Source organism: Oryzias latipes, chromosome 7, assembly GCF_053564925.1.
Source record: "Oryzias latipes strain Hd-rR chromosome 7, Olatipes_Hd-rR_3.1".
NCBI lineage: Eukaryota > Metazoa > Chordata > Actinopteri > Beloniformes > Adrianichthyidae > Oryzias > Oryzias latipes.
In genome coordinates, this window is record NC_136243.1 from 25763155 (window position 1) to 26015000 (window position 251846).

General features: G+C 41.5%; 3 protein-coding genes across 21 annotated transcripts in view; all 3 read left to right on the top strand.

The window, feature by feature from the left end:
* The first annotated feature begins 393 nt into the window (after positions 1-393).
* On the top strand, positions 394-9089 carry eno1a (enolase 1a, (alpha)). Of its 2 annotated transcripts, none has more exons than XM_023956545.2 (12): positions 394-533; positions 2327-2432; positions 4450-4545; positions 4668-4726; positions 5346-5415; positions 6229-6362; positions 6473-6695; positions 7041-7238; positions 7491-7692; positions 7810-7918; positions 8018-8076; positions 8584-9089. In XM_023956545.2, exons 2-12 carry the CDS (start codon positions 2348-2350, stop codon positions 8645-8647), a joined length of 1299 nt encoding a protein of 432 aa, XP_023812313.1. In that variant the 5' UTR covers positions 394-533; positions 2327-2347; the 3' UTR covers positions 8648-9089. The 2 variants fall into 2 exon arrangements, with proteins under 2 accessions (XP_023812313.1, XP_023812312.1); XM_023956544.2 differs by lacking the exon at positions 4668-4726 and adding an exon at positions 5001-5059.
* A 2392-nt stretch (positions 9090-11481) lies between these two features.
* rerea (arginine-glutamic acid dipeptide (RE) repeats a) lies at positions 11482-157322 on the top strand. Of its 13 annotated transcripts, XM_023956537.2 has the most exons (24): positions 11579-11696; positions 11794-11839; positions 40199-40276; positions 69267-69771; positions 81497-81567; positions 108710-108815; positions 111270-111366; positions 112514-112618; positions 119619-119667; positions 120285-120409; positions 122755-122854; positions 123460-123558; positions 135907-135987; positions 147372-147534; positions 147643-147735; positions 148219-148418; positions 148587-148748; positions 148842-148955; positions 150984-152344; positions 152880-153102; positions 153181-153901; positions 154920-155093; positions 155167-155362; positions 155436-157322. In XM_023956537.2, the coding sequence occupies exons 4-24, from the start codon at positions 69411-69413 to the stop codon at positions 155467-155469; spliced, it is 4635 nt and encodes a 1544-aa protein (XP_023812305.1). In that variant the 5' UTR covers positions 11579-11696; positions 11794-11839; positions 40199-40276; positions 69267-69410; the 3' UTR covers positions 155470-157322. The 13 variants fall into 13 exon arrangements, with proteins under 13 accessions (XP_023812303.1, XP_023812307.1, XP_023812308.1 ...); XM_023956535.2 differs by having other exon boundaries at positions 11482-11839; XM_023956539.2 differs by having other exon boundaries at positions 11482-11839; positions 155185-155362.
* Positions 157323-215510: 58188 nt separating this feature from the next.
* Positions 215511-251846, top strand: part of samd11 (sterile alpha motif domain containing 11) — a 53128-nt gene continuing 16792 nt past the window's right edge. For 2 of the 6 annotated variants that reach the window (XM_011476982.3, XM_078950726.1), the window contains exons 1-6: positions 215519-216653; positions 217627-217718; positions 229671-229846; positions 235438-235547; positions 242961-243053; positions 247265-247429. In XM_011476982.3, the coding sequence (XP_011475284.1) occupies positions 215954-216653; positions 217627-217718; positions 229671-229846; positions 235438-235547; positions 242961-243053; positions 247265-247429 (1336 nt within the window). In that variant the 5' untranslated portion in view covers positions 215519-215953. Of the gene's footprint in view, positions 216654-217247; positions 217446-217626; positions 217719-229670; positions 229847-235437; positions 235548-242960; positions 243054-247264; positions 247430-251846 lie in introns of those variants that run through there. The other 4 variants (XM_011476983.3, XM_078950725.1, XM_011476984.4 and 1 more) reach the window with 3 other exon arrangements.

Consider the following 251846-nt stretch of genomic DNA (forward strand, 5'->3'; position numbering starts at 1 on the left):
CCCCCCCCCGGGATGCCAGACTCCTCCTGCTCGTGAACATGTTTTTTTCATAACCTTTGTTGCAACATTACAAAATCAAACCGTAATAGATTACATCCGCATTGAATAACAAGAAAATAAACTCTTTTGTGTGGCATATTTTACAGGAAATTAAAAATGTACATATGAACAGTACAGTGTGTATTCCAGTAACTATTTTTCCCATTTGAGCAAACTACGTTACAAAGTTCCAAATAATTTTTTTAGCATTTTACAAAGCGAACAATATTTATTTTTAGTATATTGACTGTTGGTTAATTTTCTGTGTTACTTTTTACGTTTTGACTTTTAGACATTTTTCTGTGGGCGAACGTGCTCTACTGCTCGCCCTCATCAGTGACGTAACTTGCTCTCAGCCAATCACATCGCTCGGCTCTTTCCTGGTTCCGTCCACTTAACATCCAGTTCAGGTCGGCACGAGCGCCTTCTTCGCGTGACCGCACGAGACAGACGCAGAGCACCGCACCGCTCCTGTACACAGCTAGGCCGCAACGGTAACTCAGCTTTATTTCTTCACTTTTTTGTCGTGTCATAACTGTCATTAGTATTTTCTGTGTCCTCTATGTAAAAAAAATGTCCGCTCTTCCTTTTCCCTGTCGGTGTCCTAACACATCCTCGACGGAAGCCTCGAATATTTGTCCTTGTGGTAGCCGCATCCTACATTATATTATAATTTTTGTGTCGGATTCATGACGACAGCGCGTTTAAAAACGTTTGATCTTCTAGCTTAAAGCCCCCCAAATGACAGGATGGAGAAGTTTGCAGCACGCCGTCTATTTTTAAACCGTCAGCTGGTGAAACGTGTCTCCATTTGGAGCTGCAGGATGTCGGGGGGGGGGGGCGTCAAGTTGCAGGTTCACGTCGATGCAGGCAGACTTTTTTTTTCCCTTCACGTTTCATTTAGAAAAGAAACGTCTTTTAGCCGTTAAAGATGGCAGTCACAGAGGCACGCGCTGACTCAGAGTGAACTACCGGTTAACAGACATGGGGGTGTCCGGCCTCCTCACGACTACACGGGGTTTTTCCCCTACAGTCACGAAGAGAGTCGATTTTCCTCTATTTGTAGGTTTTATTCACCTTTTTTCCAGCTATGTAGTTGTTTTACTTTATTAGTTTATTTTTTCACAACTTGAGGTCACCTAAATTATAGCAGGAAATCAGTTTGAATGAATGGGATCTCAGAAAGTGATCAAGTTTCTACTCTTAATTATTCACGAAGATTAACTCATCTTTTAATTTCCACCACTGAAAAAGGGGGTCAACTTGGAGGTGCCCCCTCACTAAAAGACACATTATTATAAACATATTTTCCTTTTTATAATATCATAAAAGAAGTAGTTTTGCAGATTAGGTAGATGAGATGTTCTCACAGCTGTTTAAATCAAGTAAACCCAAGAAATACTTTCTAAAAATGTCCCATCGAAATGTTTCTTCCTTAGAAGAAACGTCTACCTATAAAAATTAGTATTAACGTACTACATGCGACCGATGTGTGTTCTCACAGACACATTTTGATGGCCAGTAAAAAAAAATGGGGGGGGGGATACAATAGTCATAAAAAGGAAATATTTCTGTTTAGTTTTGTGTAGACACTGATGCATTTCCATTTTGGCTTTTAAAGTTAGTATTTTCCATCACTGTGTGTTGTACTTGCATTTACTTCACAGGCTTAGAGTAAAGTTAGTCACTCAGTGCAAGTTAATCTATAGATATTGGCCCACGTTGGAGCTGATAATCAATACGGTGCTGCAGGCATTGCTGCCAGACTGTCTGATATTCCAAACCTTGTTTGACCTCCATCCAGCACACATTCTGAGAGATACCAAAGGCTCTGGAGGTTTGAGGCAACACTAGGGCCTCCAGCTCATATCAGTGAAGTGATTCATTAAACAAAAAGAGACTAAACCCTGCATTTGTGTCAAGTCACACACCTATTGTGCCCTCTAGGGGGAAAAAAACTGGAGCTTTTGTGCAATGATTTTGCAATCCTTTTGTAATATGTGGTAGATTGAATAAAACTGCACTGCAGAAGCCCCGCCCCTTTTTCAAACTAAACATATCCTGAATTTCAGGCCAGCCAGCATTAGTCTGGAGGTGTTCACAGCACTCATTCATTCAAACTCACATTTGAGGTTTTGTTGTTTGCAAGTATCTCATATTTGTTGTTATTTGGAGTGTTCCTGTTTGTGTTTAAGTCACTGTGACATTAAAGCTTTGACTGGATGCAGGCTGCCTGTCTGGTGGTCCTGTGAAGCTTTATTGAAATCAATTTCCCTTTTGATGTCAGTTCTTCTACAGATCTAGAATCATGTCCATCCTGAAGATCCACGCTCGTGAGATTTTTGACTCCCGTGGCAACCCCACTGTTGAGGTTGATCTTTACACCAAGAAAGGTAATTTATACTTTTATGTTTTGTCAATCTTTTCTGTTTGCCAATATGTTGCACCTCCACTTCTCTTTCTGTGAAGTTTTCCTGAATTTTCAGATGATTATATTAATGGTGTAAAGGTTTGATTAACTTGAAAAACTTCCAAACCCCTAAAAGCCTGAAGTGCTGCATTATATACAGCCCTGGATTTTAACTCCATTCAAACGCTCAACTGGCCACTTTAAAAAACAAAAGTATTTAAATGCGGACTTTGACGTCACCCATGTGGTGAAGTAAAAACCATTTGCGTGTGAACATTTTGCAAAGACTAATCGTGAATCTGCTTTGTTCTGATGATGACAACTTGAATAATGCATTTAAATCAATTTTTTCAAATGAGAAATTTTTCAAACGCAATGCATTGTGGCCTATATTTGCTAATCTAGTGAGCATCAATGCACACTAGTACATTACAAATACTTCTGGTGATGTTCGGTTGTACTGGATTTCGGAAGCTCTATAAAATAGTAAACGCTCTGTGTGCACCGAGAAGTGAGTGACGTTCAGCCATGTGCTTCGTTTTTGCAGAAAAAAATCACCCATTAAGGTCAAAGACGTTCCATCAAAAAATGAAGGTTAGACATCGTAAGGAAAACGTTTGAGCAGATGTAGCCATTGTTTAACACGATCTGGTCTTTGTTACGACAATGAAAACAGATTTTGAACAATGTGTTGCAATATTAAGCTGCTATTTTAAAGACGTGTTGTAATATTTTGCAAGTTTTGCAACATTGATGTGGTCCTGTCATGAATTTTCCCTAATTTAAAATGATCAAAGTGCTGCTCTTGTAATTCACAGATTGTAGTTTTTAATTCGTTTCATAGAAAAGTAAAGGAGTTGCTGTATTAGCGTAGCTTCTTGGCTGCTGTGTTGCAGGCTGAGGGCGGGTTCAGATGATGTGTATATAAAAATGGCTCTTGTAATTTAACACTGCCTCGGCTGCACTCTCATACTGTAATGGTCCCATCACTATTGCTCATACAGTACAGGGAGGCTTCCAGTACATGTTTACTTGGCTTGTCTAAAAAGTTACATTCTTTTTTTGTGCTCAAAAACGTCTGTTTTCTGCTCTCATTAGCTCAATGGTAAAAGTTCCCATTAAACAGCCAGACTCTGAACTCAGCAGTTTGACTGAAGCCAAGATCAATTTATTCAATGAACTAATGGCCCAAGCGTATCTGTAGGGTTTTTGGGAGCTTTTCAGTCCCATGAGGTCACACAAAAGCCTCGCTCAGCCGACTGAAACCAAGTGGGAATGTTAATGAGGCAGCCTAAATGACCACTGACATGGAAGTGAGGGAAACAGGACGGCTCTTCTACAGACAGCTTTTAGTTTTTAAACAGTTCTTGGTGCTTTTCTGATGACAGCAGACTCCCTTTTTCTTTTTTTTTTTTTTAGATCCTGCAGCCACACCAGAGATGGTGTGCAAAATATTTAATCCAGTGTTTCTTTTCCACTCTTAGTGTTTTTCACACTGGTTATTTACATAATAAGTTCTTTAAATGGGTTGTCTCCAGGTTTAACAGAAAGTGATTTTTGTCTAGAGATGATCTGTTAAATCTGAACTGAATATATTTGCTCTAAATCCTCTGAGCGCCTGTCTGCTGCTCCACTGAGCAAAATCCTTTTTTTTTTTTTTTTTTTTTTTCCCCATCTACTTGGTGAATCCATGTTGGTTTTACCCAACATGCCTGTCCTCTGTGTGGGCGTGTTTTGGTGTCCTGCCACAGGCTCACTGCACATGCTCAGTGTGGGGTCTCTCTCCTGTTATGTCACAACCTTCATGCAGCTGAACCTGCTCACCCCCCTTTGTCCTCTCTGCTTTGGTTTATCTTCCCTTTCACACATTGAAAGCTCCCAGCAGATTCTCAGCTGCATAACACCACAGATATTGATGTTGGGGAAACATGCTTTCATGATCTCATTGATGCATTTAATGGAAGATGAAAACATTGAGAAATGATTTGTGTGTCTTTAAGGTCTCTTTAGAGCGGCAGTTCCCAGCGGAGCCTCCACCGGCATCTATGAGGCCCTGGAGCTCCGTGACAATGACAAGACTCGCTACATGGGCAAAGGTAAGACGACCCCAAGGTTACCTGCTTTAAGCTTCCTGCAACACCTCTACGATCTCAGCATTCTATTCTTTTTTTTTCTTCTTCTTTATGTCCAATTCCTGCGTTTCTCTTCCTCCTGTTAGGAGTCAAAAGAGCAGTAAAATATATCAATGAGTTCTTGGCTCCTGCATTATGTAACCAGGTAAATAGCGTGTTGAAGACCAGGATGAGTCTTTTTCAAACCACTCTGTGCACAAAAGCATGAAGAATGAGTTTGCTTTGGAGACTAATCCTGTCAGGAACTAACAGATGTTCACAGAAAAAAGAAAAGCAGCAAATCAAAAGATGACATGAATTTCTTTTACATCATTCTTAACACACTTTTGTAAATTTGGATGTTCTGTGGTCATCTGTCTGGCCTGCTGTGCATGACCCTTTCCTGTCTGGGTCAGTCATGGTCTGCTTGTCCCTTGCAGGTGTCTCAAAAGCAGTTGAACATATCAATAAAACTATTGCACCTGCACTGGTTAGCAAGGTAGGACCACTTATTGTTTGACTAATGTTATTGTGTGTTTAACTTCATTGTCCCACTTTAAGAAGATATTGATCCTTTCTAAAAAGTATCTGGAAACCATGTTGCCTCTATGTGGCAGTTTGTCTTTGGATGTTGTTAATATTACTAAACATTAATGTGGCCTTGGCACAGCTCCTTCGGTCTAATTCTGTTACTTTAAGTATTTTTGTTTTATTTTGAACTAACGAACTGTTAACAATTTAAGATAAAGTTTGATATTTATTTTTGCAACTTGTGTTTTAATCAGGATGTCAACGTCGTGGACCAGGAGAAGATCGACAAGCTGATGCTGGACATGGATGGCACAGAAAACAAATGTAAGGTCACATTTGGGTTTAATCTTTTAACTCTTGTTGCAGCTTCTATGTGGTTTTCTGCATAAAATAGAACAGAAAACCATATTTTGTCAGACAAAATTTACTGGGACAAAGTTGGGAATTATCAAATTAATTATCAAAAGAACTACAAATTCTTCATGGTGATGAAACACACCCTTAACCCTTTACCTCAAGTGTTCTACTACTGAACTTCAGACGTTTGCACAACTACTGTCATTCCAGCGGATTCTGAAGTGGAGAAAAGCACTCATATGCAGCACTAAAGTAGTGAAGTGCTTACGAAATCAGCCCATTCTGTTGCAGAGAAAAGCACAACAAAGCTTTACGTTAGTTATGTTGCATATCGATGCAAAGCTGATAAAGAAAGCTGCTCTTCTCCACATCGGAATCAGAGGATTCACATTGATCGTGTAAACGGTGGAAGACGTCAAAGAGTGTGTGTTATTTAGGCATCGCCAGCGACATCTCCAGGGTTAAAGCGTTAACCTTTTCATAAATTGTCAATGAATGAAGGCAATTATTTTTCCATTACTCAGAACAAACATTAACATCTTTACTACTATAGTTTTAACATAAACCTGTATTAAATCTTCTTCAAAATAAGCTATTTCCTCAAAGTAAGATTTATTATAAAATTTTCAATATTAAAATAAAGATTTACTTTACTGTATAAAACGGTAATTTTTGTCAAAAATGTAGTTTTAGCAGCTGAATGCTAAACCTGAAATACAAATAATTCTTGCAGATAATAGTTTTGCGTTTGGAATAATAGTTCTGCGGTTTTCCCTTCAGCAAAGTTTGGTGCCAACGCCATCCTGGGCGTGTCCCTGGCTGTGTGCAAGGCGGGTGCAGCGGAGAAGGGCGTTCCTCTCTACCGCCACATTGCAGACCTGGCTGGCAACCCTGAAGTCATTCTCCCCGTCCCTGTGAGCATCAGTGCAGTTATCCAAGCCAGGCTTTAGAGAGGACACCAACAGATTTATCCAGTGCCACTCGTCCACATCTGACTCCACGCTGCTCTTCTGTTTCCCATCAGGCTTTCAACGTCATCAATGGCGGCTCCCATGCCGGCAACAAGCTGGCCATGCAGGAGTTCATGATCCTGCCTGTTGGAGCCAGCAGCTTTAAGGAGGCCATGCGCATTGGCGCCGAGGTCTACCACAACCTTAAGAACGTCATCAAGGAGAAATATGGAAAGGACGCCACTAATGTAGGCGACGAGGGTGGCTTTGCCCCCAACATCCTGGAGAACAAAGAAGGTGTGCGATAAACTCCTGCAGCAGTTGAAGGAAAATGGGGTTTGGTTCTAAGACGACAAAAGTATTTAAAGAGACTAAACTTCATCATAGAAACATTTGCAGTAATGTTTTCTCAGGGGTAAACGTTCATAAAGCCTCCAGGGTAGTAGCTAATCCATTTCACTCTTTAGGCTGACATACAGTATGGTTTCTAAATTAAGATCTTAGCTCAGCACTGAACACAAAGCCTGCCAGGCGCTGACTGCTCTGTCAGACCAGGGGGCTTATATGGCACCCCCTGCATTCAAATCCCTATTATTTAAATAGCCCTTTATGTCACATCATAACAACGTTGTTGTTTTCCAGCTCTGGAGCTGCTGAAAAATGCTATTGCTAAAGCCGGCTACACTGACAAGATCGTTATTGGCATGGACGTCGCTGCCTCTGAGTTCTACAAGGACGGCAAATATGACCTGGACTTCAAGTCTCCAGACGACCCCAGCCGCTACATCTCCCCAGACAAACTGGCTGACCTCTACAAGAGCTTTGTCAAGGATTACCCAGGTAGAAAATCCTAAATTGTTAAATGAAAAGATTATTTTTCTCCATGTTTGCAAGATTTAGATCTTCTCAATAACCATCATTCAGCAGGCAGCTGTATTCAATATTAAAGGCTAGAATATTCTGTGACATCAGCAAACCGGCACTGAAATCTTCAGATACCTTGTTTTGTTTCCTCCAGCACCACCTAGTGACGAAGGAGTGCATGTTTTGGGGAGCTCTTTGTCATTTACATGAAACTTTGTTCCCCCACAGTGGTTTCCATTGAGGATCCATTTGACCAGGATGACTGGGATGCATGGGCCAAATTTACTGCCACCACCAGCATCCAGGTGGTCGGCGATGACCTCACTGTCACCAACCCCAAACGCATCGCCAAAGCCGTGGCTGATAAGGCCTGCAACTGTCTCCTGCTGAAGGTCAACCAGATCGGCTCGGTCACAGAGTCCCTGCAGGCGTGAGTGTCCACAACTCTCCTGTTTCATAAATTCAAATAGTGACTGCAGTGTCGATGGTTTCAGGAGGATTTAGTGTTTCCGGTTATTGGTTAAAATATTTATTATTTGTGTTTTAGCTGCAAGATGGCCCAGAGCAACGGCTGGGGCGTGATGGTCAGCCACCGCTCTGGAGAGACAGAGGACACCTTCATCGCTGACCTTGTGGTCGGTCTGTGCACCGGACAGGTAAAGTGACATTTGGAAGCATTTAGATTAAAAACCAGCACGAAGCAAACACAGTGAGATGACTCTGAATTTCTTTTCTTTTTTTTTTTTTTCTTTCAGATCAAGACGGGTGCTCCTTGCCGATCTGAGCGTTTGGCCAAATACAACCAGATCCTTAGGTGTGTCCGATTTCTACAATCACCCTCACAAACACATGGTTTAGTTGGCCGAGGTTGCAGCTTCTGGTGTGACTTGTTTGTGACTTAAAAAAACGTTGTTGGACAAGATAGCAGAAGGGATATAGGGCACTGAAGGTGCGGATCAGTATTTGCTACTCGCAGAAATGCAGAAGAAGAAGCGCTGCTCAGTCTGATGCTATGTTCACACCAGGCAAGGGATGCGTGTTCAAGAACACGTTAAACAGGCATTCTTTAACGTGTGTTTAACACGTGGTGGTCACCCTGGACTGTCGCTACCAAATATTGGCGCATATCCGCCACCTACAGTTGGAAGAGACTTGGTGTGAAATGTCAAAGAGATGCCGATCTCATGAATCTTTTTCCGAATTTTTTCTGTCACAGTTTAAGTTCCATATATGAAAAGACTTGTCATAATTTCAGCCGGGCACACCACAGTTACTATGTTCTTTCCCATAATCAATTTTTTATTTTTTTTTGTCCCCCCAGGATTGAAGAGGAGCTTGGTGACAAGGCCCGGTTTGCTGGCCAGAACTTCAGGCACCCCATCTGAGCAAGTTGTCTCCCTCGGGTCAACGTTTTCTCATTGCTCACAAGATAATCCCCAAATATATGCCACGCTAGGCCGCCTGCCCCTGTATGGAAAGAAGGAAAGAGCAACACTGTAACCCAAGGTCCAAGTCTGTGGATTGTGGCGTGTGGGCGCGACAGTACATCAGCGCAGCCGCAGTTCATGTCATCCTCCAGCAATGGTTCAGCTTCTGAATGTGACGGTCTCATGTCTATGTTAGCGTTACCGTGTGAGTTTTTTGTTAGGCTTCTTGTGAGTTGTAGTGATTGTGGTCCTCTATTGAGTATATGAGCTACTGTAACTTTAGCACTGCTCTGCCTGAAGCAATGATAACCGTACTGTATGTGCTAAATGTCACATCTGACATGGTCTTGTGTTGATGTAAGTGTTGGCAGAAATATGTAATAAAAATATAGTTTCCACAGGTTGTTGTTTGTTTTGTAACTTAAACTCTACGGCAAAAGCAGGAAAAGCATCTGAAATTAAACTATTTTTAGAGCAACTAGACAAACAAATGTAAAATGTGTTGCAAATCCCCTCTTTTCTTATTATTGTCATGCAGCGTGTGTGTGTGTGTGGGGTAATCTGAGGGGGAGAAACATGAGCCCAGTGCTGCGGTGCGATATTGCCCCCCCCCCCCCGTTTGTGTGAAGCCTTGGGAAGATAAATCAGGTCTATTCATCACCGGTACGGTGGTGGTGGGGATAGCCAGCTGGATTCGTGCCACAGCAGTTTTGTCTGATCCCTCATTGAACCTGCTGCTGTTGGTTAATCATCACCGAGGAGGCGCATTAGAGAAAGCTGGTACAGAGACCTGACCTGCCATCAGGAAGGTCTGTAGATGACTGCTAATGTTTGAATTGAGAAAAAAAAACATTTTTGACAGTTTATGCTTAGACTGTAAAACTACACTATTTATCCAATGTGTTTAATATTATGTAAAAGTAAGGTTTAATTTTAAAGAATCCTGTTGGTTGCACAGTGAAAATGAGACAGTAAAAAAGTCTGATTTCATTGGGTTTGGCGCCATCTAGCGACGATGTCAGCTAAGTACATTTTCTAGGAATTGGACAGATGGTCAGAATAAAGGAAGGGGCTGCTTAATGCAGGTTTGCAAAAGAGTTTACTTGTAAAATATAAAATATGTAATCTCAATGTTGCAGTTGATCTATTACTAAGATATTTTTGTAATTTCTTGCTGAATATGCATTCAAATAGTAATTTAAAGACTTATATGAAAGACTAATATGGCTAGATCTTACTTGCTGTCAAAGAATCTTTATTACATTTTTACGTGTAGATTTTTGTTTTATTGTTTACCAGCTGTTTTAAACAGAACTATGGTAACAAGATAATTTCCCTATGTGGGATCAATTAAGTTCTATTCTGTTCTATTCTATTAATAGCCGGATGCAAAGCTATTCTGACCTCTCAATTTTTTTGAAATTCTAGATTTTTAATGCTGTCCTTAAAATTGATTTAGATCAATATTTCTTATAGCTTTTTATTTTTTCATTTTGCACATTTTAGTCAGGCTCATAAACCTGATGAACTAAGTTACTGTAATGTTTTTGTCACAGGTTTTCATGGCAAAATCAGTGTGAAAGAATTAGCATTTAATGAGTTCCTATTTGAAAATCTCTAGTTTGCCTCTTTATTTATTCATTTATTTGTTATTTATGTATGTCTGTCAAGAATGTTATGTCCAACAATTTATTCTTGTCATTACGTTTGTTTATTTATAGTTTATTAATATAATTATTGATTGAATCAAGTCATGGCAGTTTATTTCTTAAACAAATAACTCCCGTTTTCCTGCTCTACTTTGAGGAGTGTTTGATGATGTATAAAATGAAATACTTCCCTTCTTTTTAAGCAGTAAATCAAACTGTACTTGCCTTTAGTTAGTATTCACTGTATTTAATTAATGTAATGTGACCTAAGTGTGTATTGTATGCATAACTGCAAAAATCTCTATTTATGATTATGAGACACAATCATTTTCTTACATTCTACGCTAATATTTCTTTGTTTAGGGTTTTCAATGCATGAAATGCATCAATGCATTTCAATATTCCTGTAATGTGTTTGATATATCTGAGGGATTTTGTTGTATTGTGTACAACCAGTGCTTTTAACAAAACAATGAAAAACACAAACAAAACAAAAAAAGAAAACACACAAACAGTGCAAACCATTTCACTTCCTCAATACATCTTTCCAGACTAATTTAGCTGGGGATTAATACACTTGCATAATTATACACCAACACACACACACACAAAACAAGAGCCTTCAGCTCTCTACTGTTTGCTCAGTTGTTGGACAGGACAAGTTTAAAATACCAAAAACAAAAACAAAAAACAGCAACAATAAATTGATCAAATCAATTAGGGAGCCAAAGAGTGTTTAGGGGAAAAAACAAACAAAAAAAATGACGGAAGCAAAAAAAACAAACATACTACATAAAATAAATAGATATATAAAAATTAAAATACCAATTGATTAAATAAAAAAAATTATTATAACACAGGTGCCTTCCTACTTTTGAGTACTTGTAATTATGTCCAATAAACATATTGTGTTTTGTGTTTTGAAGTGATTAATTTTTTTTTTTAGATATATGCAATATTTAATATCAAACATATGTCGATTCTGTTTCAATTTTCAATGTTTTCTGCCTCCTTAAATCCAGATTAGGATTATTTGTGGGGGTTAAATAAATAAATAAATAAATAAATAAATAAATAAATAAATAAATAAATAAATAAATAAATAAAAAAAAGCACAATGACGTGCTATTCCCATCTGTGGCCAGTGGGTGGCGACATTTCACCGGTAAACTTAGAGAACCTCCAACTGTTCTCACCCCAAGATGAAGAAGGATGCTGTCATGCTGAGTGCCTCTCACACATTTGCCAGAGCATCCCGGCAACGATTAGTCCCTCTTTATTCTTAAGTCCATCATTTATGACACCATTCCATCAAAGGTGTTTCGCTCCGTTGTAGCTACATGAGAAAAGACACACAGGTGGCACTGCAGCTGTTTACTACTCTGTGTAGTGGCGACACTTGGCTAACTAACGTTGGCTAATTGCCTCTGCTGTTGCTATTGTTTGTTGTTGCAGTATCTCATCAAACAAATCACAGATGTTGTAGATCAAGCGCTTTAAGGTAAGTGCCACAAGCTCCAATCGGCTTCTTCTTTGTCTTTGACACTTATCGGCAACCGAGAGAGACATGACAAATGTGAAGAAATAGTTTGTAAACGTTGGTGTGGAAACGCACATCCTTGCTTGCTAGCTGCTGAGCTAATTTCCCCATTAGCATCCGCTAGCTGGTTAGCTGATAGAGTTGTTTGCCCCCTCAGTGTTGCTTGTGTACCATCATGAGCTGGTTTTAGCTGCTAACAGCAGTGAGCAGCACTGATTGGGAATGCCAGTTAGACGCGGTGTAATGCCTGGACACAAACAGCTCATTTGACACCGGCTAGCTCCGAACACATGCAGTAGACTCAGCCCAAACGCTGTTTTGATGTGCGGCGTTCCAACACGACCTGATAAAACAGTACAATACTTTCTAGCCAGCGCAGCATTTTTCTCCTTTTTCATTTTTAACTCTCACGGAAGAGTAGCGTTTCCAGGGTTTAGCCAGAGCCCACGGTGGAGCTATTGTCATTAGCTCCAGGAAACGTTAGCCTTCGAAGCTATGTTGCTGTCTTTGTGTAATTGAGTTGTGCATATAGTAGTAATTGTACGAATTGTAGCTTTTTCTTAAAAATATCCACGTGGAAATGTTATATAAACGGCAAACAAACCAAAACAAGCATATTAAACCTTTTCTATATTTTAATTTACTGATATTGTATTTCAGCAGATTTTGCACTAAAGGTTGAGAGTAGTAATTCTGTTGTTTTGTAGTCATGTTTATTACTAAAATAGTTTATCATTTAGTTTCTTCAATTTGCAAATTTTTTCAAATTCAAATATGTTTAATGTTTTTATTATTTGAATCTAATAGAGAAAAATGTTTTACATTATGTGAAATACTTTTGAGTGTATCAAAATAACTCCTTACACTCTATCTGAACCATTAATTAATGGGGGAAAAAATCTGCAATTTTGTAAACTCTATGTGAAATGATCAAATTGGAAATGAACCCTAGTTTTGCTCAGTTTAATTTAGTTAGAAAATATAACTCATCATTGGAAAACACCAGTTACAACTGGGAATAAAGATGTATTGCATCAATAAAAAAAAGTTGTTTTCTATTTGGAAACCTTAAAATAGTTTGATAAATACATTTTTACGTGAGTTATGTGCGGATCTGCAGTTGTCAGTGACTTATTTAATATAAACCTGTCATTAAATTATTAAACAGATCTGCATGGAAGCAGAATTTTGATTCCAGCTCTTACTTAAAAAAAACAAAAACACCTTAGTGTTGGTTTTGCATTAAAGGACAAAAACGTCCGATGGAAAACTCGTGCTAGAAATGCTTCAAACTGTTGCATTGTGCTTCATTCTGTTAAAGATGATGAATCCAGATCAGCAGTGTAAAAGGTTATCTTTGGCCCTCTTGCTAGTTTGCTGCAGAAACAACAAAGACAATTATTACCAAAAAAAAGTTTTACTGCTTTAAGACATAGGAAATCAAACCCATTTATCCTTAGAAATAAAATGATAGAATAAATATACCACAAACCAAGTGGACCACAGATCACATTTCTGATATTTTAGCTGTTACACTGATGTCACCTTGTTCTTGTGGGTTAATACCTGTGGAGATAATCCGCTTTCTGAGAGAAATAAATTAGAAATGCTAGATTTTTCATCATGTTCTAGTGGTTCTCTATTATATGAAGTGTTTTTAATTCTCTAATTGTCAATTATAAAATCTTCTCAGTTGAAATATTGCTGTATTTCCTCCTGGTATTTGTTATTTCTTTGTCTGAGGATTATTCGTTTAGTAGTACCTCATATTTAATAATTTAGTTACTGTATCATATTTTGAAAAGAAAGATCATGAGACAGTTTTCCTTGTTTTGAGAATGCTGAATGAACATCATTTACGCGTTGGGGTGAAATCGTTTGAATGGAATGAAGCATCCAGATGTTCCATTTTCTTCATAAAAGGGTGTTTTTGTTCCGATGATTGTTAATACCCACAGTAGAAAGGAAGCAGTGGACGAAGAACCAAGTGGATTGACTGATTCTGCTTTTCCTTTCAGTGTTAAATATTTGTTTCACTGCAAGATATCAGGCTGTAGCATAGAAAATTAATGGCCTGAACAAAGGAGCAATGTCGCTCAAAGACCTCTTGATGGGCCATTCAAGTGCTGTATATTCATTAAAAATAACAATCTGTCAGCACTTACTGACAGCCCGCACAACAAGCCAAGCTCTCTTTATTGTTCTCCAAAGATGTTTTTTTCAGTTGCCGTGCCAAGAGCCGGGTAATTGGCTGTAGCAAAGCCTTGCATGTGTTGTTTTAAGATATTGGGCTGACACACACGGGGCACAAACTGGCAGAAATGAGGCGAGCGAGCGAGCGCACTCCTTCGTCCTCCTGGCTTTCCTTTCTAGTTTTCCTCCAGCGAGTCTGAGGAAGCAAGACACAAGATGTGTTTTGTGTTCTCTGACAGCCTTCACCTCTCATAAAGCTAGATCCAAGCGCGCTTCTTCAAACCCCATCTTTGTTTGACTCGGGTTTAGCTCCACCACGGAGATGGTATCTAAAAATGCTGTTCATGTTAACAATTATGAACTGTCTGGTCTTTAAAGTTCAGGATGTGATCAGATCTGATTTCCATGTGAGCTCAGCTGTGCTGAGGTCTGTCTCACTTCATTTTGCAAATGCTGACGGTGTCTGTGGCTGGCTTGATCACATCTTTACGAGCGATAGGCTTTTTCTGTTTTTTTTTTTTTGTTCAGTGCTCGCCTCTCAGCAGGCCACAGGTAGTGTGCATATTTCCCCTGTAGAATTCTACTTGTGTAACTCATTTCAGTATCTTTTGTACGTGATGTACCTGAGTGTCTGTAAAATGGAGTGTGAGGAAACTGAATATGTAATCTTGGATAACATTTGAGTTGTGAAGAAATAACAAAGTGGGAACAAAAATGTGATAAAGGCACAGATTTTTCTGAAAACAAAAGTTTTTTTTTTGGCAATAATTAGCCTGAATTGATATACAGCTGCTAGGAAATTTGTGGGAAATCCCTCGTTTTTTGGGGGGGATTTGTCAAGGAAGCACATTGTTTTCTTTTTCTTACAATGAAAAAAAAGGGAATAGAAATGTAATCTAAAGAAATAACAGCCATCTCAGGGTAAGAAGGAAATGAAATGGTGCAGGATCAGCTGGCTGGCCCCTCAGGAGAAGCAGGGAGAAGTCTGGGGGTGGGGTAGTTGTAGGAGTGCTTTGTTGCTGCTGCATGTGTGTGTGTCAGTACTGATTAGGTAAGAGATTGCCTCATGTAATGACACGGCATGGTCCGAGGGCTGCAGGAACACAATGCGTAACAGTGTCTTAGTGCACACATACCCTCCAGCTGCCCGCCTAGAGACTCTTCCCAAAATATTTCAACAAATTTGGGGTTTCCCCATGCACTCACAGATTGGCATCATTTACTGGCACATATGGTTCCATGAAAAAGGACAGCACTGGTCCCACCCCTCTGCTACTTTAAATCTAAATTCTAAAAATGAAGAGTAGACTGTTGCTACTCGATACTTGAGCGTGTACTCGTAGTTGGAAGAGTCTTGGTGTTAAAAATCGAAGTGGTGCAAATCTCGTCAATCGTGCTCCCGGCTTTTTCTTTCACAGCTCTATTTCGATACATATAAGTCATAGAATTCCAGCCGGACACAAACCGCATTTATTAATGTCTCCTCCAATTTTCAAATGGTTGGCAGTTCCGTGTTTTGAAAAAGACGCTATCCATAAGTCACGAACAGTTCTGAGTCCCTGATAGGTCAAAGTTCAACTGGTTGAACTTTTGACGCGTGTTTAAGATCCGCACGTTTTGTATGTAGAGCCCCAACTTAAAAACGTGCGTATTTACAGGTGAATGTGAGAGTTCTGAACGTGGATGCCCGAAACGCACATTTACACAGATTTGCGTGCGTTTACATAGACTTTTTAATCCGAAGTGGACACTTGAGCGCGCATTTCCCAGCCTGGTGTGAATTGAACCTTAGAGGACTTGGGATTAAGCTCGCTGCCTTGGGTAAAGCTGGAAACGGCTGCACAAAGATCTCTCAGTGCTCGGATGTTCTTTATTCTACAGTCAGACAGACTGTCAGCAAATGGGGTTGGTGCTGTTGCCGGTCTCCCTCGGGGACGTCGTTCTGTAAAGATATCGAGAGCGCTCAGTTCAACGAGCCAGAATTCTAAAGTGTCCGTTAAAGATTTACAGAAATCTCTGGCACATGCTCACATTTTTGTTGACATTAAAGGAAGAATGGAGTTCACAGGAGGACACTGGACCAAGGCGCCGCTGCCCAGAAAAAACACTGCAGCACGTTTGAAGTTTTTCACGGCACTGCTGGGCAAATATTCTGTGACCGATGAAACCAAAATGTAATTATTTTGGAAGGAACACACAGAGCTATGTGTGGAGATAATAGGCACAACATGCCAACGTCGAAACCTCATCCCCACCGTAAAATATGGTGCAGCGGTTGTCATGTTTCAGGGCTTCTTTGGTGTCTTGAGGCCTGGACAGAGTGCTATCATTGACAGAAAATGAATTTCAAAGTTAATCAAGATGTTTACCCAGAAAACCTAAGATCATCTGTCTGCCAAATGAAGCTCAACAGAAAATGGGTGATGCGATGGGATAAGAACCCAAACCAAAGCAGTAAAACAACAACAGAATAGCTTCAGAGGTAGACAGACCTTCTGGGGCGCCCCACTCAGAGTCCCGACCTCCACCTTACTGAGATGCTGAGGCACGACCTGAAGACATGCCAAGAATATTTCTGTTTTATAATGAGAAATGGTCCAAACTTCCCTCTGCCAGGGCACAAGCTCGACCTGCAATAGCTGCCAAAACAAGGTCAACCAGTTATTAAATCTCAGGGTTAAATCCTTTTCTCCCTTTTGCTGTGAATATTGACATGTTGTGTTCAATAACATGAAAACAAATGCTTATGTGCTTTCAATTAGTAGACTATTTTTCTGTTCTTTGTGACTCAGATGGTGATGGGAAGTCATCTTGCACCCAATTTATACAAATATTGAGGTAAACTCCTTTGGGATCACATACTTTTTCTCTCATCTGCAAATAATTACATACAAAACACCGAAGTGTTGACTTTAAAGTGGATAATCTTTGGTGCAGTCTGTGTTTGAGCTCCATAAGTCTTAAGTAAAATCTTTTAAGTGTTGTCCTGAGCGATGAAGCACAGAGATTTTCCTCAGTGGTTTAGATAAATCACACGTTTCTTTATTTATTTTTATTTATAATTCCAAGTGCTTTCTTTGCTTTTGGCCTCATGGACTAAAGCAAATACGGCACCGATGTTGTGACTGCAAACATGAGGCCCAATTTGTCGCGTTTTAAAGCTGGCAGTGATGTTGTAAGATTTTAGATTAAACACTAAAGCAGCAAGAATGAGACTCCTGCTGTGCAGGCGATGCTTGTGGTTAAATGTGTCCTTTCTTTGTCCTTGTAGTTCACTCACACCCCGTGAGTCCTGAGCCTCGGGTTGACGTGTTAGTACTGTATGCCGCATCGACTGAGATTAAGGTGGACTCTGTACCGAGATGCTGTAAAGAGTAAATGAGTTCTGAGGATTGGATTTGGGGTTTCCACTGTAGCACTTCCTCTCTGATACTCTCCAGCTGCCATCAGGGGAAGGTTGTCAGAGAGATGGAGGGAAAAGAGACACTAAAAAAGGGGGAGAAGAAACAGCCAAGCACAACAGGGCTATCTAATAGATCAATTTGTAATAAATCTGTTGCCTCAAGCTGTTGTTGTTCGCCTCTGCTCAGTAAAAGGTTTCTACATTTCTCAGATGAGAAAATGCCTGACAGTGCGGGCATACAGAGCTATCAGTGGACGAGTGTGCCCGAAGCACAGTAAATTGTTTTCTTTGTGCTCACTTTTCATAGGTCAGACACAGTACTCTTTCATCATCACGTTCCGCTGGTCAAAAAAGTGGGGTTAAAGTCCCACGTCCATCATCTTTTCATCTATTTTCAAAGTGTTCCAGATGGTCTGTTAATTACGATTATGTCGTTTTTTGGCACAAAAAAAACCACCCCCAACAAAACCTGTTGTTTTCCAGGACATAGTTTCTGAAGACTAGACCTGCCCTGACTTCCCATCATCCCTTTGTTCACACGCTCTCCTGCTAGCTTACAGCCCCTCACACTCCCAACCGAACTTGACTGCTGCAACAAAAATGCCGAGCAATATCGGGGCTATCCAGCAGCTCAGACGAGGAAAACGGAGACGTACATGGATCTACTCGTCTACTAGTGGATGCATCGGAATGGAGAGGAGCAGGGAGCTTGTGAGCTGCCGACTCTATCACCGACGTCACTGCTACTCAAGCTTTTTTCAGCTGAGTTTTTTTTTGTCTGCTCCCGATTCATAACAATTTGAATAAAGAAATACTCAGAAAAGCAACGTTAAGCCTAATTTTCTTTATATGTGTCCTCCATAATGAGAAAAATGCCAAAAGAACATGTTGAAAACACCATTTTCATTAGAGTTGGTCTTTAAATCAATAGGGCTTAGCTCCGAACTTAGGAAGCAGCATTATTTAAAAACTCCCCATTATGCTTGAAAAATCCATTAATCACCATGAAGGAGCTATTGATAGAAGCATCAGCCAATCTGGTTAATACATTCTCTAGGAGTCATTGTACAACGTGGAGGTCCAAAAAACTATTCAAGCAGTACCATTATTATGACAGCATTTTGTCTTTAAACTAACAGAGAAGCAGGGTTTTCTAAAAACCACTTGGGACCTCTCCTGCGCCTCCTTCACTAGCAGCCACATGGACCGTACTAATTGCATTTTATGCCAGCCCCCCCCCATCCATCGGGGACTTGTGGAGGTACTGAAGCTATAATGTCACCAGCACTGCGCCGGCTCATAAAAGAAACATTTGCAGGCAGGATGAGAAGACAGGAAGGCGACGCGGCGAAAGTAAACACAGTTGTTGATTTCATTTAAATATCAATTGGTGTTTCTCTGCTCTGAATTGGTTTGTGGCTTTTGTCTTTTCATCTCTGCAGGATGCAGTTTAGTCCCATGTATTTTGTCGAGCAGCTTGGTTTATATTTCTCTGTCTAAACTGTAATTGCACCTGAGGCAAATTTATGTTAATGTGTTATAATAGTCGCTCTTGAAAAGGGCACATCGGTGGATATTTGATAAGCCTAAAATGGTAATGGATTTGAGGGACAGTGGGGTTGTGGGGGAAAAAATGTGTATTTTTCTATTCTCACTGTTTGTTTGCTCAAATGTCTGTTTACTAATTTGCAATAACAGAAAGGGTTGTTTTCTTCAAAGCTCAAAATCTGCGAGATTTCATGCTAACGAAGTGGCTAAGGCAGGCGAGCCGTTAGGTTGGCGAGTGAGAAGCAATCACTCCTCCAATATCCCAAAAATGAAGCAGCAGAAATCCTAATTGACTGAGAGGATGAACAGTTCTTACCCCGCTACTTGGCTAGCTGCTGTTCTCTAATGAAGATGCTGTGCTGCTCTCTCCCAACCCCCCCCAGCCTTTCAGTGCCTTCTCCCTTGCTTGCCTGGGGTAATCCCCCCCCCCCCCCCCCCTTCAGCTGCTCTGTTTCTGTCCCTTCTGCTCTTCACTGTCTTGTGTGTCAACTTGTGAATGCGACTGTTGCAGTGATTGAGAGAAAGCTTTGTACCCTAGAGGTGTCTGGGAGTGCTCTGGAAATCAAAGATAGTTACCGTTGCTTATGGGAAGTACGTCAGGAAGAACGGGGGGGGGGGGGGGGGGTTCGGCATTGATTAATATTGCCTCATTGATGACATGGATCTTTTTGGGGTAATGATGCAGCTGTCTGCCCGTGTCACCTTCCAGTGCTCCTTTTCAAACCACCAGTACGTGTTGTGAGCTGACTACTTTATAAGTGTATTGTTAAATTACATTTAGAGAAAGCTGGTTTAAAAAAAGTTTTCTGCACAATTCACTTGAGTTTCTTCTTGTTGGGTATGTGCCATAGCTAAAGTTCCTGTACACCATATTTTTTGGACTTTAAGTCGCAGCAGCCAAAAAATGCATAATGAAAAGATGAATCATAGTAGACGAATAGATGGCAACAGTAGACTGAATATATGAATGCTTCACTATCGTAACACATTGATGCTTATTTAGCTTCGTGAAACATAGGAGCAGTTGAATAAATGTGTACTACATTACCGAAACATATGAGCAATTATTAAGATAAGCTTAACACAAAGAACTAAACTCTTTATACCACTTCAAATGACTTAATCCTTTGAATTCTTCATCCCTTTCTGCTGCAATTGTGCTACGTACACTAGGCACATTCAGCGCTTTCAAGAACCCATGGTTAGCGCGTTCTAGAACGTGCTTCTAGCGTACAGTGTGCCCATTGGACTTTTGCTACCCGATATTAGTAGCTCCAGTTGGAAGAGGCTCGGGGCAATATCTGAATCTTGCTCTAGGATTTTCTTTCACAGCTCCATTCCGATATATGAAAGACTGGCTGTCATGTCATTCCGGCCGGGCACAAACGACATTAATTAATGTCTCCTCCATGATCAATTTTCAAACGGTTAGCAGTTCCGTGACTTAAGTTTCCATTCGTTACGTTCAAATGGTTCAACTTTCAACGCGTGTTCAATGGCCGCACGTTTTGTACATAGAGCCTGAAAAATGGATTTAAAAACTTGCATAGCGATGCTTGAATGCAGGAATTCAGAGTGTGGAAGCCCGAGACACGCATATACGCAGGTTACATAGACTTTCCATTGAATGTGATTGCTTGGCTGCGTGTTTCCGAGCCCGGTCGAACATAGCAGAAGACTGAGCAGCGCTTTTTCTTCTGCATTGCTGTCAGTTTCAAATACTGACACATACACCAACAGTGGCCTCTAGTGGTTAGGGTTTGGGTTAACCCATATAAGCTGCACCGGAGAATAAGGCGCCCCCTGGACTTAACTGTGCAAAAAACATGTGACTTGAACTTCAAAAATATGGCAATCCTTATTTTTTTGCGTTGCAAGAGAACTTGTCCTTCTTGTGCCTCAAACACATTAAAGTAAACAAATCTAAAGACTAAAGGCCCGTTCACACCGGGACGAATTTCGCCGGCGATTTTCGCCGACGTTTAACGCTTCGTGACTAAACAAAGGGCACCAATGAGAGTGTGCACACCGACGCGAAAAAACGCCACGCGTCAAAAAAAACAAACAAACCCGAGGCGTCTTTTTTTTTTTTTGACGCCTCGCGTCGAAATCTATTCGACCAATGAGAATGGCGCTTTTGCACACGTGTCTGGAGCTTCTGAAGTTACAGTAAAACACCACTTGGGGGCGCTCAAACATCAAACTGCCTTTCTGAGCACACATACCAGCGAAGAAGATAGACACCAAGTAGAGTCTACACTGCCGCGAAGAAATAATGACGGACATTCTAAAATATCCCTGAACCAAGCACCAGTTGGAGCAACTGGTGCTTGGAATATTCATGTTTTCTTTGTATTATTCTGACAAGCGCGTAAATACTTGCTCTCTTCTTCTGAGTGAAAAGCGACTTTAAGAAGCGTAAAGTTGCGCAGCGCCACCTTGTGTACAGGAGTATTTCTGTTTACATTAAGCGCCATCTAATGTCAGGGAATGAAATTGCATGTTCGCTCGGCTCATCGTCAGCGAAAATCGCCTGGGTGTGAACACAAAAAACGTGGCGAAAAACGGTGGCGAATAACGCCTGCCGAATATTCGTCCCGGTGTGTACGGGCCTTAAGAGAGCCATTGCTGAGGCTTTGTCCCAATATTCCACCTGTCTGTGAAGCTCACTGCAAGTTACATGTCACTCTATTTTAAGGTTAAGCAGAGCTTTAGTACAAGCTGACTTATAGTCTGACTACATGGAGACAAAACTGTGTTTTTTTTTTTTTTTTGCTTTTCACCTTAATTTGATCATAATTGGGCCACGGCTTAATTAAGTTTGGCTATCACAGTTTAAAAAAAAAGGAAAACTATTGTTGCACTTCTAGTCATTTAAATACCATTATTGCTTTTGTGAAGCATGTTTCACTGCCAGTCAACAGCAATTCTAAACACACCAGACAAACAGGAGCTTTAAATGTTTTCTTTTCTTTTGTAAAATCCAGCAGTGGTGGAAATTAAAATGTTTGAAATTCCGCACACATTTTGAAAGATGAATGAGAAAAACTCCACGGTGTTCGTGCTCCGTGTTTGGTAGCTTTGTCTGAATCCTGTTAACCACATGAATGTCCCCTGACCTCTCTGCATTATCTGTGAGTGTGACTTCAATTTAGTTTCATTTCAGATTTTTCTCTCTCTGTTTGTCCATATTGACACAAGGATTGACTGTCCTTTAGTTTAGCTGTGATTGACCAGAAGCTGGTTTCTAAGCAATAAATGCTTGTTTTGTCTAGTTTTGGTGAGAATGGGTTTTTCTCCTCGATTTACAATTTTTGGTGTCAGTCTCTTAATTATTGCGATGCTGTTGGTGAAAACTTGATCAGATGCTTGTCATGTCATTAAATAGTCTTTAAAAAAAAGAGCTTTTTTTCAGTTTTGCTTTCATATTCTCCTGAAGCAAATTGATCTGCTCGATACAATTCCTGCCTTGGCTGCTGCATATGACCCTGCAGTTATTCGACATCTGTGAATCTATGCACACACTTTGAGGTGTGGGCACGTACGACTTTGTGATAAAAATCCTCAAAAACAAAGCAAACTAAAGCAACATTAATAATTTTCCTCACTAGCAGGACAAATGTGTCACATCCTCCACTACCTCCTGCGGTCCCCAGAGAACCCTCTTTGAAGAACCTGCAATCATCTTTCTGTTTCTTGTTTCCCTCTTGACTTAGCACTCAGACTTCCTCTAATCAACTACAGATTCATAAAAGATCTCAACAAAAAAAAAAGAAGCACGGAAGAACAGCTTTGTCGTCGCCCCCCCCTCCATGTCTTTTGTCTTTCTCCTCCCAAGAGTTTCCTCATTCTCTTTGTATAGCTGCAGCCATAAAGGAAGTGAAAACAAGCTCGAAAACTGAAAGGACCTCTTTCTTTAACCCCCTCCTTCTCTGTCACTTTATCGCTCTACCTTGTTAATGCAGCTGGTCACATTACACGCTCCTTGTCCATTTTGTATGTGCTGTTAGAGAGAGATAAAGCCGATGAAAGTGAGAAATACGTGTGACATTTTCCGATTCTGGTGGAGAGACTGAGTTTGGGTGCACAGATGCACCGGTGCATTTGATTTCCTTGTTGATATTGTTGCTTTTATTTGTGTTTGTTTTTGCAGATTGAGCTTACAGGCGACTTGTACATCCGGTTTTAATTGTTTGTGACATATGAAAGGAGAAACATCATCCCACCACTTGGGAGCCCAGGGGATTGTAATCCAGTGCGGCGCTTAAAGGGGTGTCACACACATACAACGCCACGCTTTTGTTTCTCTCTCTGACCCCTGAGCCATAAAGCCCTTGCATTCATTTAGCCAGCAGTGATTTTTTTTTTTTTTTTTAAAGCACCCTCCTTTCTGTGCTTTTATTCACCAATTCATACAAATTCACATAAGGATCTGCGTAGAGAAAACCAGCAAAAAGGGAACTAAAACGTAACAAAAACTTCAGTTTGTTGTCTACACGTCCTGGGCTCCAGGAAGGAGAGCAGCCTAATGTTTTTGTCTCGGCGTGCAGCGAGTATCTGCAGCACCACCTGATTTGACTTGGTAATGGAGCATTGATGAGTCATGGGGAAAATTGTACAGCGAGCCAAACTGCAATTAAAACCACGTATTGTGAGGCGGTAGTAAAAATGATGTCAGGTTTCTTCAGTCAATGGGGGATGAAGGGTGGGGTAAAAATGAAGGTGGTTGTCATCTGTGGTCGCCTGGCTTTCATTAAAACAAAACAAAAGGTTCTTCTCTGTCTACACGTTTAACAAATCAGCTGAGGTCACAAGATGGAGGAGTCCATAGAATGAAGCCAAATGAGCAGTAATAAAGGACTAATAAAGTAGTATCTCTTGAGCACTTGCTGTTACTTGAAGCACATTTCAATTGCTGCTGAAATCAGTATCTGAGTAATTCAGCTGGCTGCTTTTTTTTTTTATCATGGTCACACTTGTGCACACAGAAACGCACACCTCCACAGTTTCACTCGCTAGCTCAAATTCCCTTCGCCGGTGAGTGCAGACTCCTTCTAATATAAGACAAGCAAATCAAAGAGGAAATACTCGTAAGACTTGTCTCACCAAGCCCCATCTTACAGATGAGTAGAGAAGCTAACAAAAAAGCAAGGACTGGCTGTGCCCATCCCTCTCACAGGACATCTTGTCTATGTTATCGCTTCAGCTACTGCTGCAATTAATATTAATGCGCTTTAACGCACGCTCCAGCAGTCCTGCCTCCCTCTCCATTGCTTTGTGTATATATGCGGGGAAGTGTGTTTGTGACTCAGGAGGAGGAGAGCAATAAAGCCAGCGGGCAGATAAGAATGTAGGCAGGATATGACAATCCTCATGTCAGCTGTCATAGAGCTTGAGGGATATGTGGATAAAGACAAGGGATGAAGCTGAATCCCAACCAGCCAAAACCAGCAGGTAGCGCGGCTTGTAGGTAAAGATTTCCGTCCGTCCACAGCAGCTTGGAAAGGGGACTGTGCACAGCCTGTTTATTTAGTCGTGTTGTAATAATGCTTGACCTTTTTTATTCAAGTGCACGGCCTGACCTTTAGCACCTTACTCTTCTGCAAATCGCAGCGTGTGTTCGTTTCTCACGTAAGCACACACCCGGACAGAGAAACAAGCACCTCCTTTTCAAGGAGCTTCATGGTCTGCCAGCTCCAGGAGTGGATTGTTCCAATTTAGTATGCATTAGGTGGTTCGTGCAAAGCATTTAATTATGGGAGATGGCACTAAAGTGTCTATGTTATGATTAGCTCAACACGTTAGATCTTTAATCTCTCTGCTTTTTTGTCCTTCTTTGCCTGGATGCAGAGGAAGTGCAGATTGGGGAAGGTGTGGGTGGTGGCTCGCTGGGCACATTTCCATACACGTTTTAGAGGTATTGCTGTAGCTCAATTTGCTGTTTATTTTCACAGTCAGACTCATCTTAAGGCATAAAAAGCCAATAAAAACTGTTGTTGTACAGCAATGAATCAGAGTCCATATTTAATCTTTCGTCGTGTTAGCAGTTGAGATTATTGGTGACTAAAATTCATGTCAATAGTCTTGAAGTCTAGGAGTATTCAGCATTTATGGTTTGAATTCTTTTAGTGGTAAATACTTCAGCAGACAACATGTGTGCTTGAGAAAGCTTCATAGGAGATGTCATTGACTGCATAAGAGAACTGGACTGAGTGCCCCCCCCTCGCATTCCAAATAAGAAGTGGTTCCAAAAAGCCAAAATCCCATAGATTTGAATGGAGAAATCAACAGCTGTTACACATTCTATTCTATTCCATTTGTCCGAATAACCATTCTTGCCCTGATGCCTTATTTTTTACATGTTATGGCTAATCCTATTTCTTCTTTCATGATTTTTTTTCTGTAGTGCAAGTTATTCAAGTTATAAACTGACCAATCAGATGCCTCCATAAAAGTATGTAGTGCCCGTTGACCCCACCTTCAATGTTCAAAATGCTTGACAGATTCTCAAGCTCATCCACTTCCTACAAGCTGACTTCTAATTGGTGAGAGTGGTTGCCATAGAATTTGATTCAGACCCACTCTGACCAATCACTGCTTACTGACATCGTCTGGGTCCAATATGGCGGCGTCCGTATTGCATAAAATGGCAACTGAATTGACTTAATTTCCTTGGAGCTGGAAGTAAACTATTTTCTATAGATGTCACACTCACTCAGTCCAGTTCCCATGTACAGTCAACGGGAACTGTTTTAAAGTGTCAAAAAAGAACTCTTGTTTTCAAATGAATGCTTGTGCCTTTATACACACTACTTTTTGTCAAGCATAGATAGATAGATCAGTGGTACTTAATAGTGGTATTTACATATTAGGGATACAATGATACAGTTTCTTTACGATTTGGTTCAAACCTCGATATGATTTGTGTATTACAAAAACAACAACAAATAACCCAAAAAATTCGAAATCTTTTTAATTTAAAATTCGCATAAAGGCAAATGGCAATGGAAAAAAAACGTTCGGTTGTCTTATATTAACCTTGGTGTAATGTAATAAAACAATAAATGATCAATTCTTCCTAAATTTAATACAACACGTGGTTGACTCTTTCAACGTAAATAAACTGTTATGCAGTCGTAGGGATTCACTTTCCCCACGATTCAGTTCAGGGGTGTAACATACAGTTTGGTTTTGGAATTGTGGCATCCGTAATACATGTATGTACATGGAATATGACTTAGGAAATGCACTGGGTCAACAAAGATTCAAACCTGTGCATATGTGCACACTTTGCCTTTCTGTCATTCTTGCCTGTCAAATCTATTGTTGCCTTTAAGGACTGTTTGGAATCAAGGTCCTTTTTTCTCCATGTAAATGACAACACGCGTGTGTTTACAGTAAGTTGTTCCTGCAGTGGTTTTGCGTTTAAAAACTGTTTACATGCACACAAACCCGCTCATATTATTAATATGTTGTAAACAAGTAATATGGATGTTTTTATTTTAACTCTCACTAGTTTTCTGTTTAAAACGTATGCACATCTCCTTTTTTTGTAATAAAGAAAATCCCTTATGGTTTCAATCAATATTTATTTTATGTGACCCTGCCTTACTGCTCTGTACCAGGCTGTTCAGTCAATTATTTGATTATGAGGTTACTAGTTGTGTGATGAGGAGTTTTGGTGGGGTTGTATTATTTCAAGAGCAGCTTTTCATGGTTTGACACAGTTTGTTTTTTTTTTAATGTGGAGGAGAAGACACTGGTGTCAGAAACCGCCTGGGCAGAGCTGGTTTGAGCCAGGCAGGCCACTGCGGCAGTGAAGCCCCGGCTTCTCCCCGAAGGAGCCCATTATACAGGAGAGATATCAAACCATGAATCATTTACGCCAGTCCTCCTGCCCCCTCCCTCCTCCTGTGCTCGCACGTTGCTCTGATGCTCGGCCAGACAGCCTGCTTGCTGCTGCGTGCATCTTTAATGAATGATTATAGCATTTCATAAACACGAGCAAGAGTAATTAAAGTATTGTTGACCTTTTTGTGTTGTTGAATTCAAGGAGACTAAGCCATTTTTGAGTTTTCCGTTTGCAGACATTATATCTTGTTGTTACACTGGATATAGAAAGAAACGTCTGTTTTGCTACACATTTATTAATCCTAAAGGTTTCATATTTTCAGTTCTGCTTAGGCATTTAAGGCTTTGAAGAAAGAGTGATGAATCAATTGCATGGGGGTGTATGGATTATGGTTTCCATGGCACAGTGTTTTGTGAGGATTGGGTTGGAGGGTTTTCCTATGTTGGTGTTTTCATGATTTGCGTAAAAGTTGGAGGGACGTGGAGGTTAATGTGGTGGAAAAGAGTGATTTAGGTCAGTGGTTGTGTCTGCATCTGTCACTCTGACGAGCTCGCACTGTAATGAGGCTCTGCCGTGCTGAGTAGAACAGGGACAAGTGAGGAGAGAGCTGGCTCTCTCCAAGGAAAAGAAAGGAATACCTGACTTGAATGTGATTCTCACGGGCGTGTTATATTAGAAGTGTCTATTTGATGCAACTTTCATTTGTTTCACCTCTTAACTCCCCTTTCTTCTGTCTGTTTTCCTTCATGTTTCTGCATCTTTCATGGTCGCTCTTTTAATTATTTTTGTCAGGAGTGTTTTGCTTTTTCTATTAAAGACTTTTAGAAAATGAATTCTCCTCCAGAAGGAATGTAGAAGCGATTATTTTTCATCACTTTGTGAACTGTTTATATTTTCTGGAACAGAGCCAAACTCTTGGATCTTATTCCTGCATGCAAGTCCCCCCCCCCCCCGGGTAATTAATTCCTTCCTATTGCCAAACATTTCTTTACAGAATATTGGTTAAATCTAATATTTCTTTATTTTGCAGTGAAGGCTAAATAATATCATCACCTGTAAAATGTAAGATTACATTTGTTCTTATTAGGATGCCCTTTTTCTCTGCTCTGTGTCTTCTCCCTTTTGTTAGTTAGCCACATGGCTCTCTGCAGGATTTACTTTAATCAGTTTTAAATATTCAGCAGTAGACCATCGCCTTATTAGCCAAACCATAATCATTGTCTTTGGATTGCGTTCCCCTTGACCTCTCAGATGGAGGCAAACTGCACAGCCTTTCCAGAGCACGAGAGCAATTACCGCAGCTGTAATGTTTCTAAAGGAGACCTCCCGCTTAAACCAAAATGCTTGTTTTATATGAACGTACACGAAGAGCAAGAGTATAAAGACAGGCATTGACAGGGGATCAACTCTGACCACCAGGTATTTAGTGATTCAACCCCCCCTTCTTTTGGCTGCTCAAGGGTTGGACGGTGTCCCTGGGGATCCTGGCATCTCGCTTTTATAAAGGTGGAAGTGTGTGTGCGGACACACATGTAAAATGCGAATGTGGAAGCCTGGCCCCTTTATGCCAGTTACAGCTGGGGGGTTAGGACCAAAACTAGCCACGTACCAGTCAACCGCCATCTTTCTGTCAAACACTCATGACATAAATAAAGAATGAAGTTGTTGGCGAAGGAGAAGCCGTATTTGAAAGATCTATCCTTTTAAACAATTGCTCATTTGGTCTCAGATTCTTTGCAGTACCACTTCCTATAGGGACGTCTTTGTTCTAATAATGCCAATACTTTTACCTCACTAAAATAACATCTTTATATTTGTGATCGTGTAGCATTTTGTAAATTTCTTTACTCCTACAGCCGTTTTTTCAGACTGGATAGATTTGAGCGTGGGGGCGCTTTGTGTTTCCTTTTTCTGTAAAATGACATTGAAGACATTTTAATAGATTTGATTTGGTAACAAAAGACACTTTTTATATAGCAGGAACAGGAAGTAGAAGCGGGCATATTGTTTGGTGTTAAGTGTTTGAATATCAAGTGTGAAAAGCACAAGTTTGAGAGAAAAGAAGAACGTTGTTTTGTTGTGATCTTCTATAATGTGGTGTAAACGGACGTGGTATTGGTTTTTAATAACACTTGCTGTCTAGGGAAAGTTGATGGTACCCTGACCAGAAAAGTGATCAGTCTGAGAATGTGCTTCACCAGATTGACAAAGCCTTCCATATTCTGTTTTTGTGTGGAAACCGCTTTATTGATTAAAACACAAAAGAAGCATCTGTAGCTTTGTTTTGCCAGGCGACAGTTCAGAGCTTTTCCTCGTTCTTAAGCTGCTTCAGTCTGTCCTTTTTTTTTTTCCTCCATTAATTGAGAAATGTAATTAATTGACTCCAGGGACTCAAAGGGACAATGGCAAAGCTGGAGAATGGGTGTTGAATGAGCTGTGCACAATGTCTTCTACAAAAACCTCATCTTAGCCCGCGTATCATTGCCAAATAACCAACATTCCCCACTGACCGATTGGCTCACACGGCTCTTGGAAAGCACAATAATACTGAATGTGTGAGTCTGCACAGGCAGAGTAATGTCTAGTAATGCCTAAAGGAGTGCTCTTCCACTGCTGCTTAGCTAAGCTTGACCAGTGCAGAGCAGAGCTAAGTGCCTCCTTTTCTACTCTGCTTTCCCTGGCAGTATATTAAAGGAAAACTAGCTTTTTTGCCCCCCCCCCCGCTTGTGCCTGGGTGTTTGATTTCTACAGCAACAAAAGCTGTCATGGCAGGAAAAGAAAAAAGGCAGTGGGCCCCCAGAATTATTGTGTGCACTGTGTCTGTATTTATTGCATCACTCCTCCTGTCTCTAGCGAGGAAGGAGGAGGGGAAAATGGAGGACAAGCTGCTGCATTCATGTCTTTACGTTGATGTGTCTCATCAGAGGCAAAGGTGGATAGACGGTTTACACTGAAGCCATCATTCTGCCCTTTTCAATGCGCACATTGTATTACCAAAGGAAGCCACCATCCCTCTTCGATGAGAATCGTGTTTTTTGGTCTTCTTGTGACATTTTTTTTCATCAAAATTTCATTTCTGGGTATTTCATTGTGAATCAGGAAATTGCCGTTGGTAAAAAGAGCGTATTTGTTTTGTAGAAAACACTAAGTAGACTACAAAGCACTGCTTCACTCCATTCTGATGCATCCACTTGTAGAGAACTAGATCCATGTTTTCCCCGTCTGGATTGGCTCAGAAAAAGTACTTAAATACTTCAAGCTGCCATAAGATTGTTTTAGCACATTTAAGGTTACCATTTATTGCAATATTTGCCGTCTTTTGTGATATGTGTATTGGACAGCTTGATATTGCGATAACGATAAATTTGCTATTTATTGTGCAGGTCTTTTGTGGACACATTAGATATTATGTTTCAAATTCAAATGAGCAAAGTTCAGTTTCTCAGACATCATTTCTTTCATATTTAACACCATAGTTTGACGTTCTCCATCATCTGTTTAGCTGATAGAACATTTTCTAATAACACTGTTTAAGAATATACAGCATTATTTACTTTAGATGATAATAATTCATTCCTCCACATAGAATAAGATCAGGTTTAAGTAACTTGTCATAGAATAATAAATCTGCTTGGTGTTGGAGCGTTTCTGTGATATTTGTACACCTTTGCTGTAGTTTGCTTAACCTGCAGCTTTCTGTTCTCCTCATACACCTCCACTCTGTAGCTGCTGGTGACAGCAAGACTAATATATTCATGGCACCGCTATGGTGAGAGGCATAAGTTTACCTCTGCTTAATTGAGGGGAAGCTCCCCTGACACCTGCTTAGCAAAGCACTAAGTTAGAAGAGAGGCCAAAATTCAACCAAGGAGGCCAGGCCACTGAACCCTGACAGAGGAGTAACACAGGCAAGGACCACCCAGGGACGGCAGAGGGAAACATGATTTAATAATGCTTATGAGATATTACATCAGCTCTTATTCCACCTTCCCCCTCTTGTGCGTTCTTTTTAGGTCTTGCCAAGCTTGAAAAGCGGCTCCGATTCTGTTCCTGAAGGTTGCTTTGAGATACGGCTGCTAAATATTTCAGTCCCTAAAGACGGGGTCTATGAGTAAAGGAAGAAGAAGCAATGAAGGGAGCAAAAGGGACAAAAAGATCAGTGCAGAGGGGTTTGACACAAATTCTGAGGCGAGGTTAGAGTATATAGTCAGGGGCAGTCGAGGTAGAGCTGTAATTGGCTCACACTGGAATATTGTAGAAGACTTGTGGGTGCATGAGTGTGTGCCGTCAGGAGATTCACAAGGCAAAAAGTGCTCATCCAGCCAGATTACATAGTTTCAAAGATTCTCTTATCGCCTCGTATTAAATGAATGTTGATCTCAAGTGTACCAATAAATGTTATTTTCTTCCGTATACGTACCAAAGTCTCCTTAAATCTGTGGATATACAGGCAAATTCCCATTTGAGACAGGCGCCTTCACTGAGCTCCTGCCTCAATTTAATTGTCCTATGCCCCAGGGGCTGCTGGGAGCCAGCTGGGCGGGGCTGAACATTTGCTCTGGGGAGATGAGAAGTGGGTGACAGAACAGTTGCAGTGTCACATGCAGGTGCAGCGAATCCGTGGTAACCACGGAGGGCTAAGCTGTAAAACAGAAACGTAACAGAAGAACATGGAGAGAAAGCGAAAAGCTGGAGGCTTATCGGATGCATCTGTCTTGTTGTATTACTGCTCACTTTAGTAAACATATGATAGCTTCTATTTGAATACTCAAGAAGTATAAGAAACACAAATCAGTAAAAATTGTTTGTTTTTTGTCAATCTTTTTAATTATTGCTTTTAAAGCACTATACATAATAAGCTTAGATTTTTTATAGCCCTGAAAATGACTTTTATTGTTTGTAAGAGTCAAAATGAAGTATTTTGTGTAAAAGTATTTGTGTTTTGTTCCCATTGCTCCATCAAGCTGTGGAAGTTTGTTTGTTTCTTGGAAATGAGGCAGGAGTTGTAGTCTTCATCATGCAGCTCCTTAAAAAGCTGAGTAAAGACCCGTTCACACGGGGACGAATTTCGCGCGCGATTTTCGCCGACGTTTAACGCCTCGTGACTAAACAAAGGGCACCAATGAGAGTGTGCACACCGACGTGAAAAAACGCCACGCGTCAAAGCATCAAAAAAAAAAAACGCCTCGGGTTCGTTTTTTTTTTCCGACACGTCGCGTCGAAATCTATTCGACCAATGAGAATGGCGCTTTTGCACACGTGTCTGGAGCTTCTGAAGTTACAGTAAAACACAACTTGGGAACGCTCAAACACAAAACTGCCTTGCTGAGCACACATACCAGCGAAGAAGATAGACGCCAAGTAGCGTCTACACTGCCGCGAAGAAATAATGACGGACATTCTAAAATATCCCCGAACCAAGCACCAGTTGGAGCTACTGGTGCTTGAAATATTCATGTTTTCTTTGTATGATTCTGACAAGCGCGTAAATACTTGCTCTCTTCTTCTGACTGAAAAGCGACTTTAAGAAGCGTAAAGTTGCGCAGCGCCACCTTGTGTACAGGAGTATTTCTGTTTACATTAAGCGCCATCTAATGTCAGGGAATGAAATTGCATGTTCGCTCGGCTCATCGTCAGCGAAAATTGCCTGGGTGTGAACACAAAAAACGTGGCGAAAAACGCTGGCGAATAACGCCTGGCGAATATTCGTCCTGGTGTGTACGGGCCTTAAGACTAGGGGCCAGTCGCCTTTTGAAATGCAAACAGAGTGAATGGAACGCATGCTACGTGCACTGTTATTTTTTTAAAAACACTACTATGTCCTAAAGTGCCTTATTTATTGATTTATTTAGACATTTTTTCCAAAATAACGTTTTAATATTCTGATTAGGAGAATCTGATCGTGTCATTCTTGGCTGAATTTAAAGAAAATTAACTGGTTTAAAAGTCACCATGTTTTTTTGTTTGTTGGTTTATGTCTTTGTCAGTTTAGCTCTCCATCTTCCTGTTGTTTTTGAGTACCGTCGTCACGTGTTCCCACAGTAGCACTGCTTGGATGCAAGTGTCCTTTTCTTTTGCTTTTTTCGCAAACACTTAAGTGCTTTAGCTCCATCTGCTGGCTGTGGTGACTCATTACTGCACGGAAAATATATCAAACTGGACAACAACCAAATCAGAGCTATAATGGCGCTAGCTTATTTTAAATTCTGAGATTTAGTGACTGCTCCAGATACTCGCTGAATAGTGACAATGCGCATGTTTTAGGTTGTGGATGTATAATAGTGTACTGTAGAGAGGAAACAGCCGTGTGGTTTAGCTCTTCCTGTGTTGCTGGCACTGAGGTGTCATCCAGCCTATCATGATGGGGTCAGAAGCTCTGAAAATAACCCTAAGGGGGATACAGGCTGCACTGATAGCATACCTGCTGCTACTCTGAGATGTTATCCCACTGTAAGGCAGCCCAGGCTTTCTCGCAGCTGCTGTGGCTCCTTTGGATTGTTCTGCATTACCTCACAGGAAGATTGAGTAGGGCCATTATGCCTCCGGCTCTGTACCATTCCCCGCAGACTCACACAAACACATAACATCCATGCTTTCTCCCACCTGAACTCACAAGCGCATGCACTTACCTCCAGCTACGCACATTGTTGCTGAGCACGGGTGTGTTTCATGTTTGTCTGTGGATCTTCACACTCACACACACACACCCGTGTGTGAAATCCCGTCGAGCTGTTGCAGCAGTGGAAGCTGGCAGGCTTATACAAAGGGTCAGAGTTTTACTGCAAATTACAGCTGTTGGCCAACCAGGGCTTGTGATGGATCTGAATGCTCCCTGTGTTTACCCACACCTGCAGTCCAACCGAGGAGAGACGGCGGCTCAGCCATTTTGTAACACCTCAAGGAACTCCGCTGTTCTATCGTCTCCCTCTCCCTGTATGAGGAATAGATGAGGTGGGGCCATTAAGTGAATTTGCTGTTATTTCCCCAGGCTCGTAGCTGAAGATGTCAAACCTCAGCCAGTGACGCAGCCAAGGATGCCTGCCCGCTCAGGCAAACGCCAACACGAATGCTCCGCACTCGCCTATACGCACACCGTCAGCTTTTAAGCTTCTGTGTAATTTATCAAATTGCTTTGCGCACGTGATGAATGTACTCGGATCTCCAAAGGAAAACAGGCATTATGTATGTATTAAGTTGCTGTTCTTCCCATGTAACAGCTTAGAGTAATTACAGTCAATGATAAACACTGTATTCACATTCCTTTCAGATATCTGTGGCGTACTTGCTTTACAGTTTTGTTGTTTCAGGGACTACACAATTTTTAAACAGTGTCTGCTCAATCCTATAGCTTTTACATGGGTTCTCTGTGTGTGGAAAAAGAAACCACATAAGCCTAATGTCCTCCCCCTTTCCTCATAAATGTCCATGCTGCGTGGAACCTGGCAGTTGAAGAGGGTGCTTGTCTCCCCGTGATTTGTCACAGCTCTCTTTGTATTACACGCCACCTCTCCAAACCCCCCCTCCCTCTTCTCCTAAGTAATTTCTTTACATGTGTGCGGCTGCCCCCTCTTGCTGTGATTCTGATACTTCATAACGGCAGAAGGAAATTGAACTGACCTTGAGGATGCAGAGCTCCTTTATAATGCTGATGCATGGGGCAGCCAGTAAGTGAGAGGCATGTTTTTATTTGCTGCTGAGCAGAGCACAGTGTCAAGACGCACAACAAGGGCCATTTCTCGCCCCTCCCCACCAACTAGCAAGTGTGCTGGCTGAGCTTGGTGTCAGCTGCACAAGGTGTGATTTATTTGCATGAGTATTTTTGCAATGAATAAGTTGCATCATGCTTCCTGAAAGCCGATGATAGGCAAACCTAATAATAGATTTACCCGTGTGGATTTATTGGGCTGGCTGAGATGTGATTTACATGCCACCGCCGCATCGAATAAGTAATTCAGACGTTCAGAGAGCCTTGTTCTCCATCGTCTTTTGACTGCACGATTCTTTAAAAATGACACGGTCTGCTCGCCAACCTTATGTCATCTTTGCTTCATTATTGATGTCATATTGTGGCCGTTTATTCAAAGTAGGCTTTATTCTCTGCCGTGCCTTCCCAAGGAAATCTGGCTTTTCTTAAACTTACGCAGCTGTTAAAAATTCAAGTGTTTGGGATTTGGACGCAAGAGGTCTGAGCTTGCATCTTTTCTGATGCCTTAAAGATGTCTTTTTTTTTTTTATCTTTGTGTAGGCTTGCTGATTTTCTAGCCCAATAATCCTGTTGGACACAGAGCATTTTATAATTCTCACACCAGTTGTTTTTGTAATTTGTAATCATTTGTGAAAGACCAAAACTGGTAATGAATCAAAAACAAAAATGGGGAATACACAAAGAACATTTACATTTTCTGACTATAACTGGGGTTATGGGGCTGTGATGGTTAGATCTACTGTTCGTTGTTGAATCATTCATTTTTATGCAATACATGCTTAAGACAAATGGCATAAATAGTATACAATACGTGTATAGCGCTTTTCTACCTTCCTTGAAGGCCCAAAGCCCTTTACAATCACAGTCCCATTCACAAGGTGCCAACCTTTCAAGGACACTTCGCCATATAGGCAGGCAAGGAGGAAATCGAACCTGCAATTATTCTGACCATCATGGTCGCCCACAGGGAGGCAATGCTTAAAAAAGGAGCACTGCTGACCCAGTTTCTGTATTTATATCATTATTGATTATTGCACTATAATTCCTGACACGGTGGATTAATGAGACCCTCTTATCTGTGTCATTATGAAACTCTTTATATTTTGTTAGTTTCTGCCAATGTACCGGTAAAATCACATAGGATTGATTTATTTGGATTTCATCCAAACAAAAAAAATAGTTTTTTGTAAGAATAAAAAAAGGGAATGCTGCCCATAAATCCTGTCAGATCTGTGTCGACCTGCTTGTCTGAAAGCTTCAGTCTTTTTTTTTGTGTGGGGGGTGGGGATGGGTGGGGGTGTTCATTCATTCACAGCCCAACATCGACTGTGAACAAAATGTGGTTTGTCAGCTTAACCGTGGGAGACTAATCAATGGTTTTATACTTTGCCATCCATTGGTCTTGGCAATCCATGGGTCTAAATAATTACAGTGTATATATAATAATGATATGATTAGCGTGGTCAGTGCTTTATGAAAGGAGGAGTACGAGCAAAACCCAGAGCACGTATCGAGGCATTTCCACTGCCAAATTCTTTTGAGAATCATCCAGATCTGCTCAGTAAAAGCCTGGCTTCTCTCGGCAGCACCCCACAGTAACAGTAGCATGGTAAAGAGGTGGGTGAGCCTTCTGGTGCTGCTGACTGCCGTTCTGTGTGTTGATGATTATGCCCCCATGACAGCTTAACTAATTGGAGCCGCTCTACTGTCGTGCAGAATTTCCTCGTCTCTTGCTGTCACCTCATTTATACCTTTCAGTAGAAATTTGGGAGAGCGTTCAACCTTTTCTCTAACAACTTGTGCTTTTTATACAGGTTGATAGAGTTATCTCTCAATATGCTCTAATCATTTGACACTTTTGTTAGAAAGATGGCTATGGTCAGCTTCGTTGGTCTTTATGGATGAAGGCGTGAGGTTGGTGTAAAACCTCTTCATGAGCCTTCCTTGGTCTGGAGCGTCTTTCTGATTCTCGATGTCTCATCTTAAAGTCCCAAAACGATCAGCTTTTGAGCTGTTCTAAAAGCGTTCTCAGTGGTCTTTTAATTGTGATCATGCCTTGAAATGTTGTCATGTTGGAGAAACGTTTTAGGGGACATGGAGGCTTTGACCCGGCCTCTTTGCTTCTGGGTTATAGGAACTGTAAAGTTAGCTCTACCTTTGGCAGATTGTACAATATTCTGACTTATGCCACACGTAAGAACATTTTCCTGTTGTGGATTAGTGAGAAACCTCTCTCCAAAGCAAACTGGCATAGACTTGTCATTGAACCTTTTTCTCTGGAATACAGCCTCAGTGTAAAGTTTAATTATTGACTAACATTTACGTTTTCCTCCAAACTAGTATCTTTTAAAACCCTGTAAAAGGGAATTTTGTTTTTGATTGCCCTTCTGCAAAAGCTATGGCAACTGTGGATCAGTGTTGTGCTGAGCTCTGTATGTGCTTGTTATGAAGACAATAAAAAAAGAAAAATGTCGTTTTCTAGGACTTAGTCTCTCTGAAGTGACAATAGTTTATCAGAAAGTCCCCTTTGCATTCTCTTTCCTGGTAGCTTACAGCCCCTCACACCCTCAACCTAACATGACCGGTGCTACAAAAATGAAGAAATGCTTATAAATGCAATTTTAAGTCCACCCTCATCAGAAAAATGCCACAAGACCAGATTGAAAAAACACCATTTTCATTGGAGTGGGTCTTTAACATACACTTTGTGTTATGATAACAGCTGTGTGAAATAAGTGGACAGCAGAGCTGGGGGGTTTGGGGTCGCAAAAAGAATAGCTTTTGTTTGAAATCAACCAGCCTCTAAGTTCCTGTGAGGGTCAAATGGACTGGAGTTCAGTTAAAAGATCTGGAGACTTTTATGCCAAAAAGGTCTTGGTGAGTCTGGATGAAATGCATGATGTATGTTAAGTAATTCATGCTGAGATGATTCAGCTGAAAACAAAAGCCAGTTTATTTTGGGAATCATCACCCTGTGGTCGTCTGAAATATTGGACTCCAGCTAGCAAAGCACAGAAGTGATGTCACGCTTCTGTGAGCACACATTCTGAAACATAAGAATGGACTTTTCTAGGTCTCTTCAGCTCCTTTCTGTTGTTTTCTCCTGACCTGGGGGTCAGTTTGGATGGATGGGCAATTTGTTGAAGGGATGGTGCTTCACCTTCTTGGACTGAGATGTGAGCAGATTAACATGGAGATGAGGCAGCCCCAGACCTATTTCAGAGGGTTCTAGCGAACTCTGAGATGGATGTGGCTGTGCGTTTGTGTGCCTGTGAGACAGGCGGATGTGCTCTCCGGCCATATTGTCCTGCCACTGTGGAAATCCCAGAGTTATTGAAGAGATTGTAAAATCAATGTCTGCTATTCATACACAGATCTAATCCGCAGATTTACTGCCATTTAATCTGTGGTTATGGCGAGGCTCTGATGGCACTAATGCTGTCAAACAGATGTCCCCGCTCAGGTTAGACCGCACCTGCTGACACCATTGAGCTTTGGCAGGAGGTTGCCCACAAATGTAATCTTCTCTCAGATGGCGACTTTCGCATAAAAGCTGAGTTATTGAAGGGAAAGATCTTTGGACGAATTCAAGCCAGATGTTGGGAGCTAAAGCTCTGACCTCCAAATCTTCTTTAACAGTTTTTGATCACGATATTCATGCGCGCGTCACAATCGCATCAGAGCTGTTATGCCATGTGTTTGCCGTCTCCCTCCACGCTTATGTCTGAGAACAGAACTGCTTTCCTCCCCGTTTGCTGCAGCGTAGAGCACTGCTGTGACTGACTGAGGAGAAAGACTGATTTTATTCACTGCACAGAGCGCTGCACTTGGCAGACCATTTCATTCATTCATGCTGAACTCAGGAAGCATATCACATTAGTGGCAGGACAGAAATAATACACCCAACTGTATTTTCTGTGTGTACTGATATTGATAGTATTGGGTAATAGGTTTGTAAAAGACCACATCTTACTTAAAAGCATATAAAATAGCCTATAAACAATATTAACTGTGATGTATAATACTTTTATTCTATTGTAATGTGAAAAGCATTTTTTCTTTGAGAGTTTTTCAAGTCTAAAGTTGTTTATCAAAGACCCACTCGATTATCTTTTGATCTATTGTAAAAGCGTTCCCAATGATCTTTTAATTATAGTTATGCAGTATATAGCCCAAATCAAAATACCTGTGTCGTTTTCTTTGACATAGTTTCTGCAGAGCGGCCAGAGTTCATTAGAATTATCCCTCAGAGTTGCTGAGAGGTCTCTGTTTACACACTCTCCCGCTCGCTCACACCCACAACTAACATTACCGGTGCAACAAAAATGGCGAGCAATATTGCAGCTATCAAGCCGTACAGTTTGGAGGCAGATGCCAGCTCGGACAAGGAAAACTAGGATGTTTATGGATTCATCTGATTCACAATGATTTGAATAGAAAAACACTCTGTAAGGGCATTTTGAGCTTAATTTTGTTTTTATAAGTTTCATTTTCTTTTTTTGTATTTGTTCTCCATCAGAAAAATGCCACAAGAACATGTTAAAAACACAGGAATCGGTCTTTGCAATGAAGAAGTAAAGATGACCAAATCCTAATTATTTTTCTATAGACAGCTGCTAATCTAAGTTTTATTTTATCGCTGCATTTAAACAGACCTGCTGTGCCTTTATGCGTGTTAGGTGTTTAAGAGAGTAAATGCTGGGAATCTCCGTATGGATGTTGAATGTGAAATGTCAATGTTATTGAACAAGTGCTGCGAGGCAGAGCTCTGATGTTTTTATTTCCAAGCTCTTGTCGAGCGGAGCAGAGAAGAGAGGGCTCATGGGATAATGGGGGGAGGTTCAGGGGTGGGGGAGCCTGTGCTTGTATTTTAGTGTCTGCGTCGCTGGTGGGTGCGAGCCCCTGTGTTTATCGGGAGAGCTTCATTGTGGAGAGGAGAAGGAATACGGGTTTGGAATTAGAGCTGGGGAATCATTTGATCATGAATCATGGTCCATCATCTGAATCAACTCCATGTTCCACTCATGTTTGCTCAAAGACTTTGACATGTCTCTTTCTTTTTTTGTGCTCCATAAAAAAGTCAAAAGATGACAGACTACTGTTTCAGGTATAATGGAAAAAATGTACTTTTCTATGCAAATAGATCCATTCAGTGATACTGCACCTTATATTATGAGACTCCTTATAGCCTGAAAAATCCTGTGCTTATTTCTCTCTTGCTTTTAAAGGACTCTCATTTCTTCCACTGCATGAAACATTAATATTATGTTGGATTCAGTCATTTTTCACATATTGCATTCTTCTGAATTAATGTGGATTTATTTATTTTTTGTGAACTAAATATGTTAAAAGGTCAATTTATTATACTTTCCAATATTTTGTTTCTTCACCCTTGCTTAAAAAAACATCTTTACCCCATTAAAGGTCTTAACGTGCTTGTATTTCTTTATTTAGCTATGATTTCTTTTTTTGCAGCCTAGTGACAACAGGGTGCAATACATGTTGCCTATCCTTCACCCAGGCATACACCACTGCTGTCAATCTGTTGCCACCTCTTGTGTTTCATTTACACATCATTCATGTTCTGTGTGTGTCTGTTTTCTTTTGTTTCCCCTCCAGTTTTTCTCTGGCAGACTGTGGTGTCAGTTCTTGTTGTGAGGCAGTGTGGCTGTGAGGTTGGAGGTGAATGCAGTCAAGGTTAGTCAACAAGACTTCATGACACGGAAGATTACCGTGACCTTTTTCATCTGTGTTACACTGCTCTTCTAAACCAAAAGGCTCTAGATTCTGTTCTTTTTGTGACATTCAAATCCTTTGTGTACCCCTGTCACCGTCCCCACAATTTATATGCTATTAGTATACTCCTGTACTCTCCTTGTATCACAACCATCTACCTTTCAGTTGCTCTCTTTGACTGTATATGAGAACTGGACCGACTCCTCCTCGGTGGCATTCCAAATAGGATTTTCCCCGCTGGTCCAAGAAAGCCATAGATTACTATTGAGAAAAAAACAGCCATTACTCAGTATATTTGTCAGAGTTATTGCCGTTGATACATTTTTTAACATGTTCTTGCTATTACAAGTTATAAACTGGCCAACAGATACCTCCATAAAATGATGTGGTTTTACGTTGAGCGTTCAAAATGTTTGACAGATTCATCCAAGTCCACTTTCTAGTGGTAGGGGTATGGCCTTTAATAAGCTCACTCCTGATTGGCCAAGAGTGGTTGCCGTAGAAATGTTGACTCAGACCGACTTGGGCCAATCAGTGCTTGTTGGCTCCAACATGGTGACGTCTGTACTATAAAAAAAAATTGTCTGAATTGACTTAATTTCATTGGAGCTGTAAGAAAGCCATTTTCTATGGGTGACATCACACTCACTCAGTCCAGTTTTCATATACAGTCAATGGTTGCTCCTCATTTTGGATTTATCCCACATTTCTGTTTACTATTTGATTCGGTTTTGGATTTTAGATATCAATTAATTTGACACATTTCCATAGGATGAACTTTCACCACTCAAGTTATAAATTACTTTGTTAAAACCTGAACAAAATGCATCTTAATGTTAAAGATTTTTCTAAAAATGTGAATCAATTGGATTTAAAAAATAAGTAATGAATTAAACCACTTTTACATATAGAAATCTGTCAAGATTGACTCTTGAATTAATCAATTTTTACTCCAGACCTATTTTATATTCATTTAAATGTTGTCTCTTGCGTTTGCTTTACTTTCTTTGTTTGCAGTTTTGCAAAAAGGGCAAAGCTAAAATAATTGTAAATGTAGTTTAATGCTTTTGTTTCCACTTTGTTTCAATGCTTAAAAAAATAATAATAAAGTGTGTGAATCCGCCTGAATGGCAACCAGAGTAGATAAATATCAAATCTTGATTCAAAAGTGCTGCTTCTATTTAAAGCTTAGGACTGAAGCGGGCCACTAAATGAGTTTAGTAATTGGTTTGCCGTGGCCTCTGTGGAGGCTGCATCTTTCTCTTCCTGCACACATCAGCAGCAGGTGGGTAGAAATCCACAACCTCCTTTCCTCCTTATTTTTCTCCTTTTTTCCCTCACTCAGCCCATCTTTCTTTTTTCTCATTCGTCTTCCATCAGCAAGATTGAGGAGCTAAAACTGCCCGAAGCCTACTCTATCAATGCCACCCTCTTTGTTATGAAGACAGTTACCACACAGCATTTCATATTGCCTTTCTGCTCAATCTCCGATTTGTACATTTTCCTGCCTCTCACCTACCCATTTCTCTCCCACCGGGTCGCTATCTCTTTCATGCACTCTCACCTCTGAGAAACGCTCACACACTCCCCCACATACTAATGCACACACACATTGTGCATCGTGCAGTAAATGTATGTGGATTAGGAATTATTTTGTGGTTGAAATGCAGTTATTGTGGGCTAATTCTGGGCTAATTCTTTTTTTTTATTCCAGGAAGAGAAGAGCAGCTTTATTAATGTAGTTTGCCATGTATGTTGTCGTGGGTGAAATCACATAGTATTATTAGTGCATGAATTCTTTCTCAGTGCCATGGCAGTAGCTGTAAAGTGATGCAACTAAACTGTTGTGAAAATATGTGAAGGTGTGAAAAATGGCGGTTTGAGGTAGCTGGTGCTCAAAACAAAAATGATTGTTCAAGGTGGATGCTTTTGTTTTGGAAAAAAAAACAGTAATAGAGTATTGCTATTTCAATCTACCTACTGCTGGTCAATTTTGCAGCTTCAGACACCACTAATTACTAAATGTAAAGGTCTCCTGCAGCAACCACAGCTTTTTTGAAAACCCACTTCCACAGTGTAATAGTTGATACTGAACGCTCTAGGGGTTGGAAGGCCAAAGCACAGCTAAGTGGCTTCTCTTGACCTCAGTGTTGATCTCCAAACTGTCTGCTCTGACTGCACACAGACTATTATAAATGAGCGTTTGCTCCCACAGTCAAATCTCATAACACAGCCTCAGCGAATCCACTGTGCGCTGTCTCTTTAAATAACACGTCCCCCCCCACCCACCCACAGCACCCAGTACTGACACGCTAACCATACAACTGCCTTTGAGATGACTTCTGTTTGCTATTATATCACAAAGTGAGGTGAAAACACAAAGGGGAAAAAAAGTACCAGCATGACTTGAGATCGCCGTTCATCTGACCTACATTGGATTTGCTTATTGTAGTTGCTCTGTAAAGTGGAAGGCTGAATCATTAGCTTACACACGGAGTGCCCATCTGTAGCAAGAGGACAGTAATTGATTTCTCAATGTGCAATGGTACTGGAGGGGAACGGGGCACAGAATTCTCTGCCATATTGAGCATTCATGCCATAAATTGTTATGTGTATGGGGGGGATGCTTCATTTTAAGTTTCTCACATTATGAGCTGCAGTTACCCCCCCTTCCCCCATCACAATCAAGCTGCAACAGAGCTCATTGGCCACAGGGTGGCACTTGTGTGGAGGTGAGACAACGTGTCCTGTATGGAAAGTAGTCGCTGAGTGTATTATCTTAGTCAGCAACCACATAATACTTAGACTCCCCAGCTGCCAGCCCGTTCTGTGTTCAGCACAGTTGTTTTCTTATGCTTTGACAGCACCCGAATCCCAGCACCACTCCTCAGAAGGAGAGCTTTGCCGACTGCTTCCAGGCCTTATCATCAGCCACGCGTACTGTTTGTTTATGTTACTATGCCTTAGTTCACAAAAAGACTTGGCTAGAATGTAAACTTCCACTTTTGCTGTGTTTGTCGGCGGCTCTCCTGGAAATCCAGCCTCATTCCTCGGAGCCTGTTCTCGGAGCAGCCACACCAGCCTGAACTGCTCTTTTATTCAGATGAATGAGGCCTTGTTTGGCCCAGTGAATCAGACACAGACAGTCCATGTGAGAGCTTCAAGAATGTCTGGAAAATCAGGAGCTTGGTACATCTGAAGTATTTTAGACAAGTGCTTTGTTTGTGATTGCTGTGTCAATTTTCTTTCTACTTTTAGAAACATTCACAGACCGCTTCATTCTTTCATTGCATTTTTTGTCTTCATCTCTGAAAGCTTTAATCTAATAGAAATTGTCAAGATTTCTGTCCACAATTTGCTCAAGCTTGTGTTGAGCTAATAAACTCTGCTAGTGAACAATCAGGGAGGAAATGATTATTCTTTTTCCTAGGAACATTTATACATTTACTGGCCGGTGGCACTCACCTCAGAGTGCATGTGATTTGTGTAGATAAATATTTCTGAATATGCAGTTCTTTACCCAAATGGCAGCTTCAAGCATGTTCCACTCTTTTTAATGGCTTGTGCGGATTAGAAAAGGAGATAAGACATATGCAGCACACAAGTGTTTTGGTTTTTTTTCAGAGTGCTGCAGGGCAGCCAAATGTGACTGTGAATAGCTCAGACGCCTATGTGAGGCTAGACCAACGAAACAACCTTTCTGGTCTTTCAATTAAGCCATCTAATTACAGAAAATAAACACTCAATAGGTGGCAACTCACATTTTTGTTTCCTTTTGTTTTACCAAGAGAGTTTTAGTCTTTTTTTTTTTGTTTTGTTCTATTTTTAACTTTAGCTGGAGGTATTCTCAGTCCCTGAAAACCTTAAATCCTCTCATCCAGAGGCGTAAAAATAATCATATTTCATTGCATAATATCCTCGAGTTACGTAGTTGCGATATTGTAGAGGCATAGTGTTATATTGCCTCCCCTCCGGGCAGTGTCTGTTTTAATTGATTGTGTAAAAAGCCATTTTTCCTCAGATCCCCCCAACTTGCAAAGTGCCCTCTTAAAAGTCCATGAAGGCTAAAAAGGCTATGAATGATTTGAAGTCGACCTCGCCTGCCGGCAGGGAAAGGGGCGGAGCTACCCTCCGAATGAGGAACAGTACCTTCTAACAGCAGTCACACAGAGTCTTTGTTCTTCATGGCATGTTACAGACAGGCTGCTTTAAAGCCCAATCTGGAAAAGCCCAGTTCCATAATCCAAGAGAAAATACAACTTTTATTTTTGAAATACGTGCTTAACATGAATCAAATGTTTTGAATTTGAATCTAGAGAGCTCCATTTTCTTCTCTTGTTGTGGTTTGACAGCAGGAGGGTTGACTTGTTTCTGCACAGAAAGTCTTCAATAGCTTTTGAAGTACACTCCCTCCACCACCACAGTGTAACCTTTCTTTTGGTTTTCAAGCCTGTGTTTTTTTTTCTTTTCCCCAATCCCTTCTCCCCTTAACATGCCTGCTCGTCCCTGGTGAATGTATTAAATGAAGTTACTAGATATGAGTGCTTAAGAGGCCAAGGCCTCTGAGACTTGCCAAGTCTCTCCCATGCTTGGCTCAGCCATCCGTGTCACTTTTTGTGTTGCTTCAGCTACTGGCTGACTTATTTGTATTGCCGAGCATTTTTTCTCTCACTACTTGCTCTGTCTGCTGCCTCTGAGGGGCTTGTGTTTTTCCAGTGTGGAGAAATCAGGATAAAGCAAACAGTTTGTGTCAGCCACAGCTTTTGTTAAGTATTCATTTTTAATGAGTGTGAGCGGCTACCGAATCCTATAATGGGAGAGTCGGAAAGCAGCTTGTTGAGCTTTTGATGGTTGTTGTTCACTAACGCTGGTATATATTTAATCATATTTCACGTTTTTCCTCCTTATCCGTCAATGATCTTTGTTTTTTATGCTTGTTTAAGGTCATCTCTTTGATTTAATTTCTCATTAAATTGAAAAACAACGACCAAGTCTTTGTTATCTTTTAGGGGCTGAAGCCGCAAAAGTGTAGAAAAAAAGATGCTCTAGGGAAAAGGTATTGTGACGGCCTGTTTGAATGCTGAACAGAATTGAATAGACACAGTCAGCTTCTCAGATACATGCTTAGGCCTGTAGAATGTGGAGTGCTTTGCTTGTAACTGCACCGGTTGTCTTCTTTCATTATCGGTTAATGGTGCCCAACTTGACAGAGCTATGTGATAAACAGAGGAGCTGTGAAATCCTGGAGGTGGAGTTTTTCGTTTGCCTGATAATGGGATCTCATCTGCCAGGAAAGGGAGCCAGCCTCACCAGCCGGTCCAGCTTTGCTTTGCACAGCACTCAAAAGTGGACTCGCTGCACTCCACTTGCTGTGCTGCTTAAACCTCACTATGGCTGATAATGGTGGAGCATGGCTTGGTTGGTTTCAGAATTCTTTACATTTATTTTTTATTTTTATGGTTCTGCTTTTGACTCTTGAGGATATGTACATTTACAGCTTCCTTGAATATCTGTGTAGCTCAACAGAAGGTGCAGGTTCTTTGTGTTCATGCGCATTTGTGTAAATAGCATAAACGCTGACCTCGTGAAATGTATATGTTGTGCGATAAGGAGGTGTTTTGGCTGCTGGGGTTTTAGGTTACTGTGAATGTGGGGGGGGGGGGGGGGGGGGGGTAGGCCCTTCTTAGGACATTTGCTTCAGGAGTTGGAAGAGGGTTTTACCAGCACAAAGCACACACTCCCCCACAACAGAAGGAAAGAAGCCCAACGTGGGATGTAGCACAATGAAGCCCCCCCCCCACCCCCACCCCCCCAGCACACCACACTCAATTCAATTTCTATTGATCCTGACTGCCTGTCTGTCCCACTGCTGTGCTTGGCCTTAGTGCAAAAAAGAGCAGACTTGCTTTAATCAACTGGATTCAGACAGGGGTCTAATGCTACGTTCATACCAGGCATGTGATGCACGTCTAAGAACGTGCTAAACACACATTCTGTAATGCTCATTTAGCCCATGGTCTTCACACTGGACAAGCAGGGAAGGGCTTCTTCTTTTCTTCTCCTACTGTTTACCAGTGCATCTGACCCACCTGATTTAACTTTAAAGACTCATTCAATGGCTGCACGTTTTGCATGTAGAGCCAGAAAACAGTCCTAGAAACTTGCATAGCAATGCTAGAATGTGAGTTTGAAACACATGGATTTAGAGGCTTTATTGGGAGTGGTTGCTCAAATGCACATTCGTGCTTTAGAAGCTCAATTGGTGAAATAAAAAGAACATTTGACAATTTTTACAGCTCGAGTGTGTTTCGTTGACAAAGCTAAGACATTGTAAACTGTTAATTTAATTAGAAAAACAACAAAAATGAGAATGAAACTGGAAAATAAGATCAACTCTGAGGTATTTTCTGAAAATTAGCCTCTGAATTATCCATAATGCACTCACAAAATCATCCTTGCTTGATCTTGCCTTTTAATAGGAAGGTTAACTAATTAATTCATTATCCAAAAATGCAAATGAGCACTGCTAGCTGGAACAGAATCCAGTTGCTTCCCTCTTGAGCATTTCCCAGGAGGTGCATATAATAATGTTTTCTGATTTAAATCAGCGAGTGTTTCATGTAGTCATTGACACATAAACACGGTGCTGAGTGGACGTGTGCAGACAGACCCCTTTCTCTCCAAAGGTGGGAGCTTCCACGGTCCCCATTGTCTCGCCTTGGCGCTCCACTCACATTCCCCTAAACGTTATCATTGATCGGTTGATGATGGCTGGCCGGCTGGCCGGGCTGCCTGCCGTTCGTTCGTTCGGATGGCTGGCCGGCCCGCTTCGGCTGCCGTTCACCCCTGCTTCCTGTGCGCTCGCGGTCACAAACGCACGTGGTGCACGCGGCGGTTCCCTGCGGCTCTGCCCATCAATCAACAGCCCCAATGGCGCCCCCCCCCCCCCCCCCCCCCAGCACCCCTTTGTCTCTGACGATCATTTGAATCCACTCCACGTTTTTCTTTCGCTCGATTTTTTCCCCTATTTTTTTTCTTTTCGATTGTGGTCGGTGTGATTCTCCTTCACTACTGTGTGAATAAAGAAAGACTAGGTCAGCCATGTGGATGCGTCTGTTGAACAGCTGAAGAGAAGGTAGTGGAGGAGGAGGAGGAGACGAAGGGAGCGAGTGTGTGCAGAGAGGGGGGAGCACGCATGAGTGCTGTGTGTGCGTGTACCTGTGTGTGTGTGGAAAAAAGGAAGCAGAGGCTGTTAACGGCAAACTCGCTGGTTTCCTATCCCTCGAAACAAGCACCGACCGGGCGACTTTTCATGTGGACACTACCATCAAACCGGAGCGCCGTCCTTCCCGGCAGGAGCAGTTTCGGGGGAAAGTGGCCCACATCACTGTGCTTTTTCACCGTTTTCTTCTTCTTCTTTTTTTATGGACCCGAGTCATTTATCAGTAAAGTGAAACCGTCTTCTGTTGAATCCCTCCGTGCGGACATTCTTTTTTTTTCCTCTCCCGGGAAATAAAAAAAGTCTTCGTGTTCTCGTTCTGTCGCGGTTCTTGGATTCGATCCAGCTCGGTTTTTTTCCCACCTCCTCCCTAAAGTTTGCTTGATCACCTCCGGCAAAGAAAACAAACAACGCATTTTTTTTCAAACTTGTTTGCAACGGGACTTCAAAAACCTCCAGACTGGCGGGTGAGTGAGTCGCTGCATAGAACCAGAAAAAGATTGTAAGATGGGGGGGGGGGGGGGGGGGGGGGGGCTAGATGGGGGGGGGGGGGGGGGCGGCTGGGTTTGTACAAAGCCGTGTGACAGTTGGAGTTTCAGCCAAAAGTGTGTTGATCTGCTTTCTACTCGGAGGAGGAAGCGCGAGTGACCTGGAGTCAAATGTTTGGAGCGCTCTGGGGAGCTGAAAGTTGGCCGCATTGTTGTAAAACTTGGCTCAGGCTGGGCGGTTGTAGTCCCTGAAACCACCACCTCCATGACCTGACGAGCCTCCACTGTTTCAGCAGCTCACGGTTTTAGAGGGAGAATAATGAAGTCAACAAAAGACCGTCTTTCTGCTCTGGAACATTCAGAGTTCAGAGAAAAGTCAGTGAGTTGGGTTTTTCTTTGAAGTCCTAAATGAGTGTGTCCTTAAGGACTGGAGGTGGGATCTTAGGTTTCTGTCCTGTCTCTCACACACATGAGTTCAATCTGATGTGGAGAAGAGCTACATGTAAAATTGACTGGACCAGTCTCGGAAGTGCTGAAGGACCACCAAATTAACTTGACATCCCCCTCTTCTGCACCCTGCAGGCTATGAACTCTGGCCTAAGCACATTCTGCTCTTGCTGTGTGTGGGTGTGTGTGTGGTGGGGGATCTCAGCTTGTAGTTGAAAAGAGCAAAGGCGGGGAAGCTGCTGAGATGTGTGTGTTTATTTGGCAACAGCTTAGGATTTAAGTTATTTGTCTGAAAGGCAGCTTACCTGGTGTTTTGAGTTATTGTCAAAGAAGGGGGGAGAGACTGTTTACTTTAACCACTGTAAATGGATCTGAGTGAGCCTTGATGTAGCTTGTCAGATGTTAAATCCACATGGTATGCAGACGTACATGCACAGAACAGGCAAACATTCCAGAGAAGGAAATCAAGCCAAAGGGAAGTGGAGATTTACCAAAACCTCTGCGATATACAAAAATAACCCTGTTGATGCTGCTTTTTTTCTTTCTTTTTTGTCCCTGATGTTGCTTCATCTTTTGAGGAGAAGCCCCAAGTCAGCTTCTGTTTGTTTTCCCCTCTTTGCTGGCTGAGAAGTGACCTCTAGTTTAATGATTGACATAGGATTAATCAACTTGAGTGAGACAACATGCAATGCTGCAGAGAGGTTTGTTGTAATGGTATTGAACTTAGGTTAAGGTTAGGTTTATTTATATCTTAGTGATTCCTTCTTAAACTCTTTAAAGACCCACTCCAATGAAGATGGTGTTTTAACATGCTCTTGTTGCATTTTCTGATGACGGGGGACATATATCAAGAAAATGAGGCTTAAAACTGCATTTCTGAGTATTTATTCATTCAAATTGCTCTGAACCAGGAGCAGATGTAAACTTGCATGTAGTTGTGAAGTAGAAGCAACAACCAACGGACCGAAAGCTCCCTGCTCCACTCCATTCTGATGCATCCACTTGTAGACGACTAGATCCATGGACGCCTTTGTTTTCCTCCTCCGAGCTGGCGTCTGGCTCAGATCTGTGTAACCGGATCGCTCCAAAATTGATTGTTAGGTTGGGGTTGTGAGTGGCTGTAAGCTAATTGGCAAACAGATGGATGATGGAAAGTAGGGGTGGGCTTACTCTGCACCAGCAATTCCACCCACAACTCGGAGGGAAATTTCTAATGACCTACTGCCGCTCTTCAGAAACTGCCCTAGAAAATGACTAATGGCTAAAAACAGCATAATCCTACTTAAAAGACCACGGGGAACGCTTTTACAGCAGATCATAGGATGATTGTCGTGGGACTTTAACACCCGAGGTTTAGCTCTAGTGTTTAGATTCTTTCGAGTACCGTAACTCTTCAATCGTTTACACAATCAATGTAATTCCATCAGATTTTAAAATGGAGAAAAGCAGATATGCAACAATTTACAGTAATTAAATGCTTATTGATGTGAATCAGCTGATTCTGCCGCCTTGCAACACTTGGTTTTTGTAAAGCGTTGCTCATCAGTTCAAAGCCGATACGAAAAGCCGCTTTTCTCTACGTCAGATTCGGCTGATTCTTTGCGTAAACCAGGGGCGTCAAACTCATTTTCACCGAGGGCCACATCAGCATAGCGGCTGTCCTTGAAGGGACAGATATCACCTATACATGTAACTAAATGTAATGAAAAATAAATGTAACTACTCCTTAATGTTAAATAACTCATTATTTATTTACTATAACTTCGTAAAGTAACAATTACTGTAGCATAGAAAACATATGTTTGCTTGTTACTCTAGCATAAATCTTTTTACATTTGATTCTGACAGGTTAGTTTATATTGACAGTATTTAAGTCATAACGTATAGTTGCCCAATCCCATATTTCAAGTCTGATTCCCCTTAGATATGAATACACACCAATTTTTATTTTTAGTCTAAGAAATTAAAAACTTTTATGCTTTATCAAAGGGATATGGGAGAGTAATTTGAATTCCTATTGTTTCATTGCTGATGTACAAAGATACTCAATCTGCTGGTTAAAGTGTGTCTGTGACTCAGATCTCTCTCACGTTGTTTTTGACCTTGTGTTTGATTATAGTTTAGTCATTGAGCTGCTTTATGTACACGTTTGCACTGAACTTTTAGTAAATGTGTTTAAAGCTTTGAACTGAAGTGGCTTGGTTTTACTACATTTCTTCTCTTTTTTTGCATTAAACAACGACCAGAGTGGCAGAAACCTTGGCCAGATTAAACCTGAAAACCTTTCATTAGAATCCCAATCACAGCCTGCCCTGTCACAGGGGGGCATTTGCATAGTTTGTCACTCTAAACGCATTTTGAAATGGCAGCCTGCTCTCCTCCCCAGAGGTTAGGATATCCATTTAGTTTGACTACATGAGAACTGAATGGAGGAGGAAGTGGTCGGCCGTCTTAATGGAGTTGTATACTGGAGCTAGAGTTGTTTTGCTCTGTGGGATTTCTATGGCTACGGACTTCTGAGCATTTTTCAGCGTTTCCTTTCAGCTGGCCGAAAAAGCTTAAATCATTAAAACGCTGCCATGCTGCTGTCAGTTTTGCTGTCTGTATTTGTAGAACTTTTATTCGAGTGTTTGTGGTAAATTAGGGGAGATGTGGAATTTGATCTCGGTCTGCAGTCTGTTGATTCACCACAACAGCATAGTAGCGGCGTGAGTCACTCCATTGCTTCGCATGCTTACCCAGCGACTTGGGTAAGCATGCAGCTCACACACAGGTGTGTGTACGAGTGTCACCTCTGAGGTATCAGAGAGGTGATATCAGGATCAAAGAGGCTGTTTTTGACCCTACCGAGGGAGAGATGCTTCATAGTGTGAGGCTGTAGCAGCTGTCTAGCTGCACAGAAGCAGCTGAATGTTTGACAGGGCATCGGAAAAATGTTTTTTTAATCTGCTGCATGATGGCCCTCACTGGGATTGCACCATGCTGGGTGTCTTCTCTCTCCTCTCCTCCATGTACCAGGATGACAGCAGGAGATGGATGGTAGAAGCACTTTGAATAACAGGTTTTCCTGATATTTCTTTTACCTTTTTAGCTTTGCGATTGACTCTATTAGGAAATCCAAAAACAAACAGCATTGTAGGTCATGCTGGAAGTTGGAATATTGCTTTAATTTTTCTAAATTGTTAGTCTGGAAGATTCAGTCGTACTCCCTTGACGTCACAATGACTAAATTCAGTTGTGATCTCTGAAGCAGATAGAGTGCACTCTACCTAATAATTTAGTTTAACTTCATGTATTTTGTTTACCTTTTAAGGTATTGCTTTAAGTTTCTCTTCCCTTTCAAACCAACTACTCTGTTGGGTCTGCAAAATCCAAACAAAAACTGTATTTTATTGTTTCCAACTGTGAAATACAACATAGAAATGTTCTCGTGGTCTCAAAGAGCATGGATCTTTCTTCCTCTCAGCAATTAGGCCACATTGCGTTAAACACGGGACAATAATCATTGTTGTTATCCATTTAAGTGTATTTTTTGGGTTATTTATCATTTATGTGTAGGCCTGCACAATCAATTGCAAATTTATTGTTATCACAATATCAAACTGTGCAATGCCAATATCACAAAAGTTGGCAAAAATTGCAATAAATGGTTACCTTAAATGTGTTAGAACAATCTTATGGCAGCTTGATGTATTTAACCAATCAAATAAATCCCTTTACGCATTTGACCAATCGATGGAGCCCTTCTTGTTTTACTATTTGTTCATGTATGGCTAGTTATATCGTCATCACAATATTGATCACCATATTGTGCAGCCTACCTATGTGCTGTTTTTAATAGAGCTATGGTAATAAAGTAATTTCCCCTTTGTGGGATCAGTAAAGTTCTGTTCTATTCCATTCCATTCCATTCCAAACCCCATCAGGTCTTGTTGAAACTTCTCCCAGCTTTCTTGTCTGAATGGGAACAAAGTCACGCTAAATGTAATGACCTGTTGTCTTTGCAGATCCTCCATTTGTATCCATTCAGAAGGCATTAGTCTTAGATTTATATTGAGACAAAGCTAGCGCAGCATGGGGGGCCTGGCTCTGCTGATTGGCTGCCGAGGCACGAGGCACTGAAAGTCTCACGGTGTGCTTTGGCTACCTGCTTGTGTATTTTGTGCGCAGATACGGCTGCTCTCTGTAATTAAGGTTAAGTTCAGGAACAAGCGTCCAACGATGAATTGGTATAATTGTGTACAGCCTTAAAGGATCCGAGCCCATCAGGAGACAGTTTCTCACATTTTAAGTGGTATTAAGGGGTGGGGGTGGGGCATCTGGCCTTGTTAATTCAGTGCGTGGTCATAAAGTGGAATGGCGGTCCCCACAGGGACCGCCAGCTCTGAACACTGTCAAATGGAGCCCGTGTGTTCTCTCTTCCCTTTGCACCTCCCTGTTGATTGTATTTTGTTTTATCTGCAGAGATATCTGTGCAATCACAGCATTAAGGATTAATTAGAAACGACGTCTGAGAAAGAAAAAGCAGAAAATTGAATTAGTGCATGGGTTTTGCCCCGGTTTATTTGCTAGTTTTGGATTGCAATTAATTAAAAACCAAAAGGAAAAAAAAAGAAAAAAAACTCAATCAAGATAGATCTAAGATATTGTCATTAAAGTTTATAAATGATAATGCATTTTCACCAGTAAGAGCTACATACATACTGTGCTTTTTATTCCTGTTTTATCAAGCTAACATTTAATGTGTTTAAATGTACCAAATCTTTATTTATGCATAGAATCTGCTGTTAAGTGTGAATTATACATTATCTAATGAATAATTCATCTGTGCCGTTCCTTAATGATTACTTGCCAGGCAGCGAATGGTTTTATTTGTTGATAAATTTGCTCATTGATCTTGCTAGTGTTTAACCAAGCTTGTAGAAATAATGTGTCCATTTTGCTCATTTAATTTTTTCCTCTCAGTTCTCTATTCTTTGAAGGGAAAAACAAAGGACAAGATCGATTTGACGGACACTTTTAGTATAAAAACAAAAAAAAAAAAAACACTTTCACATGCTTGTAAACCTTAAACAATCAGCTTTAAGTAAGAAGATTTTCTATTTCCTCAGGATATGTCACTCAGGTTTTTTTTCTCGCAGGCTGACATATTTGTCGATCAATCTTAACCCTCCCAGCAGTTTCATAACAGACTCAATGTGTCTTTAGTGTGTCTTGAATCTGTCGGTTCGGGTGGTAAATTAGACCGAGATGAAGCCTTAAAAACAGCTTGTTTTGAACAAAGGTTATCGGCACATTCGCTTTATGAAGCTCTGGGTCTAACGTGTCTCTGACTCTGCAGATATTTTTCTTGTCCACACAATGACAAAATATTGACTTATTGCAGCTCAGTCATTTGATTAGTTGTGTTGGTGATTCTGCTTTTCATCTGTCACCCCGGCAACATAAATGGAAAAACACTGCAACAGTCTCTTTGTGCCATGTAATGACAGACTGGAGCATCGTAGGTGATCACATCTGGAAAAAGGCTTTCTTAGCCAGAACTAATGGTTTGTGTCATCTAGAGGGTGTTTGTTGTTGCGCTCTTGTCAGTTAGTTTTCAGAATAAAAAAACATTTCTTTTTTTCCAGTGTTAACATGATGTCCTCCAACATTTCCGCTTGGATTTTGTTCGTTAACCAAGTGCGATTGTTTTTTTTTATTTTTTATATTTATAGGTTGTGTTAAAGGGGCATCATTTTTTTTACCTGTAACAGCAGCTGCTATGTGGAAGTCGGGTCACAACAAGAGCATCCTTACATGTAATCCAGCAGAATTCATCAGTGCCCTTGTTCCTCCAAAAAATTAATGAGAAAGACAGTAGAGGCTGCCCCAGGCTGCATGTAGTCAGATGATCTCTCTGAACCGGCAAATCATTCCTGCTTTTTATGCTAAAAAGACAGGCTAATGACTATTCTTGATGTGTGTCAGTGCTTTAACTCGGCTAGCGTTAATTCACAGAAAGATCTAATAGGCTTGATTGTCAGGCTGAGCTGAGGCAATCAGTGGGTGGCTTGTGTTGGAGGGATAGGGGGTGTAATTGTTTTTTTTTTTTTTTTGCTGGTGGTTATTCTCCCTGGAAGGGATGAATGCACAATTCCAAATATGCAAACATAAAATGGATTTGATCAGTTGGAATCTGGCGGTTGTCTATGTGATCAGACCGGACCAGCGATCACCTGAGCAGCCCCACATGGTTTTAAACTTTTGTCTCTATTTGAAACTCTCTTTGGCATTTAGCTCTTTGGTAAATTGTCATATTGACTGTTAAATTATAATTGAACACACATGCACTGACATGCACAAACTCCCAGGTTTGTCCAAATTTACTCACTTTTCCCTGACCTCCTAAATACTAAATAGTGCAGACTATCTAGTGCCCTAGATTTTAATGCATTTCCACTGTTCCAGTTCCCAGTTTTATATAAATGGATAAAACATGAAAAGAAAACTTGAAGCATGATGTATAAGAATCGGCAAGCGGATGCCATTTACCTGGTTTTAAGTGGTCAAATAAAAAAAATACAACTTTTGGGAAGGGAAATTGAGACATTGGAACAAAAAATGTCAATATGAACAAGTTAAATGAAGATTTGGACAAACTTTTTTTTTATCTACTGTGTTTTGCATTTTCTTTATTTGTTTTACAGGTCTGCTCTGTCCTATAGCGTTCATCAAATCTACAAGTATGTGACTGAGAAAGAAAGCACTGCACTTTAAAACTGTTATTTTAATGGAAGAAAACTTTATTAGAAAAGTATGTGACTCTTGTTGGTCCATGCTGTCAAATTGTACGGCAAAAAAAAAATGGCATTGGCAGTTTACATTTGTCCACACTGGGTAACAGGAGCCAGCCAAGGACATTTCAATCGGCGCATCCCAACTGTTGGATTCCTTCTAGAGTGTAATTGTTGTTTTCCTAACCTGTGGCTTTTCAGCTGTGCAACTCAAAACCATGAGTGAAACCATGTGTGGGCAACTGTAGATCGTTAAAAAAATCATTAACTATGACAATGCACAGTAAAACAAAGAAAAGGCAGAGTAAAAATAAAAGGATAAAGGCTGTAATTACACTTGCTTGAGTGTGATAGTTGGACGTGCTGGATTACGATGAACAATAAAAGCAACACACAACATGAAATGAAAGCAGTTGCATTTTGCATGAAACTGTTGTCATGCTTAGGTGCTTTATTCTCACACGTGTTTGTTTTGAAAGGCTCTTATTGTCAGGCTGTAGCGCCAGAACAGACTGAACTTCTACACCTTTTAAAGATACAGGCTCCCATGATCAGCTCTAATGATTATCAACTTAAGACCCACCAGGAAGCAGTCCAGTTTGCAAACACCCAGTTATTGGGGTTGGTGCTTGAGTCGGTACTGGGGCATGACTGGACATCTGTCTCTTAGTAACTGTAACGCCCGCAATCCCTCCCACAGACTGTCGGCTTTGGCACTCAGGCAGTACGCTGGTTGCTGTGGTACAACCCGACCACTCGCAACAGTGACTTATCTCACAATCATAACAAATAACAGCCTAGCATAAAAGAGAGAAAGCAAGAGAGCACACAACAGCAGAAAGACTGGAAGAGCCCTGTGCCATCATAACTCCACTACAAAATACGGGCCTTTGTTCTGAGATTGTTGGAGAGGACATCATAGCGAGCCAGCAGTGCTTCTTGTTGTCCTCAAACACACTCACTCTCACTCAGCTGTCGGTAAAGGAGATCCTCTGTCTGATAGAGCTTCAGAGAAAGGTAGTCCTCTGGGATGGCTGTTCAGGGATTTCTACTGTTTTTTTCATGTCCTGATTAAAGGAGCACTTGTGGATAATCCCTTTTTATTTATTTATTTTTGTTGTTGTTGAAAAAATCTCTTTGTTGTGGCATTGCTATTGCCGTCTAAGGTAGGAGAAAAGTCTCCGATTCTAATTTTTAAATGGTTATCACCTTGATATCCGCCACTCGGCTAAGGTAAATATTTAATGACAGAGTGGCTGAAATAGAGCTGTTACAGACTGCTGGTGAGAAATTGAGCTGCTATTTAGAGCCCCCTGTGTTCCATAAAGACATGGCGTTGGTAGAGAGCCCAAGGTTATTAGTGTGGTATGAGAGAAGTGTGTGTTTGTGGTGTCTCCGTGGGATTCTGAAGAGTTCTCACTCTTTTCTTGCCGCAGTGATACAAAAGAGAATTTGCACTCAGTCTGTTATTGAGCATTTGCTCATGAATCCTTGATGTATTTTGTGTCTGCGATGTGGCACTGCACTTAATGCACTGCAGCAGTAGTGTTGACAGCACTTTATTTGAACATTTTCTAAAAGAGAAAGCACTTGCGTGTGTGTTTCCTTGTACTTTATTAATTTTGCTTCATTTGATTGAGAGTTCAGCCTCGTTCCAATGCTACCAAGCTGATTGCAAAGGCTGGCGTGAGCTGTGGCTACAATAACGTTAATGCAGAGTAAAGACAGACATTAAACATTGAGCCTGAGGTTAATAGATTTCATTTTAAATTAATGTTGTTGTTAGCTTTTGAGCCTGAACTGTGAAGTGAAGCCTGCTCATACTGCTCAGCACGTTTAAATATTCATCCAGATTCATCCTGTTTACTCATTACATGATGGCTGTAGTGAAAGCAATTACTTTTTAGCTTTCAAGTACCTCGCTTTTGGTCACACCACGTCTCTTATTAATTTCAGCGACGCTCCCAAGATCCCAAGGCTTCCAATCAGTCCGGTGAATGACATGCACTAACACGGTGCGGCTCTGTGTAGGGAATAGGTGGGTAAACACAGCAGAGTCCTTGAAGCACTTCCCATTGCCGCGATTGGATTACCAGCTGCCTTTGCAGGCCTCATCACCACAAATGAGTGCCAAGATCAATGAAGCTCTTAAAGCAGAACCATTTGATCACAAATAGCCTCAGTAATGTTGATGAGAGATCATTATCAGATTATGATTATAACTTTTTTTTTTTTACACTAAACAAAAATGTAATTAAGTCACCCTTCCCCCCTGTCAAACAGCTACACACGTTGGGCTTCAGATATCAATGAGTCTTCCTGTATTCATTATTGAGTTGTTGGGTTGGTCTGCAGACATGAGGTGTAGAGATGGAAGTGGTGAACTGCTGTGTAAAGTGATCTTGCCAGTTTTGCTGAGTGTAGCAGGAAGGCTGGCTTTTCTTCAGCCGAGGCACCGGCATCATAAATAAGCTAAAAGGCCTGTTTTTAGAGATGAGCCAGCGAACAGAGAGAAAGAAGAACATATTGACCCCGGTGTTCTTAAAAACTGAAAGGCAAAATTGATTGCCCCTTGTTTCCTGTTAATTTTTTTCTGAAGCTAATAAAGCAGGGTGGGGGTTGGGCACATTATGAAAATGTATTATTCATTGCATTTTTTTCTTCTTCCCTCCCCTTGATCAGCCACGCTCCCACCTTTCGTGGTTGTTTAAGAAGCAGCCGGGGGTGTCGGTTGCATGCAGCAGGGAAAGATGTCCCCTCAGCTTTTAAAGGAGGGGACAGGGTGAAGGACGACATTTGCCCAAGTGATATACGAGCAGAGACAGCAATATATGTAAGGAACTGCTGAAAGAAAGATGGGTCAAGGCGCGTTACACTGAGAACATTATTGGTTGAAAACACAGTCGGAACATGTTTGTTCAGCAGCGCTAACGTTTTTTTTTATTCATAGAAGTGGCTGTGAATGCTATTAAGCTTCAGATTTTAGACCAGGGTTGTTTTTTCACCTCTATCACCCAGAGCCGCTCCGGCATATACTGTACTTGCATATGCATGTTTTGTGCTTCTATAATGAGCCTTTTTGTGTGACCATAATAATGTATCAACCAGCAACCAGACTTTTCATTAGCAAATATGTGCAATATCATTACCTGAACTAGGGTTGTAGGGAAAAATTTGATCCGGTGAAATATCACGATATTTCATTTGTTGATTTTTGTTTAAAACACTATCAGGAGAATATTTATTTATTTAGTAATGGTTATCCTTCACTGTCTGACTCTCGTTTTCCACATAAACACCCACCACTAGTTGGCAGCACCGTCCACTGAGCCTCTTTGAGCAGCTCTACACCGCACAAAACAAGATCTCAACGAGAAGCAGCTTGTTTTGTTGTTAAAAGACATGCAGTACTTGGTTTTTACTTGCGATGCGTACCGAACCCAAACTCTGTGCCATGTTGCCGCCAGTATCTTATGAAATCGCGGATTGCGGTGCTTTCGCGCTCAGATAAGAATGAGTGAAGCAGTGCAGCGGCGCAGCCGCTCATGCACGGAGCATCAGCCAAAATGCTGTCGGCAAAGCGGGCCAAAGTTCTGTGGAAACTCTCAGCAATAGATTCTAGTTCAGTGAGCTGATGAGTCAGAGTGATGTGTACAACGCTCTGAAGAAAGGCCAATGTCGTGACGATGAGCGGTGAAATACGTGTTTACTTCCGCGAATGAGAAAGTGGAACTATTGTACAGACTGTCATGTAAATAAAGCATCTTATCCACAATAAAGCGCTCTCCTTCACCTTGTCATGCTGCCTCATCACACTTTATTGTTTCTGGAAAGAATTAGTTTTTCCCCTTTATTTTTGAAGCACAGTTCAGGCTCCTAAACCGTTTAAAAACTACATGAGAAGCTATATTTAGATATGTTCAAAATAAACAGCACTTTATTTCCTCAATCATAGTTATAGAACATTGTTGGTTAAGGCACATTCATTTGATTTGTTTTTCCTATAATTAAAAATATGTTGATGTGGAAATCAGACAATGTTGACTATTCTCTTTAAGAACAAATGTATTTTAAGTTACCAAAATAAAAGCATTAGGAATTTGTTTAGGTAAGTGTTCAGTGCGTAATGTTTTGATCATTAAATATAATACAATTTTCAATTTTATTACAATGAAAGATGTATTAATATTCAAGTAGTTTATTTCTTTATTGTATTAATATTCAGTTAGAGTTTTTTCTAAGTAGTACTCTTAGGAAAAAAAGTGTTTCAGTACAATATCACAATACGTATCGTATCGCCAATACACTCCCCTAACCTGAACTGATATACCTAACTGAGATAACAGAGCACAACTCCTTTGCCCTAAAATGCAAAATAAATACAAATCTCTCTTTTTAGAATAAAAAAATGTTTTTTTCTTTTTTCTTTAGACTTGTTTGTGTTTCTAAAATACACATGTTTGAAACATTTCTGCTGATGTGGAAACTCTGGCCGTGCAGTGTGGTCTTGCACTGTAAGGGATTTCTTTATAGTCGAGGCGCATTTTAACACTGCAATTATTTTAAGACGAGCCCTTCGAGCTCTGGAGAGCCTGAAGGAAGGACTCTGAGACCTGGATGTGACTGCAGCCTCGTGTCTGACGGGTTTAATACTAACAAGTCTGCATAGATGGATGAAAAAAGTAATTTAGTAAAGAGAAGTACCTTTTCATGTGCTTACAGATATTTTTACAGGAGGTCTACAAGTTTGCCACCTTTTTAATTTTCACCAAACAAAAGCCAGCTGTGCTTATCAGGATTTTTTTTCTTAAATACATAGTAACAATGAAAGCTACTGGGAGAATTTCATAGATTTGCACTTTACTAGTTCAAAAATCAATGCAGAAAACTCAAATAGAATTATTTATTAGAAAGCACTTTAAATGGAATTCAACTTAAAAAGAGAATAAGTGAAGCCTTTGGTGACATACTGAACAAAGATAGGACTCCAACAAGATAGTATTTTGTTCCATTTCATTAGTATTTGTATCTGAAAGTCCTTTACTCGCTCTAAAGTTAAAGGGAGTACTTGAACAATCTGAAGTGAAAGCCCCTGTTCAAATATTTATGTTCAAATATTTATTACTGAAAATACACAATACTACTTTTTTTCAAAGCCTTTTAGTACATTTCTGTAATACTGGGTTCTCAATACTTTGACCTTTTGGGTCAGGTCATGTGCATACAATGAAACCATTGTTTTTTATCTCTGAAATTATTTTTTCTCTTCAAGTACAACCCACTTTAAGAGAAGAAATATCTTTATTTCAAGATGAGCAGGAGGCGTAACAAACAGTTAAGGGACGGCTCTTACTTGTGCTGCTCTGGACTTTTCTTTGTTTTCAGATGAATGCAGCCAGACATAGTCAATCTGCATAACTCCACATATTTTCTTTTAGTTCTAATATTTGAAGGTATGTAAAAACTGTTGAATTCTGGATAATTTACAGTGCAAATGCTTTTTTTCTTTTGGATGTTCTGATCTTTTGAAGACCAAAGATTTTCACCTTTGTTGAGTCAATTTGTTAAGATGTTAGAACTTTGTTGAAGTGATCATGTTTTTTCCCTTTTGGAGAGCGGTGGATTTAAGTGTGAAAGTACACTGACAAGTGTTGCATTTGTAAAAGTCAAGTTTATTTTCATTGTCATTAATGGCCTCTTGACAAGAGGGAAGTCGATGAGACTGCCATGGTCAAAGCCTAACATTAACATTCCAAGAATGTCTGAGGCTTATGTGCGGCAGTGCAGACAGCTCTTTTCCTCCCGTGTTTTGAGGAAGACGACCAGACTGCAGGCACTCTGAGCTCTGTGGCTGCCCGGCCGTGTTTTTAACTGCTTCATAAACTAGTTAAAAATGTGAAAGAACTGTAAAGAACGGGTGGATTGAATGTTGCTGGGTTTGCTGGAGTTATAACACGCCGCCAGTTAAAGATCAAGTTTTTGTTTCACACATGAGTTAATCTGCAGATTGTGTACACTCTTCAAAACTCATCCTCCATTCCCCAAATTTTCCACAACACTAATGTTGTGCAGCAGCAGTGTGCTGTCAGCATTTCTGTAAAATACTCACCATGTTTCTATTTAGGCGGGGATGGAAGTGCTAGCTTCATAGTCGAAGCAGTAAACCATGCAGATCAGATGACTTGAGTCTTTAAAATTAATTGTGTGTATTTGTAGGCTGCCCATGTGCGTTTGTGGCAGGGTGCAGTGAAATGCCACCGCTGTAAGAGGCCTGCTCCCTGGCACTGCATGTTTTATGAGCAGTTCTCAGAGGATACTGGAGCTCTGAGTTCAGATCCTGCTTGTTCCAGCAGCGTTTTCACTCTTTTTTTTTAACAGTTTCTGAAGTTTAAGAAGCCGACCATTCATAAAAGTATCAAAGACCTAGGACTATTGTCTGCATCATTGGTTGATTCATTCCATTATTCTTGTTTTAAATAAGCTTAAACCACCGAACTGAGTAACAAAACAGAGAATTACAAAATTATTTTATTCTACTCGGGGCTAGATCTTGTTTACAATTGGTACAAACTGGTGTTTGTTTTCCTTCTTCTCCCCTTTTAATGTCTGGATAGGAAATACGTTAGTAATCTGACAGTAAAATGCCTCAAATCCATAATAAAACAGTAATTTGGTTTATTTGTTTACATTTTTTAAATGCGCCTGGAAAAAAAAATAGGAAAACCTTCATTAAATTCCTCTGACTTTTCTTCCAGGTCCAGATTCTTTTGTCCAAATTGTGATTCTAAACCTGAAAAATATATTAGTTTTGGGACTAAAATGAGACTTATTCATGAATTTGCAGTTTGACAGGAGTCAAACCTTAAGAGTGAACATGCTTCTTTAAACTGACAGGTCTGTCAGTTTACTGTTGCTGTAATTGAGGCGATTAACTCATACATTTAAGCTTTCACTCTTGCGTTTTTACACTAAACAGGAGTGACTCAAAATAACTTAAAGACCCACTTGATGAAAATGATGTTTTTAACATGTTTTTGTTGCATTTTTCTGATTATAGAGGACCTATGTTCAGAAAATTAAGCTCAAAATGTCTATTTTTTAGTGTTTGTTTATTCAAATCACTGTGAATAAGGAGCAGATGAAAAAATGCTGTTTGAAAGAAAATGTATTTATTATGATGAGAATATGCTGGTTGGCCACAAACGCCCTTCTCCAGGCTCTTAGCATTTGGGAGGGGGGGCAGGGTTGATCCTCGCCAACGGTCCCGCCCGCAACTAAGAGGTGAAATATTGCTGCTGTGCAGTAACTATCCTAGAAAACAACACAGGTATTTTATTTATTTTTTAAATTTCGGCTAAGAATCTGCAAAATCATACGTAAAAGACCACTGGGAACATTTTTAAAACGGCTCAAAAGATGATCGGAGTGGGTATTTAGCTAATTTAAAAATGTTACAGGATTTTAAACTCATTTAGTCCGCCTGTTGAAGCGGATGGATGGATGGATAGATGGATGGATGGGCACACAGAAACAGGAGAACTGGGATTCCAGGATGGTTGGAAGTGGTAGACAATTTATTGCACAGATATTAAAATCTAAAGTTTTTTTTATCGGAGGAATGGATCTAAATGAGTGTTTTTCCTCTCCCCTTTTAAGTCTTCTTACAGCGTCTTTCTGTTTGATAAATGTCATGTAACTCAGTCTGCACACGCTGCCAGAGCTCTGTTCTGTTTGATGGAAGGTAAATGTTTTGAAACGCACTTGAAACAGATGTGCTCTGGAACAAACCAGGCTTCAGTCTGTCCCCCGTTGAATATTTACACCTCTTCTGACCTGAGCTTTACCTCAGTCAATTTGCATTTCAGCAGCATAACACACTCACAATAACATTTTTCTCTCCCTTACCAGCAGTGAGGAATACAAGAAACCCTTTAGAGCGTTAGACTTTATTCATGCTCTTTGAAAAAGAAATGAGAAAAAAGCTGCTCAAGGTTTTCACAGACACGGCCACATTCAGAAAGAGCTCACCATTACCTCATGTCCTCCTGCCTCAGTTGTTTGTTACCACAATTCCACGCACAATTTAATTGCTTAATCTACTACAGATGAGCACGAGCGCTTTATTGGACTGCTGCGTTTTCCAGATTGACTCGGATGGAGAACGGATCAGCCTATTGACCAAAATATGTCAGACTTCCCTTCAGTTGGTGGAGATATTGTCATTTTCAGATCATCAGGCATTCAGCTTTTCCATTTGACCTTCCATGTTGCATATTTAATGGAAAAAAACACAGAGGGGGTTAAATCATTATTATATATGTTATCTAAATATTTATTATGTACCCGTTACTTGATGCAAATAAGATTCATACTGTTTTGCTTTATACATGCTATTTCTGTTGTTAGTGGATGACTGTTAAGATTGAACAGGTCAGTTTTAGTCGAGCTGAACAGAAGGAATAATTTACTTGGCAACTGCATGATTAAACTGTGTTACTTCAACTTCTGGCTCTGCTGGAGGTTTTTGAGGTGTAAGAGGAAATTCCTTTTCTTTTACTGCTTTTTTTGTTGCAGTGCAGTATAATGAACTAAGTATTGATTAAACTTAACTAATAAAAGCTGGATTTTAGTGAAATTCCCTGCTGACTATCATGTTTACATGCGTTCTAATACCAATAGTCGTAGTGCAGAGTGACATTTCGGTTCAGATCCTTTAAAGAAAGTCTCATTCCAAAGAAAATGAAGGGTGACACATCCCTGAGGGTTGGTATTAAGCCGCTGTGCCTCTATATAAGCAGTCAATGCTTGTGAAACAGCAGTGAGTTTTGCTTCAACAATAAAGAAGATGTGACAAACTCTGAAATTCTGGGGCTTTTGGATTGATCTGGTGTTAAGCTGGGGGAGAAAGCCATTTGAAGCCCCTTAAGAAGACCCAACCAACAATAGTATGGAACAATAATCCTGAACTTCTGCTGCACAATAGTGTCCACTTGCTGTTCAGAGGCAAAGTAGATAACAGCATTTTACATGTATAAAAAAAAAAAAAAGAAATCTACGCCAATGTTATGTTTATAATAAATAGTCAATAATGAATTAAAAATGCCACGTTTCATTTGGCTTTCTTGTTTTTTTTTTAATTCAAGTAAATCTGCTGCAGCAGGAGGGACACAGGGTGTATTTTATTTTGAAAGGAACCTGTAGGCGCTGTTTAAGGTAGAAGTGGGTAAATTACTTCTATATAGAAAAAAATACTGTTATAATTCAATTATTTAAAAGCTGTATTTTATAAAGGAAGGCCTAATGGACACAAAAACACAAAGTGTCTTTTTCTAAACTACCGGTATATATCAAAAGGGGCATTGTGGATCCTGCTGGGCTTTTTCAGTAACAAACTGGACCAAATAGCGTTTTGGATTTTAAGCTTGCAGGCCCCTGGTTTAAACAGTCTATATTATATGAGGTGCTTTTTAAATGTGTAGTTTGATGACAGTTGTTCAGAGAAGTCTTTTAAATGTTTTTGAGTCGTACAAAGAAACTGTGTTTTCATGGTTTTATCTCTGTACGGTGATTAACATCTTCAATAATTTCACATGAAAATCTGTTATTGTAAAGCACTGATTCATTCCAGGATGTCTAAATAAACGCCAGACACCCCCCCCCCCCCCCATCAATACTGTCTACCGCCGGATGTCCACTAAAAATAGACATTTTGTGAAAACGGCTCCAGCCGTGTGGTTATCATCAGTGCATGGAAAAACAAGTGGAGCTGACAAGTGACTTTGCTCTGTGTACTCGAACAGAAAGGGCCTCTGAGAATAGAGCACGCTACAATCGCACCAGGTAAAACAAAGCAGGCAGGGTTCAGAGACCACAGAGAATCCCTCATGAAGTGGCCTACCCTTGCCTCCAGCTGAGCCTTTCATTCTGCTGTTGTTTCTGGAGAGCTTGGATGGCAGCTTAGATTAGAGCACTTTGAGTAATGGATTGGATCTGACGAAAACCTGCTGCAGCTCCACATCGCCACAGCTCCAATCCTCGCACTGCTGAGGATCTGGCTGCTTTATTCGGATCAGTTGGAGTCGCCTTCATTGTTAATAACCTTGTGTATATATTCATTGTTGTGCTCTAATCTGTATTCATGCGCGTATTCTATTCAATCCCTCTGCAAAGCTAGTACTTAATCCTCGCCAATCACATTTTGCTACTTCATAATTCTCCTATTGAAAATACAATAAATGACTTTAGTGTCTCTGTTATCATAAAAATATGGAAATTGTTTGTTGGAAGGTTCTATTCCTGAATGTACACGTACGTCCTCTGCAGGCTCTTTTAATCAGTCACTAAGATCATTCTTGATCATCCATAAATATAGAATTCATGTTATTTTTGAGGCAGTGGAGATAAAAATAAATAGATTTAATTAAACGTGTGTTTCAAAATACAAATTCTCTTTTGAGTGTGTTGTTTGGAATTAAAGTCTGCTTTTATTATCTGCACAAAATGTTGGTTGAACTAATGTAAATAGTTGTTTGGGTGCTGCTAGTGACTCCGCCCCAGCCTCCTCTTTTATTTCTTCTTACTTTAAGACAGCTGTTATCTTTCAGTGACTCCATGATTGATGCATAGTAGCTTCACGAATCCCCAACCCCCCCTTCACAGCACTATTCCTCGCCCATAGAAGCCACACTTCCCACTAAACACCTTGTTTTCTTGGGTCGTCTGTGTCCCACTTTCCTATTCTCTCCCCACAAATGCCAAAAAAATTCTTAAATATTTTATTTTCCCCGCAGGTATCGCTTTAAACGCACTCGCTGCTTTTACAGATTTTGTTCACCTAACTAAAAAATAAAACTCTATTCAGCTTTTAAATATTGACTGTTTAAGAGAACTGGACCGAGTGAGTGTGAAGGCGATGCAGTCATCATTTTTCTGGGATACAGACACCGCCATGTTGAAACCAGAAATCGTCAGCCAGCTGTGGTTGGTCAACATTTCTATGGCAACCACTCTTACCAACTACATGTGAGCTTCTTAGAAGGACACACCCCTGCCACTTAAAAGCAGGCTACACAGAATCTGTTGCTGTGTCTAAATTGGAGGCCTGCGTTCTTCCTGGGCTGCATTTGAAGGCTGCTTTCGTCACAGCGCAGCGACAAGTGCCGTCCAAATTCAACGACTCCTTCAAATAAGGCCAACGGAATACGGCCTTCTTTTTTTTCCGACTTTAGGATTTATCTGGTGTATCTTTCTATGCTGTCCATATCCCAAGATGCATTTCGGCTGAGATTTTCTAACAACAATGGCGGACTGTGAAGCGGGACCCGAAGTTAGAGATAATTACACCTTTTTATAATTACACCTCTAAGATTAAAAGTTGGATCAAATGAGCCAGGAAAATTTTGAAATTCATGCCTGTTTCACTACTCCTCTGTTCGGGACTCACGGTTGCAAGGCGACAGGACATTCCCTGATGCAACGGTTGGAATTATCTCGTCCAACGACACGGCCAACGTTGCACAGGAAGGCCGCGGCAATGGACGGATGCAGCCCTTCAATTTTGGGAGGGGGGCAGGGTTGCTCCTCGCCAACGGTCCCGCCCGCAACTAAGTAGTGAACATCTGCTGAACTACTGCTGCTCTGCAGTAACTATCCTAAAAAACAATACAGGTATTTTATTTTTTTTTATTTCGGCTAAGAATCTGCAAAATCAAAATAAAAACACCACTGGGAACGTTTTTAAAACGGCTCAAAAGATGATCGGAGTGGGTATTTAGCTAATTTAAAAACGTGCAGCAGAGCAAGAATGGTTATTCTGTCAAATATAAAGACTGAGTAATAGCTTTTTATTTCTCAGTAGTAAATGGTAAATGGCGTATACTTGTAAAGCGCTTTTCTACCTACAAGGACAAAGCGCTTTTACAGTCACTGACCCATTCACCCACACACATTCACACACTGGTGGCCGCTGCGCTGCCAAACACAGGCGCCCAAGGACACTTCGACTCATGGGCGTGGAAGGTGGGAATCGAACCTGCAATATTACGATCATGGGTCGACCGCCCTTCCACTGCACCACGGCCACATTAGAAGTCTATGCGGTTTTGCCTTCTTGCATTCAGCAGGTATTTCCTGTTTGGCAAACCCTGGGGGGAGGGGTCACTCAGTCCAGTTCTCATATACAATGTTTTCAACACAAACATATGCTAAATTCAAAATGTATTATCTTTTAAAGGTTTAAATACATTTAAATAAGATTTCTCCTTTGTGCTATATTTAATGTACTAAGGGATTGGGTAGGTTTCATGTGAGTATTTTAGTGCACATTTTCAAAGATCTGTTTACTCATTTTTAGTAGAATAAATCTAATAGTTTTACTAAAATGTTGTAACATAGGAATACGATACAAAAAGCTTTATTTGGTTTATGAAATAATATCCTTTGCCAGTATTTTTTTCCCTAGTAGTACCTGCAGCTGCTGAGTCAGAAAGATAATTTTGGAGACGGCACTCAGAAGGAGCCCACACTGTTAGTCTTTGCATACCATCTCAGGTATGTGTTGGTTGTAGGTGTGTGCACTTGCATGAACACACCCGTTAGAACGCTCCAGAGCCCGTTTCATCTTCTCTGTTCACTAATGTGTTCTTGTCTGTGTATACGCCGGCAGCCCAGTGGTCGCCGTGGTAACTCGTCATTAGGTGATTAATGGGGCCGTGACGAGGCTGCAGTTTAATCAGGCCCGGGGTTTGTGTTGAAGCTGACGAGAGCAGCTGCCCTGTCAATCGCTGTCTGCTCATGAGATGACAGCCCCCGCTGCTGAGCAGCGCCGTTGTACAGCGTGCTGTGTTGTGTTTGTTTGTTTGAGCCAGGAGCGTTTCTTCCACACTCCTCTTTGTCGATTCGGCTCTTCCAGTACATTTTGCTCGCTTGCTGATATGCTGTTCAATTTTCACTCGGCTGTGTTTTTTTTTTTGCTTTCCCAAGTTCAATCACCATTCTTTCCTCGTTTTTCACCTTCCCTCCTCCACCCTGCCATTATGAGCATGGTAATGCGGGTGCTGATTGCCTGGTCTGATCCCTCAGGGAGCTATAATAACTATTTCTAGTTAATTTGTTGCCGTGAGGCTGGAAGGAACACTGGCAGTAAATGAGTAGCCTCCTTTGTAGCTGCTGCATGTCAGGCCTGTGCAGTGCTTCAGTTTCAGCCTCACTCACTTCACTGTTTATGGAGGGTTTTGTCATGGCATGAAAAAGTGATAGCTGGGTGAAGACTGCTGAAAGCGACAGTGAACTAGGCATGGCAAGTGACTGGCTCTGCCTCATTCCTCTCCCCTCCCATACCCAGCGGATTGCGATACTTTTCCCTCCAGAACTGTCACTTCACATTATCACAGCAGTGACTGTCAGCCAAGGCAGAGGGTTGAGGCAGGCTACAGTCCAGTAAGCCAGATTATGCACAGTCACACATAAGGATAAGCAGAATTTAGCCTGGTGTCATAACAAATGATCATAGAAGTTAGCCTGTTAACTCTGTCATTGAGCTTTATGCAACGTTCATTCTGTTGCTTAGAAAAATGGGTCCATTCCTTTTTTAAGCTGTAAAAATGACACATATTCTGTGAGGATCTCTAAGCTGCATGTCTGCTCAATACAGAACTACTTGATTCATTTAGAGCTGCTTTTCAGCTTATTGTTGTAGTACCTACAAGCGGTCTGTTTTTTTTTGTTGTTTTTTTTGTTTGTCTTTAAACACCATTTTTTTGCTCTTCTACGAAATAACGCTTACAGGTTGAAGCAGAAAGTGGGAATGTTTGTTTGATGATGCTTAGTTGCCTCCAGAGCATACATGCTTGTGAAGTGGGTTACTAAGAATATATTGAAGTATAAAAACCTTTGTGCACAGCTGCTCATTTCCAGGAGCTTATCTTGTGTTTTCATGCCATAATAGTAGAATCAACTGTAATGTTTGTGACAAAATGACGATGCTTTCTGACTCATCTTTTTCTCTCTCTCTCAATTCACAGCTTTTCTGAAACACTGGGGTTGTTGGTGTGGCCGAATTTTCCCTGGATTTGATTGGTAAATTCATAAGACTGAAGCCCAGGCTCACAGTCTACCTTTCACGGAGGCCCAGCCGTGAGAGGACTGAGGAAGGCACGTGGCGGATCATGACGGCCGACAAAGAGAAAGAAAGGGAGAAAGAACGCGACAGAGACAGGGACCGGGACAAACGGGAGGCCGGTAAGTCCCGCCGGCAGGAGGGGGACCGCGGCGACCGAGAAAGTGAGAGCTCCAGGCCCCGGCGGAGCTGTACGCTGGAAGGCGGGGCCAAGAACTATGCAGAAAGCGAGCACAGCGACGATGATGACAACGACAACGGGAGCACAGGCGGAGGCAGCGGCACAGCCGAGGAGGCTGGCAAGAAGGGCAAAAAGAAGATGCCTAAAAAGAAGTCACGCTATGAGCGCACAGAGAACGGAGAGATCACATCCTTCATAACTGAGGATGATGTTGTTTACAGACCTGGAGGTGAGTTCTAGTAATGAGAGACATGACACTATGTATGCATGCATGTGAGCTGCATTTTTTGACATATCCACCTTCATTCCTGGCCGAAGCCAACCTGACAGGACATCACTGCTCCCAAACTCACTTCAGAAATCTTGTACCATACCGACTCCTTGGATGAATTATTCTTTCTTTTTAAATACCAGGTCCCTTTTGCAGCAATAAGCTGCTAAAGACTTGCAGATTGTCCAGTGTTGTCTTTTCTAAACTCTACAAAGCATCATCAGCAAAAACACTCGCCCCAGGCTGCAGGCAGATGCATCACACAATCAATTCCACAACCCACTCTAAGCTTTGTCTTGAGCTAAGTCAATAAAGCAAAGTGGTGCTTCAGTAAATGATGTGATCGTGACAACAGCCATGATAATGATTTTGTCCTGACGCGCTCTGACTCATTGAAAGTATGCTTTCTCCTCTGGGGCCAAAAGGTACTCCAGTTTCTTGAACAGGGTTTTTGGAGCTGCAGTGTAAAGTCTTGACTCTGTCAGAGGAGACAGTGAAACGAAAAGCAGCCATTTCCTCAATCACAAACAAGGACCTCTCTTTACATGCTGTTTCTAAGCTGTAGAGTGCTAGACTCACTGATATAAGGAAGCTAGGCTTGCTTATCTACTTACTCCTACCTTATACCCTGCACTTAAGTGTTGGATTAGATGATGTAGGTATTAACAGCCAGTATATTGGATTAGCTTGTTTGTTTAATTTGGTGTCATCCTGCAAATCCTCAAGAGCTTTTTTTGCTTTTAGAGAAAACAACACTTTGATGGAGCACATAGTTTTATGCTTCAGCGTGCTGCAGGAAACCACAGTTTCTAATCTTTTTGTAACACATTGTGTATTTGTGTAAATGGTGGTAGATGCTACCTGCCATGTTAAGACCTAAAAGTTATTCTATTGTGTTTGCTTTCACACACTTTTTTAATTTTCAGTTTACTCACAAGTTTAATTTATTGTATGTTCTGCACCATAGAAGGAATTATAAGGCGCACTGTTTTCTAAATTATGTCATGTATATTATATATAAGGCACACTGAACTGTTAGGGGCATAAAGTAAAACAGGAGTCTGAGATAAATCCTTTCTTCAGAAACTTTAATAACTAAGTTCACAGTAACTCCAGAATTTGTTTGTAACACGCTACATGTTAACCATGCTTTAAGCGTTGGCGTATTCATACCTGTAACTCCCAACCTTGTTTGGATTATATAAGAAACCAAAATGATATCGCTAAAAACAAACGTCACTGTGACTATGCTAACTCCCAGCCTTGTTTGGAACATTTGGACATAAGATGCGTTTGCATATTCACAACAATAAGTACTCAAGCGACCAATTACAATGAAAAGTCTATGTATTGCACGTCAATGGGTGTTTCAGGCTTCCGCATTCAACACTCTGGCATTCCTGTGCCGCTTCGCAAGTTTTTAAGTCCGTTTTTAGGTTTTACAAAGAGTAAAAAAGCCGTTGAAAGTTAAACCACTTGAAGTATGTCCGGTCAGGGACTCAGATTTGGTTGCGACGTATGGATGGCATCCCTTTTCATTCACGGAAATGCCAAACATTTGAAAATTGATCATGGAGGAGGAATTAAGTATTGCATATTGTGCCTAGCCGGAATGCTTTGACACCAAGTCTTCCATATATCGGAATAGAGCTGTGAAAGAAAAAGCCTGGGACAAGATTCATGAGATTTGCACCGCTTCGACATTTTGCCTTAAGCCTCTTCCTACTGTGAGTGCATGCGCTAGTATCGGGAAACGATAGTCCAGTGTGAACGCAGTATGCTAAAAGCGCCTTCTTGAATGCATGTCAAATGCCTGGTGGGTTCAGAAAATAACCGCCAACTAAACATGTTGACAGAACGCAGTGTACCTTGAAAGAAATTAAGGCATTAAGTGCACCTGACTGCGAAAAATACGGCAAAGTAGAATGCAATTTTCATAGGCACCGAGCATCCTCCATTTATAGATAGACCCCTATTTTTGTTACTTTTTCTGCTGAAACAAACACCAGTTGTCATCAGGTGAAGGTGGGGTATTTTTCAGCCCCCTGCTTGACATGATGTGGGGGTAAAAAGCTGTAAAAGGGTTTATGTATGCATGTTCGTATATATGAAATAAAAAATGGAAGCAGTCAATCACGCCAATAAACGTTCCAAAGTCATAAAAACAAAGTCTACCTCCTCAGTGCAATAGCAATATAGAATATTTACGTTTTGCCGTTGGACCAAACAGTGCAGCTCGTGTCAGGTTGATAAGACATATTTATGCTTCCCGTCTTCTCCTTTAATTTATTTGACATGCTCCAAGTTGCTTGAATGCTGAACACACTCTTACAAAAACCTGAGCTGTTAGATCTGTATAGAAGAGGAAAAAGCGTCAACTGGATTGTGACAGCCTCTGCACTCATTTGTAATTTACCTCCCGGTGTCACCCAGTAAGAGCCTCCACCTCACCAACCAACTTCCATCTGTCAACTCTCCTTATTGTTGAGGTGATAAGCTGCGTATGTGTAGGTTTCTGCTGCTTGGTCACTGGCAGCAGCCGTCTTGAAATCAGATTTGATGCGTGCAGCTTAGGCAGGCACAAAGCCTTGCAATGGATTATGCTTTGCTAAATGTTAAATCCTTTTATAGCCGTCTAGTGACATACAATATGTAAAACTGACCACCCTCTGCGAGGGATTTGCACCATCCTAGACATGGAATGGGACAGAAGGTGTTACAGAAACAGAAATTAATTCCAAATAAGATGTTGGTTTTGTAGCTTTTTTTTCCCCCATGAAGCTTTGGAAATGTTTTCTGTCATCTTGTGAGAAGCAACGTTGGGTTGCTGTCCAATCTCCTCACTGTTGATGTGTTCAGGCGGCTTTCTGCGGTCGGATAGGAGGAGATGGAGAGTGAAGTGGGCAGTGTGAGAGCCTTTAACCTACTCAAGCTTCGCTTTTATTAATAAAAAAGCACAGAGGAGAGTATTTGCACTAGTGGAGTCTTTCCTTGGCTGTGTATGGTTGCTGAGTGGAGCAACCCAGTAAGAGGAAGAAAGCTGCTGATTTGAAACCAGTATCTCAGTTTTGATCTGACTGACCTGACATGTCAAAGCCTGTTTTTCTGCACTCGTGTCCATCCGTCCTAAAAATGAAGATCTTTACTCAGGTGGAAGCAGTGCACCTACTTTACTACTTAGAAAAGCGCTCAATTCTAATGAGATGTATCAACATCACTGTTGTAAAGGTACATAAATACACCAAAACATCAATGACTTTTAACAGAAATCATTTTTGTGTCAAGCATGTGCAGTAGTTCAGTCTTAAACAGACAGTACCATCCTCTGTGCTCATCCTCTTTCTTGACTGCCATGCAGTGTCTCCATCCTTCCTAAATGATGGGATGTCTGCCAAATTTAAAATGGAGACCCCCTCCCTCTCTTTTACACTCTCACGCAGACACATGCACTCCTCCTGCGCTCCATTGTGCATCAAGCAGCATGGCTGTCTCATCAAATTGGTGAATATGGGTATTAAATTCAGAAATGTATCTATAGAAACTAATCATTTCCTTTGTGTGGTTGGAGATCTACTCAGAGTGCGGCAGACCCAGGGAAAAAAAAGCTTTGTGAACACGAGTGTGGGGGGGAGTTGACGATGTGGACAGCTGGCACTTTTTTGCCAGTAAGGACTCCTGAGGGTGGGGGCATCTATGTATGTGTCATATGAACACACTGCAGGCTGTGTGGCAGGAGAGCGGCTGATGAACAGACAAAAGAGCTCAGAAATGACATTTCTCTTTTTTATGGCCAACTGTTGGTCGCTGGTAAAACCATGTCCTAATGTTTACTGGCCTGTGATTTCCTCCTCACTCTAAGCACAGGTAAGCTGAAATAATAGCATAACAGTGACAGGTTGTTAGAGCTGAAAACACACGTTCTCTGTCATCAGTTGTACCATTCAGCCTGTTTATATGCCCACAAATTGAATATGGCGATGCAGTCTTTAGAAAATCTTTGTCTACATGGTAATCCATTCGTATATTTCTCAGAACTATATGCAGGCTTAAAGAACAGTGGCCTTTAATTATGATTGTTACGCTGTTTTTAGCCCAATTTAGAAAAACCTGTGTTGGTTTCTAGGACATAGTTTCTGTAGAGCGGCAGTAGTTTATTAACAGCATTTGTCCTACATGAATCACCTTTTTTTTTCAAACTGCTATTGCTCCACAAGTATTTAACTAAAGAAATACTTCGAAATGCAAATTTGAACAAAATGTTCCTAATATGTCTTCCATCATCAGAAAAATGCCACAAGAACATGTTAAAAACACTATTTTCATCAGAGGGAGTCTTTTAATGAGAAAACTTTCAAACTTCCTGCTAATTTAAAAGCTTCTGCAGGTTTGGTTTTTGTAAACATTAAGGTGCCAACAGTCATAATGTCAGCTTCAATAATATAGATACTAAAATCTCGTTGTTTGCATATGTGCAGATGTAAAACTAGGAACTATATTGACTAAAAGGGGGATACATGGTAGGATTATTCTATCTACTTGCCACTTGAAAAATCCAATTATGATTGGATAATTAGTGTCCATGTAAAAAAGCTCAATGCTACTGAAGAGTATTTTCAAAAGGCCACATTTTGCAGCCTGTATTTCATTACCGTTACACCATTTAAAAAATGTATTTTAGGTCAGTAAAGCAACCACACATCAACTTGGCTTGTCCTGTGTTTGTGTTGGTTTGCTGTCAATCAAACTAACACTGTCCAGTCAGGAGGACACTATTAAAAGATATTAAGAACATTTTAACTTAGAGGAGGACAAGCTGTAGGAGCAATTTCACATTAAAACATGGCAAGTAAATCTGTAGTGTGCTGTTAGCTGAACAGATCTATTTTTGAAAAGGCCCCCTCTGCACTGCTATCCTCTTCCCGCACTGGAGACTCTGGGAAAAAAGCTTTTTAGTGAAATACAACCACCTGCCGACTGCTAAATGAGAAAGCGTGGGCTAGCCAACAGGGAAAGGAGAGGGTGGAGAGAGGGTGTTGTCAAAGAGCCTCTGTTCTCCCCCAGGAGCTCAGTCAGCTGTGGGCCTGCCCAATTGCAGGGAGCTGATGGTATCATTGGCCAGGTATTTCCCTCAGTTTTCCCAGTGAGAAGATGAGAGGAGGAAGGGAGACTTGTTTTTCTGGGAGGGGACAAGATAAAGACAGTTGAAGATGTGTCCTTTCACCTTCATGTCCTAACTAGTTGCAGGTCCACCCTGCTGGGCTGGACTCTGCAGGAAGTAGAAAAAGGAAGCCTCAGCCATCAGCTGGTATCACTGAAAGAACTCTCGAGGGAATCCACTTCCCCCCCCAAGTTCTCTGTCCTTAGCCTTCATACTTGCTCTCTCTCATTTGGTGCCATTATCACATTCCTGTTGCTGTTTCATGGTTGGATCAATAAAGCTAGAGGGAGGAGACGCTCCTCTAAAGACAAACTCCTTTCATTTTCTGTTTATAAATGTGCTCCCTTGCATTTTGAGTCCAGCGTCGCTTTTAACAATGCAGGTGCATCCTGGCCAACATTCACCGCATGCAGCAGGATCCCAACTTGTTTGATGTATTAAGCGTGTCTGAAATGCTCACCCACAGCACCGCCAGCATGTTCAGAATGTGACTTACTGGTTGTTGTTGGCTCATAAAGAATAAAGGAAAGACGAGCCGATGGTATCTAAGAACTCCCTTCCCTCTGCAGGAATGCTGCAGCAAATTAAACATCTTATTTGCTTGATACAGGGAGAATAACAAAGGGCTCGTTCGCTCAGGGCAGGTGTGTTTTAGATTAGACATGCTTGGCGGCGTTAAGAGAATGGCAGGCTGAACAAAGAGCTTGAGCTGGAAAAAAAAACTGTGCATGTGTGTGTGACACCGGGTTATAACAATTTAGTCGGCAGTAGCTCAAACTCAGCGGTGCAGGGTAATTAGAGAAACGGTGACCATCATTATGGGGTTTTAGTGAAGTGTGAAGAGCCGTACGCAGTAGCTAAGAATGATCTCTGTTGGCCAAAGTTGTGAACTCTTGGCCTTTGTGTGTGACACTGCAGTCAGCATCGCTCACAGAAGAAACCAGAGCACTCCTCTGTAAGCGCCTTCGTACGGGCAAAACCACATCAGCCAGCACACGCTAGAATCCTAAAAAATCCTGCCCATCCCCCCCACACAGACCCCCATCACAGTTAAGGCTGTCTCGTCCCTCCCCTTTCCACCTCTCCACTTGAGCGAGGAGACCCGCTTCCAAATGCACAAAATGGCAGAAATGTTTAACAAGACAGTCAGTCGCGCACCACCACACACAAACCCAGCTGACCACTTCAAAACCCCCTGAATCTTTTCCCCTTCTCTGCACGCAAGTCCCCGCGCTCCGTTTGAGCTTCATTACTTCTTTATTGTCAGATAGGCGGAGTCAGAGGCGTCTGCTTGAGTGTAACTTTGATGATTTGTTTGAAAGTTGCTTCCACAGAAATGACCTTGAAGTAGAGGCGCTCAGTTCCCAAAATGAATTCAAAGCATGCTCATGACATTTAAAGAATAGACTCGCATGCTGTGTGTAAATGATTTCACTGGACCCCAACCTCTACCTCCTATCATTTATATATACCCCCCCCCCCCCCCCCTTCCCATCTATTCTTTATGCCTGTTGATGTACTGGTGGGTTTAGAAAAGGAGATGTGCCATCTCCAAATGAATTTTCTGCCGAGGTGAGGGGACACTAAACCCTAATTCCATGGATTTGACTCCTCTAAAACATGTCATCTCGTTCAGATTAGTCTCTTTTGTTCTCTGCCCTCCCCCTCCTCCCTCTGTCCTGCTCCTTCCTCTTCCTCCTCCCTTACCGGCTCCTCTCCTTTACACACTTACACAAACACACACACACACACACTGGACTGCTCACAGATCACACAATAGCACTAATGGATATTTTCATTCATGTTATCTTGTAAATGACTTCCAGGGATGATGTAGTGACGGGAGAAAGGAAAGGAGGGAGAGGAGGGAAAACGGAAAGAGGGCAGTAGAGAGATATAATGCCTTACTCAAAGCCAGCATGTGCGATAAACCCCTCCCTCCCTTTAGAAACAGCTCATTTAAGCCACAGCAGATAACAAGCCCACACACACTCACACGCACGCACACGCACAAAGCTAGTGTTGCCCCTCTACAAATGGTGTCCTCAGTGTCAGAGTCATTTAATATCAATGGCACCCCCCCTTTTCCTCTGAAGGTGGTGAGATGAACCACAGTTGGATCAATACATCTGTAGACACAAACAAATAGCAGATGATGACCGTGTCAGTCAGTAGAAAAAGAAGCTGCAGCTTGTTCTGGAGTGTTTTTTTGGGGATGTTTTATGGCAACAGTCTAACCAAAAAGAATGCACAAAGAGAATTTTTAACAGCTCCATCTTTGCTAAAAAGTAGAATTGTGTATCTTTCCTTCTTAAGCTTCTAACACACCGGCTATGTGACGACTCTTCAAGAACCCACTAAATGTAGGTTCTTAAAAGCGCGTTTAGTCCATGGTGTTCCCACTGGATAAGCAGGGAGGGGCTTTTTCTTTTTTTTCTTTTTCTGCTGTTTACCATTAAGGAGTTTTTCCTTACCGCGAAGGGGGATCTAAGGGCAGGGATGCCAGTATAGCTTAGTCAGTTTGTTAGTTCATTTTAGTATTTTCCTATTGAACTCTTTGTATTCATGATCCTTTTGAGTTCATGTTTTACTTCGAAGCCCATCAAGACGACTGTTGTGGGCTATACAAAATAAAATTGAATTGAATTGAATTGAAATTTCGCCACCTACCGTTGAAAGAGGCTTGCTGCGAAATGTCAAAGCTGTGCAAATCTTGTAGGGCTGGGTTGATAAAATCGATTAATTGGTCTGAATCGATCCAAGCTTAATAAATCAATAATTGATCCATAAAAGTAGAAATCGATCTTTTATGCCTTTCCTTTTCCAGTGACCTAATGCATTTCACCAGTAACGCCAACGTCTGCTTGCTTGATGCTAACGTATAATGGAATTTCCCATAGGATGGCTAATGCTAACGCTCATTTGACCTAAACATACATTGCTGACCAAATGAACAGCTTTATATACTCACAGACATGAATTTTCCGAATTGTTTAAGGAAACATTTTTCAAAGAAACCATTTGTGATCAAAAGCACAGTTTTTAACCTAAATCTTTTGGAATAAATGTAATGCTGTGAGCACGAGCTCCATCTAGTGGCCACACTGAAACGCTCTCCAGGAATGGCGGAACATGATGATCTGTACATTTTTGTTAGAGCTTCTCCATTTAAGAAATCATGTAACACTGTAAGGTGTTATAAACACCTGGGTCTATTCCGTTATAAAGTGCTGATTTGGAGACAGCGGTGTCGTTAGACACAAATGCCACGAAGCTATGATGCTAAATGCTAAGATGCTAAATGCTGTGATGCTAAATGCTATGATGCTATGCTAACAAGCTGTTCTGCGTTGCCGCCTTCATGGACCGGTTAAAGTCGGACTATATTTTCACGGAGTGGACATTATCCTAAGACGTGACGGATAAATGCAACAAAATGAATTAATAGTACATTTAAATAAAAACTGTATTTTATAAATATTATATGAGTCGTTTTGTATGAAACTTTATTAGTAGTGCCTTTGTAACATTACAGAGCCGACATTGAACTAAAAAAAAAACCCTCCCTCATGAGCGTGCTGCATCTTAACTGTCAATGGCAAGAATCCAAAACATGATCATGTTTTTAGGCTGTTTTTGTTATGGTTTCATGTAAAAATGAATGAACTGGAGACAGAATTAGAAACAAATTGGTTTTTCTGTCAATCTGCTCCCTTTAGTAAATCTGTCCTCGTTTTCTCAGCAGGTTTGAATTTGACTTTATAGTTGGGTCAGACTACCGGTGACCGACTGAAACCCTTCTTCTCATTTTTCAGCAAGAAAACAGAAACAATTCATTTTTGATTGAAAATGAAACATTTCATAGAGGGCGTGAAAACGGCAAAAGCAGAGAGTAAAGATTGATGAATCAGAACAGCACTTAGAAAAAAAACAGTTGTTTTTATCTGATGTTTTCATTATGTTGTGGCTTCCTCTCTGTTTGCATTTAACCTAATATTTATTTATTAAAATAAGACTTTAAGTTTTTCATTGTAAAATAATGGAATCATTTGGTCGGTAGATTTTTCTAAATCTAGCAGCCAACTTGTCTGAGTCAAAAATGAGATTTCGGTCTCTGGGGTTGTGACTTCAAACTTGGAGCATCAAACCAAACGCAGCAAAATCCGTTTCAAGGCTGCTGCTACCAGAAATGCTCTGCTGAGTGCGTTCTAGTATTTCTCTGAGCAGTAGCTCACAAAACATCTGCTGCATTGTTCTACAAACATTTTTACAGCTTCTATTTAGTTGAAGTTTGTATTATACCCAATTTCCAAAGGAGATGTTAAAATAAAATAGTTTCTTATCAATATATTCCATCATCTGTTATTTTTGCTACAGAAAGTTAAAGCAGGGGGGAAAATCGATTAAAATCGAAAATTAAATTTGGAATGAAAACATCTGAGATTATCATTTTTGGCCATATCGCCTAGCTCTAACAGGTGCTTTTTATTTTAAGCAACAAAAGCAAAATGTCTTTGACATTACAGTTTCAAACATTAAAACCTGGTACTTTGGGTCTTGTTGACTTTTTTGTTGACAAAAAATGTCATATTAATTTATTTGGGCATTGTTTGGAGTGCTGTGGGAAAAAAAAGGGTTTGCAATGTTTAGTGCCCAAAACACATCCCTCACTGTGGTTCCCTCTCAGCCAATAGGAACTGACCCGACTTGGTAGACGCAAGCTTGTGATTGGCCGTCTTTTTGCTTGCATCACATGTGCATAAAAAAAGTAGACAGAGGCACAACAGGAAGACAAACTGACAGAAACCCATCATTTACTTCACACATTTACTTTTTTTTTAATACCCCTTTAACAACACACCGTAATCTCGTTTGTATGTGTGCTTTTCAAGCGATACTGCTGTTACTCTCATAACTCGATTGATTTTTTTTTGGTCACATTCATATCCTTTACATCTGTACTAAAAAGCAATGCAGGAGACTTTTGCTTTTTCAAATCTCTTCGCTTTTTCCCCTAAGTCTGGTAAGACCTCGCTGTGACTAGAAAGCGGCGTGCCGGGTTTAGCTGTAACCATTAGCCGTCCCCCTGCCTTCTCTTGCTTTTCTCCCGGACAGAAGTGGCTGTGTGTTTTTGTCCTCTGCAGCGTGAATGTTTTGTTAAGGAGATGAGAGTTCACGACCCCGCCATACCACCAGTCACATTCAATTTAACAACACTGCCAGACAGTCCCCTCTTCTCACAATGTTACAGGCTCGCTGCTGACATCATTAAGCCCCATTTGACGAAGGAATACGAGACAAAGGCTGGATTACATTTTTTTTGTCTCACTCCAGCTGATCCAAAGCTAATTAAACACATGCGATGTAATGGTGATTAAGTTCTCTCCAGTATTTTAAAATGAATCTGTTGTTAGAAATAACTAAGAGGAGAAAAATGCTACATGAAGCAAATTAAATTATAATTATTTCTAAGCTATTACCCTCTTGCACAATTGTACATTGCTTGATTATGGCAAAGTTTCAGAAGAAGCACTGATTTCGAAACTAGTTTCTTAAAGTTTGACAGCCTTGTCATGAAAGCTCGTTTCAAAATCACTGTCAAAAACCCCAAAGAAGGAGTAAAAATAGATTTCTTCTATGGGTGTGAATTCCCAGCAGCAGTGTAAAGCCAGTTGGTTAATTGTTCATACAGTTTATCTCCTGTAGAGGTTAGAAACTGCTACTCTGCATCTATAAATATTGCAGTAAAGTTCAGTGTCTAAAGGTGAAATGAAAGCCCATTTTCACAGCTGTGTTTGTAGACTGCACGTTTATTCCAGCTTTGTGTGTTGGACTTGGTGTTTAGAAGTCCTTTTTCACCACAGTTATTGTTTATAAACTCTGATTGGGGCTGATTAAGAAATCAGAATCGAAAACACTGGAAAAAAAAGTATTTTTAAGAAGATGTAGACGCATAAAAACAAGTTGATTAAGCTAAGTTTGTACGTGATAAATGTTAGATTTTTAAAACAAACGAGTTCTATTTGTTGCATTTTAATGACTTGCTGGTTTGTTTAAATAAAAATTTGGAATAAATAAAGAAAACAATTAATATATATTATATTATATTTATTTATATAGTTATATTTAATATATTTATATATTTTTTATAAATGTAAGTCTGTTAACAAATGATCCCAGAGCCCCCCAGGTAGATTTGGTCCCTCGGATGTTGACTGGGTGACTACAGCCATACCATGATGACTCCAGGGGTGGGATGATGTTTAAGTCAGTATTGCTCACTGGTGTATAAATGGAGTGGAACAATAACACAGTCCCCCTGTGGCATAATGTTAGCTTTGGAAAGGCAAGCTCATCGCGCTCCAGAAGTCTTAAATCCTATTACTCGCATTCCATTTGAATTTGACTCAAAACCAAACACGTCTTCTCCTCTAAAGTAATGGCACACAAAACAATATTAGACTGTTTAAAAGACATTTTTAAACCTCAAATAAACCTCTTTTTTTCTTCCTCCCTTGCTTACAGATTGTGTGTACATTGAGAGTCGGCGGCCCAATACTCCTTACTTCATTTGTAGCATCCAAGACTTCAAGCTGGTGAGTACATACTCTCTTTGTGTGCCTCTTCTGCCTCTGCCTTTTCTAATGCGCCTTTGTTCTCACATTACACTGAGCTTCAGCAAAGCCACTCAAGCAGCCTTCCTGTTACCAGGGTTCACGTTTGCCTGTGAGAGGTCACAGATAAACTGCTGTCCATGGCTTCAAAAATGTCAAGATTGCACACAAATCCTTCTTTTTGGTCTATTCCGAGCGTTCTTTGTGGAAAATAGTTACTACCCTGCTGCGAATTAGTTAAGAAAATATAAATAGTTGAGTTATTTATTGAATGATACCCATCGCTGTGCTCTTAGGAGCCCTGTGTGGCTAAAGCAGACATTTATTTTAATTAGCTATGACTTCATAAGACTCAGGGAGTCTGCTGAGGTCTCACTTGTTTTTTCAGCAACAGGAAACTTAAAAATGTTCAAGATATAAATAGGAGGTTAGCACTTGCTCTTGCCATTTCTTTTTTTCACATTTTTTTCTTCAAAAAGGAAGTGGACTGGAGTTCACCCAAAACAAATTTGTCTTTGTTCTTGCAGATAAAAAGGGAGGAAAATGTGGATTGAGAGATACAGTTAATCTTTCAGCACTTAAATTGACAAAATTCACCACATGGAAACCATGAATATTGCACGTCCACATGTAATTCTTAGCAAGCTATCGTTGTTTTTGTTTTTTTTGTCATTTCATATGCTGCTCTGTGTTTTAGTGAATGCATTGTTTTGGGATGTCACTGCTGAAGGATTGCTCCACGGTTCTTAAAAGTCCAGGCTTTTCTTGTTTCTTGGTTTGAGGTATTTGCAGCTCTAAGTCCACAAAAAGAACACAGAAATAGATTTTTGGATCTTGCTTGTTGGTGTTTTTAATTGGTCTTTTGTATCATTTCCAACTGCCAGGAATGAAAACTGGGGCACATTTTTGGTCAAGGTTTGTAGTAATTCGACCACCATTTAATGTGCAGAGACAACTGGAAAATGTAATTGATGGTTTCGTGTTGCCAAAGGCACAGCCAAGCCTCCTGGAACTTGAGTGTTGTCAGTCTTGTAAGATGTTGTATGTCTAGACGGAGCAAAAGGAAAAAAAGAGAAAACACTTGTTTAGGAATGACTAGGCTCCACGCCAGAGTAACTGCTACCAGAAGCCACAGTCAGCTCAGTGACCGCATCCAGTCCTTTCTGAAACGGTGGAGCAGGGTGTGAGCACCAATGCTTTTCAGATTAAAGTGTGGTTGTTGTGTTTAGAAGAGGTTTTAAGGTGAACTCCGGGCCCTGCAGCCGGTCCTCACAGCAGCGGGGCTTTAATCGGATTGCGGTCAGAGAATGCTGAGGACGGCAGGAATCCCTCCTCGTGCACCAACACACTCTCTCGCATGAAAACTCACACAGCTGCACCTTGATTAAGAGCGCCCGCCAAGGGCCGGGGCAGACAAAGGTAATTGTCCAGGGAGAGAAGGATAGAAACCTTTCTGCAGGAGCTGACCTTTCCTTTCAGCTTTCTAAAGTTTGTGTCTTTGTTGCTCCCTCCCCCCAGTCCATCTGTAATTAATGAACAGCCATTTGCATGCTTGTATGTCTTTGAGCAGACTGCACCCCTGTCCTTCTCTGTTATAACAACAAGCCCTGCTGGCGCTTTAAACCGTGCAGATATTTTCAGCAGGCTTATTCTGTCACATGGCAACAGATCAGAGCTACACTTGTTAGATATACTCTTTCAGAAGGATTTTAGCTGCTATTGTCCGTGCTGGTGTGGACCACCACAACCCATCACCCTGCTTTTAAGAGAAGAAATGAGCTTCCGCCTTAACAGTTGACTTTTTTGTGTCTCATCTTGCCAGGACATTTTATAAAGGACCCACAAAGGGTAATTTGGGAGTAAAAGAACCACACATCCTCTTTATTTCTTCTCCCTCTATCACCATCCCTTGCCTTTGCTTGCAGTGCAAGCTATTGATCAACCCCCCTTTAGGGTGGTGGTGGAACAGACTTGGGAGGCAGAGCAGAGGGGGAGGAGATTTTATTGGTCCTGTACCAAACAACCTCATCAATATTGGCCCCCTCACACACCTCTCCATTTTCCTGTCCATCTTCCCTTGTCTTTAGGCGGAAACACTCTCGCTTATGTACTGTATCTAATGACCTGTGAATCCAATTAGTGGCGTGTGGAAAACCTGAACACGGCAATCAATCTACTGGCCAAAAACTGAAGTCATGGCTCTTTTTCTCTTTTGTCTCACTTTCCATTTTTGTCTGTGTGTGTCATTCTGTGCACAGTAATCGGACACTGCAGGAAGACATGCAAAACAGAAAAAGAGGTGGTGGTTTTTGGAAGGGGGGGGGGGGTCACAATCAATTCTGCAGCATGATTGAGGTCATTCTTGACTTGGAGGACAATCATTTTCCCTGGCTTGTTTACTCAACAGTGGCAGCTGTGGTGCCTACTGCAACCTCTGTGACATATTGATCCAGCCATATTGATTTCAGCCTCCTGTCTTCCTTCCAGCATGTCTGCCCAGATACAGAGATGACCAGTGGGAAGCCAATTTGAACACTTATTACAAATGTAGGAGCTAATACAGCATTTTTTTTAGAATTGATGAAATGTTTGTCCTGCTCTTTTCATTATTTAGACATGGGTATCCTTTTTTAAGAAAGCAAAAAAGATGATTTGTACAATTTCTATTAGGAAATTTAATATTAAAGCTGGAAAAACAGGGATTTATGAATAATTATAAAAAAAAATAATGCATTTATTTGATGTAAATCTGAGCAATATTCACTGTCATTTTTAAAATTGGTACGAGTCTGTTGAGGCAACCTGATGTGTTGATGAACTCGCTGTGATCACTGGCATGGTAGAAATGACCTTTAAAAACCATGATAGCTTTCTAGAATGTGGAAAATTATCCACTAAAAGATTTTGTTTTTTACCTTCAGCTTTAATTTTTTTCTTGTTCTGTGTATATTTGTGCTCTGAATATGTTTGCAGCTCCATGGTTTAAGGGGAAACCAGCTCAGAAGTTCTACCAGGTCATTATGGGTTAAGGGCCAACAATCCTCCTGTGTATTCTCCCAACAGCACTAGTTTCATTTTAGTCTCACTGACGTGACCTTGTAATGTGTTAATGATCTCTATTTGTTGCAAGTGGAGCAGTGAGGTTGCCAGCTGCCGACCTGCATGTGAGAAGGTTCAAGCTTTTGGCTTGTTTGCTGATCAGGATGACAGTGTCTTCTAGCTCTTTAATTTATGACTCAAATCATGGGTTGCATTTTTGGCTCCGTCGTAACCGCTGACTGTATGTGAGAATGGGACTAAGTGACTCCTCCCCCTTCGGTTTCCAAGTAGTAAGTGCCCATTGGTTCCATAAATTTATAATGAGAATTAAACAGCTATTACTCAATCAGATTTATCAGAATCAATGTTCTTGCTTTGTCATTTTTTTTTTGCATATTGTTGCTAATTATATTTTTTCTAGGACAGGACAATATGAGGAAAAACTCACGATTTGGATAATAAGGATCAATATTGCGATGACGATGTATAACTTGCGATACACAAACAAATAGCAAAACAACTAAATACACACTTTCCATTTCTCTGCAACAGCTTTATTTAAATAAGAGTCAACATACTTTAAATTATATCCCAAATAACCCTTGTCTACATAGGAGTGTTTTTTCATGTTTTTACAAATTTAAAGTTACCATTTATTGCCATTTCAGCCGAATTTTGCGATAACGATAAATTTGCAATTTATTGTGCAGGCCTAATTTTTTCTATTGTGCAATTTATTCCCATACTTGTAGTGCCCGTAATGTTAGCTTGGGGTTGTAAATGCTGTAAGCCAGAAGGAGAGATTGTAAACAAACAGATCATGGGAAATAGGGGATAACTCCATGCTAGCAGTCCCGCCCACAACTCGGAGGCGAATTTCTAATGAACTAATGCAGCTCTGCAGAAACTATGTCCTAGAAAACAACACAGGCTTTTTTATTTTAATTTTAAAACAGCAAAATCGTAATTAAAAGACCACTGGTAATGATTTTACATTAGATCACAAGATGATTGGAGTGGGACTTTGAGAGTTAAAATGCTGAGTGCCGTGTTGTCTAGATCTGCCCACTGAAGCAGACTTCAGCCGTCCATCCTGCCTCTTCCATCAGTCTCTCTATTGCCTCCGACACATCATTCCTCTCTCATCCCCACTCTTCTTTATCAGCTGTCACTCATCTCCCTGCCTCCTCCTATCTGATGTTTGAGTCATTGTGTCCATGTCCTCGGCGCTCATTGACCCCTCTGCCTCCCTCTCTGCTTGTATCTAACCTCATTTGCTTTTAGTGGCCAAGTCAGCTGGGCTCCATCCTCCCTTCCCCCTTTCTTCCCCCGTGCTCATTCCTCTCTCACGGCTTCCCCCCAGCGTCTTCGTCTCCCTCCCTCTTTCGTTAATGGAGTGATTGCAGTGTTTCTACCCCAGGGAACAAGGGATTTAGGAGCCTTGTACACCAGCACACACCCTCTCCTCGTGTTAGCCTTACACCTACACAGAAGAGGAGACGCGCACGCTCGTGCACGGCTTAACTGCTTACAGACATTTAATTAGATGCTACGTACAATACAATTATCTTGCCAAGAGTTCATCTCATATGTTGCGAGTCTGATCAGCTGAAACACATGTAGGGTTTCTTTTGTCATGCGACCAGTATGTGGGAATGCTATGACCACACATTTTATTTTCTTATCAGGCTGTGTTGTAACCATAAAACCTCCACAAGCTTTTTGTTTGTTTGTTACAAAACACATTCGTGTTATAAGCTGATAACATGCATTATGAAGCTATATGAATATGTGTGGCTGTAGGTAGTTTGTGTGTCAGTCTAATTTATAAGAAGTGCAGAAACAAAAGGTGTGTCGAGAGAGGAAATGAGTCTCCTTTCAACCATAGCTTACGCTGATAAATATTGGTGTTTCTCATAAGCTAGATCTATGTTAGGTCTGTGGATTCCCCCTTAAAAACAGGGCTTTGGAGATGCCTCTTATGTTGTAATGATGTGCAAAATACTGTATTGCTTTAGCATGAGATAAATTGTTTTTATCATGGCACATTATTATTCCAAATTAGGTTTAGAAGCAACCCAGACCTTAATAAATGATGCCAATAAACAGACAGAAAGTTGATTTTTTTTATTTTTTTAGCTCCAGGTGTTTTAGGTAGTTGCAAATTTTTTAATTGGAAACATCTGGTTGCTACTTACACTTTGATGAATTTATGTTGAGTCAAATTGTTGCACACCTGAGGTTATCTTTTATTTTTATTTACCATACCAGGAAAGTCCCACTAAGATCTCTCTTCCAATGGAGAAAAATGACTTAATTTGTAAGAATTTCTGAGAATCTATAAGTAATTTTTACTTTCCACTTGCACAGTGAGAGCAGAGTGGTCCAAATAAAGTATTCTCGTTATTTCAGATGATGTCCATATATGTTTAAACTCTATTAGCCACACAGTTGTAGTTTTTCCTAATGAAATAGGTTTGATCTTAAATTCATTCTACCACCTTGGACAAAGCAAACCTATTCAAAGCCCCAAATTAAAAATGCATGATTAAGATGTTAATATATGTGCATAAACGCACACTCTTAACACGAGCGTCCATTAGTTTTTCTCTGCACCCGGGCTTGCAAAGCTAATGGTATTTGAAATGTTGTGAATTGTCCTAACAATGAGGTCCAACAGCTAATTATCTTGCAGCTATCACAGATTATTGAATGGAAAATATCTCTAAATATGCATGTAGCCTGGATAACATTGTTTCTTGCTGTCCCTCTGATTCTACACTATATTTCTTTTCATGTCAAATAATCGTCTTAGTGATCAGTCGTGTAGGATATTTTAAATAATTAAATTAGCTATAGGAGTTACACAAACTAAATCCCAATAAAGCCTTTTAACTCTGATTGTTGCAGGTCAAATTACTCTGTAATCTCAGTCTGTACTCTTCTTAATACAAAGAGAGATGCATAAAAGCAGGAAAAGCTGAGCGGAGAAGAGCCAAACTGGACTGCAGACATTTCCTTTGTGAAACGAGCAAACAGTGCTGCAAAGAACAACCACATTTACTTATAAAGATATCACTGGTTACCAAATTACCTTCCCCACAATTGGCTTCAAATGTTAATTTTTGGGTTTTGTTTTTGTTTCTGTTTTACAAAACAACAACAAAAAACTGGAAGTTCAGAAAAGTCCTTTGTTATCGAGCAAGTAACAATGAAGAAAAGCCTTTTAGTTGGCTTATGCTAAGCCTGGGGAGATGTAATAAAACAAATATGAATATATTAAATTTCCACAACACACATGTTTGACACTTGCAAATGTATGCAGGAGGAATGCAACAATTCACTTCCCCTACGATGTGGTTCAATGGTGTAACGTACCTCAGTCTTAAATGAATTGTGGCATCCCTGCTTGTTACCATGGTGCCAGTTTACTGTCCGCTACTGTTGTCTTTTTTTTTTCCTTTCTTTTTTTGTGCATCATCAAAGCAGGTTAATCAAAGGAAGCCCGATATAAACAAAAACCTAAATGAGGGCATTCCACCTCCCCATTATAGTGATCTGGTCATTGAAGTCAATGAAATGTTTGTGTCTAGTCTGCCGTAAATGGACTGTAATGCCCAGACTGTGTACAGTCTCTCATTGGCACCGAGTCATCCAGATGATGGTAGGAAGTTGAATAGACAGCCATCACTTTCTGTTGTGTGGCTTAGGAGTTCCTCTTTTTCATCCCCCCCCCCCCCCCCCCCCCCCCGTGACCAGCCTTCTGCCCCACCCCCCGCCAGACATTTCAGATGCAATTATGGATCAGTGAGCACCACCATCACTCGCACTTCTTGTTAATATTTATCGAGTATAGCAGCAGCCGCTGCCATCTCCTCAGAGAGGGGCACTACAGTCATTAGGAGCAATTTTGTGTGTGTGTGTATTTGTGTGTGCCCCCCCCACAGTCCATTCAGCTGCTGTAAGCGAGCCAGTCCATATCACAGGCTTGAACATGTGGAGGTGCAGGCATTCACAGTTGTGTGTTGGTGTGTGTGTAGCTGTCTTAAGTGTCAGATTGTCTCTGTGTGAGGAAGCATATTTGACAAGGGCATCTATAGACATGACTGACCAGGAGGCTCTGCTGCTGCTGCAAGCTTTCTGACTGAAACCGTCTGCCTGTTTGCTTTCCTATTGAGTCACTGTTTAAAGCACTAACATTACAGCATTTCTGAAAACTTAATGTGCTCTCATTGTTGCGTGAAATGAAAACAGCTAAAAAAATGTTTTTCTTTTACATCATGAAAGTATATCAAGAGGACTTTTTTCCCCCTCTTTCGCCTTTTCATCTACATCAGCTGTGTTCATGTTTTCCTCACACTTGGCTGCTATAAACCCCTTGCACGTGATGTCAAAGCGCCTGTGCGAACACGCCTCCACCATTTTATAGTAGTCAAACGGAGTCAAACGGAGAGCGTCGCTGCCGCCAAACTTTGTCATGTCGATCTTTTGTCGTGTCCACTCCACTGTCGCCCTTTGATCACTTCCGTTTATGTTGTTGGCGAGACAAAATCAGGGACTTCTGGGTCTGCCACAGATCAGAACTGAAGTCTTGTGTCTCTTCTTAACGAAGAGTGCCCCCCCACCCCCTGCTCCCCCACACAAACGCAGTGCAGAAAAGCCAGGCCGTTAAAGAAGAGGTTTCAGTGTGCACATCAATAGACTGGGTAGATATTAATATATCTATACTTTGACAAAATACTAATAGCATTGGTATTAATTTAATATCCACATGGTGTAGGTAAGTATTACAGAGACTGACTGACAGAGAAACAAACAGCTCAGGCACATTCCAACTCTGCAGGATTTGGATGTTTTGGGAAAAGCTTCTGTATTTTACATTATTTGATCATTAAAACAAACAAAACAAATACAGATAACCCTTTCAAAAGTAACAGATCGGCGGCGGATCAAACCAAAACGGTTCCCATCCCTAAATATGCATTTATTTCCAGACAGATAAAATAAAACTATAGAACTGCATGATGCAAAATGTTCCTGTTTGACTGCAGCGATCCATCATTGTCTTCATTCAGTGGAATTTGGTCAAATGAAACGCTTGAATTCTTGAGTTTTTCTGTTGTGACAACCAACAGCATCAATGCCTGTGATGGGATTTGGGTACTATTTCCCTTACATCAAAGTAGCAGATTTTTACCCAGTGGATGTATCAAAACGATGTGCGTTTGACTACCCAATCACTTCAAGGGGTCTATTGGAGCCATAGTATTGTTTTACTTGTTTTTAAAGCTTCCTTACAGTGAATTTTCTTTATTGAGATGTATGCTGCATTGTGAAGTATGGGGCACCCCACCAATCCTCCCCTCTTCTCTCATTCTCTTTGCCCTCCTTCTATCTGCACACTTCAAACTTCATTGGGGTGAAGCTGTTAATGTCATTCTTTATAATAGCATTAGATAATTTAGCTGAGGTGTTGGGGTCAGGAGCTGCAGCAGCTGGTGCTTTTTCTTTTTTGCAGGCAGGCTCTTAAGCAGGCACTTAACAACACGGGAAAACAGATCCCTCTATAACTCTGGTGTCGGTTTGCATGCATGCTGCATTTCTCAGATCAAATGGAGACGGGCATGCATCTCTCGGACAGCTACACAGCTTTGTCTCTTTGGGAGTCAGGTTAGATTGATTGTCCACATGTGGTTGGTGATGAATGAAAAAGGAATACAAAAGCACAAAAAACACATTACAGCCCAAAAAGTAGACTAAACGGCCTTCAGCCCAACATTTACTCAACTCAAACTCCATGGCTTCTAGTCAGCTTTTGCCCTCTTTTCATCTTTTTAGGGGATAAGACTTTTTTTTCCTTCACCTTCTCGCTCCCCCTTATGCATTGGCTAAATGCTGCTATGGAAACTAGTTGTTCAGCCAATAGGATTATCTCTTTTTGTTAAATCGTAGATGGGCGGGGAGAGCACACAGACTGAAATCAAAATGGGGGCTTGTGTGTGTTTTTATGAGGGGTGATTAGTTTCCCAGATGGGGAGTGGGTGCAGCCCTTGGACAATGGGGGTTACTGAAGGGGCCAGAGCAGTGGCCGCAGCGTTTTCACTAAGCTTTTAAAAAGCTCAATCAATAGCCCCCCTCTTTGACCATTGGTAAATTATTCAGTGAACAAGCCTTTAGCTCTCTCTCTCTTTTCCACTTTTGGAGTTTAATTAGTTCACTTTTATCAGCTTGGCTGCATTTCTGACACACTGATCACATGCAAATTGTTTGTATCATCTTCAAGGAATGTTATGACACAGAAATATTCATGCCAATTTCTGGATTTGTAAAGGTTCATCTGCTTCTTGGACTCCTTTTCTCTGCTTTACATTTGGACTTGAATCACAGACTTGTCTGCATTGATTGAGATTAAGAAGGAAACACTGCCAAGACTGTTCTTTAAAAAAAAAAAAAAGTGTAGATTTGATGTCGTAAAGACTAAATTAGTAATTGTAAAATATTTATTTTTAAAGTCTGACTCCAATCATCTATTGGTCTATTGTAAAGCGTTCCCAGTGGTCTTTTAATTATGATTATGCCAATTTTGGGCAAACTTTTAAAAACGGTAATGTTTTAGGATATAGTTTCTGTAGAGCTGCAGGAGCTCAGTAGAAATTTGCCGCTCGCACTGTTGGCACAGATTAAGCTCACCCTCTGCTTTCTGACAGCCATCTGTTTACACGCTCTCCTGTTAGCTTACAGCCCCTCACAACCCCAACCTAACATGTCAGTGCAACAACAATGGTGAGCAACACTAAAGCTTTCCAGTCGTAGAGTTTGAGCCGGATGCCAGCTCAGATGAAGAAAACAAAGACGTACATGGATCTAGTCGTCTATAAGTGGATGCATGAGGATGGAGCGGAGCAGGGAGCTTTCGGTCCGCCGATTGTAGCGTCTACATCACACCTACAAGCTTTTTCAAACAGTATTTCTTTTTCGTCTGCTCCTGATTCCCTGTTATTTGAATAAAGAAATGCTCAGAAATGCAATTTTAGGCTGAATTTTCTTTGTATATTTCTTCCATGACGAGAAAAATGCCACGAGAACATGTTAAAAACACTAAAAACACAATTTCCAGTGGTTTGTCTTTAATACTTGTTTTTGGTTAAAGTATATACTTCCCAATGCTCCAAAATGAACCTGATTGGTTTGAAACAATTGTTTGTATTTCATTTCACTCAAGGGATCACCTTTCTGCTCCTTTTGCAGCTTGTCATTATAACATGGGTGAATATTGTATTGTAGGAGATTCTCTTGTCTTCCCCCCCTGTCCCACCCCCTGCCCCTGCTGTATCTGGTAACCAGACACTAAACACATTTGTGTGGACTGGTCAAGTTTTAATTGGATTGGCCTCTGCTCTGAAAATGGAGGGCTAATTTTAACCCACCTCGCTGTCTTCTCCTTCAGTGCTTTACTGCACCTCTCAGCCCTCCTGTTCCTGTCTTCTCATCTACTTTCTCCTCCTCTCTCTGTTTGCTTAAATAGATATCTGGTCTGCTTCACCGCTGGTTCTCAGCTCAGCTCAGTGTAATTTCCAGCTTGTCCAATGTGTGACATGCCACTAAAAAAAAAGAGGAGAGGGTGAAGGAGAACAGGAGCGGGGGAGGAGGGGCGGAGGGTGGAACGCTGTGGAAGTGGAGATTTACAGTGGTATCGAGTTCACACGCTTCCACCAGGGCCTTATTTCCCCCTCTCTTTCCCATTAAAGAGCACATGGTGCAAATTAACTCTTGTCAGTAGAGAGAGCAAAGGGAAGTAAAGAGGAAAGAAGGGCATCGGTCAAAAGAAAGGAGCAGAAAAGAGAGGAAATTTCAGGAATGGCTGTGAGGTCTGAGGAATGTATACACTTTGTTCTCTGGAGCCCGCAGCCTTTAAAACAACAGCAACATCACCACAGGCTGCCATCTGCAGTGTCTCCCCTGCAGCAGCACTGCACTCTTTACACAGAGCCTCTGACATTTCGTACATGCGCTGCAGCTTGATTCACAGCTAACTCCGTCCAACTGCCACCCCTGACTGCTTTCTGATTACAGGCAACACAAACCAAACACACATGCTCCCGCTTTGATCGTGCAGGAGGGATATCTTTGTCTGAAAACTATCAAACTCAAATTGTCCCGGCCAATCAGCCGGTGCATGTTCAGAGGAAAACCCGGAAACCAAAGAGGAACAACTCAATCAATCGTGTCATTAGGAATTTAACTGTGGAAATGCTAAAAAAAAAAAAAAGTGGATCAAACATTTAGTGAGCGTTCCGTTTTTTATCTTGATTAAAACTCTGAAGTATTTTTCTGTCGAGCACAGACGGAGGTTTGTCTGCTCTTTTTTTTTTTTTTTGCTGGGTGTATTACGTCTGCAGCTTTTGTGGCCGCTGTTGCGTGTGCTTTGATGGAAGGAGACTGCATTGTAATTGCATGTCTGTCACAACCAGAGGCTGGACTGCAGAAACTGCAGCTGCCAAGGCTTAAAGATCCGTTAGCACACTTGCAGTACACCCTATTTATTCCCAGCTCCCCCTGCTAGTCTTTCATGTGCTCTTTGCTTATATATAGAGATGACATTAACTGGCATTCCTTCCTGGCTGTAATCTTTAGTAAGGAATTATCATTATTCTGATTTCACAGTACCAGCAGTGTGCTTTATTGTTTTTTAGTCTTGGAAAGTGAGCTTCAAACACAGCGGCGCATGATGGTAAAGACATTTCCTGCCTTCAAAGGGCCGAGCTGTGCTATCCCCTCAGTAGCTGTATTCATTTCTCCTGCTGCCACGCTCAAATGCTCTTTGTTCCTCTCTTTATAGGAATGTACTTAACACATCGGCTGTGTTGTGTTTGTGAACAGAGCTGCTTTTGTTCCAGCAGCCGGTTAACACTTGTGGACGGAGCAGAGAGAAGAAAGTCAGCGTTATTAAGCCTAGTGTCAAATTAGCTGTAACACTGTCTTCGTGAAAAAAGATTAAAAATATAAAGACTTTCCCCCTTAAATCTCAAGTCTCTTTTGCTTTCTTACCTAATTTAACTGCGTCTCATACTCACGCTAAATGCAGCATTTCAGTTTGCGGTCGGAGCTTTATCAGACATGCAGCTTAAAATGTTTAAATCCCATTACCCGCAGAAAAAAAAAGTCAATGAGAAGATTAGATGTTTTTTTTTTTAATCCAAATTCATGCCCTGGCGAGGCAAATGTGTTTACCATTGCAGGTTTTATACAAAAAAGGCCATTTAGAAAAGAGGAAACATTTTCTAAATGACATAAAGAGGAGCGTGTTTGTTATGCCAGCACAAGTATGGTGCATCACATAGAATTTTAACTTCAGCGTCATAAGAACCTAAGGGTGGGCTATTGAGCTTTATAGCCCATTTATGGTTTTCCATAATGTCATCATTTGTAGTCAAAGCACTTTTTTACATCCTCTCATCATTTACTCTTTCCATATTTTATGCCCATCACTCTGCCACAGTGGACTGTTTGCGCTCTGATCTGAATACATTCCCAGAATAACCAGAGTTTACAATAAGAAAAAAGAAACTGCCGTCCGTTCCCTTCTTTCTCCCACTCTCACCTTTCCCTCCAGGTGAAACGGGATGATTTAATGTGCAGCCCTGTCAGAGTGGGGTAATGGAGTTGGCGGATGAGTGCAGAAACTCTCTCCATCAGCAAGTGGAGGGTGTGAAGGGGTGATGAAGGTGATTGAGACCCCCATCTGTCTAGGTGCGCTCCTTGGATCGACAGTGACCTCTCGCCCTTTCCTCCCCGCAGAGCTGGGACACACACTTGCACAAAACGCACAGCTCATTTCTTCAGTGTGCACCTTGCAGAGAAACATGTGTTTACACTCTTCAGCTTTAGACTTGTGACAAGCCTTTTGAAACTGAACAACCTTTTCTGCTCACTGCTTTAGCCTCAAAATGACATCTTCAAAGGTTTCACATCCTCAAGTGATGTGGCAACATTTAGTTTAGCTCCTCAATGCAACAAATAATGATATTTAATCAGATTTTATTTATCTTATTGGTCATTACTCACTGCTCTCAGTGTCCTCTTGTCTTTCTGTCCTGATAAGGGTTTTTAACAAATATCCAAATACTCTGATATCCACAATGTTTTCCAGAAAAATCAATTATAAGTATTTGTGATGGCCAAGATCTCTTATTTGATTTTTAGAGATATACAGTAGTTAAAATACACATCAAGCAGTGCTGTTGTCGTTTTAAGACTGCAGAATAATATTGGATTTCAAAGTCAACTGGAACTGTATCATACAAAATCAACTTTTTCAGCTTTCAGGTGTATTATAATGTTCATTCCTCATGAAAAGCTACCCCAAAGCGATATTTTTGATCCCTTCAAGCATTTCTGAGCATTCCTTTAAAAAAAAACCTCCCAATCCACGAAAACAAGCAGGTTCTCATGAGAAGACCAGTGAGAACAGCCCCTTCCAGGAAGTCTGTGTAGCCAGCACCGCCCCACCCCAGGCTAACACACTCCCACTTTCCCCGCAGAGCTAACATTGTTTGGCTAAAACACTTTCCTTTTATATGCATAAATGCACATCTAGCAAAAATTCAGATGTTTTGTTTCGTGGATGAAACGCAGAAACTCTGCCAAGGACGGCTCTAGGTCGACATCATGAAATGGGCGGCACCCACATAGAACCGAAAGGCGGAGCTTCAGAGTTGTTTTACTTCCGGGTAAACTGTGAGAGCTACAGTCGCCTGAAATAAATCAATCTTCAAAGCTATCACGTGTATTTGTTGATTAAAAAAAATAAGACTGAAGTTCAGTTTAATGAAATAAGTTCTGAAAAATCTATTTTATTTTAAAAATAGTCAACAATTTGAATAAAAAATGTATTAAGTAGGAATTTAAGAATATTACAAAAATATCATGATGTTTGTCTGCAAACAAAGCAGTGAAATCAACACATTTGTAAAATGTTCATTTAAAAAATGTCTGTTGAAAACACTGTAATCAGTTTAGATGAGAAGACAGATTATTTTTAAGCTGTTAGTCGTTTTTATTTAGGCGTTGCTGTGTCTTCCTTTACTTCTTGTCATCTTCTGCAGCTGTACTCAGCAAAACTTTGAGGATAGAAAAACCGGAGAACGTTTTTAGGATTTGTTGTAAACTGATCAAAAGCCTAGGGATGTTTCTGTTATGTTTACTGCTGGAGTTAACCAGGAAGTTGACAAAAAGGCTATTGAGTGTGACGTCAGATACCATTTCTCTCTTCCAAAATTTTTGTGTTTATAGCTGTTATGTTTCATTGATTTTGGTCTTTTGTCCTAAATAAATGTATAAATGACTGTTTAAACACATATTTCAACATTCAGTCAAAAGACATACATATAGCAACTGTTCAAACCTAATATATTAAAGAATGGGAATAGTGGTTTGATCTCTGAACCGTTGATCGTGATTCATGAATCAAATCAGTTTGCCATCTAAGCCCTAGTTCTGACTGTAGCTGTTAGCATAAACCCTCTTGAGCAACATGAACATCTACTTTGCTTTAGCTTTAATTCGGAGGTTTCAGTTATGCTTATCAGAGCGGGTCTAACAGCCCCTCTCTTGTACGAATTGCTGTTTGTAGCGTTTGCTCATTATAAAAGCAGCAACTGGACATAATGAGGTGCAAACTGTTTGCCACCGTGTTGAAATGCCACATGAATGCCAAATGGCATTGAGGGTGCGTAATATGTATGATTTCTGGCCTCATGCTTCACACTGCTGGATAGATGCTCCACAGAGATAAGTGGTTGCTTTTGTTGTGTCAGCCCACACTGTTTTTTTATTTTTTGTTGCTTTTTTGCCTCACTGGTAAGGACTCCTCCTCCAAAACCTCCTTTACTTCACAGGCTTTTGTCTTTTATCTGCGAAATGGACGAGTGCAGGTTAATTAATTACCGTCTCACTCTGAACAAAAACTGCTCCTCACGCTATCTACGCGAGCTTTGTTTCAACTGGAGTTGGCCTGGATGAGGATTTGCTTTGAGTTCTGCCTGTTTTCTGCATAAAATCACAAGACAGGACTCCGCCTGTCAAGCCCGACTATATCTCTATAAAGCACCAGCCGTGTACAAATACCGGAGCATGTTTACTCCTCGGCCAGATGGCTCGTGATTTGCTAACACGGCGCACCAACCATATTTAATATGATAATATGTCAGTTTAAGCTTCCAGTCAATTGATCCTTTGAATGAAAGGATGCAGTGTTTTCACCAGGCGGTGCAGCAGACACTGAGCTTTATAGCCTTTATAGCCTAGAAAGGCTTCACGTCCCCTTCCTTAGACGCTGTTTGTGTGTGTTTGCTACACTGTATGTGAGCAGCCTGAGTAATCACTCCTAGCTGGCGGGCTCAGAGGGGGAGGAAGAATCAATGTAGTGGCCTATGAAGAGAGAAGAGAAAGGAGGAGAGGGCAGAGGAGGAGGCTGATCAATATCATAGCAGCAGGGTGGGGTAATATCCACTTCATGCAGAGCCTTCACAAGCAGGGAGGATTGTGGGAGAGAAGCAGGGGACACGGAGGGGGGAAGAAAGAAGCGAGAAGAGGATGAGGAGGGGCAGCGGTAAAAAGATGCAAATCTCTACGGTGTCTGTAAACAAGAGAGTCTGTGTCAATCACATCTGAAGTGGCATGTTTAGCATTCTCTTCTCTGCTTCAGCCATTCCAACGATGCTGGGGGTTGTGTGCTTGACAGCCGGCTGCCCATTGGTTTGGGGCTGCGATGGGGGCGTGGCTCCTTGATAATAATGTATACGCTGCCATGGCGATGATACCCGCTGTGTGAGAGAGTCATCAATAACTCTACCTTGTTGGATTACACACACAGTTAGTCATTGTTTGATAGATCACTCTGTCATCGACCGATCAAATAATTTACAGCACGCTACCGACTACATCCATGAAAAAAAAAAACGGCACATGCAACACTCCCCACCTAATAAAAAAATTAGGTGAATACCAGTGACAACACAGCAACAGAGGTGGAGCTTAACAAAAAAAAAAGCAATTAAAATTCAGACTCAGCTCTCCCTTTAAGCTTCTTTGTTGTTGTGCAATAATGAATCTCATGTTCATGCTGATTGCATGTAATGGTGAACTGTGTCTCCCTTCTGCTTGATTTAACTTCAAAGCTGTGACGAGGTTAGGCTGAGCGTGGCCGTTTAGAGCTGGGAGACAGGATGTGATGGTGGACAGCAGAACTGTGCCGAAATGAGTAGAAAGTCCCCAACAAACCAGATGGTCACACTAAGATGCATGGATAATGTTCATGTACGATTCTACCATCCCCTCCCCTTCATTCTTTCCATGCAGATGCTATAATATAGCTTATTATTTTTGCCAGAACTATTTGCTTTTATAGCCCACTGTAAATGTGCTCACCTTTAACCACTGTAAATAATTTTTAAAGCAAACTGCAGGTTTCTGTTGGTGTGTTCATAACCTTTCAGTTATGCCCACAGGGCAAATCAGAGGTAATATTGAATGGAAATGCGACTTGCACAGAAGAACGCAGCAACTAAAGGAGGCGACAACCTTTCTGTACGCGGTTTCATTTTTCCTCTCCTGCTGTTAAAAACTCATCCTCCCCTGCTCCTTTACAGAGGGAGCTCAGGCGAGTAATTCCCTCATCTACGGCAAATCCTTTACCTTTTCTTACCAAGTCATGGACGATTTGCCCGCACAAAACAAACACAGCCTGTGCGTGTGGATTTATTCATGTTCGATGCACGTTTTTTTTGATTTACAGGGAGACGCAGATAAATGGGTGGAGAATGCTTTGATGTGCCGGAGTTGTATGCTTGTGTGTGCTGTTCAACCTCTTTGTCTCCTACTGTTTCACTGTGTGTGTGTGAATGATTACCAGTGCGTTTTATTCATAATGCTTATAATCACTTGTTCTAGATCAGCATGGCTTTGTTTACTGTAATATTTGTATTTTAAAGTCCTATAGCTTGTCTAATCAGCAGCGAGAAACCATGCTGTGAAAATAGCACATGCTTGATAAATGTAAGTATGCATAATAAGTTCAATTGAATTATCCACAACATCAGCAGGTTTTCAGATGGTACGACAGGATGTGTAATGTGAATAAATCTGCTTTTAGGAAGTGTTTTAGCAGTACTTTGGTTCACAGCAGGGCCTGCTTGACAACCTTGCAGACTGCACCAGTCCTACATTTATTTCTCTTATCTATTCTTTACTACACTGCAAAACTACATCTTAAAAAAATACAAATACCGTTGTTTCAAGAATTCTGTCGTGCAAGAAAAATATTTTTATTTCAATAGCACAATAATCCTAGTTTGAGAAAACATGTCTTAGTGACTATAGTTTTTTTTCTTAAACTCTTGCTTCTGTCATTCCTAGTGGTCTTTGAGTATAAATATGCTGTTTTTGAAAAAATTTCCTGAGTCATTTTTAGGACTTGTTTTCTGCAGGGCAGCAGGAGTTTGCCTCTAAATTGTGGGCGGAACATTTAGCACGGAGGAAGGCCACACCCATTTCCCATCATCCATCTGTTTACACCCTCTCCTGCTAGCTTACAGCCCCTCACACCCAAAACCTAATAGTACTGGTGCAACAGAGATGGCGAGCGATATAGACTAATCCAGCTGTACAGTTTGTTTCAGTCTTTGTAAGGGGCCAGTTATTGCAGTGTATCCATTTCATTTTTTACTAAATGTTTTAACCTTGATTACATGGAACATTAATAGCATTCTGCATTTTATGAATGCCTTGCTTTATATTTTTTCCTCCCATTTACGTAATTTTCTCCCTATGCTACATATTTTGGGGATTTTCTAACAAGCAGCCATTTTAATTCTAAGCTCTCTTGAAGTAGAATCAAAAAGGACGTGAAGTAATTATCATTTTGTTGGAGTGCTGCAAAAATGTTTTCTTAATATTTAAAACCCAAGATCATTAAGCCTTTACGCATTAAATGTCTTTATATTGTATTCGTAAAGCCATATTTCTTTTGTAGATTTTATAATGTATAGATGTTTATAAACAGAGTGAGGTAAAGACTTTTTTCCCCCTGTGGATCTTGCTTCTCTGATTACGCATATTGTAGCTAAACTATAAATAGTTGCTTCCTGACATTAGTCATAGCCCTCACTTCATTCATTTTTCATTGTCAAACACTGGTCTAAACAAGCAGCACATTTCCCTGCAGCAGCGGGCCAGTCTTGTTATTGCAGCTGTGTTGTCTACAATATACCTCTTGTTGCAGCACAGCAGGGGGCTGCTTTAAGCTTCTGGCCCCCGTGTCTGTCTGGGTAAAAGTGTACACCAGCAATAATCACATTCTTCTCCAGCCTTCATGCTCCCATGTCAGTGAGTGCCCATTTAACTGTATCTGGTGAAATGCCTGCAGCCCATTTAAATCGTCTAACACACATCAGATAGCGTGTTGCATTTGCATCCACGCTGATGTATTGTGGCACACAGAGGCAGGTAATTTGCATGTGATTATTTGCATATTGTACAAGGCAAGCACGCCTGACAGACCACCCACCGCTCAGTGCGAGCAGCATCTGTCTGATACACAGCTTACATGATGTATTTCTGATAGGACCAGTGTCATCAGTGCAGACTGACTGACACGAGAGGTCACCTTCAGACAGAGAGGTGGGGGAGAGACGGGGAACGGGATACTATCAAAGCAGAGGAAGCACAGCCATCACAAACGGTCTGTGGGTTTCTGCCTGCTTTTGCAGTCTGACATTAACATTCGCTGCTTATTTTCTACTATTGAACCTGTCAATCACCACTCCTCTCCCCACTGGGCGTCTGGGTTCAATGTTTGCTAGAAAATCCTAGTGTGTTTTCGTTAGACTATTTCTTCATGTCTTTTGGTGTTTGTTTGTGCTGACCAAATATACATAAAAAACACTTTTCCAACCATCATTACCATTCTGATGTCTTCCAACACCTCCCTGATACACCTCTTCCACAGACTTTCCATTCAGAGGGATAAATGTCTGAGTGTGTGTTTCCGTATCCATTACACACAGGTGTGTCATTGGTTAGTGCTGCCTTAATCAAGCCTTCCATTTCCTGTCTTTGTTTGCAACATTAAGGGCGTCATCAGGATACGGTCACTGATAGCTGTACATGCACAGCCACGACTGGATTAGCTGGCTTAGCGCACGCACAATGGGACACATTCAAACACACACAGGCAAATATTCAGTCATTTTTCACTTTCTGTTAGCATTCCTCCATTTTAGCTATACTGCTGTCGTTGAAACGATGTTTAAAAGCCCTCCATCTGTCCTCCTGTTGTCAAACATAGAAGACATGGTTCACAAAGTAATGTTAAAAAAAAAAAAAAACAGAAAAAAACTTTCGCAATTCTGGCGTTCACAAACACGTTCGTTGGCACATATGCTGACCTCAGTAAGATGGGTGTGAAGTTTCAAAGTAAGACTGAAAGCAGTAATGGCTGCTTTTTCTGCCTTTTACAGCAACCTGAGTAAAGTCTACTGACTGTGCGTGAGAACTGGACTGAGTTACCCCTCCCCCCAACTGTTCCAATCAGGAAGTACCCACTAGCTCCTTTTGGAGCCAAAATCCCATTGACTTCTATTAAGAAAAAACTATATATTACTCATTATATTTGTCAGAATAATCATTCTTGCTCTGCTACCCCTTATTCTAACATGTTCATGCTAATCCTCTTTTTTTCCAACATATTTTTCTGTTGCTCAAGTTATTCAGCTGTCCAGTCAGATGACTCAATAAAAGTAGGTTGTGCCTACCCCCCCCCCCCCCAAGTAGAACATTTAAAACATTTGATTGACAGATACTTCCAAATCTGCTCTCAAGTGTGAAGAGTGGTCTTCCAACCAGCTCACTCCTGATTGACGAGGGTGGTTGCCATAGAAACGTCAACTCAGACCGACTTCGACCAATCACTGCTTACTGACTATTTCTGGTTCCAACATGGCGGCGTCCGTATCGCGAAAAATGAATTTGAACCAGACAATGCTATACTCATGTAAAGTGTCCGTTCTGCATTGACTTGAACAAATCAACTCCAGTTTTTGAAGCTGGATTCTTTTTTGCTAAGATAATGCAGATCTCTGTTACCACTTAGCCTGATTTGAGTTCCTTGGCTGAAACTGTAGTGGAGCAGACGTGTGTTGGAGGCAAAGACAAACATTGTAGTTGGACAGAGCTTAGCAGTTTTATGAAGCGTGGAGGTAACACTGGCGTTCTCAGTCCTCACTTTCTCTCACCCTCTGACATTGTTGTGCTCTACTGAGTATGGTCGCGTTCCTCGTAGCCAGAATTGATGGTCACAGTGTTCTGGATGGTACATCTCTGTTTGGGTGGTCATGTGTGATGCTTGTGACTGTTCTGTGTAAAGAGCCTCTCTTGTTGCTTGAATCCTCCATCAGCCTTTAGCCTCGATGCCTTAATTAGGATCATCTGTGAGTGCCACATGACTACTGTCTAGTTTTTTTTATTCTAATTTCCTGCTGCTAGAATAAAGAGGACCTCATAACGTTCTTAAATCTATTGCTGTTATTAATTTGCCCACAGCCGAATAAGCTGTGCCTCTGACATTTATGAGTGTGCTATTGGTTTGATTAAACAGAGAAGTAGGTTCATTTTAAAGCGGGGATCGTTGCGTTTTTTTAAGAGATGGGAAAACATTGTAACCTATCCTCTCAGTCTGAATTAACTCATTCCTAATCCTATATAGAGCGAGGCTGACAGATGGGTCCAGAGCAGAAGGTGCCAATTTAAAATCCAAACAGGTCAAGCCAAATGGAAGCAGAGAGAGGATGACACCCACGGCACCAAGGTCCTGCCAGCATCGCCTTTGCAGCTGGGACTTACCTCACTCCTCCCTCCCACACTGTTCATTTGTCTCTGCTGCTGGGCAGGGGAGCTGGCTTTGCACCGTTCCTTCTCACAAACACTGTGATCACCATTTGTTGAGTGTTATTATATGTTCCGTAGTGAGGCAGACTTTCGAGACAAACCTTCCTCCAAGCAACTCTGTGTAAAACCCACAAGCTATGAGGCCCGATCTTGTTTCTGCTGGCTCTGACAGTTGGATTTAGAGATCCTTTCTCCTTCCTCTGACGGCAGAGGCCTGGCCTGCCCTGTTCGTTCCTCTGCAGGGTCAGGAGACGAATAGTGGTGCTCATTGGGAAAGGCTGTTATTTGTGTGTATCTCTGTGTGTTCACACAGCATGAAGGCATTACGTTTGAACTCCCTCCTTATTCCCCTATCAGAAATGTTAAAGATTGCATGAACACAGAAAATCCTTTACCTCACCGGCATCAAACGCGCGTGCAGGTTTTAGTATGTGTGCGTTCTGTCGTCCAGATGGAAGTGCTTATTGAGTGCTGGCAGGAATCTCTGGCTCGGTGGAGGCGACTGAATGAAAAACGCGGAAAGAAAGCGGGGCGAAAACCCCTCTCCAATCAAATCTATCATCTTTCTCTGCGTGTGCATGTGGGCTTTTGCTAATGCAAATATGTGTGTGTGATCTCTCAAGCCAGCTCTTCCTGCCTCACCTCTCTAATCTTATCTTGTCAGAGCAGCAGATTAGTCCTCCCAGATCCCATCTTTGCCACAGAATGCCACAATCAGTCTTTTGTTCTTGGTTGTGCTCGCTCTGTCCTTGTGACAAGCAAGGTGAGCATTCCCACACTCTGCCTCGCCCCGGTTCCACGTACAGCCCTCGTGTCAATGTCACACTGCCTTCAACCCGGATCTGCCAGACCCAAGGGCTCCTCTGCCCCCGAAACATTGACAAACGAAGCAGTTTGCTGCTAACCTGGCTGAATTGCTGTACATTCCTTTCTAATGCTGAGCTGCCGCTTTCCTAACCTCTCCCTTTTCCCCTCCCTCATTCTCCACCATCTCCTTTGTACGTTTGAGATCTGCCTCTGATTCCTAACGTCTCCTTTTCACCTCCTAAAGGAAGTCATAGATCCTGGTCTGCGTTGTCCCCAGTGAGAGGAAGTGGGGGGTGGAGTGGGCCACTAACGGGGTTGGCTGAGGAAGAAGAGAGTGTTTAAAAAGCAGAGAAAATAAACAGGGGTTTCCTGTTAACAAGGTGCACTGCTTGGGCTGTCATGTGGGAGCTGGAGGCTCTGGCGGTGTTTAAAGACCAAACTTGGTTTACTTTCACAGAGGAGGAGAGGAAAAGGGCACAGAGTTTGAGAGTCGCAGGTTGTTAATGTTGTTCCCCCACTACCGAACGAGTGGCCACATTTTAAAGACTCCCTCTAATAAATATTTTGTTTTTGGTGTGTTTAACAACATTTTTTCCCTTGATGAAGGACATATATTGAAAATTAAGTTTTTCTTTGTTCAAGTCATGGTGAATCAGGAGCAGACGGGATAATGCTGTTTGAAAAATCTTGTAGTTGTCACATAAAATCTATTATCGGCAGGCCTCAAGCTCCCTGTTCCGCTCCATTCTGATACGTTCCACTTGCAGACAAATAGATCCATGAACGTCTACATTTTGCTCATTACTGTACGGCTGGATAGCTCCAATATTGCTCGCCATGTTTGTTGCACCAGTAATGCTAGGTTGGGGTTGTGAGGGGCTATAAGCCAGCTGGAGTGAGTGTACATAAAGGCATGATGGGAACCGAGTGCAGGCAACTCGGAGGCAAATTTCAAATGAACTACCACTGATCTGCAGAAACTATGTTCTAGGGAACAATGCAGTTTTTTTTATTTTAAATTTTGGTTACCAACAGCATAAACATAATCTAAGGACAACTGAGAACGCTTTTACAACACATCAAAAGGGGTTTGGAATGGGACTTTAACGTTGTTTCCCGACTACCAAGTGAGTGACTACATTATAAAAGGCCGGTGTTAACAGACACGAGAGAAAGTTTGCTGCGGCTGCTGCCCTAAACAGAAATGCGAGAAGCGATCGGTTTCAGCGGCGAAATTCGTTTGACATTGTAAAGTGGCATATTGATTTTATTCTCTTCTTGCTGAGAACAGACTACTAATCCCTCACCCTGTCCTTTTTTTTAAGTGTATACATTCACAGAATACTCCCCTTAAATAACCGCACTGGTACTCTACCCGTCTGTGTGTAGAAGGAAGCCTGCCCTTTGTAGCAGCTCCTGCTTCCAATCCCTGTAGTATTGTGGATGTACACAGGGCCCCCCTTCTCTAGAGTTGACTGCACATGCATGCAGCAACACAAAGCAAGCTGCACAGCTATTATAGACCCAAGGGGCCGGCCACCTTTAACTTGTCAGATACAGATTTAACTGACTCTCCGCCTTTATGCCCTTTCTCTGCTACTTCTCAAGTAGATGAATGCATTGAGCAGTCGGGAGGGAAAAAATAGTGTATTGTTGAGAAATACATTTAAATATTTGCCTCGTATTTTAACCTGTCTGATGCCTCGAGATTTGCCTCAGGCCATTTGGAGGAAAGAGATGGCATTGTGTTCATTCCCAAAACACCACTCTTAGGTTTATATCACCTCATGAATGAAGACGGCTTTGTACCCTGAAGGTTTCAGTAAAGCAGGAGGGCTGGTTGTAATTTTAGGCTCCTTCCAGTCTGAGGATGTAGGTCGGCTTCATTTGGCGAATGTAAAAAGTAGCGATGTAAAGGATTCAGATACGTACCGAAAAATCGATGTAGTTATACGAGTAGCAGCAGTATCAGTTAAAAACCACAGAAATGAACAACATTATGTTGGTGAAAAATGTATCAAATTGATCGGAAAGTAAATGATTGGTTTCTGGGGAATATTGCCGGTTTTTCCTCCTGTTCTGTTTCTACTGTCTTTGCCTTTTTATGTACATGTGATGCAAACAAAAAGATCTCCAATCACAAGCTTGCTTCTCCATTCCAACTGGCTGAAGGTGAACCACATTCAGGGGTGTGCGTTGTGGGCATAAACATGATTTATTTCACAGCACCAAATTAATAGGAAACCCTTTTTGGAAGCACAAAGAACAAAACAGTCTCAAAGATCCAATATGGCAGGTTCTAATGTTAGGAGCCGTCAAGTCCTTTAAGCTATGCTCACACCAGGCATGTGACGCGCATCACATATGATCGTTTAGCATTACGGTGTTCATATTGAACAAGCAGGGAGGGGCTTCTTCTTTTTCTTTTTCTACTGTTAGCTAGCACAAGTTGGACCTAGGTTGACTTTTAATGCACATTTAAATGGCCACATATTTTGTATCTAGAGCCTGAAAATTGTTATAAAAGTTTGGTTTATTTTCACACGGAAAAAAAAAACTATGAGAACGTACATTAAAGCGCGAAACGCGCTTTAATGTACGTTCTCATAGACTTTTTTTTTTTAATTGAAAGTGGTTGCTAATGGCGATGTGAATGTAGCTTCAGACATTTTGTTTTTGATGCTTAATATAAAATGTGCCAGTTAACAAAAAAAAAAACCTTCTCTGTTAAAAAAAATAATTTAGCGCTGTAATTGCCACATTCCTGGACCATGTCTCGAGATGTCTGGAATCTTGTGAGAGGGAAAGACACACAACCCTGATAAAAGTTCATCTGAACTTTAGCGAAAAATCCTTCTTTGTATACAGAAATTCCGACCAAAAGAGGAGAAATAAATTAGATTTGTGGAAGTTGGAGCCTGTCAGTCACACTGTGAATCCAGCGAAGTCTGAATAATAATAGAAGTTGGTAAATGTTTACATCGGGTAGTGATCAGGGGCATGTGCTTGTCAATATGTAGTGGTCAGATTTGTATTAGGAGGACTGTCTTTATACTTGATTTCTGGCTGGTTGCGGTTTATTTTTGAGCAGTACTGCCCCCAAACCAGCATCTGTTGTAACTGTGATGGTTTCAGGCAGCTTGGTTTTGCTCTCAAAGGGGCAACGTGTGAAACCAAACCAAACTACAAGGAGATGTGAAATAGTTTGGCATTCGCCCTGTGGAACTGAGTCAGACAGACTGTCCTGGTGTGAAGGCTCAGTAGTGGTAATGATCTCACCACTTGAACCCTAATTCAACCTCTTCTGACTGCAGTTTTCCTCTTCTCGTCTGGTCTTTAGAAGGCGTCTTTTGGCCTGTCTGCCATGTACACTACCTGGTGTTTAGAGTCCCAGTAAGGGAAGGACAGAGCCGTGTTTGGCCTCTGGCGGGACAAACAAAAATGTTAGACATTATGCGAGGCTCAGTGCTGCTTGGCTTTCCACAGTCTGAATAAAACATCTTTAATCAGTCTACCATCATGCTTCTGGCATGCTCTCTCTGTTATTTTCCTTGTGAGGCTTCGCACAATACAACATTTTCTTTCGTATTTCGTGTGAGCTGTCTATCATTTTTCCATTTTCTCCCCGTTACCTAGTACTTTTTTTCACCCCGCATGTTTATAGAATTGTGATAATTGAAAGCTGTGCTTAACTCCCACTACGTGCTCCATATGTTTCTCTCCTTTTCCCTCCCTCTTTTGCCTGAGAGGACTTAACGCTGCTGTGAGCTTCATCACAGCCAACTGCTTCGGAGCGGCTCCGTGTTGAAGAAGATGGATTGTTGAAGCAACATTTGGTCTCCGCTGTTCCTAGTTTCAAACACTGCAGCCTCATAATGATCTTTTCTAAAAAATCAGTTTGGTTCAGTGAATTTACAGACAGAAAAATCAAATGTTCAGGTGATTTGCTAGTATGAGCGTGAGAGAAACGCTCGTTCTGCTTTGGTGTTCATCTAGAAGGCAAAATAGCACATTAGACAGACAAGTGGTTGGAGTGGGTGAGATGACTGTTGGGAGGGAGGGGGAGGAGCATGATGTCATTGCACACATTTCTTCACACACAGTATGTCTGCTCGGGGGTCCTTGTCTCAGTCCATCAGCAGAGCTCTCCGTTGAGGAGCGTGTGTGGTTGTGTGATGTTGCATGCATGCTCCTGTAATCATCCACAGCACCGAGCGGAGCTGACTGACTGCCTGCCAGCTGTTGTTTAACACATCCAGGCTCCATTCCACACTCACTCACCCCCCAACGCTCTCGTTTGAGTAAAGGGAAGGACTGGGAAATGAAAATAGAAAGCTGGTGTATGGACTGACAAAAAAAAGGTGAAGGGAGGGAGAAGAATGGGAATAGCAGAGGTAGGATTTTGAGTGATTTGCTTGGCTGCGTGTGCTCAGTCTCCTCCCCAGTGACACAACAATGTACTCTTTCAATATCTTTCCCTGTGACCTCATGTTCCTTTATGCACCAAAACATGCACACACACTCTGGAGTCTAAAGAGGAGCAATGTTAAACCGCTCGTCTCCGATTACTGTTGCCTGTTTTCCCTTACACATTCCTCACATGCTCATTTCCTCGTCCTCCACAGATGTTGTCAGGGTGGTGCAGGTGTCTGGTGCAGTGCAGCTGAATCCTTAAAAAATAAAGAGCACACATGTCTGTAGAAGTGAGCCAACTAAGCCGGTCCCTTTAGTGTCCTTTCACACTAGTTAAGTGGTAAATTGGATATGTTAAAATGAGGAAAATAAGTGTTTTCCCCTTTCCATCAGTCAGCTCATTGGTTAAAGTTTTTCCTTGTATTCTCTTTTTGGTTTTCCCAGCTTTGAAATGCCCCGTTCTTACCTCAGTGCTGCCACTCTCTGATCATCTGAAGAACTTCAAGGTTTTTTTGTTTTTTTTTGGACACGCACTTCATTAAAAGACCAGTGGGTGGCAGCAAATAAATCCTTAATTCAAAACCCTCAAAAGAAATGCTGTTCTATGCGTGAATGGGACATGAATACATCATCTGGATCTAACAAAATTAAAGATGAACCTAGAATTTCATTGAGTCTCTTTTTTTTTTTCTTAAACAATGTCTATCCCACTGTTTACTTTATTAAGTCTGTAAATGCCCACAATCCCTTTTTAATTGACTTAATCTCTCTGCAGGGTTTTGGCCTCACTCTGTGAGTCATAAACTGTGCATCTGCACAGCAAAGTAATTGGCAAAAGACCAGTTTGTGACGTCGCAATCAAACAACACAATCCTCATCTTTGTGCGGAAAATTGCTCATACTCTCTGTGTCTGTGTTTCAGAGCAAACGGGACCATCTGCTGATGAATGTGAAATGGTACTACCGCCAGTCAGAGGTGCCCGACTCCGTGTACCAGCACCTGGTGCAGGACCGCAACAACGAAAATGGTGAGAGCGCCCGTCAGCCTTAAACACAAATGTAAAATACAGAAAATGCTCAAGGAAGAAAACACTTTTTTTTCCTGGGAATCACAAATGTATTTATGTCCTCACCAACCTGCCGGGCTCCCCAGGCTGCAGGATGGTTCTGGGAGCTCGCTGTGAATTGCATTTCAAACAGAAATCAGGTGACAGTGTCCCAGGCAGCCGAGCCAATCCCACGGCTTTAACGCTGTTCCCTCGGCAACATTCCCTCAGGCCAGACAGCAGCACTGTCAAGTGTTAATAACCCAGAATGTTGTGTGGCCCTTGAGCATACACATTCCCAGCACTGCCTATCACAGCGGACTTATTAGCCTCTAAGACACAGTCACAGGAACATGAGCGCAGTCAGTGATACTCTGATCATCAATAATCGAGGAGAAACGTTTTTTGGATAGTAGTTTTACAAAATAAAAGTCACTTATTTTTATTTTCATTTGCACGCTTGAGTCGTTCTTTTCGGTTTCTTTATGAAACATGTAGCAGAGACGTGAGAGTATTAGAATTGTAGACACAAAGCTTGAGCTGGTGGCCATTACGTTACAAAGTGCCAGCCATTTGACAGCGAAGACCCCAGTGATGCGTCATAACCTTTATTGAGATCATTTTAATTGACAACGCCCCTCAGGGGAAGGCAGATATTTTTGACTTCATTAAAGTGGCAAAATTCAGACTTATAGACCTGTGCTGGTGTGAATATATGGAGATCTGCTCCTGAGCTGTTCCACCTTTTCCAGACTTTTAATGTTTAGTAACTGAGTAACTAGTGACTGAGTACATTTAAATTCAGTTTAAATTCAGTTTAAAGTCACAAAAAATGTATTTATTAAGGAAAAAACAAATTCTGGTATTCTTTAAAGTTGGTCATATAGAGAAAAAAAAAATTTTTTTTCCGTCTTTAAAATATTTAAAAAATGGCAAATTAAAAAAAAAAGCAAGAGATTTCAAATTGAAGTCTTCTTGGTTTGGATTAGTCTTGGGGGCTGTTTTCAAGTCAGGCTTGATGTTTATCTATGATACTTGTAGTTTATGGGATGCACATTTTGAACATCAGGCCATGTTGCCATTTTTTGTGCGTTTTATTTTTTAATATATGTTGAGGTTAGGATATATATGTGGGTGATATTAAATAAGGTGAAAAGGAGAGCAAGTATGTACAAGCCAAGAATGTCGCCCCCTGCTGTATTTTAGGGGAATGGCACTTGAATACTCTGACATTTGCTTCACCTTGAATCAGAAGCAAACATTCTATTAAAGTTCCAGCTGTGTTTGTTAAGTGTTTCTGAGGTTTCACCTTTGTGAGGAAGAGTGAGGATCAGTAAGTTCATGGACACTTTGCATTGATGCTGCGCTAAATAACAGCAGGCATCATAAAAATGTCAAATGTTCCACACTTTGAAACAGATTTTCAGTTATTGTTGTCAAATATTCAAAACCTTTATATTTTATTGTGTATTTTGACTGGGATGTCTGCAGAGCAAAAAGGTTTTTGGTTTAAATCGGATTCTGTATGTTTTTATGTAGAGTGTGCATGCTCTTACTGTTCTTGTGCATTTTGTTTTTGGTTTCCTACCCAGGTTTTTATTCTCATTACAGCTGCAGTTGGATTTTTATGAAGGGGAGGGCATTACAATTTAATTAACCTCTCATTAGTTTGTTTGTGCAGCAAATGTATGGAGCTTCAGCTCAAATTAGCTGTCACTATTTCCTTCGAATGAAAGGAAAAACCTCGGCCATCGCCTCAAATGGAGACAAATGTTCAGCAATCATTCGATATTTTCCACACTTGATAAAGTGTTGATGGCTTGACTTGATTTTCTGAACTCTTTACAATCAGTGATTAATAAGTTCATAACACATTATATCTAAAGAAAAAGGTTCTAAACTTAGTTTTATTGGAAAGTTGTGAGTACAACAATGCAAATATTACCCAAAGTCTCTCAAGGGAATAATTAATGTTTGGGTTTGATGAATTTTAGTTATTTGCTGTTACTACGTTGAGATGGTTTGTTAATTCAAATTAAATGGAGTAGATCTTTACTTCTACAGCACTGTTCATACACGGTAACACAAAGTTTACTTTTCAAGTTCTATTATAAAAGTTATTTCCGAAAGCTGACGATGCTTCATAACAGACGGTTTTTAAACCACACACAACAAATAAAAGCATCCGTGGAGGAATCCATGAGCCAAAAGCAACTCTCAAAACATTTAGTGCCTTTATTCCCATCTCTGCCTTCCCCTCGATGTCGCTAGAGTTCTTTAGGGTGAAAAATTTGAGTCTGGAAAAGATTAGAAATTGACTGATAGTAAACAAATCTTGCTGGATTCTATATGTGATGTTTTGTTTTCAGGCTTATGGTGGGTCCCAGCTGAAAAGTTTTATTTTGAAAGGTCTCATGCCTGTTTCTCTTCCTGCAGACTCGGGCCGGGAACTGGTCATCACAGACCCAGTGGTGAGGAGTCGAGAACTCTTCATCTCCGACTATGTAGACACTTATCATGCTGCTGCTCTCAGGTAAGCACAAAGGAAGCTTTGTAGCCATGGCTTCACGTGGAGCAAAGACAAATGAGTTATTGTTTTTACACTTAACGTTTGCAACAGGATTCCTTTTAGTTTGACAATAATTATAGACATTTTAACCATCTACTGATCCGTTCTGTTAGACTGTATTTAAAACAAATAATTTACATTTTCTAAAGAAAAAACACTATACTAGTATTTATGAAAACACATTTGTTAAAGGATTTTGTGCTTATGATAGCATTTGAACTTTGTTCCACTGCGATGTACTTGAAGTGACGAAAGGTTTTCTGTAGATATGGAGACGTGCACGTCGTGCCGTTCTCTGTTCCACCTCTGATTAGCATGCTCCTGCTCACACAGACTGTGCAGTGCAGCTGCCTGCACTCCCCTTCTGTTTAATGTCAGGGGAACGCATGCAGGCTCCATCACTCTTCATTCTCTGTCCTCTGTTCTTCCATTCCTAGGTGACTGCCCTTCATCATTTCCTTGTCTTGCCTTTCTCTTTAACCAGAACCATCTGTGAGCGCGCATGTCCTTCACCAATTCCAAGGAAAATTAGCTGCAGTCTCTCCTCCACAGAGCTCCCTTTGATTTGACTTATTCTCCAAGCTTTAGATAAATTGGAGTGAATTCCAGTGGGATGCTGTAATGCTGGAGCTCTCCAAAGATGACTGTCTTTAGCACCCTTTAATCTCTCCAGGAGGAGGAGGAGGAGGATAATGTTCCTTTGTAAGAAAAGCCCAACTCCATATGCCTCTGATGTCTGTAATGTTGATAGAGGCAGCCACCAGGGTGCTGGAAAAAGGAAATGGCATCACAATTTGGCCAGAGCCTCAGTTCCTTCGGCTTCTCGGGAGGCAGTCGTGTCAGGGCGGGTGCGGGGGGGAGGCATACACTTGAATTTATGCCTTGATGTCTGCAGTTTCCGTCTCCCACTTTGGGGTTGCAGCACACAAGCAAGGGTAGACATTTTGAGCAGGCATTTACCATTCCAGTTGCCACAGCCTGATGTCTCACCACAAACATCAGCAGGCCTTGAAAGACGCTGAATATCTGTTGCTGTGTCACTTCCAATAAAAGAGCTGCAAAAAAGAAAAAGCTAGTAGTAGGCTAATCAAGCCTGTCTTTTCTCTTGCAGGGGGAAGTGCAACATTTCCCATTTCTCTGATATTTTTGCTGCCCGGGAGTTCAGAGCTCGCATCGACTCCTTTTTCTATATCCTCGGATACAACCCAGAGACCAGGTATGAAGCTTATTGTCCAGTTACTTATTAGGACGACCCCCTTTTCATATTTCCCTCAAAGTGTCGTAGAAGGAATAAACTAATATCTTTCATCCTTGATTATTATTTTTGGGAAGGTTGTCATGTATCCAGGCGACATCGTCTTGAAGTTGAGTCACGGTTAGGGATGGGTACCAAAACTCATGGTGGTAAAGCGGTACAATATATATATCGCTACCCAAAAGGGTACCTTTAGAAAATAAAAAAGACCCTTGTTTTAGGAAAAAAATGTCTATTTTCTGTCTTGCAAGAAAAATATCTTTTCAATAAAGTTTTTCATTAGCTAAATAATCTTAGTTTTAGGAAGAAATGACTTAGTAACTAGAATTCTTTTCTACAAATAAGAATTCTTGGTAAGACTATTCTTACCCCAGATAGGCCGAAATTCTTTTTTTTAAGAATAAGCGATAAGTGTTGAAATACATGTTTACTTGAGCTTGTGTGAAAATGGAGGTGCAGGAAGAATGGCATAAAGCATCTTAGGCACGTTCGAACACTCTCCTTTACCTTGTCATGCTGCTTTGTCACATTCCAATTTTTTATTTTATTTTTTTAAAAGCACTGGAACTGGATCAAACCCCCCCCATCATTGCATCTGGACTTAGAATCTTCCTCCTTGAAGTGTTTCACCACTCATCAAAGTGCCTTCAAGGAGGAAGATTCTAAGTCCAGATGTCATGACTTAACTTCAAAACAAATTTGAATATTTTTTATGATTAAGCATCACCTTAAAGCAATCATCTGCACTCAACACAGCGGCCTCAGAAATGTGGGTTTTTGACAGAGTTCTTCTCTGGGTGTATCGCTGATTTAATCATTTATACCAAAGACTTTAAAGACCTTTCAGTGTGAAATACAGTGGATGTTTTTTCCTCCCAGTTAAATTAATTGCTGTGACTGTAAAATGAACAAACTCTCAGCAATCTGAGCAAACTCAGAATTGATCAAAATCTGAAAGTTAACCTTTGATGTTTTTTGTCTATTAAGTGTTTTAGACTAAAAAAGAAAACAGTCAAGCATCTATTTGTACAAATGAGGTAATTTAGGCAACATTGTGTTGTTGGCAGAACCTCTTTGACAGATTCTTGCTCTTCTTTAGGACTTGGGTGGATTTTTCCTTAATGTGCCCTCCTTTCTTCCTGCAGTTACATAATCTAATGACACAGTCTGCTCAGTAATGCTAATAATCTCTGGTACACAAAGAGTGATCCTGAGGAAGTGTAATTACAGCGAATGAACTGGGAAAAGCTCTGGGCTTTTCAATTGTTTAGGAATTAAGGGATATTTTATGATCATCTGACACCAACTGCTGTTCTGCAGCATATAAGAGCTTTTTCTTAAGACTTAAGACATTGGAAAAAATTAAACAGCACCGTATGAAAGACCACATTTGAAAGCAGACTTACCATTATATCATCATAATATTGTTGAACACAAACATCCAGTGAATTTAAGAATTTTGTATTTACTGATTCATTTGGGATTCCCTGTGCAGTGACGCAACAGAACAAACCTGGATTTTGCTATTTGACGTTTTTGGACATTATTTATAAAAAGTATACATGTATAGTTTATATTTTGATTTTTGTCCACGTTTTACAAACTTTGCTGTTTTATGATGAAAAATGTGAATTTTATGATTTACCACACATTCCATAGATAGGATGTAACAAGTTAAAGTTTACTTTGTTTTTTTGTTTTATAAGGATGCACAAAAACATTGAAATAATAATATTATTTGTAGAAAATTGCATGAGGAATTTATTGATCTAGTTGGAAAAGATTTCTGCCACTTTGGCTGATTTACCGCAACTAACTGTAAATCTTCAAACAATGTGGACGACAATATTCTCCAACCTCTGAGACAGGTGATGAAATAGTTGTGTGTAAGCTTTGTAAAGCAGCACAGATTTTTTTGAAATATTCATTATTACCTTGAAAAGTAAATACTTTAAACAGGAAAGAGAAATCTTGGGCTTGGGCTGAGTGATAAATAGATTTATCAACAAATATGTATCTGCTGTTTAAGAAGATTTATTTATGGAAAAGTCTGGATTTTTGATTTTCCCAGCCCCCTGCTCTCTCTGACTTCCGTTCTCTGGAGAAAGGTCAGCTCACTCGTCTCTCACAAAGCGAAGACATTAAAATGACTACTAGCAAAGAGAAGCTTGTTCCCAAAAATGAATCGTTCCTTCAGTTCTGTGGAACAGGTTTCGTTTGCCAACTGCAATCGGCACGCTGCAAAATCAGTTTGCTGGCTGATGCGACCAAGAGAGGGAAGACAACGAATGAGTTTGAACTCTGTGGAGTTCAGCAGTAGTGCTGCTCTCCATGCGATGCTGAAGCTAGCGGCAGCTCACAAAACAAATAGGTTTACAAGCATTTTTACAGCTTGCATTCCTTTTGAATTCAGGTCAGATCCCTAAGGAGGAGTTAAAATAAAAAGTTTTTTGTAAAACATTCTGCCATTTGTACATTTTTGTTTAAGAAAGTAAAAGGAGCGAGATTTTGATTTTTAATTAAAAACCAAATTCAAATTTGGTGTGAAAAAATCTGAGGTTTTATTTTAAGGTCCAGCCCTAACTACGCCTTTGGAAGAAAAGGCATCAGTGAAAGCCTTGTTGTCCCTTAAGTTACATTCACACCACCCTGGACAACACATATTCAAGCAGCCACTTCCAATGCAAAGTCTATGTAAATGATGTAGAAGCCCCTCCCTGCTTCTCCAGTGTGAACACCATGGGCTAAAAAAAAACACCAATTTCACTCCCACTAGCTTACAGCCCCTCACACCCCCAACCTAACATTATTGATGCAACAAAATTGGTGAGCAGTATTGAAGCTATCCAGGCGTACAGATTTGATCCAGATGTCAGCTCAGACGAGGAAAACAAAGACGTACGTGGATGTGTTTGTCTGCAAGTGGATGCGTCAGAATGGAGCGGAGCAGGGAGGTTGTGTCCTGTCGATTGTAGTTCCACTGCTACAAGCTTTTTCAAATGGCAATTTTTCATCTGCCAATTTCACACCAACTTAAATAAAGAAATACTCATAAATGCGATTTCTAGGCCTAATTATGTCAATAAATGCCCCCATCATTAGAAAATGCCACAAGAGCAGGTTAAGAACCACAAAACCAAAAAATTCATTGTTATGGGTCTTTAAGGAAAAAATTAAAACACGAACAGAAGCAATAACTAGCATTTCCAAAGCATGACTTTGACAAAAGCAAGCTACTGAGTATGGGTTAGGGTCCAACTCATCATATGGCTAGTAAGATTAGCTTTACAGAACGGAAGGTTGAAATAGATCCATACATTTTCCACAAGATCAACATCTGGACTGATTTGCTGAAGAAAGTACTATAAAACCACCAAATCTACTTTTAACAGATGCCGGGACAAAATGAATCGGCAACAAAAATGTATGCCAGTGACATCTAATGTTATTTACCAGGCACACAACATAATACCATCGAGCATGACTGTTTTATTGATGCTTAAGCTTAATTTTCTTTATACATGTCCTTCATCATGAGAAAAACACGACAAAAACATGTTGAAACACCAGTTATTTTTTATTAAATGATCAAACGTTTATATGGATTCAAGTAGGTGTAATTATTTGTTTTTCCTTTTACTTGAGTACTAATATTTGGAGTAGAATTTTCTGTAATGATCATTTCTCACTGGTGGGAGCCTCAGGTGTGACAGGGACGGTCGCTCTTCAAAGCAGGGGTTGCCCTGGAATGAGGGTTACCCGTTGGGAACCCCCTTCTCCTCCTGCGGGGCCCCTGTGCGTCTCCTCCGCCGTCCTCCCCCCGTCTCCCCTCAGCCTGCTCTGTATGCAGAGCGGGCTGTCTGCAGCCTTACACTTTGACTGTTTATTATGGTGCAGACACCGGAGGAGAGATGAACTCCACGCACCGCGTGCCTGCGCGTCTGCTCCTGCGTGGATGTGCGGCTGTGTGGGGTCGCAGCACATGCTCAGTAGTGTACACAGAGGAAGGAGTCCAGCTTGCGACGCTTTTACGTGCAGGCTGAGGTCACAGCACAAGCTCAGTGAAGCCCTGTCTCTCCGGAGCCGAATGCGCGCTTCTCCATTTTGAGCACCTACAAAAAAAATAGGTGTGTGACCGGAGTTGAAACCCGCGGGTCCTCTTCACGCAGTGTCACCACCCACGCGCAGGTCTCGATGTCAGAAATGGACGATCTGTTCAGCCCTCGGAGGTAGGTGCGCGCTGCGCTCCAGCCGTTTCGCTGGTCGCCGCCTCGTCTGGTTTTTCGGGAGCCGTGCTCCGGCGGTCTGACGGACGGAAACGTGCCGTTCGGGAGGGTGCCGCGCGCGTGGCTGTCAGATTGTGGATGAGTCTGAGGAGGCGGCAGGCTGTGTCGGTGTCCCGTTCACCGCACGTCGTTCCGCTCACGGACTGTCACCGCAGCTCCACGCCGTTTTGTGCTTGTGCTGTGACCGTGCGACAGTACCGCACTACACGACCCGCCGCGTTCTCCTTCCGTCGTTTGCTGGTGCGGGTTCTGCGACTGTGGAGCCAACAGCTTTGCAGCCAGCATCATCATGCTAATCCAAGACCCGCCTGGCTCCATTTTGCCGCTCCTGTTTACTACCGGGGTGTCATGGCGCGCCCAGCACCGCCGCGGAATAATCTACCCTGATCACATTTCTACAAGCTGCTTGTCACCAGACTAATACCTTAAAGTTAAGCGTTTTTCCACTTTACAATTATGTCAGTGTGTCACAGTCTCGCGCCGTGATTGGCTGAAATTGATGGAAGGGGCGGGGTTTTCCTTGATTACATCCACACACGCACTGAAAGTGGAGCAGACGGTCCCTGTGTTTGGGTTTGATAACTGAGCCTGTAATTAGTAGACAGGACTGTGTGTTCATGCAGAATTAAAGAAGAACAAGGACGGGTGTGCATGTATGGTTCCTTATTGCTCATGGCAACAGACTCAATTGTAACTCATAAAGAAAATCAGGAATCCTAATAATCTGGATTTAAATAATTTTCAAACTTACTGGAAAAGAAACATATTCATTTCTTGTCTAATTGGCAAAAAAACATTACGAAAATGACTTTTACTTGTGTCATTTTTTCTCACAACTGTGTTTTTGGTGTTTTTAATATGTTGTGGCCGTCTTGTCATGATGAAAGACATATAAAGAAAACTAACAGTAAAATTGTGTTTCTGAGTATTTCTTCATTCAAATCGCTGTAAATCAGGAGCACATGAAAAAATGTAGCTCGAACAAGCTTGTAGCAGTGACATACAAACTTCAACCGTTGGGCCACAAGCTCCCTGCTCCGCTTTATTCGGATGCATCCACTTGGAGACAAATAGATCCATGAACGTCTTTATTTTCCTATACTGAACTGGCATCTGTCTCAAAACTGTACGCCTGGATAGCAATGCTAGGTTGGGGGAGTGAGGGACTATAAGCTAGTTGGAGAGAGTAAACAGATGAATGATGGGATGTGGGGGTGGGCTTACTCCTCACCAACATTTCTGCACATTTCTAATCAACAACTGCAGCTCTGCAGAAATTATGTCCCACAAAACAACAGTTTAATTTTTTTTTTACCTTGTCTTAAAACAGCATAATCATTAAAAGACGCCTGGGAACACTTTTAAAATAGATCAAAAGATGATCTGAGTGAGACTTTTGAGGCGCTAATTAAACATTGACTTCCCATTTGTTTTATTGGTCGTGTATGACGAAGCATTACACTTTGAAGCACAATTATATATCATGAGTCCCATAAAGAGTTGTTTTTCCTTTGTTTAAAAACAAAAACAAATAAAAGGCCAAATAATGATTTAAAGATCACCAAATTGTTCCAAAAGCCTTCAGGGAGAATCACTGACGCAGTAAAGCCCCATATTTTATTTTGATCGGTACATTTTATAGCTTTGGCATGTCATTATCGGACAACTTCTGAATAGTTTAGTAGCTTCCCTAATCCTGTGAGCCTTTATGAAGAATACTCAGACCTGCTCTGGAGCTGTGATCTATTTTGCTGTAGTCATAATCTCCATCTGGAATTCAATTTTGGATTGCATTTGTCCCTCAATCACTGCCAGCCAGAGATCATTATATTTCAGATTACCCATCCTGTCAGACGGAACACAAAGGAGCTGGTATTTTAAGAAGAGGAAAAGGAGTATTTGCGTCAGACGTGCACAAGTCTCAGGGTTTTTGTGGCTTTAAGGTTTGCAATAAGACCAGAGAGGCTCTCAAGTTTCTCCCAAGCCTCCATGATGGACTGCAAGCTTCTCTGGGTGCAAATCACACTGACAGATTCTGGGCTACCCTGCTCTCGCTTGTATGAAATGCAGAGTTGTTGCCTAGGCAACACAGGGAAGGGCTTTTTCAAAAGGCCCATCTTGTCATTTTCTTTAATCCAGTGCAGCTGGAGAATCAGAACACTATTATTAAATTGCAGTTGCCATGGCTACCAACGTTTGTAGCAGCAGCCTTTTTGCTGAAGCTCTCACCCTGCGTATCCAGAGCCAGCTCCCCCACCTCCATTCATTCCCTTCCTTTTAGGGGATTCAGTTTTATTGCTGCATTCATAATACAAGGCCTGCAAATGTGCTCTGCTCAGCTTGCTGTGCAGTTTATGAGAAGATATCCTCACCAAATCTATCTTTTTAGAACTAAAAAACATAAATACTTATCCCAACTGTGACCTTTATGCCCCAAAATAATCCCAAAGGATGATCATTTACTCTTTATTCTACATTGACATTTGTTTAAATCAAAATGTATTTGACCTTTAATTTTAGACTCATGTGCTTACATCAAATATGGTTACTTTTAACCTTGTTTTTTTGTTCTCTTTTCTCTTTATTTTTTTATAAACTGATTTTTTTCTTCTCTTGCCTTTGCTGAAATATTAATGAGTAAATATATTCTTTCAATCTTTCCTGTGTATTTCCAGGCGGTTAAACAGCACTCAGGGGGAAATCCGAGTCGGGCCCAGTCATCAGGTCAGTTACTGGACAGAAGTTTTCCATGTCAAACCAGGTCTGATCTCACAGCGATCAGAAACACTGACTTTTGGCTTGCAGCATGCCAGTTTTCCTTAGCTGTTGATCAAGTCATGTTAAATGTTTATGCTCAATTTTGTATTGAAGAATTTATGCACATTGCTGCTGGGATAGTTATGCTAAAGTAAAAGCTTTAGCATAACACAAGCTTTATTTTATGGTGAAAGGAAACAATTATATAAAATATGTTTAATGGGTAAAAAAAAAATAACTATAGGTTTGTTACTTTTGGGTAAATTTAATAGCATAAATTAATTATTTGGCTCACAGTTTATAATAATTCTTTCTTTATCATTTAAAACAGCATGCAATATTAATGTATTTAGATTAATTTGTTTTTAACTGAAGTAGTTTAATGAAGCTCTGGTTGGTTAACGGAGTCAGCTGGTAAAATGTTGATTCATTGAGGTTGTAACCTGTCGCTGCTGTCATCCTTCAGCTGCTCAGCTAAAAGTTGATAACAGGAAGTTGAAAGCAATTTTCCCCCCCTTTCAAGCTTGTGTGCTATTTGTAGTGAGAAACCATCTGTCCCTCTCCTTCTCCATGGACAAAATTAGGCCAAACTCCCAGAGCTTCAGCCTTTCCCATCTCCTGGTGGCCATGCAGTGACTGAGAACGAGGAGCTGGTCTGGATGCCAGGAGTCAACGACTGCGACCTTCTCATGTACCTCAGAGCCGCAAGGTGAAGGAGACACACAAATCTACATCGTTGAAGCTGTTGCAATGCATCTAATGTCCTAAAATATTCACAAATAGCTTTACAAAGTAAAAGAATTCATAAGAGTCAAAGTTTGAATGATAATTTATCACCCTTCATTTTATGGGATTCAGACAAAGCAGATATAGAAAAGTATTTCGTTGGACAGTCCCCGACCTTATCTGAATTAATAAAACTGAAGACGAGACATTTCAGCCCCAGCGTCCTAAGTTAACCTTAACAATCCTGCCTCTGAAAGGTTCACAGCAAAATACAGTTAAACACGCTAATTACTGGTTATTATTATTTTTATTTATCATCTTGTTTTACTCTAATCTGTCTTCTGACAATGCTGGAGAAAAAATGATGTTTCTTAAATCAGTCAAACTTGTTTCAGCATGTTTACAAAAGTAAACATTTTTCTGTTCAATAAGGCACCACCAAAAGGATCTGCTTATTTACTGAAGCTGCCTTATCTTTGAATATGGAGTAAGACATCCTTTCCATTTCACTGCAACAGTTTTCCATCCCTCCATATTCTGAACCCGTTTTATCCCTTACGGGGTCACAGGGCAAAGGTGGGGTACATCCTGGACTTGTGAATGAAGTCTAAAATAAAATTAGTTCTTCAATCCAGACATTATTACATAGCAGCTGTTTCAGTTATAAAGATGACTTGGACCAAACAGTGGAGTCTTTAACTGTAATTCCTTTGCGCTCCAACACAAACCTTGAAGAAAAACTAAGCTGTTTTCCTGATATTCCTGCTTTCCAAACTATTGGATCAGATGTTTGTGTTCGTTGTGCTTCCTGATAGTTAACAGCAGCGCAGGAATAGAAGCTGTCACATTAATGCATCATGGGAGTTGTAGTGAAAAGCAGTAGTGCTGATGCCGGACAGACTCGCATCTCTGAGCTTCATGATTTTCTTCACCTTTTTATGCGGTCTGACCCCGGGTCCCGCGGGAAGCTACTAGTGTTGCACGGATTAACCCTGATCCGTTCGGATCACTAGTCCCAGTTCTGCATAGACGTGCCCCCCCCCCCCCCCCCCCCCCCCCCCCCCCCCTGCATTAAAGTCGCTGCTGGACGTTTGTCCAAAAGTGTGTTTGTAAACCCGCCTCTCCTGCCGGAGTGGGAGGAGCTACCATCAAAGGTTTTTCTCGCTCTCCTTATGAAAGATACGGAAGATGTTGAGAGATCCGGCACATTTATTTTGAAGAGCTCCACAAAGGCGTCGGCAGGGTGAAAATCTGAGCCTACTTTGATGAACACAGAGCTGATATTCTGGTGATAAATGTTTTTAGATCAGTGAAAATGAGTAATTTCCTGTGGCACACCTGACCGTCTCTCACGGCACACTCATTAAAAAAAACACTGATCTCACATTTGATTGTTCAGCGATTTGAAGGGGTTCATCCGATTGGTCAAATTGATTTGTTAAACATTGACAGTAAACCTACTCTGACCTTCTCTACACTAACCCAAGTTCGATGCGTCAAATAAAAAAGCATTAACTAGGTATAGCAGTTTTTTTCTTCTTCTCCTGTTAGGAATGATTAGAAACAGAATAGTTAGACCCTCCCTTTTGCATTTTATTAAACTAACTTTTACCTTTGTTTACATTAATGGCTTAACCTCGATTTACTATGTATTATCATCTCAAAATTATATTACACTCCAGACAGAGCACAACCAAGACTATTGTCTCGCAACATTCCTTTAACATCCTCCCTTTTTCATCTTTGTGTGTTCTGGTGTATGCGTTCTGGCAAATGTCTGCAAGAGATCTGACACTTTAGGTGCTCTGACCTTCGAGCATCTAGCCTGCAACAGTCTGTGGGTGTGTTTTTCACACCATGATCCATCGAATGAGGTTCTGAATATGCAAATGCAAGGTATATATGCCAGGCCTTTTGCTGAACCCCGTTGTTCAGACCTTGAATGCACTTTGTTCATCTGTCTGTAACCCTGCGTACAAATCTGTGGTCTTTGTGCGGAGTAAATCTACAAAAGCTAAGTAGCTGTCTCTGAGTCGTTATTCATTATTTCTGTGTGCAAGAAACTGACGGGGTTACGAACTAATACAAATGCAGTCCTTTCTAGAGAATCCAGTTTCTTCACATCTCCAAAACTACAAATAGATTTTACAGTGACGGTGAAGACTTCAATTTTCATAGATTTATTACTTTTTAAGAATCAAAATTGATCATTACTAATATAGTTGGGAAATTATGTGAGTAAATGTTTGAAGCAGATAAATGTTGAAGTGAAATGCTTGTAAAAACATCTTGACCACACCTTAACTCGTGTCACTGACCTGTCCACAGAAGCATGGCTGCCTTTGCGGGGATGTGCGACGGAGGCTCGACTGAAGATGGCTGTCTGGCAGCCTCACGAGATGACACTACATTAAACGCACTTAATACTGTAAGGAACAACACTGAAACACACTGAAGCGTAAAACTATTGTGGAATAAGCTGTTTGAACCGTCTAGAAAGGATCAGGCCTGTAAGGTCAGAAAATTCACTCTGACAAGCCAGCGGTAAAATCCTTCAAAATGAGAAATTTTTCCATCACGTTGCTAATGATTGCAGAGGACTCAAGTGCAAGAAAGAGATTAGAATAATCATAAATAAGTCATTTATATTCCGACTCTATAAACTGCAGAATTAACATAGTGAGCAGTCATTGCCTCTTGACCTTCGTCTCCATTTGCAATTCCAATGAGTGGTGCTTGTTTTCTCCCGAAGGAAATGCTCCAGCATTGATCATTTCCCTCAGCTTATGGTGACATGAAGCTGCAAGCTTTACAGTTAATAACAGCGATATTTTCAGACATGGGTGTCAGACAGTTTTCCTGGAACACTCTTAAGATTGTTACCAGCCAGCTCACTCATGCCTGGATGTTGGAGCTTGATGGTAGACATACAAGATGAACAAACGCTTGGGTTGAATTCTCCCTGGCTTTATTTACATGCTCTGTTTTACACTTTGATGCTCGTGTTTATTCTTTTGTATGATTTGTTCACAGCTTCATGAGAGCAGCTACGATGCAGGCAAAGCTCTGCAGCGCCTGGTGAAGAAGCCGGTACCTAAGCTGATAGAAAAGTGCTGGTCTGAAGATGAAGTGGTAAGAAAACATTCTTTTGATGCAGTGGTTTATCTTGAATGGGATTGAATTAATTTTTTTTTTAATGTGCATGAGCTACAAATTGATATTTTGTTTAAGTTGGTTGGCCGGATTGCTCTCTGTCAGAGCTGGGTTTGTGTCTTTAGAGGGAGCTGTTGAGGAAGAGTTAACTCCGGGCTCTTGGCCCAGCCTCACACTGCACCAGTAAAAACACTCATCGGGTTCCAGCTCCTCTGAGGCTCAAGAGCAGCTGCATCCTGTTTATCACCCACAATATAAATCTTTTTGCATTTTGAAGCCCTGAATAGAGGAAAAGATTGGGGTCTGGTAACGTTGGCCTCCCTTTGAATGTAGTTGTGCATTTCATCACAGCTGCTTGAGGCTCTGAAATCAGAAAATGGCTGATCAAACACAACATGAGTGGAAAAGAGCGAAATGAAAGCAACAGTGTTAAAAAGACCGAGCGCCAGCGCTTTGCCTTTTATGTGTAATACAGCAGGCTGCATATTTGTCAGCCCACTTTTTTTTAAAGATAACACACTGTCTGATCGGATTTGGGTTCTGAAAATCTTTTGCAGCGCTCAGAATCTGCTGAGTTTCTCTTACTTTGAGGCAAAGCATCCATCTGGGCTTTCCTACTCTGCTGTCCAGATGCTGGAATATTTTGTGAGACCTTTTTTTAAGCTATTTGCTTGTGTTCAAAATGAAATGGAAACAGCAGTTTGCCCTGTCATCATGGAGGTTAGTTTCCACAGAGCTAGACCATGACAACCAACAGCAAATCAAGTCAGTCACACCTTTCTATCAATGCATACTTTTTTAGTGCCACAGCAGCAGAGGGAAGAGAGTCCGGTGTGGACGGTCAAGTCCATTTAACCCTTTAAAACCAGAGATGTCTCCGGCGGCACTCCCTCTTAAACTCCCTCTTTGATATACAGTAACTCTTCGACCTTTTAAGTGATTAAATTGATTCGGATTTGGAGAAAAACAGCTTTTTATATCGACGATATGCCACATAGGAACTAATGTAAAGTGCAACGCGCAAAGCGGCTTTTCTTCGCGACAGGATCAGCTGATTTATGTTGATTGCGTAAACAGTTAAAGAGTTACAATAGTAAAAATGTAAACAATGGTGTTAAAGGTTTAATGTTTATCACAGTATTTCACCTCAGACTATAAGGAAATACTACATGAGCTGGATTGACAAACTTAACTCAATGAAAAAAACTTTTAATATTATAAAGATACAAAAGCATCATAAAGAATTATTTGTTCATTTATAATTACAAGAGACGCCACAACTCTCGGTCTAAAACCAAACATCACACCGTCAAACTGAATTGTGGGGAAAGTGAAACGTTACATCCTCACTGCACAGCAGTACATTCAAAGTTTCACAGTGTTGCACTTAATTTCAGAATTCATTATTTATTGTTTTCTTACATTACACCAGACTTAGTACGAGCCAACTGAAAGTTTTTTTTTTTTATTGTTACTTTTTTTTAGGAAATTAAAAAAGGATCTTTTTCCTAATTTTTTGTTTTTGTTGTTGTTTTGTAATATACAAATCATACATTTCAAATCAAAACAAAACCATGATCCATAAATCCACGTTTGAATCAAACTGTGGGGAAGGTGAATGGTTGCATCCCTAATAATTGCATTTATTGTTGTTGTAATTAAAATTTGACATAAGCAAACTAAAAATCTCTGGATGTAGCCTCAAATGCTAAGAAGAGTTTAGCATCTCTCTGGTGTGGATGGGATTTCTGAATGTTTTACAGTAAAGTAAAGCTTCTCTATCACAAAGTAGTGGTAAAACGTTTTTATTGGTGGCATTACAAGACAGCGTTGCCACTAATTTAAGGTTGTGGGTTTAACAAAAAGTCAGTGCGACCTACCAAAGAATCAGTGGAGCATTGACTCAACATCTGGTCAGAAATCAAATTTCACTTGAAAGCCAGAAGACATGTGAGGCCTGAAGAGGCGGGGTGTCTGGTGTGACCTACAAAGAGTCAACCGAGAAAGGGATCATGCTTGCCATCAAAGTGTCAGTTTGATTTGAAGAGTCTTGCAGAAGAATCTTTCCAGTCGTCGTGCATTTTCCTTTAGCACAGTCTTCCGGCCAGTGACTAGTAAATGTGTCTCTCTAGGGCTAGTAAGAAAATAGAGTACCATTAAAGACGTATATTCAGAAGAATTGTCTTGTATTCAGCAGCACATCATATCTCTGCAGTGTGAGATTTTCCCTGGGTTTTTGTGCTGACTAAACACTCTTTTGGCACTTATTGGTTTTGGTGTGTTCTTTCTGTTTGGTGTGTAATTCACACACTGACATCTGATGTCGCTTGCATTCCAGCTGTGCCTCTCCCACTTTAGTTTGAATAATGCAGATTTTTGTTGAAAGTTGCTTAAAAGTCTGTATTTGCATTAAAGACCCACTCAAATCATCTTTTAATCTGTTTTCAAAACATTGCCAGCAGTATTTTGATTATGATTATGCCGTTTTTACCCTAAACTAATGGAAAGAAACTACAGTTTTCTAGGACATAGTTTCTGCAGAGCGGCAGCAGTTGATTAGAAATTCATCTCTGAGTTGAGCATGGAGTAAGCCCGCCACCATTTCCCATCATGCCTTTGTTTACACGCTCTTGCACTAGATTACAGCCCCTCACACCCCCCAACCTAACATTACCGGTGCAACAAAAATGGCGAGCAACTTCAGCGCTATCCAGCCGTACGGTGAAAATTGATGAGAAAATTGAAGACGTACATGGTTGTCGCCTACAAATGGATGCATCAGAAAGAAGCAGAGCTTTTGTAGATCCTACGTCACACCTATAAGCTTTTCCAACAATATTTGTTGTCTGCTCCTGATTTACAGCAATTTAATGAAGAAATACTCACATTTTCTCACCATCACGAGAAATTGCTACAAGAACTTGTTAAAAGCACCAAAAACACAATTTTCATTTTTGGAGTGGGTCTTTAAAGTCTCTGTTCCAGCGTTTGGTAAAGCTGCTCCTGCACAGAGTTTATGCTGCAAATTATGTCCGACAAAATCACTTGCCTGCATGGAAGCAATTTTAGTTTTCAATCAAGCTCATATTAATGTTCTGACATAAGTGCTCAGGAGCTGTCAGGGAGTCTGCCATCCAGCCCACCTGTAGGTGGTGGTTAGTCAGCAGGCAGCCCATGTTCCACACGCGCCTCGGCGTCCACAGACTGGGGAGGCAGCGTCTCCACTCCAGCCAGTCAAGGACACAGCTTGCAGCCTTCTGATCACCACTTGAGAAGGGGTTTCAGCTCATCAGCCTTGAGGGACAGGTGTAAATGTAGCTCCAGCCTTGACACTTGTGCAAGCCGGCCCTGCTGCTCTTCATTTATTTATCACCCTTTGCCGCTTTTCTCCTCCTCTCCGTCATCTGTCTCATCCCTTGTAGGGCTGGCATCATTATTCGCACTTGCTCATTTTCACCCCACTCGTTCAGGAAAGGACGTGAATAAAAGTGACAGCGGGGGCTGCTGAAATGACAGAATCAGCCAGTCTGCAGGGTCACTTGTCACCCTCCCCTCTCATCTGTGACATGTCTTGCCCCCTACTCTGCTTTGCATGTCTGCCTTACTTGCAGCTGCTGCCACAAAACACCTCACTGGGAGCATTGTTTCAACCCACCATATGTGATTTTGATAATAAGAATATTTTTTTAGTTTTTATCAGAACTCTGTTTCCTCCTGCAGGGCAGACAGATTTGGGGAGTCAGACACATTCTCCTTGAATATTGTTTGAACATTTCAGAATGAACTCATTCCACACTGTAATACAGCACCAAAGCAAATGTTCATGCATTCTAAACTAGCTTAAATCTAACATTGTCCATCATTCACTGCGCTCTGCTGTTTTACATAGGGCGGCGTGTTTAGTTAACTTTAAAAAAAAAAAAGGATCAAATGTGGATTCAGATGTGAGTTTAAAAAAAACAGTCAGACATGAAGCAGGGGCGTATTCCAGGAAGCACGTTTAAACTACCCTAACTTTAACCCTGAACTCTGGCTGAAATCCGCCTGAACTTGCTCACTCTGGGTATGTCGGTTCCAAAAGACCGGATATGAGTTGGCGTAATTACGCTCGATTTGGTAACCCTGGGTTAACGCACGTGCATGTCAAGTACATAAAGACATTCTCAATAGATCGCCGATTTGTGGCGTCACCATGGAAATGCGTGGAGAATAAAAAGTGCGCTATACTTCAGTGAGATGGAGTTGGAGATTTTAATGGCGACGTATGAAAATTATACGTCCATCAAAAAAGGAATACGGCGGCATCAGCAAAAGATTTTCTGCTTGGAGCAAAATTTACATATTTATTTAACAAAATGTCATATTACTCAAATTCAATTAAATGTTTTTCCATCTTAATTTATTGTAATTCTTGAACTCTCATAAGTCTAAGTTTGAGTCTGCAGATATTCTCATTTCTATAACAATAAAATGAATGAAACAAAATGGATTTGCAACATGAAAAAAAATGTCTTAAAACATTTTTCTGACTTTAACATTACGCCACAAAGCAGTAGTGGTGCTAAATAATCTCATCATCCTCTTCCTCCCTCTCACTCATGGAGCAGAATGAAACATAGTTGGACAAATAACTAGGCAATACACAGTAAAACAGCTAAACAACTAAACACATTTGGTCAAAAAGCCACACTTAAACCCAAATCCGTCCAGACAGACAAAGGGAATGGTATCCCATAATTCCTTGCGGTGCCGATCTAACATCATCACCAAAGTTACACCTACTTTCATTCATTCATTCATTTTCTTAACCGTTTTTCCCTTTCGGGGTCACGGGGCTGCCGGAGCATTTCCCGGCCACTTGTTACACCTACTTAATTGAATTAATTTGAATGAAAGTAAAATAACTGTCTGAAAACTGTGTCATTTTTAAACTGACTAAAGAAAAAAATGATTTATCTTAACTGAAGCAAATAATTAAGTTAGATAAAAGTAAAAAATTTGATCTTTCCAACATCCTATCACCCTCTCACGGTGGAAAAAGTATTATTTGAGCTTCTTCAGCCACTAAATCATCTTCAAATGAACACGTCATGCTGCTTCACCTCTCTGAAAACAAACTAACCTTCAAGTAAACCTGCTCCAGACCAGGTTATGTTCAGAGCATGAGTTGCTATGGCAACTTGACATACCCTGAAACATACCTCCTTTTTTGGAACCGAAAGCTGAGGTTATCCGCTTCCTTAGCCACAAACTTATCGTGAGAGCTAGCATAACCTGCTTTGTGGAATACCCCCCAGCTCTCTGTTTTCAGTGCGACAGACACTCCACCACCTCTTGATGTGTGTGCTTCATCACACGCCAAATAAAAGCTTGTATCCACCTCAGAGCTCACATCCCTCTGACTCCACAGCAAAGACAAAGCTCTGCTGTTTGAAAGACATGAAGGCCCATCTACTGTTTTTGTCTTTCCTCATTTCAGATGTGTTTGTTTGTGTGCAGTCAACATTGTTTGTCCTCCGATCACTTGTCACAGTATGGAAACTGTGTTAGCAGCACAAAATAGTTTTTCTGTATGAATGAGGGTTTCCTGTTGTAATGCATGAAACCACAGTACAGGATATTATCACCAGTAGACCTCTGTATTTCTCTCTTGATTTTTATGAATAATATATTTTAGTTGTGCAACTGTCAGCCACTGATGCAACAGTCTGCATAATTAGTTATAAATCAAAGTAGTGGTTAGGAATCATTAGTGTTGAAAGTGGTTTTGTTGATGGGTATAAATACAATGAAGAGCCTGCACAGGCTTTTCTGATTACTGCTAAGATTGAGTTTTCCATAAACAGCAAATTCTAGAAAGTCTTTATTGTTTACACACATAAATGATTACCGCATGACAGATATAGATTCAAATTTAGTTTCAAGTGGAATAAAATCAGGTGCACAGATTCTTGTCGAACCCGCACAACTAGAGATGAAGGGATTCTTGCTCGCCATGTCGAAAATTCTGCCCCATTTGGCGGACGTCGTCCCTGATTGTATGAATGAGTGGCGTTAGGGTGGCATCGGCCTATGGTAAGTGCCACATAAACAATCAGAAGCAGCGTCCGCAGTGTCTCTGTGTGTTGCCATGTCTCAGACAGAGGCTGATCTATGACTGCAGCAGGGCAGAAGGGGGACTTTTCCTCAAATGGCTGCACTGTGCCCGTCTTATCTCCGGCTCTGTCTGTAGCTGATGGATGACAGCACTTAGGTGGGGGGGTGGATGTGGAAGATGAAGAACAGGGAAGAGTTGATGGCCCCTAGTGGTGAAACACAGGCATCCCAAAAAAACAACAACACAGCCAAGAAAAACAACCCAGTCCTCCTCTGTACCTCCACTGCAGGCTGTAATGTAGTGACTGTGTTACAATTCTGGACTAAAAGCATTTGTTTCTATCTTCTTTGAGTGGGGCCTAAATAGCTGGCAGGATGGGTGTAAACTCAGGGTTCCTGTCACGTTTTGTGTCATTACACACAAGCCAAGGCCGTGTTTGTGACTTTGTTTTCAAAGGTCAGGTTGTGAGTGCCGTCATGTCCGGTAAACATGAAAACAACCCGTGTGGGGGTTGGTTATTGAAAGGTAGAATTTCTTTAAATTATGATTATGGCATTTTTAGCCACAAAAAAAAGCGTCCTTTTGTAGGACGTAGTTTCTGCAGAGCAGCAGTAGTTGGTTAGAAATTTTCTTTAGCATGGTGGGCAGGAATGTTGGCACAGAGCAACTCAGAACTCAGAGAGGGGAGCTTTTGGGCTGCCTTGGAGTATTTTCTACATCAGTGTTTTTCAACCTTTTTTGAGCCACGGCACACTTTAACCTTGACAAAAATCCCCCGGGACACCAGCATCCAAAAATGAAAAAAAAAAGGAGAAACTCATAGTCTGTATTGATCTACAGCCCTTCTGCAATCTCGCATGCATTTTTGTGATAATTGTGGCAGAAAAAGCTGGAAGTTGCAGCTGTTTTTTCTAAAAGATGTAATAAAAGTTAAGTTAGAAGATTTAAAAACTGTTTGATGCGTGTTTGTTTAACAAGAAAGACTCATTGTGCGCTGAGACGCTGTCGCTTTAACACAATGCATCATGGGAGATGTAGTGTGAAAACTGCCGTAAATGGGCAGACCGACTCGCTTCTCTGAGCTTCATTGTTTTGTTTACTTGTTCTACGGTCTGACACCGGATTCTGTGGAAAGCTACACCGCTAAATATGAGCTTTAGCTGGTATTTTTGTTGGAACTGAGAGACTTTATGAGCAGTATCGGAACAAGAAACTGAAGACTATAACCACTTCTGATTGGTCAGACTGATGACGTATGATTAAGCCTCCAAGAATGATTGGTGAAGACCGTTAAAGGGGAGGGACTTTTCCACAAACCGCTGAAGCTGGCTAATTCGTGGTACCGTCATTCTTATCAAAATGTATTGAATAGAATCAAATAAACACAAAGAGAAAAGTATTTTAGGATCTTTCATATTCTTAACTACTCAGTGTCTTATCAGTGTCTGTTTGGATGAACAAAGAGCTGATTTCCTGGAGATGGAAAATGTTTTTAGATCAGTGAATGAGGGCAATTTCCCACGGCTCACCTGACCATCTCCCACGGCACACTGGTTGAAAAACACTGTTCTACATCACAAATACGCTCTTTTTCAATGGCATTTTTTCCATCTGCTCCTGATCCACAATGATTTGCATTTAGAAATACCATATTTTTCAGACTACAAGTCGCTCTGGAATATAAGTTGCATAATGTACTAGATAACAATAACAGGCTGTAAATATCCCCGCTGCACTACTGTAACACCGTGATTATTTAACTTTATGAAACATTGGAGGATATTCAATAAGTGTCTAGTATATTACCACAAAATATGACCAATATTATGATAATCGTAGCATATATAACATGCTAACAAGTCAACTAAACTCTTTTGTATCACTTAAAATCACTAAATTTCTTGAATTCTTCATCCCTGGTTTCATTTTGGAACTTATTTTGCCGAACCCGGCATAAGACTGAGCAGCGCTTCTTCTACTGCGTTGCTGTCAATACCAAACACTGACACACTTACAGCGCCCTCTAGCAGTTGTTGCTTTTGTTTTGTTTTTTACACAAGTTGCACCCACGGCCAAGCAATGCAAAGAAATGCTATTTATACTCAAAAAAATACGGTAATGAGAAATTCAATTTAGACATTTATTTTCCTGATATTTGTCATCAGAAATATTCCGCAGGAACATGTTAAAAACACCAAAAACCCCTTTTTCTTTGGAGTGGGTCTTAAATGTGCTCTAATAATAGAAGATTTGGACTGTCGAGTGTTATTTTTGTGTGGTTTTCTTTCTTAAGCATGTTAGGTTTTTTTCCCTTTTTGCACATCCACATTTCTTATTATTGTTGTTTCACAAATTACAGTAGGTGTTCTTTTAATGTGTTTTTGGAGGGTTTTTTCCCTGTAGCTTCATAGTTTATACACTTGAGGCAGGAAAGGTCAGCTTTGAACAACAAGTCAAGCATATTTACTTAATCTTCATTAAAGTAGCTCAGCTTGCGGTTGGGTTGTCTTGCGTCAGTGTTTTCACGGAATGACATTTCCAGACAAATGCGTTTCTTGTTTGAGCCTGCCCTCTGTTTGTCACAGTGATACCATCTTTGTGCCATGTCTACATTATCTTAACCAGTTTTACAACTCTTAACAATCAGCTTTCAGGCAGGATGTGCGCACACACACAACAATAGCTCATTGAAACTTTTTTTTTTCTTTCTTCTGCTTCCCCTCTGGCTATTTTATGTCCCCTCTCAAGTCTCACAATGGTACACTGTTGGTCTCCAAAGGCGAAACTTTGGGAGGGTGAAAAGCGCCACCTCTCTGGAACACAGTCAGAGAGAGGAGCCTGTTGTTTCCACACAGCGGATGGCCATTTGGTAGCACTTCCACCCAGTTATCCCCCTCCTTTTCCTTTCTCCCCCCTTGCCTCTTGCTTGCTCTGGCTCCCTCAACCCCTCCTCTGTCACGGCGTTGCTTAGCAACTGAGGGCTGGAGCAATCGTAGCAGGGGCAGAACGATTCAGGGAGCAGATTGGCGGATGATTTATTAGCTAGGCTGGAGAGCAGTGAGCCCAGGCAGCTGAAATGGAGCCTTAAACTGGAGCTGACATGCAGGGCGGGAGGGGGGAGCTGTAGGGAGGAGGGAGCGGCAGCATGCATCCAGCTCCTCTGTGCAGATGAACACGCAGGCTAAGTAAACAGTACAGTTGGGCCCACATAATAAGGACGCTTCATGAAAAGGTCGCATTTTTCTGACCTAACAGCAAATAGATATGAAATAAATATATTTTTAAACATGTGCAAGCCCCCATGTTTTAGCTGATTTTTTTTTCATTTGGGTAGACAAACCCAGCCATGTTGATCCAGCAACTTTTTAAAGCAGAAAAATTCATCAGATGAGGACATTTTGACTCTTGAGTGACAGTTCAAGTGATGAGCTTCCCCATCAAGTGGTTGGAGATGAGGGTCACGTGGTGGGGGGGGCATTAGTTTTACAGACTGCTCCATCTACTGGCTAATCAACCGCTTTGCTATCAATGTGATGAAGTAAATTTATAGACCCACTTCGAGGAAAATTCTGGTTTTGGTGTTTTTAACATGTTCTTTTTCTCATGATGGAGGACACATATAGAGAAAATTAAGTTTAAAATTGCATTTCTAAGGGCTGCACGGTGGCATAGTGGTTAGCGCTCTTGCCTCACAGCAAGAAGACCCTGGTTCAAGTCCCGGCTGGGGGACCTGAAACAGAATATCAATGGGGGATCTTTCTGTGTGGAGTTTGCATGTTCTCCCCGTGCATGCGTGGGTTTTCTCCCCCTCCGGCTTCCTCCCACCGTCCAAAAGAGCTTCATAGGTTAATTGGTCAACCTAAATTGTCCCTAGGTGTGAATGTGAGAGTGCGTGGGTGTGTGATTGCGGACACTCTACCCTGCGACAGACTGGCGACCTGTTCAAGGTGTCCCCTGCCTTCACCCACAAGTGGTCGGGATAGGCTCCGGCAGCCCGTGACCCAGAACGGGAATAAACGGTAGAAGATGAATGTATTGCATTTCTAAGTATTTCTTTCATTCAAATCGTTGTGAATCAGGAGCAAAAAATTAAGTTTGATAAAGCCTGTAAGTGTGATGTAGGACTTACGAAAGGCCACAAGCCCCCTGCTCTGCTCTATTCTGATGCATCCACTCGTAAAGGACTAGATTTTTGTTTTCCCCCTCTGAGCTGACATCTGGCTCTAAACTGTTTATGTGGATAGCTCCAATGCTGCCCACCATTTTTGATCTACCGGTAATGTTAGATTGGGGGTGTGAGAGGCTGTATGCTAGGGAGAGAGCGTGTAAACAAAGTGATGACTGGAAATGGTGCCCCCATTTACCCAGCACCAATCACCCCCGAAACTCAGAGGCGAATTTCTTATGAACTACTGCAGCTCTACAAAAACTATGTCCCAGTAACGACACAGGTTTTTAAAATGTTGCCTTAAAGTGTCATAATCATAGCTAAAAGACCACTGAGAACGCTTTCAAAATAAATTAAGAGTTGAACTCTAACTAAAGATCAGTGGTCCTGTTGGGGCAGGTCTTTTCCTTCAGCTGTTAAAAAAAATTAGTTTAATCTGCCTTTATATGAAATTTTTTTGTTAAATGTATATTTTTAGTTTATGTTGAAACTCTGAATCTAGCAGTACTGGTACTGCTTGTTTGTTTGTTTGTGTGGATTGTTTACATAAAGGTTTTCTTTAACCAATTTGGTCCAATCCTTTCCTTTGCTGTAATTTTCCTCCCTTTGTGTTAATCTTCTGTGAATTTAGTTTATGTTCCTAACTGCATCTTGGAGTGTAAATAAAATGTGGTTACATAACGCACTGTACACGGAGGAAGGATCCATGTCTGGTTTTCTGTCTCGCTTGTCTCGCCGCACCATGTCCAAGACCTGTTTCCACACAAATTGTCCGCCTGCTTCCCCTCTCGGGCTGCCAGCTAGTTTAGCCTTTGTGCGAGCTTACCCCAAGCTTTGGACGTGTCTGAAAGACGGCTTTAGTCTCCCTCTTCGGGAGACGGATGCACTTGATGTATTTTTAGCATCAAATTGTGGCTGGTGTTCTCTGTGTGGGGGTGGAGACAGACAGTGGCTGCTCATTCAGTGTTGCAGGAAACCAGAACAGGCTGTGCCTAACAACCACCATGAAGCCCAACACTCCACGTCAGGTTTTCCAGCCTGCTGCAAACCAGAGGCTCTCTTGCAGAAAGATCACATGTAAAGCCTTCCCCTTTGTAGTGGAAGAGCAGAGAGTGACAAGGTATTTCTTTCTTTCAGGAAAAAAAAAACACTGGGTTGTCGGAGAACGTTGTGGATTTATCTCTTGATATTTTTTTGCTGCCTTTACCTGTGGCTTGAATTGGAGGCGCTTGCGGCTCTCCCTGTGGACTTTTTTCCTGCTTTTGGGTAGTCTATTTGGTAGAAACGGTTGGCTGAGATCACTGAGGAACGGCGCTCGCCTCTGGAGCAAAAAGTAAATCTGTTGGTTGTCTGCTTGGCTGGTTATGAATGTTTTCAGATGTGGCTTTTTATGGCTCACAGTCCGTGGCTTTTAAAGGAGAAGGAATGCATTGAGGCTCGTCCAGTTTTTTATTTTTGTGGATGTTTTTATTTTTTTCCTTTGGATGTTTTAGACGGCATGTTGACTCTCAGTGTCAGATTGAAGATGTCATATGACAGCAATCATTACCATCTTTTTAGTTTGAAGTCCTGACAGGCTGCGTACAGTTTTCAAATGACCAAACCCTGAACGGAGAGAAGTGAGAAGTCGTCCAGCATGCAGGCTGAGACCTTTTTTTTCGCCTCTCAACTCTCAAGTTTGGGTTTTGACATTGAGCTTTTCCCTCGTGCGATTAGGAGCACGCTCAACATATCTACTGTTGTTGTGTGTGTTTAGATCAGACTGCATTTGTTTGACTGTATTCTCACAGCACCTGAAAAGAACAGCTTAATCTCAGCGTCTTTCACTGCCTTGCTGGTCATTTCCTCTCTGGTTTTGCTGCGATATGTGTTTTCTCTGCGTTTTAAGGTCGTTGAAACGAACATTAAACCTCTTAAACCACAGACGGGCAACACTTTTTTTTTAATGTGTTTTTGTTTCTGCTTGTCTTTTAGTGGTAACTTTATGGAGCCACAGTTGAGCTAACGTCACATACTAACTTTTTTTCTTCCTCTTGTTTTGTCTTCCTCTGAAAATTTGCAGAAGCGCTTCATTAAAGGCTTGAGACAGTTTGGAAAAAACTTTTTCAGGATCCGGAAAGAGCTGCTGCCCAACAAAGAAACGGTAAGTTGTTGTTTTTTTCCCCCCTCCCTCATTTGATAGCAAAGCTGGAAAAAAAAAACCTGGTATTTCTAGAAAGCGTACACGAGAAAGCATCTTTATGTTCCAACACTTTCCGTTTTGGACATGAAAGCATGAAAATACTCCACAGACAGCAGCTAAAGTGAACTTCTACTCTAATAACAAGCCACAAACGAGGAGAGCAGTTGTCATTTAAAGTTGAGTGGGTTTTGTGGTTACTACAGCTTTTTATTAACTCTAAGTACATGCAGTTTTCCTGCAGTACAGTTTACACACTACTAGAACACGCATCAATTAGATTTATTTCAAGTATGAAATCTCCGCTAAGTTGGATATGACCACTAAAAACGGATAAATGATCAAATTTTAAAACGTGAATCCAACATGTAATTTGTGATCCACTCAGGTTGTTGCACACAAATGTTGGAGCTCTGCTGGTGCCTGTTATTTAGTCTCTGTCACAATCAGGAAACTTTATTTATGTACTCAGAGTGGGTGTCAGTTTTGTCTTATTTTAGTACATGAATATGGTCGAAATGGTTCAAATCCCTGCCTAACAATGATTAACTTGGAAGCCCTCTGAATGGAAACTTGATGTAGAACATGTCAATCATTTTTAATGATCACTATTTCATATGGTCTTATAATGGACTTCATGAAGACGGAATTTAAGTGAGTTTGACATTAAAAGAAACAAGTTGATGTGTTTTAAAATTTAAGAGATGCCTCTGACCTGGTTGTTAAATTATTTACAGATAAGTGGTCATTTATTAAATGGTGCAGAGCTTGCCCCTTGCTGAAATAATGTCCGCACAGTGCTGCCACAGAGGTGGATGGAAAATCAGAACGGTTAGCCGTACTTATCTGCTTCATTTCCCCGTGTGCTGTGATGTGCTTGGAACGCCCTGACGCTCTTTTGCATCACTTCCTTTGCGCCGTGTTTGTGTTCCTAGAAACTGTTCTGAACAGGAGAATTCATGTAGGAAATGCTGATTCTGTGCAGAATTTCCTTCAGTGGTGGTTTAACTGCCGTTGAAATGTCGGACTAGTGCAGATGATTGACTATAAAGGAAGAATTAATGTCACTCAGTCTTGAGGGGGAATGTCTTTGGCAGGACTGGTTACAGACCTCAAAGCAGGGGGGAAAAATCTTTTCTTTTTTTTTTCTGTTTTACAGCACATGCAAAAACAACTGTTAGAAATAGTGAGAAAAAGATCAACTACAGAAAAGCAGGAACCTGAACATTCAGGTGGGCTTCACTCTGTTTTTGATGTGAGCAATGCCAGGAAAATAAAGAAAACATCTTATACTCTTCACCTACATGTTCCCAGATCCCGTTTCTGGATTATGCTTAGAGTGAGAAATGAAAACGGATAGTTTTTCCTTTTGGTGAACTCGCACATATTCTCATGTTGCTCAAATATTCATGCTTTTTCTCAAAACCCTGCTTGAAGCAGATATTCAGAGCTCCAGAGGTTCAGTTCAGTGTCTGCCCCTCACTCTTCCTCCCTGGAGCTCATGTTAGCCGTCCTGCCCCTGAAGCGTCTGCACGGCTTGAGCAGCCAGTGCCAAGGGTAAGCACCCAGCACTGAGTAAACACACCCGGCCCGACTAGCAGTCAGGAATGCCTTATATAAAGTCACATAATAGCTCTGGAGGGGGAAGTGGGTGTGTTGTCTGACCGTCTGACTGTAGCAGGCTTTTCTGCCACCATTTCCTTCGCTCCAGAGAGGACGTCATGGAACGCTTATACCGTTTGAAGGAGTAAATGTGCTGAAAAAGCAGATCACAGAAATCTCTGTGCATGATATTCGTCCTGGAGGGGTTTTCAGGAAAATAGAAGACATCAACAGGCTGTATTTGCACAACTGATTTGTGTCGGCCACAGCTTTGTTTGCTCTTCAACTGTACACAGAAATGGCAGTAAATATTACATTTCTGACAGTATGATGACCTTCAGCAAAAAGTGTTGTGGTTTCACACCATTGTGCTCTGGTGTTTACAAGGAAAAACCAAAAGCTCTTCCAGATCATTTATTCTGAAACATCCGTAAAAGCAACAGTAAAATTCTGTAAAACTAGTATTCTTTCAGAGTACGGTACTTCAGGACTTTTGGCTCATTAATTCTCTGTTAAGAAATATTTTATTCTTATTGGTAGTTTAAGAGTAATCAAACTATAAACACAGCAACTAAAAGTAAAATTAAATTTTTTTATTTCTCCGCTCTTATACATAAAGATTGCTGCTGCAGATAAACGTGAGTACTCTGACTATTCGTCACTTTCTGTTGACTTGGTGTTTACACACAACAAGCAAGCAGCAACAAAACGCTGGAGGGACTGAACATCGAATGAGCGTTAACATTTGACAGAGCTGTGAAAAACAGAAAACGAGCGGTCAGACCAGAGAAACCACAGAAAGTTAGTGCCCCTCTGATTAGAGTTAAAGTCCCACTATCTTTCACGCAGATTTGTTTTCTGCTTTTGACCCATCCCCTGGGGGAGCGGTGAGCTGCAGACACAGCCGCGCTCGGGAAACATGGAGGGAGGCATTGGGTCCCAGTTTCAAAGTCTTTGGTATGACTTGGCCTGGGTTTGAACCCACGACCTTCCAGTTACACTCTAACCACAAGGCCACTGAGCTGTACTTGTTAGGAGGAGATTCAGACACGTTAGTCAGTTAATAACCGTTTGATTTGCCTCGACAGCATGTCTGTTTTTATTTCACCCCCTCTTGCTGGCACTCATTCAAACGTACACTGTTGACATTAAAGCACATGTTTATGCGGCCGCTCTGGTCTGATGACCTTCAGGTTTTGAGCGGTGTTTACTATTTCAACCAGAAACTCCATCATTGGCGGTTTTTCCCCTCTTTCCGGCGTCATGGCAACCAGAAATGCTCAAATCGCACCACCAGGCTTTGGAAAGACGGAGTTTGATGAACCACAAAGATCCCAAACTGTGGTGAAGTCATAAAACTAATGACAAAATAGTTTTTTTGCTAAAAATGTCTTTAATGTATTTGTCTACTTGTATATTTTAAACAGTGTTGCACTGTTTAAAATGTTGCACCATCAAACAAAATATCCATATTACAGTGTAAAGCAATTTAGGGGACTGCTTGTTTTTCCTCCTTTGCCTTTCAGGTGTCTGCGGGCGTTCTGTTTTCTACTCTCAGGCACAAGATATTCTCTGTTAGTTTAATCACCTTACATCCAGATACATGTACAGGGCAAACAAGATGTACAAAACATCAAATTAATTCATTTGTTTAGTACTTTTGGTTCCTTCTTTTTTCCAAACAAGAGAAAAACAATAATAAAAGCTGGTATGAGTTTAAAAAGGGTGGAAAGCATGGAAAGTGAAGGTGACAGTGGTGCCCGTGGTAAGTGCAGCACTCGGGGCAGTAACCCCCAAGCTGGAGGAGTGACTGCAACAGATCCCTGAAAAGACCTCAGACCTCTCAGTCCAGAAAAGTGATCTAGTCCATTTCAATTCAATTCAATTTTATTTGTATAGCCCAAAATCACAACAACAGTCGTCTCGATGGGCTTCGAAGTAAAACATGAAATCAAAAGGATCACGAATACAAAGAGTTTAATAGAAAAATACTAAAATGAACTAACAAACTGACTAAGCTATACTGGCATCCCTGCCCTTAGACCCCCCTTCGCGGTAAGGAAAAACTCCCAAAAAAACCGGATTCCGGAAAAAACGAAGAAACCTCAGGGGTGCCCACATGAAGGAGGGATCCTCCCCCAGGACGGACAGGCGATTTACCAGAACTCTTAGAGAAGAGTTAACTTATCTAAATCTACAACTACATATATAAAAGTCCAGCAGACGAGCTTCATCCAGCCGTGGTTGTGGGGACAGTCAAAGGCGCGAGTCGAGCCGGAGACAGGAACCACAGCCAGGTGTAGGAGCAGGAGCAGAGGCGAGGTAAACGGTCAGGAACTGGAGCACGGATGAGCCAACTGGAGTCTGGAAGCACTCCCACTCCCCAGGAGGGGAGAGGAAAATAGAATAGAATTTAATAGAAGGAACATGAGGAACTGGAGAAATAGCAGGGACTCAGAGAAGAACTGGAGAAAGCATGGAAAGTGAAGGTGACAGTGGTGCCTGTGGTAATTGGAGCACTCGGGGCAGTAACCCCCAAGCTGGAGGAGTGACTGCAACAGATCCCTGAAAAGACCTCAGACCTCTCAGTCCAGAAAAGCGCAGTGCTAGGAACAGCTAAGATACTGCATGACCCTCAAGCTTCCAGGCCTCTGGTAGAGGACCCTAGCTTGGAGGAGAAACCACCCACGGAGGGTGAGAGGGGCGTTTTTTTTTTTTTTTATATATATATATATATATATATATATATATATATATAAGCTAATATAAAATAAGCTTAAAATTGTATTTCTTAAATTGTGGTGAATCAGGAGAAGACAAAAAAAGTGCAGTTTGAAAAAGTTTGTAGTTGTAACGTAGAAGTTACACTTGGCAGGTCACAAACTCTTTGCGCCGCTCCATTCTGATGCATTCACCAGTAGACGACTAGATCCAGGTACGTCGTTTTTGCCATCTGAGCTGACATCTGGCTCCAAACTGTATGGCTGGATAGCTCCAAAATTGCTCCAATATTTTTGTTGCAGCAGTAACGTTAGGCTTTGGGTGAAAGGGGCTGCAAGCTAGTGGGAGAGCATGTATACTGATGAATGATGGGAAGTGGATCTGGACTTCCTCTGCTCTAACAGTCCTGCCCACAGCTCAGGTAAGATGAACTACTGTTGCTCTGCAAAAAAACATTTTGGCTAAAAACAGCCTAATCATAATTAAAGGAACACTGGGAACATTTTTACAATTTATCAAAAGATGATCTATCAAAGACATATTTTCCTGCTTTTTTTGCCCCAACTCGTCTAAAAAAGCCATGGTCTGGTTTTAGAAATAAAATGTTTTAATTAACTATTTTCCTTTTCAAAATGGAGTTGGCATTCTTCATCAACCTTGTCATGCGGCTCTTGCAGGATCTCTTATTACCCTTTAAAGGCCCAATTACAGCACACCAGTTGTGGAGACGACACCAGAGTCTCTCCGGTGCATTGACCCACCTTGCAGAGATGTGGTATTGCACTGACCATAGACTCGAGAACAGAAAAGTGACTGCCCGCCCCTACTGTACTGGTATCCATGTTAGCTGTGCCTGGGCACTGACAGTAACAAGACTTTGAGTAGAGCCAGGGACGACGACAAACTGCCCAACTGGTATCATGTGAGCAGGCTTTGAGAAAACTTCTCTTTCTTGTGGAGGGAAGTCAACAGAGGATTATGGTACTGGTTGTAACCTCTCAGCCGACATTTGCCACAGCACAACGTGAACAAACGTCAAAGTAGATTGAACGTTGCGTCCTGAGCTGAAAAGCTAGAGCCGTCAGAGTTGAATGTTAGAAGTACTTGGGTTCAAACATTAAGTAAATTAACTACAATGGGCCTGGACCTATTGCCAGCAGCTGTCAGAAGGATGATCAGAGCTTCCATGTTTATGTAAATGATATAACCTGTTTAGGCAGTGAAATTGCTGTTGGTTGATAGAATCCCAAACATTGTATTGATGTTCTTTAAGCAGACCACAGGCAGCTTAGCACAGCCAAACTTAGGCAAAATCTTCTTTTTTTCTGGCTAATAGCTGGGAGAGCCAGAGCTCACTGCATAATTGAGTTCTTTGGTAAGCTTCATGTTGTGGTTTTTAGGGACTGGCTTATCAGCAGAACACGCTGGATCGACCCTCCAGCAAAGAGACACTGTTGCCGTCCAATCTGCTTTCACTGGCAAAAACGCTTACAGCGGGAAAAACAGTAGTGCTGATTCTTCAGAGTGTGCATCCCTGACCTGTACATGCAGATCTGATTCAGTCATTTTCAGGCAGAAATGCTCTGCACAGAGAGAGGGGGCAGCTGTCTTTTTAACAGCCTTTCAACTGCACCCTGTTCCACCAAATGAGATCCTTTTTACAAGCACCACTGTGCTACTCTTTACGTTTTATGTTGTATCTGGGTTTTACTGCGTGATGTTTATGTCACCTAAAGAGTTGTTGTTTGTTCTTGGTTGGGCACAGATGTTAAAACCATTTAAACCAATCCAGCAGCTCTGTATTAGAAAAAAAATGTTTTTGCTGTTGTTTTTTAAACATGCTCTTGTGGCATTTTTCTGATAGATGTATAAAAAGAAAATTAAGATTTACAAATTACCATTACTGATTGTTTATTCCAATTGTTGAGAGTTGAGAGCAGACGAAAATTAGCAGTTTGACTAAGATTGTATTTGTAGAAAATATGCTGGGCCGTGCCACAGTAAGTCCAACCTCTCGGCAAGGGGAAGGGGGGCGGGCTTTCTCCAAACAAATGACGCCAGCCAGAACCCTGCGGCAAATTTCTAATGAGCTACTGCCGCTCCGCAGAAACTACGCTTTCAAAAGACTGTGAGTTCAGTTAACATTGCTTCACTTCCCCCTCACATTTAAAGCATTTGGTAGAGGAAAAGCCGTGAAGTACCTTACCCGATACTCTGCACTACCTGCCTGCCACAAGCAAAGGGGAATCACAAATCACACTGTCAAGCGCATTTGTCATTATAGTGTGGTTTGATTTAGCTTAAGAAGACTTCCCCCTTCACCTTCTATAAATGAGTCAGGAAGTAATTCTCCCTCCTCCATCTTTGGGCCATGGAGAAAACGGGAGGCACTCAGGTTGGTGCTGCAGTAATGAATGTTTACACAACTCGCCACAGCGACACTGAACCACGGCCCCTTTATGCTGCTTTCTCCCCATCCCCCCCTTTTACACTTTAACTTTAAAACGAAGACTTTTTTTCTTTTTCTTTTCAGGAGGTTGTGGTTGTTTACAGTTTTGATAGTCTTATCTGCTCCCTGCTCATTCCTACTTCTCGGCTCTCCTCCACTCTTTGCCCTCCCCCTCCTCTGCTCTCCCTTGTTCTCTCTCTCCTTCTCCCCCTGCTCTTGCCAGTAACAGCCTTAACCGTTTGGCTTCTTGTCAAAGCAGGGGCCTTTTGTGGCTCTGTCACAAATCTGCCAGGAAAAACAGAAACCATCTGTTCAGGCTTGGGCCTGGGAGAGGGTAAGGGTGTAAATACATGAGTTTAGCCTTGCAGTCAGCTCTGCCCGTGTGCATTAGACCACCAGGCTGAGTGGAGGGTGGTTCAGTCCTGCTTCCACTCAGCCAGCACTCCCACCAGTGGATTTATGGTTAATCTAATTCAGGACGATTAATACTTCTTGATCTTTGGTCCAGATTTCAAGAAGTTGTTTCTAGATTTTGAATGGGTTTAAAATATGTTTCATACTAAAGTCTTGACTCCAAAAGATTACAACTGAGTCCATCACGACATCTGTACAACATTTACACAACAGTAAAACAAAAGATGCATGTAAATATGTTTGAATGCACTCCAACACATCTTTGGCCTTTTACGAAAGCAAAGAAATATTACAATTCCACACAACTATATTAACATCTGTGAAACGCTTCATGTAGTCTGAATTCAACATCTGTGTCGCACACTTTATACAAAGTCAGTCAGTTGAGGTGGGAAAAACTGGAGTGGAAGAGTACCGTAAGCCCTTTGCTTGTCAGATAATCCAGCAGCCAGAAAGCTCCTGCAGATGAAGTCTGAAAAAAGACTAATAATGCTGAGCTTATGTTGTCACTATCTCATGTTCTGCAGCAGCAGCAGCAGCATACTCTGCTGCAGCAGAGATTCATTGGAGTCAGAAAAATGATGTGCCAAAGCCTGAGCCGGAGCCAGTCTGCATGTCTTTATCAAGCGCTCATAAACGTCTCAATAGTTGGTGAAAGTTTTCAAGCACCGAATCACAGGACAGTTTGTTTTGCTGCCACCAAACTTTTTAGGAAAAGGGCCACTTTCACTCCAAACCTCAGCAGGTTCACACAAATGATCCGCTCCCACGTCCAATCGTGGAGTTGAAACAGAAGGTAATGAAAGTTAAAGCGTAGCCGAGGGCACGTGGCAGCATGGCAAAGTGACTTTGATGGAGAAAGTACACAGCTGGTGGAAGATTGGAGCCGTGTAGCTTCAGAGGACCTACATTTGACAAGCTGAGAGGTAATCTGTCGGTCTCTGTTTGACACAGATTCTTTCCAGCCGTCTCAGCTGCTGTATAGCTGTTCATGTTTGGCGTTTAACTGCCGTGTTGTGTAACTCATCTACATTTTTAAAACGCTTCCCGTCATTTCTCACTCAGTTTTATTCATGAATTTTTTCAAGTTGCTGTTTGTGGTCACTGTTAGCTTGTCACTTCCTTATACACAGTTGTAAAAGCAGCTTTTATTTTATTCTCTTTTCATCCATTGCTGACTAGTACAGCTTGTATGGGCACCTGTTAATTTCCATTCAAAAGCCTAAGTTAATGTTTTCATTAACTCCAGTGTAATGTAATGGTACTTGACACAGTGTGAGTGATGGAGAGGCAGGGTGACCTTTCCTTGTGTCTTCCAAGCTGTTGCCAAGGCCATGTAGTTGTCAGCCCACAGCGAGGAGGCAGAGAGGCACTGGTGGGAACAGTCATTAAGCACAGAGCAAAGCCGGCGCTCAGCACCGCTCCACACTTTTGATCTGCACATTTCAATTAGATTTCACATCAGGACGCCTGCCTTCCCTCGGTTAGCACCTGCAGCCTGCCTTTTCTACTGGCCAAGCAGGGTGAAGGAGGTGCACAGGAAGCCGCCACAACGTGCCCCCCCATCAGCAGAAATAGATACACAAACGTGAGTTTGGAGGGTTCAGGATAATCACTCCTCATCTCCAAACGAGGCAGTTGCTCCGCAGGTCCTGAAACGTAAAGAGCTTTCACAGAGCTCAGACATCTGCAGTCAATGTGTCCGTGTTGTTTTCCCTAATTAGATGTAACCATGCTGCGTTAGGATGATTCGCATTAAGAGCGACTTAGAGGTAACTAACAATGACCTGAGACCTATTGTCAAGCTTTCTCTGACATGTATTCACACCTGTTATTTCCTTTTATTATAAAAAGTTTCCAAAATGTTTTTGAAGAAACATCTGTAACATGTTCACGTAAAAGGTGGAGTCGAGAAGATGCTGCTCCACAAGAATAAAAGAAAGGTTGAAATTTCCAAAGACAATCAGGTGCATTGCTAGTTAGGTCATTTTTGTCTAGAATAATTGTGTTTATATGGCTTAACTAAGGTAATTTACACCGTTTAGTAACATGACATAAGTTGGTTCATTAAAACCTTTTGACTTATATTTCTAGAACAGAGGTCGGCAAACTTTATTGCTTCTTGCTGACCAAAACCAAAGCCAGAACCACAAAATCCCACCTCATCGTTTAGAACAATACATTTTATTTTATTTGTAGCTTTTATGTAGTTGTAAAAATTGAATTTTAATGGTGTTACCATGTTCTACACAGCTTTAACCTCCTTTAAATTTGACAGCAGTACATACATGGTTCTTTCACAAAGTACAATAAAGATCCTCCTGCTGCAGCAGATATATTAGCAGTGCTACACATTTAAGAACGTTGCCTCTAAAACAGCAAAAAGACACTATTGTGCAGCTTAAGATGAGAATAATTGCTGTATGCTCTAACAAAGTACTAAACCATATTTTCTACTTAGTTATGGTGTCTGCATTTTGGAGGAGTGGTCAAGCTCAAAATGTAATGTCAGCAGTGAGGGGTTTATTTTACTAACATAGGATCACATCAGTTTTAAAATCTAAACATAAATGCCAAAATTCATTCAAATTATCATTTTATCTTTGATTTGTTGTAATTAAACATTGTTTCGCTAAAACCTTTTTCTTAGCCTTATTTTTAGAGATGATGTTGGGCACAAGCTGCAAAGCTGTTAATGCATTTTAGAAAGCAATGGACTCACTAATTTATGTCAAGTTTCTTGGCTGCAGCGGAGAAAGAAAACAATCAATAGCCATTAAACCTTGGGAGCTTTGTAGAACAGCGGTTTAACAGACCTCAGACAGTACATGGCTGCCCTGTGGGCTTTAAAGATCACAGGTGACTGACTGCTCACCAAACAGTCACACCACATGATTTCATCAATTTGTTATCCAGCAACTGTAGAATCACTAACTAGTAAGACTTGATGAACACAGAGAACCCAAAGCAAAGAGGCATTGTATAGCTGTGTGTTTTAATTATAGCTGGGAAGCAGCAGTTAGTATGCACAGGTTGCCTCTGTAAAGTGCTTTCTGATTCTTCACTGAGCGGGTTAATGTTTCAGTTGAATATTGATTTCCTGGCGGCTCTTTGTGCGCCGCATTTATCCGCCTGGCTCGCTGGTAAGTGCGCCCCTTCGAATGTTTGATTAAAGTTCAATTGACTCTTCCAGTGAGCAGGCGAGGAGCCATTTCACTCCCTATTTGTAGCGCCAAAGCTCTGCCTGACATGTTCTTTTGTGCCCATTCAACCTCCTGCCACCCAGGCAGCCACCAGTGCACTGATCCTAATATCCCTACATTCAGTGAGCCTCCGTGCCTAATCCGGGGACATGCAAGGCCGTAGCACAAACGCGCTCAGCCAGCTGCAAACTCTGGCATGGATTGACCCGATGCGTGGCCTTTGACTCTTAAAAACTGTGCTGTGTGCCAAAATGACTTTTGAATACCTTAAATACCCACCCCAATATAGAAAATCACGTTTTTGGTGTATTGAACATGTTCTTGCGATGTTTTTCTCATGATTGACGAATATTTATATATATCATGATTGAAATATATAAAGAAGATTGAGCTAAAAATTACATTTTCAAATATTTCTTTATTGAAATTGTTGTGAATCAGGAGCAGATAGAGAAAAATTGGCATTGGAAAAAGCTTGCAGCAGTGACAGAAGTTACTGCTGCAGGCCATAATCTGTCTGCTCCGCTTCATTCTGATGCATCCACTTGCAGACAAATAGATCCATGTACGTCTTTGTTTTCCTCGTCTGAGCTGACATTTGGCTCAAAACTGTATGGCTCTGATTATTGCTCGCCACTTTCGTTGCGCCATTAATGTTACGTTGGAGGTGTGAGGGTCTCACAATTCAGAGGCGAATTTCTGATGAATTACTGCCGCTCTGCAGAAACGTGTCCTAGAACATGACAGAGCTTTTTGGATTTTTCACTAAAAACGGCATAATCAGAAATAAAAAAACACCACTGGGAACGCTTTGAATAGATCAAAAGATGATTGGAGTGAGACTTTAATGGAGATTCATTTTGCCGAGGCTTTCATTTGTCGTCACAGGTGACTCCTATTTTTTTTTTTTTTTTTTTAAATAGATGTACTCATGTTCTGTTTTTCACCTGTACTTTCAGGGAGAGCTCATCACCTTTTACTACTACTGGAAGAAGACTCCTGAGGCAGCCAGTTGTCGAGCCCACCGCAGGCATCGCCGGCAGCCCGTCTTCCGCCGCATTAAGACAAGAACTGCTTCAACTCCGGTCAACACCCCCTCACGCCCCCCATCCAGCGAGTTCTGTACGTATATGAGACCTTTTCTGTGGCTGCTTCAGTCATAAACGAGGAAATGGGATCCATAGATTCTTGAGGGAAAGTTTCATACTTTTTGCTTTGCGGTTCTTCCAGTGGACCTCAGCTCAGCCAGCGAAGATGACTTTGACAGTGAGGACAGCGAGCAGGAGCTGAAGGGCTACGCGTGCCGCCACTGTTTCAGCACCAGTAAGAAAACCGCAGCAGACATCTTTGGCTGGTCGTATGGGTTCATTCGGCTTGTGCCTCCTCTGTCATTGTAATCCAACTCACTACTGCGCTGTGCGACAGATGGGCATCAAAGGATGTCGAGACTAATTTGATCAAACCAAATATGAGCCCACGGCCGGTTCACTCACCTCATTATCCTTCTCCCTTTGTCGCACAGCTGGTTCCCAGTACCCGCCTCCCATCTGATCACACTTTTGTTGTCACCACATCCAAGGTGGCTAATAGCTTTAGCTTCACAGTATTAACAGCTAACTAACTCGATATTGAATCATTGCAAACTGAAAAAAAAGATTATTTTGATCCTGGATCTTTGCAGTAATATAATCAGCTTAATAGATGTTAAAAGTCTTCGTTTCTGCGAGTGCTTTCTTCTGTGTGTGGTTTGTACCTCTCACATATGAGAGTGTCTTATTTCACAACTGTAAATGGCTTTCCTCGCAGCCTCCAAGGACTGGCACCACGGGGGCCGAGAGAACATCTTGCTGTGCACCGACTGCCGCATTCACTTCAAGAAGTACGCTGAGCTGCCCCCCATAGAGAAGCCTGTGGACCCTCCCCCATTTATGTTCAAGCCTGTCAAGGAGGAAGAGGATGGACTCAGTGGGAAGCATAGCATGAGGACCAGACGGAACCGAGGCTCGGTGCGTTAAGACACCTGAACCCCCCCTCCATTTATCCATTTTCACCTTTAAGAAATAAAAGTTGTCATTTTTTTCAGGATTACTACACGCCTGCAGACACTCGGCTTCGAAGCTGTTTCATATGCGGGTTGAAGTGTTTCAAACAACTGTTGTTTTATCTAAAAACAGATGTCAACGCTACGTAGTGGTCGCAAGAAGCAGCCAGCTAGTCCTGATGGCCGAGCCTCACCTACCAACGAGGACCTGCGCTCGAGTGGACGGACGTCACCCAGCGCCGCAAGCACAGACAGCACCGACAGCAAGACAGACTCCATGAAGAAGCCAAGCAAAGTAAACGGCATCTTTTTATTCCTTGTTTTAGTTTTTACCATCTGTATAGTACATTGTAGGCAAACTCTAACAAATCTTGTGCATTTGCTTCAGAAAATTAAGGAAGAAGCTCCTTCACCTATGAAAAGCACCAAACGGCAAAGAGAGAAGGGAACTTCAGACTCTGAGGAGACTGAGAGGGCCACTGCCAAAAAGTCCAAAACACAAGTGAGTCTGTGAACTTTCTGTAATTATTCACAGGGGGAACTTTGGCATTTACAAACCAACAACCATTTCAGACAATTGCTTTCTGATCATCAAGTAGGTAAGGCTTTTAATTAGTTTAAAATCCCAAACAGGTGAAAACAGGTAGAACACTGTGATGTGAGGGGAACATTTCTGCACTACGCACAAACATTTAGTGTTTTCTCCACAGAAAAAGATTTTCTGTGGAGGCTTTCACACTGTTATTCTGCTGGAATTAACCTTCCTCAGAAGTATTTAAAGGGAAATCAATTTTTTGACCTTTAAAGTGTATTATGATGCTCACTACTCACTATAAACATCCCCAAAGCGGTATTTTGATCCATTCACACATTTCAGAGGATTGCTCTATAAACCTGCCCTCTGAGCACCAGCCCCTCCCAATCCACAAAAATGAGCAGGTCCTCACATTGTGACAAAGATAAGATATGAACAGCCCCTTCCAAGAAGAGTCTGCACTGCCAGCACCGCCCCTACGTTAACACACACACACCCACTTTCTTTGCAGAGCCAGCGATCATCGGCTAAATGCTTTCCTTTTATAGACACGGTATGCACATCCGTCTTTGCAAAAGTTCAGATGTTGTTTGTTTTCGTGGGGGAGATGCAGACACGCGGCTGAGGCCGACTCTAGGTTGACGTCATGAAATGGGCGGCTCCCACATAGAAGCGAAAGGCAGTAGCTCAGAGATCGAGTCGTCTTGCTTTAGGGTAGGAAAATGAACTGTGAAGATAAAAAAGTGTTTTATAGTGTGGCAAAGGTAGTATATTATCATATATATGAATATAGGTTACTGTGAAAGGCTTAAGAAAAGCATGATATAGGTACTTCAATACTATCACTGTAAAATATTGTAAGTTCAAAATAAAAAAACAATGTTTTCTTTATTTTCTCCTTATCCTTCTTTTGTCAGATGACAGTTAAAACCTCTGTAGAAGTACAACAAAGTATTTTGCAAAAAGGTGCAGGACATTTGTCAAACAAATCTCACATACAGTGGTCCCTTGCTTATAGTGGTCTCTCTGCTTTGCTGCTTTATTTTCTTTTTCATTGCAATTTGGCTCTTTTGGGGTTTTTTTTACTGCGCACCCCATCCTGATTAGCTGCTGAACTTGTCAAAAAGTGTCCTTCGTGCCGCGTCTTCTGTACAGAATGCATTCAATTTGCCACATTTACATGAACCTTCCTTGCTGGCAGATCTTTGTTTTCATTCCACAATACTGATTTTATTTTTTGAACTTTGACTATTTAAACAAGAGGGGAAAGTGTAAAATGTGAGCAGTGAGATTTTTCATACCTATAATCCTACATCATCAAATTCACTCATTGTGGGTTATTTTTACAACGTAACCCCCATGATAAATGAGGGAACGCTGTACAACAACGTATTTAGCAAAAAGGGGCAGAATATTTGTCAAACAAATCCCAAATAGTTACTTAGCAAAAAGTAGTGCACTAGAGGTTTATTTTATTAGGTATTCCATGTACATGTAGTGTAGAAAGTAATAACTAACTGAAAAATACTACTTCAGTTAAATACTAACTGAAGTCCTCCTTAGGCTAAATTGGAAAATTTGGAAAAAATCTCAATAAATACTACCAAACTCAACATTTACTCTTGTGTTAGTGCTTTTGTTACTGCTGCTTAAAATAACACGGGTGTCTGGAATACTGACTGTGAAACCAGAGACGGCATGAGACCCAAAACCTTTCAGAAAGCGCCCACTGCACCAAAGTTTCAAACAAGCATGACTAACAAATGTGGTGGTTTTGGAAAAACGTCAGCAAAAATGATCATAGAAATTCTATTTGTGGTGTCTCATTCAGATGTAAGAGGATGGGTTTAATTGAAATCAAACCAAAATTTTTTTTGACTGTATTTTTTCTTGATGTAGTGTCTGAATGTAAAAAATGAGGCGTATGGCATGTAAGAAATAAATAAATCAGAGAAATGTTGCTCTTGCTGACTCCTCTTCTGCTCCGTCCCGTAGGAGCTGAGTCGGCCAGACTCTCCCTCAGAATGCGAGGGGGAGGGGGAGGGAGAGAGCTCTGACGGGCGCAGCATCAACGAGGAGCTCAGTAGTGATCCCAAAGACATTGACCAGGACAACCGGAGCTCCTCCCCCAGCATCCCCAGTCCCCGTGACAACGAGAGCGACTCGGATTCCTCTGCTCAGCAACAGCAGCTACTGCAGAGCCAGCATCCCCCTGTCATCCAATGTCAACCAGGCACCTCCACTGCCTCTGCAGCGCCCCCTCCACCTCCAACCTCAAACCCGCTGCTGCCTCCACAGGTCCCCACTGCAGCTGCTTCAGCCTCACTACCTCCTCAGTCTCTGGCACAGGCTGGCCCCATGTCTCTCATCCAGTCTGGAGCATCGCTTCACCCTCAAAGGCTGCCTTCTCCTCATTCACCTCTGACTCAGGCTCCACCTTCAGGCCCCACAGTCCCACCTCAGTCTTTACCCAGCCCACATCATGGGCCCCTCCCTCCAGTGCCACATCCATTGCAGCCTGTCCCCCCACATTTGCCTCACCCTCACTCCATGACCCCTCAGGGATTCCCTGTGGCCCCCTCTCAGGTTCCACCTCCCCCAGTCTCCAGCCAGTCACAGCAGAGGCCTCACTCGCCTCCTTCTCAAAGCCAGTCATCTTCTCAAAGTGGAGGCCAGCCTCCACGGGAGCAGCCCCTGCCTCCTGCAACCATGTCTGTACCTCACATCAAGCCCCCTCCAACCACACCCATCCCTCAGATGCCCACCCCACAGTCTCACAAACATCCGCCCCACCTGCCAGCGCCTCCTTTCCTTCCCATGCCTTCAAACCTTCCTCCACCTCCTGCTCTCAAGCCCCTCAGCTCCTTATCCAACCATCATCCTCCGTCAGCACACCCTCCCCCTCTGCAGCTCATGCCTCAGGGGCAGCAGCTTCAGCCTCCCCCAGCCCAGCCTCCAGTTCTCACCCAGTCGCAGAGCCTTCCACCGTCAGCCAACCACCAGCCTCCTGCTGCTCCTCCTTTACCGCACACAGTCTCACACCCCACAGCCGGTCCCACGCAGCCACCCTTCTCCTCTCATCCTTTCAGTACAGTTCTACCTCCAACCGGCCCTCCTCCATCCTCATCAAACTCTATGCCAAGCCTCCAGCCTCCCTCTTCTTCCTCTTCCATCTCCATGCCTCTCCCTGCCTCAGTCCCGTGTGCTGGTCCCGGCCCATCAATCCCACCTGTCAACATCAAGGAGGAGCCTCTGGATGAACCAGAGGAACCCGAGAGTCCACCGCCCCCACAGAGAAGCCCCTCCCCCGAGCCTACAGTGGTCAACACGCCCAGCCACGCCAGCCAATCCGCACGGTACGACTGGTTATTCTGCAGCTGTGTTTGGCTTTTTTCAGTCATATACGTTCACATTGAAGAATTGAAAAAAGTGTAAAAATGCCTAATATTGTCAGCAGAACAGACACTTGGGAATGTGGAGCTCCTGGGAGCTCAGACCAGTATTGGGACATTCTCAGAATCCTAAGTACCACTTTTAGCTCTACTTGCGTCTCTCTGTAACCCAGTTTGACAACTTGCTTTCCAACATTAGTCCAAGGAGAGAAAGTCTTTTTATTTTTGTCTCCATGGGAAAAAAAGGCAGATATTACAAAGTTGAAGAGTATAATGATCAGATTCTCCCCCATGTTGATGATGCATTTCTCAAATCGTGTTGTAAGTCTTTGATTGCTTCTGTACATTGATTTAACTTTGAAACTGGATGTCCCTGTTCGTATGAATGCAACTTAAGACTTCCTGTCTGTACATAAAAAGTCATTTGTGGCCTTTTGCTGTTTAGTTTTTTTGTTTGTTTTTCTTTTACTGGTTTTAATCAAACTCTGGTTTACTTCAGGTTCTACAAGCACCTGGACCGGGGTTACAACTCCTGCGCTAGAACAGACTTTTACTTCACTCCACTTGCTTCGTCCAAACTGGCCAAGAAGCGGGAAGAGGCGCTGGAGAAAGCCAAGAGGGAAGCAGAGCAGAAGGCTAGGGAGGAGAAGGAGCGAGAAAGGGAGAGGGAAAAGGAGCGGGAAAGAGAGCGGGAGCGGGAGAAGGAAGTGGAGCGTGCCGCGGTGAGTTCTTCCTCCTCACACTTTCTTCCTCGTCTGAGCTTTTTGTGGTCTTCAGCTTTATGCATCTGACCTCCACAGAAAGCCTCCAGCTCATCTCATGAAAGCAGAATGGGGGAACCTCAAATGGCTGGCCCCGCCCACATGCGACCCCCCTTCGATGGCCCCCCAACTACAATTGCAGCTGTGCCTCCATACATTGGCCCCGACACCCCTGCCTTACGCACACTCAGCGAGTACGCCAGGCCCCACGTTATGTCGCCGAGCAATAGAAACCACCCCTTCTTTGTGTCGCTCAACCCCGCTGACCCGCTGCTGGCCTACCACATGCCGGGCCTGTACAACGCCGACCCCGCCATGAGGGAGCGCGAGCTGCGAGAGCGGGAGATGCGTGAAAGGGAGATCCGTGAGCGGGAGCTCAGGGAAAGGATGAAGCCTGGTTTTGAAGTCAAGCCTCCAGAGATGGAAACACTCCACCCCTCCACAAATCCCATGGAGCACTTTGTCAGGCATGGCGCCATCACTCTGCCCCCCATGCCCAGCCCTCACCCTTTCGCCTCTTACCACCCAAGCCTGAACCACCTAGAGCGTGAGCGGCTAGCCCTCGTGGGGCCCCAGCTGCGGCCAGAAATGAGCTACCCCGAGCGGGTGGCTGCGGAGAGACTCCACGCCGAGAGGATGGCCACCGTGGCCAACGACCCCATTGCTCGTCTGCAGATGTTCAACGTCACGCCACATCACCACCAGCACTCGCACATTCACTCCCATCTGCACCTCCACCAGCAAGACCCGCTTCACCAAGGTAAGCGAAAGCCCTGCTCCTATTCAAACTCTGAAATCTGACGATTTGATATGAGATGCTGCTTTTTTTTTCATCCTCGTGAGCGCAGTTCAGCTAACTGAAATGTTCACCAGGAGATTTTTGAACTTTACAGTCTGCTGGATGTTGCATTTGTCTTTAGTTTTTTTCCATTAAGCTAATATAGTTTTAACACAAATGTTTATTGTGTAAATATTTGATTGTTTCTTAAGTAAAGTACTTTGTAGTACAGGAATGAAACCAGAGGTTTAAACACCCACTCTGATGAAAATGGCGTTTTCTGTGACTGAATCCCTGCTCCGTTCCATTCTGATGCATCCACTCGTAGGCGATTAGATCCATGTGCGTCTTTGTTTTCATCGTCTGGGCTGGCATCTGGATCAAACTGTACGACGGCATAGCTCCAGAATTGCTCCCCATTTTTGTTGCACTGGAAATGTGAGGTTGGGGTTGTGAGGGGCAAGTGGGGGGGGTAAACAAAGAGATGATGGGAAGTGGGGGTGGTCTCTGTGCCAAAAGTCCTGCTCACAATTCCAGGGTGAGTCTAAAAACGATATAATTAATAATTCCACTGGGAATCCTTAGAAAATCAATCAAAAGACGATCTGAGTGGGTCTTTAAGCTCTTTTTGTTTTATTATTAAATTATATTGTTGTGCAGCTTTTATTTAAAAAAAGCCATTATTGTTATATAAAATGAACTGTATGTCTGTGAATTACATTACTCCTCTCATTCCAGTCAAAAAAGAACAAAATGAACATAAAAATCTAAATTTCGTTTTTTCTTTTTCTTTTTTTGAGTCTGAACAATTTTAAATCGTTGATCATTTAAAGGAGACTGAACAAAAAGCGACTTGGTCTCCAGTAAATTTTTCTCAAACCAATCAGAAGTCTATAAAAAGCCATAAAGTCGAGTGTTGCACTGGACCATGAGAGGAGTAACATTGCATGAAACTGTAAAGATGAGTGTACCCTGACCCTAAGACTCTGACACCCAGAAGGTGGTGGTGAATGTCTTGTGTGTCCTCCAGGCTCGGGGTCCCACCCCCTGGCAGTGGATCCCCTGGGCGCCGGACCCCACCTGGCTCGCTTCCCCTACCCGCCCGGCAGCATCCCAAACCCTCTCCTGGGTCAGCCACCGCACGAACACGAGATGCTGCGCCACCCAGTCTTCGGTAAGCTGCTGTCAAACCCCCCAATACAGATATTCTACTGCTTTGTTGGCTTTGTCTGACCCTTCCGAGTAAGGCTTCATGTGTCCCATAGGTGCTCCATACCCACGGGACCTACCAGGAGGAATTCCACCCCCCATGTCAGCGGCCCACCAGCTGCAGGCCATGCATGCACAGTCAGCAGAGCTGCAGAGGCTGGCGATGGAGCAGCAGTGGCTGCATGGCCACCACATGCATGGAGGACCTCTGCCCGGCCAGGAGGACTACTACAGGTAAGACGTGGAGCTAGGAGCAGACAGGAGCACAACGGCTGCTCGTGTAACCCCGCTCCTCTTTCTGTTGCAGCCGTCTGAAGAAGGAAAGTGACAAGCAGCTGTAACCAGCAGCTGCAGTGCAGGACAGAGGAAGTTGTTACGGATCGGTGTTCCAGAGGTTCTCCAGGACTTCTGACCAAACTCAGTTTGAAGAACAGAAACAACCGGACTGAATTAGAAATGCTCCATTTTTTTATTTGTTTATTTTGTTGGTTTCTGTTCCCTGTCAAAGACTTTTTTAAAGCTTTTATTTTCCCAGACATTGTATTTAGTCGATAGTGACCAGACGTCCTCAAGACTCCTGCATGACGAAGCTTCCCTGACATTTTTTTGTAGGTGCTAGAACAAGACAATGTGCTCATCACAAAGAAAAACAAACCGTATGAAAAGACCAGTCAGACCATCAAAATAACAAGTGCTATCTTAAATTCAACATTTATTTTATTACATTGTTGGAGGGTTTTCATAATTTTAAGAGAAGCTACAGCATGGCGTTTTTGAGTCTGTAAATAGTATATATAAACATATAATTATTGTAATTATTATTGCTCGGTGTGGACTCCAAACTAAGTTGTTTCAGCCTCCAGTATATTTGTTTTGAAGCATTATCCCTCTTTAGTAAAAGAGGGTGGGGGGCACCGTGGCATTATAAAAGCAGTTTCTGAGAGTTGCAGTTCACTTGTGACATCACTGTGTTAGATTTAGTCCCCCACACACGTACTGTATGTCAGGCAAAGCCTGTCCCCGCCCCCTCAGCCGCTCGCCAGGTGTACAGAACCATACACTTTTGGAGCGGAGAAGCAGAGAGGAGTCGAGGCTCTCCGGCGTGTCACCGGCGTGCCGAGGCTGAAAGGAAAACTTTGCACTGAAGGAGCGCCGCTGAGCTCTACTTAACCGGTTCATCCTTTGATTCAGTGTTTGAGTCAACAAAAGAAACAGAACCTCTTCTGTTTGTTTGGTTTTGTTTTTTACTCTTACATTTAAGTTTTTTATTTGAAGTCATTTTTAGCTTTGATTTCAGCGGGTCTTACCTGAACACATCGCCAGTCAATACTTTTTATCCAAACATTGACCCCCCCACAGATGCTTTTTAACGCCATCTTGGTCCAGTCACCGGTATTCGTTGCAGAGCTCAAATCTGACAGCGTGGATCTTCAGCTGGACTGTAACAATGTTCACTGTGACACTAGAGGGGGGGGCTGATCTTCTGTGTTTGTGTATTTATCTGTGTTCTCATTCGTCATGGTTCCACATGGGCTCTGGGGCTTCGGAGTGGCATGCTCGTGTGTCACCAACTGTTACATGTAGTCTTGACTCGTCACGCTGCGGCGCTCAATTCTGCGCTTTTTGTCCTTTTTTCCCCCACTGACAGGAGTTTGGTTCCACACTCAAAGACTGTTTGTCCATCGAGGACTTGTGGCTTATTTTGAGGATTTTCATCTGTTTTATCCACTTAACTTACATGAAAAAGTAACCATATTTCCCCTCGGAGCTCTATATTTTTACATGAACGCCTGCAAACTTCAGACTCTTGCTCCCTGTAAAGCCTATGAAAAAAAAGCGTCTCGCCATCTTACCACGACGAATTCTCCATCTTTTTTGCCTCATTTCCTGACCGTTCCCCTGCCTTTTATCCACTCTTTTTTGTGTCCTTTGATGTTAAGTGTTGTCAATGGATTAGCTTCTTGTTTCAGAGCGGCAATAGCAGAATGTAAATTCTGACTGCTAAGATTTATATATATACTGGTATCTTGAAGCTTATTGTATATATGAGTAGTCGCCATGGGATGACACAATGTAAACAAAAAGTAGAAATAATAAGGAAAAATTGTGAGTCCTGTGTTCTCTCCATTTGAGTATTTTGTAATTTTTTTGAAAAATTTGTGGAATTAAAATAAACGACTAAGTTACACCACAAGAGATGTGCCTGTCTTTTATACACTTTCTTTTAAACATATATAATAAAACTAAAAATTCCAAATTTAGTGGTAAAATTCTAAGTTGCTCGTTGTTTCCTCATTTTTATATTTTTTCCCTTTTTTTTAATTTTTATTTCTGGAACTGCTGCAAACAAACCTTTCATCTAAAAAACTAGAATATTTTTTTTTCTCCCAGAATTTGTAAAATCTTGTTTTTTTGTTATTTATTTTATTTCCTCAAGCACAAAGGTTTGCGATCACTTCAGCTGCGGGTGATAAAGCTCAGAGCTGAATATTGTGAGGCTTCACTTTTAAAAACATCAAAGCTGCTAAGCCACGAGAAACGCCTCCTGGAGCTGAAAGCCTTGCTATCAGCAGGGCAGGGCTGTCATGTCCTCCTGCGTGTGGGGAGTGATAGACCTGCAATCTTCGACGCAGCGTCGCAGTCGCAGCCATGGCTGTCATTTTGAGGGGGAACCATTATTCCGCTGCCGCTCTCTGAAACCATGCCCTGTTCTTGGGGAGAACTACGGGCTCCTCGCAGGCAGCTTTCCTGCAGATCTTGTGTGACAGCGGTGTGAGGAGGTGCTGCTGTTGTTTGCATTACCCCTCTGTAAAAACAACAAGACCAAAGAGCAGGAGCTGAGCTGGCTGGTTGAATAATTCATCCCCTCCTCCTCCTCATCCTCCTCCACAGTGACTGTGACTCGTGTCTGTTCAAATCCTTCTCATAATACTGTGTACCCCTCAGGCGGGCGCACAGGGACTCATGGTCTTTAGGAAGAAAAAAATCTGCTCCCTCTGTCTGCATTGCAATATGTCTTGTGCTGTTATTTTGTCTGCTGCAGCAGGTCCTGAGCACAGAGCCTCCTCTCCTCCATCCTCCTGTCTTTTTTTCCCGCTCCACCGGGCCTGCCAGCTGCAGAGCATGATGCTCGGCGGCGGAGAGGCCCCTCCGTGCTGCAAGCTGAAAATAAGCTGTTCTGACATGAAAGCAAATCTGCTGCTGTCTGAAATTCAGCGCAAACCCTGTGCACTCCACGTTTTAGATTTTACTTTCATCACCTGACCAAGACATAAAATCCCGTTCACATGCAACATGTAGTTATGCAAAACCTGCACTCAATAGATGGAGCACAGCTGTAGGAATTTGATGCATGTGATTAAGGGTAATTAAACACATCTGAGATGCAAATGAGCCTGTCTTAAATATGCATTTGTGCCGTTTATTTAAAACAGGTGTCATCCCTGCCTTTCAGCCATTTAAATATTTATATCAGTGGAAGGGGTCTCCACTTTTCACGCAGAGGTTAGATCAATCATTTCTTTTTTAAAGATAAACTAAAAGTGGAGATGAAGGGATGAAGCTGCTGCACAACAAGAACAAACGATCCTGAAGGTTCCTCTCCATTCGTTCACGCCACTTCCAGTGAAAAGTCTATGTAAATGTGTACAAACATGTTTCAGGCGTCCAAACTCTCAACGTCACGTGTAGATACAGAAGTTTATACGACCCTTTTTGGGCTCCATGTAAAAAAACGGGTCTTGAATGTTAAACCAGGTTGAACTTTGACCAATCAGGTACTCAGATTTACTAGTGATGCATGTATAGCAATCCTTTTAATTCCTGGAAGTGCCATGTTGACAAAGGAGTCATACAGAAGAGAATAATAGTAGCGGTTTGTCTCCGGCTGGAATTATGGCACCAAATGTTTTGTTTATGGGAACGGAGCTGGGAAAGAAAAAGCCTGGAGAAAGATTGACGAGATTTGCACCAATTCAACATTTTGCACCAAGCCTCTCTCAACTGTAGGTGGCAGACATGAGCTAGTAAGCAGTAGAAAAATAATAATAATAATAATGGATTAGATTTATCTGCGCTTTTGCAGTCGCTAAAAGCGCTTACAATACAAAAAAAAGTAGCCCCTCCCTGCTTGTCCAGTGTGAACACCATGGACTAAAGGCACGTTCAAGAACCCGCGTTTAGCACGTTCTTCAAATACCAGGTGTGGAGCCTTACAGCTCAATTTAACCTTTGCAACTCAATTTAAGAGAAAAACTATTCCCCTTCCTTTTCTGCATGGACTGAAATGTTAAACTCTGTTCTTATGGTCACTTCTTGCCCCAAAAACATCTGTTTGTCATAAAAAAAATCAGCCTCTTGAAGGGCACTTCAGAGGTGGAACTTAGTCACAGCCCCTAAATCATTTGAAATATAGATTTAGCAAAACACTTGTTGGTCGTCTGCCGTGAAGTGCAGCAGTTGTTTTACATGAGTCCAGATGTATAGTTCTCAGTCGAAGCAAATGCAGCTGATGAACTCTTCGGTTCGGATTGGAAATTTAGTGCACGTGCCTTAAACTATGCAGGGTTATTCTTTTCAAGTGGAGGAATGCCAGTGCCTCTGCTCCAGCAGCCGGCTCGCATGCTTTCCCAATGACAGAGCTGTGTGGGACAAATGAGGTGTTCTGCTTTGGTTTATGACCTGAGCTCTTCTTTTCTTCTTCCCATCCTTTTAATCATCTGTTTTTCATGCATCTTTTGTTTTCGGGAACTCCACTTGGGAGTTTGTGTCTTTTGTTTATCGGCAGGAAAATCCACCTCAGCCCCAAATCCTGCGCTTTCCGTTTAAACCGAGTCACTGCCTGTTTATCTCCAGAAATGGTGAGATTTAGATTCTTTACTCAAATGCTGTAAAAGTTCATCACAAATTCACAATTAGAACAAATTTTCAAATCTCACACACAAGGATAAAACAAATTTGGAATCAAAAATGTGGGCAACAGATTTATTGGCTTATTTTGAGCAAATTCGCAATACTGAAAAACAAATAATAAAAATACAAATATATACCAAATAAGATATTAATTAAAAAAATAAATGAAGAAGGATGTCATCTTCTTGACCTTAATATTGCTCCTAATCATAAGTAGACATATTTGCCTTTATACACACATTACACACATGACACATTGAAACTATTAAATATTGTCTTGACTACCAGAGAAAACAAATCCAGTCGAAAAAAATTCCAATCCATGAAAGCTACAATTTCCGGAGCCCCCGACCCTTCCCATGTGGTATCATTGAAGGGCTCCAAATGTCATTTGTAGACACCAAATGGAGTTAATTCAGTACTGTGCAGTGGTTGGAAGTTATTCAGGTTTAGAGATGTCCTCTACGGAGGACACATTTGCATTGTTTGTGTTCAGGAGGATATAATGATTGTTGAGTAATCAATTAAAATTGGATTAACTGCTTGAAATGTAACAGGAAGAACCCTTATATAAACTTATATAATCTAAATGGAAAATATTTGATTTTTTGATAAACTGATCAACTTTGACTGCAGTTTTTGACACAATCTGATAACAAAACAAAGAAGAAGAGCTCAAAATTTAGCTGTAAAATGTTTTTAGAAAAATTTCAAGTGATTAATGCAAAATTATAAATTACCTGTACAAATGATTAGCTCTGTACACTTTAAAGTCCCACTCCAATCATTTTTTTAATCTATTTTCAAAGCTTTCCTAGTGGTCTTTTAATAATGATGACCCTGTTTTTAGCAAAAATAAAGACTCCTGTCATTTCCTAGAACATAGTTTCTGCAGGGCGGTATTAGTTCATTAAAAATTCACCTCTGAATTGAGTGCATGGCTGTTAGTGCGGAATAACCCCAAGTCCAACTTCCCATCATCCATCTGTTTACACTCTTACCCACTAGCTTACACCCTCTCACAACCCCAACCTAATATTAGCTGTGCAACAAAAATGGTGATCAATATCGGAGCCAGATCCAGCCGTACGGTTTTGACCCAGATGTCAGTTCAGACGAGGAAAACAAAGACGTATCTGGATCTATTCGTCTACAAGTGGATGCATCAGAATAGAGCGGGGCAGGGAGTCTGTGGGCCGCCGGTTGTCGTTTGGACGTAATAGCTACACGTTTTTCACAACAGTCTTTTTTTTGTCTGCTCCTGATTCCCAATGATTTGTAGAACTAAATACCCAGAAAAGCAGTTTTGGGCTGATATATGCCCCTATCAAAAAAAGAAATGCCACGACAACAATATTAACCCTTGTGCTATCTTAGGCACTTTACCATTGGGAGTTGGGTCATCTAGACCCACTAGACAGTGCGCTGAACCTTTTTTCTTCAATGATTTGTGATCTTCACTGATGTCTATGGATTACAGGAAATCCTCTTCATCTTTTTCCACCTTTGTCATGGTAGGGAGAACACGTCAATGTAAAGGTGGGGTGATAGGATAGCACAAGGGTTATAATATCAAAGTGGGTCTTAGGAAACGTGTTTGTTTCTTGTACTGAACTGAACTATAAACCCTTATAAAAGCATTTAAAAGAACATTTTTCATGGATTTGAATTAATCATAAAAATACAGAGAAATATTGCGTACAGCTCTTTTGATCTCGGTAGGGGTTGGAGGTGAAGCCAGAGTTTTTTTTTTTTTTTTTCTGGGAAACATGCAGCGGAAAAATCTGTGGCAGCACTGAGTCGTGCTTCTGAAGTACAGTGATTACAGACAAAAAAAGCTGCTGATGTTTAGAAACGGTGGAAAGTGGGGCATGTCTGCTCTGATCTGGGTGTGTGATGCAATCAAATCCTGTAAATCCATCCTGCTCCTGTTCCATCTTCATTATCTGTCTTGTTGTATCAGAGTTTTGGATTTCACACGTGGTCGTTAGGATCGTGTGCACTGGAAAAAAGTCCTTCTCAAATGAGATGGTTTTCTTTGCTAAAAGTAAAAGAATCTGCCAATCAAACTAGTAGAAATTGTCTTTGTTAGATTTCTTAAAATAAGCTGTAATGTCTTCCTCTTTTTAGACAAAATCAAATATTGTAATTAGCTATGAATACTTAAATTCAGATATATTACTCTAGTTATTGTAAAACTAATGTCTTAAAACAAATGCATATTGTCAAAAATATAGGTTTCATATCTCTTAAGTAGGTATATTTAAATACATACTGTATACTCCCAACCCCAAAATGTCCTGTTTAACTATAACAGCCCAAGTGTCCTTATTTCTAGACCAGCTTAAATAGGACTAGAATTACAAATTTTAGGACAAAGTTTTCAAAACTAAATGTAAATTGAGTCAAAAAACTTGTTTTATTTGAGATGTTGTTTCAAAAAAGATGCTTTCAAGATCAAATGACTCAATACAGTATTTAAAGTTTATTGTCCTAAAGACCCACTCTGATGAAAATAGTATTTTCTCTGTTTTTAACATGTTATTGATGCATTTTCTCATGATGGCTTAATTATGCTTAAACTTGTATTTCTGAGTATTTCTTAACTCAATTGAATCAGGAGCAGACAAAAAAATGTAACGCATTTGTAACGAATTGGCTACAGCCGGCAGATCACAAGCTCCCTGCTCTGCTCCATTCTGATGCATCCACATGCAGACAAACAGATCCATGAACGTCTTTGTTTTCCTCGCCAGAGCTGACATCCAGGTCAAAACTGTATAGCTGGATAGCTCCAATATGGCTACCCATTTTTGCTGCAACAGTAATGTTAGGTTTGGCTTGTGAGAGACTGTAAACTGGCAGGAGAGAGAGTAAACAAAGGGATGATGGGAAATGGGGTTTGGTGTACTCCTCGCCAACAGTCCCGCCCACAACTTAGAAATGAATTACTAATAGACTACTGCCGCTCTGCAGAAACTATGTCCTAAAAGAAGACGCAGGTTTTAAAATTTAGGCTAAAAACGCTTTTACAATAGATCAAAAGATGATTGGAGTGGGACTTAAAAAAAAGTCGTTACATTCTTTTTTTTAAGTGTAATATGATGTTTAAACTGGAAACTAGTGAAAAGTACTTGATGATATTTCGTGTTTTTGCAGTGTGAGCTGCTTGGCAGGCCTGCACGCCACATGTCTACTGTTCTTTCTGCATTTTTGTGTTTTTCTGGGTTTGTCTGTGTCCTGCCTTTGCTGCCCTCACACACTCCCAACAACACACATAAACGCCCTCAGCAGGCCTCTGCTGACACACACACACCTCCTTCAGACTCCCACTCTCCTGCTTGTTGTCTCTGTGGTCTTGACTTTCATTTGAGGGTAACAGCCAGAAGTCCAAGTCTTTGTTCAACAAAGCATGCCCGCTCCGCTTGCTCGTTGGCAGCGCAGACGATGCAAAGCTCCCTCTGCAGACTTCAAGGCTCCTCTTTAATGTGTCGTCATAAAGCATGCAGCTGGCAGGGTTGACGCTCACTTGAACACTGATCTGCCCCTCCAACTGTCCTCCAACAGGCTGCGTCTGTGGACTGTCAGAGGAACACGGAGATGACATTTCAGCTCCTCCCCAGCACGCCATTTCACCTCAGCAGACAGAGGGCTGGAATGTCGGGTTCTGCAGCGTTCACAATTACAAGGGTGGAGGAAAACTGTCTGCTTCAGCAGGAGCACTCAGCTGCAAACTCATGTTTAGGGGAAAACGAGTCTTCAGCCTGGGGTCTGATTGACCTCCACGCTTCTTAAACTCAGAAACAGACAGAGGGGGAACATCTGGGCGAGATATTAGGAAATCCCAGAAAAACCTAAGACCAGATTTCACAAACAAATTCTTTTAGCCCCAGAGCATGCTGGGACTTTATTGTATTATAAATCCCAGCCTGCTTGATATTTTTCCACAGGTTCTCTCCTGTTTATATGAACTACGAAGGGACTTTTCCTCAAGTCTGACTGTAAGGATCTCCAAGCTTACTTTTTTGTTAATTTTTTATTGTTTTCAGCTATAAAGGATTGTTATTATTGACCAATTTGTGATTTCTAGGTGGTCTGTCTTTCTTTAAATGTATGGCCAATAACACAATCCACTCCCATGTACTGTAGTTCTCTGCTAGGTTTAGTGGTGATACTCCAACAAAAACTGGCTGAAAAGTAGCTTTTATAGGTAGGAGAATGTATGTTTATTTTTAATAATTGGTAAAAACGGTAAATGGCGAACGCTAATGTAGAACTTTTCTAGCAGCCCAAGGCACTTTACAGTCACAGTACTGTTCATCCACGCATACACATTCATACTCATAACTCTGCTACATAACAGTGGTGCCAGCCTGTAAACACCAGGAGCAATGTGGGGTTCAGTGTCTTCTGAGCAGGGGCTGACCGCTCTGCCTCTGCACCACAGCCGCCCCCCGGATGCAAATGCACAGACCAAATGATGCTCCAGCACACGTAGTTTCGGTAAATGGTAAACATGTGTTTAAAGTACGTTTTTTCACAATGTTTCTACACTCTTTCCATCACTGTCCATCTATAACACAATTATGATCCATTAATACACAACAGTACTTTAAATCAAAGCAAGACTTTTGTTCTGAGAGAAACGTTTGTCCTACAAGAACCTGGCTCTTCTGGTTTTGGAATTCAACAGGTTTGTGAGTGTTGGGAGATTTGTCAGTTTGTCTTCATCAAAGTTTTTATCTCAGCTGTGCAGCAGGAGTACACAGGAGTAAACAGTGTTCAGCCACGTTTGTGTGTTGGTGAAGCAGCATTTGCTATTTTAGTAAACTCTTGATGGATTTGTTTGGATGTGTGTTTGCGTGCGTGAGTTTCCTCCAGATTCATATGTAATGTAATATAATAATCCATTGCTGCACGGCTGACCAACATAATAGTCTTTCCATATATAAAAAATGTTTAAAGACCCACTTGAAAAACTGTGTTTGTAACATGTTTTGGTGGCATTTTTCTGATGATGGAGGACATATTTAAAGAAAATTGGGCTTAAAATTGCACTTTTGAGTGTTTCTTTGTTTTAAATTGTTGTGATCAGGAGCAGAAGAAAAAATGCAGTAGGAAAAATAACTTATTTGTCATGTCGAAAATTAGAAAATACACAAAAGCACCCTGCTTCAAGCCCTTATAGAGAGGGAAATGGTGGGTGGGGCTACTCTTCACCAAAAGTCCCACCAACAACTCTAAGGACTTCCTGCTGCTCTGCAGAAACTGTTCTACAAAATGACACCATTTTTTTTAAAATTTTGGCTAAATACAGCATAATCATAATTAAAGACCACTAGGAACACTTTAAAAATAGATCAACAGATGATTGGAGTGGGCATTTACCATGAACTGTGTTCTGTCAGACCTGTTGTTGTTTTGAAGTCTTCTGAAGGAATCACTGATTTCTGCTCACAAACTGTTATCTGAATTGATGGTTGCTGTCAGTCTTCTGCCACCTCTGAGAAGCTCAGAACTTACTTTTCTTGTTGTGTGGTGATGGAGCAGGTTTCAGCGCTGTTGTTTCAAGCAATAAAACCTGAAGGAAGAGGTGTTCGGGGGGCTGACCGGTGGCTTAGCGCTCCATGGGGGTTATACCTAAAGGTCCAGCAGAGACGAGCAACAGCCCGACCTTGTTTTGGTCATTCCGTTGATAGATGGCAGTGCCAGGGATTCTGTGGGCTGTGCTGAGAGGCTGACACAGATGGATCAGCCTTTGTTTTTTTTTCCTCTTACCTTTTCAGTGCAATTAATCATCAGTGTGACTTCATGAAAGAGCGCTCTGCCACCGTGGGCTGCTGGCAGATGAACTCACCGTTGGCTGAGGGGAGACAGCTTTCAAAGCCCAGAGGAAAATCACAGCCAAAGAGGTGGCAAAAGAAGATGTTTAAATGCATGCCGCCCGGGGGCCCCTGGTTGTCAAAGGAAGAGGTGGCGAGCCCAATATTTGTCCTTGCTGCAGAGTACAATTTATCTGGGATGAGAAAAGACTCTGTGGGAAGATTCAGCAGTAATAGGCCATCAGGTTTTTTTTTTTTTTTTTTGCACTGAGGCCTGGGTTCGCTCAGCTTATTGCTTCACCCACACCACATGTTTCTGCTCCATTTCACAGCATAATAAGGCTGTGGGCTAAGATGCCTGAAAAAGCAAATCCAGCTATCTTAGCTTCCTCTTCTTCTTTTGTGTGAGGGCCGGATTTAAAAAAAAAGCATTTTTACTAAAGACCCAAAGAAGAAATTCTACTTTTAAATCGCAAGTTCAGAGTAAAATATAAAACAGTATTTACTAAAAAACCCTATTAAATTTAGCTTAGACTTTCATCTATTCACTCAATGTGGTTTTACAGCAGCTTTCTGAAGAGTTTAATGTGCAGACAGAGCTGTTGTAATTTAACTGCGTGAAGAAACTTCCTGTAAATATTTGTCACCATGTGCAGACAGACTGCAGACAGAGCTGATGTCTTTGTAATGAAACCGATGATTGTGGCCTCTTCCTATGACTGAGCTCTGCTCTGCGTGCAGCGATGGGCTGCTAATCAAAGGATGCTCCTGTAATCCCTCTGCTGCGGAGCGTCTCTCCGGAGGATGCAGACCAACCGAAGCTGTCTCGAGAAGAAGCCGTGAAGCAAATCTGAGCAAACTGCTGCGCCTGAAATGAGCCGTTCAAAACAAAACAGAGGATGTAAAAAAAAAAAACAATACAAAAAACGTTTCTGTTCAGAATAGAAAGTCCTCATAAAGCTGTCTTTAATCGTGCGCAGAGGGACGGGACAGTTTAATGGGGTGATGTGAAGCTTGGAAATGAACAGTGCTGTGATATCTTCCAGCACAGCAAATAGAAACATTGGGAGCCGTTGAGCTCTGGAGCCCGAGGCGCAGAGCAAACAGGCGGAGTGTTGGTTCATGTAATGATGCAGAATGGATGTTGGATTATCAGCATGCTGCTCAGAAAGTTTCCTTTAAAGGCGCTGTAGAGGAAGACTGAGACAGGCCACGTCCAAATGAAAGTGGAGTAATCAAGAGAGATGTGGCATCTTCCTAACCGTTTGGAGCGAACACATGAAACAGGATGTACCCTGCTTGTCCTGATGATCTGTTTTCTTGTTGAACATTTCTCTGAAGCGGCCCCCAGGGTTATGGTGGAACAGTCGAGCCCTCCTCTCTCTGCACGCCTCCCACTCCAGTGGCAGGCTGCAGATTTAATGGGCTTAGCAGCTGTTGAGGAAAAGCAGCGAGAGCTTGTGGCATATGGTGCGGTTAGAACAAAGAGCAGGGAGCACAAAAAAAAAAAAGAACCAGGCTGAGCCGAACTTGGAGCTGCCACAGGGGCTGCAGCCGACCCTTTAAAGCCCTTTACAGCTGGCACTGGTTCAGTTTATTTGATTGACTTTCTGGTAAGATTCTGCTCTGGGTTTGTTGTTCTGTTCTCAGAGCAACATCTCTGTCCCTTTAAAGGGTTCATTCTTACATGTTTGTGTGACGTTGCACTGACCCAAGCTGTTAAACTAATGAATCAGTAGCAGAGGATGTTGTGTTGAAAGTTGACAAGGCTGCCCCCTTCAGGGGGCTCTGCTGGCCTCCTGGAGCGTCAGCTGCCATGAGGCAAAGCGGTGAACAGAGTCCTCTAGTGGAGCACAGACGGGAACAACCAACTGTTTTCACATCAAATTCAACTTATTTTTTTAAAAGACAGACATAAAGGGAATTATTAAAGTCTTGGATGAAACAAATGTGCTGCTAGATAAGGAAGAGGCGGTTTTCTCCACACAGATCACTGACATTTAATCACCAGCTGCTGTGGACGCACTCAGGCTTATGGTCGTTTTGGTGCAGTTTGCACAGTTACTCAGTACATACATGAGCTTTAACAGGCTTTATGTGTAAACAGTGATAGGACCATGTTTGTGCAGGCTACCCTGTGTGTGTGTGTGTGTGTGTGTGCGTGTGTGTGTGTGTGTGCGTGTCAGCAAACACGCCACCCTGCCATGTTCTCCCACTCAGTACTGACACAAACAGCTCAGTTTCTGTGTGGGAGGGACGTGTTGCAGGTTTTCATTCACTTGTCTAAATCAAGATCCTCAGAAAGGTAGGCAGTAGAAGCGGCCTCCTTTTTTTTCTGTAAGGAAAAGGCGCGTCCTTGTTGAAGCAGCGGGGAAAGCTGTGTTTGAACAAACCAAATGGCTTTCAGTGGAGCAAACTGACATGGTAAACACTCAGAACTGAGAGAGATATGAGGCCATTCCAAGAGGAAGGGAAATATGGGGCCGAGCCTCTAGCTGAGCGGAGGCTTATCATGTGTAATCTCCACCAGTGTTGCCTGTCAGTCTCTTCATGGCTGACCTCGTCTGAAGCAACGCCACAAGCGTGACCCTCTGTTCTGGCTTGGCTGAGTGGCCCGTCACACCCTGTTAGTCTGAGGGCCTCTCACCCCCACACGAACACACCAGCAACACCGCTGTGTGCGCCGCACCCACCGTGAAACACCAGGAAGCACAGAGGAGATGCAAGAACAATGTCTCAAAGCAAACAATCAAAACAAGATAGAGACTCAACTACACAGAACTCAGAAATGTTCATTATTCAATGCAAATATTGATTATTTTAAAATGAAAGAATAAATTAGTTTTTTAATTGACCCGAATAACATGGAATACATTTTATTTTTCTTTAACAACTTGCTTCTCATCGTCAACAGGAAATTTTAGAAAATAAATCCATTTTCTAAATCCGCTAACCCCTTTCGGGGTCACAGAGTTGCTGGAGCCTATCCCAGCTACTGTTGGGCAAAGGTGGAGTAAACCCTGGGTGGGCTGCAAGTCATTTGAAGGGGCACTGAACAACCCAATTTTATAATCACACCTATTAGAGATTTAAAATAAAGATAAAATGTATTAATTTGTTTTAGACGTTTTTTTTTATACCCAGAAAAGGTTATTTCCACTTGAAAAGTAACTTTTTACTGCACAGTACCATTTTATTGAGTTGCTTTGTTAATGATGATCCTTTTTAAGCAGAAAGACTGTCAATCAGTAAAAGTGGGTGGGGCCTAGCTATTGGCTGCACAGCTTGGAAGGTGAGGAAGTCACCAGCATGGCAGATTAGCTGCATCTATTTTTGATGATCAATTGCGGAAAATTTGTCAGCAGATGCAGTTTTGAGTGGGAGGATCAGCCAATAAGACCCCGCCCACTTTCCACCCCACTGATTAAGTCTCATTCTAGAATGAAAAATGTCATGCAGTAAACAAACATTGAGAAAACATGTTTTGCAATTAGGGGGAAAAAAACTAACATTTTTTAGAAATAGTGCACATCCAAGGAATTTGACTTAACTAATAATCGTATGTACACTATTATTATTAATTCACAATTTACAATGTGGTTACAAAACGGTTTTTATAATAAAAATGTTTTGAGTTTATTACTTTAATATATAAAAAGATACAAATAAATTTGTACTTCTATACATTATAGCTGAAGAATTTCTTACTGTTTTATTAAACAAAAATTATTGAATAATATTATGAATATTTAGAATCAGCATCAGGGTTTGAAATCTTTGTTTTAAGATATTTATTCAATGTCTTTTTTCTAGCAAGAACTATAAATTACACCAAGAATTCATTAGTAATAAGGAAAACATAGGCAGGTGTGAGCAAAATAAGACAAATGTGCACAAAGAAAACTACGGAGCCTGTGTCCTGACATGGAAAAAATAAAATAAGTTTAGTACCCACAAATTAATATCTTGTTCCCACAAAATAATATCTTGTTCCCACAAGTTTACAGTTTAGGGTGGAATAGGAATAATAATATTCAGGACTTGTCTTTTATTAACATACTCGTTAGCAGTCGCCTTACATTCGAAGGCTAGTAGGCTACATGCTACCTGGCCCATCATTAACCTGTCAGCAATATTTGGATTTACAGCAGATACCTTCAAATTTCTGCCTGTGTGTCTCCTTCTCTGTGTGTCTCATTGCATTGCATGGAAGACACGTATGATGTTTAGAGATCAGATTTATTTATTTTAAAAAGCACAAAAATCATTGGTAATGACGTTTTCATGTCTGGGTTCATTCACATCCCAGTACGGTCTCCGTCCTGCCGCAAAAGGCGCTTCCTGCCGCTAGTTCCATGTCTCTGAGACCCACATTTGTTCAAGAGGGGACCGCTTGGGTGGCGGTCTTGGTCGCCCGGGCGGCGGTTGTTCCCTGCCTGTTCCCGTGTGGCGTTGGGGGGATTCCGGCTGCCGCTGCTGTTGCGGCGGGGGTCTGGGTGTGGAGGTGGCTGGGCGCTCCTCCTCCTTCTTTTCACATTCCACCATTCATTTTAGAAGAACATAAACACTCACCTGAACACAGGTGTTAGCTCACCTTTGCACTAATAGTTTCCATGATTGAATGAATGAAAGATTTCACACTTGTTGGTTTAAAGGCATAGGTATGCGTTTGTGAACACTATCTGTTTTGTGTACATGTTGACATGTGGACATTTTTGCAGCTAGCAGGGGGGTATTCCAGGAAGCATGTTTAAACTAGCCTGACTTTAAGCCTGAACTCTGGCTGAAATCCGCCTGAACTTGCTTACTCTGGGTATGTCGGTTCCAAAAGACCGGATATGAGTTGGCGTAATTACGCTCGACTTAGTAACCCTGGGTTAATGCACGTGCACAGCAGGTACATAAAGACATTCTCAATAAATCGCCGATTTCCGGAGTCACCATGGAAACGCGTGGAGAAAAAAAGAGAGCGCAATACTTTAGTGAGACAGAGTCTGAGATTTTAATGACGGCGTATGAAGATTATACGTCCATCAAAAAAGTAACACGGCTGCATCATCAAAAGAAAGAGTTTCTGCTTGTAGTAGAAGAACAGACAAAGTAAACGCACAAGTTTCTGATCTTATTTCCATTTTCCTTGTGACGCATATATAAATATAACTTATCCAATTTTGCCACCTTAAATGAAATACTTCTATTGGTAACAAATAATTGAGTTAAATTTAATCAACCTAATTTCTTACGTCTATAAAACTCAATAATTGTTATACAACTCAAATTTATGTATTTATCAAACTAAATGTCATATTACTCCAATTCAATTAATATTTTTTCCATCTTAATTAATTATATTTCTTGATCTCTCATATTTCTAAGTATGAGCCGGCAGATATGCTCATTTTTATAACAATAAAAAGGAAGGGAAAAAAATTCACGTTGCGCACAATTCATTAAAGAATTATCCGTCATTGTCATTATAATACAGCTTGGTAGGGGTGCTATATAAACTCATCATCCTCTCCTTCACTCTCACTCATGGTGCAGAGACATAAGCACAGTAGGACAAAATAACTCAACAAAACATGGCAAAACACAGTAAAACAGCTAAACAACTAAACACATTTGGTCAAAAAGCCACACTTAAACCAAAATCCGTTCAGACAGGCAAAGGAAATGGTATCCCACAATCCCTTGCGGTGCCGCCCTAACAGCATCACCAAAGTTACACCTACTTGATTGAATTAATTTGAATGAAAGTAAAATAACTGTCTGATAACTACGTGTTATTTTTAAACTGAATTAACAAACAAATGATTTATCTTAACTGAAGCAAATAATTAAGTTAGATCAAAGTAAAAAAGTTTATTTTCCAACATCCATATGTGGTCTTATCACCCTCTCACGGTGGAAAAAGTATTATCTGAGCTTCTTCATCCACTAAATCATCTTCAAATGGACACGCCATGCTGCTTCACCTCTCTGTAAACAAACTAACCTTCAACAAAACCTGCTCCCGACCAGGTTATGTTCAGAGCATGAGTTGCTATGGCAACTTGACATACCCTGAAACATACCTCCATTTCTGGAACCGAAAACTGAGGTTATCAACTTCCTTAGCCTCAAACTTACCGTGGGAGCTAGCATAACCTGCTTCCTGGAATACCCCCCAGGTGTGTTGATAACATTTGAGTGTGTGTGGACAGGCCCTGCCCTTTTTGTACTACATTTGAACCGTACCGTAATGATAAACAACCAGTAAACCTGTCTGCTCTATGCTGCTTCATGGTCTTACCCCCCCTCTCACTATCACCCCCCCCCCCCCCCCCCCCCTCTCTAACATCCCTCTCTCTTCTTCCCTTCTTTCCTTTTCCGTCCGGTCCAACACCAAAGATTTCCAAACATGGTTGAAATTAATAAAGTTTGGCCTCAATTACAAAAGGGGTTTATTCAGACATACCTTTGGTTTGTCTGAAGATTAATAACCCCTCTTGTTAAAGTAAAATATGTCCAACACAAGAGGCCCTCAGCTCTCATCTGTCTGCCTAGCTGTTGGACAGGACATGTTTAAAAAAAAAAAAAAAGAGGGGAAAACAAGAATGATCTGTTTATTATTGTCAATTAATTAACACCCAAAGGCTACATGCTACGTATCCCATCATGCATTACCGTATCCGATAATGCATCTCGACCAATCCCCGTGGCCTGTAACCGTGATGCGTTCATAGACAATAGGACAAATGATAGGCTACGTAGCATGTAGCCTACTAGCCTTCGGATCTAAAGCGACTGCTGACAAGTATGATGCTTTTGTGCTTTTTAAAATAAATAAATCTGATCTCTAAAGATCCTCCTTTTCTTCTATGCAATGTAATGAGACACACACAGACAGAAATGTGAAGGTATCTGCTGTAAATCCAACTGTTGCTCACATCCGAAGCAGGAAGATTGGGCATCCTAGATCTTATGATGTTTTTCTGATTTTCATCGAGACAATAATAGATTGATCATTCTTGTTTTTATTTTTTCCCCTCTTAAACCAATGTGGGTCACAGAGACACGGAGGTAGCGGCAGAAAGCGCCTTTTGCAGCAGGATGGACGGAAAGAGTACCAGGATGTAGAAGAACCCAGACATGAAAACGTGATTACCGATGCTTTTTGTGCTTTTTAAAATAAAGAAATCTGATCTCTAAACATCATCCGTGTCTTCTATTGTCAGTAACCTGGGCTGTAGGACCCAAATTTCAGGAGATCAGGCTGTGGGGGAAATAATCATGACAAAACATAAACTGAGTGTTAGGAAGAATAAGAGGACTCCTACATAAAAAAAAGTTACAAAGCTTTAAATGAATGACGACAAAACACAAACACTTGTATAATAAAAGCAATAAGAATTTAAAAATCTGCATGTTGACCTTTAAGTGAACTCCTTTTGTAACTTTTAACTTTTTGAAGAGAACTTTGTGAAACAACTGTAGTCAAGGCTTTAAAGTTTTACAAACAGCAAAAAGATCAAAGTCAAAATACATATTTCTGTATTACTGGCTGGATCATCTTGCTGTCTTTTAAGAATTTGCACAAACATTCGGACTAATAACATTCTAAAATGGTTAATACTATTGAAACATCTTTGAATTTGGTTTTAGTCAACAGGAACCATATTTCTCTCATTCCAAACGTCAAGTATGGTAATCCTCATCAAGTACATTTTAGAGTATCTTAATTTGCAATTGGGGTGGCGCAGTGGTTAGCGCTCTTGCCTCACAGTAAGAAGGCCCCCGGTTCAAGTCCCGTCTGGGGGATGTGAAAAACAACATCAATGGGGGACTTTTCTGTGTGGAGTTTGCATGTTCTCCCCATGCATGTGTGGGTTCTCTCCGGGATCTCCGGCTTTCTCCCACCGTCCAAAAACATGCTTCATAGGTTGATTGGCAACTCTAAATTGTCCCTAGGTGTGAATGTGAGAGTGAATGGATGTGAATCTGCAACAGACTGACCTGCCCAGGGTGTCCCCTTCGCCCACAAGTGGCTGGGATAGACTCGGGCAGCCCCGTGGCCCCGAAAGGGAAAAACGGTATCGAAAATGAATGAATGATTGAATAATTTGCAATTTTCTGTTTTTAATAAAACCTCAGTCATAGTACTGAAAGAAGACGAGGATTGATGATCTTTCCTTTTTCTTAATTTAATTGATTTCCCCGCATCACCATAAATGTAAATGCAATTTTAGATTTTAGAAAATAAATTGTATTCCATGGAATATCAAAATAAAATGATTGGAGAAAGGTGGAAATATTCCTTTAAGTAAATTGTGTAATCTAAACGGGAAACAATCTTCACACATGCACTGTTCTAGTTTTCCTTTCAGTGTTGAGGTGAAATGTTAACAAGTTACATTTAGATAACTGTAGGTAAAACTATTCCTCCTCGGATGTTTTTTCTGCACCAAACTTGACCTTTTCAAAGTAGACTTGTGATGCTAATGTAGTATTCTTCCTCAGTCCCATTGAACTGTGACTGTAGTTATTCGTTTATTTTTGAAACCTAAATATCAGCATGGACTAGTTGCTAGTGTGGAATATTCAATTTTGACTGTAAAACTGGGCTGAATGAAGCAGAGCAGCAAACTTTGTTGGGATGGAGCTGAATGCTGAAATCCCAGAGACAACTATCCTGTTTGGGAAATGTTGGTAAAACGGCAGCGGTGTGTGTGACAAGGTTCTGACTTTGAATAGTTTTGTTGAAAGTAATGCTACTTATACTGTATGTCCTTCCTGTCTCTGATTGGAATAGACTGGTCAGGTGTGAAACTGGTCCCTGGAGGCGCTTAGAATTTGGGGTCAAACGCTGAAATCAATCACTTCCCTGCATGTGCTGAAAGGGCAACATGCTATGAAAAGTCTTGGGTTGGGTAGTAATTTGCCTCATGGCAAAGACTCCCTTTAGAAAAAAAGATCTGTGGATCTCAATGGTTAAAGAATGGATACTTAAAAAAAAAAGCGGTTTTAAAAAGGAACGGTCATATTGGTTCACATTTCTTGGAAGTAGAAAGGTGGAACACTTTGTAATCAGCTGCAGGTATCAACTGTTTCAATGTGCTGATGTGTCCTTGAGCAAGACACGCTTTCCCTTCTGTTATCGGGTTGATGTTCATTCTTTTAAAATGGATGATCTTAAAATCTGAAAGCAGAAAACTTTATTTCAGTGACAAACCTATTGAGAGAAACAGATCAAAGTCAACAATGCAGTTGGAGGATAAGGGATAAGTAATTTTTTTTAATTTATTTTACGCAACTCAAACCATAAAAACTAAATTTACACTTACAATCACAAATTGGATCAGATCAGAAAAGATTATCCAACGTTTTATATTCCTGCCCATCTTTAATTTGTTGCAAATCTGTTCATCTCTTTATGTTCCAAAGAATAAATATATGAAAATGCTCATTCATCTTTTTTCATCTGCAGAACTAGCTGAATCCCTTTTGGGGTCACGGAGTTGCTGGAGCCAACCCGGCTACTGTTCGACAAAGGCACAACAGGTCGCCAATCTATATCACCGAGTGACAATTTAGAGATTTCAAGAAACCTATGAAGCATGTTTTTATACTGTTGGAGAAAACTAGAAAATCCCACGAATGGACGGGGAAAACAAAAAAACTGCACAGACAGATCCTAGCTGGGATTTAACCAAGGCTTTCTCACTGTGAGGCTCTAATCACTGCTCCACCATGCAGCTCAGTTCATTCATTTTTTCATTCATTGAAGAACTACTATTCCTAAAACATGCAACAGACTGTCAACTTCTTCAGGGTGAACCCCCAGCCTTCACCCAACAGTAGCTGGGATAGGCTCCAGCAGCACTGTGACCCAATAAGGGATTTAGCAGGTTCTGAAGATGAATGATGAATGGATGGAAATACTATTGTTTCTGTCTTCTAAATGTTAAAAGGTTGTGTGAGGAAGTGAGAGGTTCGGAATTTAGAAGTATAAATGAATTAAATAAGTTAAAATTTTATTTAACTTAATGTTTGTGCTATAACGGAATTGTTTTTAAATATTATGTATACATTTACACTTATATTGTTTAATTTTATTTTTTTAAATAAGTTGTAATCTAACGTACTCCAGCTTTGGTTTAAGAGTAACAATTGTTTGCCGTTTCACAAAAACTTTCGAGGTTGACGTGTTCCTCACCGGAAGATGGCGCTTTCCTCACATGTTCAGTTGTTTTCTTTTTTCCCTCTGGAGGGTTCCAACCAGCAGGGGGAAGTAGTGTTTCATTTTATTTATTTTTTCCCCCACACACCAAGTAGGAGTTTTAGCTCTTTACTGGCACAAGCACTTTGACATTTCAGGTGTTCAAACCACAAGTCTTACTGAATGAACTTTTGCTATCGGCACCTTCCTCGTTTCTCCTCATCACTAACTCCAGGGGAACAGCAGGCAAACTGGGCTAAGTGGCAGATTGTATGCTGGCTAATTTTGTTTTTTGACAGACATTTTTGAAATGAGGAAAAGACTAGTATTTTTACTTTATTGCTTACATTTTACACTAAAGTCAGAAGTTTTTTTTTTCCTTAAAATTTTTAATTTAGCTTTGCTGTGATTGTAATTATTTCATGCAAACATGTTGAATTTTTACAAAATAATAAAAATATGCCTCAAAAACAGAAATATAACACACTGCAGTTCTTGATGGCCTCCGTGACAGGAATTTCAATGGCTACCTCATGGTGGCATGGCTTTTTAAAGCAGAAAATATCACCACCCAAATCCCCAAGAGAAGATTATAGTGATTTCCAGCAAGATTGGTTCGTAGGAGGAGAGCGGGGATGGAAGTTGTGCATTTGTTTGTGTGCACGTTTCCATGCTTATGTGTGAGTTGGCGATTGCAGTCCTCACTGACACTAATTACAAAAAACTCATCTGCTGTTGCTAAAAGCATCAAACGCAACTCTGGCTGGTTTAGCTTGAAGTGAAATTAATGAAGATCCAAAATTCCCAATCCAAACACAAAAAGGTCAACAGAACATTTTTATGCACTAAAGGCCAGATGTTGACACATTTTCAAATAAATTCATTTTATTACAAAACTGGGCTTAAAATTATTTTTATTTGACCTTGCTTGAACAGGAAATTTTGATTTGGGACAAAATAAGACTTTGCTGCAAGACTTTCATGAAGAATACAATATTTTCCCCAAGAAGCTTTAAAATGTCCATACTTGATGCGGAATGTTCCAAAAATGTCTTAAAACCAGCCAAGGCCACTTTCCGTCAGGGTTCACATTGGACTACAGCTGGTAGCCTCTTTCTGCCAACACTCAAGCGGGTTCATTTAAAAGATTTCACTGGATTGACCAACACCCGAGATGCTGTACGAGTCTCAGGTTTGTCGATTTCCACAGAGCAGACATTTTTCTAGGAGTTATTTCCAAATGAACTCGAATTGCAAAATCTCAAACTATTCTATGTAATTATGAGTCTTTGGGAGGGGTGCCCAGCAGCTTCAGCACTCTGCAAAACGACTCAATTTGTCATCTTCACACATTGAGGAACAACTTTGATGATGGTTGGAACATGCTGGAACTTTATCCAATACCAGTCAGGTTGTAGAAAAAGAATTCTCACTCCGTTCTCTTCATCAAGCTGGACTGATGAAGATAATCAGTACAGTGATAGTTCTGAAGCAGTTTTGTGAAGGAGAAACAAGTGACTGTGCATCTTGGAGAGGATGGTGTCTGATTGGGCTGTGATGGCTCATGGAGACGCATCAAAGTTTAATAATTGGCTAATTAGTGACAATTTTCATTTAACTAAGTTTTGGAGACTTTCAGAGAATTATGAGCCACAGATTGTCTTTTTAAAGCTAGCAAACATTTCTCTTGTGACTCTTGTGAGCCTCGTGCAACATTTGTGCCTCCAGAATGTTGGATTCTCCTTTTCGTCTCCAGTCAGTTTAGTCTCATTGGCTTCCAGCCATTCACAAAGTTGTCTCTCGTTTCTTGTCCTTCCTACAGACTTGGTCTAAAGGCATTGTTGACAGCTGGGATGCCTGTGTTTCCAGAGCGAGCATGCATTCAGCTGTCATGAACATGTTTATGAGGGAGACCTGAGACTGACACCAAGCTGAACCCACAGCAAATGCTTCAAAACTCTGGAAACCCCCCTCCAGATATACAATCAGTCCATTTAGATGGAACCAAAGCCGGGTTGCTGCTTTTGTGCTTTTTGTAAATTTATTGCAATATTTGACTTATTTGTCACAACCACTGGTACATCTGTTGTTTGAATGTTTGTGATAGAATAAAGTTTAAAAAAGTGAAAGTGACAAATAAAACTCAAATGCATCCACTGTGTAACTCCATGCAAAATTCTGAATAGATAATAGTTTATGATTAAAATAATGGTATACAAAGCATGACACTCTTCCAATCTTAATTGTTTATGGTGCAAAAGCACAAATGTTTAAAAAACGGTTTTAGAAAGATTCTATGATTTTTAAAAGTGGATTTGCAAAGGACATTTACATCAAAGTCTAAGGTAAAAAGTCGAATTAAAAAACCTACTTGATTCGAACCCTTGTGTGACTGCTGCAGCGCACTAGTTTGGTAATTTGTATTGCAAAAAGTCGAGGGAAAAGAGCCTTAAAGCTAAAACCCTTTTTTCCATTTTGGATGTGGAGCGAACCATAAATAAAATGGCTGGGAGGTTAAAAGCAGTCTTTGTGGAGGTTTAGAGCAAAGAAATATTTCAGTTTAGTAAAAGACGGCTAATTAAGGGCTTTATTTGTTAAAAGGAGAACTATGAATTCAGTTATTCAACAGGAAAACACAAGACAAATGGTGTTAGACTGCACGGCTGCACACAGCATCAGTCCTGTGGCTGCAGCTCTTTAGGGCAGTTAAAATAATTTCAGTGAATTATTTAAGCATTTAGCTAATTTTTTATGGCAGCAGCCCAGCCTGGAGGAGATGATTTTTTTTTTTTTTAAATTTATTATTTTTTCTTCCAGTTTCACCCTGGGATAGGATGCTCTTAACTTTTAAAACATTTCACGGATAAAGGTAGGCGGGTCTAGAAAATGGCTTAATGTGTGAAATAAACCACAAATTACTGTTAGAAAAAATAAGCCTTAGGTTACTTGGCAACGTGATCACACTGTCCACACACAGGTAACTGGACAAAAAAGAATGACTAAGTTGATTGAAAGTAATAGATTTTGTGTAAATATGTTTTATGGATCCACAGAGAAAAAAAACTAAAGGTTTCATGTTCTTTCTGATGATCTGGAGGGGAAAGGTAACCCAGGCCTTTCGAACAGGAAGCTGGAAAAAGTACAGAAATCTTGGTTTATTACATCTTAAAGTTTTATTTCAGATTTTCCAGAAAATTTGACTCTAAAAGAATGTGTCCAAATGTGATGGCATCACCTTTGTAGAGACCTGGGTCCACCATGACCCACAGGACATGACTGCTTAAAAAAAGAAACTCAACACTTTCTGTCCAAATGTGACTCATTAAGGCCTCAGAGGTCTGAATGGATGAAGTTAATAAACTGTACCTCAATTGTTGGAAAGTGTGAAGCTGTAATTTAGTCATCTTTGAGTTATAAAAAGGCCTAAAAATGCTGCTTTCCTTTCAGACCAAAGGCCAAGTGTGTTGTTAGATGGGAATCACTGCAGCTCCTCTGCTGTTTTTCACTGAAAAAGTCTTTATTCTTCCAAAAAAGCTTATCCATCAGTTTGGTTTGAGTCAAATTTTCTAGTGTCTCCCCAAACTGTCGTAGAAATGGTGAAAGTTGGAGTTGGTCTCCATCCAGGTGTTTCCGCCGGTTATTGATGGACGCTGACAAGAGAACTGTTGCCCTCAGCTTTCCCAAAATCTGAACGACTTCTGCTTCCATCTGTTTTATTGTTCAATTTAGGGATTTTTTTTATAACCTCAGGCTGTATGATAGTTTCCATCATATCCTCGGTTTTCCGTGCTTAACTAAGGAGTTGGGGCTTTTCAGTGGAAAGTTTCAAGAGATGCATTTGTTTTGTTTAATTTTGCGTCAGTGGCAGGTAGCTGTTTGTGTGCTGGCGTAGTCTCTGCATCTGTTCGTCCACCGTGGTGTGTGTGTGTGTGTCAGAACAAGTGTGTGCTTGCGTGTTGCGGGTGGTGTTGACTTCCTGAGGCTGATCACGCCTTCTTGCAGCGTCTTGTTTTTGCTCGTCTCTCCGCGCCTCTCTGGAAGTTGTGTGGGCACCCTCTGGATTGCCTCACCGCCGAAGCATGCCGGACCCTGTTATCCAGCTATCCATCTGTGTTATTGATTTTTTTTTTTTTTTCTCCCCACCCCCCTTTACAGAGTTTCATCTTTCCTCCACTTTTCTGTAGAGCGATGGAGAGGGAGGCGGTGGGAGCCACAGAGAGGGAGGTGGGGCCGGCGAAGGGGCCGAGCAGAGATCTGAGAGCATGTCAAAGACAGACGGGGGTGGAGGAGGTGGGGGGGGGGGGGGGGGTAGACCAGCAGTAGGGCTTCTGAGCAAAGGGGTGTGAGAGGTTGGGAATGGAGGATGGGGAGGGGGGGTTGCAGGAGAACTATGGATGAGCAGGAGAAGTGCTGGAGCTTCCTTCTCCCCCCTCATTTCTGTCCATATGTGCTCATGGGAGACCTCCTCCCCCCTCCATCCTGCTCCAAGGCGCCTCTGGTACCCACGCTCCACTTGCCGCCGCCGCCGCCGCCGCCCCCCCCTCGTCCGTCTATCCTCCACCTCCTGCCTCTCGCTTCGTCCGCCTGCCTGCCGTCTTTGCCTCCCGGGGGGCCTGGGCAATGCTGGCGGCACAGCCGTGATTTGCAGGAGATTTGTCTAAGTGAGAAGCAATTAGTGAGCCTAAGCACCGCTAATGTATGCATGCTGAGGCCGCCATCGAATCTCCCAGTTGGCAGTGCCAGGACCGGGTCAGGCTTGGGCCTTCTAAACATCCCAGTGTCCCCATTTCCTTTTATTATAGTTCAAACGTAGGAGTCCAGATCTTTTACTATATTTTTAGGACCATAAGTCACACTGAAACTTAGGTCGCATTTTTGGAAGAAAAGTGCAATGTTTCTGAACAACTGCGCCACACGGAACACGAGTCATGCATCAAATTTGCGTCTGCTGCCTCTTTTTCAACACGTAAAATTCGATACTCTGTGCTTGTCCAAAAATGTGTTTATAACCTTGATGCTCCAGATGCGGCTATGTTTTTAGCCTCATTGCTACATGGAAGCATTGACTTTATGTCATTTACATATATGGACGAAGCGAATGACGTTGAGAGATCAGGTTTATTTATTTTGAAGAGCTCTCCAAAACATTGGTGTGCATGTCTCCACGTCTGGGTTCTCGAGATTAGTGTTCTTGTTTTTGTTTTTATGGCAATCTTTACTTTTTGCTGCAGGCGCTTTCAGCGGTACTTCCGTGTCTCTAAAGCCTAACCCAGTTTGGTAACTTGCTGTCTTGCACTAGTCCGAGGAAGAAAAAACAAAAATAAGGGTAATGATTTCTTGATGCAAATAAGAAAAACTATCAAAGTACAGGAGGAGAAGAATCAGGTTCTCCTCGGTTTTGAACAACGCTTCTACTTTTGTAGTGCTGTCAGTATCAAATACTGCTACACACACCTGGAGTGCCATCTAGCGGTTGTAAGTGGGAAAATAATAAGCATATAGGTCATATGTAAACCAATATTTAGTTTTTTAAAAATCACATACATGTCGCATCCTGGGCCAAACTAAAACCCGCGATTTATACTAAAAAAAAACCACACGGTTCTCATCTTTTAGGTGTCTGAGTTTGGCACCATCACAAAATTGCTTTTCTCAGAGAGCTGTGTTTTCTAAACATGGCGGGGCACCAAAGGACGTGAATCTTCATGACTTTTGACTCTTGTCTAGGATTGCCAAAAACAATCACAAGAAGGCTTAAAAAGACAAGTTAGTTTGTGATAACAAAAGTGAGCATAACTCCTGTGTTGTAAAATTGCACACCCACAACGCACAGACTCAAACCCACAAAATGGTTTGTGACACAAAGTGGAATAGTTGTGGGTGGCAGGATTCCCTTTGAAACTTGTGGGGTAGAACAGCTTGTTTGCAAGTATGCATGCATGAGGGACGTTCTGCACGGTGCAACTCCCCAACAACTTGAAAAAGATGAACTTTGCCCTTTTCTACACACTCGCTCTCTAACCCAGACAAAAACAAGATTAAGCCTGCCCATCTTTATGCCGCACTGATTGCCTTCCAAGTGGGAGCCTGCATGGACTGTGGGTGGTTCTGAAACGGCGTGCTCGTTAATTAAAGATGGGCTAATTACTGGCGCTTCTCAGCCAGGCTTTTGCGCTGCTGATAAGAGGATAATCCTGGAGAGAAAGGAGGAGATTGTGGTGGTCCCGGGTAGACTAGGCCTCCTGCTCGACTGGGCCGGCAGAAAATACAGCCCCTTTCCTTCAATCCTCTGCTCCCTCTCAGCTTCTTTAAAGAAAATGCCCTGTAATCAGAATATACAATATGGAAGCAGCCTGAGCTTCAGCTGGAGGAATTCAGCTTTAGAGACACAAAGACAGGCTGGGTGATCGTTTCATTTTTTTGTACACAATCTTCAGGCGCAAAAACATCTTGAAGCATTGGACTAACTTTTTTTTTTGAAGATCTCAGTCACAAAATACGGGTTTTCTCAAAAACAGAAAGCAGATTCGGACTATAGTTTTTCTGTCTGGTACAGCTGTTCGTGAACAAATATGCAAAAAAGGCAGACAAGAAAACCGTCTCATTAACGGTCTACATCACTTCCACGTGACTGGAAGGTTTATTGCCCAACCGTGTTTCCAACCCATATTTTGTTGCAGGGAGTCAGCCATTAGCTCTTGCTGGGCTGTTCCCATATGCTGGGCCTTCACAGATCTATAATTCAGAGGTGGCAGATGTCTCCATGCATAATTCATGAATGCCGCTCCATGCCTGGTTTGCAATCATTGCTAGTAGAACCAACGTGAGGTCTTTGCCTATGGAGGCTGGTCTCCATGTTGACCTGCAGGTGCTGCTTCTCCGCAGCATCATGTTGTAACGTGAGATTTTCTGAGGGGCATTGTGGAGTCCAAGAGGTGCACTGCTGTTATGATAAGGAACCAGCATTGCCTTGAAACAGGAAGTTTCTTCTTTGCGCGAAACCTTTATATGTCAGTGTGCAATGCTGTAGACAGACACTGAAAAATACACAGAAAAATGAACACAACGCAGCTTGCAGTTAACATTTTAGACCAGAAAGATTATCATTCTGCAAGAATCTTTGTAATTTACATTTTTTATGTACTTTGATTATTTAACCTAACTTATGCGACTCTTGAATAACTTTTTTGTATTCATTCCTTGTGAAGATTCAGACACACCAGACATGTACACGCATTCCTGATCGTGAGTGTTGCCAAAGGTGTTCACACTGATCGAGCAGGGAGGAACTTCTTCTACTTGTTCCTTTGTTCTTTTGTTTACTAGCACATTTCCACCACCTACAGTTGGAACAGGCTTGATGTGAAGTGTCAACGCAATGCAGATGTCATGAATCTTGCTCCAGGCTTTTCCCCTTACAGCTCTATTCCAATATATGAAAGACTTGATGTTATATCATTCCGGCCGGGCACAAATTGCAATTATTGATTTCTCTTCCATGGTGAATTTTCAAACAATGGACCTTCCTAGAATTAAAAAGGGACGCCAACTATACGTCACTACCAAATGCGAGTCGCTGATGGAGTAAGTTCAACTTTCGAGTTTAAGTTTAACTTTCCACGCGCGTTCTATTGCCACGTATTTTGTACGTAGAGCCCAAAAACTGTCTTTAAAATGTATGTAGCTGCAAAACGCGCGTGTATGCGCACTTCCAAATATATATATTTTTGCCTTATTCCTTTCAGAATTTAGTGAAACTGTAAGCGTTTGGAGCTGAAGAGGAGCCAGACATTGTATGTGTATGATCTATGAAGCTGATCACACCTACCGGTACATACCTGTGCAGACATCAGCTCTGTGTGCTGATAGAGAAGTTGCGAGATAAAACACAAACACACAGCCCTAGATCACAAGCTGCCGCCAGCGCCAAGTCTGTCCGACGCTAAACCGGCAATTTGATACCTCCTCCGGAGCCGTGCAAAGGAGGAGATGGGTGTGGGAGAGAAGCTTCCATAAAGTCTGGTGGACTGTAACCTGAGATCCCAGCAGACAGCCATGGAGCCTGCAGTCAAGCACGGAGTGTGCGCGTGTCTGTGTGCATGTGTTTGTGCATGAGTGTGTTTTGAGATTTGACTGGTGACATGCTTGTTAACACACAGGGGACCGAGCCTATATGAAATGACAAGGCATCACTAGAGTCATTTTTTTGGCTTAACTCAGGACCAAACCCCTCGTGCATCAAACTTTACTGCAAACAAAATGCAACCTTTCCCCCTGTTTGGCTGTCTACGGCTGAAAGTGTGTAATTTGGTGAGCAGATCTTTTTCACAGAGTTCTGTAGGATCACAACAGCACCTCAAAGTGCAATCATCCAGCCTTTTCTGTTATCTCACTCCTTCAAATCTGATAGCGCTCTCTGTACCTCAGCTTTGGCAGGGGCCCGATCTTTTGCAAGTGGACTTTATTTTACTTTAAACATGATGCTGCCATCAGCACATATGTGTCATTCAGTTTTAGAAACCAAAGTGCTTCAGAAATATTTGTCAGCTTTGTCTGTGAAGTTTGGAAAATTTCGGGTGAAATTTTTATTTTTCCAAAATTCAAGATTCTTTTTGTCTTTGGAGCTATAGTGTTACAAAAAACACAAATGTTTACAATTGAATTGATTACAAATTTTAATGTGTAGTATTACCTGAAAATAGGTAAGTGCTGCTGTAGTATTTTTGAAGCCCTCCTTTGATTGTCAGACAAAATGGACCAACTGTGTTGTCACAACTGTGTTTAATGTTGGGGGGGGGGGGTATGGGGGGGTCAAATATGTCTGTCAGGGTTGTTCAAGAGCTGAAGATTTGAGAAACACCTGCCACAGAATCGTTTGTATTAGTTAAAACTAAACCACAAAATGAAGTGAAGTTCATGTGATGTGTGTGGATTAAAGGGATGGGGACAGAAAGAAGCTTGCAGTTTCACACTCACCATACAGCAGGTGGGGGCATGGTCATTTGTTAGTTTACCAATTAATTGAAAGAAAACAATCATTGGGCCTGTGGACCAAAATAGTCCAATGGAGTTAAACGGGTTTTTACATTTTCCACTGAGGTATGTCCTGCAGAACAGATATGTTTGCTTCTGGTTACAAGTTGGAAAGAGTTTTAATTACAAACGTAATGAATGTTACGCTTTTGGAGAATCGCTTTCCAGCACTTTCAGCAACCATATAAGAGCTAAGGTCTTATTTACATCCACTGCAGCCTTGAAGGTTTTTATTTATTGTCTTGGTCTGGGCACATGGAGGGTCATAGAGAAGAGCGGCTCCATCTTAAAGGGAGTGCAGGTGCAATTCCTTAGAGCAGTGTTTTGCAACCTTTTTTGAGCCACGGCACACTTTAACCTTGACAAAAATCCCGCGGCACACCAGCATCCAAAAAAATAGATAAATAAAAAAAAAAGAAAAAGCTTTTCAACTAAAAGAAAAGCCATCTCCCATCTCCCACGGCACAGGAAAAACACTGCCTTAGAGGCTTGCATGGCCACCTTAAGGGACGTCATGAAAATGGCACATAGGATTGTGTGTTTTTGTGTGGCAAATGTATCATGAAGTATTTGTCAAGAATTTGCATGCATTTATGACTTACAGGTGACGCAGTCGTACTTTATACCGTACTCTAGTCATTGTTTACTTGCTTGTACTGGCCCCTTACTGACTGCGCATAAACACCGCATGCACAGGGTGTGTAGGGGATACGCAACTGCCTGAGGGCTGCCCACTAGGGTTGGGCGATGTCCCCTAATTTGGCCGTTGACGATGTTTGCTGTCAACCATCGGGATGGACGATGACATAGTCGGGGGGGGGGGGGGGGGTATTTTTACATTTTTCGTTCTTATATAACTGCTATTCGTTATTTTGCTTTTTTCATTTTATTTCCCAACTAATGGTTAATCCGCGATGATCCAGTATAAACTGAGGGAAGTGACTTTAACAGAAAAAGTAACAAGCAAGATAGAAAAGAAGTTGTCCGCTCCTGCACCTAACTGGCGGAGTGGACCGGCGGAGTGCGGATTTACAGCTTTATGTTTGATGGGAAGGGGGGGGGGGGTACATGAGCGGTATGTGTGGGAGATTTAAGACTGCGATCCGTCCCGCAGCTCTAGGGGTACGAGTCGGGGGGGGGGGGGGTACATGAGCGGTATGTGTGGGAGATTTAAGACTGCGATCCGTCCCGCAGCTCTAGGGGTACGAGCTATCAAACTCAGAACCGGGTCTAAACGTGTGTCTGAGCACAGTTCGGATCGTCAGCAGACACACAGCGGTTTGAGCTTCAAAGCAGAAATTTCGCTCAGTCCTTAGAAAACGTTCAATCGATCACGTGGATTTGTGTTTCCAGTCGTGTCCCGACTAAATAAAGGCTGATGTTAATCACAGGATGCAGCGCCACCCAAAGCTAATGTTGTTAGCCCGTGTTAGCATACTGCTAATCCTGGCTTCGTTCAGAAAAAGCACTGACCACACGGATTAAAATTCAAATGATGAGCGAACAGGTGTTTGATAATAACCGTAACATTATTAAAAGCACGTTTAGAAGATCGTCTCGTATTTTACCGAGCTGACATGTCAATGTATATAGCTGCTCGCCGCTGTTATCGTTTTGTATTGAATTGTTACCTTCAATAAAGTTTGGGAAAAAAAGCCGCTCGGCGGAAGTTGTATCCTGTTCCGGTTTTCAAACTGCGCATGTGCGAATACTGCGCGTGTGCGAATGATTTATTCCGACCGAAATTGTGACCTTAGTGAACGTTTTTATATTCTGAAAACATTTTTCTGGGCCCATGTACACGGTTGGATTCTAATCCGACCATTGATCCCATCAAGATATTTTGTACATGTAACCGCGGCTTATGATGTCGACACGCAACGTGGCGGGGGCGTGGCATCACGATGGTGGTCTCTCCATCGGGATGTCAGTCACCCATCACGATGGACGATGATATCGTCCATCGGCACAACCCTACTGCCCACCTTGTCTAATTTTCTAATTTCTAAAAGTAAGACTTGCATACACCTATCCCTTGAAGGGCACCAACAGTGCATTGCGCTAGGTTCGGGTGGATTGAAAAAAAAAACCCAAAAATTTCTTGTGACGTGCCTGCGTTCCTCCTACTTTAAACTTACTTGGCTCTATGTGTTGTTCAAGTGTTCGCTATGACCTGTCGCCCGCAGAATGCCCGTAAAAAAATGTGCATGAAAACATTTTTTTCTATGGACTCACTGAGCAGTCAGCGATCACATTTCCCCACCTATACCACCATTGTGTTAAAAAAAAATTCTTTAGTTTTTCACATTTTTATGCAATCTTTTTGTTCAACCCATGGAATAAAAGCTGAAAGTCTGCACTTCAATGGCATCTGAGTTGTTTCATTTAAAATTCACTGTGGTAATGTACAGAAACTAAATTAGAATGTGTCTCTGTCCAAATATTTATGGTCCTGACTGTATGTGATCCACCTCTACAAGCGGGCCTCAGCACAGTTTATCATACAATCACAGAAACTAAAAGAATTGTATTGTGGGATTCAACTCTGACACAAAGCAGAGCATGGTTTGATTAGGTCTCTTTAAATCTACAGAAGCAAAATGACCAGGAAGGTTGTGAGACGTAACCACATGTGCATGTCAACCCACTGACTGGCTGCTGCATTCCTTCAGCTTTCCTCTGGAGTGCAGAGTTGTAAAATTTGACAGTTTGACAGAACTGGGATCAGAACCGGCTGTTTAACCATTAGATATTTGAAAGAATATCTTAAGGTTCAAAGACCAAATTCTTCTTATTATTATTTTGTAACTTGCAAAGTACACTTTTATCGCTATGTGTGCTTCTGGTAAGGCTCTGTGCCGTGCTCTGTTGTATTGGAGAGACTTCAAATCCGACCAAATGTAACTTGCATCCAGTTTTCATCTAGAAATCATGCAGATGAGATCAAGAGATATTCAGCTTTTCTGTTCTACAACTTTATTCAGCTGCAACAAACTTACACTAAGACCATCATCCAGAGGGACCAAGACATCAACAAGGAGACAAGTGCAGTCAGCTGCCATCCCGCTTTGTTACAGGGATCTGGCTTTTCCAGGTGTGAAGGCATTGTGTGTGTGTGTGTGGTTTTGGACTAAATTCTAAGAGGAGGAAGAGAGTTGTGAACGGCGGATGTGTTTGTCTTTGGACTTGCAGAAGGACAGGAGCCTTTTGTGAATCTGCAGTGGGTGATGAGGTTAACTGAGCCACAGCAGAGCCAAGACTCTGCCTGGGATATTGACAGGTTGGAACCTGAGGGCTCCTGCAGGAAAGCAACACACTGCCAGAGGCTTGGTTACCACCACCGCCTGCCTGCCTCAGAGGAAAGGGAATGAGGAGGAGAGTTGGATGAAGGAAGCAGGGAGGGTCATGTGGAAACAGTTGCTAAAGACAATAATCTGAGATTTTTTTGGGGGGAAAATGGGAATTATGGGAAGGGAACAAGTGATTTTCCTAGATACCTATATTAAGTCTTTTACCTTTATATAGTGAGAAAAATGTGTGTGTTTAGTGACATGTTGTAAATGAACAAATTCAGCCGTCAAATTAACTCCATTAAAATTGTTAATCTGTTGAGTTGTTGTAAAAAAGTGTAAGAACTAAACTAATTGTGAGGAAAATTGTGTTGAATCACTGTTTGTGGACTCACATCGCTGTTTACAGTCAGAAAGGAGCATGTCTGGTTTGGGGTCATTTTACCATGGTAACGTAGGACCAGGTCAGGAGGTGATTGGCTTCGCTGAGAAGAGTGCTGCAGGCTGTTTGTTGATTCTCTGATAGAGGCGGCCTACCTCTGACCTCCACACAGATCGATGCTGTCTCCTTAAACTTTCATTTGTCCTCGTTTTGCCCACTCTCAGCCCCACTGAGCTTGGTTAAATTGCAGCTTTTGAAAAACACATCAGCAGCTCAAACCCAACTAGAATTTGTTTATTCAAAGCTGTTTCAAGTAGTTTTTGCATCATTATTAGGGAATCTATTTGACTGTTTATATACAGCATTTTTCACATCGGGGAACTGGCTTTTGACGTTTAAAAACTGCGTCAGTTTAGTAAATTTCCAGACACTCTGATTTCAGAGAACTCTTTCAGTGCTATAGAGAACTTAAGAGTGGGGTGGGGAGTCCCTCCCACGTAGGAAAGCCTTTAAGAAGCTCCTTCCTGCATCTTTACCTCCTTCGTTGCACTTTTGCTTCTTCCTGTCCTCTCACCCCCTCATTCTCACTTTCAAAACCTGCAAGCCCCGGTGTCGCCAACCTGGTTATATGAAGTTCTTCTAAGTCGCGGGGCTGCGTGGGCGCTTGTTTTATTTTTAATTTCTTGATGCTTCTTGCGCGTGTTTTCCATCCTGGGGTCACCCTTTTCCAGCCCCCACACACAGGGTATCACCTGTGAAAGGCGTTTTGGTTTAGTGGTGCTGAAACCGAACGAATGACGCGACATGTCATGCTGTTAGCTACCAAAACTTACCAGTCAAAATATAGCTTGTGTGTCACTGAATTCCTGTTGCCATCTATCAAGCTGCAGCACTTTATTGCTATTCAAGTGTTACTTGCAGCACTTGCTATAAACCCTGCCTGTTATTCTTCAAGAAAGCTTATCAAAAGCCTTTTTAGCAAAATGTGACAACATTGCAATTTGACTGAGAATCAGAATGACACGTCTGTATTTTCAGTTTTGACAGTGGATGCATGCTTGGGTTTTTGGTTTGAATGTTAGGTACAGTACATCTCCAGAGAGTTGGGCTGTCGTGGCCTTGGGAGGGCTGTGTCGTGGCCGTGGTTGCATGGAGCAGCAGCAGCAGCAGTACAGGAAACGCGTCAAAGCGCTGAGAGCTAAATGGAACCAGATGTCTGAGGCTACCGACCGGGGGATTCTCGCTGTGGAACAAGAACGTCAGCGGGGGAAGTTCACTTCCCCTCACTGTGTTGCCGTTATCTCTGTATCTTTGGGTTCGGCTGTTTACTTATCTCTCTCAGTCAAAGCGCTTCACTGAGGATAAATGACATTGGTATGAAGAAATTATCTTTACTGATCACTCTGAACATCCTGCATGGCCCTGAAACACTAAGAACATAGTCATATATGTGCAGATAAGTAGAGGCAGTAATTATAAGGCTTCGTGAAAAGTCCCATGAAGGCAGTTCCCAGCCTCCTATACAGAGAAAACTCCGTCTTCACCGTCTCTCGTTGGCCTCTGTCCTCGTCGTAGGAGATGGAGTTGGCCTCCTTTCTGTGCCTGGGAGCATTGCCTGCCCTCATCCGCTTCACTGCCTCTGACTTTTTCTCACACATGCAGTGCACACACATTTGAGCACACATACGCAGAGACGCACACTTGTTCACACAGGCACGGCGATCATACATGTCACATGTGCATATATGACCCATGCACTGCTGAGGCTATGACTGTAGCTGACTTCCACTATGGGGTATGGAAATCTAGTTCTATTAAAGCCACCAGCATTAATTTATGTAAGCCATTGTCACAGGTGAGGTCAGGACAGATCCTTTGAGTTCTGCTGGAGATGTCTTCCTGTTGGAGATTACTTGTTTCCAAATGTAGGCTCATTACAGCAATATTATCTTAACAATTAATTTTAACTGTTATTTATTTAGATTTATTTAGATTTTTTAACTGATTTAGTATCTGTTATTTCTTAAGCATGACATGTTTTGTTTATAAGTGACACTCAGTTTTTATATGGCCCAATTTGTGATTGTTTTTGATAAAATACAATAAAAACACACAAAATGTAAAACCTTCTGATGTTGGTTCAGTTTTGAAAATTTTTAAAAAAACTTTTTATTTAGTTAAAAATTTAGTTAAAATTAACTGTTAAGATAATATTGCTGTAATATTGCATTTGGAAAGTAAGTCTAAGTAATCTCCAACAGGAAGACATCTCCACCAGAACTCAAAGGATCTGTCCTGTGACAATGACAATGGCTTACATAAATTAATCCTGGTGGCTTTAATAGAACTAGATTTCCATACCCCATAGTGGAGGTCAGCTACAGTCATGGCGTCAGCAGTGCATGGGTCATATATGCACATGTGACATGTTTGATCACTGCTTGTGTAGAGGTTGTTTGGTTTCTCCCATTTACTGTTCATAGCAGTTCTCTTTGCAGTGGATAGAGTACACAACATCTACACACGCGGCTTTACCAACATCGCAGAGCCAACCCAAGTGGACCTGAGTCTGCAGTGCATCTCCACCTGAAGGCCACAAACCACTCGTTCAAGGACAGTGAAGTCCGAATTCTAGCCAGAGAGAGAGGATGGTTTGAGCGAGGAGTGAAAGTAGCCATCTCTGTCAAGAAGGATAAACCTTCTCTTAATAAGAATGGTGGTCTCAGGTTTATTCTTCCATCCATCTATGGCAGTGTTTTGAAACCTAAACAAACCAAACCAGTTCCACCTGGGTTGTTAATAGCTGAAAGAGATGACCAGTTGGGGAGGGAGTCACTGGCTCCCCAACCCCCAGCTGAGGACAAAGGACTCTTAACGACCCGAAACCATGTAGGCTAAGTTGACAATACCATCCAGTTTCAGGTCTGACTCCTCCCCCATGAGCGCATATATACCAGCTCTTCGACAATCTAATTCAGAATTGACAAAGCCTCTTGGATAAGAGGTGAAACGTCTTCTAACTTTAAAACCAAGTCTAGATGACATCCCCTAAACCTACTACAATTCTGCTGTAAATGTAAAGTTGTTGTTATTCTTATAGCAGTTTATTTAGATTTTTTCTTTTCATGGATTTGCTTTTTGTTGTCTGAATTTGTATCAATAATGACAGGGATTAGAAAAACATATTGGAAATCTAATGAACAATGACTTTTCTAAAGAAAAGACTTTAGTTTTACTTTTCATTTCAGCCCAGTGAGTTTGGTTCTTGAGCAGGAAACACACCTCGGGCACTTTGCCCAAAGGGCAGCTGACTGCAAAAGCTAAATGTCAAGCCCTGAGTTGCATAAAAACAAACATTTGAGTGCAGAGATGCAAGTCTGTGAGTGGCGGAAAGACAAATCCTCTCAGTGGCTGGGCAGAGCTGTTTTCTTGGCAGCTTGGAGGGGAATCGACGCAGCCTGAAGGTTCTGCATAGCTGTGTCGAAGAGCAGCTTTCAGCAGGCAGTTAGTCCCATCGCAGGCACGTGCACACGCGCGCACACACAAACTCTATCCCCTCTGACCCCGGCCTTTCCTGCCCCTGGCTGATGTATTGGCTGATGCCTGCCCTGTGTCTGCAGAGTGAGAGAAAAGGAGGAGGGGAACAAACGTGTGTGTGTGTGTGTGTGTTCGTGGCCTGTCCCAGTGAATCGATATCCGTCTCGTATCCGTGAGCTGTGTCTGACCCCTGGCCGACCTTGCTTAGCGTTGGCAGTTGGAGTTTGGTTTTTTGTTGGGATGTGAAAACGTGAGAGGCACACTGAGTTTTACCTCGCCACTAATGGAGGAGCAAAGTCTTGACTTACAGACGACAGTTCAAGCTACAGATCTGCAGAGTCTGCAGAAGTGGAGGAATAACTTCTTGGTGGAGATGACTACTTTAACGTTAAAAGTAGTCTTTTTTCCTGTTCATTATGATCCTTTGCTGATATTTACATACAAGGTCTGGTATCGGCACAAACCTATGGGACAATAATCCATACCTTTTGAGGCGAACGCAAAGGCAAAACTTTGTTTTTGTTAGAATTTTCGGCCTAGCTCTGTTGTGCTTATGGCTGAGAAACAGTGAGCCACTCCTGTGTGTGTGTGTGTGTGTGTGTGTGTGTTTGTTTGTTTGTGTGTGTGAGACCAGCACACAACTCGCCTTGACGTCAGTTAGCTAGTTGCACTCAGCCTTGCGTGTTGCTGGGTGCTGATAGAGGCTCCAGTTCCCGGCCTAAGCAGGGCTACGGGTGCGAGCAGCCGGCGGCACTAATTGAACTCTGCCGCAAATGTAAGGGAGGAGGGGAGGAGCTGGCTGTCAGTGAGAAAGAGAGAGAAAAGGAAAAAAGAGAGGGAAGAAAAAAAAATAACGTAGCGAGGGCGAAGTGCCCCTGGGGGGTTGGGTCCCTGCCTGCTTGCCTGCCTGCCTGCCTTTCGTTTCTCCAGCTCCTTCCCCCCCTCCCTGTCTAAATAGCCGTGCCGGCGCTCCAGGGCTTCCTGTGCCTTATCTGCTGATAATTGGGCACTGGAGCTCCACAGCTCGCTTATGAAATATAGATTCCTGACGGAGGGGAAGGTTGGGGCCGGAGGAGGCAAGGTGGTGGAGGGAGTATGCAGGCAGAAAAAAGCCCCTGGTCCTATCAGTGATTGTGGAGCTTTGTGGGCTCCGCAGTGTTGCTCTGGCTCATTTAGCAAACGCTGCCCTGCGCCGAGCAGCCCACACTGCCTCAGACAATTGAAAGATAATGCTTTGTTCCTATTGTTCATTTTACCCTCTGGTTTCAAAGAGAATGAAATGTAAAGGTGATTGCAGTTGATGTCAGATATGGTCAAATCTGAACAGATTTCAAACAAACATCATGTTTATAGTTAATTATTTTAGTATTATATCAACAAAGAATACTGAACAGAGTTTGAGCAAATAGAGTACAAAGTTGGTGCATTCAAAAAAGGGTCATTTCTGTTGAATGAAAAATACTGCTTGTTTGGAAGCAAGCTGCAGTCATTTAACATCATTGGATCCCAAGAGGAAGGCTAAATCGCCAGAGAGGAAGAAACGAGCAACACTGCTGGGTTTTCAGGACTTCATTCTCACCAAGGTTACGTATGCGTGAGCTTTCAGCAAGGCTGGGTTATTTATTTTTTATTTTTAGTTTAATTTCACAGCTCGTCTAATGTCTTTAGAGCAGATTTAGTCTCATCAGAAGAAAAACAAAGGTCTCCTCCAGCAGAAATGAACAACTCAACAAAAACATCCTAATCCTCTCATCAGCAGCAGTGTATTTTACTGAACATTTTTTTTAATTCATTCTTAATTGAAATAGTCCAACTCTTTAAGTACAGATAGGATTTAATAGGAAAGCTGAAGGCTCATGGTCCTTTCTGTTTACAGTAGCCATAGAAATGGGGCTTAACTAAGCAAAATAATTCAATTCAAATATTAAATTGCATGTTGAGACATTCTCACTGTCCTGTTTTAAGTTTTAACGTTCAAACACAGTAAAGAAGACTTGTGGGTGTACAGTTTTTTAAAATGGGAAATACCTGCCACATGTCCCAGATCAAGTGTGACACACGCTGAGCTTCTTGCTGGCTTTAGTGGAATGAATCACCAAGTGAAGAGTAAAACTGTCAACTTTTTATTTTTGTCAACTTAAGATGCACTCCCTCCCTGAGTCCACAAGACATGCTGTTAGCACTGAAGATGTACCAGTCCTTCACTAAACAAACCCCAAAAAACTCTAATTTTGGTCCTATCAAAGAGAGGATTTTGAGATGTCATTTGTTTATGGTTTGCTAAACCCAATCAAGTTAGGCTAAGGCAGGGGTCTGCAACCTTCAACACTTAAAGAGCCACTCAAGTCAATTTATTATAGACCACAACCTAGAAGGAGCCATAAAGTCTAACTTAACCCTTTAGAAAACTAAGACACAGATTTGCAACGTTTAAATTTGTCATCATAACAATACATACATTTGAACGAACTGTTCAGTGTGCTGCATCTCAATTCAGCAAATATAGGATTAGATGGTGAAATGATGGTGATTAAAAAAACAGAAAAGGTTTTTTTTTCTTTAATCATATGTGGTGCATTTCAGCCAGAAATCTGTAAATCGTGCTAACCAAAATTAAATCAATGCTAATTAGGTGAAGCCCACCTTATTTTTTTAACCATAGGGTGCTATTAAAGTCCTTATTTTTGTTCAACGATGGACACTCTACCTTAATTCTGCCCCTTAATGCACCTTAATTCTGCTTGTGGTCACTGACCTCCAATTGATTTTCTGTGGTGCACAGTGCACAAAAATCTGTAGAAATATTTTAGTTTGACTTGTGAAACATACTGTTCTTCAACTGTTTGTGAATGAGTTGAATAAAGTTTGAGTTAGGTTACTTCACTTTGTTAATTTACTACTTGCGTACATTTTATTTTAGTTACTTTTGAAAAATTAAAACCTTTTTATTTTTTTTCAACAAAAGAGCCTCAATAGAAGGATGAAAAAAGCCAGGTGTGGCTCCGGAGTCTCAGGTTGCAGCCCCTGAACTAAGAGTGCATTCCTATCAGAGCAGGACTGGTTGGTTTGGGTCAGAGTTGGTCTCTTTTGGTAGTTGTTTGAGTAGGTGAGAGTCTAATTGAACTATGGTGCTTACTAAACCAGAGATCCAACAACCCTTTAAACTTGACTTTGTCCCATCTAACTGCAGTTTTCAGAACATGGTCAAGGTTGGAGCAGTAAACTCTGGTCAATTTGTCCTTCCTACTTCAGGCAAAAAGAAATTCCCCACAGAATTTATTTGTATGATGACACAGAGATCATCATCCGGTTCTACATGAACACTGACCTGCAAGCCAAAGAGAGGACGACAAATAAAAGGAAACAGAGTAACGTCCCATGCACACTGAACACTGGTGCTGTGTGGGCCTGAGGCCTAAAGTAGGGTGCTGTAATTAAGACCTATTCTAGTTAATAAGTGTGGTAACAATCTCGTGTATCACCATAAGTCTAAGGTAATAAAAAAGGTGGTGATGCTTGTTAAGGATAGACACATAGGTTTATTTTGGTGATATGACAGAGCAGATGAAGGCACTAATACAGAGAGAATTTGCTTGAACTTTGAAACAAAACCCCATAGACTCCTTTTGGATCGACTATTGATCTTGCGTTTTCCCTAATGGACAGTGCTTGCTACACACTGCAACTGCAGGTTGTTTGTGTCTGTGGATTTATATCATTCAAAGGGTTTAAAAAACCGAAACGGAGCTCAAGAGATACACTCGAATCAAAAACGGTTGGGAAAGGCCACAAATCTCAAAAGGGCAATGAGAGATCAAACCAGATGACAGTGTTGCATTTCTTTAGTACTTGTGGCCAAATCAAAACGATCCACCAGACTGTCCTGAGGAAAGTGACATAGTTGCCATGTTTTTTTTGTATTCCAAATTTTGATTTGAATACAATTACTTTAATTTCCTAAAACCTGTTCTATATTACGTAAATGATGAACTTTATAACTAAATTTCCCTGAATCAAGGAACTCTTTGTTTTTTTTGTTTCTGAATTGTGTGTTCTTCACTGCACAACATTACTACAGTAGTTATCCTTTTGACCATGTAACTAGCTCTGCAGTTCATACTCGCTGAACCTTACACCACACCCTCATAAGTTTATTTCTGCTCAAACATTAGGAGATTGTTGGTCAACAGAAAATGCAACTTCCAACATAATAGATCAGACTATTTTTCTATTTTGATCAGTAAAGGGGGCCATGTGGCAGATTTGTGGCCATATTTTCTTTCCTGTGTGTTCCCAACACATTAATCACCTCTTTCTCAGCCTGTTTGATCCTCGGTTCATCCACCTGCCAAGGCAGCTGCCTTATCATGTGTCCTTTCTCTGACTGCTGCAAACTGTTAACTGGTTGGACGGTCCTTACCTCTACGAGTCAGTTCCTGTACCTGAGTTGGGGTTGGTTTGTCCGACTGGGCAGTTGTTCATTTGGTAATAGAAGAAGTCCCCAGGGAAACATTTATGAGGAGTTAGTTTGATGTCGCTGTGGGAGATTAGATGTTCCCGAACATGTCTCCATGGAATAGAAAATATGGAAATCTTTGAAATCAGAAATGCAGTATAGACGAACCTTTATCACCAGTACCTCCTGACTGAAGCCATACTATACCTGCAGAAAGGGCCTGCACAAAAAATGTTTTTGCTCCTGGGCAAGAGCCGCAGACCCCAACACAGGTATTGCAGGATCGTGTTCTGTGTTACGATCAAGTAACACCCGCGTCCTTCACCTGACATTTGGTTACCATCCGCCTGGGATTAACGGAGCTATTTTGGTTTGTCTGGAAACACTTTGAGACAGACTAAAGTCTCTCCAGTCTTTTCGTGCGGCGTTGGAGGATGAGTCATCTGCAGCCAGGCGTTTCAACTGGGATAATGTCCCAATCTCTGGTGGCCATATTCACTTGTGTTTATACTGCTTCCACCACAGCCTTGTGAATGAAGCAGCAGCTGACTTTCCTCCAATGGAAGAATCAGTCTCTGCTCCTTCATTCTCTGACATCCTACGTCAAGGGCTCAGTGTGTTTGTGTGGGATCGGTCGGGAAGGTGGTATTGACCAATGCAATTGGTACCTATAAGGAAAGCCAGTCAGGCAAGAGTGCCAATTAAAACAAATGATGGTGTGCTAATCTGGACAGACATAACATTTAACATCTTCCTGACTGGAGTTTCTGTGACCTGCAAATGTTTGCATTTGCAAGTACCATATTTTTGGCAATATAAGGTGCATTTAAAATTCCGAGTTTTTAAAAAAAAAAACCGGTATGCTTCATAATCTGTAATAATGTGGATTGTTTCTGGTTGTGCCTACTGATGTCATAGCAATTTTTGAGAGGTCCAGACGCTCTGTCAAAAATGTCATTCTGTATTTTCTACAATTTGCAAACAAGATTGGTATTATTGTAAAAACGCTAACGAGGCTAACATGTGGCTGTGTCGGACTGTATTTTTACAAACAAGGCTGGGAATTTGTGCTGTCAAAATAACTGGTTTTAGCGGTATCTATCTGTTTTTTGTGTGTTACTAACAAGGCTGGGAGTTACAGGCATTTAGAACAAGATGTGACTAACTTATAGCGTTACACAAGCTAATACTAGAGTTATTGTGAAAATAAAGTCTGACTGACTGACTTATCTCTGACTCTTAATTCACTTGATTTGCCTTTTAGTTCGGTGTGCCCTATACAAGACAAAAGTTAGAAAATTGATCATTTCTTGATGGTGCACCTGATAATCCAGTGCCCCCCATAATACAGTAAATACAGTGCTTCTGTTTAAACTGAGGTTGTGCTGTGCCCTGGTAGATGGACATGAGGCAAATTTGGAGTCTTTGTCAAATTACATTCCTATCAACCTATATATTTTCCATTGATCTGATTGTTTGATTTTTTTCTATAAATTACAAGTGTTATAGAATATTTTCAAAACATATGAAAGAATGCAATTTAAAAAGCACAACAGGAACATTTTTTCAAACTTTAACAAGTCATGATCGTATTATTTCAGTGCAGCTTTTTAACCTTCCATGTAAAACCTCTGGGCAAAGCGAGTGGGTAAGAGTCACGATTCTGTCAAACTAGTAGTGAAAGACTCAAAATGCAAAAGACCAGAATTAATGTTTTAATAATGAAACTTAAAGCATGAAAAAACCATGGGACAATGTGAGACACAGATGAACTGTAAACCAGATATTTAAAAAAAAAACAACCTAAGGATCATTAACTTAAATGAAGACAGCTGTGGATAATTAACAGCTTTAACCTGGTTTGACAAGGGGAATCTCAAAATATATAGGAAAAAAATCATAAATTCTAGAATTATCGTTTGAAATGTTCATCTTTATTTTTTCAGACTTGTTATGAAAAGCAGATTTGAAAGTGAAACTATTATTTTGAATTAATGTTATAAATTTAGAAATGTGAGATTACATGAAAAAACAATTCCTATCATTTTTCTTTCTGCAGCTTGTTGGTGTGTTCAAAGTTATGTCAATGGCTCCAGAGTGCATGGTGTGCTGACAACAACGTTCTGTGTGCGTTCTGTTTTAGGTTCTTTTTGAGTGATTGACCTCGGCCCAGTCGAGAAACAATCCGGCACATTAGCAGCTACATCTACGGTTAGGAGTCTGACGCTGAACGCTCACACCTTTCTGAAATTTATGAAGTAGAAAAACTCAACATCTGTGCTTAGTGTTGTTGAAAACACATCTGCAGTGGCAAATGTATCGGGAGTTTTGATTGTTTGCTCTGGATGTCATCTAAGTGACATACTTTATAGTGAATTTGATGATTTGCTGGCACTCATTACTACTTTAGACTCAATTTTAATATTTTAAGATTACTGTATATAAAAAGTACATTTCAAGTACACTGCCTCACTTTTAGTGGGGATGAACATATACTTGTATTACACTTAATTAAAGTAGGCAACTTGTTGCTAATTAAGGGAAGGGCACAATTCTCACCGGTACAAATGTTCAGTATTCAGGAATGCATAAGTACACAGAAAGCTCAAAAATGACTGAAATGTCTTTTGGCAAAGTAATCCTGAAGCTAATTATTTTAAACTGTGGGCATCATAAACCATCTACAATAGAATAATTTGTCAGGTATTTAAGCGAATAACTAATTCTAGCATACAAACCTCTCAACAACCTAACATCATTATGGCAGGGTTTAACTTTCCGTGCCTCTGACCTCCATCCCTCCTGAAAGACGACCGCAGAGCCTCCAGACTTTGCTTATTAACGACAAACTCACGTGAGCGGATGCTCTAGAGGACTTCATGTCAAGTGGAAATGAGTAATTAATATTTAATGGGGTTTCCCACTTTGCAACAACCCATCCCGCAACCATGTTGTGAATGTTAATAAGCATTAATAAATTATTCTTGATTTAGAAATTCTGGGGCTTTTCTTTTAGTGGCTCTACCAAGCAGATGGTTGTGAGCTTCTATATTTGGGACAAATCAAGTTTAAGACAACGGTTCAATCAGAAAAAGAAAGTGCACAGTTCAGGTTAAGAGCAAGTCCTTTCTCCAGGTGAAAGAGTTTAAAGATCTGGACAGTCAGTTCAAAGGGAGGAAAGGATGAATCATGAGATCAGACGACAAATTGGTGCTGCGACTGCAGTAATGTGGACTTTTTACTGGCCTGTTGAGGTAAAAGGAGGGCAGGGTCAGATGTAAAAGCTCTCAATTTACTGTGCAGTTTATCTTCCTAACTTCATTTATGGCCGTGAGCTGTGGGGTTGTGAACAAACAGATAAGATCACAATTACAAGCAGCAGAAATGAGATTCCTCTGTGGGGTGCAAGACAAGGTGAGAAGCTCAGCCATCCAGGAGGAACTTGCAGCAGAGCTGGTACTCCTCAACACTAAGGAGAGCCAGTGGAAGGGGTCAGAACATCGGAAGAGAATGACTGATGCCTTCAGGTGAGGTGATGGAAGCTTGAACAACTGATCAGAACACTGAAGAGATTTTATTTCTTTGCTGTCCTTTATGTATGTCTTTGTGGTCATTTGGGTTGGAGCTGGAAGACGTGGCTTGAAGAAGGGAAGTCTGGGTTTCCTCAAGAAAATGGTGCCCATGGACCCACACCAAAGTGTCAGGAACTGGTTGTGTGGGGATATGCAGGAGACCAGGCATGGTGGCAGAAACTTAAACATTTAATAAACTCACAAGCTCAAGGAGAAACAAAAGGGTGACAAAGGAGATGACCTGACAATGAAGAACTGAAACGCAGGCACTGAAGTGGTGTCCGAATTGCTTTTGAAATCCAGGGCACTACATAGTCCCCGCACTATATAGTTTTTTAGTAGTTAGGGATTAGGGTGGGAATTTGGACAGAACCCTAAATGCACTGAGGGTAATTAACAGAAATGCAAACAGCTGTGGAGGTTCATCAACACCAACCTGGTGTGACTGACAGGGAGAGAAAGCAAAGCAAAATATGACCAAAAATATGAATGAAAAACCAAACTAAACTGCACAATCTTCAAATACGGTAATTTGTTTTAAAACACATAAAAATACATGTATATTTGATCAATATTTGGTATGTTCCAACATTTTTTAGTTGGTAACTTTGAACTTGATGCTTATTAGATTTGATGGAAGTTCTCTAAATATCTGAGATTGTTAAAAATTATGAACAAAACATTTTTAGCCCTGTTTTCTCACGTAGTGCTACATTCACATCAGGCATGTGTCTTGTGTTCAAGAAAGTGCTGAATACGGGTTCTTGAACAAGCTTTTAGCAAACAGTATTCACCCTTGTCTGATGCTACCTGGTACAAGCGCATGTAGTTGAAAGAAGTTTGGTGTGAAAGGCTTTTTCTTTTACAGCTCTATCCCATTATAGGCGTCTTCCATCTGGGCACAAACCACAATTAATCATTTCTCCTCCACGATCAGTTTTCAAGTGGCTAGATCTTCCGTTATTTAAAAAGGGGACGCCATCTACGCGTCACTACCAAATCTAAGTCTCAGTTACGTGCGTTTAAATAGACTTTTCATTAAAAGTGGCCGCTTGAATGTGCGTTACCAGGGTGCAGAGTGAATGTAGCACCGCTGTTATGTAAGAGTATTTTTCACAAGTTCAAACCTGCAGTTGGTCCTTTTCACTGCAATAATTATCAGTTACATGGTCCTGCTGATTTTTTTGTTTTGTTTTGTTTTCACATCCACGTCTGGCTAAATTGATTCATATCCCTTTGCTAATTTTTGTGACATTTTTTTTCCAGCAGTTGCAAATACAACATTATAATCCTGCAGCAAGCAAGAAAAAAATACATTTAGCTTTTATGCAGTTGTTTCTACTGATTTACTTAAAATATTGTATCAATGATAAATTCAAGTCATAAAAACAGTTCCAGGCTGGTCCCTGGATAGAAATCCCCTCTCCAAAAATGTTGTTTTCATGTAGAAAGAGATTTCTTGATTCCTTCACCTGAACTCCATGAGTTGTTGGCAGCCCCCTTCCCTCTTTAACCCCCTGACACTGAGTGAGGAGGATCAGTCTCATGCTCCTCCACACAGGAAGCAAGCTTTCGCATTCAACAAACAGCAAAGGAATCTGCAGGATAAGCAGGAAAGAGACTGTGGCTAAAACTCTCAACCCTCAAACAACACAGGAAGGTGATAGATAAGCACAGGAGAGATTGGAGGAAACAAGTGTTGCCTCTCTTTCCCTTTAAGAATTCATGAGGTCCTTTCCACTAAGACTGAACTTTTCTCTTTCAGCTCTGGTACAACAGATGGATTCACTGAAGTTATCTGTACATGATGAGATTTTAGACAATGTCTGATGGGGGCTGAATGTTGTTCTCACTAATCTGGGTTTACATCTCAATATGATATGAAAAATACTAATAAAAATGAATGATCAACCCTGTCATATCTTTTTGTCAGTAAATGAAAAACATTCCTTCCTATGCTGCCCTTCCCAATGCAATCACATGGACAAACATGAATATGGGCATCAACCACACACACACATGCACAACAACACATAGAATAAGCTACCCTGAGAGGGAGTGCTGTATTGGGTTTTCTTTAGGAAGTGCAGCTCCTTCAAAGCTCTGGTCAGATGAAAGGCAAAGAGTTGCATCGATCGGCCCAGAGCAGGGGGGTAGTGCAGCCAACCCTGTGTGTGCGTATGTGTGTTCTGGTAGCATGGTGGTTGGTGGGGGAGCAGAGCTAGCTTGTGTGTCTGATGCAGGGCTGCCAGCCAGTCAAGGAGCAAAAGGCCAGAGGGAGGGTATGTGGGGTGTGTGTGTGTGTTTGTGTGTGGGAGGGGGGGCTTTGAGGGGAGGGCGGCGGGTTGTCGCAGCGGCCCTGTGGTTTTCACCGTAACCCCCTGGCCTCTCAGTGTACAATGTACAGCACGTGCACACACCCGCACGCACGCACACCAAAATGCTTGTGTGCACAAAAACATCCAGCCCCAGTCTGCTGCTGTTGATGATAGCTGTCAGAGGATGAAGCAACATGGCTGCGAGCACGGAAGAGCCAACTGACAAACGCTCACAAAAAAAACCCCAACAACATCCACTTATCTTTTCTAACATCGATAGCTGCAGAGAATTATGAAAAAAAAATAAAACACCTTTTAGGCCAATTCCTTGAGAAAGTGTTTTGTTTGGAGGTTTTAAGTACATTTGCAGAACTGCAATAGTTTAAAATTATGCAAATAGTTAAAATGCTGAGCTGTCTTTGCATTACCATAAACCTGAGCCAATTCTTTTTAAAGTTTTTATTATTGGTGTTGGCACAATCAACTTTCCACAGCTGTTTTAATCCAGCGATTATCCCAATGTTGTTGTTTTACTATCATTAGTACCTTAAGCACACTTCCAGTACTTTTTTTAATAAAAATGTAATGTTTGTCACTGTGAATCTCTTTGAAATAATCACATATTGTTGTTGATTTGATTAAAAAAAAAAAAGAATGTGTGTTTATGGTGACAGGGCAGAATTTGCACTGTTCTATGCCCTGAGCAAGCATTTTTCAGGAGCTCACATGCCAAAGGAGAAAAAGGCATTCTCACTGAGTGGTTGAAGGATCCATTGTGGTTGTTGAACATGTCAATGTGATAAATGCATTAGGTGCCTGTGTTTGCTATGAAGTACCACCTGAACGCAGATTTTACTTTTTGTTTTATTTTACTCACGTTGTGTCATGTCATTCATTATTTTTGTGATCTTCATTTCATAGACAGACTCCTCACAGTGCAGTTCACACACAAAAAAAACAAAAAACATGAATAGTTGTTCTGGCCTTGCCTCTTTAGTGACACATCCTTTTACCCAGCAGTCAGTTCCCTAAGTCCCCAACATTATTCGGGCCACGTACGGGTTGATTGTCAGATGATATTTAATGGACCGTCCTGTACAAGGCAGAAGTGTGCATCTATTTTTTTTTTATGTTTAGCTTCCTGTTTCCCTTAACTTTTAAGGGCAATGTGACACAACGGCCTTCAGGGCTCCTCCGACTTTAAAGGTGCGACGGAAAAAAGGGTTAAAGAACTACTATTTTCTAAATTTAATGTTAAAAGGGCTTGAGCAACTTTCTTAGCAGCATCCTCAGAACATTGGACAGCCGGTTGCTGAATAATATGCATTATTATTATAGTTTGTGGGAACAACTGGAGCAATAAATGCATATTTTGAGTAAAGACTCCTGTTATTTGTCTGTATAGCTTTCTTTTTTCTTTATAATTAATGGTTCCTCTTTTTCCTCACTGGCTCTTTTCTATGACAACAAAACTTTGCAAATACCTTTTTATTGTAAATTTTGCTAGTTTGGGGGTTTCAATTTAGCTGTTGGCGCAGCTAAATTAAGAAAGTAGTGGATGTATTTATGACATGAGACAGAGTGACTTGATATGCGTCAAAAATGACTCAGATGTGGTGGGGAGAATCCAGTAGGTTTCCAAAACAAAGCTTCCTTTAGAATTACATTAGAAATAAAACGTAGAAAATGTAGGTCATGTTTTTTTTCTTTCTCTGAGGTCTGGTACAGACTGTCCCAAAAGTAAATGTATTTTTTACACAAACGTGTCAAAAAAATTATTAAATTACTCAAAAATGAAGTTTTAAATAGTTTCTATACCACCATAAATACTAAACAAAAAATGTCAAATTTAGGCTTTTTTTCCCCCTCAACATCTTTAAAGGCCTTCTCTCTGTTTGGTTGCTAGGTTTTCAGTTCAGAATGCTTCCTGTGACATGCATAACTTCTGTCTTATCGGTTTCATTCGAACCTTCAGGACCGTGTGTGGCCTTGGGTTAGGTGTATACGACCCTTTGTGCCTTGTGCCCCAGGGGAGAGATCGGCCCAGGCGACTCGCTAATTGAAATGTGTTGGCGACTCGTTGAGGTCTCGGCTCCAGTTTCAGGGCTATTTCAATCCACAGTGCTGATTGCTGGTTTCACATCACACAGGGACAAAAAAAAATCAATAGTAGCTGGAAGCGCCTGGGTCCGTTCCTTGCAATAAGACATTAATGCTTTGTAGAGGAGGGTGTGATATTTATCATTTTTCCTTTTGTCGGTGCAGATCTGTCTGAAGTACAGGGCATATCTTAGGTCTGAGACAAGAAGAACAAAGGTTAAAGGGGTAGAAATGTCAAGTTTTTTTTCATTTAAAAAACAAAAATACATTTGGTCATGTAGAATTTCAATGTATATTCCTCACATTATACCAGTATTATGATTCTGTCCTCTTTGTTGTGACAGTAGTCAGAGTAGTTAGAAAGTTCTACTTTCTCCTAAATAATGATCATATATGTCAGAGCTGATATAAAGAGGTTCTGTGCATTCTGCATTGTTTCAGATCACTGAGCTGGATCTCCTAAAGGCCTTCTATCTGGGCTTTGGCTGCTGGTGCTGCTGCCCGTCGAACACAGAGTGAGCCCTTTGAAAAATGGATTGCGGAAGAGATAAGAAATAATTTATGTTCCTATCACTGCCTCGCACAAATATGGTGGGGAATACTGTGCCAATAACTCCCACAAACTCAGAGAGGCACGCTATCTTTTACTGCACAAATTATTAACGGCGCTTGGGAGGAAGGGGAGACGCTGTGCATTTTTTGCTAGATAGACCTGGCTCATTGCTCGTTGAAGCTTGGAGTTCGCCGCAGAGCTTTTCAGTCAAAGATAAGAAGTCCTGAACTTCAGAACGGGGTTAGGTGCAAAATGGGTTCAAATTACGTGGACTTTTGAATAAAAAAATAGTTGTACCTTCCTCATATTAAGTAAAAGCTTTGTTTGGGCAGAATGACTATGGAGTCACAGTTTTTTGTGAGTGTGTGAGTTTTCCCCTTCTCTGTATTTGTGTGTGAAGAGCCAAAGATTGGAAAAGGGGAGAGAGGTCCAAAGGGGAGTGTTGAAGGAGGATACTTGGGGTCGGGTGTCCGCTCGCCTCTGTCGGCTGGCGTTGACAGCTACAGACGCTGGTCTAAAATGAGAATCCTCTTGGGTCGCCTGCCTGCCCATCCAGCAAGAAAATAAATCCCATGTGGAAGAGTTGCTGTGTGGGATCAGAGACAGCCGCCTGACCCCCCAGATCCATTGGGGGAGGCCAAGGGCGCCGGTGCGATAGCATGACCCCCCCTTCCACCCTCTTCCTCCCCTCTGGTTTAATGTTACATAGCTGTCTTGCTAACTCTGAGATTTTGAAGGTTTGAGGATTTTATACCTAAAAGTCTTTTAGTAATTATATAATTTAAGTACTGTTTGACTCAAAATATACATAAAAATGTATGTTATTGCCAAAGATCTATTTGCAATATGCACATTTCAGACCAAAATTTCTTTAAAAACATCTCTAATTCTTTGCAGTGTCTTCCCCCGTTATTGTTAGCCCAAAGACTATAGACTCTTCAATATGTTCTAATATTAAATTCCACAAATTCCAGCATTGCAGAGTTGAACTCCCTGCAGGTTCCACAAGAAGTTTAATATCTTGATCAAATGAAACGAGTCAGAAAAAGTCATTTTAAAGGAGGAAACAAACATATAAGCAGAAAATCATGGACTGATCTGTTGCACACAGTTTAGTATCTCACCCTAATAAGTCAAACAGAAATATACGTTTATCAACACTCAGCTTGTGTTAAATTTTTCAAAATGTTTATTCCAAATCTCAAATCGGCCAATACTGGACACATAAACTCCAATCAAAGTTGTGTGATCTAAGTGACTAATCTTTTTCCACAGTTAACAAAAAATGAAAGCACAGGGACATAATGCACAATCGTTTTTGAGTTTTGAAATTTAGTTACTAGGTGACTTGGATCATCATTTGATCTTTTGTTAAAGCATTTCTAGTGGTCTTTTAATCATATTTATGTAGTTTTTATGCAAATAAAAAAAACCTGCGCCGTTTTCTGGGACATAGTTTCTGCGGAGCGGCAGTAGTTCATTAGAAATTTGCCTGTGAGTTTTGGGCGGGACCGTTGGCGCAGTGCAAACCTCTTTCCCTTCCCGTTGCTAAGAGCTCGGAGCAAGGAGCTTGTGTAATTTCAACTTTACAAATAAGTTCTTTATCAAACAGCATTTTTTCCATCTGCTCGTGATTCACGGTGATTTGAATAGAGAAATACTCTGAAATGCACTTCTGAACTTCATTTCCTTAATTTATATCCTCCGTCAATAGAAAAATGTCACAAGAACGTGTTAAAAACGCCAGAAACACCATTTTCATCAGAGCGGGTCTTTAAAAATCAGTTATTAAGAATGATAAAACCGCACTGTAGAGCTAAAACTATCCACACTAACTTTTAAAAAAAACACATAAGTGATTACGCAGAGACAACCACAAAATGCTGGGCTTATGTCACTGGGATTAGTTTAAATAACATGAACTTTAGAAAGGGGCAGTCTCAGTCAATGTCATTTCAAATATTAATCAATCAAGTTTTATTTATAAAAAGGGCTTCTCAAGCAATGCAGCTTAAAGCTAAAAAAAAAAAAAAAAACAGACGCATACAAACAAAAAAGAAAATAGATACAAATATCAAAATGTTTCCAAAAATTGCCTGTTAGGGTTCCACTGGGGCTCCAGTGTGGTGTAATTTCTGCCTTCAGACCAACACCATGCAGTTCTTGACCTTCCACTTCAATTTTTCAGCGTCCCCTCTCAGATACATGTAAATCAAGTCAATATTTGGAACCATGTACCTGTGTGCAATCCTCCCATCTTTGTGTCACAAGCACAAATAGTTTAGATTTAGCTACACTTTCGTTGTCTGACAAAAAAAAAATTGACCCATTAACATCTTAAGTTCTTTTCTTTCATGTGTTGAAGTTATAAACGTTTATTTATTTATTTTTTTACTTTTTTTTTTTGACAAATCCCAGTTATAAGAATGCCTTATAATGATATTGGATGATGTCATTCATCATGGTATACAAAATTTACATCTTATGTATTTGCTATGAACACAAAAGAAATGATGAATTTTTAACTGAAACAACAAAAAAACACACAATTACATTCACTTCAACACAACATTTTGAACCGCAAATGTTACAGCTTTTTGTGTATTCAAATGTTAGCAGGAGGAGTTTACTAGACTGCACTCCTTCAGTGCCTGAAAGGTTTGCCTAGCTCCTGCTATTAAACAAAACTTTTTAACACATAAAACATTTGGACTCTCATATAATTCTTTTGCAGTTTGGTCCGGACACAACAACACATACTCAAACAACAAAACTGACATTATCTACACTTGTAGGTATGTGGTTGATATTACAGATATGACTCTTTTTGGTGCATTTTGAACAACAGGAATGCAGTCAGGTGCTATATATCATGGAACTAAAAAAAAAAAGATTCTGCTCTCTTCTATTTCCAGATGAGCCGAAATTAACTCCATGAGCTGCAAAGCAAAACGGGTTCATTTCTCTTCAAGATGTACACCACGATGCAGTCTGGAAAAGAACCAGCTGAGTAACTTGCCATCTGCGTGTGGCTAACTGATAGCTTGTCATGCACTCATGTTAATGTCTACAATCATGTAAATTTATGGCATCTCAGATTCACCCTCTTTCTGCTGCTTCTCTTCTTGGTTTCCTAGTTTCGTATTGATAGATATTTTAAATCTGATCACATACAGTTTATTTGGAACTTACAGAATTCTTCTTGACTTTACAAGGTGTCTGCTCAGACCTTTAGAATTTGATCAATTTCTACAGACACTTGATAAAGCCTCTCTCACTTTGTTGGAGGTACCACTTCCAGAGCTGTCTTTTGGACTCACTCTTCAAAAACCTGATGTCTTGGAAAAATGTAAAAAACAAAAACAAAAAAAGTGCCTGTACCTCCTGACATTGTGTGTAGCCTGTTAAAATCCCTGTTACAATTCTGATTTGGACTTTTCTTTGCACTTCAAACAAATGGTGCTAACCACAAGAAGAGGAACATTGATGCACATGAAATCTATCAGTGTGAATGAGGCGTTGTGATGTGTTCAAGTTTAAAGCCACTCTCACATGATTCTGTTTGATCCATGGCTGAGTTTGTGTCCATGGACATTTTTTTTTAAGCTATGTTCACACCCCCCTCTGCAAAAGTGGCTCAAGTAGCCACTTTCAATGAAAAGTCTATGTTAATACATGTTTTGGGATTTTGCATTCAGGCTTTTGTTAAAGTTTCTATTTCTGTTTTTGGACTCTACGGACAAAAAAATGAACATGTGTTGAAAGTTAGATCAGGTAGAACTTTGACCAATCAAGGACTTGAATTTTGTAGTGACGTTTTGATGACGCCCTTTTGCATTCACAGATGTGCCAGGCATTTGAAAATTGATCATAGAGGAAAAATCAATTGCAGTTTGTGACCCCAAATCTTTTGTATATCGGAATAGAGCTGTGCAAGAAAAAGCCTGGAACAAGATTTGCGAGATTTGCACTGTGTTGTCAAATTGCACCAAACCTCTTCCAACTGCAGGTGGCAAACATGTGCTGGGAGTAGATTCCCTTTCCTGCTTATCCGGTGTGAACACCATCGGCTCCATGCGTGTCAAATGCCAGATGTTGCTTTGGAGGTATGTAAGCTCACCTTGTCTTTGGGTTATTCCAATTAAATGAACTTTAGTCCTTCTGAAAATACCTAAATCAGACTGTGCACAAGACCAAGAAGCAAAAACAAGCAAAAAAGAGCAGTTGTTGTAAGCTGTTTGTTTCAAATTAAAGAAGAAATCAGGAAAGGGCTGCAAGATATTTCTGTAAGTATCAATATATGATGGAGGTTTTTGAGAAAATTAGCTCATATCAGTTTGGATCCCATGCTTGCAGCTGATGTCCCTGCGGGATATTTAGGTGGTTTGGTCTGCTTAGTGTGAAAAGCAGTGAGTGGTGTCTGTCAGATATTCCAAGTTCCCTAAGTGGAGTCAGTCTGCACCTCCTTATGTCATTTCTTGATGATGTCAGCAGATATTTAGAAGGAAACACTAATTTCTGAAGTATCAAAATGCTTTTTTTTGTTGCTTAGAATGAAGAAATGGAAAAAATGCAACATCATTGGGTGTCATTTATGCAGGGATTAAGCACCATTTATTTTACACTTCTCTGGGGTGCAGGAAAAGTCTGGAAGAAAAACAATCACTACGAAAATAAAGGCTCAAAAACCATTTAATGAAAGAGGATCAAATCTTCCTAAATGGATTTTAAAGTCCCACTCCGATCATCTTTTGATCTATTATGAAAGCGTTCCCAGTGGTCTTTTATTTATGATTACGCTGTATTTAAGCAAAATACGGACGGCAACTGTAGTTCATTAGAATTTGCCTCTGAGTTGTGGGCAGGACTGTAACCCCGCCCCCTTCCAATCATTCATCTGTTTACAGGTTCTCCTGCCAGCTTACAGCCTCTCACACCCCACCCTAACACAACTGGTGCAACATTAATGGCAAGCTGTATTGAAGCCATCCAGTCGTACAGTTTTGAGCCCATACCAGCTTGAACGAGGAAAACAAAGACGGATGTGGATCTGTTTGTCTGCAAGTGGATGCATGAGAATGGAGCAGAGCAGGGAGCTTGTGGCCTTTTATTAAGCTTCTGGTTAACATTGATTTGAATACAGAATTACTCAGAAATGCAATTTTGGGCTTAATTATTTTATATATACTCACCAGGCACTTTTTTATACACCTTGCTAGTACTGGGTTGGACCTCCTTTTGCCTTTAGAACTGCCTTAATCCTTGGTGGTGTAAATTCAACAAGGTACTGAAAACATTTCTCATAGTCTGGTCCATATTGACATAATAGCATAGCACAATTGCTGCAGATTTGTCGGCTGTGCATTCATCATGCTAATCTCCTGTTCCACAGCATTCCAGAGAGGTTGGTGACTGTGGAGGCCAATTGAAGTCCAGTGAGTTTGTCATGTTCAAGGAACCAGTCAGATGATTCCAGCTTTATGACATGGTTTCCCCTATCCTGCTAGAAGTATCCCATCAGAAGTTGGGTACACTGTAGTCATAAAGGGATGGAGATGGTCAACAACAACATTCAGGTAGGTTGTGGAGTTGTAACAATGCTCAGTTGGTACTGAGGGGCCCAAAGTGAGCCAAGAAAATGTCCCCTACACCATCACACCACCAACCAGCAGCCTGAACCGTTGATACAAGGTAGGATCCATGCCTTCATGTTGTTGACGCCAAATTCTGGTCCTACCTTCCGAAAGTCCATGCAAAATTGGAGACTCATCAGACCAGGTGTTATTTTTCCAATCTTCTGTTGTCTAGTTTGTGTGGGTCTGTGTGTATTGTGGCCTCAGTTTCCTGTTCTTGGCTGACAGGAGTAGGACCCAGTGGTCTTCAGCTGCTGTAGACCTGCCTCAAGGTAGGACATGTTGCGCATTCAGAGATGCTCTTCTGCATACCTCAGTTGTGATCAGTGGTTATTTGAGTTATTGTTGCCTTTCTGGAATTAGTCTGGCCATTCCACATTTCCTTCTGGCACCAACAAGACATTTCTGCCCACAGAATTGCCACTCACTGGATATTTTCTATTTTTCGGACCAGTCTCGGTAAACCGCAGAGGTGGTTGTGCGTGAAACTCCCTGCGGGTCAGCAGTTTCTGAAATACTTAGACCAGCCCGCCTGGCACCAATAACCATGTCATGTTCAAAGTCATTAAAACACCTTTCTTCCCCATTCTGATGATCTGTTTGAACTGCAGCCGATCGTTTTGACCACGTCGACATGCCTATATGTATTGAGTTGCTGCCGTCTGATTGGCTATGATTAGAAATTTGTGTTATAGAGCAGTTGGACAGGACTAATGGAGTGGCCAGTGAGTCCTCCATCATGAGAAACATGCCCCAAAATCGTGTTAAGAACATGATTTTTTTGTTGGAGTGGATCTTTAAAGAAGCCTTGAAAACTTCTTGATATTTAATCCAAAGATGAGTTTTCCCCCTTTTCCTGTTTTCTTCCTTCAAATGCTCATCATTTCTTGTGTTTCTATGGGATTCTGGACCTGGTGCAGGCTACTGCATAACCTTTCAATAGAAATTCATACTGTGCTTTAAATAGTTAATGACTCTCGCCGTGTCTCCAGCGGCGTCTGGGTTTGGATGACTGGCGGGGGGGGGGGGGGGGGGGCAGAGGCGCTTCTGCCTTCCTTTTTTTCCAGCAGGGGCAGGCCTATATATTTTGCAGCTCATGTCTGAAAGGCTGGCTCCAAGCTCTAGGGGTGGGCTCTCGCTCTCTGATGGTTTTCCAGTGAGTATTTGTCAGGTCAGACTGTGCACCGCCCGGCGGTCTCCTGCTTCTCTCCCCGGGTTATTTATTACCTCTCTCCCCCGTCGGCAGCGCTGCGGCTCCGGGGCCGCTGCCAACAACGGCGCCGAGGCGAGGGCCCCACGAAGGGGGTTCCAGTTGGTCGATGATGAGGAGATTGAAAATGAAATGGGAAACTTTCAGGATGAATTCTATTCAAATCACTTCTGTTGTATTGCTTAGAACTTTGCTTGCTTAAATGGTATGAGTGAACAAAAACATGTTCCTCAGCGCAAAATATGTACTATGACCTTTTTGTTGTTGTACCCATTTTCAACGTCAAGTGAAACCATATTTTAAAAAATGACTTTTCGATATCACAATATCAAACTAAAAAAAAAATACTCTTAAAGCTTCGTTTTTAAATTGTACACCATTTGAAAAAAATTGTGACATTTTCTCTTGTTAAAAATTTGCCTTAACTTTTACCATTAGAGTTTACTTGATTAACTGTTTTCAGTCTCATAAAAAACCACAGTGACCTTTTTATTTCTTTAATCATGTTTCTAGTATGAAATGTTCATAAAAAAACATGAATATAGGAAAATCAAAGGGATGCCAAATGTAAAAAAAAGTTTGATAGTAAAACATTTCATTGATTGTGACATAAAATTACGCAAGAAAAACAAAAAAAAGTGATTGTGGACTTTTTTGTAAAATCCAAAACCTATTATTAATGTTGCGAATTATAAATGTTATTTTTTCAAGATTGAAAAAAAAACATTTAAAAAGCTATCAAGGTCTTGGTGTGTTTATTGAGCTAGTTCTGTGGATTTTGACATCAAGTAATATAGCTTATAATGTTTGTAGTTAAAGTTTTGTGCTGGAAAAAAAAAGGTTTGTGCCGACATTTTTTTGTTTTATTTTTTTCCGTGTTTTATCTCTTCATGGAGCAGATTTTAGAGCTATAAAGTAAACTTTTGCCAAAGTTACTAAAAGTTTTGAAAATTGTTACAAAAAAAGTTAATATGGTTTGGTCATTTGAACAAAAATCTGATAGAAACCATGGGTCAACTGTAACTTGTCATTTTAAACCTATTCTTTTACATTAGTATTTACTAACATGGCCTGTGGGCTCCAAAAAAGTAGTTGTTTTAAAAAGAATAAAAATAAATCTTTGTACCTGCTCTTGGAACTGTTATTGCTCCAAGGGCCATAAATGACTCAAACCCTGTTCACAAAGTCTCAGTTCCTTCCTTAGTAAACTATGACAGAAAGTGAGACTTCAGTGGTGATGCCTCATCCAGTTCACAGAAGGGGAATGCAGAGGTTTTTGAGAAATAAAAATTGTGCCGGTACAATAAATGTCAAAATGAGAAAGAAATAAAGGTGAATTTTTTTTCTCTAAATATCAACCAAGTTAAGATTAAACAACTGACAGGGAGTGTAACGATTTGTGATGGTTAAATTTGAAGAAACTTTATTTTAGATGTGTGGACAAACTGATTTTCTCGTTACTTCTGAGACTTTGATAATAAACGTGTGGGTTTTTTGGAGTCATAGCTGAGGGGTTCTCTGGTGTTTTCTAGCATCCCTGCTTGAAGACCGTATGAAAGGTTAATATGTGTAAGATCACAGGCCTTTTTCACAAGAATATTGATGGAAACATGTTCTCATTCAACCCCAAACCAGACTCTAGACGAAAGCCTGGGTGTCGTCACTGAGTTTGGGGAACCCCTCACTGATGAGCCACATGCAGAGGGTGAGTCATAATCAGAGATAGGAGTGGGTGTTAGCACGGTGTCCCCTTTGACTAGTTTCATCAGGGCTGTCCTGATGGTGAAACCTCCGGCGCCAACGCACAGATCAGTAAGGTTTTCACTGAGACATTTCGGTATGGTAGAAGTCTGGTTTGATGAAGACAATCAGAGAGCTTCTCATCTGATCCACAGTTCCACTTCCTTGAAGCAGCTTTGTAAACATATGCTGTAAATGTTTCAGCAGTTCCTGATTTATGTCATTGTCTCTGTACGGTGCACACCGCGCATGGAAACTCACATTATTGTGAAGACCAAAAGCAGTGCCTTTCGATTTCATATCCCTGTTCACTTCTTGTACCTTTTGGATGTCAAGTCTCTCTTTTCTGATTGGTATAAAATCCTCTTTGCCTTCATTTTTTATCACAGACCCCTTAACTCTGTCAAGTTCTCCCATTGTTTCTCAGATCCATCTGTCCCATCAGTCTGCTCCGTCATCTTTGGCCAGATAGCTGTTGGCATGTTTTTCTGCACATGTGTGCTGGCCCGCCCTGTCTGCTCCCAGTCAACCATTTCTGGCCAAGCTTTGGACTCCGGCCACATCACGCGCCTCTTCCGCCTGTGGTGTGGCGACCTCCTTCCTGTGTGTGTCAGAATCGGCTTTGGCCTGATTTATAAGCTCTTGACACACGGCGCTTTTGCACCCCTCCCTGACTGCTGGAATGGCTATTCCATGTGTTGGTGGTAGATCTACCTGGGTGGTTCTCCACTGATGGGGGTCAGATGTGATTTTTGCTCACAAGCTCCAGGAGCTCAGGGGAGCCGGCCCTGCAGGCAGTGAGGAGAGAAAAGTGCTTTCGGAGACTTTAGTTTAACTCCAGTCAAAGCCACAGGTTTGCAGATGTTACCAACATGAATGGTTCTTCTGAAATGTTCTGAAATCTGCTTGAAGCCGGAGAAGCTCCAGTAGTTTTACTCACTCAAAAAGTTTTATAGAGCCTGAAATGGTTCATTATAAACATTGGCACACTTTTGTGAGACAGTTTTGGTAGTGCAGAGTTGATGTAAAGATCTAACCAACACAGTTTGAGCCTGCTCATGTCTTAAAATGTTTATGTTAGAAAATACAACAATGGTTCTTTTGATATTATTTTCCTAAAAGAAACCACTTTTCCAGCACAAACTGTAAATCAAACCTTTGGGCTGTTTTTATTTCAGCAACAGAGGGCAAAAGGTGGGGTCATTGCAGGTGAAGGATAACTAATAGATGGTTGAATTCAGACACGCTAAGAGTGGCCACACAGGGCCACATCTGGACCTGTGTGGCCTCTCCAGCATGTCTCTGGTGGCCTGCAAAGCCCACAGAGCCTCTTCATAACTTTAATGTTCTTTTTGATCATATGTAATCATGAATATGTTATATTAATATGTTAAATACGGGGACAGGTTTGGGTGAATTTTCTACATAACTATATAGATTTGTGTTCCTGCTTTTATTTTTTTGCAGTAAACTTGAAGAAAAAAACAGATGCATGTCCCATCCTGATGCTCCCGTCTTGTGGTGCCATCATTGTGTGCGCTCCTTTGTCGTCCCTCGCAGCATCCCCCTGTGGCGCGCGGCCCCCGCCAAGCCTCCGCCGTTTAAATGGGCCAAGTTGAGAATCGGCGCAGAGTGCAAATCTTGTTTGGTCTGGGTCTGTGAACTTCAGCGTGACTGCAGCAACACACACGCGTTCAAACCTTACAACTCTTTCCAAACGCCATCACAATTACTGGAATATGACGAGTCATACAGTTTAGGCGGTCTCACTTTCAGGAATTCAGTAACATTGGAGTTCTTTTTTATTTTTTAACATAAAACAGTTTTCCAGCTAAATTGGCTTCATTTTAAGACTTGTTTGAGACTTTTCAGGGAAAAATATAATATTTTGATTCTTTTTTTGTTTGAAAAATAATAATCATAAAATCTAAAAAAACAAACAAACTCCTTTAATCATCAAATGAGAGACGGGAAGTGATGCTCCGACCAGCGGTGATCGCAAAAAGTAACAGACTGTAAGTGGCTGAGGGCTTGCAGCATGTCAGGTATTAACAGAGCGAGAGAGATTAAATGTGGGAGGTAGGAGCTGTGAGGCTGTCGGAGAGCACTGCCGCCGCCGCGAGCTGGAAACTACTGAATGGGAATCTATCCGGCAACCTCACCACACCGCTGTCTGACGGCGACGCGGAGATTGTGTCTAAACCGGAGAGGCGCGTCTCGGAGTCCGGCTCAGCCCTGCGCACGCACGAAGGGGACGGTCAAGTTGGATCGAGGAAGCAGCTTTTCAATTGTTACCGGCGCGCGCTTCCCACAAACATGCCTGCCATCAAGAAGGAGCGGCTGGATGGAGACGACATGGCATTGACCGCGTTCAACCAGTCCGAATACCTGGCCCCTTTAAATGCCACTGCCATCCCCGTGGTGACCCCGCATCCGCCGCCCTACGAGCACATCTTCACCCATCACCGCGCGTACTTGGGGCTCCACGACTCGGCGCTGCATCACCAGCACCTCCACCATCACACGGACGACTTAATGCTGGAGAGGTTCTCCTCCATCCCCGACTTTCAGCCTTTCTTCGACAACGGGGAGCCGTGCATCGAGGTGGAGTGCGGCGAAAACAAAGCTCTGCTTTATATCAATAAACTGTGCCAAGGTAGTAAGGGACCCTCAATTAAATACAGGGGTGAGTGGCTCACTCCCAACGAGTTCCAGTTTGTGAGCGGACGTGAGACTGCCAAAGATTGGAAAAGGAGTATTCGACACAAAGGTAAGCAATCTCCGCTTTCCTCCTGGCTGTTGTTGGGGAGGAACACTTGAACACACCTAAAAGATTTATAGACAACTTTCTGTGGCTGCCAACTCTGGTCTGGTGTTTCGGTACTGAGTGGAGTGAAAGGGTTACAGCCGTCAGTGCGTCAGGAGAGTTCAGGCGCGAACCGTTCGCGTCTGAGATGGTGCGCCAAAGCAGGACACCTGAAGCTGTCTGCGGGGGACCAAGGGGGGAACTTCAGCATGGATAGCAAAATGTGAGGCGGCTTTAATATCCCTTGATATGCTGGGATGAATCGCAAGGAGCACTGGCGCTCGTGCACGGTTGTTTACACTTTTACGCATTGCATGCTGGCTCCACAGACACTTAAGATTATTAAATTAACAGAAGATTTGGTCACTTCCAGTGCCATTCTGCCATAAACGACTGGTCTGGATGATCTCTCGTCAGCTGCACTTGAGCTTCTTGCAGGTTCTTAGGTTTGTTTTTCTGTAAATGCATCCTGTTAGTGTTAGCAGCTCTATTCGTTCGATTTTTATATTTGGAGGTGTTTATTGGCATTTTTTTGTTTACATTTGTCACCTGTTCACACACACGGCCAAAACCCCGCGCGCTGTTATGTTTGCTCCCTCAGAATTGACGCGTAACTTTGTTTAGGTGCGCGCGCCTGTGTTGAAAGGGAGGGGGATTCTCTCCGGTTAGGTTAGGGGAAAAAAGGGTTTTTGAAATTGTTTTTTTCCCCCCAAGACGTTAACCAGCAAGCACAATTAACGAGAACAAGCCTCAGAGGTAAGTCAAGCAGGTCCTTCACCAGTCAGCCAGCTTAATTTGGGTGTATTGGAGATGCATGGTAAATATGCAGAGACATCCTCAGTCAATGGAAAACTCAAAGTCTGACATTTTTGATTCTACCAGCTGTGTGAGATATTTCCACTCAAGGATTTTATTACGTTTTCTTTTCTTTCGTTAGGAAAAAGTCTCAAGACTCTCATGTCCAAAGGAATCTTGCAGGTGCATCCTCCCATCTGTGATTGCCCTGGTTGTCGAATTTCATCTCCGGTGGTAAGAATCCTTCATCCTTCATGCTGGTGTTTGTGCTGCAATGCCTTCTCCTGCAATTTACACCTTCCCTATGGAATTTAGAGGAATCTATCAATATAGACACTAATTTGACACTCATTACTGCCAAATTCATGTAATTATGTCACACAAGTCTCCTCAATATCATATTTGAGATATTTCATTGGTGGGTTCAAGCTATATTTGCTGCATTTGTACTTGTAACCTTCAGAATTTGGACCCCACAGGCACAGATGTCAACTTTGATGGTCATGAGTCCACTTTGAGCCTTTCACAGATGCTGAGCATCAGTCAGTTTTTATTAGGAGGCTTTGTGAGGGTGCTTGGTCGGCTGACATTAGGGGTACGGTTGGTTGGGCTGTCTCACTGCAGCAGCTTTCTCACCTGGCTGTTGAACTGCTGCTTGCCTATTGTTTTGCTCAGGGCTCCAACCGGCGGCACGTTGCCAAACCTGGAGGCCTTGCAGGTGTGCCACAATTATGGCATCGCCACGCTGCGTTTTTCAGCGTGTTCATGTGTCAGCTTTGAGCAAATCTGTTCACACAGGTGTAGCGAGTTGTGAGTGTGTGTCATTCTGTGTGTGTGTGTGTGTGTGTGTGTGTTTATCACCACGGCGCGCATCTGTCGTCGCTTCTAAGCACTAATCTTAAGGGAAGGGTGTAAGAGGCTTAGCAAGCTACTGAGCGTGGCTACTGCTGATTATTGTGTGCGAGGCACGCAAAGCATAGGAGGTTTGGATAAGCCAGAGGTGTCTGAGCGATGCCCATAAACTGGTGACATTTAAAACAATCAAAAATGCAAGCAAACACAGAGGTTTCGGCCAAAAGAAGTCACACATGGGGAGGTCATGGAAGGAAGCAGTCAGGGGAAATGTTCACGTCTTGTCTTTTCACGGTAGACTTTTTGAGAATGTGAGCTTGTTTGCTTTCGCTCAGCCTCATTTCAGTTATCACAGTGATTGGGTTTTGGCTTGCCACGGCTTGTGCAGCTCCACTTCAATTACAGCGGTGACGGAGAAAACTTTGCTACTGACGTAAGCAGAGTTATGAGAGCCTTAAGGTTGTTATTGTTGCCTCCTCTCCTTTTCCTTGTGTGGTGGGGAGGACTTACAGCCTAGCCCACCAATATGACCATAACATACTCATCAACACACAAGCTGAGAACGTTGTGAGTTTCCAGCTGAAGGTTAAGTATAGGAAGGAAGGCGGAGGGACCTGTACGGCCTGAAACTAGCGTCTTCATCGCTTCTCATTGACTCCCCCCAGGGATGACAGCCAGCATTCCCTCAGCGATGAGCTCCCGCGCACACATGGACAGACACAGGCCTGCCTACTGACACAAATTACCTCATGCCGTCATTTATTCTGAAAGTTTGACGGCTGAACTTTGAGTGATCTTGTTTCGCTCATAGGCATGAGGCAAGCAATCATAAAGCGCAGCAGCTGTGGGGAGGCGTTTCACCTGCCTGCTCAGAAATCATTTGCTGTGAGTGTGCCTCTGCACAAGCTGCTTATTACGACACAACACTGACTGCTGTGGAGCTTAGAAGTATTTAAAATGTTAATTATCACTGTTTTATAAAAATCAGACAGTTTGTGCAGTTATGTAAGTATCTGGTATTTCTTTGCTTCATCGTTTTGGCTGCAGCTTAAAGCGTTCCCAGGTGTCATGCAAAGCCGTCTCTGCTGTGGATCTACTTTTGTCTGTAAACATGTTGGGCTTCATTTTTTCACCTTAGTGCATATGTGCCTGATTGTTTGGAGGCCTGATGCTGGCTGACTTTTTGTCTGGCTAAAGTGTGTGTGTGTGTCTGGGAGTTGGTGTATGTGTGCTCTCCCCCCCGGAGAGAGCCGAGCTTCCTTTCCGCTGTTATTTCAGCGGAACTGGCGGAGGCCGGGAGGAAATTGCACTCCCCTCCTCCGGCTCATAACGACCTCCACCAATCAAGGGCTCCTCTTGGCAAAGTGGAATTAAACTTGCAGGCACACTCTTCTGTGCTAACACGCAGACAGGAGGTGCACTGTCTACACTCATCGCTTAAGGTCCACCACCATACATTGTTATGTTCAGAATGTGTCATGTGTTCAATGCAAACACTGATCTGTTGTATTTCAACGAGGAGCCATATTAGGAATGCATTATTTGCACAGAATGCACAGAATAAAGTGCATAAGAAGTCCATGATCATTGGCGGTTAAGTTCTGGACTGATGACGTCTTGCATGCTTGGGATGCATAAAGCCCAGGGCTTAGATGATGATGATGATGATGATGGTGGCTACAGACCAGACAATCATTTAAGAATTCAAAGACTCACTTTGATCCTCTTTCGAACCATTTTTAAAACGTTCCCAGTGGTCTTTTACTTATGATTGTGCTGTTTTAGGCACAATAGAAAAAGCCTGTGTTGTTTTCTAGGACATTGTTTCTGCAGAGCGGCAGGAGTTCATTAGAAATTCACCACTGAGTTGTGGGTAGGACTATTAGTGCAGAGTAAATCTGCCCCTTTCCCATCATCCATCTTTTTACATGATCTCCGCTAGCTTATAGCCCCTCACAACCCCAACCTCACATTACGATGCAACAAAAATGGCGAGCAATATCGGAGCGATCCAGCCGTACAGTTCTGACCCAGATGCCAGCTTGGAATAGGAAAAAGAAGATTTACATGGATCTATTTGTTTACAAGCAGATGCATCAGAATGGAGTGGGGCATGGCACTAATGGCTTGTATGTCACACCTACAAGCTTTTTCCAACTCACAATGATTTAAAAAAAAAGAAACACTTAAAAATGCAATTTTGAGCTTCATTTTTTATGTCTTTCACCATCAAACATGATGAAGACATGTTGAAAACACCAAAAACACCATTTTCATTCATATGATTGTGATTGGCTGAGAAAAAAGGCGGGTCATATAACTATTGGTATGAAGTGAAGGGCTAACTGATAATGGTGTGTAGTGATGCAACAACCCAATTTACCTAAAAGTGAAGTCTTTCTTCTTGTGCCAGAGCTTCACTAGAATTCTGCACATATGACTGTTTCCAAAGTAGAACTAATGCTGTGTACATTGTGCTGATGCCACGTAACTATGGTTACCATGGGACTGGTCACTGAGGTTGAAGCGTGCAAAACTGTGGTTTTATAAAGTGTATTGCGCAATTTTCTGTGCCTCCCTTGCTAAAAATGAAGTCAGCTGGATGTCAGACAAGTTAGTTTCTGTCAGAAGGCAGTGTCTTATTAGGAGCATTAATCAACATGTATAATACTAAGGCACTGTAATATGATAACGTAACATTAAGAATTATAACCTAATTTTTTTAAGTAAGGTAGTAAGAGTAGGTTGTTTTTTACAACACCAGCCTGGTACTATGCTTTGTTGTGACTTAAATTTTTGGACTGCAAATTATGCAGAGTAGCCATTAGCCATTTTAAAGATTCAGACAGCTGAAAATTTGTGGATGTGTTCGAACATTTGGGTGGAGATCCTCTTGGGATAGAGCTGAAATATGTTGCATCTATTAGCCATAGGTGGTTAATCACAAATGTGCTCATGGCAGTGTTCCTCAGAAGCCCTCCTCCCAACACCTGTGCACATGTTCACAGTGGAAAAACTCCCTGTTTGCTTGTAGCTCTTTGGTTTTTCCATGATAGTCTTGGAGAGCCTCCATGTCTGTTTTACTTCCATACTTTCACACAAAGGCGACGCTGAAGCAGATTGAACCAACGCTTCATTCAGGTTTTCTTCCTGAAGCACAGTGGAACAGTCCATGGACCGATTTTGACTTTACTGGACGATTAAAGAACCACTACAATGAAAACTGTGTTTTGGGTGTTTTTACCATCTTCTTGTGGCATTTTTCTCCTGATGAAGGAAATATATAAATAAAATTAGGCTTAAAATGATGTTTCTGCTATAAAATGCTATTGGAAAAGCTTGTAGCAGTGATGCATAGCAGAAGCTACAATTGGAGGGCCACAATTTCTATGCTCTGCTCCATTGAGATGCATTTACTTATAGTTGAGTAGATTCATTTAGGTCTTTGTTTTCCTCGTCTGAGTTTAAATCTGGCTCAAAACTGTACGACTGGACAGCTCTAATAATGCTCACCACTTTTGTTGCACTGGTGATGTTGGGGTTGTGAGGGACTGTAAGCTAGTGGGAGAGCGTGTAAACAGATGGATGATGGGAAGTGGAGGAAGGCTTACCCCGCGTCAGTTCCGTCAATTTCTAAAGAACTGATGCCACTCTGCAGAAACTGTGTCCTAGAAAAGGACAGTTTTTTTGATTCTGGCTAAAAATGACAAAATTATTAAGAAAAGATCACTGGGAACGCCTTTACAACTAATCAAAAGATGATTTGAGTGGGACTTTAAATGAGGTTCTACTTCATGACAAGATTTCAATAAAGTCTTAGACTATTAGCAGTTAAGGATTTTTGTTCATTTCACCAACCAGAGATGAAACTCTCACATCCCCTTTCCTTGTTTTTAAGGGGAGGTAAAAGCCACAGTCGTTACCTGTGAAGCTTATCTGTGGCAACCGCCATGGGCCTTAACAAACACTCCCTTAGAAAATTCACGCACCACATACACACGTATGTCCACACACAAATGTACACACACACATAGAGAAAGAATGGGAGAGAATGGATGGAAGAAACAAGTGGGAGAGGGGAGAGACGCGCTCGCACGCCTCACTGCACCGGCACTGACCTCCCAGTGCCGAGCCTGCAGCCTCCCCTCCATCTCGCCGCTTCTCGCCCTCAGTGCCCCCCCCTCCCCCCCGCCGTCCAGCCCCCACTTGTGCCGCTCCACTGGGCTGCGACTGCCCGCCTGGCTCAGCGCGTGGGGGCCGAGTGTGCAGGAGAGCATGCACTTTTGTGTGTGTGTGTGTGTGTGTGTACTGGGGAGGCGTGAGTCTTGGTCGCATGCCTTACTGCCCTACAGCGCTTTCTCACCTTTTTTTTCCTCTCACATGGGCATCAACAACCAGGGGCTGTCTGAAGTCTGCATTCACCACACACAATGCTGCCTGGACTCCATTTACATTTGCCAAGTTCATTTTCATTTGCTAAAGTTTGTGCACCGGTCCAAGTTCTGGTGTCTAAAGAGTAACTCCTTCATTTTTAGCATTTGTCCAGTTTACAGCTGTTGAGCATTTCTGGGGGCCCTCCAGTGAAGTCACCTTTTTGATCAGGGATTCATTTCTCAGTTGTAGAACACAAGAGTTAAATAGTATCCATAGATTGTTTTAGGATTTCAGCAGTAAAGGAGTCACAAAAACAATAGGCTGTTATCATCTTAATCACTTAAATTTGGGGCGATATAAATCTGTTAAAGGGTGAAACATTTGTTGTGGTACACATGCCATTGCAAAAATTTTTGACTTTAAGACAGCAGAACAAATTTTTGTTTTAGCAAAGAAGTAATCCAGGAAGTGTAACTAATGAGCAAACTTTGAACAATAAACTGAGAATGTTTGTGCTGTATACTGAGAGTTCACCAGTGTTAAGTGTGTTTAATAAGGATTTAAGGCTTAATGATTAAGGCCTTTTTAGGAGTTAATGAAATAACATGAGCTAATAGCATCACTGTCCAAACTCAAACAACTCATGTGAATTTTGTTATTAACACACGTCATGTCTGTGAAGCAAAAAATGCTTAAGGTCCCACTCCGATCAACTACTGTAAAAGCGTTCCTACTGGTCTAATAATTATGATTGTGCCATTTTTAACCAAAATATAGAAAACTGTAGTCGTCTATGCAGAACGGCAGGAGTTGATCAGAAATTCACCTCCGAGTTGTGGGCACAACTGTTATTGTGGAGTAAGCCTGGCCCCACTTCCCATCATCCAGTTGTTTACATTTTCGCCCGCCAGCCTACAAGCCTTTACAACCACAACCTAACATTAGCGGTGCAACAAAAATGGCATCAAAACTGGAGCTATCCAACTATACAATTTTGAGCCAGATGCCAGCTCAGACGAGGAAAATGAGGACATACATGGATCGTCTGCTCCTGACTCACAACGATTTGAAAAAATAAATATTAAAAAATGCAATTTAAAGCTTAATTGTCTAAATGTATGTCCTTCATTATCAGTAAAATGCCACTAGAACGTGTTAAAAACATGGAGTGAGTCTTTAAAAGCAGCAGTAAATGAACTTTGTGATGTCCCATGCTCTTATGCTGACTGGCAATTTGGCCAAAGCTGCCAAACTGGCATCAAATCTTTTTTCATAGATGCTTCTGTGAAGTTGTCTCCTTTTTGTTTGAGTCTGAGACGAAAGAAAATGCAAAATGTGAATTTTTAAGTTATTTAGTTGCGCGTTTCAAACAAACATGCAGTCTATCTTGCTGTCTTGGCCTCATTTCAAATCTCTTATCGCCCTTATGACCGCTTCACCCCCCACATCTCTAAGCTTCCTCACACTTTTTTTTCCTCTCTTCTTTTCCAGCATCCACTCCCACCCCCCCTCCTCTCTTCCCCGCTAAGTCAGCCCGCCATCCTGGCTACACACACGCACCCCCCCCCCCCCCCCCCCACACACACACACAGGCCGCGAGGTAACGGCAGACAGGCGCGTGACTCATTAGGCATTCGTCCCCCAGGGAGATCTCTGGTAGGGGGGGGGGGGGTGAGTGTGAGGGGGAGAGAGCGCCACAGCTGCAGGAATGTCACGGGCAGCTACTGCCGTGTGTTTGTGTGTGTGTGTGTGTGTCTTGCTTTTGCTTGTTGAAACTGGCGGCAGGGCACTGCACCTTTCAGGAAATAATGCACTTAGAAAGATAAAACTCAGTACGCTTTGTCAGCAATATCTCATTTAGATGTTTTAAGCGCATTTAAAGACCTACTCCAACAAAAATCATGGTTTGGGTGTCTTTACCATGTTTTTGTGGCATTTTTCTCATGATGGGGGGCATGTGCAGAGAAAATTAATCTTGAAATTGTGTTTCTGAGTATTTCTTTATTCAAATCGTTATGAATCAGGAACCGACGAAAAAAATGTCGTTGGAAAAAGCCTGCAGCAGTGATGTAGACGCTACAATCTGTGGGCCACAAGTTCCCTGCTTCGCTCCATTCTGTTGCATTCACTTGCAGACGACTAGATCCATGTATGTCTTTGTTTTCCTCGTCTGAGCTGGCATCTAAAGCAAAACTGTACGGCTGGATAGCCATATTGCTCGCCATTTCTATTGCACTGCTAATGTTAAGTTGGTGTTGTAACAGGCTATAAGCTAGCAGAAGAGCTTGTTAACAGATGGATGATGGGAAATGGGGGTAGGCTTATTCCGCACCAACAGCTTCGCCTACAACTTACAGGCGAATTTCCAGTACAGCACTGCTTCTCTGCAGAGTCCACGTTTTAGAAAGCGACACAGATTTTTTGATTTTTTGCTGAAATCAGCATAATTATAAATAAAAGACCACAGGGAAAGCTTTGGAAATAGATCAAAAGATCATCGGAGAGGGACTTTTTAAGAAAAAACATGAAACAATGTAACGTTTTCTAATTGATCTGGATAATATTTGGTCCAATTATGAGCAAGTTCTTTTCTGACATACCCGCATTTTGTTCCAGTGAAACTTTGCCCTGACTGCAAACTCATGTCATCACCCAGACTAGTTACCAGAGTGTACAACAAGAAGAACATCCCTCAGTGAAAAATCTCTACTTTTCTTGCTTTCGAACCAGGTTGTAAGCAGAGGCTGGTTAGTGGTTTTTGATGGTCCATTTCTCACTTCTACATCTTCTGTAAATCTCGATTCCCCACATTCAGCGTCAATCATTTCTCAGGGTGTTTTTTTTTGTCTTTTGGTTTTTGTTGTGACGCAGAACTATTTGTTTTTTGGCCTATTAAGTTTTCCTAAATTTCTCTGAGCAGAAATTCTCTGTGCTGACATAAAATATTGACCTTGAGAGACTGCAGACCTCTGGGAGAATATTCAGCTGCTGGTGAGGCATCTCCTCAGCAGTGATGAAATCCTGGACACACCAATATACTTTTGTGTACTACTGTTCCGATGCAGTCCTGTAGATGTAGTGACTGCACCCCATTCTACACCTGGAGCAATGCACTGGAAAGGTCTGGTCTCTAGCCACCATCATCATCATCTAAGCCCTGGGCTTTATGCATCTATGGTCAGCTTATTCTTCTTCACCGCCAGCAATCTTCTCACAAACAACAATAAATGACTTGCATATACAAAGTACAGCTTTGAGTGGAAACACTCGCCTGAATTGCCTGGACCATTCTAAACCATACTGTACCGCTCAGTGGAAACCAGGCTTTGATGTAGAATAATCAAAGCCTGGTTTGATTATTAGCAGTTGATCATTCACACTAGGTTTTTTGGTCCGCACCAGTTGGTTTTCTAATATGGTCCAGTTCATTTGCAAAATGTCAAATTTCCCCTACATGTTTGTGTGCGGATGTAAATGGAAAAAACTATCCGACAGACCAAAGGGGAGAATGAAGGGAGGCTAGACTAAAGAGGGTAAATAACGAAAGCGATTTTGTACCACGACGAAAAAAATGACCCACACTGGAAATCGGATAAAGGTTTAAATAAAAGGCTGGAAAATGCCTTGTTTTAGGTAGGGTAGTGTAATATTCCACTTACAGCACTCAGAGAAAAAGGATGACTGGCAGGTCTTCTTGTTTGTACCTTTACTTGCTTCCTGGACCTAACTTGTTAAGTATAACAAACCATCCACAGATAAAAACCCGTTTTAAATGCGTTACTTTAGTTTGTCCTTCAGATCATTTCATGGTAACTGACAGTAGGGGTGTAACGATTCATTTTAACAACGTTTCAATTAATATCATAATTTGCGGTTGCTGATCACAGTTTACATTGGTTCATCTGGTTCACTGACCTAAAATCGATCCGGGACATCTTTAGACAAAAATTCAACCGGTGGGACTCAAAGATAAATACCTGAGTACTGAACAGTGCAGGTGAAGTTTTCCAGATTTCTTGTATTTCCTGCAAGATAGTCAAGTATAAATTAAATATGTGTACAAACAAACAAGTAAACAAGAATTAATGGCAAATCCATTCACATTTTAGTTTTCTTAATCAGTGTTGTTTTTGCACATCAAAGTAATCCAAAGGGAACATTATTAGAACATTCTACCACACTGTACGGTCACATGTCTTTGCAAAATTCACAGTGTTTCCACACATTGGACTGTAATGATGGCTTGATCATTTTTTGCTGCCATTACGTCTTTTGTCTGCTGTGATGGCACTTGGTTGTTTTTACATTTTAGTAAATAAACCTACCAGACCTCAATCCAAATGGTATTTTCCAATATTGAAAGAAATCAATTTATTTCATTATGAAATGATTTCATAATGGCAAAGGTCAATTCGCAGAAAAACTAGCCTCAGACAGATAGATCTGATTGGCTGGTAGGAATATAAACCAATTAATCGATGAAGTCGAATAATCGTTACACCTCTAGGTTACAAAACCTTAAAACTTTGAATTTAAATGAACAAAAATACCTTAAAAGAGGAGCCTCATTTGTTCCCCAAAATGATTTTATTCAACATTTTTAGCATCAGCAGTAGTGAATGCTGTTGTACAAGGCTGTCTAACATAAGCCAATAATGTATTAACAAGTTGATGTAGACACTCTGGGTTATTGGCATGAGGTCTCTGGCCTGGGCTGACCTGCCTTCAGCTGCACATTTGCTGTAGAGATGTATACAGCATTGTTATTCCTAAAAAAACATTAGCTTGCAATTGTCTGTATGAGTCATTCTCACCTTTGTGAGAGTCTCGGTGCATTTATTGGAGGGCTGATGCGTTATGAGAATGTAAATGAATATTTAAATCCTGTCCTGATATAATCCCTCCTGGTGTGATCAGTAGACCTCTGTGCATGTGCCTGTATGTACTGTATGTGCCTTTGGTTTGAACGTGTAGATGTGAAGCCCAGATATATTTCTTGGCTGCCTGACTGTCAGACAGAAAGCGTGGGAGGCGATATTCATAGAGGTGCTTTCAGTGGGACTTTTATGAGAGACTTTTTTCCACGGCTGAAAAAGAGGTTGACCACACACAGTAAGGTTGCCTCGGCTCGGCACGAACCGCGTGTTTATGCGTGCATGTACGGCGCCCTTCCTTTGAGCACTCCTACGTGGGCTGCCAGGGGTGCGATCCGCTTCATGTTTTGTTTCAGAGAGCCCTCCCCCGTGCTGCGGAAGTGTTGCCGGAAGCAGTGGGAGCTCACCCCCAGTTCTGCGTCAGTGGCACTAAAGAAAGGATTGGGGCTTTCCGGGAGGAGAGAGGGGAGGGAGGAAGGGATGGGGGCTGTCAGGCTGGGTATGTCACGGCCATGTGGGTGGCTGTCTGCACGCGCACACACAGGCGCAGTCACGTCTGCTCTTAGACGAGCTATTCCTGTACACACTACATTGCTGGCTTGGTCCAAGTATAATCCCCATCTTTGGAGGGGAATTCTAAGAAACTTGAACAGGTGTGTGAGTTTGTGTAAGTGCGTGTCGAAGGGGAGATTAGTTCACGTGTGCACTGAAGTTTTCCTTGAGACCGTGGTGGCAGCAGCATTATCTAGGACGAGTTTTGGCTAACTTTGGTGGTGGGATTGGAAGGCTTTTTGCCTGCTTTGATGGCAGCTTTCATTTTTGTTGTCCGGACTTTGTTTTTCCCCTCTGAATGGGATGAGAACCTCATGTGGCAAAAAGAAGCCACTCTTCTCAGATGTTTGCGTACAACTTGTGCAAACCTTAAGCAGAAAACAGGAAAGGAAACAGAACTTCTTCTCTGGTGAAATAGAGAAAAAGGAAAAGGATAAATGTGCAGAACTCTGTGACCCGTTCGTCCTGAGGGATGTTTTCATCTTGCTCTGCGCTCGCAGCTCGTTTTAATGTCTGCCATTTGAGAGACTCCAGAGAGGCTGCACCTGTTTGCCTCTTGGCTAGGAGCCCCAAATCCCTCCTCCTGCCCCCGCCTGCCACTCAAGCTGCCGCACCTCCTGGGATGGATGGAGCGAGGGAAGGAGGGGATGGGGTTGCGTGCGGTTGGAAGGATAGCTGGAGGGCTTGGAGGCGTCCGTCCGGGAGGAAGAGCAGAGATGCATGCACAGAGAGCAAAATAGAATAAGGTTTCAAGTACAAGTCCACTCATCCACTGTGGACAGACCTCTATCTCTTTGATGATTAGAACCACCACGTTCTTTTTTGTTTCAGTATCTTCTCTTTGCACAAACCCACACCTACTCTCCCTGCGTCTTTGTTAGCTCTTCCCCTCAGCCTATTGTTGCCACGCTCCTCTCCAGTTTCCAACCTGTTCTTCTCCACTCCTCCCAGCGAAGGTTTTCCTTTGCTCCCTATTTTACCTTCACCGATTTCTCTGTTACACGACTGCGGTAATCTGCTGTGACCCCTTCAGGTCCCATTAAAGGTCACCCAGCTTCACTTCCTGGCTCTGCTATAGCTGCTCCCATAATCTCTGCTTACTCTTGGCAGCTTTAAAACTAAAGAAACGCTCAGTCAAAGCACATCCTCTTTCTTAGTTTAATCTGGAGTTACAAATGCAAATAGATTTCTGATTTGGTAAAAGGAATTTTTACCAAAAAAACATAAGCTAACTTGTAATGGAAAATATTTTTGAATTAATTAAATTCACTTAGGCAGTTCTACCCCTTAAAAATAGTCATTTTGTTTATTTAGTTATGTCTCTTGTATTTCAGTAATCCCAATGTGTCATTTTCCATTACCAAGAACATGGTTTTGCTTTTAAAAATAGATTATTAGAGAATAAACATTTTTATTTCATTTTCTTTGTATATTTTTAGCGTTGTTTTTTCAAAGAGATCTGCCCTCTCAGAGTCCAGGTTTGCAAATTTTGTTGCTGAAATGTCCTCTGTTCTGTGTGTGACATGCTTTGCAGAACCGTGGGCGCTTGGCAGAGAAGCGCACCATTCCTCTTCCTCCTAACCGGGTGCCCAAGAAGGAGCTGGCCTCCATCTTCAGCAGTGACGACAGCGAAGGCAGCGAGCGGGCCAGTGGGGACCATGCCCACATCAAGCAGGAGGACGACTTGCATTACAGTATCATGAGAAAAAGGTGAGGCTCTCTGATGTTCTTTTTCCAAATGGTAAAAACTTCCTAAAAATGCACAACTGTTATGAAACCCGAAGCTGTTTTCTCTTTTTTTTTTTACAATCCTGCATGGAGCTGCAGGGAAACGGTGTTGCCTTATATGTGTGCAGTTTTTTTTTTCCAGAGGCAATTTTAAGATAAACTTGAGGTGTCGAAGGTTTATTTTCAGCATTGAAGTCATGTATCAAAAATATGTTGCCTTGGGATGTTTAATGGGGCCTTTTGAGCTTTAAAAATGTTAAATTTGGTCCATTAGTTGGAATTTTGCTGCTCTTTCTAGTCTGTATTTGTATTATTTGTTGTAGAAATTGTGATTCAGTTTTGGTTGTAGCTTAGGATGTATAGGGACATAAGCTGGTCCCGACGTCTTTGGTGACGTCGGGACCAGCGTGGAAAAAAGTGTGGAAAAAAGTGATTGAATTAGGAAAAAAAAAGTATAATTTTGTAGGCTTGAAAGATGAAACCTGAGCAGATTAATGACAGTGCTTCATGATTGGATGAGTCTGGATTGTAAAGTAAAAAGGTTTTGAAGGAAGAGCAATGATAGAAAAGCTGTCCTTGCAGTGGATAGACCATTTTGGTGAAGGGAAGACAAGAGGAAGTTGCTCATGTTTATGTGTTCTTACATGAAAACTCACACATGCAGGGTTAGACAGAGGTCACCTCATCAGGATCAGCCACATGACCACTTCTAGTTGTAGACACGCATCTTGTCTTACTTGTAACTTAATTGACTTTATCCCTTTTTTGGACATTATGAGGACCAATTATCTCTGAAATTTTGTGACTAATTAGGATGCAAATGATCTTTTTATATAATTTAGAGACCTGGCAGATTATTGACAGATATGATGCAGAATCTGTTCATTGATTAGGCTCCAAAAGTCCCCATCTGCATCATAAGCAGCCTGTGCTGCCTCATTACAGGATGAGATGTTTTTCGAGTCTTGAGACTTGCGTGTGACACAGTGGACAGCACAGCAACTGTGAAGCTTTAAATGGATCCCCTAACCTTGTTTAAGAGGGCCTCTCCTCCCCCTGACACTTGTGCCGCTGGCGTGTTAAAATGATAATGAATTTAAAGAACACTTATGACTAATATGTCAGGCTTTTACCCTTTGAAAGGCGGCGGACTCGCTGGAGCCGCAGCTCCGGTCTGTCGTGGGCATCCGTCTCGGCTTCGCTTTATGCCCCCATGTGGGTCTGGACGAACGGGATAATGGGATGTCCAATCATGGAAATGTGATTTCCATTGACCACAGCTTAGTAAGTGAGTCGTAGAAGGGCCTTAACAAATTGGATTTGGCGAATGGATGTGAAAAATACGGGGCCTCTGTATACATGTGAGTGTATCTGTGCTGTCTCATCCTCACATCATCAAGGCTGATGGCAAACCATGTAACACTCAGTGGGCTGTACGAACCTCCCTGCTGCAACTGCATTTTCATCCATGTAAATACGCCCGATGTTTGATGGGCCAGTTTCCTCAGAAGTTTGGGCAGCAACTTATCCTTCAAAAATAGTTTTTTTGTATACTCAAACACCATTTTGTAGTCAACACTGGTGAGTTAGTTAATAAACCAAAGTTTGCCAAATTTAGTTGAAATGCATGTTAAACTTTAGTTTTTTTATTTCTTGTAAAGGAACTTAGGCAGGGCTAATAAGCCTTGGTCCCCTCCTTGTTCCCAGTCTTATTCGTTACTGATTATCTGAATCAGATTCTGACTGACTGAATGCACCTGATCCAGGTAATCAGTGGCAAATATAGTAGTAAAAATGTGTAATTAAAATAATCTTATAATTCAATAAATAGAACCAGAAGAGGATGAATTATAGTTTTATATTTGTTTTTTCTGAATTTATAGGAACTTTTTTGTTTTCAAAAGAAGCTGTTAAGGAAAACAGGTTTAAAACAGAGATCATAAATAGGGTCATGACACATGGAATGCACACATTTTTCGTGCCATTCTCTGTAAACCCTAGAGATGGTTGTGGGTGAAAATCCCAGTGGGTCAGCAGTTTCTGAAAAACTCAGACCACCAATAGCCATGCCACATTCAAAGTCACTTCAATCACCTTTCTTCCTCATTCTGATGCTTGATTTGAACTGCAGCAGATCGTCTTGACCATGTCGACATGCCTTAATGCACTGAGTTGCTGCCATGTGATTGGCTCATTAAAGAAATCTGCATTAATGAGCTGTTGGACAGGTGTGCCTAATAAAGTGGCCAGCGAGTGTACTTTTTTGTTTGCTAACAGTAACCTAGCATTAAACTGTTTTTTTGTTGTTGTCAAAAAACCCCAAAATGGTAAAACAGGCTAATTTGATCTCAGAGAAACAGTTACTTCAGAAGAAGTCTTATAAAAGGTCAGAAGTGAAATGAATTCAATTCATTTATATTGTCCAATATTACAACACAGCTGTCTCATCGGGCTTTACCAATTGTGCAAAACGTAAAATTAGTTATCAAATACTATAGCTGCTTGCTAAACTAACCAAACAGACTAAACTAAACTGGGCATCCCTGCCCTAGACCCTCCTTCTGTATCAGGTATTATTCATCTGTATCAGGGAAGCTCAGTGCTTCATGGCGGCATTGCTATATCGAAATCTTGTCTGCCCATCAAGCAGAAGCACCAAAGGGAGAGGAGAAGACAGGCTTCCCTTAAGTATTTGATGTATCTATTTTTGTATTTATTTATCACCCTCTCCCTTTTGAAGGCTTACTTGTTGTAGATTCAATACATTAGTGGGAGACTCGACAATTGTCTGCATTTTATTCAAAAGATGATAACAAATGATGGAAAAAGGAAACACGTATACATTCCTGCTTTAGATTAGGTGTCTTGCACTGGGAAAATATCCTGACTTTACTGTTGAATTTTACATTTGACATGGCAGTATGGGATTGTTGCTATAGGCCACCTGTGCAGGCTGTGTTCAAGCCATTGTTTGAGCAGATGAGGGCAGCGTACCTGCATGCCAGATGTTACACAGCCTTCCTCCTCCTCCCCTTCCTGACATATGTGCTACCTATGCTTTCCCTCTGGTGGTGTGAGACATGGCGTCAGGGTGCTGCCAGCTCACACTGTGACCTCCAGCTCCTCTGCCTCAGCGTCATGTGCCAGAGCCACAGCGGGACACTACTGAGCATTCATACTGAGTCAGGCCCTAAAGCTAGAAAAAGAGCTGCATTATATTGTTTGAGCTGTTAGAAAAATGATGCAGATAGGTTCTCACCAACTTTTCGAAAGACAGGCCTGAAATACACTGTGAATCAAATATGTATAAATAGGTCAGGGATTAAGCAGCCTTGAGTTTGAATCTGATTTTTAAGGAGACAAATTGATTTCATGTTGCAATCTTAAACTGTTAAATCTGTGAGCTCCACTGTCATACAGGATAACATAACATAAACTAAAATGTTAGACTGAATAAATAATATTGGTCCCCAGTTGTCAGTCCAGTCAGTTATTGTGTCTGTCCTATGGTGATGAAGGGGTGGCATCTATCGGTTTATGGGTGAACTGAGGATGAGGGGACCGTCACCTGGGTGATAAGATGGCCACTCATATCCTTCTTAGTTATCAGGACCAACAGCCACGATCCCCCGCCTTCACATACTTGGAGGCCCCCCGTCCTTTCCAGCAAACTCCTTCCTTAGCAGCTCCTCAGGGAGCGCTGACTCAGGTGACTGGGTTTTAAACACTTCCGCAGCCTCCGCTCCATCTTCCATGGCTTGAGTTTGACCTTGGTTACACCTACAGGAAGGGAGGAGGAGGGCTTGATGGAGGGAAGGAGTGGGTGGGGATAGGGATAAGCCTTCATTAGCCCAAGCTGAGGCGGGACAGCTCAGGAGAAGTGCGCTAATTACCCAACTAACAATGTCCTTGCCGTTGATGGCTTAGTGCCGCCACTTTGCCATAGGATAATAACCCCGTCACCTCTCTGAGAAGTTCATGATGGCATTATCATGATCATTTTAAATGATAGGCAGAGGGTGGTGTATTAATGCAGCGAGCTAACCAATGGATTTGGCTGCAGGAAAGACACATGTCTCCTCAGGTCTTTTCTCTGCAGTCAACTTTAAACAACCTTGCTTAAATAAAACTTTTTTTAGAGGCTCCTCATTGGAACCAGATACAGTGTTGCAAAGTTGCACCCTAGAACACAAGTCTGTATTTGGTGGAAAAAGTTCCGAGTTTTAGTCCAATCAAGTTTTTTGTCCCTAACAACCGATGAGGACTGTTTTGACTGGGACTGTTTTCTGACTCACGGTGGCTCGGCAACTGAGGGGTGACTGGCGAGACCAGCATGAAGCCCTTTGCACCACTCCTTCATCTTCTCTGTTAGCATGTGGAAAACAGCTTGGCGACCGGCAGCCTGACATTACAGCAGGAGCCTGTAATCATGGGACTGTAAAAACCAAAATCCAGCAGCCGCAAACAGTGTGGCCTCGTCACGGTGGTGGCAGTTAAGAACTGTTCACCGCATCTGGTCCATGCACTGTGCTGGCAGTGGCATACCAGACCCCCTTCATAGATGATTGTGCTTTCAGAGAAATTTCCAGTTAAACTCATAAGTGAGGAGGACACTGGTACCAAGAACTGATCGAAGGCTTTCTACTCATCTGAAAAAACTGATGGGCTGAAGAACCTTTGTGAACTCTTTACAACAATCTCCTGCTTAGCACGAATGTCACATTGATGAAGCAAAACCAACTTTTATTAAAGCTACTGGTCAACATGTTGACTTTACTTATAGTGCATGGGTACCATACTCCCCTCAAACACTAAGCGCGTATTCCCCATCACGATTCCATTTTAATGCGATCAGGAGGGTAATCAGATTGCAAACAAAATACCTCCATGACATAGTTGTATAGGTCCATTGGGGCTGGGAGTTTAGAAAGACAGTGGATGGAGAATTTAGAAGGACACTTGGACTTATTTGTAAACCCTCTTCTTCTAAACCTGAATTTTTTTTCTATTGTTCAAAGCCAATACAGGGTGTTTGTACAGGACTTTGTTCTAAAGTGTTGTAAATTTGAAGGAAATCTGGAAATTGAATTCATTGTAAATATGGCTTTTTATTCAAAGGAAATTTTGGCTTTGCTAAATATTTCTTGGCTTTTTCCCCCCACATTTTTGGTTTCCACATTTCTCTCAAGCAGATGCGAGCAGGCACAACATGGTTTTAAGCTGCTAAACTACTTATGAGATGAGAATTTGTTCATTAATATATCTTAGTGTGGAAGATGAGACGGGATGAGACCTGAAAGTGCTGGATACAGTAGTCTGTCAAAGTCTATTACACACACACTGGCACTAAGAGCTAGTTGACAGAAGCCAGTTGTAACCACCGAGTCTTTGTGGAGGAGTGTGTTTTATAGAGCTGAATGGAGCTTGAATAGAGGATCTCTGTGGTAAGTAGTAAGGAAAAAAACATGGAATTAATGCTCTGATGCTTTTTTCTTCTATTCTTGTTTAGAATTTCAGTTTAAGTGACTTGTTTATCTTTAAGCATCCTCTCTTTTTTTTTGTCTCTGTTACAGTCGTGACAGTGACCTGTCTTCAATCATCTCCAGCCTTCACCACAGCAGACAGCCCGGCATGCCCGAGGGTGAGTCAGCTTCGGACCACAGCACCAGTACAGCACGCACAGGTAGGATCCCTGTCGTGTTTGAAGGTTTGTCACAGTTAGACCTTTGTAGCTCCTCGCTCCAGCCTTTCTGGCATTCCTCATCTTCATTTAGCCAGATGATATATGCCACATTCAGATCTCCGGTAGCACATGCAAATTGTCCATTACCTGTAATTAACTCTAATTTGAGTGATTTGGGGAGTTTAACTTAAGCCTATTACACATTTCTACAGGTCGCTCCCAAGTTGATTACCTAATGTTCTTCCTACATTCTCTGCTGCGCTCCAGGATTCCTGCTAAACCCCTTGTTTTAAATTACCTCTGAATAAATAGCTTTGTTTGACTTTAATCCAGTTTCACGTGAGCCGAGGAACCATAGAGTGCATGTGCTAAGCTAAGAGCTTTTCCTGCAGCTTACACTTCGAACACAGACCGCATTTAATCACTGCTATTTGTTAAGGAAGCTGTTTGATGATAGTCTGCGGCCATCTGGATGTCATTCTTCAGCAATCAAACTAACTTTCCTGGATGTTGCTGGCACACTGAATTCAATGTACGTGTTTTCATGACAAACATTGTATTTGAATGGCAAACACAGGGGCAAAGCATCATAAAACTGGAGGCTATGAACTGTGCAACTTTGGTTTTGGCTCTGAAGTCGCAACATTCCAGCGTTGTTACGACATAGGAGATATTTGGGTAGAATTAGCATATGATTGTACCAATGCTGGGTTTTCTCTACTGGTAAAGTCTCAAAATTCTCATCAGTCTGGCAGATCCGTCTGCCTTTGATTAATTACTAAAGTGCCTTTTATCAGCAAGAACCATAACTTTGTTCAGCTCCTGGCCTGAGTTCGACCCTGTCCATTATTATCCTATTAGTCAGAGGTACAGTAAGTGGCATAATCAGTCCAGACCCAACACATCCATACCCTCTGCCTGTGTGCTTACCTCCTTTGTCTAACAGATTAATTGTCCATACGGTGCAGGGTGAGTAGAAGTAGAGTAGCATGGGCTCAGTCAGGGTCTTAGACCCCCGTTTGAGACTGATTTCCACAAATATTTGATCCTAATCAGCGACTGAACTTGATGCAAAAGTCAGGGCCCTGAATGGCTTTCTTAATGCTTGAGGACAAAAGCGGATCAAGGTGGGTGTGGGGTGATTTGGGGGGGGGGGGGGGGGGGGGGGGGGGCTGAGTTGAGTGCGGCCCACATCGTAGAGGTCCGAGACCCCCAAATCTGGCCGTTTGGGCATTAAAGGGAGATTTAACAGGCTGCCTAAGCGGCTCATTTCGTGTCTGTAAACAAGTCCAATCCGATCAGCAACTGGCTCTAACTCTGTCTGCCAGTGAAATTAGGCACAAACTCATTCTCAAACACACACAATCAACTGTGTGCCACTCCCTACCTGCAGGTGCAAAAACGTGCACGTTCACATTTCCAGCAGGAAGTTTAATTCATTGGATTCTGGTCATTTTTATCCTGTGTTTGTGTTCTTTCCCCTAAATTTCGTAATTTGGCAATTCATTGTAGAGATGAGGGTAGGACTGGTGGTAGTGAAACAAAAAGGCACTTAGAGGAAGAAACAATTATGTAAATATTTTTAATTTACAAAAGTCAAAAAGATAAGGTTGTCAAATAGATTCGGTGATGTTGGTGTGTGTGTGGCAGGGGTCAGCAGCAAAGGGAAGCAAGCTTGCCCGGTTGTCTCTGAGCGGTAGTGGGCCGTTAATTAAATCAGAGGGACAGACAGGAGGGCTCCCTCCCTCTGTTTCTTTCTTGCTCCATCCCTGCCCTCCCTCCCTCCTGTGAGAAGTGGGAAGGAGGTGGAAGAGCGGGAGGGGGGAGGGGGGCGCCGGGCGCCGGCGCTCAGAGTCTGGCTGCCTGTGGAGTCTGTAAACTGTGGCTCTGCGGTCAGACCGGAGACTCAAAAAGGCAGATAAGGTGTTTTTGGGTTGCAGCTCTCTCTCTCTGCTTTGCTCCTTATGCTGACTCCCAGAGGCAGTTACAGGCTGCCGGCGTGTGTGTGGTTGGGGTTTGCAGAAGCGGTATGGGTCTTTTTTGGGTGTGTGTGTGTTTTGTGCGTGCACACCTTTCCGTATGTGTGTGTGTGTGTTTTTTTGTTTTTTTTTATGTTTGGTTTTAGAAGCTTGCTATATGTGAACATGCAGCTCAGTAAACCTTTTCCTCCCAAGCTTTCTGTATATATGAAGAGCTCCACACGTTCTAGCAGCAGTTTATTAGCATAGAAAAGAAATTCTTCACCAAAGAAAAGACATCTGATATTAGCTCTCTGAAGCAAACAGGAACAAACACAGATATCGTTGACCAAAATTTGTGAATTTATTGAATAAGGAGAATTTTAGGTGATGAAACAAACACTGGATTTAAATCTGTTACTTAAATCCCCACTCCAATCATCTTTTGACCTATTGTAAAAGCATTCCCAGTAACCTTTTGACTTTAATTATGCTGTTATAATCCAAAATAAAAAAAATCCATTTAGTTTTTCTTGGACTTATGTTTTTTGCAGAGCAGCAGGAGTTGATTAGAAATATGCCTCCAGGTTGTGGGCAAGACTGTTGGCATGGATCAACCCCCTCCTTACTTCCCATCATCCATTTGTTTATACCCTCTCCCACTATTTTACAACCCCTCATACCCCCAACCAAACATTACTGATGTAACAAAAATGGAAGCAATATCGGAAAGATCCAGCCGTACAGTTTTAAAGCCGGATGCCAGCTTTGATGAGGAAAACAAAAATGTAGATGGATCTAATCGTCTGCAAATGAATGCATCAGACTGGAGCAATTTTGAGCCAGACTGTCTTAATATATGTCCGCTATCATCAGAAAATGGCCACAAGAACATGTTAAAAACATCAAAAACACAATTTTCATCAAGTTTGTGCAAGACATCGGAAAGTTAAATCTCTTTTTTCTTTTAAGAGTTGAAAATTCATGCATTTCAAAGATCCAGAGTTCACACATTTTCACTTTCAGTTTACCATCATGTCAAATATAAAATGTCATCAAAATGCTTTTTCTCTCTCACCAAATTGTTACAATAGAGTGCAAATCTTGAATACGCTTGACGTATCCCCATTTCTAACTAATCCCATCAAATACATATTTATGAAGGATATTTTTTGTCAAAAACCTATTTAAAAGTCACATTTGACCTCAAACAATAAACACTAGACATATTAAAACAATTTATTTCAATTATTTAATTCTAAGTAGTTTATGTAATTCTAACAGAATATGAAATAAAATATAATACAAAGTTTACAACAAAGCAAATGATAGTTATATCTATTGTCTTAAATTCTTGAATGGGACACATTTTTAACTTTTACAAAATTGCAGAATTGTCATCTTGGTGTCTTGGATGGATGAGACTGCTGTTACACTGGGACGGTTGTGCAGTTTCTCTGGCAAAAGAGCCCTTATCTGGACAGAGGAAGATTCATATTCATTAACTTTAAAATCCAATGAAATAGTTTATACCAGAAGGACTTCAGGGCAGCACCACTGAATAGAAATCAACAGCTCTGCTTTTCAACAGCAGGTTCTTATGCTTTGACTCTCTTTATAAAAAACTTTGAATGATGATTGACTTTTGTGGGACAGATGCTGCCGAAACTGTGTTCAAGGTGAACATTGTCAGAACCAAGGAAGTACCGGAATTAAGATGTTTGGTAGAAGCGTCACGTCTTTCCCTTTCTTCTCAATATTTGTCTCCAATGAGTTCTTAGATGTTTTCAGAGAGAATGAAACAGGCAGAGGTGCATGGAGTCACCTTTTCATTTGCCAGTTTTGGTGCATCCTCCTCTTAGCATTATCAGAAGCGCTTCTTGCCCAAACTCCAGCATGCATCCCCATCCATCCATCCCTTCCTCCTCCACCCTCCCCTTCCTTTTCCCAGCTGCATCGGCCCGTAAGCCAATCAATGGCAGGGCTTTCAGGGCCGGCGGAGGCCCCGGCGCACGGAGGGGGGGATCAATAAGTTATTAGCACCATTCTGTCAGCTGTAATGTGGAGATTGATCGGGGGGCTGCGGCTGCCGGCGCCCCCCACGTCCCCACCTGTCACGCATCCGCCCCTCAGCCCCTCTCTCCATGCACCCCCCCCCCCCCCCACTCTGCCGGCCTGATAAAGATGACAGATTAACGGAGTAGGAGTGGAATTAGGAGAACTGGCTGTCTAAGATGTCGACACATTCTATGGGATGGGAAGAAAAAAGGAAGTTTGAGGACATTAAAAAAGTAAAACAAATAGAAAAAGAATAATACAACAGTGCTTATAATTTGGCTCGGTGGCATCACTTAAAAGATGAGGGGTTCAACCTTACGCTTCCTCTCTTCTCATCCAGGTTTACCAGCAGGGAAAAAACCTGCTAAGAACAGCGCACATATTTGAATATATCATAGCAATAAGAGTATTTGCTCCTAATAAACTACTCTTCTGACACTTCAAAAAAAAAGAAAAAAAGGCAAGCTTTAATCTTAAACAAAACCGGCTTTCCAAATAATTTTTTCCCAGAAAAATTAACAAGCAGGTGATAGGAAAAGGCCTGGGGTTGACAGCAGTGTTAGTGGGGGTAAAGGGTTTTTAAAAGACGCTGGCATAGCTCACAGTTAGGCATTAAAAGGGAGTGCCCGTCCTTTAAGAAACCCTATTTAATTGGCTTTAAAAGCTTTCCGCCCTCAAATCTCGGGCCCTCAGGCACTCGCTCAGGAGACGCGGTGTCTTGAGCGAGGTCGGCTCAAGAGACAGCTTGAGTGTGTGTGTTTGATCATGAGAGGCTCTGGGTTTATGCGTGTTTGGTAGAAAAGAGGGTTAACTAATGGGGGGGTTCGCTAATAGGATAGGCTGAGACCATCTATGAATTTTTTGTGTGACAACATATTGGACGTAGTTTGAAATGAGAAGGAAAACAGAATAAGAGGCCATGAAAGTAGAGTTTGTGAAAACCATTTAGTGTGCGCGTGCACACACGTGTCCATTAGAAGTCCCTTTTACACCCACCTCTGTACCTTGTGAATTGTATAGGAAGTGGATCTCCTCAGGACCTGAAAGGCAACATCAAACACCTCTATTATTAGTGAACCTCCTTCCTTTGTCCCTTTTCTTGCTTGTGCAGTCATCCTCTTACAAAAACCTGGACTTTTTTAGGACCACAACAAAAATCTTCATCATCCTATCTAAAAATCGCTGTTTTTCCCCTTCTTTTTTTTACAAACAAGGTTAATTGGTAGGAATTTTTTGTTTGAGCTCTCACCAAAGATTCATCTCAGAGAAAATGTTGCTAAGCAAATGTATAGTAAAATGGCTTTAAGTAAGTCATTCAAACTCTTAAATCCTCCAGCTCCAGAAACAGAAGCAAGCGGAAATGATATTATGCTTAGCCAACCTCAACGAGGATGTCAGGGATCATTATTTAGATAAATTGCCATCTATTACAAACACTGAACCATACCATCTGAATGCAAAAAATTGGAGTGCTGACCTTGCATAACTACCTTCAGTCAAAGTCCCTAGAGTTCTTATTATGCCTCTGCTACATCCTTATACATGGATATTACCAACTTTGTCATTTTGCATTCTTAGTGTGAGATGTGAACTAACATACTCTAAACTACTGACAAAGCTCAATGACTGCAAAAGAGCTTTAAGGCTTCCTGTGCTATATATAAGTATTCTGTAATTTTGTGATATCAGTTATGAAGTCCTACACTAAAGCAGTCCAAACTTCCAGTGCGAAAAGATGTACTGAAGCCAGCTAAAGGTAAGCAGTCCAAAGCTTTATTGCTACGTTCAGTTTTGGCCTTTAAAGCGTCAGAAAGGATCCCGGACAAACCCCCAGATTTGCCATGAGACAAAACTTAAAAATAAAAAAATTAACATATATTAACATATAGAAATATATATTAATTATAAGACCTAACAAAGACCTAAAGAAAAAGTTTAGCAATCTTCTTGCTATAAAAACGTTTTTTGCAAAGCACACTGAACAGACTTTATCTTGGGCTTCAATCAAGCTAATTGTTTACTTCCTCCTAGAAAAAAGAAAGAGAGACACAATATTATCATAATTAAAATTTTGTCTGTTTTAAACATCACTGATATACCCTCATTTTATTAAAGTATTCCTACAAAAAAAAACACGGACATAGTCTGTACATTTCATTGGATAAAAGAAAGTTTCAATGCAAAAAGGGAATGTCAGTCAGGGACAGATTAAACTTTAAACTGCAGATACCCAAGCTGGGCACCAAAAACATTTGAGCACCAAGAATTTTTTGAGGTTTTGACCAAACTGTGTTTTTTTATTTATTTATTTATCCCTTTTGATTTTATTTTGTTTTGCCGTTTACACACACTGTGAAAATGATGAAAAATTGCCTTGTTGAGAAAGGGAGAATAGAACCTTGGGGGTGGAACAACACCCCTCCTTGAACACCCTTTTTCCTAAAAATAAGCAACGAGAGGTAAGGAGGAAGAGGAGCAGTTGCTCTTGCGGCGTGGCTGTTTGTGTGCAGTTAGAGACAGAAAGGTTGGAGAAAAACAGAGGTGCGTGACACAGAAATAAGGTGAGGCAAACGGAGCAGTGACAAACTGCTTTTTCCTTCCTGCCACGGCTGCTGCGTGGTGCACTCTGCATCCCCACCCGCCACTGATTAGGCCTGTATTGATTCGAGGCGTGTTTGAAGGGGTGGGGGTGAGGTGATGGGGTGGGAAGGAAGAGAGAGATGAGAGGAGAGGAGAGGAGGAGATCCCAGCAGGGGGTTCTGTAATTGTACACTAGATGCCCCTCTTTGGTAGCAGAGTTGGAGGCCTGGGGACAACAGGGAGGAAAAAGAATGTGTTTTTGGGAGGAGAGTAGGAAACCTGCAGACGGGAGAAGAGCACAGACAAATTTAGATGAACGGAGGGAGGAGAAACAGATGGAGGAATTGGTGTTTACAAAAACGTTTAAAAAAAAAAACCCCACCAGTGACGCCAAATGTCAGCTGATAAAAAAAAAAACTTCTTGTGCAGAAAAGAGAGATTCAGAGATGCACTTTAGTTTAGCACAAGGAAAAAATGATAACATTTGACGACAGACTGCTGAGATAGAGACGTAACAGGCAACAAAGTCTCGTCTCCGTGCCCCAAACAGGCTAAGACGTGTGAATTATTTGGGCAGATCTGTCATCCGCACCGATATAGGCTTCCTCCTCATCACTGACAGAACAGGCACATCTCCAGATGCCTGTAGCTTGCTTCATCTGCTTTGTTTGTTTTTTCTCTCTGCCTATCACTTTCTCCTTTGCATTTCCAAAGAAGCTGCCATGTATGCAGGTCACTCAGACCAGAGATGCCAACTCAGTGTCATCCCTTTGTTGTTGTTTTTTCTGACTCCCTCTTCTTTGTGTGTGCATTACAGATGACCTTCTAGGCAAAAGGAGGAGTTTCTCTCCAAACACCAGCAGCGAGTGTCCCACTGACAGCAAGAAACCACGCAGTGCATCTCCAAAAGGTAGGGCTCAGATCTTGTCTGCATGTTCGTATGCTACATCACTGAAATTAAATGGTGGAAAATAGTAGTTAATCAACTGGAAGGACAAAAGTAAGATCCTCAAATACATCTGCACAAACCTGTTCGTGAAAAAGGTTGATGAGCAACAGAAGAATATTTGAAGCTAAAAGGAACATGCTGACTGGTTCAGCCCCCGTGCTTGGAAGAACATGTAGGAGGACATGCAGGATCACCAAGACGCTTTAGTTTCCACGTTATTTTTTTTATCTTTTACGGTTGTCAAAGAGTAGATGCTACACAAAGGTGTAGTTTAAAGCTAAATTTAAGGTGCGCAGTGAGGTGGAAAAAATGTGTACGTTTTTAATTTTATTGTGTAAATTACTTCATATATTTCTTTAATTGAATAAAGTGACCTTCCCATCCAAAAGGAAAAAAATTAGGAACACAAGCTGTCAAAACAAAGTGTCTCTTATGTGCAATCATGATGCCGGCGTGTATTATTCATGTCTTCGTGGTGTGGTGTGAAACAGGCGCCCAGCTTGGGGCAGCAGACTTCGTCCTTGTGGACTCCTGAAGGAGGCCTTTTGACTGTTACATTGCAGGACTCTGAACCCACAGCAGCTCACCACACATCCAGCCCTACCTGTGCCCAGCCTCTCTGCTAGACACACACCTCCAGTAATTTGACACATCTATGGCGAGCCATGCTTGTGTTTAATTGTGGAGTTTTAGGCCTGTGTTTGACCTTTACCCACCGCTCAAACTATGACCGGCTGCAGTCCTGCAAGGGGGGCTTTTTCCTCTTTCTCTGTCCAAGAAACCCTCGTCCCTGGATTCTTTGCTTTTTTGTATTTTAAGAAAACTCAGCCTCTGAAAGATGCACAAATTTGTTTTGGTCGAGAGAGAAAAAGTGTTTGTGTTTACAAGTTGTTGCTGCTGCTTGCCCACTCTGCATGAGCTTTCTTCTTAAGGGGATAAGTGATTTTATTTTGGAGGTTTTGTTCCTCTCATACTCGAGTGTAGTTTGGTTCCTTGTTTTCTAATCAGAAAAGCTCTAACTATATTTTATTTGCATATCTACAGAGAGGGTTGCGTGGGTGTCCGTGTGCACAAAGGCTGCTCCTGACAGAAATACATTTAAGCCATTTCAAAACATTGCTGATCCTTTGTCTTAACCTTGAGCTCTGTCCACACCTAGAGCCTGACTTTGCACCTGTATGTCTGCTTGAATTTGTGTCATCTACGCTGCTTACATCTCCCTGCCTCAAGGCTGGCGACAGCAACTATCCTTTAATGACTGATGCAGGTAGAGAAGCAGACTGAACACAGCCTGGAAAGAGTGGTGCATGGATGGAGCCAGGTAGATTGGATGCTGCCGTGCAAATGACGTCTGTTTTACTTTTAGCTGCTAAGACTGCACTGGCTGCTGTGTTTAGAGAGCGGGAAACTTTCGACAGGCACAGACGCATACAAACAAACACTTTGGAAACCCTGGGTGGATTAGAAGGAGCTCGGCAGCGGAGACAGGGATATGTGTTTGCTTCTTCCCTCACCACCTCCACCCCACCTTCGCTGCTCAGCGCCACTTCTGCTCGCCTGCCCGGGGCCAGACTCAGGTTTCAAAAAGAAGGAGGGTGGTTAAAATAACCCTTGCTTTCCTCCGCTTCTCCCTCCTCCACCTCATCCTCTGTCTCTTTCTTCTAACTCCTGAATCACCTCCCCGTCTATCCCCCGCCACCCTTGCCTTAGATCATGTTACTATTGACAGAAAGGGGAGGAGGGAGGTCAGAGAGAGATTAGGCATGAGAACCGACAGCTAGATAGATATCATACGCCTCATCATTCACACAGCGTGGGGAACTTTTGGATTTTGTTCACTTTTTATATTTAGTCAAATCATGGCGGTTTTTCACACAGTGTTAGAAAAATCGTGATGCTGTAGTTGGGTCCAGCTCAGAAAACTATCACTGCACGGCTGCACCTTTAAGTATGCAGCTTCTCATTAGGATTTTTCTATTTATCCAGAACTTTTTCGAACAAACTCTTAATCCAAACACTTTTGGTTCAAATGTTAGAAAGACTTCAGATCAAAGAGAACGTTCACATTAGCGTGAGATTGCATACTTGATGTAATCTCAAGCACCCCTCCTAAAAATATGCTGTTTTTTTGTAAAAAATACTCTTCAAACCAAAAGGTAAAAAAAAAGAGCAAAATTTGTAATCTCCTATTTGTTTCATACTAGAATATTAGGCTATAAATGAAATGTCAGATGCATTCGTGCTAAAAGGTGGAAGATGGCTGATTAAACCGAGAGAGAAAAGAAGAGAAAGGATGTGTTAAAGATGAAATTAACACATAGATGAATATAATTAAAAGGACCAGTGGGTGTGCTCAGTACAGCAGGTAAGCCTCTGCAGCCATGCTGAACTAAGCAAAGGCAAAAGCACCTCATTTCAATCACAACTCACCGGTTGGTCGGAGGCAGCAAAGACTGGCGTTGAGTTGCAAACATGCAGAGCGCCTGATAATTAAAATTGGGGGGGTAGGAAAGGCTGATCTTTGGAGACAGAGGAATCACTTGCCAGTCAGAAAATCTGTGGTTAAATTCACAACACTGAACCACATTCACTGATGTGTTTTTTTTTTATTCTTTTTTAATTTATGTACCTGTGGAGTCTGAGAGGCAAAGAAGGAATACACGTCTCAGAGCTGGACTTTACATGGCAGCTTTACTAATAATACTTTATGTTTTTTTCAAGCCAAGTCTTAAAGGCACAAACCTGTTGGACTTACCCTAACAGCTGGTTATCTCTGAGGCCAACAGACTAGACTTTGGTTTTCTGTAAACAGCCATTAGTCCAGAAAATAAAAGTGAATGTAAAAGTGCTTGTTCATCACCCACCCCTCACTGTTTGGTAATGATAGACTCCTCTGTTCTCATGAAACAGATCCATTCCATCAAAATAAACAAAATAATGGCGAAACTACAAAAAGCTGCACATAGCAGCATTTTTCAGCAGCCTCTTCTGTCAAAGACTTCGTAGTCTTTTTTATTTATTTATTTTTTTTGTTAAGATGAATGTCCTTTAGTAATCAGTTTGCTCAATGGTGCTTTTTTCCCAACATAAAACAGGTTAACTTTACCAGAATAAATAGGAAAGAAAAATATTCCAGACTTTTTTTTGTTGCTTTTTAAAAATAATGCTTTTTAATAATATCATTGTACTGTGTAATTAATTTTGAAGTGATTGTGTGAAAATGGAACTTAAGTGAAAAGCTCCCTAACTTAGCCAGCCTCATTAATCATCATGATTGCACCTTTAGGATCCATTTCGGCATTAAGAATTACTCATTTTTTTAACCTTTATTTCAAAACGAATGATTGAAAAACCAGAAATATTTACAGCCGCAAACTCCAACCCAAAATCGCAGAGACGCTCAAAATTACAGACCACCATATAAGGATCATTTAGGTAGGAAAATGTGTCTTGCTGCATTTTTAGCCCTGGTCTCCCGCAGCAGAAGTGACCAGCTGAGGGACTGAAAGAGCTCTCCTTTGAAGATAATGAGAACATGGCAGCAAAACACCTTTTTACATTGCATGCTCAGAAATCACATGTGTGTAGACATGTTGCTTTTAGCTGCATGCTTCAAGCCCTTGTCTAATGTGGTTTTTCACAACCAAGGTGCAGGATGATCTTAAAACCTTGAATCTTAGAATGAACTTAGTTCTTGGACTACCAGCAAGGGACAGGGATAATTGCAAAGCCGTAAAGTTCTGAACTAAAAAAGCAGATACTTAATTTATTTGGTAAAAATATAATTATTGCAAATAAAACAAAACAACAACAACCCAGTAGTAGTCAGTTCCCATTAAGTCTGGGCTTGCTGTCTGTGTTTGATTAGTGTTTTGTGATGTTTGTAATGCTTTAGAAAAGTGCTACCCTTCTTCTTAGACCCTTCCAAACCCCTTACAAGAAATGCTTCATCCCATCTCCAATAACTGGTTTAAAAACCTCAAAACAGATTTTGTTATGTTTTCAGTTTTTGCTTTTTACTTACTTTCTATGCATATTGTGTAATTTAATAATATCTAAAATGACTGTGTGAATGTATATGTGTTTTGTTTCATTAAGTTACTAAAAGGAACAAAAAAAATCTGTATTTTTAGTAGAAGAGACGATAACATTTTTTAATTGGAATTTTTCAGAAAACTCTGAGAGCCCGGTGGGGGAGGCAGGTGGGACCCACAGCCTCATGAGCCCTGAGGAGCATTATAGGCGGATGATGTCTGCACTAAGCGAGCCTGGGTCCTACGAGGAACAGCAGCAGCGCCTCTACCAGTTAGCAAGCAGCATGGGTCTGCATGGCCACGGTCAGTAAAGCTCTGCTTAAGTTGTTCTTTTGTTGCAATGCAATGGTCTTTACTTTATATTGTTTCTTTGGTACAATGTGATTGAAGCATATCTATTTGCATTAAAAATATATTTATAGATTTTGAAAATACATACTTGGATTTATAATTGTTTCCAATTGGAACTTTTGAATTCCCTATTTCAAAAAGAAATCAAGAATGAGTCCTTTCTTTCACCTGTCACCAAGTCACGAAGGTGTGTTGCTGCTTTGTAACCCCGGAGTGTAGCACTGTTCTCAGAGTGGTGTGTTTAGGTGTGCCACGCTGCCGCCACGGCAAAGCCCCAGCCGTGTAGACAGCTGACATTTCTATTTAGAGCACCTGGTGTCAAGTGTTACTCGGGGTGATTTCTGGCCACCCTGATTTTCCACACCCACAAACCTTCACAGGCATCAACTCTGTGATTGATACGGGGGCTCTCATTGGCTGCCTTCCGACACTCGCAATCCGCCTTCACCTTGGAAACAGGGAACATGTTACACATTTATGCATTTTTTTCCTGACATCGCATCACTGGTTTTGGTATGAGAATCTTATATCTGTATGAATATGTATGAGGATTAAAACCTGGTCGTGTTTCACTGTGTTTAAGAATACATTTTTCATTTTATCTTGTAGTTGACCAGTTTTTTTTTGTTTTTTACTAGTAACAATGTTATTTTATCGTTGCAAATCTAGAGGCTCAACCTGATCGCTTACTTTTTTTCTCAGAAGTCCTGTTAGTTTTCTTTTAGGTTTGGTTCTCTGCCTGAAAAATGTAAAAGACACTCTTGCTCCCTCTTTCACTTCATGTTTTTCCTCTTTGAGAGGCAAAACTCCTCTTTGTTTTGATGTCGTTCTATAATTTGTGTTGCTGGATGAGGTTAAGGCTCACATGAAGTACTTACAGCAATGGGAAATTGTTTCTGCGATAAGAACTAACAACTATTTTAAAATATAAGAACACAAATATCACTTTCGGTCCTTCGATTAAAAAAAGAAAAATCCACACTCAGTGGTTTATAGTTTTATATATAAAACTTCATCTTGTATATGTTGTGGAGGATTTAGATGGCAGAAGCTTCACCCACATACAGACTGTTCAGAGGTTTATTTATATGAGAGCCTGCAGCTCCACCCCCACCCATTCTCCAATTAACAGGTGGAGCTTGCTAAGAAAGTGACACTCTCAGGCAAAGACAATAAAGGTGGAAGGACAAGGGGAATGGCTGTTTTGTCTCTTGAGAGGCTGACATGAATCACTTCAGCAAGAACCCCTTGACATGGGCCGAGTCCCCAATGGGGCTCCTGTGACCCCTCCTTTCTCCCCCCCTTGGGCCCCATCATCTCTCCTATACATCTCCCTCTCAAGCTTGCTCCTGCACCCCCACTTCCCCTCATCCCTCTTTTCCTCACCGCCAACTCTCCCTTTAGCCCTGGTCCCTGCAGAGCATCCTTTCATGTGTTTGAAGTGCAGGGCACAGAAAATGAAAGTGTGTGCGCGTGAAAGAGACAGGGGTGAAGAGATCCCTGTGTGTGTGTGTTTGGAAATGTGTAGGTGCAAGGTGTTGTTTGAGAGGCTCTCTGTCAACCTGATGGGCAAAAGATGAGTTGGGAGAGGAGTGGAGGGGAAAGTCTGATGTTGGGGGTGGAAGTGGAGGGATGGCAGGATTGTAAAAATGGCCAAGAGGGCTTTCCCTCCCTCTTCACATGATGAAAGGAGAGCAAGGGAGAGGGAAATGAAAATGAGAGATTGGGGTACAGATCCAGATGAAAGTGAGAGGAGGGATTGGATGGGAGGCATGTTTTGTTTTGTCTCCTGCAGAAATGTGGAGTTGTAGACAGTCTTTTCAGCTCAACCCTGCAGAAAACTCTAACATCAGAACTTTTTAGACCCATCTAACCTCTTTAGCAGTTCAAACTTTAGAGAAGCATTTTCCTATAAAGATATATAATTTTTCTTTTGTGTGAGGCACTTCAGCAGATTGATGTTTGCTTTAATGCACATGCCAGTTTACAAAAATCCATTATATGGCTGTTCAAGTTGCATCAGCGCAGTCTTGGTTCAGACTGCACTGAAGAAGCTTATAAGAAAGGATTTAGGCCCAACTTCTGGCATATTTATTGTTAGAAATGTTGGCAGAGGACAACAAAAAACAGGCAAAAACCAGATCTTTCAAAACCCCATATTAACCAAAGAAAAAGTAAGTGGTACGGAAGAGCAGGATGTGTGAGATTATTGTTTGTGCACCTTAAACTATTTCTTTTGCGGACGAAGCTGTTTGGGGTTTGCATCAAACCAATGAAAATTTAGCCCCGGAGCTCTGCTTTTTAGACTATTCCTGCAGTCTGCAGAGAAGATTTGCAAACACAAGATTAAGAAACTGGAGAAATGCAAAAAACTAAGGAGAAACATGATTAGAAAAGCTTTATGGGGTTTTAAAGGCACTCTTTGGAATAAACAATGCATTCTAACATTTGCCTGTTAAATTTTGCTCACATTTTTTTTGGTTAAACAGCTAACAAGTGAAAATTAAGGCAATGTATACAAATACTTTAAAAAAATTATGTTACACATTTCTGAAACAGAAAAAAACGCAAAATCATTTGTAGAATAAAAATCTTGAACTTTTACTCCTTTTGTTTTGTTTTTAGTGGAACAAATCAAACACAACCAGACTCTTAAAGACCCACTCTGGTAAAAATTGTGTTTTTTGGTGTTTTAACATGTTCTTGTGGTATTTCTCTCATGATGGAGGACATACATTAAGAAAATTAAGCTCAAAACTGCATTTTTGAGTATTTTGGGTTTCATTACTTAAATTGGAAATTAGTAGCAGATGAAAAAATACTGTAACGGGGTGGGTAGGGAAGGCGGGGTTGCTCTGTGCCATTGGTCCCACCTACATCTCAGAGGTAAATTTTGAACGAATACCTGACACTTTAAAACGTTTTTGGCTTAAAAAAACAGCATAATCATAATTAAAAGACCACTGGGAATGCTTTTACAATAGATCAAAAGATAGATAGATAGATAGATAGATAGATAGATAGATAGATAGATAGATAGATAGATAGATAGATAGATAGATAGATAGATAGATAGATAGATAGATAGATAGATAGATAGATAGATAGATAGATAGATAGATAGATAGACAGACAACTTTATTTATCCATTTGGGAGGTTCCCGCATGGAAATTGACATCTCCATCGCATACAGCACTATTAGACATAATCAGAAAAGTAAAAACAGTAAAGACAGTTTACATTTCTGCAAAACAGCATTTAAGAAAGTCAATCAAGGCCCTTTCCTTTCTGTCCCACTCCCCCCTCCTAAGTGGTGGTTGAAGAGTTTGATGGCCCGGGGGACAAAGGAGTTCCTCAGTCTATTAGTCCTGCACCTTGGGAGGAGCAGCCTTTTGCTGAAGGTGCTTCTCTGGCTACTGATGGTCGTGTGCAGAGGGTGGGTGGCAAAGATGATCCGTGGGACTGTAAAGGCACTGTCTCAACAAAGTTTAACCCCATTGATTCCTCAATTCATTTCCAGCAACAATTAAAAAAAATCACTAATGTTTTTGCATTCGTATAGATGCTAAATTGAGGGAATTTTGGAGCCGAAGTGGTTTGATGCATCTTTGACTAAATTATAAAGTAATAATTTGACTCATATTGCTATGTGTTTCAGGTTATTGGAGAATCTGCTCATGTAAAATACATATGTTTTTGTCTTAAGATAGTCAGCCATCGGGGTAATTTGTCAGTTGCCATCTGCTTCTAGGCTTTTTTTTTTAGAAACTCACTTTGCAAATATTAATTAAGCTAACTCTTATCTAAGGTGTTGGTGTCGGGAACTTTAAAACTTTGGAACAGAAAAGTACATTTAGCAGTTTTAGAATACGTGCGCCGCCCTCAGAAGCCACAGCCAAGCTGAAATGCTGCAGGAGTCACCCTTAAATAATCAAGAGAACAGTTTAACCGAAAGCTTATCCCGAAGCTCATTCTCTGTTACTCCTGCAATCAACACCACTAACTTCATAAGTCACCATGGCAACAACAGGCAGCGTGTGCATGTGTGTTATGAGATTAGCCATAATTGTTTCTTAGTTTGCTTATATTTTTCATGTTTGGCACTCAGAGGCCAATCTTGATTTATTTTTTGGATCTAAAAACAAAAGTTAGCACGGATCCTGCAGTGTGGTCCGGATGCCTTCACGCCTGCAGCATTGATTCTTTTTTTATCTGTTGCTTGGAGGTCCCCAGACTTTATGTAGGTGCCATATTAAAAACTGCTAAAAGCAGTGCTTTAACAGTGCCAGTCACACAAAATAATTGGTGAGGTGGGATTATGACCACAGAAAACTCAGAGGTCAACTGTTCCATCCCGTCACAAGTGCA

Excerpts from the sequence above, each read along its gene's own strand:
- rerea (XM_023956535.2), top strand. The coding sequence starts at position 69,411 with ATGACGGCCGACAAAGAGAAAGAAAGGGAGAAAGAACGCGACAGAGAC. Across the intron at positions 147,736-148,218 it reads CCGCCACTGTTTCAGCACCA|CCTCCAAGGACTGGCACCAC; the intron begins GTAAGAAAACCG and ends CTTTCCTCGCAG. Across the intron at positions 152,345-152,879 it reads CACGCCAGCCAATCCGCACG|GTTCTACAAGCACCTGGACC; the intron begins GTACGACTGGTT and ends GGTTTACTTCAG.
- eno1a (XM_023956545.2), top strand. The coding sequence starts at position 2,348 with ATGTCCATCCTGAAGATCCACGCTCGTGAGATTTTTGACTCCCGTGGC. Across the intron at positions 6,696-7,040 it reads CATCCTGGAGAACAAAGAAG|CTCTGGAGCTGCTGAAAAAT; the intron begins GTGTGCGATAAA and ends GTTGTTTTCCAG. Across the intron at positions 7,919-8,017 it reads TCGGTCTGTGCACCGGACAG|ATCAAGACGGGTGCTCCTTG; the intron begins GTAAAGTGACAT and ends TTTTTCTTTCAG.